At 49.5% G+C, this 286,505-nt stretch overlaps 4 protein-coding genes across 10 annotated transcripts in view; 1 reads left to right on the top strand and 3 right to left on the bottom strand.

Annotated features, from left to right (window-relative positions):
* The window catches only part of PEMT (phosphatidylethanolamine N-methyltransferase), a 64,855-nt gene extending 53,011 nt beyond the window's left edge, over positions 1–11,844 (bottom strand). The window contains exons 1-2 of one of the 2 annotated variants that reach the window (XM_034783895.1): positions 11,737–11,844; positions 3,026–3,141 (exon numbers count right to left, since the gene is read on the bottom strand). In XM_034783895.1, coding sequence (XP_034639786.1) covers positions 3,026–3,141; positions 11,737–11,829 — 209 coding nt within the window. In that variant the 5' untranslated portion in view covers positions 11,830–11,844. Of the gene's footprint in view, positions 1–3,025; positions 3,142–11,352; positions 11,412–11,736 lie in introns of those variants that run through there. The other variant, XM_034783896.1, reaches the window with a different exon arrangement.
* Positions 11,845–53,087: 41,243 nt separating this feature from the next.
* On the top strand, positions 53,088–183,844 carry RAI1 (retinoic acid induced 1). 2 transcript variants are annotated; one of them, XM_034783980.1, is made up of 6 exons: positions 53,088–53,406; positions 100,167–100,264; positions 169,842–175,458; positions 179,701–179,794; positions 182,050–182,099; positions 183,691–183,844. In XM_034783980.1, the coding sequence occupies exons 3-6, from the start codon at positions 169,858–169,860 to the stop codon at positions 183,703–183,705; spliced, it is 5,760 nt and encodes a 1,919-aa protein (XP_034639871.1). In that variant the 5' UTR covers positions 53,088–53,406; positions 100,167–100,264; positions 169,842–169,857; the 3' UTR covers positions 183,706–183,844. The 2 variants fall into 2 exon arrangements, with proteins under 2 accessions (XP_034639871.1, XP_034639872.1); XM_034783981.1 differs by lacking the exons at positions 53,088–53,406; positions 100,167–100,264 and adding an exon at positions 126,677–126,826.
* Positions 183,845–192,460: 8,616 nt separating this feature from the next.
* Positions 192,461–217,656, bottom strand: SREBF1 (sterol regulatory element binding transcription factor 1). 2 transcript variants are annotated; one of them, XM_034783978.1, is made up of 19 exons: positions 216,863–217,656; positions 203,452–203,880; positions 202,587–202,759; positions 202,338–202,478; positions 201,256–201,474; positions 200,730–200,844; positions 200,072–200,268; positions 199,477–199,678; positions 198,513–198,682; positions 197,684–197,945; positions 197,169–197,335; positions 196,637–196,805; positions 196,059–196,167; positions 195,674–195,783; positions 195,216–195,348; positions 194,740–194,902; positions 193,821–194,006; positions 193,495–193,606; positions 192,461–192,844 (listed from the first exon to the last, which is right to left on the bottom strand). In XM_034783978.1, exons 1-19 carry the CDS (start codon positions 216,966–216,968, stop codon positions 192,621–192,623), a joined length of 3,387 nt encoding a protein of 1,128 aa, XP_034639869.1. In that variant the 5' UTR covers positions 216,969–217,656; the 3' UTR covers positions 192,461–192,620. The 2 variants fall into 2 exon arrangements, with proteins under 2 accessions (XP_034639869.1, XP_034639870.1); XM_034783979.1 differs by lacking the exon at positions 216,863–217,656 and adding an exon at positions 208,327–208,454.
* Positions 217,657–229,238: 11,582 nt separating this feature from the next.
* Positions 229,239–286,505, bottom strand: part of TOM1L2 (target of myb1 like 2 membrane trafficking protein) — a 72,851-nt gene continuing 15,584 nt past the window's right edge. The window contains exons 2-16 of one of the 4 annotated variants that reach the window (XM_034782912.1): positions 266,594–266,678; positions 265,730–265,808; positions 263,417–263,566; positions 258,420–258,554; positions 257,134–257,292; positions 254,720–254,836; positions 251,936–252,069; positions 248,272–248,320; positions 247,625–247,748; positions 245,337–245,454; positions 242,459–242,534; positions 239,948–240,013; positions 233,708–233,767; positions 231,830–231,866; positions 229,239–229,559 (exon numbers count right to left, since the gene is read on the bottom strand). In XM_034782912.1, coding sequence (XP_034638803.1) covers positions 229,411–229,559; positions 231,830–231,866; positions 233,708–233,767; positions 239,948–240,013; positions 242,459–242,534; positions 245,337–245,454; positions 247,625–247,748; positions 248,272–248,320; positions 251,936–252,069; positions 254,720–254,836; positions 257,134–257,292; positions 258,420–258,554; positions 263,417–263,566; positions 265,730–265,808; positions 266,594–266,678 — 1,538 coding nt within the window. In that variant the 3' untranslated portion in view covers positions 229,239–229,410. The remainder of the gene's footprint in view (positions 229,560–231,829; positions 231,867–233,707; positions 233,768–239,947; positions 240,014–242,458; positions 242,535–245,336; positions 245,455–247,624; positions 247,749–248,271; positions 248,321–251,935; positions 252,070–254,719; positions 254,837–257,133; positions 257,293–258,419; positions 258,555–263,416; positions 263,567–265,729; positions 265,809–266,593; positions 266,679–286,505) is intronic. The other 3 variants (XM_034782913.1, XM_034782914.1, XM_034782915.1) reach the window with 3 other exon arrangements.

Here is a 286,505-nt window from a genome sequence, read left to right as displayed (position 1 = left end):
CTCAAAAGACCAGGGTCAGAGACCAGAGATCAGAAAGCGAGGCAATGCAAGGTCTAGAGCTGCAGCAAACCAGAATGGCTGCATGGTTGCCCAGACAACTTCCCGGGGCACCCGCCAGGGTTCAATAGTAAGCGTGGGTCACACTGCAATTAAACACCCGCAACTGGCCCACGTCAGCTGACTCGGGCTCAGGCAAAGGGGCTGTTTCACTGCAGTGTAGACATTCCGACCCAGGCTGGATCCCAGGCTCTGGGACCCCATAAGGGGGGAGGGTCGCCACGCCTAATCTCCACGGTGTTCCTTGGATGTGGCTCTACACGGCCTCCTGGTGGCAACATGGGAACCTCAGCTGCCCCAGGCACCTCAGACCTGGGTTCTAGTGCTACAAGGGGGATAATAGCACCACCCTGTTGGGAAGTGCTCGAATACTGTGGCAACAGAGACCACATAAGTACTTAAAATAGCTCAGGGGAGGCTTTCAAAGGCAGTGGGATTTGGGCACTTCACTCCCATATGTTCCTTCAAATGTCTCAACCTTAATGTCCATTTTATCAGGGATCTTTGCCACTGAGAGAGAAGCCACCAACTCATTTAACGCGCTGCAGTTGGATGAAAGGTGTTGCATACCCAGGGTCATCCCTAGGGGTTGGCGGGGCCTGGGACATAGGCGCAGAGTTTCTAATCTGCCGGGGGCATGCTCCCCCCCACTCCACCCCATCCCCACCCTGCTTCTTTCTTCCCCCGCCCACCTCTTCCTGCCCCCACCCCTTCCCAACCCAGTTCCTTCCCCTCCCCCGAGCACGCTGCGCCCCCTTTCCTTTCCCCTCCCCCCAGCACCTTCTGATGCCGCGAAACATCTGATCTGCGGCAGGTGGTAGGCGCTGAGAGGGAGTGGGAGGTGCTGATTGGCAGGGCCCACTGGCAGGCAGGAGTGCTAGGGGGAGGGAGAGGTTCTGGTAGGGGCGCTCCTCCTCGGCCCCCCCCCACCCACCGCTCTCCTCCTCGCTGTCTGCCCACCCACCTCCCCAGCCCCCCTCCCGCTCACCTCCCCATTCGCCTCCTCAGCCCACCCATCTCCCACCTCACCTCCCCACCCGCCTCCTCGCAATTTTTTCAACGTGCGGCCCCCTCCCAAAGCACGGGGCCTGGGGCGGTCACCCCAATTCGCCATACCCCAGGGGTATCTCTGTGCATACCTGCCAAGGACCCAAGCGTCAGTTATTCTTTACACCACTAAAGCACGTAAAGTGCACCATGGGTGTTTTCCAAACACCAAGGAAGCCCCCGCCCCGGACAGTTGGTGCTTTATTTTGGGGTTTTTTTTAAACAGATGGATACATTGAGAAGTTAAGCAACTTGTCAAGGATCAAATAGCGTGTCAGTGGCAATCCACTGCTCCTTCTCAACGCCACTTCATGTAATCACATGTTCGTAACTTGGACTGGATTCCAACCAGTGAGTGAAAGGTAAAAAGCTCCATATTGCTAAATGCCCGGCCCATGGACATGCCTCCCAAATGAACAACATCTAACATGATATGAAATGATTCCTTTCAGCCTAGCAGGGTGGGTTGTTTCCTATTAGGCATCTAAGCTCTCACAAAGTCCTTATATTTCTCCAGTTAAGCATTTCAATCGCAGGCAGAATTTATTGAAATATTTCAGCATTAAGCCTCCATGTGATTAGATTATAAAATCTTTTAATTGGAGGCAGCTGAGAAATAAAGGAAGCTAAAAATGCTTCAACAATCCTACCAGGAAAGGAAGCATCACGCCGGCACATACTCTATGTATCTGGGTCTATTTAGTCAGCTGCAGTAGCATATGTACTAAAGAAGCAACTTCAGATTTAAATACATATAGAGCCACAAAGACCATGGATGTAAACTTTGTGGGCCGAATTTTCCATTGCATTGCCTTTTTATGCTGCTCCACTGGGAAGGGCGTGGATAAAATTGGGCCACCTCTCCCTGCAATGCCCCTTTGGACCCAGCACTGTGCAGGGGAGAAACTCCCCGACACACACGCACACTCTGGGGACACTAGGACCCAGCTGTTGTCATCTCCCCAATTCTGCCATTTCAAATCTAGCCCAGGCTGCTGGTCCCCCAAAGTTGATACAACCTAAGGGTGATACGTGGTGACCCACGGGAAATAAGTTGGTGATCTCAGCCAGCAGCGCCTAGTCGACCTGCATTCAGATCACAGAGCCAGAAGCACCTTTGTTTGGACTCGGAGTCTCCTCAGAAAGACCCCCACAGAGAGAATGAAGGTCTTGCTGGGGCAGTATGGGAAAACCTTGTCCAGGCAATGCCTATGCCACACCTGTTCTGCGCCTGCAGGACTTTACTCTCCAAACACCAGCAGTCCGGCATCTTTGGCCAGTATCCAGTTCATGAAATAGTAATATAGAAAATAAAACTTACAAGGAACTGTATAATGCTCTTTTTAAAAATAATCTGCTAGTTATCAATCACGATCAGGTCAGTGGAAAGACATAAGAAATCTATTGATCTTACATATGTATAGGTTAGGGCCCCCTTATCGTAATATCTGAACGCAATTTTTAATGTATTTACCCTCACATGCCCCCTGGAGGCAGGGCAGGACTGTTGGCTCAGGTGTACAAACAGGGAACTGAGATTCAAAGCCCAGACCCCAGGCTTGTACTCAAACCACTGGGCCATCCCTTTTCTCTGTAGAACAGGGACACAAAGCAAGAACGTCTGAACCTCAGTGACTGATACAGTTAAATGAGGCCACCTTGAAATATTTCTGATTTTCCTATTTACTCCCCACCCTTCCCGCCTTGGAAATAGAAATATTTTTGTTTCCATCTTTGATTTTATTTTTACCTTAGTTGCGGCAAAAAAAGGGGGCTGGGCTTGGCTCCGAAATTTGGCGGGTTTGGCATAATAGGCAAATGGCTTTTCAAAGGGAGGTGGGGCAGGATGTAGCCAGCCCTGTTTCCATAGTCACTAGCCCAATCCCTGCTTTAACCTGAAGTGATAAAATAGGCTCCTTACCAATGGCTCCGTATAAAGTTAAGCAGCAGGATGACAGCGCCCAGGCAGTAACATGCAGTGTATGGAGAGCCACAGACTCTACTGAGAACTCGGGTTTTGTGTTCCCATCTTGCTACCTAAACGAACAAAAAACAAAGGGCGTTTGAGGCAGTGAGACACATGTTGCGGTTATTTATTTTAGTGCTGACAGAGCTACCCCCATAATAGACACCGCCTTTTGATAAGAACTAAAAAGTACCGGAAGCAGAACGATCATTCAAGAATTGATTAGAAAGGAGCAGAAGATATTGAACGGACTTGGCTTAAATAGAACACATTAGAGAACACCCCTTTCTAAATTCTGTAACCCTCTTGGGAGCTACCTTAAACCCCAGTAGTGTATACATTTTTCCATCAGGTTAGAACCTCAACGACTTGTTCACAGGGAAGCCAGGAATAGAAAGTCTAAAATACACTAGCCAGGACTGTTGCTACTGTGTAGAGCGGGGAAAATATTACGGTAGTATTTTCTTTTTCTGCTGTTCCTTGTTCATGCCAATCCTTCCATATTTTCTCAGTTCTTTTGCCCTGGATCAGATAAGCCATGGCCCAGTTTACTACAATTCCTTGCCTGCTCCCATACTTTATTTTGGCTTTTGAAGCCATAAGAAGATACAAACTCCAGGCCTCACAAACTAAAACTCTTGACACTAGAGGAGCGAGGCAGTGCTGAGTGACTGAGTTAGGTCACATGAAATGAGCTTGTACATCTGGGCTTGGGCTGTGCAAAGGAAAACACAAGCAGTCAAGAGGAGGAAATTCAGGTTGTACAGTTTCCCCTCCCAGTTCTGGCACCTGACTCTGTTCTAAAGCCCACTGAAGTCAATGGGAATTTTTCCACTGACTTCAAAGGCTCTGTATTGGGCCCCGACCCTGCTGAGGTATCGCTCCCACAGGTTGATCCTCTGCAGGGTAATTCGAGACGGAGTTCAGTGATCTGATGCCAGATGTACATTTTATCTCAAACTCCTGTGAACCTATAGATTCCTTAAATGACAGTTACACACTGGTTTACCTCTGCACGTCCATTGTGCCTTTGCCTGTTTGTGATTCCCAGTTTTAATCACTGGGGTCTTGTCTATTCTCCTGTGTCATCTTTGTCCATTGCTATCTAGGACCATTACATGATAGAAGAGAAGAGATTTAGAAAACATGATCTATAAAAAAAGGTTGAAAGAATTGGGCATGTTTAGTCCAGAGAAGACTGAGGGGGGGGACATGATAACAGTCTCCAAATAGGTAAAGGGTTATAGAATATCAGGGTTGGAAGGGACCCCAGGAGGTCATCTAGTCTAACCCCCTGCTCAAAGCAGGACCAATTATTAGACAGATTTTTGCCCCAGATCCCTAAATGGCCTCCTCAAGGATTGAACTCAAAACCCTGGGTTTAGCGGGCCAATGTGCAAACCACTGTTTTAAAGAGGATGGTGATCAAGTGTTCTCCATGTCCACCAAGGGTAAGACAAGAAGGAATCGGCTTAGCTTACAGCCAGGAAGATTTAGGTTGGATATTAGGAAAAACTCTCTCACTATAAGGATAGTTAAGCACTAGAACAGGTTACATGGGAGGTTGTGGAATCCCCATCATTGGAAGCTTTTAAGAACAGGTTAGACAAACACTTGTCATGGATAATCTAGCTATTTAGTGTCGGTCTATCTTAAAATGATACAGCAGGACAGCTGCTTTGCTGTAGTGCTTCAGTGTAGACAGTACAGCAATGGGAGGGGTTCTCCCGTCACAATCCACCTCCTGGGTCTGCAGAAGAATTCTTCCATTGACCTGGCACTGCCTACAGCAGGGGTTAGGTTGGCATAGCTACATCTCTCGGGGTGTGAATTTTTCACAATGCTGAAAGACGTAATTATGCCAATATAAGTTGCAGTGTAGACCAGCCTTTAATCTTGACTCTGCACACAGGGATGGAGTTAAGGACCTCTTGACCGTAGATGATCCTTCCAGCCCTACAGGTCCAAGATTCTATTATATGTTTTTTGTTAGTAATGGTTCTGTATTCATTCACGCGCAGCCACACATGCACAGTGTATCCCTGGATGATGAATTAACACCCAGTATAGCACATTCTGTTTTCAATTTCCAATGATTTCTGAGGCAGCACAGATGCAATGAGGCTGTATAGACAAACAGACGGCAGGATCCCCGGCCCAAAGATCTTACGATCTAAAGAGCATTGCCCCTGACTCACCTGGGAATTCATCAATGAATCACCAATGGGAATTTTTTCCAGTGACTTTGACAGAATTTGGATCAGGCCCACACACACAGGATGGATACCCGCCCGATTCACGAACATACAGATAACTGTGTGTTTGCGAAGTGGCTGCAGCTACGTCAGTGGCACATTTAGGACCAAATTCACCTGTAAAAAGGGAATGCCGCGCCATTGATTTCCACCAAGTTTCACCAGGGCTGAACATGGCCCGCCTTGCATGTGTCTTGTAACTCCATCTACGTATATATTCTAGGTGTATTTGATAAATGACCAGTTCTTAGAAGTAGAGAGGAGGGAATTTGGAAGGCAATGCTGGTCCAAAAGCACAAAGTGCGACCTCTTGCGAGTGAGGCAGACTTTGCCAGGTGAAGAGATGCAACACTCAGATAAGCAGGGCACCAGTTTTGCATGCCAAGAGTTGATTCAATTAGTTATGCAACGATTGTCCTGAAATTACAGCTCCCCTAATGACTGAGAAATCAGATTTATAGTCTCTTGCTTGCTGGTATAAATAGTTTGTATTTTAAATTGAATTTAAAGCATAGTGCGTCACGCTGCTGCTAAAAAGGGATCTGCTGTTTGAATCTGTCCAAGGAAGAAACAAGGTCGGATGAGTTACCGCCTTTTGAATTTTTTTTTAAAAAAGGGACCACAACAGATGATTGAGTCATGGGGGGAATGTAGCTATATGTTGGTAATTTATGCAAACTTCCTAATACTGATGCTTTTGGGGATTGGTCCTGCTTTGAGCAGGGGGTTGGACTAGATGACCTCCTGAGGTCCCTTCCAACACTGATATTCTATGATTTCAATGGGAATTAGTCTGGCTGCACTCAATTGGATTGTGACTTGAGGCTTATTTTGGAAGCTTTTAACACATCCACAGAGTACCTTCACTCAGGGAGTAGGTCAAATGCAAATCTGAACACACACTTTTCCTACAGCGCCTAGATTGGCACGGCTGCCCCTGCTGGATCAGAGTGGAGTGCATCAATTAGTCTCTCCTGAAACACAAATCTTTGGAGGTCCACCGAGATGACCGCGGTGGTCCCTTCTGGCCTTTACAAAACAAAAAACCCTCTGTATCTTTGATACATTTTCAATGAATTTCAGCTGAGAACGAACACCCAACCGGTAGATTTCCAACTCTTCAAAGTAGAGATTTTCTCTCGCTGTGTGTTTGCACATCACCTAGCACATTGAGGCCCCACCCAATTGTGTTGGGGGCCTCCAGGTGCTACCCCACTCCAAATAATAAATGATACAAACCACAAAAATTAACGTGAAGTGATTTGGAGTATACTAGATGACTATTACTTCTATAGCCCCTCCTCCTGCTGTCCAGATACCTCAGCAATACGGGGGTACGGAGTGGCTAGAAGGATCTTAAAAGTACATTAATTGCACAAATTCTCTGCTGCCAGGCCCTCTTTTACTTCGCTGCAGTCACAACCGCAAAGAATCTGACCCTACAGCTATAGTATCACAGTGCCCGTGTGAGGGCAGTAGCGAAGTCTTACAGATTGAATAAGGGGTTTTGTGACTTGCCCAAAAGTCACACAACAAAAGCTTGGGTGTAGACAACAAAATCCAGGTCTCCTCAAATTTAGGGTGACCTTGCTGTGTCACTCTGGGGGGGGTGTGAAAAATTCACACCCCTGAGAGACAGATTTAAGCCAACCTAAGCCCCGCTGTAGACAGGTCAATGGAAGAATTTAGCTACCGCCTCTCGGAGCGGTGGATTTATTACAGAGATGGAAGAAACTCTTCCGTCACTGTGATGAGTGTCTAAACCAGGGGCGCCAGAACACGGGAGGTCAGGGGAACAGGGCCCTCCCACTTTTTAACCAGCCATAAGGGCGAGCAACGCAGGGAGAGGGTGGAGAGGAGTCTTGGGGGAAAATGGGCAGCATGAGGGCAGGGCCCTTGGGGAGAGGAACCGTGTGAGAGCAGGGGCTCGGGGAGAGGTGGGGTGTGGAGAGCAGGGCCTTGGGGGCAGCGCAGTGGGGATGAGGCCTCAGAGGGAATGGGTGGCGTTGTGAGGGCAGGGCCTCAGGGGCAGGTGCCTGAACCGTGCTGTGGCCCCACACACACACTTTTAGGGTACTTCCTCTGCTCCTGGTCTAAACTATAGCCGCACAACCGCAGCGCTTCTCGTGGAAACATAGGCCAAGACTTTCACTACCTGGTAAAGCTTCCCCTGCTCTTGATAAGTCCAGTGATGACCAAAAGTTATTTGTGTAACATTTTTCAACACTCAGAATAAAAATAATTCAGTAGAAGTCTCTTGAAAGCCTGCTCTAGGGACCCATGTACTCTGTGTCATTTCTTGTTAAACTTTTTTACATTGACTAGAATAGCTTGCCGACGTTACAAGTAATCCAATGTTTCTCACAAGCCATGATTCATACTCGATTTGAGCCCTTTCCCAGCGATTTGTACAAATGCTCAAAACACAAGTAAAGGAAACAAACACACACCTCAAATGGCTTGCTTCTGAACAAGAAATTGATTTGGATTGCCTGGTCTTTTATAGGTGCAAAAATCTTATAGCATTTATTTCATAGAATCATAGACTATCAGGGTTGGAAGGGATCTCAGGAGGTCATCTAGTCCAACCCCCTGCTCAAAGCAGGACCAATCCCCAACTAACTCATTTAATTTGAGCAGGACTGTAAAAATCAGATTACAAATGTGACATCCACTTCAAAAGCAGCTTCAGCTCTCAAATTTGCTTAAACATTTAATCTACTGGAAATGCTATTTATTGCTTTGTGTGCACCACTGACAATATCCTTTCATTAATATTTAGTATTTGTTCCAGGGAAATGGATTTTATTCCATCATCCAAGCGAGTTGACTTTTAAATGTGTTACATTTTAATTTGCTCAGCCCCGGCTTTGAAATAGAGGCTTGGTTATATTTTGTGTGACTCCATTTTTATATTTGGTTTACCATAGATGTACAGCATGAAACCAGATGCCACTGAGCGTGAGAGATCTTTGGCATCTCTATGCTAATCCAGCTGTCTAGGTCCTTATCTGACCCCCCTTTCCACAGGATCAGAGCCCCTCACGATCATTAGTGAATTTAGCCTTACAATGCACCTATGAGGTAAGGAAGGATTAGCATTGTGTAGAAGCAACTACATCAATGCAAACTAGGTACCTTTAAGTTCACACCAGGAGGGTTTACATGGGGCAACCAGATTGCAACACAAAGTACAGCGCTCTACAGTTCACATCCCCATAGTCCAGACTGCGGTGCCTTGTAGACGAGGCCCAAGTGACTTGTCCAACGCCGCACAGGGAGCACGTGCCAGAGCTGGGAAGTAAACCCAGATCTCCTGAGACCGGAGTTCGGTGCTTTCACTCCAAGGCCACCCTGATGCCCATAAGGGACAGATGGGATGGCCTGTGTGTCTTAACGTGTTCTCCCATGGCGCGTAGGAAGCACCCTCTCCCGCTTGCAGAGGTGTGCTCCAGCACTCAGCACATGTAAGGAAAGGGGTGCCGGGATCTGTGGGTCTCCTGAGCTGGTCTCCAATTCATTCTGCCTCTTTACCTGGGCTTAGGGGAAGAAGAGTGAAGGGGGAGGATTTGTCCCTAGACCTAGCGTATATTGCATCATTCACTGGCAGGAGGAACTCTACCTACGTGGTGTTTAGGAAACAAGACACCAAAAACTCTTTTCACACCAGCAGAGGGGCCTTCCAGCTGACAGGCAGGTAAAACAAGCATAATTAGCATGATGTGAGTGTCATTAACATAATTTGTGATAACAAAAGGTTGCGAAGGGTTATTAAACTTCATGTTTCAGGCCATTCTCTAACTAGTAGACCCCAGGAGGAGACCCAGTGGGACGGTGGAGCAAATCACCCCACAACTGCCAGCTGCAGGGTTCTTACACCTTCCTTCGAAGCATCTGGTGCTGCCATTGTCGGAGACAAGACATTGGGCTAGATGGACTTTGGTTCTGATCCAGTTTGGCAACTCCTAGGCTCCTAAGCTGTAGTCAGTGCGACGGAGTTAAAATTATCAGAAGATCTACTGAGGGCTAGCCGCTCTTAGGTGGGTTAGCCCCAAAGAGAGGCAAAGGAGAGGGTTTGGGGGGTGGGATGCAGAGTGTCCTGCCGAACTCAAGGATCCTAGGGGATCTGCCAAAGATCAGAGCCACGCTGCCTCCAAGCCCCCCAGCGGTAGGGGAGCACAATCCCAGAAGTCATGCTGCCCGCCGGCAGATGTCATTCATGGATGGATTTAGTCTGTGGCAAGTGAACCCACAGGAGTCACGGCAGACTAAGTCCACTCTGACTTCCATATGGTTAGAGGGGAAGGCAGAAACATCTCTTTAAGGGCCCAATCTTCCGGGCCCTGCTACCTACACTGTGCAGGAGTAGAGGGCAGCATAGCATCTGAGTTGATCCTTGTAAATTAATAAAATCCTTGCAACTCTACCATAAGACCCCTAGCAAGGCACGGTTTGCTTGCCTGTACATCACCTGCACATAGCTCGTGAGTATCTGGCATTATCTTGCTCATAAGTCAAACACAAGACTTCAGTGCAAATCTGGGAGAAGGAATCAAGCCACCTGTCTGTGCTTGTGCTTTTTGTGGCCTAGAGAACGCCTATATCTGGCCATTCTGAACCCCCAAATCGCATGTGTGCTATGACAACAAACACTGATTTCTGCTGGATGGTTTCCTTGAATAATTCATTCCCCCCCCCCCCCCGAGTCTAGAGGGCCCAATGAATCAGCACATAGAATCATAGAAGATGAGGTCCCTTCCAACCCTAAGGAGGTCATCTAGTCCAATCCCCGCTCAAAGCAGGACCAACACCAACTAAATCATCTCAGCCAGGGGTTTGTCAAACCGGGCCTTAAAAACCTCTAAGGATGGAGATTCCACCACCTCCCTAGGGAACCCATTCCAGTGCTTCACCACCCTTCTAGTGAAATAGTTTTTCCTAATATCCAACCTAGACCTCCCCATTGCAACTTGAGACCATTGCTCCTTGTTCTGTCATCTGCCATCACTGAGAACAGCTGAGCTCCATCCTCTTTGGAACCTCCCTTCAAGTAGTTGAAGGCTGCTATCAAATCCCCCCTCACTCTTCTCTTCTGCAGACTAAACAAGCCCAGTTCCCTCAGCCTCTCCTCAGAAGTCACGTGCTCCAGCCCCCTGATTTTTGTTGCCCTCCACTGGACTCTCTCCAATTTGTCCACATCCCTTCTGTAGTGGGGGGCCCAAAACTGGAGGCAGTACTCCAGATGTGGCCTCACCAGTGCCGAATAGAGGGGAATAATCACTTCCCTCAATCTGCTGGCAATGCTCCTACTAATGCAGCCCAATATGCCATTAGCCGTCTTGGTAACAAGGACACACTGCTGACTCATATCCAGCTTCTCGTCCACTGTAATCCCCAGGTCCTTTTCTGCAGAACTGCCGCTTAGCCAGTCGGTCCCCAGCCTGTAGCCATGCATGGGATTCTTCCTTCCTAAGTGCCAGGACTCTGCACTTGTCCTTGTTGAACCTCATCAGATTTCTTTTGGCCCAATCCTCCAATTTGTCTAGGTCACTCTAGACCCTATCCCTACCCTCCACATGCTTTTCTCAAATGGCTGCTGGACTAAGAGAGGAAACGGGGCGTATAACCCATAACCACCCAGCAACAAACAGTGGTAAGTAGATGTCCACAGTAGGTCGGATTATATTTAGCCATGACTGTTACTGTGGACTGCATTAATAAATCACCCCACATGGTATCACTTAACTGATCCGACACCAATTCCCTCCCCTTGGACTTGTTCACTGACAAGGCCCGGCGGGCACACTTTCACGTAACTGAAGAAGGATTTGAGAATGAAATGGATACTCAGCCAGGACTGGACATTACTAATCCCTGGATGTTGTCAAAGTGACAGCTGTCTGCCGTGAGGGAATGGAAGCATTAGCAACGCTTTAACGAGACATCATTGGCAGCGGGAGACTCAACCAGCAGGAGCTCTTCTAAGTCTCTATCTACATTCATCACAGTTTGTGCCTACGACATCACCTGCACCCTCACACCAGGGGGTGTTCTCATCCATCGGCAAGAGTTCTGAAGGCATTTACTGCCCTGCCATCAGGACTCATGTTCCATTGTCAGCAAGAACGTGATCAGCAGAAGCTCTGGGCAGTCAAGGCAAGAAAAAAAAAAGAATAGAAAAAAAACGCAAATTAATTTGTACAACCTGGTAATTGTAGCTGCTATCTGTATGAAATCTCTAATGAGTTTATTTAAATATGTTCTCCGTGCAGATCATACAGGAATTATCAAGGTGTTTCTGCAGATGAGATATTGCCATGCAATTTTCGACGGACCAAGTGCTGATTAGGAGACATTAATTAGCTGCTTAAACAGTATTTGACTTGCTGTTACAATTAGCCATCATCTCACCTCAACAGTATTCCATAGTATAGTAGAAGAATAAACATCAAGAGCCCATCTGAGGGTCTGGTTTTCTGAATTAATCTTTTGGATTAAGACCATTCCCCTTTAGGTGCACGTCTGTCTCCCCCGGTGCCACTGAAAGAATGGACGCGAGAGGAAAAGAGCCAGATTGCCTTGAATGAAAGAGGGAGTTCATGTCCCTCTGACTTTCTAAAGGGACATCAGCTTTTCCAGCACATCAGATACAAATGACCGGTCTTCACCTCTTCCCCAGCCCCCGTCGACCCTTGTGCACTGCTGAGCGTCAACTCCCAACCCTGCCTCGTCAACCATGCCAGTCTTTACCATTCAGCAGTCCCATGCTTCCTCTAACGCAGAGGTGGGCAAACTTTTTGGCCCGAGGGCCACATCGGGGTTGTGAAACTGTATGGAGGGCCAGGTAGGGAAAACTGTGCGTCCCCAAACAGACTGGCCCCCGCCTCCTCCCACTTCCCACCCCCTGACTGCCCCTCTCAGAGCCCCCAATCCATCCAATCTCCCCCGTTCCTTGTCCCCTGACCCCGGGACCCCACCCCTTATCCAACCTCCCCCCCCCCGTCCTCTGACTGCCCTGACCCCTATCCACACCCCCGCCCCCTGACAGGTCCGCCGGGACTTCCACGCCGATCCAACCCCCCCCATTCCCCATCCCCGATCACCCCCCAAAAAACCTCCACACCATGCTCCCTGTCCCCTGACCACCCCCCGGAACCCTCAGCCCCTAACCACCCCCCAGGACCCCATCCCCTATCCAACCACCCCCTGCTCCCTGTCCCCTGACTGCCCCCATGATCCCCTGCCCCTTATCCACCCTCCCGCTCCCGGCCCCCTTACCATGCCGCTCAGAGCAGCAGGACTGGCTAATTGGAAAGCCTGGGAGGTGGGCGGGCACAAGCCGCACAAGCCGCGCAGCCCAGCAGGAGCAGCAGGTCAGAGTGCTCCCGCGTGGCTGCAGAGGACGGGAAACAGCAGGAAAGGGGCCGGAGGCTGGCTTCCCCGGCCAGGAGCTCAGGGGCCGGGCAGGATGGTCCTGTGGGCTGGATGTGGCCTGCGGGCCGTCGTTTGCCCACCTCTGCTCTACCGCCTGCATCCTTTCTCCCATGCTACCCCTTATGCACAGGCGGTGCTCCCCATAAACACCTGCAAAGCCACTACAGTATCACCCTCCAAGTCTCTTATTAGAGCTCACCTCTACTGCGATGCCTACATAACACTGAATGACAGCTAGGCAACTGCTGTTCTACCACTGTTGATCACAGTCATCTCACGGTTACCTTGTGGGCCCCACGGGTTCGTTGAATCCACCTGTTGTCTCTTGTCTTAGCCTTAGATTCTAAGGTCCTGGGGTCAGGAATTGTCATTTCATGGCGTGTTTACCGTGCCTAGCTCAATGGGACTCTCCTCCATGACTGGGGCTGCTAATGCAATGCAAATATCTACTAATAATGCCATTGAAAAATTAAGAATTAAAAGTAGTTTCAGAAGATCCAACTGCCCCTCAGTTCTGCCCACCCCAGATAACTTTTGTGCCTTCGCAACCACATTTTCTTTATCAGCAACTATTTCCCCCCTCGGCCGTTACGGTGTGAAAGAGCCACCCCAAAGCACAGGGGAAATGGGCAAACTATGACCCCAGTCTCGTAATGGCACCTGCTGGCGCAGCTCCTGCTGCAAACGGGTAGTGGCACAGCAGTAAACCGGAATTTCCGTTTTACTGGCTGCCAAATATGTCCAGGCCTTGAACTGCGTGGGCAGAGGTCTGCGTAGAGTAGAACCTTACCCTTCTTGCAAGTAAGGGTATCAGAATCTGGCCCCAAGCAAACAGAAGAGTTTGTTGAGGGGAAATGCACACATGGCAAACGAAGTGAGCTCTGAGACTTGTCATCACAATGAGGACACTGCGAAGTCCACGTGTGGGTGGGCCAGGGAAGTGGAAGAGCCAAACCAAATTTAGAAAATTCACTCTCCATAAACAGGGGGCTGGGGGCATGGAAAGAAGGGTTAGGTATTTTGTTTCAATTGGCCATTCCAAATACTCCAGGCATCGATGCCATGCAGAGGGAGCACTCTGACGTGCTGCCATGCCAAGACCATTTCCAGAAACGCCAACTCGCAGAGGCCACGAAGACAAAGTGCTTCTCCATTCCCAGGATCGATCAGAGGGTTTCTGATAAATCCAGGATGATCCATCCTGTCTTCCAGCACCCTTGAGGAAGCCCCCACCAGCTGATCTCAGACTAATAGGTTCTGCTCGTGTCTTCAGCTGCTAAAAGCTATTTAATTGCTTCCCTCCTGCGCAGAGTACAATAGCAGCTCTGTACTGCAAGTCTTTTCTGTAGCGGCCAGGTGGTCAATGACAGACAGCAATGAGCTGGCAATGGCTTTCTAAAAGAGCTTTTTAAAAATAAAAGAATAAATCTAGGCAGCAATTTTAGTCAAGAATCTTCCACTAGCAGCTAGTGGATCACCAGCTTCCAACCCACGCAACTTACCCAAAAAAAGAGCAAATTAAAACATTTCTCACGGTGTTATGTGTCAAGTGAATGGTCTGATTTAGAGAGTGTCAGGACCTCTGGGCTGGAGAGCTCGTCTTTCTACACATGCTGTGTGTATGCCAATACTACTAATAATTAGGTATAAAATGTACCATAGCAAAATTCACGTGGTCACATTTCACAGTGAAAAGTGTAATTCCCAGTAGCTTGATAGGACATACGACCGTCCCTTCTTATTTTCCATTCATGGCATTATCCAGCAACGAATCGGAGTAATCAACTTTTATTATGCAATTAGTATACGGTTTTTGTTTGGTTTTACTTCTAGGGTTTAACAGTCATGCAAAATATAGGCCATTCTGTTCAGGAAGCTGGCTGGCTTTGTGATTACAGCATCAGACTAGATCCTGGAAGATCTGGGCTTTGTTTCTGACTCTGACAAGTCCAAGGTTAAACAAGAAGGCTAACCCAATCAAGCCCTCTGTTTTCCAGATTCCCCTTTATGGATGATGAGACTTAACTCATTAATATTTGTAAACAGTTTCGAGATTCTCAGGTGGAAGCTGCTGGTCCACTTGCCGCTGAAGTCAAGGGAGGTTATTCCATTGGCTTTATTCGTCTTTGGATCAGGCCCTGAGGGATTTTGGTTTTTTTTTTTTTTTTCAGCCAAAAGAAACAGCAGTGGAGAGTTCACACATGTGGTAGCATTTCCTAGCCTCGTAAAATGGCACATGAATGATCAGTTTACTAATTCTTGTCTCCACTAGAATTTAACCAGCAGGTGAAGAAACAGTTTCACATAGAAAATAAGGATCTGCAGAATTCCTGTGAGAGCAGGTGAGAAATCCAAGGAAGGACATGAGAGACACTAGCACCTGAGAAAACTGAAGAAGAGAAATCCCAGTAAACAGCAGACTTATCAAGGGTTTTTTATGCAAAAATCAAGATTGTGTATGTGTCTTGTTGGGAGAGATGCTTGGCCTAGCAGCCGGAGCAGCTCTGGCCCTAAACTTTGCTGGAATTTTGACCAGGTTTTTGGGTCTCATTTTCCCAGTTGAAGTTACTAGCACATCTGTGTTGAAAGGGTTTAGAATGACTTCCTAAGCACCAGCTGCTGTTAATACAATATCCCACGCTGAAAATGGCAATTTAAGTACTAGAAATTAAATGGTTTTCTCTGGTGTCTCTTCTGCAAAGAGCTTGGTGCGTGTTAGATACTAGAGAAGTCATTTGGGGCTGGTGTCAGATCTTCAGCAACAAGGACAGAGTAAGACTACTCTGTTATTTAAAAGGGGTAAAATCAATACTAGAAAAAGCTGGGTTAATTGAACAATGCATAAGTTTAGCCTAAAGAAACTATCTCCAGCGAATGTAATTGGACTGAAACGACATAGGTCACCTCGGTTTAATAGCCTTGAGCTGGGGAAACAAAACAGTTCTTCAGGTAAACAGAGAAGGGTTTCATAAGGACTAGAGTGTAGTTTACCTCGGAGTAGTCTTTTGAGATTACTTCCACACGCGCCTTTTACCTTAAATCCACCCATGATAAATAGCCTGATAATAATTTCATTTCTCTAATAGTGTTTACGTGATTTCTGGTGATGGAAGTCCCATCTCATTAGCCCGTTGCAATAAAAACAAGCCCCGCTCAATGTTCTCTAAAGCAGCGTAAGTTTGTAAATGTTCCATGAGCCGAATCCTCTTCCGCTTTAGCAAAAAACAAATGACGCGGAATATAATCTCACATTCACTAGCAATTTCCATCACAAAAATCTGAACAGTGGCTCTTCAAAGCAGAGAGCCCATTGTTTGCATAACAGGATCCAAGCTGAAGATAGACAGATTCAAATTGTAAATAAGGCTTAATTTAAAAAACCAACAACATTGCAGGTAATTAACCATTGGAACAGCTTCCCAAGGGAGGTGGTGGAGTCTTTAAATCCAGATTGCGTGTCTTTCTACAAGATATGCTCTAGCTAGATGTTATTGGACTCAATGGAAGAATTACAGGGTGAGGGTCTCTGGCCTGTGCCAGGCTGGAGGTCACACTAGATCAGGGGTCGGCAACCTTTCAGAAGTGGCGTGCCAAGTCTTCATTTATTCACTCTGATTTAAGGTTTCGTGTGCCAGTAATACATTTTAACGTTTTTAGAAGGTCTCTTTCTATAAGTCTATAATATATAACTAAACTATTGTTGTATGTAAAGTAAATAAGGTTTTTTAAAATGTTTAAGAAGCTTAATTTAAAATTAAATTAAAATACAGAGCCCCCCGGACCAGTGGCCAGGACCCAGGCAGTGCGAGTGCCAATGAAAATCAGCTCGCGTGCCGCCTTCGGCACACGTGCCATAGGTTGCCTACCCCTGAATGATTGCAATGGTCCCTTCTGGCTTTAGAATTTACACACACAAAATGCTACAAAAATATTAATTGATCCACCACACCCTAGGGGAGGTGGAAAGCTATTCTGAACTCCCACTTTAAGGTGTGGCACAGACAGGCCAAGTTCCTTGGCCAAGATCATATTATGTGGCAGAAACAGAGTACATGATATAATGGAGGAGTTCTGGGCTCCCAGTCCTGTGTTTAAGTCACCAGACCGCATTGCTAAAATACACTGAATACCCACTTCACTCCCTCTACAACCACAAGCAGAGTCTCTTGGAGTAAACACAAAGCCAGCTGCAGAAACTTATCTTCCTCAACCAGTATGAGAGAGCAAAGGAATGGGCCCAGATGGAGCAGGTGGACGGGGTTCAGGGAATGTATCAATATTTGGGGTTTGTACCAGAGGCAACCTGGAAGAATACTAGTCCTAGGGCTAGCTGGAGGTTACTTATTTCAGTTATTCCTAGGACAGAAAGTGACAGATGTTTGTTTAATGGAATTTTGCCCAACTTTTTTTTGGGGGGGGGGGGGAACGACACTGACTTTCAGTTTCAGCAACTTTGATTTGTGCACAACTTCATTTTATTTACAACTCTAATTAAATGGTTACGTCTGCATACTAACTCCCCCAACCCTGTATTTTCCCATTTTTTGATACAAAAGCCATTTTCACCCCCAAATACAGGCCTGTTTTTCCTTGCAAAATTCATAGACCAGGCTCATTCTCAAATCCATAACAAAAGGACAAAGCTGGGGGGGGGGAGGGGATTTTCAGGTGGTTTAGAATACTGTGCTCATCTCTCAATCTGAATTTGCTTTCATACAAGCCAGTTTACGTTCCAAAGAATTGGAATGACTGGAAGGGTTGTGATGGCCATTTTTAAATCAAGATTGGATGGTTTTCTAAAAGACATGCTCTAGTTCAAACAGGAATTAATTTGGGGAATTCCTATGGCCGATGTTAGACAAGAGGTCAGACTAGATGATCGTAGTGGTCCCTTCCAGCCTTAGAAGAATACATTTTTGGGAGAAAAAAAATATCAAAATCCCTGTTACCATTTCAGTGCTGCTGACAAATGTTAAGGGCAGGGCAAAACATCTTTCCCTAAACCTCTGAAAGCACCTGGCTTCGGGCTAGATTACAAAAGTCAGCAGAACTATTTGTTTTAATATAAATTCACCCTTCCCCACGTTGGTGAACCTATCTAGCCCACAGAGTTTACATTGCAGAACAATGTTCAGAATCACTTGCACACGGGTTATCAGAGATCTTACTGCATCATGTTGCCCTCTCACCTCATCCTCTTTACCAATGACATCACCCTCGGCAGCTTATTTGACCACCTCTTTCTTAAGCTTAACTGGGTTTGTTTCCATGCCAACCTCTCTGCACAGAGCATCCTTCCTGAGCCAGTGCACAAAGTCACATCCCTCTCCTGGTTTAGGCCATGATTCATCGAAGGAAGTACCTAAGTCTTATTGAAGTCAATGGGATTTAAAGAGATGCCTACATGCTTTGCTGAAACAGGCCTTATCTCTACTCTGAAGATCCACTTCTACTGCGACATCTACAAAAGTTACTCAACAATAATATTTACAGATCCTAGATAGAATCGAAACCAAGTTTCTTTGCTACAACATGTGATGTATTAGCATTCACCAAGGAACCACGTTAATTTACTTATTACACCTCTCCTCTAGAGACCTTCCCTCCTATCCTGTCCCCCCTGCTCCATTGTGACATTTCTGAAATCAGACCCTGATCCTGACATCTGGGCCACATGGGCAGAATCGAGCATCGGGATGGAATCCCTCTGAAGTCAATGGTGTGGCCCAGATGGAATCAACTGCAGGAATGGGGCCCTAGATTTTGGGGGGCTTGTTCATGTCTTTTTATATTGTGAGGCACCTATCACACTTTTGGATGCTGTCAAATAATAAATGCAAATCTGTAACCAACCTACTCCCGCAGTAGCAATTAATATTGGTCAAATATAATTAGGGGGTTTGGCTATACTAAAAATGGTCAACAGCACTTGGCAAATGCACCCACCTAACAAACGTATCTGACTGGCCAAATCTCCAATGAGGCATCCGCAGAAACAGTAAGTATTTTAACCATCTGCCAATCTTTTAAAAGTTGCATTATCAATAGGTGTCACAGTGTTTTAGTGACTGAGCTCTGGAATCACTTCTAGCCAGTTTTGAAAGGTCAAGTGGTTCCAGGTGTAATAGAAATGAAGCAATCCGAGGAATCTGACATTTATTAAATCCTCTTATCATTGCTCTAGTAAGGCATGAGAACTAACTTGAGTTGCTTCTTGTTCTTCCATAGGACATTGCAACATTCCACGGTGGTTCCTCTGACGCAACATGACATTAGGGGTTGCAAAAGGGTCCAATCTTGCCACCTTTGCTCATGCTGAGTTGTACCTCACTGTGCAAGTAGCTTGGAATCCGGTTAATTTCTGACTTCCCTCTTCATTCACCTGAAAATTTAGGTTGGGGAGATGGACCGGCCAAGATGTCAAGGAGGACAATTGTTAAAGATTCAGAAGAAGATGATAGCCCTTCCAACATGCTCCGCTAATGGGTGGGGGGAGGGACAACCTGGAGGTTTTGGAGAAACGATAACATAAGCTTCTCAAACTGCAAACACATCAACATCCATCCATCCCATTATGGCCAAACAAGGGAAAACCAAACCAAACCATGCCAAATCTTCAGCCGGACATAGAATCATAGAACTGGAAGGGACCTTGAGAGGTCATCTAGTCCTGCCATGAGTGCACGGGACAGGACTAAGTATTATCTAGTTCTCAAACTGGGGGTCAGGACCCCTCAGAGGGTCATGAGATTCTTACATGGGGGGTCATGAGCTGTCAGCCTCCACCCCAAACCCTGCTTTGCCTCCAGCATTTATAATAGTGTTAAATATAAAAAAATGAGGTTTTAAATTAATGGGTGGGGGTCCACATTTACATAGCAAGCCTCTGAAAGGGACCACCAGCACAAAATTTTGAGAATCACTTATCTAGACCATTCCTGAAAGGTGTTTGTCTAACCTGCTCTTAAAAATCTCCACTGATGGAGATTCCACAACCTCCCTAGGCAATTTATTCCAGTGCTTAACCACCCTGATAGTTAGGAAGTTTTTCCTAATGCCCAACCTAAACCTCCCTTGCTGCAATTTAAGACCATTGCTTTTTGTCCTATCCTCAGAGGTTAAGAAAAACAACTTTTCTCCCTCCTCCTTGTAACAACCTTTTAGGTACCTGAAAACTGTTATCATGTCCCCACTCAGTCTTCTCTTCTCCAGCCCAACCATACCCAATTTTTATCAATCTTCCCTCATAGGTCATGTTTTCCAGACCTTGAATCATTTTTGTTGCTCTTCTCTAGACTCTCTCCAATTTGTCTACATCTTTCCTGAAATGTGGTGCCCAGAACTGGACACAAATACTCCAGTTAAGGCCTAATCAGAGCAGAGTAGAGCAGAAGTATTACTTCTCGTGTCTTGCTTACAACACTCCTGCTAATACATCTCAGAATTATGTTAGCTTTTTTTGCAACAGCATTACACAGTTGACTCATATTTAGCTTATGGTCCCCTATGACCCCCATATCCCTTTCCGCAGTACTCCTTCCTAGGCAGTCATTTCCCATTTTGTATGTGTGCAACTGATTGTTCCTTCCTAAGTGGAGTACTTTGCATTTGCCCTTATTGAATTTCATCCTATTTACTTCAGACCATTTCTCCAGTTTGTCCAGATCATTTTGAATGTTAATCCTACCCTCCAAAGCACTTGCAACCCCTCCCAGCTTGGTATCATCTGGAAACTTTATAAGTGTACTCTCTAGGCCATTATCTAAATCATTGATGAAGATATTGAACAGAACTGGACTCAGAACTGATCCCTGCGGAACCCCACTCCTTATGCTCTTCCAGCATGACTGTGAACCACTGATAACTGCTCTCTGGGAACAGTTTTCCAACAGGTTTTGCACCCACCTTATAGTAGTTCCATCTAGGTTGCATTTCCCTAGTTGGTTTATGAGACGGTAATGCGACACAGCATCAAAAGCTTTATTAAAGTCAAGGTATACCACATTTACTGCTTCCCCCCAGCCACAAGGCTTGTTACCCTGTGAAAGAAGGCTATCAGGTCAGTTTGACACGATTTTTTTCTTGACAAATCCATGCTGTTACTTATCACCTTATCTTCTAGATGTTTGCAAACCGATTGCTTAATTATTTGCTCCATTATCTTTCCAGGTACAGAAGTTAAGCTGACTGGTCTGTAATTCCCTGGATTGTCCTTATTTCCCTTTTTATAGATGGACACTATATTTGCCCTATTCCAGTCATCTGGAATCGCTCCCGTCTTCCATGACTTTTCAAAAATAATTGCTAAATGCTCTGATATTTCCTCAGTCAGCCCCTTGAGAATTCTAGGATGCATTTAATCAGGCCCTGGTAACTTGAAGACATCTAATTTGTCTAAGTAATTTTTAACTTGTTCTTTCCCTATTTTAGCCGCTTCTGATCCTACCTCATTTTCACTGGTATTCACTATGTTAGACGTCCAATCACCGCCCACCTTCTTGGTGAAAACTGAAACAAAGAAGTCATTAAGCACCTCTGCCATTTCCACATTTTCTGTTATTGTTTTTCCCCCTTCATTGAGTAATGGTCCTACCTGGTCTTTGATCTTCCTCTTGCTTCTAATGTATTTGTAGAATGTTTTCTTGTTACCCTTTACATCTCTAGCTAGTTTGATCTCATTTTGTGCCTTGGCCTTTCTAATTTTGTCCCTACATACTTGGGTTATTTGTTTATATTCATCCTTTGTAAATTTGACACGTTGGTTTTCAAACCTAAACAGGACTTCGCAATTTGTCTCCCCTAATTGTTCTGCTTAGATTCCAGCTCTGCCCACCTCATTAGCCACACAGTCGAATTCAATACTAAATCGGGATCATTCCTGTTGCTACCTACTGTGCAGGCAGGGGTTGTTTTCATCTCTTGCGAAGTCCATCGTCTCCTCAGCAAGTAAAAATTACAATCCTCAGCCAGTGGCTGATTACATTAGGAACTGTGTTGCTATCCCTAAACAGCCCGGATGGCATGATTAGTATGCCAAGTACACATCTCAACAAGCCTGAGCCTTGCTCACCCATAATATGGTACCTAATGTTCTCCATTAGCATCTCTCTTTTCAATGCAGAGAGTGTCCTGCAGCAGTTTGTAATTAGGCACAACAGTTAATTGGACAGGAAACAATTAAAGGTGTTGTATACATTGAGCAGTTACAACGCTCAGGGTGTCAAACGTTGAAATGTAAAATAAAAACCCAATACACCCCCATAATAGAAACCAAAGCAAAAAAAAAAAAAAAAAAAAACCTGCAATGAAAGGAAATGATTGAAGATTAGCCTGTAATTAATTTTGCAGTCTCTTTCCTGTTTATTTCAATGTCACATTCTCAGAATAACACACCAACGTATATTCAGTGCTATGCAAATCATAGATCTTCATTAAATGTAATGACACCCCTGGGTCGATCATTTGTTGGGACTGAATCTGGGACCTGTGGATCGAAAAGGGTTAATTTCTACGGCTTGTGCTAAAGGATAAAGACCATTAATTTAGAGGCAAGAGCACCACTCATTAATCTCTATACACGGCCTAACCACTAGAGGGGGACAAAGAACTGCACTGTGTGAGCGCACTTCGCACAGGTCTCTAGAAATGAGACTGCAACAAGGGGAATGGTCTTCTCGATGAGTGTGCTGCAGACATGAATTTCAGCCTGGTCCTGTACCCAAGCACAAGCTGAGTAAATCAGGCACAGAGGAAACTAGATGCACTGAAAAGCCCAGAGAATAACTCAGATTTGTGTGTTTTTAAAACTTATACGGTATTATGAAATTTTTGACTCATTTCTTTGGAGGTATCAGGGGGAAAACTTGGGTCTTTAGGAGGAATCAGAATGTGGCCTGGAGAACCAGGAAAGGAATTTAACACTACAGAGAGTAACTGAAGACAGCATGCAGGCAGCTATCAGAGAAACAGACAAATGGGGCATCCAGATTGACATCACTGGTGGAGTGGAGAGGCCTGCAGTGACACAGTGACAGAAAGCACAAGGACTGTGAAGGGCTTTGTGTATCCACACAGCACTAAACTCCTGCCCCAGCATGCACTGTTCTCTCAGGGAGCAGTCTTTTCTTTGGCTGTTCTGAAGTCCTGGTCAGGACGATAAGAGGGACATACCTAGTGACGAATGGGGTACCTTAGCGCCTGTGAGCATATGCAAAGTGTGGCCCCGTTCACAGCAAGTCTCACAGTTCTGCTGAAGTGGGGGGAAAAAAACCCATTTGCCATCTAGTCCCCTTGAGGCGGGAAGCTAAATCAGCATTCATTTCCTTGGGTGCTATTCTCAGGAGCCTCTGCAATCAATAATGTAGCTATGGAAGTGCAGTCCTTTGCTGACTACAGCCTTAATCTGCAGCATACTTCTAGCAGAAAGAACAAGGGGGGAAATGATGTTTAGAATCCTGTGCATACATTTCAATAGGGCAAAATAATCATATTAAAAACAAATTCGAAGGGAAACGAATTCTTTTATGCCATCGTTAGTTTCAGTCTGCGGACTACTTCTCTGCATTGCAAATGAGAGCTCATAACAAGTTCACCCTTATGGACACTTTGTACTTGGCGTAAGCTCTCCCAAAGGGTGCTAAGGGGAAAAGGGGGGGGGGGGGAAAAAACCAACCTCAGAGTACAAAACCAGAGAGAAATCTAATACCCCTTCACAAAGAAGTGAGAGTTAATTTGAAAAGAGTACTGATTGTATTGGCTTCACTCGACTAAGCACAAAATTCGGCTAGAGGGTTTCTGATTCTCTCTATGTACAACCACAGTTCAAAATATCATGTTCCATGTTCCATGGTAACTTATACTTTGGAACATTTCCCATGGATCTTTGAGGACAAGAATGTTTATGATTTTGCTGTCATCTGAAAGGCCAACAATAGATAAGGACAATTTGATCTTTATCTAATACAGGGAGTGCAGCATTCTGTTCTTCTGTCCTTGGGGATGAGATGTTCAAACTCCACAACATAACAAGCAGGAGACTAGCTCAGAAAAGGTCTTTTTTTTTTTTTTTTTTTGGAACTTCTTTTTCAAAGGCATTGCAGAAATAATTGGACTTGCCTTACTTTTTTCATAATGGTTCTTCGTAATGGAATCATTACTGGACTCCAAAGGAGCTAGTGCAATGCGAGTGATATTGGGGGGGAGAGCTGCTTTTTAGACAACTGCAAAAAAGAATCCAAAGAGCTAAGTACCTAAGTAGATTGTAAAAGGAGTGACGGGGATAAAGAAACAGGTATATTTTGAGCACTGGGATCTTTATAGCAGACACCAGCGTTAGCCTGCACGCACTTATATGTGTATGCTCAATGCAAGAAATATAACTCAAAAAATCAAAAACTATTAGAGTCTTTAATAGAAATAATGATCTGCTTGCATAGGAGTTTATTCTCATTTTATAGCATGGGTGTTTCATGCTAAGGGCAGCAGCGGACATAAATCCCTTGTATGAAGTCTAAGAATGTTAAACAGGAGATGGTCTTTTTCCTTCACACATTTTTATCTGAGGAGCATGTCTGGCAAATGGATAGGAGAGCTTTACATGTGGAACAATTTTTGCAAGGATTCACACCATAATTTACTACACTACACAAAACCGATAGAGCACAGTCAATGGACAAACTCAGGATCTGTTAGTCTTTAAGGTGCCACCAGACTCCTTGTTGTTTTTGTAGATACAGACTAACACGGCTACCCCCAGATACTTGTCAGGATGGGCACATTATAAAGAAATGCTGAGTTGACAAACACATATGCAGTTGACTTATTATGCATAGAAAACTATCATGGCTGGAAGCATCAAACTTGGAGGACAAGATTCAAGCAGATTCTGCTTTCGGTTACACTGGTATAAAACTGGCATAACAGAGCCCCCACTGAAGTCCATAGATTTATGTTAATGTAAATGAAAGAAGAATCTGACCTTCTCACTCAATACTCTCATTTCATGGTCTGTGTACCTCCAAACTTATCTCATTGCAGAGTGTGGAATGGTCTAGAATGTCATTAGCTGTATCCATGATTTCAAATGAAAAGCCACTATATTTCTGAAATGGGGCCAGCAAAGCGATGTCATTAAGCAGAACCTGGAGTTTTAGTAGTATTAGTGCATTTCTACAGATGCACTAGAAATAAACTGTATGTCAGAAGTGCACATCAAGGGCTGCCTATGTAGCTAGATCTTGACATACAAGACCATATGTGACATTATTGACATGAACTGTGACTGTATAGATCATTTTTGCAACCAAGGTCCTATAGTTGCAACAAATCTTGTACAAAGGCGGTCAAGTAAGATGTCTATGAAAAGGTTATAATTTGCTGGTTATGATTATGCTGTCTGTATGTGTGTATCATTTTTGTATTTGACGTTATAAATATTGGCTATGTACTTGTATCTCAATGTGTTTGATTCTAAGTAGCATTAGTGAAGCATTTGGTCAGCTTCTTGAGAAAGGAATTTTCAGATTGAGTGCCCAATCAAGAAACACTTAACTGACAGTGGACCTTGGGGGACTCCAATCCACGAATGTCCCCAGGGAGGCTTTTCATATAAGGTAGCATGTGAGCAATGGCTGCTCTACCTGTAAAGAACTGAGTCATGCATGGACATGTGACCTGCCCATGTGACCCCAAACTCCACCTGGCTGCGATTTTCCACAGTAAGAACAAAGGGGTCCTTCCAAATGACAAAGAATATAAAAGGCCCTGGAAGCCCCTCCATTTTGTCTTCAATCCTGCTTCTTACCTCTGGAGGAACTTTGCTACACTGAAGCTCTAAACAAAGGACTGAATGACCCATCCCAGCTGCGGATGTGCGCCAAAAGACTTGATTTGTACCTGCAGTTTATTCCATCACTGCTACAAGCCTGAAGCAAGAACTTTGCCATTGCTGTAGGTAATTGATTCCTTTAACCAAGTTTAGCTCTCATCTAGATTTCTTTTTTATGAATAAACCTTTAGATTCTAAAGAATTGGCAACAGTGTGATTTGTGGGTAAGATCGGACTTGAATATTGACTTGGGTCTGGGGCTTCGTCCTTTGGGATTGGGAGAACCTTTTTTCCTTCTGCTGGGGTATTGGTTTTCATAACCATTCATCCCCCTAAGGAGTGGTGCTGGTGGTAATACAAGGGAATTGGAGTATCCAAGGGTTGCTTGTGGGACTTCTGATTAGCCAGTGGGGTAAAACCGAAGTTCTCTATTTGGCTGGCTTGCCTTGGGCTGTGACTGCCCTGCTCTAAGCAATTTGTCCTGAATTGATATGCTCAGTTGTGTCCCACCGAAGGCCGCGTTGTTACACCATAACAACTCCAAAAGACAAGCTATTTAGGAGGAAATGAACACACTAAGGCCAGGTCTACACTACCCCCCTAATTCGAACTAAGGTACGCAACTTCAGCTACGTGAATAACGTAGCTGAAGTTCGAAGTACCTTAGTTCGAATTAGTTCGAACTTACCTTGGTCCACACGCGGCAGGCAGGCTCCCCCGTCGACTCCGCGGTACTCCTCTCGGCGAGCTGGAGTACCGCAGTCGACGGCGAGCACTTCCGGGTTCGACTTATCGCGTCCAGACTAGACGCGATAAGTCGAACCCAGAAGTTCGATTTCCAGCTGTCGAACTAGCGGGTAAGTGTAGCCAAGGCCTAAGAAGTCAACTTTTTGTGAAACCAAGTGTTCCCAACCAGCTCCAGGCATGAAAACTTTTAGTGGCTCACCCTAATTTGTTCTGGGCTATTGGGTCAGGGAATATGAAAGAGCCACCAAGTACATCATTATTCTGGAGCACATTACTATTTACTAAGTCAGCAATTCATGGTACGAGCCCTTGCTTGCTAATGATTAGGAATTCCTAGATCCTTCAACGAGATCACAGCTTCAAAGCCAGTGTCCAAGCTTCCGGTCTATGCTGCTGCAGCACGTGCAAGTTGCTCGCTTTACTTTCTGAGCAATTCCATCTCTGGAAAACACTTGAGAAAATTTTGGAACAATATTAGTTCCAGTTAGTTTGCCAGCCTTGAGAGTTAAATGACTGGATATACAGTCATTCAAAGAAAAAAAAACTGATAAAAATACATCTGAAAGGTCACTTACTAGGAACAGCTCACAGTTGAGAGTGAAATCTAATTTGGGGAAGGTACAGTAATCCCATTTTGAATACAAGTGGCTGTGTTAGCTGCAAAGCAACCTGAACAAGCATTAACCTACTTCTGCCCCCTTTCAGGGACATCTATTGTAGCGGTGACATTCAGGATGGAAATGGGAGGGAAATGTATTCTTCCTGTGTGGGATATAGTCCCACATATATGTTGCAATTTTCTCCCCACAATAGTCGGACATTAAGATAGAGCAGTGGTTCCCAAACTAGGGTTCGTGAACCCCTGGGGGTTTGTGAAATGTTACAGGGGGTTCTCGGAAAAACATTCCCGGAATGTTACAGGGGGTTCTCGGAAAAACAATGACAGCACGGGGCCAGCAGCCTGGAGCCCCTGGACTTCCAAGAGCGAAGCAGATCAAAGCCAGCATCTGTATCACACTGAGGAGATTGAAACTTCAAGACTCCTTAGAAGAAATGGAAAGGGAGGTGGATATTTTTTGCTGTTTTTAAAATTAAATAGGCAGCTAGTCTTGTTTTTAAAATTATGATGAAGAACAAGTTTAAGCTTTGTTGTAACGTGCATTATTTGCCAGGACTGCTCAAGACCTGAATGCTTGTGTAGGAGGAACTCTTTGAGTTAGCTTCTTAAATACCTTCCTGCTGTTTCATATCGGATACTCCTTGATGAAACATAGGAGCCTGGTCTTATAACAGGCTTATTCAAAGTGACACAAGCTACGAAAGCGAGATCTTGGAAGAGTGTGGCCATTTTCATAATGTAATAAAAATACTATAATGATAAATAATAATTAATAATAAATAGTGTGTAATAAGCATGTCAAAAAGCCAAATTTTATATTTCCAAGATCACAGCTTTTATCATTTATACTCCGGTAAAGAAGAAAATCCCTGGAAATATTCATTTTTAGGAGGGGGTTCGCGAGACTTGACATTTTAGTGAAAGGGGTTTCCAGGTTGTTAAAGTCTGGGAACCACTGAGATAGAGCATCTTTATTATCAAAGATGGGTCTGCACCCAAACCTTCAATCCCAACTCTAGGGCTATTTGAAATCCAAACCCAGATCTGAATTTAACAGATACAGTGGGAACTGCAGATCTGAAATCAACCCCACTTCCTCCCCACTCCCCCATCCTCCCCAGTTCTGAATTTTGTAGATTTATTGTCCGCTGCTGAAGACCACATGGTCATGTGTCTTCTAGATGTGGCATTGCCCCGACAGGCATCAAGACTCCATAAGGTCCTGTTCTCCAAGGACAAGGAATCTTCAGCCCACCAGAATAACTGGGAAGAAACTCAGTTTCCTGCCGTCATAAATAGTTTCCCCAGCATAGATAAGAATGGGGCATAGGAAGCCAAGAGTAAGTAGCAAATGCAGGCAGAACTCTTGAACACAGGGGGGTGATCAATGCACAAAACAGGTCAAACCTTAGGTGCATTTATACCCAAATGAAGGTGAAGCATTTACCCATCTCTTCTGCTTCTCTAGCTTGCTTTGATGTTCCTCCACATATCTCCTAATTTAACCTATGAAGGCAAAGAACTTGCCTTCCAACCAGCAGTCACATCCTTTTTGGAATGGGCACCTGGGGAAGTCTTCTGGATAGAGCGCTTCTTCCTGCTGTGAGCAGAGCTACTCTCCCAATCATAGTGCCCTTAGCGTCAAATGTTAAACCCTAGAGGACCAGCTAGCCACCCTACGCCTTCAGCCACTCCAGGCAAGTTCTGCATGTGCAATGCTCCAGTGCAAATCAATGGGAGCTGTGTATTCATAGATTGATTATAAAGGCAGAAGGGATCATTGTGATCAACTTATCTGCCCTTCTGTATAATACAGGCCCTAGGACTTCCCTGAATTAAAACCTGTTACAACAGGATGGAGAGAATTCACCAAACAGCCCTTGGTAAGTTGGTCCAATGGTGAATGTCTCTCACTGCTAAAAAGCTGCACCTGATTTCCTGTCTGAATTTGTCTAACTTCAACTCCCAGACATTGGATCTGGTTATACCTGGCTCTGCTAGACTGAAGAGCTAATTAACAAATTTCCGTTCCCCATGTAGGTGCTAAGAGACCATGACCTTCCCCTTCTCTTTGATAACCTAAATCGATGGAGTTCCTTGAGTCTTTCACTACAAGGCATCTTTTCTAACTCTTTAACGTATGTGCATCAAAGGTAGACTTCACCTCGCGGTTGCTGGGGAAGTGAGCAAAGCAAAGACCACAGATTAGTTCAAGGGATGCATACATTTGCTTCTGAAAAAGGGCAGGGAAAGACCAGGAAGGTGGCCCTAAAGGATCATCTGAAGAGCAACACTTGGGCTAGAGGAACTTTCCTGTTCCTAAAAACACTTCTGTACTTTTATGACACAGAGACAGCACAGTTACATGGTGGATCTGATCTTAGGCTTCATGACTAGAGGGGAAGAGACCCCAGCCACCCACATATGGGAGCAGAGCCCCATTCTGGGGGAAAGGATACCACACTTGGAAAGTGAGAAAGCTTACATCATACATCTGCTGACTGGGTCTTTAGTATTTTTATTGAACAGTCTGAATTCCTGGTACTCACATGCCACAAGGCTGGTGAGTGAAATTCACAGCCCCGTGCGCAAAGCAAGAGTAACAGGTTGTGGGAGGTGGTGCTACACTGGTTTTGCGGGGAATGGAAAGAGTATCTGGTCCAACATCTCTCAAGGGATTTCTGACCCTGTTTGCCAGATCCTTCCCCTCCTTCAGCTCATAGGCCAGAGGTGGGCAAACTATGGCCCACGGGACCCTCCTGCCTGGCCCCTGAGCTCCTGGCCTGGGAGGCTAGCCCCCGGCCTCTACCCTGCTGTTCCCCCCTTCCCCTCAGCCTCAGCTCACTGCGCCACCAGCGCAATGCTCTGGGTGGCGGGGCTGCGAGCTCTTACCAGGCAGCGCAGCTGCAGAGCCAAGGCCGGACCTGGTGCTCTGTGCTGCACGGTGGTATGGCTGGGTCCAGCCGGGCGGCATGGCTGCCTGTCCTGGTGCTCTGTGCTGCACGGTGGTGTGGCTGGGTCCAGCCGGGCGGCATGGCTGCCTGTCCTGGTGCTCTGGGTGGTGCAGCTGTAGCACCACCAGCCACTAGTGCTCCAGGCAGCGCGGTAAGGGGGCAGGGATGGTGAGATAGTGGGCAGGGAAGTTCAGGGTGGTGGTCAGGGGGGGGGTGAAGATAGGGGTTGGGGCGGTCAGAGGGCAGGGAATGGGGGGGCAGTCAGGAAGGAAAGGGGAGGTTGGATGGGGCAGCAAGTCTGGGGGCAGTCATGGGACAGGGAGCGAGGGGGAGGTTGGATGGGGCAGGAGTCCCGGGGGGGCTGTCAGGGGGTGAGAAGGGGGGGGTCGCATAGGGGGCGGGGGGCCAAGCCACGCCTGGCTGTTTGGGGGGCACAGACTCCCCTAACTCTGGCCCTCCATACAATTTCAGAAACCCGATGTGGCCTCAGGCTAAAAAGTTTGCCCGCCCTGTCATAGACTAACCCATGCCCACAAAATACCGGTCAACTCATACAACACAACCGACTTTACAAACAAAACAAACTTGTTCTGGAAAGGAATGAGGGTCGTATCGTTAATCTAACAAAACCTGGAGCTGTCAATTTAAAAGTGTTTTCCCAGCACCGCTCTCTCTCTCTCTCTCTGGTACTTACATGGCCCCCGATCACTGTAGTATCCGACTGCACGGCACTCTCAGAAAGTGACTTGTAACTAGTCATGAGAATGGCAGATGTCCAGAAGCCATGTAGTCACATACTACAGCGATGGAGGCCATATAAGTACAAGAGGGAAGGAAAACAGGGACCGGAGGGAAGACGCATGCACATCTTAACTGGGACAAGGTTCCTAATGGATACCAGGACCCTGTGCCCAACAAATGCAGTTGTCATCCAAGCACTAAACAGCTACCTCATTTCACACACAATACAACATGAATACACTAAACTTTTGTCGAGTGTCATCTTAAGCTACTTATTTCATCAGAGAAACAATGGTAAAGAAAAAGGAGACAGAGAAAGGTACAGACCAGTATATTTTATTATCTCTTTTCCACTGAGCTCAAGAACTTGGTAACAAATATACTTCAGGGTTCATCAATGGGGAAAAGTTTCAGTACACAGGACTTTTTTCAAAAGGGGGGGGGGGAAATCTTGTTGCTTCAGCGCCCCCTGCTGACCAACTTCAGAAATGACACGAGCTGCCTCCAAAACAAGGCCAGTCCATTCGTCCTGCTACAAAAGACCTAATTCCGGAAAGGGTAAAATCAGGGAGATGCCTCAGGAATGGCAGGAATCTCACCAGCTAAAGGGAAGCCTGAGAAAACAACTATCGGGCAACTGTCTAGTTCTTGTGTCGTCAAAGTAATTCATGCCTTAGCAACAGAAGTTTAAGTAGTACAGTAAATGCATCATCATCAGACTCCGCACTTACATAGCGTCTGGCACTTGACGCTCTCAATGCACTTTATCATTCAGTGTCATTACCTACATTTTACACATGAAGCACAGAGGGGCTAAGTGGTTGCCGAAGGTCACGTAGCAAGTCGATTGCACAGACTAGGAACAGAAATCAAGATTCCTGGGGTGAAATGCTGGCCCCATTTTGCCACTGACTTTAGCTTGCATTGATTTCAAAGGGGTCTGTCCCCTATGCTAACAAACTAGACCACCCTGCCTCCCAACTTATTAAGAAGAGCACAATGGGCCAAATTCTGCCTCTTGGTGTAGGCAGGTTCAATTCCATTGACTTCAGTGGACCTGCCGCCTCTCACACCCAGTCTGCATTAAAATAGCAAAAGACAGGAGTAAAAAAGGCTGACAGGTGGCCAGTATCTCAAACCAATGAGCCTAAGAAGAATTCAGGAGTCTCAGAATTAAGGCACAGAAAAGCTATAGTCTGTGATCATGTCTCCAGCCAGAGTTCTACCTGTGAGGCTACAATGGTGTAATCTTGGTGGCTACTTTTGCTGTTTTAGCCCCCCCTCCCCCCCACCTCCTCGCTCAAAGCAGTAATGGAGCTGGCAGCCAGATCTGAAGCGCTGCAGAATTGTCAGACTCCAGCGGGAGCTGAGGCCGCACAGCGTCTCTGCAAATCAGCACAGGTGGTGTGTATATTAATTTGTAAATCAAAAGCAACTAAGCAAGAATAGCCTGAGTTTGGATCCGCGCATTTCTCTTCCAACAAAGAAGCCGCCCGCTTCCCAACCAAGCGGGATCGGAGATTCTAGTCCTTCTGCTAAGCAAATGACGGAGCTGGCAGCACGTAAGGCTCACAGCCAAACACAAAGTGCCTATGAATCAGAAGGTGAAATCTGAAAAGCCAGCAGCATGTGGCGACTGGACGGGAAAGGTTTCAGAGTAGCAGCCGTGTTAGTCTGTATCCGCAAAAAGAACAGGAGTACTTGTGGCATCTTAGAGACTAACACATTTATTTGAGCATAAGCTTTCGTGGGCTACAGCCCACTTCATCGGATGCATGTAGTGGGCTGTAGCACTACATGGATCCGATGAAGTCTCAAACCATTAGACACCCCCAGAGACCCCAAGGTACAGTGCGCATCTCTTCCCAGGGCGCCAAGGGAAGTGGACCCCTCAAGCTTGCTTTGTAAAATGTTCCCCCCACAGGCTTCTCCATCTAAAATATGTAAATGAACAAAACCAGACTTTCAGCTGGTGCCGCAGGATTCTAGACCATAAAACGATGCAGTTTCCGTTGCAAAATGAAAGGCGTTTCTCCTTCCTTTCATCGTTTCCTTTCTTCTGGGCATGCTTCTAATTATCTTAGCATTTTCTTTAAAAAAAAAATAGAATCCTGTAGAAAACTTGCAGCACCTTTTGTTAACGGCGTCGAATGGCCCAGATTCTTACGATGGTGGGATACACAGGAGGATGCGGTGGTTACGGTGCTAATCTGGAACCAGGGCCGGCTCCAGCTTTTTTGCCGTCCCTGCTTCCTTTGCGGGTGCCTGCCCTGTCTGGGACCTACAAAACCGGGATTCAGTTCACTGCTCTGCCAAACAGCAGACGCATTAATTAGGGCACGCCTACCTTACAACTGGGCGCGTGCTTCCCGGGGCAGGGAGACAGATAGGCACCAGCATACTCAAAAGGGCAGCAGTGGCAGATGGGGCTAGCTGCCCGAGTGCAATCACACGGACTCCCTGGTTATGTACATGGGCAGTGGCTCATGCTAGCCACCCAGGCCACACCGCTATTTTTAGCAGGCAGGTCTATCTACCTGGGCTAGGAAACACACTCCCAGCTACTCTCATTGACATGCCCACGGTCACTAGAGACACAAGGTTGGTGAGGTAAATGAATTCCGTGTGGCTTGAAAGCTTGTCTCTCTCACCAACAGAAGTTGGTCCAATAAAAGATATTACCTCGCCCACCTCGTCTCTCTAATATCCGGATACCAACACAACTACAGCAACATTTGCCCAAGGTCACACAGGTAGTCTGTAGCCTGGCCTGCACCTAAAACATAGGGTGACCTAGCTACGTTGCTCAGAGGTGTGAAAGAGCGTAGTTAAGCCAAGCTAAGGCCCAGTATTCATGCTAGCTCGTGAGGGGATGGCGACAGAAAACCCCCTTCGGTCACTGTTGCGAGTGTCCGCACTACAGCAGCCTAGTTGCAGCCGTAGCACTCGTAGTGTAGCCATAACCTGCGGCAGTACAGAAAACTGAACCCTGGTCTCCAGTGGTTTGAGCACTGGCCTGCTAAACCAGGGTTGTGAGTTCAATCCTTAAGGGGGGCCATTTAGGGATCTGGGGGGGGGAAAAAAAAATCTGTCTGGGGATTGGTCCTGCTTTGAGCAGGGGGTTGGACTAGATGACCTCCTGACGTCCCTTCCAACCCTGATAGTCTAAGAGTCTAAATCCCAGCTAGCACCTTGACCACTGAGCCATCCCTCCTCTCATACACAAACTGTAAAAATCTGAGCCATTCGAAGTATTTAACAACGGATGCTGCATGTTTTCTAGAGGATTTAAAACAAAAAAACAGCCCAAGATACTTAATGTACAGAGGAAAGGAAATAATAGGAAAGAGAAACACTCTTCCCCTCTGTCAATTGTATTTGGACAACCGGTACTGCTTTGTCTCAAGATGACAAGTCTCCCAACTGTGTCACTGAATACAGTAGGATGAGTTGTGACCCAGATTTTAGTGCTTGTTGTACGTATCAGAGCCGGTGCATAGATGCTGAAACTCTAAATTTAGCTGCTAAAACAGGTGTGCTGGCACAGACAAAGAACGTTACAGTCCTGACAATCGAGATCCTGGGGTGTTTTGTTATGAGTTAGCCAAGATGATAGAGGTCACATACTTGCAACAAGCATTACGCAGCATTGTCTCAACCTTCACTCCCGCCCAGGTGGAAAGTACCACAAATCCACTATGGTTTGACTAGCCACACAGATAAAAATCACTAGTAACTTTTACTTGGTCCTGCCATGAGTTGTAGGAGATGAAGACAATTATCACGGCCTGCTTTGAAAGGCTGATGATGATGATTTTGTCATTCTTTGTGTTGGGAGAGAATTGCATAATGTATGAGACCTTGAGCTGGGACACATTGTAAAAACAGATGTCAGCATGGATTTGAGACTCCATCATCGAATTTCCCTCAATAAAGAAATGCCTCACCACTCTATTGGCCCACAAATGTACCTTTCAGACCCTTATTAGATTTGACAACCTCTACATGCCCAAGCACATAATAATCACAGTTGTACAGCAGCTTTCATAAGAAGATCTCAAAGCACTTTCCTAAGGTGGGTGAACATTATTATCCCTAATTTTACAAAACAGAGGAAGCGGGGATTTTCGAAGTAGCCCAAGGTATTTGAGTTCCAGTGAATTTCAATGGGATCTGCGCATCTAACTTCCTTTGGCCCCTTTGAAAATCCAAGTCTGTGACTTTTGAGAGACTTGCCCAAGGTGGGACTAGAACCCCTGGCTACAATTTTCCAAGTTGACTATTGGTTCTGGGTGCCCAACTCAAGACACATTAAAGGGGCCTGATTTTCACAAAACACTGAGCAACCACCCCTCTGACAGTAGGGCCCTTCTAAGGTGTCTCAAGTCAGGCACCCAAAATGACTAGTCGCTTTACAAAACGTAGGTCGTATCACCTAATTCCCAGTCCCATGTAGTAACCACTACATACCATCACTGGCCCCCCAATAAAAATGCACAAGGAAGTCAGTTATATGAAGCAGAAGCTCCAGCGTGTCCCATATTTCCTTCCCATTCTTCTCTTGGATTCTGACTCAGAATCACAGCACATAACAGCTCATTTCATAATGGTCAACAGCAGGCGGTACACCGGAGGTGACGGATGGGGGGAAAAAAAAAACTATATATCACTGCAAGAACATGTCCAAGTTTAGTCCACAAGCAACATAACTGTGCCAACAGGTGGCCATAGTCGGCTTTTAATTGGGATGGCTTTTTAAGTTTTCATCCATCTGGCTATCAGAACAGGGAGAAGCAGCTGTGGATGCAGAAAGGATAGACAATATGAGCCAAATGCATCCTTGGTGCATCTCCTTTGACTTCCAGTGGAGATACACCAGGAGCAGATTTGTCCCTATACATTTTATGGGATTCTATGTTAGAGGCGTGTTCTCTGTGTGTGTGTCTGTCTGTCTCTCTCTCTCTTACACACACACACAAAATGGGTATTTACACAGACTTATGCTTACAGGGACAAATGCATATCAAACACACCTGGTGTTAGAACACAAAGAAGGTGGCCAGCTGCCGTCTGATTGCTGTCATGAAAGCACACGCAGCCCAAATACAGAAGGACTAAGTATCAAGACCAAGGATGAAATCCGGTGCCCACTAAAGTCAGTGGGAGTTTTGCTATTGATTGCAGTGGGGCCAGGATGGCATCCCAAGCCTTTATTCTAACACACTGCAAAGCAAAGATGGAAAACCCAGGGCAACCACTGCAAGAAATTGTACAGGAAGAAATTCAGTGAGACAGGCAAAATGAGTCACTCAAAATAAATTGGTGCACCCAATCGCTAAGTCACCTTCTAACCACAGCGTCGGTATTTTAAACACACAAGCGGCCCTTTGGCCAGCATCCCGCTATGTACGGAGCGCAGACTGCGTACTTGGCACTGTACAGAGAAACAGGCCTTGCACCAAGGATCTTGCAATCTAGCACAGACACAGACAAAACAATTCAGACACATAGTACATTGGGTGCTGGTACAGAAATCAAAGAGATCATTATTGACAGGCTTTGCAGGAGTGGCCTTCGGGGAGGAATGAGGAAGAAAGGCAGGTGGTTTGGTGCGTGAAGGGGAGGCTGGCGGCATGGAAGAAGGCAAAGAAAAGTCTGGCAGGGGAGGATACAAAGAAAGGGGGCTGGGAAGGGCAAAGGCAGAGTCAGTATCCAGCTGTTGTCAAACACTTAGATTGGAAGCTCTTTGGGGCAGGGACCCTCTTCTTATTCTGTATTTGTATAGTGCCAAGCACAATGCGGGCCTGGCGCATTACTAGGGCACCTGGGTACTACAGCAAGACAAACAAATGGGAATCAGATTCCATTTCTAAGCCTATTTGTTTTACTAATGTAAGAAGACACAAAGGTGAATCCAGAAGTGGTGCCATTAGTTGCAACTCCATTGAAGCCAATAGCACTGCGTCCCCTTACAGCAGGCCTGAACTGAGTCCAAAGTGCTCCTAAACTTGCCAGGCAAGTCTTTTGAGCACTATCGTCCCAGGCTGGGATTTTCAAAGCAGCCTAAGGGAGTTAGTGGCCCAAGTCCCGCTGGAAGTCAGTAGGAGTTGGGTACCTTAGGCCNCGGCCTCTGTTCGTTACATTTAGATCTGGCCAGCACGTAGCACTGACCGTGCATGTTCAAAGCTCTGTCCAAACAGGGACTCCCAGTAGCGGGGAGATAAATATTGTTACAACATCATAAACGAGATGTCTGTGCATATGTAGTTTATTAGCTAATAGATCAGGTGCCGATAGACAGCGCTCGAGAACAAGGCAAAGAGCCTGGATTCTGTAAGACCAATAGAACTTGTTGTGCACTTGTAAGCTACACCCACTCTATTGGGTGCTCTGCCCGCCTTCTAGTGGTGGCTGGGCCATATATACAGGTCAGTGAGCCTGCTGCAGCTTTGGCTGACGGAGTTGGGTGTTTTAGCTCAGACAGTGCAGGCTCAGGCATTAAGGTCCAAGGTTCAATTCCCACGGCCATCAACCCATCCAGGGATGTTGTGTTTCAGGTGGCAGGAGGAGGCATCCTCTCAGCAGCTCTTAACCCGTACAATTAGCCCCATTTGACAACTGGAAAAAAACTAGTCCCCCAGTCGCCTAAAACACTCACAGGGACCCTCCAGGGGTCTGTCAGCACCGAGCCTCCCATTGGCAGGACAGGTAGGAGCTGCCCTTAGCTAATCCAGCAAGAAATCTTTGCAAATCTTGCATGTAGCTGTTAACGAAAGGCCTCTCTGGTTGAGCCTTATTTCTCCATTACCGTCTTGGCATCAAGATGCTAGAGTGATCGGCACCTTATAAATGGATAGATTTCTTTACTGATTCTTTGACCTCTTGTCTCGGAGAGGGCTCCAGACACCTCCCTGGGGGCAGAGGAGGGGGCGCCCCCCTGCAAACATTGAAAAAAAAAACATCCTGACGGGATGCGGAGACAGCACTCCTGGGTCCTAATAACATCTCTGCTAAAGAGACTCTACAAGACCGTGGGCAGGTGACAGCCTCTACCTGTGCCTCAGTTTCCCATTTGTATCTCCTTCCCTGGGAGCTGGAGGGTTCTAACTAATCATTGTTTAAGTGCTCTTGGACCCTTAGATGAAAGGGACACAGAAGGACAAAGCGTTACTTTCTGTCCTCATTGGATGCTTGTCCCTTGTTTGATCATGGGACTGGGCTAGGCTGTGCATACAGAGTTCTGAGGCTGGGCTAGGTGAATCGGAAGGCTTTGCCGCCTGGGACTCTGTGTTGTCCTGGGATACACAGCAGGCTCCCGTCTGAGTGCGGGGGACTCTGAGTAATGCACTTTACCAACACACCTTGTTCTGGATGGACAGCTGCAACTGACACTCATGCAGCCAGTTCAGGGCCAATTATACAGGTGATTAAAAGCCCCTTTCCAAAGGATTGCTTTGTTTGCTAGGCGGCTGGCAATTGTTCCTGCAGTCTGCATTGCAAATGGTCGGTTCTGACTGTTCTCGCTCTCAAATGCAGTCCAGAGAGGGGAGGATACAGGGCTCTATACTGCAAGCAGCAAAAAGCAGATGGCCCAAGCCATATCCTTAGGCAGGAGAGTAGTCCAACCAAAAATGCCAGCTCTGTTTGTCAGCCCTCCCTGCTTCCTGCCATACAAGCTGGATTCACCAAGCAGAAATACTGGGCAACAGAAATGGCACCCACCTCTGCTTTGTTTGCATGACATTCAAGAACAACTGTAACAGTGGCCAGAGAAACTGCACCTGGAAGCCGTACGCTGAAAGAATGCCCTGGGGAAAAAAAGACTTATTCTAGATTCTGCCAGCAGGTGGCAGCATGACCCATTGGACTATACCGCAGTCTGCACTGTCCGGATGAATGGTGCAGGTGACAATATTTCCTGAGGACCTGGGCTCCTTTCCATTAGACTACTGGGGAAATGACAAGCTGTCACACGCCTTGGCCTTCAGCTGCCCGAGCTTAGGTTACAGATGCTTTCAGAGTCGCTTCAGTTTTTACAAGAGAACAGATTTTTTTATTTGATGGCGGCTTTGCTACTTCACTTGGCCCAGAAGGCATTGCAATGCAGCCAGTCAATACCGTGCAGTCCAGTGAACAATGGCAATGCAACCTGCCAACGCAAAGCATTGCAATGAGTTTTGATGTGCTCAGTAATAATGCTCAAGTTTGGACATTCAAACCTGACCTCATGAGAGCTGGCTCGCTGGCTGGGAGCCGGGGGTCGCCCCGGCTCTCTGTGAATGGTGCAGTGAGAGCTGTAACTTGCCCCGGAACATCTCCCAAATACAGACTGTAGCAATCTCAGTCCAACATCCCATTGGAAGGACCTCACCTCTGCCAGTGCAGCACTTCCCCCATAGTGCACTGCAGCGACCACTGCGCTGATACCATACTAAAATCACGGCAAGAGCGACAGCCCGCTTGGGAAGAGGACACCAAGGCTTTCAATTCCTCCTTCATCTCCTCCAGTCGCAGGCATTTACCCAAAGGTAAGTTAGATGTGAATGTAAAGCAGGAGAGGCCGTGAGTAGATTTCATCAGGAAGGGGGAGCAGGGATCATCACCTTTTCCCAGGCTCAGTGCAACTGGGGGCTGCCCAAGCTCTCTCAATGCACCTTGGCCCTACCAGCATTGTGACTCTCCTGACCAAAGGCCAGTCATTGCTCTGGGGTCTCAGCAGGTGCAGTAGGGAGGTGACCACCAGCTTGGGCCTTACGTTGGGGTCTGATCCAGATCTTGCACTGTGGGGCAGGTGCAGTGGAGTCGGGAAGGAAGAGTGGTTGCGGCAATCATGTGATCTGCATGTCTCACGCATCTTTATTTTTCTTTTTAACCTATCAGAGCAGCAGCCCAGAGCTGAGCTAGAAAGCAGGGATGGCGGCTACAGGGCCCAATTCTCTCTGGCCCTACAGCCTCTTTATGCTGCTCTGGTGCACAAAGGGGCCATACAGGCAACAGACCAGCCCACTGGGCAATACACCAGCATAAGGCCTTTCCCAGCTGGCATAGCTGCTATAAGCCCCTTGCATGCCCTGGTACAGGGCATGTGGCCAGAAAGCTGCAGTGCTCTGGCTATTCTCAGCCCCAGAGCTGCTCTGATTTGCAGCAGGGGTCACCTAGACTCCCGGAGGGGAGAGGCCATAAAGCAACTTCTCCCCGCCTTCCACCCTTGTTCCAGTGCTGCAGTTGGCTCAGCTGGGGTGGAGTAGGAGACCCCCGGTGTCCACGCAGGAAAGGCTGCTTCCCTTCTAGCATTCACACCCATGCACCTGCTGGTGGGAAAGGGTTAAACGAAATTCCTCTCTCCCCTCACAGCTAATCCCACCACTTGATCTTAGCTGGATGCTGAGCTGATGGCTGCACCCCCACTCCACCTGGGGTTCACTGGCACAGTCTGCCTCCTCCACTCACCCAGAGCCTGCCGCAGAGCCACTGCTGTTCCCCTGGGCTCTTCATCTTCCCCCTCTCCTCAGGCACAGGGGGCTCTGGGCTCACTTACCAATTAGTGCGGCCTGCTCATTAAGGCTTGTTATCCTCCACGGTGAACTTGGATGGAGATGCGCTTGCCTGGCTCTGGATCAAACTCTTTCTTTCTTACTACATATGATTTGGTCACCTCCAGAATCCAGCTCCGCCTCCGTGGAGTGGACTGAGCCCTCAGCCCAGGTCCAAAGCAAACTTGGGGGTGTTCAGAATGTGGACCCAAATCCGAATTCTGCCATTTCTACTAGAAATTCATGTGCTAGAGGCCAAGGTGGTATAATGGACGCAGGCTCTAGTCTTTCATCCAGGGAGAGATCCTCTCTTAGGTCACAGGTGGTAAGGGCTTAGATACCATGGTGATGGGCACTTTAGGCAGATCTATCAATGTCAGCCTAATCTCAAGCAGCTATTTACCCACACCACAAAAAGGCCCAGGTTTGGAGTAACAGAGGAGCCATGGATCAGGCTTGACTGGCATTAGCAGAGCTGTGAGGAGAATGCAGGACTGGAATAGCAGGAGGACTGTGGGTTGAGGTTTAGGGGCGTTGGCAGAGCTCTGTGGGAAGGTGGGGGCCGCAGGTTGGAATTGAGGGGTATAGGCAGAGCTGCAGGGGGGGGGCTGTGGCTTGGGAGAGCTATGTGCAGGGGGCTTGCAGTGTCTGTCTGCACCTGGCCTGGCTCCAGATATAACCCCTCACTTTCCTGGGTCCAAATATCCACATTTTAAAATAAAATGAGAGTAATAATGCCATTAACCCCCATGCCCCAACCGGGAGCACAGGGGCCATGCCAGTGGCCTCTTGGCTTTCATGCTTGGACACGTTTAAATGGCTCTCTGGAGCTTTTGCTGATGGCTGGGAAAAGATGTAGTTAATCAACTGAACTTTTCTAACAGAGAAAAACTTCCTAGCACTTTGGCCTCCAAAAGGACTCAGCACAAATCAAACATCCGCAGGTGACTTACCAGGAAGCCCAGAGCAGAGATGGAGTCGCCATGACAACAGACAGCTTCTCTCATCTCAGGTGATTAACACAGCAGCCCAGAAGGAAGGATTGGAAAAATAAAGGAAAGCACGAATGAGCCTGATTGAGAATGAGGCAATAAGGACACACATAAATCAACTCAAAGGACTGGTAATTCAGCACAGATGGGGATATAGCCGTATATAAATAAACCAGCTGGAGCAACACCTGAACCATCTCTCTGAACGCTTCCACTTTCCTAAGGTTTTGGCGTGAGAGGGGGCTATGGTTTCATCTAAATACAGGAACCAGATCCAAGCCCACTCCTCCCACAGAGCTTTGTCCATCTCTAACATAAACAACAAACATTCTGTCGGGAAATTCTGCCTAGAGCTAACAAAACGCTTCTGAACTATGTTGGCAGTACAATGGTCTTTTGCACTCCCAAATTCAATGAAAATCTTTATCAGCCTGGGGGTAACACTGCCCCTCCTTGCCATTGAAACACACCCAGGTTCTAACATTCCCTCTGCCCCCCCCCCCCAACCACACTAAGGATCTAACTCCGCCCCTCCGCCCCTGAACTACACCAGGATGCTAACACCACCCTGGCACTGAAAGTAACCAAAGTTCCAGGTTCAAACGATGCACTGACAGCCTAATAAGGAAACGCAATTTATCTGAAATTGGGGAGTCCAAAAAAAAAAAAAAAAAAATCATCTGATAGCATTGAACATTGACAGATCACATGAACGCTACCAGCTCTCAGTTGGTGGGTGGTCACGTGGCAGGAAACCCTTTCACGAGTGCTGTACTGCATTTCCAACCTCAAGGGGTCAAAATCTTGAGAGTGTCTTTAAAATGATGAGAGTAAAAAAAATAATAATAATGGGTTCTTTTCATTTGACTTCTGAGAGCGAGTAGGGCTGACATTCTCAAAGGCACCGGAGAGATTTGAACAGCCAGTTCCCATTCAACTGCGTGAATGGGAAATAGGTGTCCTTTGGGGGCTTTGAAAAGCTCATCCAAGATTTGGTGGCGTTATACACTCACTTTGCACTGTTGTAAATGACAACAGAAAGCCCCGAGTCTTTTTTATTTATCAGCAACTGAGTGGTAGATTGTATAAAGGCTTAGGGCTCCATTCAGTTTGGGCCAGTGAGTTTAGAGCCCCAGGGATAGTAAGTCCACTAGCTGGGAAGTTACATTAGCGTAAGACGGCCCTCAACCCACTCCTGGCAGCCTGCAGGTCAACACTTCTATGTTGGGGACAGAGGATGCAAACAGGGCACCTGGGACACACTTCACAGCTCCTTTGGATCTCCTGGGGGAGCAGTGTTTCTACCACCACGAGGGAACAATTGTCAGCCCTTTGCTGTGTATACAGAGTGAAGTGGTGATGCTATTCCTCTGCACTGTGCCTTTACCCTTCTGAGGGGTGGGGTCTCAGCTGTGCGGTGGCCATTTTCTCAGTCTTTAATAGAAGGGTCAGGGGAATATGAATCTTTAACAAAAATGTCATCTCTTCTATCTTTTTGCTGGGTGTTTGAGTTAAACGGGCGATCCGAAAACCAAACCGGAGCCAGGGTTAAAGAGGCTGAATAAAACCAATTTCCCCTCTTAGCGAATGTGGTTTCACTTCATTGGGATCTGTGATGTCATCAACATGCTAGTTCTCCAGTCATCCATAGAGTCTCCGGGGGTCAATCAGACCTGAATTTCTAATGCAAAAAACCAAGTAGTTCGATTAAAAAAACTTCCAGGCCTCCTTTGTGTACATCAAAAAGGGACACAACTCCCTTATTTGTCCTTTAGTAGTCACCTTTATAAATAGATTAGATCATACTGGGAGGTGCACGCAGCTGCCCAGATCCACCAACCTACCACTATATTGTCTCCAGAATCCTGGAAAGCTTTGTTTCCTCACTCTCTCTTTTTTCTCTCTTACCCTCTCCCCTGGTCCTTATGTAGCTGACTCCAGAAAGCTTTTGCCCGGAACAGATGTGTTCTCATTCATAACCAGCTCCCCCACCCCGATTCAGGTGCTTGATATGGAATCCTGTGTCTGAGACCTCGGAAGCAACCGTCATGGAACCCTTTATGATGTCATCAACACGGAATGGTGGTGTTAATGAGTGGGTCAGGTCAGATGGAAGGACAGGGATCATCATCCCAGAGAGGTTTCTATTTACACAGGAATATTTGGGACACCAACAAGGTTAGGAAAAGGAGGGGCAGAAAAATTTTCAAGGATGCTGGTAGAATATTCTGTCATTGACCCTTTAAGACTCTCCAGCCTTACATTGCAGAGTGCCAGGTGTCTGCTCCACCCTGGAATGGCTTGTGGACTAGATTGACTTTCACTAGAGCTGGAGCAACTGGGGTGACAATACTGCAGTAATTTTACAGAAACACACCATTACAGACACTTGTTTTTATCTCTGCCCATCACCAGAGTATCTAGGCACCTCCTGTCTCAATCCAGTCCTCCTTCCCCCCGCCCCGCACATCTTCCCTGAAACAATAAATGTGGTTGTAAATAAATAAATGTACATAAAAAAGTCCTAGCAGAATTCAGAGGGCTTGAATTGCAGGACTAGTGGTTCGTGGCCAGGCTCCGCCCACCTGCTAGGCCCCACTTACTTGGGCCACCAACGTGTAACTCCAATCACAGTGGCTTGTGCAGCTGTTCAAAATATGATCACACGTGCTCTGCTGGGAATGAAAGATGAAAACAAACGTGCTTTAAGCGCAGGTTGGAAACCACTAGCACGGTCAAATTATTTTTATTTTTTTTTCCTTTGGGGAGGGGGGTTGTGTTATTTCACTTTATCATGGGGGGAGGGAGTCAGGTCCTGCCCTTGAGGGGTGGGAGATCTCAGGGGGTGGGGGAGGTAGGTCCTGCCCCCAGGATGGGAGCCCCATGGATGCGGAGTGTTGCAGAGCAATGACGACGGAGGGATGGCAGGGCCAAAGTTGAGTGAATGGTGCTGTGACTCTGTGCGCCAGGCTGCAAAGCCACTCACTCAAATTTGACCTCCCCACCCCCACCCCCATGACCGAAGGGTGGCCAGGCCTACCCGGAGCAGTTCTGTGATCCGTAGTGCCAGGTCACAACGCCCAGAAGGGGTTGCTGGGTCCAGCCCCGTGGGACAGAAGCCGCCGCTGCAGTTTTTTGTTTTATTTTGTGTTACTTCACATTTGCAAAAGACGCAGGGCTCTAGGAACAACCCTTCTGCCCATTGTCTGCCTGTGCTGGCTAGACCTTTTCCTGAGTACGGGACTGCGTGGGAACTTTTTCTTGAAACAAGGGTTAATGCGACTCTAGCTAGAATCCTCCCTTCCCTTCCCCCACCTCCACTTCTCCAACTCTCACTGCTCTGATTGGCAGTTTGGTTCAGCCCCTTGGGCGTTGGCTGGCTACCGCTCTGGTTTTGGCACAGTTTTCTAATCTGATCCCTGTTGTATTTGCACCAAAGAAACACCTGGCACAGAAAAACATGAATTAGCCACTCAGGGAGCAATTGTACACCTGGCCTTTTATTTGTTGGTCTAGTCGTTGATCAAAAAAGCCTCTGGTGTTGCTAAGAGAGGCCTAGACTGGCCGACAACTAACAGCAAATACCACTGCTTGAAGATAACACTTAAAAGTCCCAGCTGAGACGGGGTAAGCGAGTCCTTGCCCCAAAGAGTTTATGATCTAAATAGACAAGACAAACAAATGTGTGAGAAAGGAAGGGTTATTCTCCCCATGTGGGGGACAGAGAAATTAAGTGAGTTTCCCAACGTTGCACAGGGAGGCTGGGGCAGGGCTGGGAATCTAACCTAGATCTCCTGGGTCCCAGGCCACTGTCTCACCCACAAGACCATCCGTACGACACTCACATTGCTGTTGTGATGGAGGCCAAGAACCAGGAAGCGAAGCTGACAATAAGCAAAAGTAACACTGACCAGGGCTTTTGCACTGTCCACACTGAGCCAAGTATGGAAAAGGAAATCGGATAATTTAAATAAATCCTTTTGTTTTTAATAATCCAGATAACACAGAAGTGGAATTCAGCTGACCTTCCTAACTCTTTATTCATCTACTTTCCAACTCCAACCAGTGGTTCTGAGTCACCAGATCTGGCTTGCTCGAGACAATCAGTGTATTTGGTGAATGGCACATGTCACTATTTATCAAAATATCATGTTCCTATCGTTACAGAAATCCAGTCATTGTCACTGGGCTTCGTTTTTAACATTCAAAAGTAAATGACTAAGGTAAGTGTCCTGTATCAGTTTCAAAACAAATTAAATTACCCACTAACCTCTTTATTTATTTATCTCAGTGATGGAGCCACCCCAATAACAGACAAGTATTCTACGAGCCAGAGACAAACACCCGTTATAAGATCAAGCCAAACTTCTTTAGTTTCTGCGAGCCAGGATTTTAGCACAAGGCAATGCATACAGCTTGTGCCTGTATCATTAACACAATCCCTAGCAAGTGCCTTCTGTCGCATCTGACCAGCTCTCAAGGGCTGCAAATCATGTCTGGGAGCGCAGTCCTCCAATGCCCCCCATTGCCAGTGCGGTTTTCATTGCAGAACTGAATGTACCTTGGTTCCACGCAGACCCAAATTCACTTGCCTGTTTTATTGCTGCCAATTGCCAACAGCAGAGAATGTAACATGGGTTAACTCCTTCTCTGCCCTACTGATGTCTGCAGCCTTAAACGTACCTCAGGTTTCTTACATTGCTACCTGGGCAGCACGTGCTCAGCTGGGGTGCTCAAGGGGTTAAAGAAATGACCCAGCCCCCCACACATACACAAGCTCCCTTGGGTTCCCATAGGCAGTGCTGCCACCCAATGAAGGGTGATGATCAGGAATGTGCAAGGCTCAGACACCTACAAAGTCTGGCTGATTGCTCTCTGCTCCCAGGTTCAGCTACTCTCTCCTGGTCTGCGCCTCCATCTGTCCCCCTGCCCTCGCCCAGAGCTCTCACTCCAGCTACATGAATATGGATAGCAGAGCTGAGAGGCTGCCCATCCTCTGGTGCTGACCCAGGCACCTTCACATCTCAGTGGGAGTCAAGCCGGTGCAGGGCTTTGAGCTGCAGACCACACTCCCTTCCTGGTGAATGCTCTGCGGTCTCATGCTGTGAAAAGAATGAGCAGATAATAGGATTTTCCATTTCTTCAAAGGGCACGCAGGCCAGCCCCCAGTGCTGAGCAGAGCGCTGAAAAACAGCCACCAGGCAGCTAGCAGGCTTCCCAGGCATTGCCACGGGAAGGAGAGTCAAATATTAGTATTTATAAGACAGCTACAGAACAGCCCAGTCCAAGTGACAGTGATGGGCATATTGGATGGATATCAACGGGGTGATCACAGCCAAGAGGAATGGAAAGAGACCAGGATAGCAGGCCTAGAGACCAACATCTTGGATCTATCTCCAGACCTGCCCCGCTGATGTGTCTCAAACCTAACCTGAACTGATCCGCTCCAAAGCCGAGAGGCTATGTCAGTCTCAAGGACCCATTCCATCCCTGGCTTCTCGGCTGAGATGGTCGGCAAGGAGGGGGACAGTTAGTATTAGCTGTGGGGATGGGTTTTGTGATAGAGATAAAGCTGGATTGAACCCCACCAAACTCCGATATGGAGGCGATACAGGCCTGAGTCATGCACACTTTGCCCGCAAAGGGGAAATTTACCTAACAAAAATTGCCCACTAGTGCTAGCACCAATTCAGCTGACCTGCTGTTAGCCCCCGTAGTAAAAGGAGGTCTGAGTGGAGTAACTTTGGAAATATCCTCTGTGTGGACACAGCCATGTTCTCTCTCTCTCTCCTCCCACTCTGCAGTGACATGCCTGATAACAGCAGAGGGGGAAGCGTCACCTGCAGCCTCTTTATTTAGGACAGTCCTAAAACAGATAGTTTAGCCACTTTTTCACGTTGAAAAGCTGCTAAACACGAGAATTATGTAGGGCTTTTTACTGTGTGTTAATTACGGCTCGTGCACAGACACCCATAAAACATCTGCACCCACGCTCCCCCCCACCCCAGATTTCCTCTCAACCTCACCCCAAGACAGACAAACACCCACCCAGGGACACAGAAACACACAGAGCAAAGCGGGAGAACTGGAAATCTTCTCGCTACAAAGGAGCAATTGATTCCCTCCGACCCCAAACTGCAAAGCAGGGGAGATTGTGGGAGCATCTGGAGACTCATTTGAAGAGCTCCCGTTTTCCTGTGTCTGCTCCCATTTCGCCTCGGATGGCTTATCAACAGTGACTTTCCCGACAGCGATCGATAGAAAACATTTTATCTCCTTCCCAGGCGGCAGAATCCTTGGAGTGGCTCTGATTTCTGTTACTATGGTGACATCTTCTGGGCTTATTAAAGCTCTTTCCTTTCTTGGTGTGGTGGTGGGTTTGGGTTTTTTTTTTTTGTTTTTTTTTTTTTTTTTAAGCAAAATAACAAGAAAGTCAAACAAATCTGGTGCCTGCAGCCTCTCTCCATGCATGGAGCTTCCTGCACTGACCTGCCTTTGCGGGGGAGGGGCTCGGAGCAGCTTTCATCTGAAAACATATTTGGAGCCTCTGAAATCTATTGAGACTCAAATGCGCACTGGCTTGGCTGGGGCCCTCACCCCTCTAATCTTGTCAGATTCCTGTCTCCCTCCCCTCTGAGCTCAACCTCCCAAGCCTGGGAAAATCCCCTTGGCTACACAGCAGGGACGGCCTAAAACACAAGAGCGGGCTTGGGTCCCTGCGTAGCCTTGACTTATGTTATTGCTCTGTCCTGCTCCTTGAAGGAGGAGGGAGCTCATGGTTCAAACCCACCCCCTCTGGCAGCTTGTGACCCTACTAGGGCGTGGAGACTTGCAAATTGCAAAGCTGACCCTGGGACACCGATCAAAGGAGGAGGGACTCCAGGGCTTTGACTTAGTGTCTCCACCACACAATACATGTGACACACACACATACACCCCTCCCCCCCGTTGTGCGTTAGACCCCAGCTCTCTGCGTGAGATGGTTGCTAGATGGTTGTTTTCCTATAGGATCTACCAGATCTGTTGCTGCTCTCATTTCTATGCCATTCTCTCTCCTCATTCCCCCAGCCCCCACGTCGGTGATGATGCCCCTTTGCGAGTGACACTTCCACCCCTCACACTCTGAACAAAACCAGCCAAGGGGCCTCCATCTGGAAGTGACTCTCTTCCCACAAACGGCTACAGCAATCGCTGGAGAGAGAGGTTAGCTAGCGTTCTGCTATTGCCGGGGCCCAGCCCAGCCATGCGCCTTGCTGGGAAAGCCTCTCTTCAAAACGACAGCAATGGCCCAAAACGCTGCCCTGAGCTCCTCGGCGAAGTCTTGGCAAAGCGCCTGAGGGGATGTCTTCACCGCAGAGTTAGCCCAGTGGATCAGCACCAGGGTTGGCCTAGCTGTCGGGTGAACAAGCCCAGGCCACGGCACAGCCTGACCCAAGTTACTGTGTCCGCACTGGGGCTGTGCTCCTCCCCCATGTGTGTCGCTAGGACTTGGGGGTGCGTGTCCGATGGCTCTCTGCGCTGCAGCACGCTGAGCTGAGCGAGGATTTTTTCCCCAGGAAATTGTCGGAGCTCTTATCTGTCCTGCGAGAAATACGCAGGGAATTGTGGGAAGGCACCGGAGGACTAGCAGCACGTTAGCCGGCGTCCACACTGCAAAGTGGGCCAGTTACTAGCAGAAATGAAAGCAGCACCCAAGCTGGGCCAGGCACCTGGGTTGAAAGCATCACTGAAGTCGGGTGAGAAGGTTTGGTGTGTGGAAAGGAGGCGAGTTAGGGGCAACGCCTGAGTAAGTGTCTAGGCTAACTCTGCGGTGAAGACAGACCCTAACACTGTACCCCTCTATCTGCCTAACAAGGTCACATTAGGCCACAACATTTGAGCCAGAGGTAGACTTTGATACTGGTTGGTGAAAGAGGCCGTTTCCAAGGGCACGAGTAGGAAAATGTCTTAGAAATGGCTAGTGCTGGAAGATTAGACAAGGCTCTCTGCCTCTGAAGCAGTCAGGGAAAAGAAAGAATACAGAATATATTTGATGATGGCCCCTATTAAAAACAAGGTCTTTCAGTGACCAAAGCAAAGCTACTGGGGTAGTGAGTTGCTTGTGGACAGGACATTTTCACTGATGGAGTCATTTCATTCCAATTTCAAAGCTGCTAGGGGATTTTAGAGGTAGGCTGGCAGCCCTCATTAGCTTGGACCGCTCTGCTCACTTCTTTAATTTAACTATCTGACCCTTCCATTCCATTTAGTTAACATTTATAAATGATATCTTCAGCTTTGGTGACACAAAAGAAAAAATGAAAGATGTTTAAAAATAAAAAAACAGGGAAATTCCAAAACCAAAAAAACTTTGTTTAAAGAACCAGTTAAGGTCACTAAGCGACAGAAATGTATTTACTCTCACATCATTTGTAAAAGCAGAAGCTCTTAAAAGCAAGGAAAGGAATAGCTAAGGACACCATGAATCCAACATAGCTTAAATGATAAATAGAAACACGTTGTTCTGGCTTAGAATTGCATATACATACATATATACATACAACAACCTTATCTCTGACCCAAAATAAAAATTATTCCTTCATCAGCAATCTCAAAATACGAAATTTTGTATGTATATATTAACAACACATATTGATCAACTTCAAATACAAGCCCATACAGAACATAGCCACAATTTTACCGGGGAGTTATATTGTACATATTCAACGTTTTTCTAAAGAAACAGCAAAACCAACCACTGTCAATTTATAAATATTCAGCCCATCAATTTTTCCTCCCACTAGAAAAACCCAGCGAGGCCCCCAAAATTGCCTAAACACTCGGGCCAAAGGGGGCAAGAATACGTTATCTTATATCTCCTATTCAACAGAATCCCTGGAAGGAAAATAGTTAAGATATAGAAATTAAGATAGGAAAGATTCATAATGGGGAGAAAAAGAAAACAATGGGTCAGAGTTCAGTTTGTTGTGCTGTGATGAAATACGCATTGCTTTGTACTTGATCAGAATAATGAAGTTTATTATAATGTTATAATAAATGTATTATTCTTATTTATGTTGCTTTGTGGTATGGCCCAGGGTTCCCCAGTCTGGAGCAGGGACACATTGTGCTAGGCACAGCACTGTAAAAACACAGAACTAAGAGAAGATAGGCACTATTATTATGTGGGCAATTTAAGATTCACAAAGTCCTTAGATTTGAATTTCCTTGCTCTTATAGATGATGTGATAGGGAAATATATTGTTAGCAATTGGCAACCTTGATTATTTCTTTAAATGATTTTTTTGTTTCTGGAATACATATAGGGCAGAGCTTGGAAACCCTTATTCACAGGAATAATACTTTTTCACACAAGTAAGCCCATTGACTTCTACGGAACTACTTGAGTACAAAATGGTTTGCAAGATCACGTGCCTGGTGCTTTTTTAAAAAAAGAATTCTTGGATCTTTGGGACTAACAGGTGTGATGTAAATGTAAGGTATATATGCAAGGAGCCATTTGAGGAAATTGAGAGGTGGGAAATTTTACATTGATCAAAGGAAATACTTTTTCATGCAACCCACAAGTAGCCAGTGGAACTCATTGCCACGTGGTATCACTGAGGCCAAGAGCTAAGTAGGATTCAAAAAAGGATTGGACCTGTGTATGGATAACAAGATTATCCAGAGTTATGACAGTAAACACCGGAAATATAAACAAGAGTTTTGGAAAAGATATAAGCCCTGAGGCATAAGCCAAGCTCTAACTATTGGGGGCTGGCAGAAAAATTTCCCTGGGGGCGGAATATCCTATAACTGGTTCTGGGCTACTGTCATAGACAGGATACTATACTAGATGGATCCCTGTATGGCAATTGCTAGGTTCCTATTAAAAGCCTGGGATTAGACCAGTCTAAATAGCGATTGGAGTCAAACGACAGGCTGACCTCAATTAGCATCCCAAGAGTTTAAGAAACAATGGCTTGTGTTGTCTGTTTGGAGACCCCTTCTGCCTGGGATTGCTATTCTGCAGCGTAGAATAGGGCAGAAGCCCTGTTAACACTTTCGCTGTTGTTTGGTTTTCGCAGTGGGACGCAGCAGCGCTGCAGGTATTTCCTGCTATTGGCCTCCCTCTGCATGTCTGGCTGGTTTCTAAAGGGACGTGCTGAACCCAAAATGCACACAGCTGCTAAGATCTGTTAAAACTCAAACCAAAGAAAACCTCTCCTTGTCAGGCTAGTGCCAGAGAGCACAGGTGAGTCGGCCGGACATCCATGCCAAATGCCTCGGCCTGCAGGACCCCTACACCACTTGCTCACTATTACTTGCCTTGGCAGGCCTGGGGGATTAGATGAAGGCCGTCTCTGTGATTAAAGGGAAATCATCAACTTAAAAATCATACATCTGTTTGCAAATGGTTTCCCCCCATTATTGCTACTAGCCAAGGCTACAATGGTTGTCGCTAAGAAAACAGAGGAAAAACAGCCTCTGTGTTTCACTTTGTTTCCTCTACACATTTCACAGCACTCTGAGCATAGCACTTTGCCCTCTTTTTGCCTGGGGCTTTTGCAAAAAACGTGGGAGAGGAAAATATTTGTTTAAATGGGAAAATGCGATTGTAAAAGCACAACAAGTAGCAGCGTGGCTGGGGAGAAGGGATAGCACCCAAAGGCCTATTCATTCCTTCGGAGTCTCAATTACGATTATTATCAAACCTTGATGTTACTGTAGCACCAAAAGGCCAGTTAAGACTGAGGCTCAGGGTGTTGTGCTCTACAAACAGACACGCACCATGCCTGCAGCAGAGAGCGGTCTGTGGAGGCCTACTGGAATTACCATTAGGGTTAATGCAAACATGGGGTGTTAACAGAGAAGTCCTAACAGAGAATAGATGTTGGGCCTAACAGCAACGTGGCTTAATGTAAAGAAATAAGGTCCTTTCAGTGAACACTGCTACACCCACTCTGGCATGCCAACAGTTAACTAGCTGCAGACACGAAACAAAGATCTTATGAGGCTAACAAAGTACCCCATGGTAAGGAAAATACAAAAAAAGCATTAGACAAGTGCAGCTGGCTACAGCCAATTTTCTTCACTTAATATGCTTCCTCTGCCCTGCCTCCCCACTGCACCCCATTTCCTTCAAGCTGACTCCTGTGCAAAGATACACAACTGTCAAGTTGCCAGGTCAACCTAAACAAATACCATTTTGTCTTGCCACTTCGTTATGAGTTTATAATCCTGGGACTCAAACTAAAGTGTAGATGGGAGTCCTACCACTCCGACGGAAGCCTGTTCTTTATCGGCCTGGATTTCCTAGGCCCCTGGCCTGCTAACGGAGATTCTCCTTCACTTCCCTATTCTTTTGGATGGAGGATTGGAGCCGGAGTCTATGAAATCCCCTCCAAGTGGCCAGGGTGTGCAGCATGGTGACCCCACCTGGCTGTGGGTTCATCACCTCTCAGGGCACTTCCATCTGAGGAGAGGTTCATCGGCTCATACATGAGCTGTCAGCTCCAAATAACATCCCTCCTTCCCCTAGGTTGGGCTCTGAAAGCCCTATTAAATTCGAACAGCAAAACTGCCACTGAGAGGCAGCTTCCCAAACAGCTGGAATAAGCCACCTCCGCTCAACCAGGCGCCTCAGTGCCCTGTCTCCAGCTAGAAGTTAGGAAAGCCAAAGTCAACCCCCTCTGGAGCCGATCGCTCGTTGCTACAAGCGCCCCGCGGGAGGCTGCGTGCGGGGTACCCCCAGCGGGCTGGCCTGGCCGCGGCTGGGAGGTTCGACCCCCCAGGCCCATCCCACGGCGGGGCAGCTTTGCAACCCCAACGGGCAGGGCCACGTGGGCGAGCCGGCCGGCAGATGGGGCTGTCGGCCCGGGCTGAACACCTGGATTTCCCCGGAGGGAAACATGAGCGTGCACTTCCGACAGCATCCAGCCATGCCTCTAACTTTCTTCTCCCCCCCTCCTCGCCCGCTCGCCCTTCCTGTGCGAAGTGGGATCGGGCTGCCATCGACACCCGCGCCGGAGCGCGCTCGGCTGCAGGCGGAGCGGGGCCAAGCCCGGGGCGCGCAGTCCTTGACCGGCCCGCGGGACGCGCCGGGGGAGCGCAGCGCAGCGCAGCGCAGCGAGGCGGGGAGGAAATCCGGCCGCGGGGGGCGCTCCCATGGATGGGCACCGGAGGAGCTTCCGCGCCCCGCGTCCCCGGCCCGGCTGCCCCGCTTGGCGCCTGCGGTGAGCGGCGGCGGAGCGAGGTAAGAGCGGCGGAGCCTCGCCCGGCTGCGGGGGGAGCGGAGCGGAGCGGGGCTGCGACAGCCGCAGCTCCCCGGGGGGGCGAGGCCCGAGCGTGCCCTGGGGCTCCGGGCCGGGCTGGCGGACCAGGCGCCGGGGAGCAGCCAGCGGGCTCGGGCCGGGGACAGCGACTCTGGCTCCGGCGGCGCCCCTGTGTGCCTCCGCTGCCCGGCTCCGGAGACCGATCCGGGGCCCCGCGGGGAGGCGAGAGCCCCTGGCTGCGATTGACTCCACGTCGCCGCGGGCCGGCCGGCCGGCCGCAGCCCAGCCCCGGGGCGCGCGGGGTTTGTGCTCCGGGCCCCCCCGTGATTCCCAAACTGCGGGGGCGTGTCCCGTCCCCCAACCCGGGCCCTGCTGCCAACTTCCCGGGGAGCCCTCGAGCTGCGCTTCTCTCCCTTCCACCCACCCCCACGAGCCTAGCCCGGCGTCTGCCCGTGCCTGGCTCCCGGGCAGAGGAACAAGACAAGCCCTGCAGCTGATCAGCTCTTTCCCAAGCCAGGGCCAGCGCAGGGAGACCCTGACCCAAACCCAAACCCTCTAGCACCGGGACAGAACTTTGCATTGCACAATAAAGTTTGCGGACCCCCGGCCTGGGAGCCCTGGCACCCCCGCCCCCGTCTACCTCTTCGGCTGGAGCAGATTTTGCAGCCGCAGACCTGATTTTGTGCAGCGCTGGCTACAGCATAGAAATCCCCAGACAGAAAAGGCAGTGGGAGCTCTGAGGTCTCTCCCTAGCGAGTAAACAGCCCCCTGCACCAGGCGGCCCGAGTGTCAGCCTGAAGGAGACACTGTATATTATTTCCCTTCCGCGAGGAATTGACTTTTCAAGGGCTTTCCATCTGTTTGCAATACATCTTGGCTGACGTCGCGGACCTGTCGGAGCCTTTAATTGACGTCAGAGCCGGAGAACTGCTGGGGGGGGGGGTGTTTGCTCCCTGCTGCCTGGACAGGACCACCAAGGGGCCCCTGAGACACGATCAATCCCTTCTTTGCAAAAGCCTGCAGCGGCCAGTGGTCCCTACCGGCCCCCTTGGTGGCTGCTGACAAGCAACCTGCCCCTCCAGCTGGCCCCTTGTGACTGCCCAGAATGGAGCCCTGTACTCAGGTGTAGGATCACATTGGGGCCCCCAAAGGTGCAGGGCCTCTCACAAGGCAGATCCAATTGTTCCTGCCTACAGCCAGCTGTAAAGACCCTTCAGCGCCCAGCCGCCGCCTCATGCTGCATGTCTTCGGCGCTGCCTGTAAAAGTGCCTCCCTGACGGCACATTGTGAGGAGCAGGATCCTACCCACCCCAGGGATAATAATAATAGTAATAATACAGCCCCCCCCCCCCCCAACATCTGAACAGAACCAATGTAGTGCTAAAACCTGAGACATCGTCCTTGCTGTTGTGATGGGAGGGATGGTCTGTGAGTTGTATTCAGCTCTTGGGTCACGTAATGATCCGTGCCCAGGGCACCGTAACAGGAAGGATTTTCATTCTCATTTATTGTTCCTAAAAACACTTTGCAAATGGGGATAAAAATGTTGTTTTCCCCCATTTTAAAGACTGGAAAGCAGAGAGACAGGAGCGGTCATGCCCAGGGTCTCACCATGGGTCAGTTGCAGAGACGGGTCTAAAACCCAGAAGTTTCGATGTCCCAGTCCTATCCGCTGGACTTCCCTCGTTTATACCAATCAAAGTTCCCCTGAGACATTGGCTCATTGGGCTGATGTGATTGAAGCATGTCCCTTGTCCCAGTCAAGGGACAGGAGGAAGCGATGTGGCCTGCATCATGTCCCACTGCTTTTGACTGCCCTAACCTGGTGGTTTGGGTACCCATTTTGCAGCGGGGTGAACTGGAGGTGACCTTTCAGTGTGAGCTAGAGCGAGACTCAAATGCAAACCTTCAGGATTGTAGTCGTGCCTTAATCGCTCAGCCATTGCACCCAATGGCTGATGAAAATGCAGCCTGAGCTATGCTGGGGGATGGGTTAGAAAAGGATACTAAGCAGCTGGTAAAAATGGAGAAAAGGACCTGTTTTATGGTAGGTGTCTCTCCTACCCCACTGAATCTCCCACTGACATAAGGATGACCCAGGTCCCCAACTACATTAAGACAAGGCTTTAAAAATAGCAGCCATGTGATATAATGACAATGACTTAATGTTTCTCTACTGCCTTTTGTCCAGGAGGCCTGCAAAGTGCTTTGCAGGTTGCACTGGGGTCACTTCAGCAACCAAATGCAGCTTCCTCTGGGGTGGGACATGAGTTGTTCAGAACAGATAAGAACAGGAAATGAGGACGAATACTACACCCGCTCAAAGCTACATGGGGAAATTTAGAGAAGTAGAATAGGTCTAAATTGGGAATTTAGTTACAAAAGAACTACGGATGCCATCCTTGTCTCATGAAGGGACCACCCATGCCGAGGGCCTGTGTCCAATGTCTCACCCATAAGTTCCTCTTCAGAATCCACAGCTTTCAGAAAAGAGTTTCTGGGTTCATCTAGGCAGGGCAACTGCTGCTAAACATGTATTTTAAGGGGCCCATCTGTCACACACCTTGCACTCAGGTAAATGGTTTGCCTCTCCCAAAAGTCCCCACCACCCATTGTCTCTGAGCCACTCTACTACTACTCTGTAGATTGAGTAACTGGGTCCATTTTGATTTCCCCCACAAACTGGTGCCAGAGCCCAAGTGTGGGGAGCCACGGGCTGGAAGAAGGCAGCCTAGAGGCTTATCCTTGTAGATGGGACCTCACATGCTACTTCATTGAGAGCCCTGCAAAGGCAGTCTTTGCTCCTGCATTAAACCTCCTTCTGAGCTGCAAATGTTAGGTTCTTATCTGGGGATATTCAGATCTGGGTTTTGGTTCCACTCCATTATAGGGCTCACCCATGAAGTTTGGATCCATACCCAAACTTCTCCAAAATACAGGCCTACTTAGATCTAGGCTTTACATTCCGGACCATCCCTAGTTAAATTACTTCTTTGTAACCACCTAGTGCTTGGCTGTTAAAGACAAGGGAGGGTGAGCTGTGAATCCTGCTCATGCGCTTGTCAGTGGAAACACCCGAACCTTTGGGATATTAGAGGGTTCGTTTAACTGGTAGAACCAGGCTGAAGCTTCACATACGTGAACTCCTGAAAGCACCGTGAAACTGAGCCCTAGGCATGAGACATGCCAGTAACCGACCTCTGGACCCTGAGAGTTTCAGTTAACCAGGGTTTTATTCTCACGGGTTTCCTCGCTCTTATCGTTTTCCCCCATTCCAGCACAAGCCACCTTTAAAACTTTTGTCAGTTGCAGCCACACCTGCAGGAGCAGACCCATCTGTGGGTTTCCTCTCGCTGCGGGTGCTGCATGCCTGGCCGCGGAGGCTTTGCATTCACAGAACGAAGTGGAAAAGCGACCCGACAGAACAGCTGACAGGCTGGGTTGGAAAAGGAGGTGCGGGGGCAGGTTAGGTGGGGAAAAAAAACGAAAAAAAGATTCCTCTCAAACTTTCACATTTATAATCTACCGTAAACAATCAGATCCTCACCAGCTGGGCTTGATTTGCCTCTCACTTTACCCTGGTCTATACAGAGAGAAGCCCCTTTTCAAACCAGCGCAGCATATCTGTGCTAACGGTTTGCATTGATGCAAGTACGCTGATATAGCTACATTTCTGCAAAACACCACCCTGAAGTCAGGGCCTTGCCTGGTTTTGTACAGATGTTGCTTCATTAACTCCATTGGCGTTTACTCCTGGTTTACGCCAGCGTAAGTGACAGGAGAATCAGGACCAGTGTTTGCAGGTAGGCCCTGCTGCAGGGTTAGGCCCATAGATGCAGGTTGCTGTATCAAACATACAGTTACAGCTGGGAAATTCAGACTTTGTTTCAGCTGAAGTCTTCTCCTTATTCATATCAGCTGCTGACACCCGATTCCCCACTGCCCTGCACCTTGGGTTGTCATTTACCCTGAGTGTGAAAACACTGCCATGTCGGAATGGTGCAGTCCTACACCCACTTTCCGTCTATGTCAGTGACAACACCAGGAATCATCCATTTGCTGGCAGCAGCAGAGGAGAGACAGTTTGCACCTCCCTTATTCATTGTGACCCTTAATGCAGGCAAGGACAACTCTGAGGGACGCCCTTAAATTGCAACCCTGCTGCAGTGGCCCCAATAGGGTTTTGCAGGGGGATGGAATAGCTGGGGGCGGGTCCTGTCCCCTCTCCTTCAGCCCACGCATGCCCTATCCCCAGCAACACGCCGCAACACTCCTTGTTCCTGAAGCCAGCTCTGTTCCCTTTGTGTTAGCACTGCACAGCAATGGTCAATAGAGCCCGAGGCCTGAGGTAGAAGGGAATCAGGCCTAGCACATCCAGGTGGAACTTTTCACAGCAAAGACAGCCAAGGTGTGGACAAGGAGCCGAATGCAGCCCAAGCGGCCATCACCTGTAATGTGGGAGTGCGGCTCCCAGCAGGCCCTCGGCCATCTTGATCTTAGCGGTTTTGAAGCAAGATGGAGCATGGCCTGCTAGGACTTGTCTCCCAAGCCACGCCACCCTAATAAATAGGACGGGCAGCTCCAGGCTGCTCCATTCTAGGCCAGTTAGAGGTTGACAGGGCAGCCCTTGATGTCACCAAGTTTGGGTGCCCTAGTTTGAGAGCCAGGATATGATGGGTTTTGCTCACAGATTGGCTTTCTGAGTCATTTTTTGTCTTTAAATGACAACTCTTTGCCTTTAAATTTACATGTATAGGTGGGGAACATGACAGCCCAATGCGAGAGGGAGTGTGAGACTTCTTATAAAAAGAACGAGTCGGGTTTTATTATCCCTTTGAGACAAGCAGAGAAAATCTATACTGAAGGCATGAAATAGCAATAAAAATGGACTTTTTGCCAAAGCAAAATTAATTGAGTGAATCTCACTCCTCAAGCCTGAGCTCTGAGAGGCTTATGAGCTGGATATGAACCATGCTGGCCCCTTCCAGGCTGTGATCCCCAGAGGATGGGAGGCAAAGCCCCTCCCTCTGCTCCTGAGCACTGGATAATAATTAAACAAGATGGGACCAGTATACAGGAGCAAAGGGACTCTCGCTCTGGGCCTTCGCATCAGTGACTGATCCCCACAAGTTCCAGTGCGACCCGATATCTTAGATGGAAGGCCTCTAAGGCAGGGACTCTCTTTATCTGTGTCTGTTCGGAGTCCAGCACCACGAGCCCTGATCCCGATTGGGTCTTTTGGGTGCTCCCAGAACATAAATAATTCACTTATCCTAATAATACAGAGTTTGGTGGGTCTCAGCCCCAGCTTCTCATCTCTCCAAATTCCCAGAAACTCGGTGTAATCGGCCTAAGTATCACCAGTATTAATTTTTGGGGAAGCAGTCAAGATGGGTTATTGCAGAAGACTCTCCCTCCAGCTGAACTTGGACGTCAACACTGTTTTGGTGGCGTGTCCTAGGCGCTGGCCTTTTGCTAGTCCTGATCTTCCTGGGATGAAGTCTTGTTCCTACCAACTAGTTTATTTCCACGTCTTCATTTACTGTAACTGACCCTCCTAGGAGCTTCCCGCACAAAATCTTCACCATGGGGGACAACCTCACCAAGGCCTCACCCTTCGATGTACGTCTGCAGTGGGTCCAGCTCTGCTCTGCTGGTATTTTTCAGTGGGAGAATGGAGGGAGGAGCCGTGGCGAGAGACCAGCGAGGTGACAGAAGGACTCTTCTCGGCAGCAGGTGCAAAGAGGACGAAATGGCATAAACCTCCTGAGTGCACCAGAGACGCGGAGATTAAATAGCAGGAGAGCTGGGAGGCAGAAGCAGCTTCCAGGCAGGAGAAGGAGGGAGAAAGGGAAAAAAGGGACAATTTGAACATGAATCTCCTCCCCCTCAATGTCTACCCTCCAATTCTGAGGGCCCAGATTCAGAACCATCAAAATATAGCCCTTTTCAATCCCTTATCTCGTGGCAGCAGAAACAATTGGCCTGTGAAGAAGGGGGAAACAATCTGTTTGACTGACAAACAAAAACACATTTCTGCACAAAAGGAGGAGGAGGAGGCAGCTGTCTAGCTGCCGCTTCTGCTTTTTCATTCCCCTCCCTCCCCTGTCCCCGCGCTGGCTGGCGGTGTCGAAGCTGAGCGGTTGCTCCTGCCAGCGAGACACCCGATGTTCTAACTGGCTGAGTTCAATGTCAGGCGTTCGGCAGCAAATGTCATTGTCAGCCCTGCTGTTTCCAGCCACGGCGGAGCTGACGCAAGCCGCTCGTGTCACAACGGAGAAGGGTTCTGTGGGATGCGGAGGGAAATCTGGCAGTCCTGGTGACCGTCTTCCCTCCCCAGCTGACTGGCTCTGGTGCAAGGCTGGGGCAGCGGAGAGGCATTACGCAATGGCGGAGAGGAAGCGGGCCTGTCTGATAGCAAAGCAAGGACTCAGTCTAGAGAGAGAGACCGACAAAAGATGGGGCTTTGTGAGGAGCTGAGCTGGATTCCCAGAGAGGAAGAGGGGAAATTCAGCCAGATTGCCAAACATCTGCTGAGATCTCAAAGCATGGGGAGCCTAGTCTGATGGTTACAGCATCAGGACACCAGGGTTCTGCTCCCTGGTTTTTCTGCTGACTCACGCTGTGACTTTGAACTACTCAGTTAACAGTGCCAGGCCTCCGCTTCCCCATCAGCAAACCAAGGATGATGATAGCTACCCACCATTGTAAGGCTTTGAGAGTCTTGGATTAAAGGCACTATTTGACGCATAACGTTGTATTATGCAAACACCATAGCCACCAAGCTGTTGCTGAGGTTAATCCATTTGGGCATTCCTACTGTGGGAGACATCAGGAGAGCCCATTGAGTTTGGGATGCTCTCCGTTTCCCCCGCATGATTTCCCATCTTTGGAAGCTTTTCCATTGAAGGAAAAGATGCTGATTTTTTTCCCCCTTCCCCATGCGGCATCTTCTGTGAGCCTTGAGCAGGTGCAGTATCACTTTCCTGACTGATACGGCCCTTCCAGGGGACACTGTTTGGCTCTGCCGAAAGAGGTGAAAAGGGAATCTGAAAATACGAAGCGTCATCCCCAGTGCCTACTTGCATATGGAGAAGTGTAAGAACAGAGTCTGAGATGGCCTACTGTGACCAGATAATGTATCCAAATATGAAACGGCAATAAACACAGAAAAGAGAATGCAAAAAGAGCCATTGAAGCCACAGTGAGATTCCTAATTGCCCTTAGTCCAAGGTTGGTGTCAGTGGGAACGAAATAGGAAAGATTACCTCTTATTAGTGGGCTACTCAATTTTTTAAAAATTTGGTCTGTTGCACTACACATCAAGTAGCAAAGCAACACCACATTATAAAAATGTAGTTTGCTCACCATGGGATTCCAGTTGAGTGGCCCTCAATTCATGAATGGTGAATTTCAACCGTTCTTTCTGATGCATCAGTCCAAGCACGTTATGCCAAGCCCTTTTTGTGCACACTCATCAAAAGCTGGTACAAATAGAAGATACTTGGACCCGTTCCAATGAAAGCGCATCTCACAATGCTTTATTGGGATCACCAGTTCAGAGACTTACGAGTTGAAGGACAAACACCATAATGCCTGCATCTGCTGTAGCAAGCTTCTAGAGCCAACGAGCGTGTACCCTGAAGTAGCTGCAAAAGAGTTATACACCAGGAAATTAGAGGAGGAGAATTATAAGGACAAAACGCTGAGGAGATTGGCTGGCAAGCAGCCAAGCCAACGACTATACTGTCCACATCAGTGTCATACATCATAACCCACCCTCAGGGTCAGTGCTGCTGGAGGAACAAAAGACAGTTGAAGCAAACCAAAAAAAGCTGGTCTCTCTCTTTAGGACGTTCAGAATGGTGCTGCAGGTGACCATGCACCAAAGTAACACTTGCCCCTCTAGTTTACTGACAATGACAAAACCAGCTAAGGTAGGCCCCAGGTGGCAGACCTGCCTCCACAGCCAGACAGATCACAGCCAAAGGAATTGTTTGGCTATCAAGAAGTGTCTGTGTGATCAGAAAACCCCTGAGATTCAGAGATGGTGCAATAGTTCTTGATGGCCTTCACCCTGGCCGTCTCTATTTGTGTGCCTTGGTAACTGCCAGCATTGGTTTGTGGTGGGTGGTTTTGGTTGACTTTATTTTGTTGCATTTGATTTTTCACAAGAAAGGGAAGGTGCGATGGTAGCTAACCCCTGTCATGTGACCTGGGGTAAGACATTTGTGTCACTTGGGCCAGGAAATAAAACCAGTCTCCTATCAGCCCAGCACTCCCGTGTTCTCACACTTGATTACAGCAGTAATACCTGTCCATAGTCCGTATCCTCAGACAGTGTTACCCATGATCCCCCCTGTACCAACAGGCTTTGCCCAGTGGAGGGAAAGTGAACCACTAGCAAAGAGCTTTGCAAAAATAGGGCACCAGTTGCAGAATTCCCATCTTTGACACAGCCGTGGGGTTCCGACACAGAGAATGGGGCTCTAAGCATTCAGTGCTCCATCTTGAGCCAGGGGACTTTCACTTGGATCCAGCTGGAGCATTGCATGCTGGAACATGTAGTCAGCAAGGGCCAGACCTCCACGTTAAATGTAAGAACAGGCCTGGGCCTCGTCAGGCTACACTTTGGTCACTTCTTGCCAGCTTGGCTGCTCTTGGTTCACTCTGCCTGCCAGGGAAACAGGCCACCAGCGCTATTATCGATGGCGTTAACCAAGCCACATGCAAAATGGGCACCACAGGACCTGTCAGCCTTTGTAAGGCTCAGTGGAGTTCATTGCCACCTGCTGGGGAGGTCCGCGGAGACCTTTAAAAGACATTTAATCCTTTTCAGGATGGACAAGCCCTGTCAGCTTAGGCCGCTGTTCTCCAATCCCCCGCTCCGAGTGCGGATGTACTAGCCCTTTGGTCTAAAGCCGGGACCCCTCATTGGTATTTTTTCCAGCAGAGCAGCGCAGAAGAAGGGGTGAAAAAGAAAGAGAAACACAAAGGAACGAAAGGCACATTATAGTGGTTCTAGCAGTGATGAAAGAAACCGAGAGAAGGAGAGAGGGGAGGCGGCAGTGCAAATTAACGGATCCACTTGGCTGGTGACTGACAGATGCTGTTTCTCCAATCAGCCTAGCGACGCGCTGGTGCCAATCAGCTGTTCCATCCGACTAGCTTTGGCATGGCTGTCGTGACAGCGCCCCCAGCTCCTGAGTGCAGCCCCCTTCCTCCAAACATGCCCCCTGCTCCTTTTGCCCTTCTCTCTACACACCTTCAGCCTTCCCCGACCTAGCAGCCGTTCTGTATTCACACCGTGACCTCTGCAGCCGTGTACCCTAACAGCTCGCCCCGACTCACTCTCATGCCCAGGGCCCCCTTCGTGCCCTATGTCTCTCCTCTCAGCTGGCCCCCAAATGCAGGCTCCAGTCACACCTTCCTTCCTCAGCTGCCTCCCTGAAACGCCTGCCTTCTCACAGCTCCATCTGCCTTGACACCGCCCCCTACCAGCCTGCTCCCTAGTTCAGACCTACCTCCCCATTAGCGCAAGACCAGCCCCCTTGGGGATTCAGTGGCCGAACCGGGCGAAGGCTGTACAAAACCCACCGTGTAATAAAATCAAACTAAGCCCCTAGCATTTGACTCCTAGTGAAAAGGACAGGTCAGGCTAAGCTGCCTGCCTCTGGCTGTTCAGTCCTTCCTGACTAGACCCATTAAAACAGGTTGGAAGGCTGCTCTAACCACTTCCGTGAGGAGGCCGGGGATTTGACTCAGTCTGGTACAGCGGGAAGTACAGAGTTGTGCTGGGATCTGACAAAATCTCATCTGACTACCATGCCCCCCCCCCCCCCATCACCAGAGTATCTGAGTGCCTCAGTCTTTAACGTATATATCCTCACGTGCCCTGTGAGGTAGGTCAGTGCTATTATCCCCATTGGGCAGATGGGGAACTGAAGGACTAAGGCCCAGCTCCTCAGGGATATGTAGAGGCCTTACTCCTGTTGAAATCAATTGGAGTTAGGTGCCAAAATACCTTTGAGGCTCTAGGCCTAAGTGACTTGCCCAAGGTCACATAGGGAGTCTGTAGCAGAGTAGGGAATTGAACCCTGGTTTCCCAAGTCCCAGACTGCAGTCTTACCCACTTGGCCATCTGTCACAGGTCAGGGCAGTACTCTCTCTCCATGGTCCAGCAATGACACCCACTTTAGGTTCCCGGCTCCTAAGCTGTCACCTCGCTTGTGTAGAGACCTGCGTCTCTCTCCCTCCTGATGGGTTTTTCCAGGCTGCACAGATCCCTGCCTACACTGAGGTCCCCAGCGAGCCAGACAGTCAACACAGGCCTGCTTCGCTTTCTCCCCAGAGACTATAAGCAGCGTAATTGCCCACACTTAGACGTTACCACGCAGTGCTCTCTAAGCAAGCACATGTATTCTTCAGGTGAAAGCATTACAGAGAAAACATATTAAAACCAATACAAGAACCTGCACGCATGCTAATAAGCTTACCAGAGATCATCCCAACGCTGCCGTGGGCTCTGGCAGGTGATCAGTCCTTCAAACCCCACGCAGAGGTTTTTCTGTGGTTACAAGTTCATAACACCTTTTGCTCAGAACAAACCCCCCTATGAATCTGAGAGTCACTGCTTTATACAGGTTGGGCCTTTGATCTTGGGACCCTGGGAACAGATGATGGGTTAACTCCTCTGGACATAGCTTCAAAAGGTTGGGTCTGGAGCACAGTTGCCAATTTTCACAGGGTAAATAAGCACCCCGACTTCACAGTAAGCTAAAAATCAAGCTAATCTCAGTTCAAAACAAGCCAGTCCCTAAGAACCCCAACACACTGTGACTAGATCCCCCCGGTCTGCAGTCTGGGACTGTGGTGGGCCCGCTGTGCACCCCTGACTCTCCCTACCCCTTGCCCCTTCTTGCTGGGAGCCAATCAATAAAAAGAAGCAACAAGCTACAAGCCAAAAACTAGCCAACAAGCAACTCACAAGCCAATTAATCCAAAACCAAGCCCAATTTCTGCTTTTTTTCCACAGGTTTGGCATGTCTGGTCTGGAGGTGAACATTTGTATTCCCCTCCTCCCATGTATTTCCTAGGAACCCCACTCAGCAGAGAGTTCGTTCTTGTCTGGCACCACTGTTTAAAAGACTCAGAACACTTCCCAGGGTTTATATTAGTCATGTCTCTCCCCCCGCCCCCCAGAGACGTTCTAGATAATCCCACAATAGTACATAAATATTTGCATTTTTAATACAGTGCACTCCTAAAATGCTTAAACATAATTTGATAAGGTTTTAACTTAATTCAATAAGGTTTGTCCAGGATACTGCAGGAAATGGCTAAATCTGTCACACCGGCCTTCCGCTTTTTACCTTTCTCTCCTCTTACTCGTCCAACTCTGTATTCTGAGGCTGCCCTGGGTTCCAACTGTCCAGCCTCCAGCACGGGCAGAAAGGTGTAGCCCGCTCTCTCAAGCAAAACCCAGGACTCTGTCAGATCACCCCAATCTCAAATGCCAGCATTGGCTTCCTGTTCATTCCAAGACCCAGTCCCGAAATGCCTTCCTTGTTTTTAAACCCTCTCAGCCCAGCCTGTCTCAGCATCCTTCTGCTTCTCTACATTTGGTCCCTACACGCAACCAAACTACTTTTGGTGCAAGAGCATCTGTCACCTGGTGCAGCCTTCCTGTATCTCGTTGCTTCATTAACTTGCCACTGGTTTGCAAATAATTTCCCCCTTGCCTGCAATACGTAATTTATTTTGCTGTTACTGTTAATTCTGGAAAGTGTTTTGGATTAGAGTTTGCATGAAAAATACTATACATCTTGAAGCTGTAGTGTAGCGTATTCATCTGTGTTTTTGTACAGTACCAAGAATGTTGTGGGACCGATCTATCTATCTTAGCATCTGGGCACTGGTATCATATAATAATTAATGCTACGTGAATAATTCGTAACAATTATTCAATGAATTTCACTTCTTTTCTGTTCACAAGTCATTTGTGCTTTCCTCCAGTTGCATTCATTATTCAAAATGACTTTCTGAGTTCCCCCAATTGTATTCGTTATTCAAAATTATAATCCAGATAATTTCTGCAAATAATTCTTGAGGTTTGCTTTTTTGTGAGGTGTTCATTGTGAATATGCAATTTCAGAAATTAGCGGTGTTTTAACTGGTCTCTTAAGTCACATGATATGTTTCTTTTTCCTGATTGGATGAGTGTAATTCTTAGAGTCAGGTTTCTGGTGCAAGTGCTTGCAAATAAGAATTTTAAATCCACTTTCTCCAAATATCCTGCAATCCCTGTTCAAAAAATAACTGTTTTGGCCAATATTCCTGCTGATAAACGAATCGGCAACAATATTCAGAGAATGTAAACACAAAAGTGGTACAAGTGCAACTGAATTTCATTTATGTAAAAATTCGAGTGAAGGTTTATGGAGACTTTTTTGCAGAATTCCCCTAGTTCCAGTAATAATAATCATCAAAATAATCTTAATACATAAATGTTGTAAAAAGACATTGATAATAACAATACTTTGCTGATAAACCCTTTCATCTCATGATCTTGTGCTTTACAAACACCGTTTAGTTGAGCCAAAGCCCTCTCTGAGTCTGGTCCGTGTTTTTATCCCATTTTATACTGTAGATTCTGATCCTTGGCATTCATTGCAGAATAGGATGCAAGTACAGCAGAGAGAGATCAAGGACCGAATACTTCCCTGATTTCACACCCTGTGCAACCAAGACTCCAGACGTCTCTCTCAGAGTTGGAGTCAGGGCAGTTTATGACCCAAGTGACTTGCCTGTGGTCACGCAGAAGATCTGTGATACAGCTGGAAATGGAACCCAAGGCCTCTTGATTCTTGGTGCTTTGACCACAAGAGCAGCCTTTCTCCCATTTAGAAATCAAAACTAAATGGTGCACAGAGTTCAGACATTTTCTCTAACCGGCAGGCTGGCTCCTGCTACCTCTTGTAGAATCTCTTCAGTTCTAGGGTGGTTGTTTTTTTTTCTCTTTCGGTATCAGTGTGAGTCAGTAAGGCCCCACCCTTCCCCCCACTTAATAACATACACTGGCATGGCATATTTATGCCTCCAAAGTGGAGCATTGTGTTAGCATTCTTGTTGGTACAGCACACACGCTCCGTGGCCTCGTGCTTCCAACAGCAGCTGCTGCTGCTGATTTCCCTTAAAAATAAAACCCCTGTAAAGGTACGGTGGGGATAGCTGAAATGCAGAGCTGTGGCATGCAGTTCATCATATCCTCTTAACAGGTTTATTCGCTCATTAAATATTTAAGACTCGTTTCACTTTATCAATAGCACGGAGGCGTGTGGGCCCCATGCGAAGATTTATGCACACAATAGGACTGGCTCATTTGGGGTTGTTGGAAGGCATCTGAGGGCCGGCTAGAATTTCACCAGTGGGGAGATTTTTGCTTGTTATACCTAGGTTTATAGATTCTGATTGCAGTTTGAAGGCAACTAGGGCATTTAGCCCCACAGCTCCTATTGGGAGTTGGGGGGAAAAGTCCCCCCAGTTGGGTTTGAAAATCTCAGCCTATTTTTAAAAAGCAGGAGCAGAGAAGATCAGGAGACATGATTGCAGCTGTAAATAGCCCCTCTTGTATTAGGTACTAGCAGCGCTCTGTGTCGCAGAATAATAATAATGAAAAACACAATCTGGGAAAGCAATAGATGTGCTGGGAGAGAGTTTTGGGAAGCAGCGTTTTGATCCCAGCTTCTTGCTGCTGTTTGTAGAAGGGTCTTTGCGGTGGCGATGTGAATTCCGACTGTTGTGTTGGAGTTGTCTTGCAGGTGCAGCATTTGTTGTTCTCTGGTTATCACTGGAGCTGTTCTCTTAACAGCATTAGGTGGGGTTGATTTGGCTCTTCCCTCCGTTGTGCAGAGGTGGCCAGAGCACAGACTCTGAAGTTATACAATGTGACCTGTGACCATTCTCTTATATATAACACATTGCCGGAGCCTGTACGGCCGACAGGTCTCAGCACGCGATGCTCCTGTACCATCCCAGCGGCCTCTGCTGAGATCCAGAAGGTGCGTCTCATGCTGGGACCTGTCGTCTCTCTGAGCTGCACCTTGGTATCTCCGTTTTATGGCCGGTCTTTGGGCTCCCAGCGACCTTGCTTGGGAGAGGCTTGGATGCACCCGGGGCAATGTGGGGTGGGGTGGGGGATGGAGACCCAACACAGTCCCATTAAAAAAACCTAACTCAAGCAGCGAGGCCTGGTGGTATTCCACAGTTGGATGGTCAATGCTGGATACACTGCTGGTGGGCACATGCTAAATACCGGTCTGGATTGCAAGTTACGTTAGACGGAGGAAGTATGGGCACGAGAGAGATTTTCCCAATCCCTCCTGCTTTCCAACATCCTTTAAAAAAGGATGTGGCAGCGTTAAAACTGTGAGGCTTTTTTTTTTTTGTAGTTCTGATAGCTTCCCCCTCCCCCCACCCCACCTTATAATAGCGAATGCATCTGTCACTACTTTCCTAATGAGCGTCCCAGCTGCCCCTTTGGGACTCCTACCTATCCATGTGGGCTTGGGCATGTGGAGCTCACAGAGGGGAGGTAGCGGCAGACGGACTCCCTCGCTCGCCCCCTCCTCTCCGAGGGCAGGTCGTCCAGAGCGAGGGGGGGGAGGAGGAGGCAGCTCTGTGTCAGCGCTGGGAGAGCTGGCTTGCACCCCCTGCAATCACAGCCAATAATGACAAAAAGACGCGGCTGCCGCTGCCAGAGAGTGAGAGCTGAGCGCCAAGCATTACAGCAATGTCACAGCCCTGGGACGGCTGCTACTGGCGAGAAATTTCCTCACAACAGGCAGAGCTATAGGAAGGAGGCATTGGTTTAATAACAAAGACTGTCTCCGCTTTTTGGGGTTGCGGGGGGGAGAGGAGGGATGTGGATTTTCAAGGCTCTTTCCTCCACGTGCCATTGAAGTTGCCTTCAATAAAACCCGAAGCGTCTCCTATCCCGTTCTCAAGAGTACAGCGGGCCGGGCGCTGCCGTGCTCAGATGCGAGCCAGCCTCACTCCAGACAATGGCGGGGAGGGTGATTTTCCAATTGCAATAACAAAAAGGCAAGTGGGGAGGGACAGGGAGCAATGCTATGCTGGGTTTACCAAGGATCATCCTCCGCATCAGTCCTTCTCCCAGCCCACTGCTGGTTAAAAGCCCAGCTCGCTGGTTGATCAGTCCCAAAAAAGCTACCCTAACCCAAGTCAGGGCCTGATCTGATCCATTGGAGTCAATGGGAGCCTTGCCATTGATTTTGGTGGGCTGTGGTTCTTGAGGAGGGGCGATGGTCTTGTGGTTCAGGTGCCGACCTGGCTCTGCCACTCACTCCCAGTGTGATCTCCGGTCACTTAAGAGCAGATCCTATAAAATGCAAAGTGCCCTCAGTTCTCATTGGGTTCAGTGGGAGTTGAGGTGACCCAGAACTTCGCAGGATCCGGCCTGTAACCAGTCCATGCCTGAGCGTCTCCCGTCTGTAACGTGGGGATGATGAAATACTAACCTACTGCACGAGGGTGTTGCGAGACTGATTTAGTTAACGTTTGCAAAATGCTTGGAGACCCCGAGATAGGAGGTGCTAGAGAAGGGAAAGTGCTGTTATCAATGTGCATCGCTTGGCCAGATGACTAAGGGAAATATGATAACTGTCTAGAGTTGGAGGATATAAATGCCAAGGAGGGAGAGACTGGTACAAGGGGACATGACGAGCAGCAATGGAATGAGGAATAGGAAAGGAAAAGTACAGGGTGAGTCTTAGGAAATATTGTCCACTGGTGAGATCTGGTTAAGCTGTGTGCTACTGTTCCCAGGGAGGAGGTGAATGTGTGGACACGTGTGTCATTTAAAACTGGACTGGACAAAGAGCCAGAGAATATGCTGTAGGGAACAAGCCTGCGCTGTTCTCTAGATGGGATAGGTGATTTCACAGGTTTCAGCTTCAATATCTATGATTCAGTGCTGTGCAAAGGTTTTATAATATAGGAGCCGCAGCTGGACATTTCAGACCTGGATTTCAAGTCCTACCTAAATGTGGGGTCTTGGTTTGGTCCATGATAGCGATTCAGTAGGAGGGAAATCATGATATTTGGATCTCTAATAATTTACCTCCCTGTCTGTGTATTGGACTCATCCCTTGATGGATCAAGGCACCGAATGTGATATTTGAATTGTGTGTCTAGATTTTGCATGGCCCTGTGCCAGAGTTCAGTTTTGGTTTCCAGTTATGACCACCGTAGAGAGGTCAGTCCCTTCTAGACTGAGTTTGGGATTCTAGTTCAAGCCCCTCTGCAGTTGTACTGGGAATCTCTGTGTCTGTGGCCAGTGGGGAACTGCCGAGGCTGAGGAGTTATTACTTACTGGCATTGTGCTGGTGCCCAGAGCCAGCAGCAACAACTTTATAATCTGCCGCGGGGGGCTCAGCCCTCCCGCCCCCACTCCACCTCTTCCCCCAAGCCCCTATCCTGCCCTGCCTCTTCCCACTCTGTTCCTCCCCTGAGCACGTCCCTCCCTCGCTCCTCCCTCCCCCCAGCACTTCCTGCATGCCGCGGAACAGCTGATCTGCAGCAGGCAGGAAGCGCTGGGAGGGAGGGGGAGGTGCTGATCGGCGGGGCCGCTGGTGGGTGGGAGGTGCTGGTTTGGGAGGGGAGAGCTGGCTGCTGGTGGGTGCTGAGCACCCACCATTTTTTCCCCGTGGATGCTCCAGCCCTGAGTCGGTGCCTATGTCCAGAGCAGCTCCATTGGTGCCAGGTGTTGTAAAAATGCAAAGGAAGACATGGTCACTACCTTAAGAAGATTCCAATCTACTTAGTCAGATTGTTGTTGTTTATTATTGTATCACAGGAGTGCCCAGAGAGCAGAGCCGAGCCCTGTTTATTTAGTTTATAATGGAGATATCCTATCTCCTAGCACTGGAAGGGACCTTGAAAGGTCATCGAGTCCAGCCCCCTGCCTTCACTAACAGGACCAAGTACTGATTTTGCCCCAGATCCCTAAGTGGCCCCCTCAAGGATTGAACTCTCAACCCTGGGTTTAGCAGGCCAATGCTCAAACCGCTGACTAGACCCTGGACAAACACATAATAAAGAGAACTTGCAGTTTAAGTAAAGTAAGTAAATCTAAGTCCCCACTCACCAACTGTACCTTACTCTGAGGTGTATGTTACTCTCACACTGTGATACGGTCACTGCTGTAAATTTCAGAGCACGCTGCCTGTGTTGCAGAGCCAGCAGCCATTGTGCCCTCCGAACTGCCGCAGCTTGTTACCGAGGGCGCGCGCACCCTGTGCTCTCTCCAATGAAAACTTTGCTTTGGTTCTTTCTTTCCTCTCATTTTCCTTAGCATCAAATAAAAGTCATTCAGACTGAAAATATAGAGCTGCTCTTTGTGTCTGAAAAACATAACTCCAAAGACAACCGGACCTGCCAGGGATTGTACTCCCTGATGGCAACAGTGCCTCTTTGTTAGAGCCGTTGTCCCTGACCCGTCTCCAGTGTCTGGGGCACTGTCTCTTTAAAGCTTTAGTGTGTAGTGTCAAAGCCAACAGAGAGTTCAGCTTATTAATGGATTCACTCGGTTAATATCCCAACAGTTCCCCCACACACATCATAATTTAGAAAGGGGGAGGGGAGGAGAAAACCCAGTCGCATTTCTGGGGAGGGAGTCGTGGTATGGCTCATTGCTTTAGAGAAATGGACCCCGAATGGCTGATCAGTGCCACAAGGAAATACTGGGCCAGCCCTTTGCCTTTCTGTCTATGTGTGTCTCTCTCTCGCTTTCTCCTGCGGGGTTCCCTGCATCAAAGCTTCTTCCCGTTCTTATGCTAATGAGGTGCATTAATGCTTAATGACTGTGAACAGGCTTGTTTAATTGCACCTATCTGAGCAGGAGGCACGTTGCTGTATAGAGGGAACAACCATGTAAGCAGCTGCATGCCCTCCTGGACAGTCTTAATTACATGTAAAACTGATGTGATCTAAACCACCAGGCTGGTGATTAGTTTAGTGAGGCAGGTGGTACTTTGCAATTCAGTGCCTCAGAAACTGGGAGAAAGTAAGATCAGATTCTTTCATAGGCTGTGGAAGGATAAGGCAAGCCCCGATCATCCTTGAATTTCCTGTTGGGTGGGGAAAAGCACAGCATAGTAGATTAATTTAATTAATTTATTGCAGTTCGTTTGCAAAGACATTATCCGCCAGCGTCTGTGCAGAATACTGAGCAGTCCCATTAATGCAATGCTATTTCGCCTGTAAATCCTCTTCTCTACCCCCCCCAGTTACAGGAGGAATGAGCTGTAGTGGTCTCAGCTTTCTGCAGTGTTATCTCGCGCTGTTTGAATACGGCTGATTGTCTGAACTACAAAGGGGCCCGGCGCTAATGCAAAGCCATCCCTGTTGGCAGAAGACCTAGATTAATGACTCCGCATGCCTTGCCTTGGCTGTAAACTGGATTTCCCTAAAGCAGCTCGGGGAGCTGCTGTCTCTGCTCCAGTATCTGGGCTTCTCGCGGGTCTGCAATTGTTCAGCTGGCGAAAGCAGCAGAATCTGGGAGCACCTCCAAGTGCAAGGCTGTTAAGTAGGGGTGCACAGGTATGAAGGTACCAGTCACTGCAACCCATCTGCTGCTAATTAACCATACTCGTTTTGTGCAATTATTTGTTTTGCTTTTATTCACCAGAGAAAAAGCCCTTTTGGGAACCTAGCACTTTTTGTGCAGAGAACACATAGGGCCCAAACCCAGCGGTATTGCAAGGTCCATCCAAAAACGATGATGCTCCTAGCACAGTCTCTTCTTCCAGTCCCCCACTACTCATGCACTCTTCCTCCCCACCCCCAAAAGGAGCCTTGCTCTCTATCCTACTCCCTGAACACTTCCTCCCAGTCAATTCTGCTTCCTGTTGGCCTCCCTGATCTCTCCCCCGGTGTCCCAAAACAGACTGTTCCCGACTCCTGACAGTCACTTCCTCCCAGTCCCCTAACCTATGGGCTCCTTTCACTTCCTCCCCAAGTCCTGTTCACGGAGCAGACTCTCCTTTCCACTTCTACCCCCTAGTCATTGCTTGATCTTCCTCTCCTAGCCCTCTCCCCATCCTCCAGCTTTAAGTATTTATTTACAAAAAGGCTTGCCCGAGGCTCTTATCCTTTTTACACAAGTTAAAATCACAATCATGGCTGTAGGTCAGGGCAGGGTTTGATTCTTGGTTTCTTCCGGACTTGCTGCCCCACTCGGACAGCTGAGCCCAGATCCCAGAGATCTAAAGATCTTGCCTTAATCCCTACATTTGTGGGATTTGGCTTCTTTTACACATTTGTTGCTGTTGCATCAGGGTTTGGCCCAGAATTAGAGGTCTGTGTGTATAGTTGCCAGTTGTTTTTTTTCCTGCAGCAGGTAGGAGAATGCCCCCAATAACTGACCAAACACTTGCTCCCAAACAACTGATACCGCTCTTGGCCAACTCCCTTGCCGGAATTAACTTTGAGTGGTTTGTTGCATTTCACCTCCTCTAGTTCACTTGTGTGATTGTCCGCTATAATACAAATGCACAGTGACCAGACTATAAAAATAGGCGAGTAAGTGACAGGGAAAGCCACATGGGAGGCCTGGATTCTCGAGGGAAACTGCAGTGCTCTCCTCAGCTTCTGGAGATGAGAGAGCCGGGAAGAAGTGGGTTTTGTCTCCGGAGAGGCAAGGGGAAAGAGGGTTCTAGTGACTCCTTCGGTACTGCCTACCAGCTGATTCATTTCCTGCGTGCAGAGGGAGTGTTGCATTGTGGGAGATGAAACCTCAGTCGAAGGAGAAAAGCCATGGCAGGGCTGGCCAGCTTCACTAGTTTTGCAGCCCCAAAGGGCTGTCGTAGATCCAAGAATTGGGTCCATACACTCAAGCTGAGTGTTTGTTTCTTAAATCCTTAATATTAAATGGCCCACCCTAAAGGTTCTGGGTGCAGTCCCTCAACATTCCTGATGAAGACTTTGGATCAGCTAAAGAGGAGACTTTTCCCCAGAAAATCCATCCCATTTCGTACGCCAAGCCGGGCCCTGCCATGAAGAGAGACTATATGAGCAGTCTCTGTGTGGATGCCCCGGCGGTGCAGATGCGATCAGTAAAGATCATAGTTACGTATCTCACTACTGAGGGTCAGGGCCTTGGTTTAAGTGACTGCCAGTAAGAACGGATGTGATTGGTCCCAACTGTGCCTTTGCCTCTAGAGCCAATAGATATTGATGTCCGGTGGGTAACCCTGTCCCTTGTCATGTGACTAGCACCAGGCAATAAAGACCATTCTTTTCCCAGCCCTGTCACACCTTTAGTGCAGTAACTAGGTTAATAGTCCCACCGTTACTGCTGCTGTCGGTTGTTGCTGGGTGTGGTTTAGGCTGGGTTCCTAGGGCAGCAGTGCATTGGTGATTATAGTGAAGGATGTTACCTTTGCAACAGAAAAAAAAGCTCTATTTTGATTTTAGGTTCTGAGAAAAGCAGGAGCATTTATAGAAAGATGCTTTAAGTGAGGGATCCACAATTTTACACCAGCTCTACAAATGCTCAACTTTTAGAGAGAGTAGGCACCAGCTCCCAGCTTTGGGGGGCCATTACTGGACGGGAGAGGCCCTCAGTCTGTCCAGATTGTGATTCAGCTGAGTATCACACTGGCAAAACAAACCTCCACGTGCTGAACCCTAGCCCAACTGAAATGTTTTCTTTGAGTTCCCCCGTTTGCCAAGCACACTTCCTCTCTTTTGATTCTTGCCACCTACTTACAGCCTGACTTGCAACAACAGAAAAAAAAAAAAAAAATTGCAGCATTCAGTAGAAGGCTTTCCTGTCTAATGACGTTAAATTTATTAACCAAAACTCCGGCTGCACCAGGGTGGGATCTAATAATATTCAGGCTATGGAGACGTCAAGTAGAAAGAAGCTTAAAGCCCTTTTTATTTCACAGTAAAACTGTCAGTAAATAACTGGATTGTCTTGAGACTGAGAAAATGGGGATTTATCTTTCTGAACATGAAAAGTGTGCTTATTTTTTTTATCAGCTTCAAAAAGCCCCAGCAACCTTGATTTTCCTTCCATACCGTTCTCCGCAGCTCCGCCAAGCCCCAAAACCACACCAATCAAGAAGCAGACTCTAAAGATCATTTTTAATTAAATTATTAAATTAATTCCTTTCCTTCCTTTTCTGTTTCTCCCTTGCCCCCCTCCTCCATTCTCTTTCTCCCTGTTTCCCCAGCTAATGACTTCTGTGTCACTTGAGCACTAGCTGTCAGTAACACCACACTTCCATGCTGGTATTTAAATTGGGCACCGAGACACATAATTCCCTGCAGATGTTTCCCCATTTGATGGTATTCTCGGAGGTAAATCTCCAATCGCTCCCTGTTTTCTTTAATAACGCTAATAGGCACAGATTAATTAAACGGTTATATTACTTCCTCCTTTCTACCAGCACCAGTTAGAAATCTTATTACCTGCTCCTCTCTGCTTGCCTTGTCCCTAAGGTGGTTAAATTCCAACCAGTTTCCCAGATTTCTCTGAGGCTGTTGCACAAGGTGAAACTACAGACACTGTCTCCAAAGGGCCAGATTCTGCTTTCGGTTCTACCCTAGCAACCCTCTTGAACTTTCATAGACTCACCCGGGTGTAACCGAGGGCAGAATTTAGCTCAGTCTGTCGGAAGAGGTTCTTTCTTGAAAGCAACAGCAGGTCTATTGTTGAGTCTAGATACCCTCTCTAAAGGACTGCAGCTGTAGGGAAGAGGAACTGTATACATCTATCAACTCCTTGAGGGCCCCAGGATGTATTAGTTAAGATTGCGGGATAGCATGTCTGGGCTTTAGTGAAGGGTTCTTTTGAATGACACTCTGGACAGACAGTTGCACATCTGTAGCTCTATGGTTAGGTTTTCCAGACAGTGGGAATGTGACAGTGTGTGGGAAAATTCGGGATAAAGGAGGCACACTAAAGAATGCCTGGGTAGATTTTGGTCAGATAGCTCAATGGGGACAAGACCAGACCACAATGCAGAGGCTTGTTTTCACACAAGGATTTGCGACGTCGTTTGAAATCCACTCAGGAGCTTCCTGCACTAATTACATTTATAGTCATCATTATCCTAATATCCCCCATTCATCTAGTACTGTTTATTCACAAGGATCCCAAAACATTTCACATACTAGGGGCAAAATCCTGAAGTCCCGGCCTGGTCTGTGCTCTGTGGGAGTTGTGACTGAGTGAGAACAGCAGAATACAGCCCTCTGTTGTTATAGGAATCGCCTCAGGACTGCAGCCACTTCTGTTATAAAAGACTTCAGCCTGTTCACAGTAAACTGCACACTTTGGGGGTGGGGGTGGGGTGCATTTTGACCAGTGAGACTTGGGCAGCCCCTACACTTACAGAAAGTGTCATTTGGGATCATCAATGTCCGTGTGGAACCGGCAGGTTGGCTGTTTCAGGTCTCACCTGAAGAATTCAATGTGGAGAGACTCCATGGCTCTCATGAAGAACCCCCAGTTGCTCTAACTTATGTCAACCCGTCCTGAGTGGCTGTAGGCTGCACACCGCCCAGAATCCGCTTAGCGCCATGCGCTATGGACCTGTCCCCTCCCAACCGCACCTCCAGCATGGCCCCTCCACCAGGGCTTACAAGGAGTGCAGCGTAGCGCTGCATATGACTTTTCCTCTGGCTAGTTTCCTATATGGTCCCTATTCGCTGCCAGAGTGGCATATGGAGACCAGAGTCGTGTGTCTTCAGTGACAGTCTGCAATGAAAAGAATGCAAACAGCACAGTCCTTGGAAATGCAAAGGTGCAGTACACAGAAAACAAAGCATAACGGCTGCAGGACTAAATACGCCTCACCAGTGTCTGATCCTGTGCGGGGCTGAGTACTCGCAGCTCTCACCAACATCAGTGGGAGCTAGCACGCGGCACCTTTTAGGATCAGGCCCAAATCTGGGGGGAAATTAGTGCTTAATGTTCATATGTGTAAGGCTAAAACCTGATAGGGAAGTTCTCCTGTGTTAATTTACCCAAGTTATTTACTATACTGATTACTGAAGATACTCTGATTAGTATATGAAATATTTCTATACCTTCAGCCTGATTAAGCGATAGCTGCAAAATAAATATTTGTCTCATTATAGTTGTGTGATCATGCAATCAAAGACCCGATCATAGTGGAAAGGGGAATGAGATAAGGCTGGTGTGGGAACGGAGGGAATAGTGACAGACGGGCGGGGGGGGACCTGAAGGGAGATAAAAGAATGGACATAACTGGAGGGAAGGCTTAGTGGTCAAAGGCTTATGATTGAATACCTCAGAGGGCACGATTCTTTTCTCATTACAGTGGTGCTCATTGGGAATAGCTCCACTGAAGGCCCCTAGATTCCCTGGAATCACAGGTTGGAATCCCAGGAGGATCGACTGGGCCCTTCCAACTTTTTGAAACAGATCAAGTGAGTTCCAGGAAGTTTATTGCGTGTGCAGGTCTTTCAGGTGATGCCTTAAAAACCAAGTCCTTGTCCGTGCTGTGTGAGCGTAAAAGAAGCCGTGGCACTAGGGGATTGTGCCAGATGTGTGCCCCTCATCTCTCTGACCCAGCTCCGTGGGTCTGGCCCGAGAGGGCAGGACAAAGGTGGTTTAAAATTCAGTCTTTAGAGTATGCTCAACCAGCCTTAGGGGCTGCTCTAATTCACACTGGCTGGTAAGGACCCCCAGGGGCCATTACACAGCTGGTGATCACTGGTGCACAAGGCATTTTGTATGCATCCCCTTTCATCCCAAGGCACGAAATAAGCTGTCTGAAAGAGATTTAAGAGCGATATCTGTGTGAATCACCCTGGTACACTGTTCTTTACCTATGATCTGTTAGGAGAGCAGGGGAATTTTGTTGTGGTTGTAGAAGCAGCTATGGGCAGAGGTTGCCTTATGAATTCATGAGGCCCGATGAAGATGGGCCACCCAAAAGTACAGGAACGTGTCCCAGATACGGCGTATAGTTATGCCTAGCAACGTCGTGTGCCATCAATGCGCCTTGAATGAATGTAAGCACTGTTATACTGCAAAAGAGCTGAAGTCATTCTTCTAAGGGCAGGGTGTGGTGGGGAGGAGGTATGTTGCTAAAGGGAGGCTGCTCTTTGCATGGTAGTATATATTTAGGTAATGCTAACGAATGGCTATATAGCGGCTAGGTGCGTATGCGTCAGCACTGTTCTCTGTTGGATGCCTGCTCGCTATATGACTAGCACTGCCGTCTAATGGCCCACAGAAGCTTTAAGACCTGCCACGACATCTAACATAGATTCTTTTTTAGCGCAAGCAGTAGCTGGCTGCTTTGGGAGCTGACGGTTTTGAAGATCTAGCCTGGATCCGGCACGTTCGCAGATTAGCTGGTGTCTGTAGTGGCCAATGTTTTACCCGCAATTTCACTGGACTGGTATAGAAAGCACGATAGGATCCATGTTATTCCTGTGTTGTTTTGTGTCCCGCCATCGATCATCACATTAAAAATGACTCAGGGTTGAGTCTGATGCCCCTGTCTGAGCGTCAGTAATAAAAGCACTTGGGAATTTAACCACCCGGTCTTCCGTGTGATGCTCCCGCTGCATCAAAGACCAGCTGCTCTGCATGAAACTTCCAGAGAGAGGGAGACTGAATGGCAGCCTTTACATCTTTGTTGCCATGAAGCATAACCTGGGTTCAGTTCCGAGTTTCGCTCTCTTGCCCCCTGAGGCAGCAGATGCTAGAAGAGTTGTGGAGGCAACATGCTTAGCCGGAGGGGTTGGGGAGAGAGTGCGCTTGTCATTCCTCTGGCGTGTGGTGTGGATGGGTCCTAAAGGGATTCCCATTCCGTCCTCCATCTGGAGGAAGCGAAGTGGAAAGCATAGCCGTGTGGGACTATTCCTAATACCCACGACAGGGTTCTCAAGTGTTTTCATAGAGTGGACCACATTTTACTAAATAAAATAAATAAATAAAAATAAATTAATGGAGATATCCCATTTCCTAGAACTGGAAGGGACCTTGAAAGGTCATCGAGTCCAGCCCCCTGCCTTCACTAGCAGGACCAAGTACTGATTTTGCCCCAGATCCCTAAGTGGCCCCCTCAAGGACTGAACTCACAAACCTGGGTTTAGCAGGCCAATGCTCAAACCATTGGAGACTTTTTTTGGACACCTCGCCTTCTTTTCACACTGACATGTTCACCTCCTCCCTCATTTACAATCCTCTGAATAACCTCCCCTCCCAATGATTGTGCAACACCCCAGGGGCAATAACAGCAATAGCTTACATGGAAAAATAATATATGTCAGGAAAGTATTTAGTCATCTTTAACTGTTCAGCTGGTGTCTCTGGTCCCTTAAGGTGGTTCCTGTTTTCTCTCCTTCTTGTATTATGTAGAGGCGACTTCTAGGCCAGGTCCAGGCTAGGAAATTAGATCAGTATAACTATGTTGCTCGGGGGGGTGAAAAATTCATGCCCTGAGCAACACAGTTAAATCAGCTTAACCCCCCGGTGTAGACAGCGCTAAGTTGATGGGAGAATTCTCCCGTCGACATAGCTACTGCCTCTCGGGGAGGTGGATTACCTACACCGACGGGAGAGCCCCTCTTGTCGGTGTAGGTTGTGTCGTCACTAACGCGCTGCAGTATTTGAAGTATAGACCTGCCCCGAGTGAAGGTTGCAAGCCCGGCCGCTCTTCTTTGTTTCCAGTGGCTTCTATAGATACCAAGGCTCTTTACAAGGAAGAGCCTGCAGGCCCAAAGAACCAACTGGAAAGTTAAGCCGTGAAATCAGCTCTCCACAGGCTCACGGCTAACTGTTCTGTGGGCCACTTTCTGAGAACTGCCGACTTGGCCTAACCGTCCATCCCTCCCGCACATATTACAATGGTATCTGAGCCAGTGCCGACTCCAGGGTTTTGGCTGCCCCAAGCAGCCCAAATAAAATAAAAAATAAAAAGCCGCGATCGCGATCTGTGGCAGCAGTTCGTCGGGAGGTCCTTCGCTCTGAGCGGGAGTGAGGGACCGTCCGCCGAATTGCCGCCGAATATCTGGACGTGCTGCCCCTCTCCGGAGCGGCCGCCCCAAGCACCTGCTTGCCAGGCTGGTGCCTGGAGCCGGCCCTGATCTGAGCACTTATCTAAGGCTTTACAAACATTAATAGCAGTAAAGACATGGGCATAACTCACTATGACTGTTTTTAGAAACTAAAGGAATCACGTGGTATGATATGGTGGCTGAGCGGGGCTCAGATGAGTGGCAGGGCTCAAATCCCTCCAAATGCCGCCCCTGCCCTCTCCCCATAGTGATTTTCCTTGGGTTAATAGTAAGCAAGAAAATCCGTTATGGCAGTTTAACTGCCACTCTACAAACCTTCCCTGCTCCCCCCTTCCCTCTCCTTTGTGCAAGAGGGTTTATTTGCATAATACAATTGTTGTCAGAGGCTGATTTGCATAAAAGACATGGAGGAAAGACCACCAAGGGGCTGGCTGGGCCAATAAGAGGCCTTTGAGGGGAGTCTTAAGAGAGCACCAAAGCGGAAGTTGGTAGGGCCTCATCTGGGTACAGTACTGGTTACTCGATCTTCATAAGGATATGGCAGAGAAGGACATGGAAAATCTCTCCTATGAAGAGAGATTGAAAAGACTGGGATTGTTTATTGTTGTTAACCCTTATTGAAATTGCAAAGTCTAGCACTCAAAAGTAAGGAAATGCTAGTATTAAAGGTGCTCGTGCAACCTTCATTCAGCCCCTTTGTGCGTATGCTTTATGATACAGTCTTTAATTACGTGATCATGTACTATTTTTTTCCACAGGACCCCTGCCTCATTCAGTGCACAGAATGGACAGTACTCACTTAATAAGCAGCTGATCAATACTTGGTTTTCTCCTTATTGTTCAATATCTGTCCCCAGGCCTTATATACTGCGTGCTAGTCAGACCCAGCTCTGAAGACAGAATTATTCATTTTCTCATGGGCTTTTCTCTGGTGCTCATCACTGTAGTATCTGACTGCGTTGCAGATGTTAGTGGATTTATCTTCACAATATCCCTGTGACGTGGGGATGGTATTATCCCCATTTTACAGCTGGGGAATTGAGGCACAGAGAGATTAAGGTAAACAATTTCCACTAATTTTGGGTGCCTAATTTGAGACACTTAAGCCCTGATTTTTCTGAGTCCTTAGCTCTGTATGTTCAAAGCCCAGCTCCAGTTGTGAGCGCTCAGCACCTCTGCAAATCAGACCCCAGGGTGTCAAGTTGGGCACCCAGAAAATGAAGCGCGCACAATCAGTGACCACCTCTGAAAAGTTTGGTTTAAGGGACTTGCCCAGAATCAGAAAGAAATTCTGTGGCAGAGGCAGGGATAGAATCCAGTTCTCCAAGGCAGCTTTCAACCGCCTTAACAGTGAGATCCTCCTTTCTCTTCCTGCAGTCCCCTGCCTCAGTCACTACAGACCTTTTCACTTCTGCAGCAAATAAATCAGGATTCAACAGACAACAACCTCCTTCATTACACAACCCTGACTCATCCCCAGGGCAGATCCATCCTGGGCATTGAATGAAGAAGTCCTGTGGAAAAAATAATATGCGATCATGTAATTAAAGACCGTGCATGCTTACAAGGGTGCCAAATTAAGGTTGCAAAGGCACCCTTAATTTTGGCATTTCCTAACTTTTGAGTTTTTGACTTTGCAACCCTAATAATCTTCATTTAGTGTGTGTGTGTGTGTGTGTGTGTGTGTGTAATTTCCTAGGTTTTAAAAAAAGCAAACTGGGGGAAAAAAACTGAAATTCAATCATGTGGCATCATATTGACACCCACATGGGTCATCAGCAGGGTTTAGATCCACCACACAGACCTCTGCAACTTGTGCTAACAGAGTAACTTATAGCAGTAGTAGGTTGTCATCTACGTGAACCTGCACTAGAAGGGGATAAGACACACCCTTTGCCAGTGAGTTTAACAGATATTTACTGACAGCAGAGGAATGGTGAGGCTCAGGAGGGGAGCGTGCTAACGGGCACAGAATTCTCTGCCTGTTTACCCCCAAGCTTGACCTCTTCTGCTCCACCCCCTCCAACCTGTCCTTGTCCCAGTCCTGTCACTTCCCCACACTTGGCTCTTGTCCGAGTTCCATTCTCCTAGCCTACCCATCCCGGTCTCCACTCTTCAAGCTTTTTCATCCCAGTCCCAGTCTTCTTGCGCAGCCAGTTCTCAGGCTCACTCCGAGTCCTAATCGCTCTCTGCCATGCCCAGTCTCTCCCCCTCCCCACACCCAGTTCCAGCTCCCCCCTCCTGCCACATCTCGTCCCCAGTCAGCCCCAGTCCCCTCTTCGTGGCTCTTTTCAGATATGTCTCTGGCCTCCCAGTCCTAGTCTTTCTCCCCAGGCTCCTCATCCCCTCTTAATCTCCCCAGTCCTCCCTCTCCAGTTCCTTGTCCCAGTTCCCCGCTCCCTGGCTACTTTCCCCAATCTCTCTGCCCAGCCAGTCCCAGTTCTCTCCCTGCACCTACTTGTCAGATCTGCCTCCCCTCCCTTCTGCCTGCCACGGGTTCCTACTCCCAGTCACCTTGTCCAGCAAATTCCGGTCTCGCTCCATCCTCCAAGCTCCTCGTCCAATCTGAGTGTTTCCCCCATAGCCAACAGGTCCCCTTGCTCATTTCCCTCGCCAGTCCCAGTCCCAGTCTCCCCACACCACAGTTCTCCGTCCCAGTCTCCTTTCTTGGCCTCCTCTCCCCTCCAACTCCCAGTCCCAGTCTCCATGTGCAACCCATCCCACTTTCATTCCTGCTCCATCCCTCCAGTCCAAGTCTCACCAGAATCCTTGTCAGTCTACTCCCTTTCCTCCACTTGCTCTGGCGTCTGGCCACTCTGAATTTGAATCCTCTTCTACTCTGCCCAGCTGCCAGCAGGTAGTGGGAGGGGGGTCACTGAGAGCACAGGACAGGCAGGCTCCCTGCTCTCAGTTCGGTTGCCCAGCCCCACCCCAGCTGGGATCAGCCATTACAGGCAAAAACCGCCTTTGCTCCTGTAGCCCTGGACTGGAACATGCTTAGTCGTGGAGATGGCAGATGTGGGGTTAGACCAGATGACCCTAGTGGTCCCTTCTAACTCTATGATTCTATGTGTAACCCACATGCATTATACTGCAGCATTTGATTTCTTTGACCCAGAGAAAGGGAGCGAAGCAGGGGGCAGAGGACGTGGATTTTTGTTGGAATACTCTGTGTCTCTGCGCATATGCAGAGGGCAGGGGAAAGCCAATCAACTAGAGAGGCCCAGCAATTCCCAGAGCTAGGATGCGGGTGTCAGTAGACGTACTCGGTACCTGTTTCGAATGCTGTATAAAAAGTTTTCATTTAGGACGTGCAGTCTTCCTGGCCCCACATGTATTCACCATCTGAGAGCAGAGCCTATTAGAGCTTGGGGAAAAGGTTATAAATGTCGGAGTTAATTAAAGACAGCCCTGTGGACGCCGCTGCTGATGGAGGCAGGACTGAGAGATGTCTGTTGCAGGGGGGGACAATACCCGTATCATTTTGGTTCCAGATGAGTGCTATTCCAGATCTACTTACTAGGGAAAGCCTCCATTTAGACAGTGTGGGCGAGCGCAGTGTGTTTTCTGGACCTAAATGGAGAGCTGGGAGGGGAGTGTTTTTCACGCCTCGAGGCTACAGAGCCTAAAGAATTTGCATTTAACTGCTTTAAACTAGGATTTTGTCCAAGTTAAAGAGAGAACAGAGTAGAGCTCAGTGAGGTGAAGGTATGTAAAGTCTTACCTGACTTTAGCTGGGCTTATGGGGAAAAGATAGTGGCCTGTTGAGTGAAAGTCTTCTAGAAATCCAGGGATGGATACTTTATATGCTGATCCCACTTGGGCCCAGCAGCGAAGGAGACCAGTCAGCTACTAACCCAAGGACTGCATGGATCCCCACACTTCTGCTTGCTGCCGAGGCTCTGAAATGTTTGGAAAAGAACTCAGATGCTGCCGTTATTCTCAAGCCCTGAAGAATCCAGGTGACACAATACCTGTTACAGCCCCACTATAGAGACCAAGCATTCATCTCTGAGAGAAGATGACAGGGGAGAGTGTATACTAAAGTACGGAAGCGTAAATGTTCCATCGAAACCTTGCATTTAAATATATGTAACAGCAGCAAAGTAGGGAAGCCTGGAGAAGAACCAGTAGATTTACTGCCTAATAGCTTATGTTTTAAAAGTATTCCGAAATAGTCCAAATACCATTAACCGTGGTTTTGTGTGTAGTAAGTGATTGTTTACTAACAAATTGTATGTCATACTAAGACATTCAACTGGCTGGAGCAGCTGCATTCAGGGTTTTGCATAAATAGCCCTGAGGTTTAGCTGTGGGCAATGCTTTCTGAAAAGTCCTGAAAAGAGAGAGCTCTGGTCTGCGGTTCAGCAAAGGATTAGAATGAGGTGCAAGAAAAAAGGGTGAATGCAATGGAGTTAAATATATTCCTTCAGCACCCCCGTCCCTGTGGGGATGGCAGAGTCTCAGTCTCGTCAGCAGTAGGATCTGTGAGGGGATGGACCATGCTCAGTGAGGACTGAATCTTGAGCCATTTTAGCTGCTACAGTTGAATTATTCTCTACCTAGCGTGTGCAAACTGTGTTGTTTTTTTCTCCTCAAAGGCTTATAACTTGGCCACACTTGGGTGGATTTTCCCAGGGACAACGAAAGGCACATCCTTGACACAAAGGCCAACCCCCTGCCAAATTTCAAGTCCCTGCTCCAAAGCATGGGGGTGCTAGAGCTGTTCAAAGAAAAGGCCACCAGAATTTTTTTATGAGCGCAAAACCTATTTTTCCCTGCCCTTGTTCTTGGAAATGGCTGAACTGTTTTAACTGAAATTTTCCAAAAAATATCACCCCGAGGCAGACACCTGACATGGAAAATTTCAACCCAGATGGTTAAAGTTTGGCAAGGTTATGCACAACTGAAAACCAGGTCTTAAAATGGGAAGTGTTGGGCAACTTTAATAATAGACAGCACTACCAGTCTTGCCTGTAATAATGAAGGTCTAGAGAAGGTGGATCAAGAGTTACTGTTCTCCCAGTCTCATAACACAAGAACTAGGGACATTCAATGAAATAAACAGGTGGCAACATTCAAAACCGACAAAAGGAAATACTTTTTTGTGCAACGTGCCAGTAAACGGTGGAACCCTCAGGAAACTCCTGAGGCCAAGAACCTAGCAGGGGTCAAAGAAGGGTCAGATATTTACATGGATAACCAGAATATCCAGAGTTATAATAGTTAGTGCTAACAAAAACTTTGGAAGGGATATAAAATCTCATGCTTCAGGGTTCAAGACAATCTCGAACTGTATGAGATTAAGATGTGACATTCAAGGAGGCAGATTATGCTACATCTGCCTAGCACATGGGGTTTGTGAACCTTCCTCTGAATATCAGGTGCTGGAAATATTGGAGACAGGATATGGGGCTAGAAGGACCTCGGGTGTGATCCCGTGTGGCAATTCAGATGTTCCTAGGATGCGGCCAAGTTCGAAGGGACCCAATGGGAGGAGCGCCCTTTGAGCACGGTTGTGTGGAAATGGGTGCCATGCTGCCCCTAGGATAAGGGCACAACCCCAGCTTTGTAGGGGAGAGGGGAACAGCTGTGGAAAGCAGTCTCAGAGACAGGCCATGGAAGAGGCAGCACAAAGCTGTAGAAAAACAGTAGGAAGTGGCTTTGGAGGGAGCCACAGATGGAGCTGAGGCCTAGCTGGAGAAAAGAGGAGATGACGGACATCTGGGCCTCTTCTCTCTTGATTTCTGAGCCAGGGGCCAGTCCCAGGAGACTGGGACAGAGCAGAGCTGCCGCTCACCTGAGAAAGGAGAGAGGTGAGCAGGGCTTTGCACTGGGGGGAAGTCACCTGGGACAGTATGTAAGCCATATCTAGGCTTCAGAGCCCAACCTGCAACTTTAGAGTTGGTCATCCTGGGCTGGGTATTCGCTCCAAAATGCTGTGTAGACGAACCCTACAGGACTGAGGGCTCAGGCTTCAAGGCCGCCATTGGGTTCTTACTGGACAAAAAGAAAGGTTTGTGGTTTAGGTCACAGGGTCTCCTTGGCCGCCCAGAGTAAGAGCCTTAGATCTGGTTTTCGTGTTTTAAACCCCTCACCCTTATATGTACCTTCTGGGACATCTGCTCCTCACGTAGGGGCTCAAGCCCCTGATTTGGGGAATGGCTCACAGCTGTCCTTAACTGAGTACCTAGCTCTTGTGTAGCGCTGTTCATCAGCGGATCTCAAAAGTCTTTACAAAGGGAGGCAAACACCATCGCAAGGGTTTAATGTTTCCGGGCGGAAGACAAGCCGTCCGTCCCTTCCTCAAACTTTGTTTTGCCACATCTATACTAAGAAATAGAAATTAATGGAGATATCCCATCTCCTAGAACTGGAAGGGACCTTGAAAGGTCATCGAGTCCAGCCCCCTGCCTTCACTAGCAGGACCAAGTACTGATTTTTGCCCCAGATGCCTAAGTGGCCCCCTCAAGGATTGAACTCACAACCCTGGGTTTAGCAGGCCAATGCTCAAACCACTGAGCTATCCCTCCCCCCATACTATTCCTTTCATGATTGCAGCCCATAGATACGTAATATACTGAATCAGCCCAGCACTAATATTTATCCCAGAGGCACAAATCTCTGAAAATAATGCGTAATCATTCCTAAGGTCCTGACACCAGCCTTCACCACCGCATCACAAAGCTTCTGCCGCAATTGTGGTATGCGTGTGTGTCAAATCATGCCTCCCAGATAAAAGCTGCTCCACAGGCCCCTTTTGTACCAGAATATGGAGCCTTGAAAATGTGAAAGAAACAACAAAATGTAGGACATCACACAAAGCTGACCCACTGGGGACTCAGAAAAACCACAAGGAAGAGGGCTCGACATGCAAAAATTGTTTTGTTAACAAAGCGTCGTTGATCCATTTTTGAATCAGTTTGGCTGGAGTGGTAAAACTCCCCATGTGGAGACAGCTGGAAAGGGAAGAAGGGAATGAGGCAGGCTGACAACCCAGCAGATAGCTTTATAGGATGCTACGTGCGAGATGCAACCGGCAGCGCATTCCTTCATTGGACAGGGTGGGGCTCCGGACGCTGGTTACCTACGACTTGTGGAGGAAGGGAGGGTGGAAGACTAGACATCCCTTCTGAAAGTCACCAACAGGGCCAGCTGCTTTCCTTGCATGACGTGACACTCCAGGTCTGTTAGTGGCATTGCAGCCTCGCTGGAGACTGCGTGAGTTCTGTTCCCAGATTTGCCACTCGCTCTTGGTGTGGTCTTGAACCAAGACGCTTACCCTGTCTGTGCCTGTGTCCCATCATTCCCATTGCAGGGTGTGTTCACAGGGACTAGGGGTGACACACTGTTTGGGGTTGGGGGACGTACAATTGGAAACAATATTCATGGTCTCCCCCGGACCCTCCAGGAGGATCCACTGAGATTCCCATTTCTCTACAACGAAAGGTCTTGCATCACCTGACCTTTCTTCCATCTCCTCTCTTGGGTGAGTCTAGCCCACTCCTGCCCCCGCTGGCCAGGTGGTGAGGAACGACTGCTCTACCAATCCAGCGAAGGGGTGAGATTGGGGTCCAGCCCTAGATTACCATAAAATGGCAGCATTTACTCACTGTGCCAATGTTCGTTTGGCCAGTTTTTACAAGGCCTAAATAAGGAGAATCCACCAGGGAAACGTGAGGTTTGAAATGGGATCATTCTCATGAAGTTGGGATCGTCCTGTTTTCATCACTGCTTAGAACCTGCTCCTGCTCCCGTGGAAATGAGTCGACGTTTTGCAGCCGACTTCCATGAGAGCAGGATTTGGCTCTGAATGAGGATTTTGAGTGAAATCCAGTGTATGTTTGGGGTAGGGGGCCTCGGGCAGTAACATTGGTTTTTGGTTTAAAGGTGCAGGGTACGGCTAAGGCATAAGGGGTGGAGAGAGGTAATATCCTGGGAATCTCAGGTGTCCCAGAATGCCGTGCCTGGGAGAAAGCCTTAGACCTACACTTTGCAGTTGGCCTAGCTCCTCGTTGATGTTGGAAATGAGTGAGGGAAATTCTATGCTTGAATGCCTGGGGCCTCTTAGCTACAGCACAAGCTAAACACGAGATGGTTTATGCTAGCAGACTGTGCTGCCACTGTAGCTGTCTGCTCTCACTGCAGATGTCTCCCCAACAGCTCCTGCTCTCTCTGCTGCCTTCCCTGCCTGACCTGAAAACTCCCTGATGGGGCTTGCTCCTGCTGCTGCTGCCTTCTGTCTTTTGAGGGACCCAGTCCTGTCCACTGTGTCTGAATTCCTGATTACTTGCTAATTGCTTGACACACTCTGCTCGCAATGCAAGAGACAGGCCCCGTGTCATCCTCTGCGGTTTGCTAGGAGAGCGTAGGAACCTCGTCTTGCCCTGACTCGAAAGGGATGAAAAAGGAGGGTGTTTGATAGGATGAATGCAAAGACTTCAGCTCCGTTTTCTGTCTCCGCATCTGCTGCTGTTGGAGAGCCCTTTGCACGTTGTTTTTAGCAGGACTATTTTTTTTTTAGAGATGCCGTCGTGGAAGAACACCGTGGCCTTGGTCGTGCATGGCCCTTGTAAGTGGAGGATGCCTATGGGGACTGGACTAAGCGCTAGGCATAAATCACAAGCCCTCTGCCAGCCCACGCCTCTGCTCAGCGACGGGTGAAGATGGGGCAGGGTGTGGGCAGACAGTGGGTGTGTCAGACGGGGCTTGTGATCAGGCTTAATCTTCTGGATGTTTATGAAGCACTGGGGTGCAAGGGCCTCCAGGCACAGTGCCCGGCAGCAGCAGCGCTCTGGCATCTAGACCTGCCTAACTTCCAGCTCCTGTGGGTTCCTTTCCCTGTTCCCCCTGCTGCGACTCTGGCTTTTGGCTGGGGGCCAGGGTGGGTGCAGCCAGTGGCTGAAACTCCCTTTCCTCCTTCCCCTGCCCGCCAGCCAAGGAGACCCCTGCTCTGAGGTCTCACCAGAGAAGCAGAGGCAGGGCGAGGGAGCACTAGCAGCCTGCAGGGTAAGCAGAGAGGGAAGGAAGGAAGGAAGGAAGGCTGCCAGCCTAGCAGGTGTGTGAGGGATTGGGGTGGGTGGAGGAGGACAAGGAGCACGGCTGGGCGGAAGGGGAGAACTAGGGTTAGGACTGAAGGAGTGCAAGGAGAGAGAGGTGTATTGACCAGACGGAGCAGGAATAATGGCAGCGGGAAGATGGAGAATTGACGGCGTATTAGTAGGAAGCTGATTCATTTGTGTGTGGGTCACTGATGGCTTTGGGGTGCCCATTTGGGGATTTTACACGTGCATATGTACATTTATTCTGGGTTTTGGCTGAGCCAGGGCAGGCAGGCCTGCTGGCAGCTTATTAGCTCCAGCCACTGCTGCTGCTCCCATTCCCTCCTATACCAGGGCCTGCTGCTGAGTGGTCAGTCAGGGTCTCCTCCCTTTGCACCCTCCCCTGCAGGCTCCTCCTTTTCAGTGCTGGGAGCCGGGGTGGGGGTGGGGGTTGAAACTGGAGAGCGGAGGCAGCAAATTCCTTGATGCTGCAGGGTAAATGGGACTTAAATGGGTGAGTGCCTGGGGAGGTGCGTGACCAGATGTGTGATCGTCGGCATGTGCACGGCTGGATATGTTAATGAGCGTGGGCACCGTGGCACATGCATGCATGAATTCCCACACCGATGCATGATCATGGGAACGCAAGAATATGCCTGCAGAATGGAGGCTGTCTTGGAGGCCTGTCCAAACATTATTATGCCCTTGGGCTTAGGTGTGCACTTCCCTTTATAGCCCCCTGCCTGTAATCAGGCAGGAGTAGCTAGGTTGTTGCAGAGCAACGATTTCACCAAAGCAGGATCCGGTGCCCCGTGTTCACTGCCCTGCTCAGAGGCGCATTACTGCGTCCCCTGTGGTGTGCAGGATCGAGCCTGACTAGAGGGCTGCACTTGTGCAATAGAGAAGTTGCACAGCTGAGTATGTAATATCTTGTATTTACCTGGTGCCGTTCAACCCGCAAGGTGCTACAGCATTTTACAGCCTGCGTATATGGGTCACTGCATCCATCACTGAAATGCAGCCAACTCTGGGGTGAAGTGCAGCTCCAAGGGGAGGAAGGGCAGAATGACACTGCATGCAATTGACAGTGCAGGGTGAATGTAAGTGGGTAGAATGTACGTCCCTGAGTTGGAACGTAGCCACGACTTGAGGTTAACACGCCTCGTATGAAAATTGTCATCGGATCTTCGATAACAAGGTCCTCAGGCCTTCCAGAAGGCAGCAGCTCGTGCATCTGGTTGGCTGTATGCTGAGAGGGCAGAGAGCCACCCACTGTATGGAAACACCAGGCCCACTTCCTGCACCACCCTCCCATCCAAGGACTGAGGCCATTTAACGTGTGAGATCTGGCAGGAGCACAGTGCCAGGGGAACTGGGCTCCAGGCAAATCATAAAGTAGGTGTGGTGGAATTAAGAAGCTGATATGAGTTGTATCATGTTGCCACAGCCACTGCGATCACATTGCGTTGACCGTGACATGTTTTTGAAGTTTACATGCCAAGCCAGGGTAGGGCTTCTTCTGCACCAGAAGAAAGAGACAGGGATGGAAGGAGTATGGGCTAGTGGCTAGAGCCAGGAAACAGAGACAGCTAGGCCTAGATTTGCAACTGACATGTGCTGTGTGATCTTGGGCCAATCTTTGAACCTCAGTTTTTCCTTTATGAAAATGGGGATAGAATTATTGAGCTACCCCTCTGGGGGGTTGTGGGATGTGATAAACCTTTCTAAGGATGAGCCCTGGAATAAAAGGTGTTACATGAGCACAAAGTGGATGAATCTGCAGTAACTTCACATCCAAGTATTGTGGCCGAACACCAGTGTGAACGCACCTGGAAAAGGCCTGGGTGGCTGGGAGAAAGGGGTTCAGAAGCGATTACTCGGGTTCAGACGTTGATCAGGTAGACGGCTGTGCCTAGAGGGGTTGCGTGGTTTTCCTTGCTTCCAGGCTGTTACCAGTTGTGCTCTGTGAATCCGCAATTCTGCAGACAAACTGATGTACCCATAATGGCCAGACTGTGCCAGAGTGAGGTAAATGGGGGGGATCACGTGGGGCACCTTGACCATGAGGGGCAGTTTGAGAGCTGGGGGGGTGGGTAGTTGGTATGATGCTGCGAATTTGAAAGCTGTTCCTCGCAGCTTTTCCTCATTAACAAGGTACGCCCCTCATGGCTGGCTCCAAGGTAAACAAGCTTTATGTGAAATACCTCCCCTTCCCTCATTGAGCGTTGTGAGAATATGACAGTCTGGCACCAAGAGAAGAAATAAATGCTCTGTGATCAGCTCAGGCTCCCGCACTGAAATGTGAGGAGATCCGGTTACAGTGAGGGGTTTAGAACAAAAGCGATTTCCTTCTAGAATCAATTCCTCTCCATTTTGTAGGGAGAAGTGAAGGAAAACAACAATTGCCTCTCTCTCCCCGTGATGAAAGCTGCTGGGTTTTGTGGAAGCAGCAGCCCCAAAGCCTGCACAGCGCCAGCTGCATCGCCTCCGAAGGACTCAAGCATCTTACAAAACCATTTATATTCTGAGGCTGGCTGAGAACGGAGGGTGATCGTCCCAGGAGGGATCCAGAAATAGGAGCTGTAGGACAGGTGTTTGTTCCGGTTTGAAATCAACAACAACAAAATGAGGTAGCTGAGGGCTAGTTTCAACCCTTTACTCTGTTAAGGCCTGATCCTGTGAAGTGCGGAGTGATCTTTACACCCAACTGGAGGTGGGCGTTCAGTGCCTCAGAAGCTCAGTCCCTATACAAACGAGATTTAGTGATGGGGCCTTCTACCATGCATTAAGAGCAAGCCAGCTAGAAAATCCTAACCCCTTAAAAGCACTTTCCGTAAAAGGACAGCTGTACCAACATCACATGCACTGATTTCCCTTTAACCCAGGGCCGGCTCCAGGCACCAGCACGACCAAGCATGTGCTTGGGGCGGCACCTTATAAGGGGCGGCCAATGTTGGGGTGGTGGGGGGCGCTCGTGGTATTTTTGTTTTTGTTCATGGGGCGGCACTCGAGGGTTTTTTGTTGTTGTTTCGGTGGCGCGGCGCTGGGGGGGCGGGGGGTTGGGCGGCACGGCCTGGCCTGGCCTGGCCTGGCCCGGCGCTCGGGGGGTTTGGGCAGCCCAGCCCGGTGTGGCGCTGGTGAGGAGCGGAGGTTTGGCCGGCACGGTGCTCCGGGGGTTTGGGCGGCGCAGCGCGGTGCTCGGGGTGGGGCGGGGGTTTGGGTAGCCCAGCGCGGCGCTCGGGGGTTTGGGCAGCCTGGCCTGGTGTGGCGCTGGTGAGGGGGGGTTTGGGCGGCCCAGCCATGTGCTCTGAGGGTTTGGGCGGCCTGGCACAGTGCTCGGGGGGATTTGGGCGACCCGGCGCTCGGGGCGGGGGAGTTGGGCGGCCCGGCGTGGCAATCAGGGGGCGGGGGTTTCGGCGGCCTGGCGCAGCGCTGGGGGGTTGGCGGCGCAGCACTCGGGGGTGGGGGCTTCTTTTTTGCTTGGGGCGGCAAAAAAGTTAGAGTCGGCCCTGCTTTAACCATAAGCCACACTTGAATTTGGGGCACACGTGGAGCTGACCTGGCTTGTGAAATGAATGTGCTACCGTGCGGTGGTTGTCTTTTTTTAGTTTTGTTTTTATAAACTCAGATTCTTCTGAGCCACACAAACGGGAGGGAGCTACAGTATGTACAAAATACAGACACGTATCCCACTGCAGTGTAACAAGGATCGAACTTAGTGGACATATTAACCTTGGCTACAATTAGCCTTCGCGGGATCACTACCTGGATGGAAAATCCAAGTTGGTGACAGAGGTGCAGCAAATTTTCCTACGTCACCTGGGGAATGTACATGATTTCCATTTTCCATCTAGAAATCCAACATACAGAGGTTTTATATTTAGCTAGAAATGGAAAATGTTGGTCCTTTCATTGCTAAGCTTTATGATGACCCTCTGTTCCCAAATGAAGATAGTGAACCCATACATTCAGTGGGATACCAGAGCAACTTCAGCATTAAAACTCATGAGAAATGAGTTTGACAGAGTTGTCTTCTGGGTTTTCTGCCCTTCTGTCTACCAAATCTTGCTTTGAAAAGCAAGCCCCCACCCTCTGTGACTAAAATCTGTAGAAGTCCTCAGAGCTTTTCCCAGCAGTATGTGGGAGTTTAACACGCACTGAGAAATGCTGAAATCCATTATCCATATATGCACTGGATATGTGAAGTTGATATGGGGCTTATCAACTTTGGTGGAAAGAAGCTGGTAGGTGTACATACTGTCATTTCAGAACCTGCTTTGCTAAAGGCTGGATTCACAAAGGGAGGACAGGGGTCATGGTTTTGGGTTTTTTTTTTTTTTTTTTTCCAAACATTAACCAAAAAAACTTGGCGTTCGGGTTTATTATTTATTTTCAAATTTTAATGAATAGTTTCAGTGCTAGATGCCAAGCTTCTAGGAACCTGGCACCCATGTAAATAACAGCACAATCAGAACTTGTTTTCCTATCTAGGCCTTCATCTCATCTGACCATGATTTCTGGAGGTCCCTCTTCCATAACTCTCTAGATCTCAGAACTCCAGACTCCATTGTGTGCACAATACTGTTTCTTGCCATCTCGCGTGCAGCAAAAGCCATGACTGTATCACACCTATCCTCAAATGCCTCTACTGGGACTCTGTTCAGTTTACAATCAGGTTCAAAATTGCTCCCCCCGAAAATGTAGCAGGCCCAAGGACCAGAATGGGCAATATTCAGTGCTGCAGCAGTGACCGGTTTAAGGCCCAACACCTCACAATCCTGCAGAGTTAGAAAAGAGGGCCACACACGATTGGAAAGGTCTGAAGCCGTTTTCTTGGTGACCACCACAGCTCCAAATCAGGGCCTTACTCAGACACTGCAATGCAACTCTTCATGTACGTCACGCCATTGATTCGGGGAGTAATTCTTGCTGTGTGGTAAAGATCGCAATCGGCAAAAGGCTTCGGGAGGGGTAAGATGAGCTGGGAACATCAGCGTCTCTTGGCATCCTTGTAGGGGCCGAGTTAGTTGCACGGCAGGTTTTCTGTGTGTGGTTTGTTCTCTCCTGTAACGCTCTGGTAAGGGATATGGGGAGTGGAGGCCCTTAGCTTTGCATCATGGTTTTCCAGTGTGCGAGTGTTGGGTATTAAACTCTCATGTTCAGGAGCTCAGTGCACAGGCACCTGCAGCCCCTAAAAGCTGTGCTGACAAAGTGCTGTGTGTTTTAATATGGACCCGTGAGAGGGACAGCGAACCTTCCCTGTAAAGCACTCTCTTACCCAGTGCTTTGTAGGGAGAGTTAGGGTAGAGGATGGGCTTGTGGTTAGAGCCCAGGAATGGGAGGGAGGAGCCTTGGGCTGAGAGGCTGTGCTGTTCCCCGGGGGAGAGAGATTCTGGAGAGGCTGCCAGCACAACTTAGACCACTCCAGGGGCCTGTCTAAGTTATAGGAGACTGCCCAGAATCTCCACAGCACTGTGGGCTGTGGCCCTGCCCTCAACGTACCCTTAGGCCGAGGCTTATGAGGGGGGTCTTCAGAGGGCCTTATGGTTGTATGGCACCGTGCCTGACCCAGGAGAATGCTCCTGTGGCAGGAGACAGGTCTTTTAGGGCCCCTTTATGCCTCTTAGACCCTTTTATGAGGCGTAAAGAGGTTAGAACAGGCTCACCCCGATTTCAAATCACGGCTCTGCCACTGACTTGCTGTATTATCTTAGGTATAATCTCCCTGTACTTCATCTTCCCCTGTCTTTTAAATGGGGTGAATAATCCTTATTCCCCCCGCCCAGGAGTGTTGTAAGTCTTATTTCGCTAGTGTTTGTGAAACGCTTTGAGATCCTCAGGTAGCAGCATAGGTGTGATTATTATCATAACGCTTTGCCGAGCCGAAAGCCGCAGTGCCGGGAACGTGGCACATAGAAACGGACGAGGGGAAAAGAAAAGAAGTGAACTGCCAAAGCGGGGAAGTACATGGTTTCGTAAAATATGAGGAGACAGTGAAATTTATGAAAAACAATTAATAGCTGCGAGGACCAAGGCTCTAAACCAAAACCTTGGGGAGAGAGGGAATGAAACGGCTTAAGATTGTTATTTTATTGCTTACCTTTTTTTAAAAAAAAAAAATCTGCTAAATGCAAATAAGCATTCACACAGACGAGGGAGAGGGAGGAGATGGGAGGCATGCAGGGAAAAGTGAGTGGGATCTAGGTTTTGCATCGTTCGCTGAATTACTGGCAGGTCTTTTGTAACATCTGTTAAAAATAAAACAAACATTCATTTCCATTTCTTGCTGCCTGAGATGGCTTCTGCAAAAATTTCAACCTGTCCAGGAGTTTATCTGGAAAGTTCCCCTCCCTCCCCTCATGCCTCTTCTTCTCCAGGGGAGATTTCCTTCCTGGACTTCCCAGGGGCTCCATTAGCCCCACATTAAAGCCTTTTACTCTACTCTAGACTCTCCATTGAAGTAAAAGGAATTCTAATAAACCACTGGGAGAACTCTGCTATTCATTCTTTCCATGGAAACAAGGTACTGACTCAGAACAGAACTCCACTCAAGGAAGCCTGGGTCAAGGCAGAAGGAGACCAAGGAGGAATGGAGAGATGGTTTCCATTATAACAGACTCTTTGAGACAAATAGTCACTCCTCCCCCACCAACGCAGCCCTTCGGGGAGAAGGGGACCTGTTTGTGCTAAGTGGACAGGCTGTGGTCACAGGAGATTGGATCATTAGCTGAGAATGTGACAAAGATTGTAATGCTCATAAAGACAGCTGATTACCATATGTAAGGGCGTCTGCTCTCACAAGGTGTATAGATGGGGCCTGATGCTCCGCTCACTTATGGTGTAAATCCGGAGTAACCCCATTCAAGTCAGTGGTGTACAACTGGCGTAAGTGAGAGGAGCGTCAGGCTCATCGCCTTTTACATCCCATCCTATGCAAACTCAAGTGAATGACAAAATTCCTGCTGACGTGTGTAGGTGCAGGCTCCATCCCTTAGGACCGGGGAGGAGCCTGTGATCACACTTGGACGTCAGCAGCAGTGGCATAAGGAACTGCAGAAAGGAAGTCCTGGAAACTTAGTTTAGATCCTTCTGATGAGGACTGTTGAAATCCAAAGCCTCTACAGTGGCTTCCTCTGACGTGCTTCTGGTTCCATGTAGCCCCAGCTAGGCTGAAGCTGGAGTGCAGGATCTGAGTTGATTAGACGTAGGGGAACGCCTTTGAGGAAGGGACAGGTTGCGCAGAAAGTCTCCACTGGAATCAGCTGAGAGCTTGACGGCTGACAAATGAAGAAAATTAAAGTTATTTAAATGAGAAGCAGGTGCCGAGGCGCACTCATGCTGGACAAGGAAATCTGCTACGGATGGCAGAGAATAAGGCAGTGACTATGGTTGGAGGAGGGGGCCCAGGAGGAGCCGTCCAATAAGGTAACGGTTTGGCAAAAAGAGTTATGGAAAATGGGCAGATGCTCTGTCACCATTTGTCATCCTTCTTTGTAACAGTGTGAGAAGCTTAAAAGCAAAAGGGGAAGTTGTACCAACCTGCACTGGAAGAAAGCTTGGACATTAACTGGCATTTCTGAAATCTGTGATGAGAATAACCATTGGGCTGATGTAATTCCTAGCTCTCCAGGAAAGATAGGTTTGGACACAGAGGTGTGTATATTAGAGCTACACAAATGAGTCCATGTAGTGGGGCGGGGGGAAGGGATGTGTGGTCCTGAGGCTGAATCCCTGTAGATATAATTTGCAGGTCACGAAAATAGTGAGTTGTGCCATCAATTTCTGGATCAGAACATGGGTGGTGAATACCGAGTGCTGTGAGGAGTCACAGAGGGAACAAACTCTAGTCAAAACAGTAAAAATGGGTGGCTTTAGCTACCTGAATATAAACTGAATGACACACGAGGACATGATTTGGAGAAACAATTTCTCAAGATCATGAGCTATTGGTTCATGGAACAGCTTGTTCTGGAAGAGGAGAGGTGACTCATGACCTAATTCTGACTCATGCACAGGAGTTGGGCCAAGAAGTAAGGTGTGACTGGCCACAGATAACAGTGACCACAGATAATTAAGGTCCAACATCCTTGCAGATGCAATCACACCAAGAGTTAACGCTCTGAGGATTTTTTTCAAAATGAGGAAGCTAGTAGAAAACAGCCTGAAGGACAAAGTTAGGAAGTGAAAATCCATAGGCTCAGCTTGGAGACTGCATAAGATACTTCATTGGCGTCAGAGAAGGGCTGAATATTCCCTACAAATAAGGAAGCAAAGGACAAGAAGTAAACCGTACAGCAAGATGGCAAGGTCCAAGGGTTGATTCGAGCCAAGTATCCCTGAGAAAATGGAAATCCAGACTGAGTAATGATGACAGAACAGAACGTAAACTTTGTGAGGTTAGGTGTAAACTGGAGTTGAAGAGGAAATGTGCAGAACAAAGAGCCTATGACTTAAAGAGAAATGACAAGAAATGAATTCAATATCTGGGAACTAGAAAGCCCCATGGGAGACTCAGTGGAGCTCCCACTCCATAGATCACAACCAGGGCAGTTACTGTTTGCAGGTGGCAAAAGTGAGACGCTGACAGAACTCAGGTGGCATTGTTCTAACAGCTTGAGAAATGATGGTGCAATGGGGATGTGTTACTTGAAGGGAATCCCTTGTCTCTTCTTAGCCTAGTGAACTCTGCCCTCTAGAGCTGGGTGTGGAACAAGGGGCCGTGATCAGTGTGAAGCAGAGAGGCGGTTCTTTCTGTACCATGCGCTAGAGTGTCTTATCATTCTCTGTATTCATAATACCTTGGCAATGGCGGTCATTTGCTTGGTGCTGGTCGCTGACCGTGGTAAGCAAGAGAACCGTAACCCACTGTTGCAAGATCTTGAAAATGAAGAAAGGGCTTTGTTTGATATCTCTGTGTGCTGCTTGAGCAGTACTCCAGGAACAAAGGTGGACCCCAACCTCCCATTCCTCGCAACTGGACGGTATAATTCACTTGGGGGCGCTGAAGGAGCTAAAGAATAGTCGTTACTCAAGCAAAACTTCCATTGGATCGGGCTGAGACAGCTGGAACGTATCATTAAAATAGCTACCGTACCAGTACACCAACGGGTAAGCAATGTTGAACCATAGTCAGCATTACCAAACCAAAAATCATGAGGCAGACACCTCTGAAATCATGAGATTTTAAAAATAATAGATTTTGGATTGTTTTAATTTGCCTTCTGACTTTTGGGCCTTTAAGGTTCATGTAGTCAAGCCTTTCTCTGGAAGTGTGAGGGCTAGAAACTTAACTACAAAAGCTGAGATTCTCATGCAATCACATGATTCCAGGAGCTGGGGATTTAAGATAGCATGATAGAGTTGACAATACTGCATATTTTATGGGACTCAAAGGTGACATAAAAACTATAGACCAAGGAGCTGTATATCGGTACTAGAAAAAATATTTTTGTGATGAATTAACTAGTGTGTGTCTCCCTTCTACTTTATGGAATCAAAAACGTTCAGCTATGGGTCATAGCCCCTCTGCTGCTGAGTGCTAAAGGAGATTTTCTTTCAGGTTAAGTGGTAGGAAGGGATCTGTGTTTTTGGATTAAGAGGATCTGAGTGCTAGCCCCACTACTGCCTTGAAGTTCTGACTGGCTGGGGCGTACAGCAATGTGACACTTGTGAAGTCCTAAGTGACCAGGGATTTGTTATAGTTATATGTTATATGTTAGAGAATAAACCAGCCCAACTGGGTCTGGAGCTAGGAGAATGCTTGGAGGAGTGGGGAGGAGGAGAAGACAGCTGGGAGAAGAACAGGTCCAAGGAGTGGGAAATTAGGTGCAGGAGGAGATATTTTGAATGACTGTGGACTTCATGGATGACTAATAGTCAAACCTTTGCCTTCTTATGAGGATTGGTCTTTATTTATTGTTTGACCTCTGAATATATACAAAAAATAATAGTGAAAAGAAGGCTCCTATGTACTCTACCCCATCATTCATCAACAGGGGGTTCCATGTGAAATTAAAAGCCAACAGACTGGAAATGGATCCCAGCGAATACTCTTTTTCATAATGTACAATTAAACCATGAAACTTGCTGCCATGGGAGATCATTGAGGCGAATAACTTAGTAAGGTTAAAAAAATAAGAGTAGCACTTGCAGAAGGGGATAATCAATCCTCATACTTCAGGGCATCGTCTGATCACCAGCTGGGGTCAGGCAGAAGTTCCCACTCTCCCCATGGGCGAGTATGACCCAAAGAACTGTAGCAAGAGGGTTTTACAACTTCCTCTGGGGCAGCCAGCATGGGACACTTGGAAGCAGGACACCTGGAAGCAGGACACCTGGCTTTGGGGACCAATGGTCTGCAGTGTCACGGTGATTCCTCTGGTTTTGAAACTTTTCATAGGGCTGTTGAGCTTCCTCTAGGCGAGGGGTAGGGCTCTTTGATTTCCTTTAACCTGGCAGTGCCTAACGTCCTTGTTTTTCTCATGATTTTTCATTTAGTAGAGGTGCATGGGGAAGGATTGCTTTTTGTTAATGCTCCCCTTCCCTCGTTCCAAACACAAAACCTAAAACCACCATGCAAGGAGATTAGCTGCCGTCAGATCTAATTTGCCAGCCACCGTCCACCTAAATCCCAACAGATGCGCAAAGCTTGGAGTCCGAGCTTCTGTATTTTTCCTGTCAGTCACTGCCTTGGCTGCAGCTGGCTACGCAGAACAGAGAAAGCTGCAGGTGTGATTTGTTCTCATTTCTCCGCCCCCCTCTCTGCCTCGCTCTTTCTTTTCCCAGCTACCTTACCCGTCCACCTATCTGATCATCGCATTCAAAAATGAAACACAGCCTCAGACCCCGAGACTGTTCTGTATCTCTCTGATGCAGGCTTAGTTCAGAGCTGGGATGTTTTAGTGGGTGGGTGTTTTTTGTTTTTGTTTTTTGTTGTTAATGTGACCACTTGAGACTGAGGAAGGAAAAACGAAAAACTATAAAGGAACCAGCAAGCTTCTTCCTCCTTTTCTGTCTTCCCTCTCTAGAGGATTAAGCCAAAAAAAAAAAAAAATGTCTGCAGCTTTCTGTTGACCCTGCATGATGGCATTTTTGTGCTCTGTGTGCTGCCTCTGCTGCTGATTGCTATTCCTGGCACAAACACGCGCACACACTCACCACACACAACCCTAGCATAGATCACACAGGCGAGGCAAGCCTGCTACCCACTCAATAATAATAATTAATAATAAAAAGACACACGTTGTCACTAGCCCCTCTGCATCTCTGGCCATCCTGTCCAATGACCTGACATCTCTATCGAGAGATCGGACAAACCACGCTCTCTGCCTTTCCTTTCCTTCCCCTCCACCCCCAACCCTCACCTCTCCCCTAGCTCCACCAAAGCACCCTCCTGTCTGGTGTAGCAGCCTGCAGCCAAACCCCCCAACCACTCCTACCACTGGCATTAAATTTTCAGGCTGGATGCTATAGGGCCGTTTCTAATTACCTTATATCCCCTAGTGGTCCATGAATAATGGCTACTGAAGGAGCTTAGAAGGGTTGCTGAGAAGGAAAGCAAAAAAAAAAAAAAAAAACCAAGTGTGCTATTTCTCACATTTTTTTTTCCTAAGGATCTAATCTGGCTACTGTGTTCTGGAAGAGGAGGAGGAGAGAGAAAGACAGCACGAGAGAGTGAAAGAGAGAGAGAGGAGCACAAGAAACATTGCAGGTATTGTTACCAGCTACATCTTTGTGCCTTTTTTTACTGGAGGGTCTGCAGAATGTTCTTTGGGAATTTCTAGCGCTTTTTCCTGATTTATTTTTCTCTCGTGCAACTTGCTGCCCTTTCCAATTGAGACTACACCGTACGTTTCTGGCATTGCCGAGTTTGTCTGTGTCCTGCTTGCAGTGTTTGGGGTTTGGGTGGTTTTTTTTCTATAATTAAAAAGGGGGTTGAATTTGTTGCAAATTTCTAGTGACTTTATTGGTAATGGGCGTCTGAACAAAGATACAGCTGAGACTCCAAATATTTGTGTGTGTGTGTGTGTGTGTGTGTGTGTGTGTTTGTGTGTGTGTACGACAGAGATTTCTTCATGTCACTTTTCTCACCCCCCACTTTTTGGAAGTTGAAATAATAATAAAAGCTGGGGGTCATAGATGAATATGGGAACGAGGTCTGTCAAGGAGGTTTTTTTTAGTGGTAGAGTTATTCATGTGCATGTTTTTCTACTTTAAAAAGTTCCAGCTCTGATGAGCCCCAGCATCCCACAATCATTGCTGTTGTCTTTGTGTGCGAACCCTGATTTGATTTGTTGTCTTTCGTTGATTTGGTGTGTATCAGGCGCGCCTGCCAGAAAAAATTGTTCTAGCCGAGATATGAGTAATCCCAGGATTTGCACATCTGGCTGGGTGTTCGGAAACCCCCTCCGTGAGACTTTCACATGCTCTCCTGCTCCTCCTTTCCCATGGCAAATTTATACAAAAACCGTCCATTGTCATTAAAAAACAACCCAAACAACCAACTCACAGCCCCCTTATAGAGATTTCACTTTTCAGAATGTATATGTGAGAGAGACGGAGCGAGTGAGCTTTTGTTTTAAATAAAGAAATGGCAATGATTGAAAACATATGAATAGGATGCAATGCAGAATGTGTGTGTATGGCGCGGGGCGGGGGGGGAGGGAGCAGGGGGTTGGAAAAGTGCTTATACTACAGAAGCAGCGCTTGAATGACCGTGTAGTACATGACAGCCAAGGGGGGCTGTCCATTCTCTATCATTACTGAGCAGCTCACAGGGGCTTGCGTGTGTGTGGAATGGAATTTGATTTTTTGAATGCAAAGAATGATTTTTGCAACTGTCGAACTAGCAGAGGAAAACTGGAACTGAAGTGGTACATGAAATCAGATCCATTCAAACTTTACTGGCTGATATTGTTACAAAGCCAGCTCGTAGTAATTGGAGGAAAAAAAAAAAAAAAAAAAAGCTAGAAGAGAGAAATACGTGAAAATTGGGAACCAAAAGTACAGCATGAGCCCATGGACTTTGCAACCTTATCAGCCAGAGAAAGGTGGTGATTGAGATGCTAATACTGAGACCGTATCCAAGTGTGGCCACCGTTCTGGATTTTATTTTTGTGCAGCAATAAAAATCTGTTAAGTGCCTTGGGAGGGGTGAACTCCTTGGAGCACGTCTTTCAAAATAAAATAAAACATTCCTACAAGGCTCTGTCTGCTCCCCCCACCCACCCCCCTGCTTGTTTTGTTTGTTTGTTTCCAAGGGGAGAAGAGTCTGGGGGTTGGGCAGGGCGGGGAGAAAGCATGGGGGCGGAGAGTCGATTTAAATTGGACTTAATGGATTCCCAGGGCAGCTCTTTTAGATGAAAGTCAAAATAAGAGCCAAAGTGAATCTCAGCAGACCTGTCTCTTGCATTAAAGATGCAGCGTTCCTCCTCTTTCCCCTCCCTTCTTTTTTTTTTCTTTAAAAGGAAAAAAAAAAGTGTTAGCCGTACAGAAGAGAGTGGAGTTTCTAGGCCTATAATGAGAGCTCTAATTGAAGAACTTACAGCCTCTTGGGATAGTCTTTACTGATCACTGCTTTTGTTATTCCTGCCTCAGTCTGGGTTTTTTTTTTTTTTTTTGGTGTGTGTGTGACAGACACGGGCAATTTTTAAACCCCCCACTTTGGCTCCTGGCAGGCAAGGTGCCCCCGTACACAGCCAGGGCATCTCCTCAGTGTAAGTGGCCCAGTACGCAGGCTATCTTCAGTTTGGATAGGCTTGGCGTTTTCTGACGGACGCACCACGGTCAGCTACGAGACTGGGATTCAATAACTCTGGGATTCAAAGGGTTAAAAATAGGCTATCTCCGTGTCTGAGTATCCTTCAGGCTCCGTGGGACACTGAGGGCCAGGTTCTGATCTCACTTAGAGTGTCGTCATTGAGGTCAGGGTAACTATGATGAGACTCGAGCCACGGGCCCCTGCTATATGCACGCACCCTTTCTGAGGCCGAGCAGTGGAGGTGACTGTAGGAGCTGGGACCCAAGCGGTAGCAAAGCTTCTATTGGGTACATAGGCTCAGATCCTCGGCCTCACCACGTCTGCTTTTCCCCAGTGGAGCAGTGCAAAGCAGACTTAAAGTTCTCCTAAGCGGCCAGCTGAGGATTCCCCTTGTGTTCAGGAATTCACCAGTGGCATAGAGCTGGCACGGCCAACTGCCAGCATAGGAGGCGTGTCAGGGGTGCGACTGGGGAATGGGAGTGAGGCTGGAGTTGTGCCACCATCCCGGGGGCTATTACGGCTGCAAGCAAACTGTAGCAGCCCTGAGACTGCTCTAAAGTTGTGTCAACAGCCAAACTGGCCCTGGGCTGGCCCCGGGATTGGAAGGGGGAGCAAAAAGTTGGGGTACAGCCCCCTTTGCCCCCTTCTCAGGTTCTGCGCTGAGCAGAGATCAGTCACAGCTGGGGCAAGGGGGATCGAGCCCATAATGTAGGACTCGGTTCACTGTTTCCTTTCTCGCTGTGATCTCTTCCTCCCATCTAATAATATCTGCCCCTTTTGGGGGGAGTTGTCTCTAGGGGATTGGAGGACCTCTTGAAGAACCATAGACACCACTCCTGCCCCTGCTGTGAGCACATGCCGGATCTCTTTTGCTGCGTGGTCATATATTTGTTTGGATTAATTTAAGGGGTCTTCTGGGAGTATCCTTGTCACCGCCAATGTGATTCTGTCCTTCCCCCCATGCTCCTGGTGTCCCTCACCCAGGCACTGCTTGACAGCCAACTTGGCCAATGAGGAGTGTACAATGGGATCCCCTAAGATGCCTAGTAATGCTGCTCCTTAATCAACTAGAGATTGCTTCTGAGTCTCCATAGCATTTGCATCCCCTTTGCCACTCTGGGTAAAAACGGGACCAAATCTGGGAGCTGAACTGGCATCTCCTGAAGAGCAATGCAGACTGCAATTACTAGGCTGGTCGGGTTGTGTGTGGCAGAGGGGCTTGCCTGATAAGGCTCCTAGGTGTGCCAGTTCTTAAGCCCCACTGACTCACTCCGCTTTTGTTCCTCTCCCACCACTAGAAACCTTTTGCAGCTCCAATCAAGATGTAGATTTAAAAATCAGGAGAGCAATCGGCTCTTGCTCCGTGGTATTTGCAGTTTGCAAGGCTGCAGACTTACATAATACAGGGAGAAGGGGAAAGGTTGGTGCTTAAACGCTTCCTTAGAAATACCATCGATAGGTAGGTTTAGAATGAAGGGAAAGCAGTTAACCTAGACTTCAGCTCACTTAAAGAATTGCATATTGACATTCACAGTGATGCATCAGAAACTACAGAGTCTATATCATTGGTCCCTGTCCTTCCATTACAGGGTGTCACAATCGTGGAGTTGGGTTTAATTTCAGGCACTGCTGTACAAAATAATTCTACTTAGTGCCTGTCATGTGACAATCTCAAAGCATTTTGCAAAGACTAATGCTGTGTCTACACTGCAGCTTATGTCAGCTTATGTTGCTCAGGGGTGTGAATAAACCACCTCCTTGAGACAGACAAGTTACACCGACATAAACACCAGTGTGGACAGCGCTTCTCCCACCAACATAGCTACGCCTCTCGCAGAGGGGCTTTTATTATGCCGATGGGAGAGCTGTCTCCCGTAAGCATAGAGCATCTTCACCAGATGTACTGCAGCACTGTATGTGTAGACATGCCCTGAGCCTCTCAGCCTCCCTATTAGAGTTCTACTCCTTTGACTCGGAAGCAGGAACTCCACTTTTGTGTCATCACTATAGAGCTCCAGTATAGGAAAACCTCTAGTTGGGCACCTGTCTGACATTGCCTGCGGGGATTGCGTAGGCATGTGAGCTACAAGAACCTGTCCTTCAACAGCTCTTCAGCTTTTGATTGTCTTTTGATTAAGGACAAATTTGAGTCAATGGCTAAACTCCCGTTGACTTTAATGAGTCCAGTGTTTGGCCCCAGTGTCTCTTGTGGTTAAGCACGGAGAGGAGGCGTCTGAACTCAGACCTTCTGTTCCTGGCCAGGCCACTGACCCTCTGGGTGATCTTCAGCGACTTGCTGGGTCGCTCTGTGTCTCAGTTTCCCCATCTATCAAATGGGCATTGTAGCACCTAATTAGGCCCGAGGTAGGCAATACACGTTTGTCAAACCCTTCGAGAACTCTTGAGGAAAATCCCACAGAAGGGCAGACTGTTCGGATAAGAAGACTCCTTTCCCCTTCTGCTACTTTCCACTCTCTCCTCTTCCCTAGCATCTTGAGAGCGTCAGAAAAGCACAAGCAGGCTGAGGCCGAGAGGAGAAAGCTTCTTGTGGCTTAAGTGCCTCTCCCTGATTGAAACGGGGGTGGGGGGTGTTGGAGATAGCCAAGCTCCTGTCACTGGACCAGGACACGTACTGCTCCCCCCATGAAAGTGATCGCTAAAAGCCAGCGTTCCATCAGTCCCAGCCTCTTGCAGCAGCAGCACTCTCTGAAGGCTCGCACTCTGCTGCACAGAAGAAAACAAGTGAGAAGAGTGGGAAGGAAAGAGAGAGCCTTTGCAGCAGGCAGTCAATAATTGTAGTCAGGCAGTGTCTGTGAAGTTCCCACATCACACTTTCACTGAGAGAGAGAGAGAGACGTTGTCCTAGGCTCCGGACCCGTGGAATAGGCGGAGGATGCAGCAATTGCAAAGGATGTGATGCTGGCCTCTAGCTATGTGTGCTCCTTGCCTACAATATGCTTGAGTTTCCTGCTGCGTTACTTATGACTTGATGTAGGTGAACCTTTCAACTCCCTGTCCTTGAGGAACAGCCAGGCTGCAAGGAAGGTGTCAACAGCCTTTGCATCACAGCTGGGGAAAAAAATGTTTCTCCTTTCTGCCCTCTACCCCCCTCCCCCTGCCCCTGTGGAAAAGGTGATCTTGAATGTTTAAAAAACAGAACAAAACACCTCAAGTCTCCCTTATGTGTCCCAGTTGTAGCAAAAGTCAAGGCAAAATATCAAGGAGTTTTTCCTTTTATGCAGCGTTTGAGATTGAAGATACACTAGTGGAAAGGGGAAGACCAGAGCAGCAAGGCAAATGGAAATCTTAAAGGAGATTCTTTTCTTTTTGTCCCCAAGGAGATCAGCCCACAAAATGATCCACCTGCTAATTAAAATTATTATGTCTTGATTGAGACATTCTTGCTTATATCCCAGTTGCCTACAAGAAGTTCGGGAGTGGACAGGGAAATTCCTATCATATATCTAGATGGATGGATATAGAAAATAGATTATCTATCTATTTAATCTAATCACAAGCATAAAAGAAATAAAAAAATGGAGGGTGCCATATTTAAAATATCTATATCTATCTATAGATCTATCTTTTAGTAGCATTTGGTTATATATAAAAAGATTATACATCGTTATCTTTAAAGAACGAGCCAAATCCTTCTGTTGAAGTCAGTGGAGATACATTGGTGATTCATTTGGCCCATTGTGTAGTGTTTGGTATGTAGGGACTATGCTGTAGCACTGCCTTATTTGAAACCAGAGTTATTCAGATCCATTTGTGGTGGCTGCATTATACCCAAGTGGGTGGGGAAAGCAAAAATCACGAATGGTTATGTCACTGGGGCTAAAGCAATGTAAATATGCATAACTATGTCAAGCCATGCATGGTTTACACCACACCGGCCAATGAGAATGTTTGTAACCGGGTAGATTTATATGGGGTGGTGAACAGGGGTGTGAGTGTGTGTGAGTGAAAGTGAAATTTGTTCCATTAAGGGACCTAACTTTGCAGTCCTGATGCAGAAAGAACTCCCATTGAGTTCAAAGGGGTGTAAGGTCATGCCTTATAAATGTGGTCCAAATTCAGTCCTGGTGCAAAGAGGCTAAACTCTGGTTAGCCCCAGGTTTTACTCTCACATAAAACCTGAGCTGAAACAGGGCTGGTGTCATTTTAATTTGGAATATCGTCTTCAGCAAAACCCCTGGAGTTTTGGGGGTTATTTTTTGCTTTCTTACAGTCAGACTTTGCTTCCTTCCCTTTAACTGCATCTCCATTGTTAGTCACTGCTTGATGTCTCACCAGGGGATACCTTTTTTGCTGCATTTATGGTAATGGCTAAACCTTGCGGTTGTGCTCACTACCTGTGTTTGTGTAGTCCCAGCTGTTGGATAGTAGGAGAAGTTTAAATATTGTGCACCTAGTTTTCATGTATTTTAAACAACAGCCCCTTTCCAGCACTCTGGTAGTGTAAAAGGGCCTTAAAGTGAGTGTAAAAATTACACCGGCAGGGCACTGCCCTTAGGCCTGATCTACACAGGGAAATTGGCCAGAATCCCTATGGTGGAATAAGCTATTCCAGAATAGCTCCTTGTGGGGCCGCGTGTGGACTCTATCCAGAATAGAAGGTCTGAAAGAGCCAGTCCAGTCCATGTCCCCATGTAGACAAGGCGATCTTGCAAATGAAAATTTAACACTACATTCAGTAGACAAGAACAATTGTTTTAAAAATGGTTCTGCCTATTGACTGCTAAAATTAATGCATCGCTAATGTTCTAACACCTGGCTTATTGCTGAGATGGGGGGAGGGTCATGATTTAATCCTGTAATGCTGTATCCCTCCCCATGACTGTTGAGATATAGGCCACAGAACACTGTATTCACCAAATAGCGTGACCTTCACCATGGCTCTTACTATATAAACTACAGAACTGCATAGTCCTATAAAACCATGTCCTTCACCATGACTATTGCTAGATGATCTCTAGAACAGTATAGTCTATAATGCTATGGCCCGTCACCAGGACTGTTGCTGTATGCGCTTGAGAAAAGTATAGTCCTATAATACCATGACCTTCAGCGTGACTATTGCTATATGAGACACACAACAGTAGAGTCCTCTAATACCTTGTAATTCACTGTGACTATTGTGATGTGATCCACAGAACAGTCCTGCCCTGTATTATGTTGTGTCAGATTTTAAGACTGTTTGGCGTTAGCATCCTCTCTATCTGTTGTCTGGCTTCTGAGCAAGGACTAATGCCACTGGGGAAAAAATGTGAAACCAAGCAAGGAGCTGAAGAGAAAATGGACAAGAGATAAGAGAGGATACGGGCAAAGGGAGAAGACCAAGAGAAGACGAAAGAAAGTAGGGAGAAATAGCAATCACTGACAGGGAAGGAAAAGAGAAATGAAGGCCTTGCAGAACTGATGCCCATGAAGAGACCCCAGTTTGGTCCAGCTCAGATCTGATGACGCTGGATTTTGGAGGTGGGGGTGTAAATTTGAATTAAGTGAGGAGATCTTTAAGGCTTCAGTGGGAGTGTAGAGATTGATCTACTTGAAATCAATCTGGGCACCTACTCTGTAGTGAAAAAAGAAAATTTTCCCCTGCAGATGTTAATAACATGGTCCGATGGAGTTGTCTCCCTTCTGAAGCCAGAGAAAGGGTATAATCACTGCTATTCGATATGGGTAGTTGTAGACGCCTCATCTGTGCATTGGTGCCATTTGTTATTGTTGTTCTATTGCAGCAGTGCTGTGAGGTCCCAGTGAGGATGGGGGCCACATTGTGCCAGGTACTGTACAAACACATACAAAGTGCCCGGACCCAGAGAGGTTACAATCTTAGAAGCAAAGCAGAGGACCAAGGAATCATAGATTAATCACAATAGAGGCCACAGTGAGGCATTTAAGCGGTTTTATGGCTGTTTCATATGAAAATTAAGCGAGCCCTGTAATAATACTGTAGAAATGTCTTCCCTCCCTTTATCTTTGCTCCTTGGGCATGCAGGATATAGTACACCAAAGTGATACCCTGTAGGAGGTTGTGAACATGCCTGTTTCCTTCGGCTGAATGCTGCTGTAACATTTAGACAGCACCTTTCGCACCAAAGGACCACTTTCAAAACTTTTCATGTGCAAGAGACAGTTACCCCCCTGCTTAAATGCATCTGCTTCTTGAGTGGAAACAGACACTGTTTAAAAGCTCATAACAACACTGCTAAACAAAACAGGAAGTGAAGAGCTGTATACCCCATTGAAACTAGGGGTGGGATTTAGGTCAAGTCAGTAGTGGCTTGGGCTCTGAACGTACATTCTGCGCTCAATCCTGAAAGATACTGACTGCTGCGTCACTCCCTCAACTCCAGCTGATTTCAGTAAGGATTGAGAGCCTTTAGCACCTTGCAGCAGTGATTGGTGGGGGGTGGATAGGGATGAGTTCCCATTTAAGTGCATGGCAAACCCCGCTGACTTCAATGGAGCCGGATCAAACCCTGAATGAGTATCCAGCACCCAGCAGGTGCCAGCTCCATCTGCAGCATTTGAGAGCTGAATTCTAGGAGATTCACAGATTAACTGGGCTCTCTTGTGTTTGCATATATTGCCTGCATTATAAGTGAAATCCCTACCCGAACGCCTCAGGCAGAGAAATGGATGGAGTATGTATTCGATAGAAAGAAGGGGGGGGGGAATTCCTCTGGCTGGTTTTCTAGCAGTGCAATAAATGTAAAAAAAAACCCATGCATGTAAAGAAGTAGGGGCCATACTCTGTGCAGTCGTTTCAGGAGCCGATCTACTGTGAAGATGTAAAGGGTTCTGTGATGCCTCCATATTAGCTGGTTAACCCTACCCCTTAAATATAAATATCAGGTGGACAGTGAAGCCATAAGGAGGCTCTGTTGTATAAATTTGCTTTTTTTTTTTTTTGAATGTTCTGAAGTGGATGTATTGCACTGTACATTTTTTTTCCACTTTAACAAACTGCTTTAGTTAATGTGTGGGCAGAATGTAGATGTTCTTGTAACCTTTTGGTAAAGAGACAAAGAGATATAAAAGGGTCCCAGGAGGGAACAGGGTTTTGCAGTCACTGTAATGTGGGCTGTGAGGACATAGCATACCAATGGTCTTACTCTGAAAGAGATGCTCTCCCATTAGATCTCCCTTTATAAAACCCAAAGCAGAAAGTCATAGTGCCAGGCCCTCTGGGAGGTCTTTAAGGTGCAGCTGTAGACACCCAGAGCAAGCAGTTGAAGCCCAGCTGGTGACGGGATTCTGTTGATGTTGGTTTGTTTTTGTTTCGCTGGGTTTTCTTCGCAGGGGACGTGATGCAAAGCCATCAGGAGAGATTTCAATTTGCAGGAGGAGCCAGGGATGAATGAGTCCAAGATAAGAGACATTTGTGGGTCTTGGAAGGGAAAGTTCACAACTGTTTGCAGGAGGGACTGCGAGATTGATTAGGAGGCACATTTTAGGAGCAAGCGTTTTCAGGCAATCTGCAGCGCAGCAGTTGGCATTTGAGATAAGGTTTGCAGGAGTGTTTGGAACAGCACCTAATAGATCAGGGAGAGGCGCGTATGTGCTCATTTTCATGAAGGAGCAGGCTAGTTTCTCCTCTCAGTTACACCCATGTAAATCAGAAACGATTCCGTTGATTTCAGTGGCGTCACTTCCAGTTTACTCTGGGTGTTAATGAGAGCAGCATATGGTCCCATGGCTTTCAGAACCTTTTCCTTTTTCCCCCTCCTCAGCAGCCTATGCCACATATCTTCAAACAGCTGTACGAAGAGCAGAGATCATTAGCTGGAAGGATCAGATGGGCTCATTTCTTAAAAGGATTGTCTGATTTCTCTATTGATCAGGTTGATTTAGAAGGGGTAAGTGGGTCAGGGGGTCATAAATTATCATTTGAAGGGTGGGGGGTAGAGACTGTGCTGCACTTAGCCGCAGTGGTAAGGAAAGGAACGTATCTATTTGTAGGGACTTGAATGGTTGTACGCTGTGGCTGCCATGCAATTTAGGTCTCCTACACGTTTTAACTGGTGTTAAGGAACCGTATTTAAACTCCGTTAAACAGTGTTTTGGTTAAACTAGTTTCTGCAGTTTGGCTGGCCAAACAGACAGGGGAAAACGTAATTAGATTTGCATTTAGATGGGGTTTTAAAAGCCACTGTATTATAATTTTGAATGCATACGCTGTACACATAATGCACACGGAATCGTTTGCAAAATAACTCCAGCGTGTGTGAGCCATGAAGTCACATGCTGGGGTCTAACATTGCAGGAATTCCTGAGAGACTTGTGGTCTCTCCTTGGTCTCTCTTCCCAGGGAAGGAAGGATGATGATGTGGTTTAGAGCAGCCAGGAGCACTATGTACTATCCCTGACTTTCCCGCAGAAACGTTTTGGGTGGTCTTGGGCAAACGACTTAACCGTTCTGTGCTTCAGTTTTCCTGGCTGTAAAATGGGGATAATCTTCATCATAGGTCTTAACAGTGTTGCCAACTCTCATGATTTTATTGTGGTCTCATGATATCTCACAATGTTTTTATTAAATCCCCAGCTCCTGGAGTCAGGTGATTACATTAGATCTCAGCTTTCATTTAAAAAAAATTTTCTAGCCCTTAAGGTTGCAGGAAAAAGGTGGAAAACCCCAAGAGCTCAAAAACTAGAAGACAAATAAAAAGAACACAACATTTATTATATTGTAATAAAATCTCATGATTTTTTGAGCCAATTTTGTCTTTTGGCTTTGGGCCTGACTCATGATTTTTGAAGGCTGGGGACTGGCGACACTGAGATGATAGTGCGGCAACATGAATATCTGCAAATCGTGTTGAGATCCTCAGATGTAGAAGTGCAAAGTGTAATGATTATTCACTCAGGTAACAGCTACTGTAGTACAGGATGTCACAGACAGATTTCAATGACGTTACCAGGCACTAACGTATCTATATCTAGCTGTCTGTCATGTGTCTAGAGCAGCCATCATCACAGTATGTGGGCGAAGCCAGTTCGTGTTCATTGCTTTTTCAGTGCTGGGTCCTGTGCCACTGAAGTTTTGACGTCAGTGTGATGAGAATCAGGTGTTGCTGGAACGACAGTTGCGTGCGACTCTCTGGGTGATTAAAAATAAAGATCATCAGACGGGGCTTTGTTTTAGTCCTCTTCTGTATGCACGTTGTACAGCTTAGGTTACCTAGGATGGATGTGTAGTTTTTTCTTTGGCTGCGGTAGGTCTTTTGGGGTAGCAACCTGTAGTAGTTCAGAAGAGAAGGAAAAAAAAGTGTGATGGGGCAAATTACAGCTGTTTCCAGTATTCCGCCACCATGGCAATTGTCTTCCATAGAGGAGAGTTTTTGTTATAAATTCATAGATTCCAAAGCCAGAAGAGACCATCCAGTCTGACCGGCTGCGTACCACAGGCCATAAAACTTCCCCAAAATAATTCTTAGAGCAGATTCCATTTTGATTTAAGAGTTGCCAGTGATGGAGAAGCTACCATGACCCTTGGTAAGTTGTTCCAATAGTTATTTACTCTCACCGTGAAAACTTGACAACTTCTTTCCAGTCTGAATTGGTCTAGCTTCATCTTCCAGCTCCCTTTCTCTGCTAGATGGAAGAGCCCATTAGCAAATATTTGTTCTTCAGGTAGATACTTGGAATCATGGAATCATAGGGTTAGAAGGGACCACAAAAGTCATCTATTCCAGCCCCCTGCCAGGATGCAGGATTTGTTGTGTCTAAACCATCAAAGACAGGTGGCTCTCCAGCCTCCTTTTGAAAACCTCCAGTGAAGGAGCTTCCACGACCTCCCTAGGCGGTCTGTTCCACTGTCCTACTGTTCTAACTGTTAGGACGTTTTACCTGAGATTTCATCTAAATCTGCTCTGCTGTAGTTTGAACCCATTGCCTCTTGCCCTGCCTTCTGTAGCAAGAGAGAACAACTTTTCTCAATCTTTGCTATGGCAGCCTTTCAAGTATTTGAAGACTGCATCTCCTCTTTTCACCGTTCCTTCAGCCTTTGCTTGTATGGCTTGCATTCCCTCCCCTTGATCATCTTTGTCGCTCACCTCTGGATCCTTTCCAGTTTCTCTACGTCCTTTCTATGCATTGGTGACCAAAATTGGACACAGTTCTCCAGCTGAGGACTAACCAGCGCCAAGTAGAGCCGTACTGTCACCTCCCGTGACTTGCATGCTATGTCTCTGTTAATGCAACCCAAAATTGTATTTGCCTTTTTTTTTTTTTTTTTTTTGCAACAGCATCACATTGCTGACTCATGTTGAGGTTGTGATCCACTACAACGCCCAGATCTTTCTCAGCAGTCAGCTGCTGCCAAGCCAGTTATCCCCCATTCTGTATTTGTGCGTTTGGTTTTTCTTCCCTAAGTGTAGTTCCATATATTTGTCTTAGTTGAATTTCATTATGTTGTTTATAGCCCAGTTCTTCAATGTATCAAGATCCCCTTGAATTTTAGCTCTATCCTCCAAAGTGTTGGCAAACCTTCCCCCGCCCCCCAGCTTTGTGTCATCTGCAAATTTGATCAGGATGTTCTCTGTTCCTACATCCAGGTCATTAATAAAGATGTTAAATGACACCGGACCCAGAACAGATCCCTGTGGAACCCCACTTGAGACCTCCCTCCAGTCTGACATCATTCCACTAATAGTTACTCTTTGTTCTTCTTCGAGTGCTTGTGCATGTCCATTCCAATATAGGTGTGTGCGCATCCCGAGCACAGTTGCAGGATTTTTTCCCCCTAGTGGTATCCGTTGGGTCGCCTCCAGCGCCCTCTGGGGCCGCGCGCTCATAGAGCCAGTATAAAGGGCCGTGCCAACGCTGCTCCCCTTTAGTTCCTTCTTACCGCCCATGACGGTTGCTGGAATCCCGCATTGCTCAGGCAATCTTTCTCCTAGTGGTTTTTTCTCAAAGGACTGGAGAGAGTGTGCCAGCAAGTTAGCGATCCCATTTCTCCCTGGGACCTGAACCTTGTCCTGGCAAAGCTTATGGGTCCCTGGTCGAACCACTGGCAACGTGTTCACTGTTACACCTTTCCTGGAAAGTGGCCTTCCTAGTAGCCATCACTTCGGCCTGCCCCAATATATGGTGTTCTTCAAGGACAAAGTCCAGTTATGACCTCACCTGTCATACCTCCCAAGGGTGGTGTCACAATTCCACTGCGGCCAAGCAGTCTCCCTGCCGGTATTCTACCCTAAACCGCATGTGAATAGAGAGGAGCAGCGCCTCTATTCGTTGGATGTGAGGCAGGCCCTGGCTTTCTACTGATAAAGAACCAGACCTTCCTGCAGACCCACTGAGCTCTTCCTAGCGATAGTGGAAAGAATGAAAGGTCTCCCTAGCTCTGCACAAAGAATCTCATCATGGCTTACTTCTTATATCCGGGCGTGTTACAAACTCGCTCCCAGCTAATCTAACAGCTGACTCCACAAGGTCTCAAGCCTCCTCCGCCGCCGCCGCTTCCCTAGCACAAGTCCCGATTCAAGACATCTGCAGAGCAGCAACCTGGTCTTCGGTTTGCCATTACACAGCAGGATAGAGACAAGGCCAGTTTCAGCTGCGCAGCCTTGCTGTCAGCCTGTCCTTGAACTCTGAACCCACCTCCTGGGTCACTGCTTGTGAGTCACCTCCATTGGATTGGACATGTGCAAGTCCTCAAAGACGAAAAACGGTTACTAGCCTTTCCGTAACTGTTGTTGTTCGAGATGTGTTGCACATGACATGTCCATTCCAAAACCCATCCTCCATCCCCTCTTTTCATAGGCCGTTGGCAAGAAGAAACTGAAAGGGAGCGGGGTTGGCAGGGCCCTTTATACTGGCGCTATGAGCGCGCACTATCAGAGGGTGCTGGAGCTGACACGATGGATGCCACTAGAGGGGAAAATCCTGGTGACTGTGCTTGGGGCACGCACATCTACACTGGAATGGACATGTGCGACACATCCCGAAGAACAGTTACAGAAAGGTGAGTAACCGTTTTTTTGCGGTTGTTTAACCAAAGACTATGATCAGGTCACCCTTAAACCTTCTCTTTGGTAAACTATAGATTGAGCTCCTTAGGTCTATCACTATAAGGCAGGTTTTCTAATCCTCTAATCATTCTTGTGGTGCTTCTCTGAACCCTCTCCAATTTTTCAACTTCCTTCTTGAATGGTGGACATCAGAACTGGACACAGTATTCCAGCAGTGGTTGCCCCAGTGCTAAATACAGAGGTAAAATCACCAGTTCCTACTTGAGAGTATCAGTTTATGCATCCAAGGATCACACATAGCCTCTGTTTGTCAGAGGATGGAGATGGATGGCAGGAGAGAGATCACTGGGAGCCCATGTTCAGCCCCTCAGTTCCTAGAGGACCATTTCACTTCGGTAGAGGATTGTTCTCTCCTACCGCAATGCTTGTTGTGTGGGAGACTGAAGCTGTGCGCAGCCTGGTTCTAAGGTAGAACAAGTACATTTGTATGTTACAAGGTCTGAACTGTGGGGAAATGTTAAAAAAAAAAATTCTGCGATATGAGCCATCCTGACTGATGGGGTTTGCACCCATTAGAAAACATCTTCGGAGCTTCCCGGAGGCCTGTCTTGTCCTGTTCTTAGTGTCCCTCATTTCTTGCTCCTGCAAAATATTCTGCAGTATAACACGTTCCAAGGAACACACGTTGGTAATGTGTAAACATTGGTGAGTGAATACAAAGTTCTTCAGATAATCACATTGGCCTGAGTCTTCCCCTCACACACGTCTCCCACCTTGGCCAGTGCACCTCCGTCCTGACTTGTGACAGCCCTTGTTAATCTTACCCCGCACCCCCCACAAAGCACTGCCATTCTGCCTCAATCCTAATCTGCAGCATCCCTGAGCCGCCAATCCTGAAAGCCACGCTGGGCTCTGCCAGTGCATCTCAATCTTGACCTTCAGCAACCCCCTACAATTCCCGTTTCCATGAGCGGAAGCTGCCAGTCATAGGAAATTGTGTGACGATTCCCTGATGTGAATAAATAGGGACTAGGATAAGAACAGCCAACTCGTTATCGCTTGTGACCTGGCCCAGGTGTAGAACTCCGGGTGTTCTGATGGAAAAGGCCAGGGTGCCGACCCATTGCCCGGGCTCCCGGCCTCCTGGGGACTGTGTCTTTGAGTCATTCTGCCACGGGGCTGTAGAAATCTCAATGGGCAGTGCCATTCAGATGAGAGGAGAGCCTCTGACACACAACAAAGGGTCCACAACAGTGGGAGTCTGTAGCTGGGGAGATTGTGACAAGGGGAAAAGGGGCAACTTATGGTGCAGGCGGCAGGAACGGGGAAGAAGGCGCGTTTAAGTGGTGGGAATGGGGGGGAAGACGGGGACTCTGGCTCAGGCTGTTCCTTTTTTCCCCCAAGTGCCTCCCACAGCCAGATAGCTTTGCCCCCCCCTCGTTTCATTTATTTTGTAAGTGGTCACCGCTGGCGCGCAGCCTGTAGACTGGAAATCTCCCCCGTCAATGTCACGCGTGCCAGCCCGTTCTTACGTGCCAGGATGCAACAGGAAGTGATGACTTGGTTTACTGGCCTTGGCTACCATTTTAGAGGAAAATATGGAGCGGTGGGTAATTATTTCTCTTTCTTAATTGAAATTTCAGCCTCAGTGACTTGCTAGAACGTGCGAGGGAAGAGGCACAGGCAAGCATGACATAAACGGAGGGCTGCGTAATGGTCCGAGAGGGAGAGGGAATTTATTGAATCCACAGGTGGGCAAACGATCTCATAACTCATGGGAGGGTACAGCCATTGCTGGGTTAGCCAGCCATTCCCTAATGAGGCTGCGGAAAAGGATTTCCTCCCCCAGCGGCACTGATGGTTTCCCGACATATCAGTCTTCTTCTTAGTATTATTAGTATTATTATTATTAATAACGTGCTGTCTTTTAATGTTTCAAAACAAAGGGTTGGGGGGGTTGATTTTTTTTTTGGTGGGGTTTTTTTTTGCTTTGAATAGAGGGCCAATTAAATAAAATTATCATCTGAAGACTGCCACGACACCCCTTGATGACAGCCAGCAATCAGGTGTAGCACAGCATGGCTGATAAGGGCCAATCAAGACATACAAATGAGGTGTTGACATTCAAACAGCAGGTACTGTACCATATAGCATGAGCCTTGTTTGCTATCTGTCGAGATGGTGCAGAGCCGGGCATGGGGGAGACGGGGCTGTGAAAGGCAGCAGAAGGGAGTACGGACAGCAGGCGGGCTCTCGGTTTCTACTGGGGAGCGTTTATGATTAACGACAGTAGTACTAGGAAAGCCGGGCCGAATTAGGCAATCCTTAATCAAGTCAGTTGCTCACTGATGCCAGCGTGAGCTTGGGCCGATGGAAGGCTGCAGAACTTGGCCTTTGCACTTCTAGAGCCCAGTCCTTCCATGTAAGCGGAGCACGCTGGGCTCCTTTCAAAAGGCACTGAGGGCCAGACCCACAAAGGGACTTAGGAACCCAGCTCCCATCAGCCTAAATACCTTTGAGGATCTGGGCCTGAGTGCCTTGCAGGATCAGGCCCAGCTAGCACCACGCATCGGAGGATCTCAAAGAGCTAAACAAAGGTAAATTAGTAGTGTCTTCATGTTACAGATAGGTAAACTGAGGCATGGGGAGGTTAAGTTATTTGCATAATGTTATACCGTGCGCTGGCGCCGGAGTCATTGATAGACACCTGGCTCTCCAGACTCCAAGTCCTCTGCTTTAGCCAGTAGATTGGTTCTCAGCCTGGAGGTCTTGCCTTCCTGTGTGACTAGCTGGGACGGGAATCCTGGCACTTTGTCACATGGAAAAAGCAGAGAACCGCTGCTGTAGGTTACGCTGCCTCCATCTGCACACTCGGAGCAGACTCATGCTTGGTTAAACACAGCTCCATCATGGTTTCCTTGACCACCGTGGACAGGGAGTTTTGGCCTGAGAACAGTGTTAGAACCATGGCAGATCGTTTGGCATGTGGGTTGGCTAGACAGGTTCTCCAATAAAAAACAAGTTCCTGTCTGCAGTGGTCAGGGAAACCATGGTAGAGCCCTGCTCGCAGCCGTTGTGTTTAAGCAGGACTGTAGTGAGCAGAGTATCCATCCCAGAGTGGACAAGACCTTAAACTGCGTCTGGGAGGCAGGATCTCTCCACCTTTAGATGTTTGGCTGGAGTCCTTTGAACTGAGTTGGGTGGCTTAGCACCTAGTGTGGTCTCGCACTCCAGTTCCTAGCACATTTTTTGTCTGCGCCACGAAGCGGCTCCCTAAACATTGGCTCCATTATTCATGGAGGCCAAGACCCAACCCGTTTGCTAAGGGAGGAAGGCTGCTGCAGATCACCGTGACAGATTCTGGCAGGGTGAAACTTTACACAGTACCTCGCTGAGCTCACACCTTGCCAGGGCGAGTCCCTTCACCTCCGCCAGCACCACAGTTCACCAACATTTTTGAATAAAAAAAAAAAAAAAAAAAGGTGGGGGCGGGACGAGGGGTGCTAGTGACGGGAGGGACGCCGAGAGAATGTTGCAATAATGAACCGATTGAACCAGTTCAGAGACGGTTTGGAGAGGAGAAATAAGCTACATTTTGAACGACCTCATCAGCATTTCCTGTCTCACGGTGGAGAAATTGCATGTGGTGAAAGGCTCTAAAAATAGGATCAACAAACTTTTAACCACATTTGCAGATGTGAAGGTAAAGTCAGACCAACCCCGTAGGCACTGAAGCTGAAAAATAATCCCAGAGCCCTTCAGAAGTTTCCCCTCTCTCCCTCCCCAGCACCACCAGCTTTAACCCTCTGCAGGATGTAGGGGAAAGCATCCTGGTGTGTCTAAATGGGGACCAGGTCAGGACATAGCCCAGAGTAGAACTCGGGGTTTGCCAGCGGTGAGAGGTCACCACGCTAACCCTCTGCTCGTGCACCCAGCCTCCCGGGGACCATGGCTCGGAGCGTTTCGGCCGTGATCACAATGTGAGTTGAAGGCTCTGGCAAGACACAGCTAATGTGGAAAAAGGAGCGCGTGGCCCCGAGCTGGAGTGGTTGTGATGGAGACTGAGTGGAGGGCAGCAACCCCTGGATTAGCAGCTGGAATGAGTCTCTCCATTGCTGCACCGATCTCTCCTCGCTGTCCCCATTAAGTGTGCTCAGGAAGACATTAAGATCAGAAGCACGTACGGTGAGACTCTGTCTAACAGCACTGCTGACTGACCCTGATTTGTAGCAGGGCTGAACGCTGAGGCTGTAACGTTACAGCTCTTCCTGTAGTAATAGTGAGCGAGAAGGAGTCACATGCACACCCCTGCTTGAGAAAGAGAAGGGGAAAGGGAGGGGGACCGGACAGGTCAGCTCTGGGAAGCAGGGGAAATGAATACCGGGTGTAAATGAAAATCCAATATCTCATTTGTGGTACATTTGCTTAGCAAGCCACAGTGGTGCAACCGCATAAAAATAAAAAGTTCCGGGAGCCCAGGAGTGAGTGTGCATTAATTCTCCAGCCATACCGAGGGGGACCTCACAAAGTGGGGGGGGCGGGGTTTGTCCCCCTCCCGCCCCAGTGGCTGTGCCAGTAGTAGCCCAGGACAATGACCTGGGTATCTGCAGGGCTTGGGGATAAAACCTCTCTAGCTGGGAAGTGATCCTCTGTCTCTCTAGTGCAAGCTGTCGTCCCTGCTCCCCCCCCCCCACTTCCTTCCTTCCTTCCTCCCTCCCTCCCCAGCTTTCCTTGCTGCAGGATCAAATCAGCTCCCTACGTTAGGTTAGTTTCCTTCTGTCTCTTATTCCAGTCCCTGTTTTGGATTCCATGCCAGGCTAGCCCTTTCTTGCCTCCTCTGAATGCTGCTTCACTTGTGGGGGCCAGTGGCTGTGGGGGTGCTGATAGCAGAGCCCTGGGGCCAGGGGCTTGTTTATTGCAGTGATGGGGAGAAGGAGTGTCAGGGAGATCCTCCATCAGAAGTGAAATTGTCATTGGCTCTGCTTGACCTACAGACTGTCTTTGGGATGCATGCCACAGCAGCTAGTGCTGTTTCTCAGGCGCTGATGGCAGGCAGCCAGCCAGCCGGCTTACCACACAGACCGACCCACTCACCTTCAGTCCAGACAAAGGGACAGCAGGCTCACCCTCCACCCTACCGTTACGGTGAGCCAGGGTCATCACTCATTACTACAGCCCACCCGTGTGGGCAGATACAGCGCCCTCTTTTCTCTGGTCACACGGACTCCTTCCCCCCGACCCATTCCCCCAAATTATCTGCTTCTCTGCAATTCGTGTCGTTGTCTAATGGTAAGAACGAGGGCTTAGGCCTCCGGACTCCTGGGTTCAAATCTCCGATTCCGCCATTGGCTCACAGTCCTGATCTTGGGGATGTCACATCACCTCGCCCTGCCTCACTTTCCCCATCTGTAACACGAGGGATTTTATGAGCCTTAATTTGTTACCACTGGGTGGCAAATGCGGAGGAAAGCCAAGCACTAGTATTTTTAGAATCAAAGCAAATATTAAGATCCTTTCATGGTGTTTTTGTTCATGATGATTGCGTTTAGTACCAATTCAGTTTAAACCTTCCCTTTGCCGTGGTCGTGTTTGTCCTGCATTGGTTATGTTACAGTCCCTGCGTTGCTTTGGGGAAATGTACAGAGCAAAGTTGAGGCAAAACTAGCCCATTCCTGTGAAAGGGATGGGGGGAAATCCAGCGTTGTTGTTGTTTATGGAAGGGTGGTGAGAAATGTATTGCCCTTGAAAGGTGAGAGACTAGAGTACTGCATATGAACCATCTTCTGTTTATAATATCCACTTATCAGACACATGGACAGCACTTGCATGCCATTCCCATTAGCCTGTACAAAGGCAGGGCAGTGTTATTAATGGGAGTTACGCAGACACCCAAACAAAGAGAGCCAGGAAGAAGAAATCTTTAAACTTCCAAACCTGGAAGGGTGAATCTGACCATTGGAAAAAGGAGAGACCAGGAGAGAAAAACATTAAAGAAAAGAAAATTAGATTCCTCGGGTTACCTTAGTTACCCAGTTTCTAATGACTCCAGCTTCCAGGCACTCATCACCTTTTGTATATAAAGATTCTCCAGAGAGCTCTGGATCGCCCCATTAACAAGAGAGAGACCCTTGGTCGTGATTTCTGCCAAGGAATGGGAGGGGATCAAGGAGTTCTCTGTGGGAGAGGACTGCCTAGGAGGTTTTTAATAGTTGCTTTTTGTGAGATGGCTAGGGGGTAATCTATATCTTTCTCACAGTAATTGCCTCTCTTTACCTATCTTTCTCTCTGTAATTGCCTGCCTCCTTGTTGCTTGGGTTTGGAGTAGCTGTTGTCAGCCTTCACGTGAAACCTTGGATTATCAAGATGAAGAGGGGAAATTGTCCTTCGGAATTTTATTTAGTTTAAAAAATCCAAGCTGTGTAGTTATCCCAGAGCAGAAATTCAGGGGGCTGAGGTGGACCAACATTTATCCTAAAACTGCTAGACAAAAGAACTTCCGCTCTGCCTTGCTAGCTTCCTTATTCTCTAGTCCCGGTCGGTTTCCTTTTTAACAGAGTGTTGACGTGTTAGCTGGCCAAACAAGGAGTCAATATTTTGGCAAAAAGCATCACCTTTTTTGTTAGAATAATAATAAGGAGGGGGGTGAGGAAGGCAGACAAGCAAATCCGTTTTATCAGACACCGCATATTTTATGAAAGCACATTTCAGCTCTTCAGCTTTGGAAAGCTTTTCATACCCTTTAATTTTCTAATAAAAAGGAATTACGTTTGCTGAAAAGCCAGTAACAAGATTCACTGTCATTGTCTTTTGTACAGACCATAATTCCTGCCTTGGGTGCCTGCCTGGAGGGGAAGAATCCAGTTTGTGTGGTCCTAGGTGAAATCTCTCCAGGAAACCTTCCGCGAAGCAGGTGGGGTGGCTGACCAGGGGGAGCTCACCTAAGGGATAAAAGGAAGTTGACTAGTCAGTTTGAAACCTTGCAAGACCATCCCCTCAGAAGACAGTAATAGACCCCTGGGTAGAATAAGGTTGCTGTGGGCAGAAGCTAGGTTTAGGCAGCAGAAAAAGCTAAACTTCCTTCAGTAAATGCTTTGAGCTAAATTCTGCTCTCAGTTACACCAGACTAACCACAAGGAAACCCACTGGAGTCAATAGTGTTTCTGTGGATTTACACCTCCATCACAGAGATGGCCCTTGGTCTTGGCGCCCTAGGAAGTTACAAGGTATCTTTATCCTCTTCTCACTAGCAAGTATGCTGTCTTGGGGTTTTCCCTTGTGCAGTCTCAAGCGAGATGGAACGGATACCAGAGAATGTTAAGGGGTAACTTGATTACCGTCTGTAAGTACCTGCATGGGAACAAATATTTGATAATGGACTCTTCAATCTGGCAGAGAAAGGTATAGCATGAGCCAATGGCTGGGAGTTGAAAATTGGACAAATTCAGACTGGAAATAAAGTGTAAATTATTAACACTGAGAGTAATTAACCGTTGGAACAATTTACCAAGGGTCGTGGTGGATTCTCCATCGCTGACAATGTTTAAATCCAGATGGGATGTTTTTGTAAAAGCTAAGGAATTGCACTAGGAATTATTTTGGGGGCGCTCTCTGGCCTGGGTTACGCAGGAGGTTCAGACTAGACAATCACAGTGCTCCCTTCTGGCCTTGGAATCTCCGAGTCTCTTCTGTGGCCATGCCCACCGTTGTACCCAGCAACCCAGAATCCAAGACCCCCATCTTCTCTGTTATCCTTGTTACCAAAACAGCTCACTTGAAAAGCAGCGGCTGGTTCTCAGTGACATTCCTGCTCTTTAAACGAGGGTCTATTTATTATTATTATTTGTTTATTTATGTATTTATTTGTATTGCAGTAGTGTCTAGATGCCCCGGTCCTGAACCAGGGCCTGACAATGCGAGGCACTGTACGGACACAGAACAAAAACACAGCCCTTGCCCCAAAGAGCTTTGCCATTCTCTTTAGCCCTTTTCACCCCACATCTTAGAGCGTTTTGCTGATCTCTGTGGATTAGGTCCCTTAGTCCCCTGATCAGTAAGTATTCTGTGGGCTGGGGAAACTGAGGCACGAAGCGGTCAAAGTGTCTTTCCCCACATCCAGTTGGTAGCGGAGTCTCGAATAGAACCCAGGCGTCCTGATCCCCAGCTCTGGCCGTTGGGATCACTTTCCTGCCCAGTTTTACACATAGGTTGTTTTTGGAACAAGATGATCATTCATTTTCTTTGTTGCCAAACAGCAAATAAATGGCTGCATGAGGATTATACTTCTCTAGCCCTGTCATCCTTCATGTTTATATAGTAACTACTAGAACACGTTGGCTCATTATAGATTTTTAAGGGACTTTGTTCCTTTTATTCCTATCTGGTTTCTCTTGACACAGGCTAATGTTGATAGCGTCTTTGCATGTGTGATATTACATTTCCATGTTCATACAGGCAAATCTGTATCACACACAATATATATAAAATACTGTAAGGAGCAGGGTCAGCGCTGTGACCTTTATTATCTGGATGGAGACTTCTGGGCACCTCCAGTATTTTCCAGATTCACAGAAACATCTGTTCGTTCATCCTCTCCGAGGTGACAACCCTCCCAGTGCGCTGATTGTTTCAGATAAAGAGGAAGCCAGTCCAAGCAGTCTGCTCTGATAGCATTCACAGCGTGGCCTGAACCGTGCAGCCGAGCTACAGGACCCGCTCAGGACTCTTCAGGAAGGCGATGGATGACGCACCCATCAGACGATTTTTGAGAAAGATGAAGGGAACAAAGACGGGAAGGGTTTTAAAAATACTATCTGCCTGGTGACTGGATTGGGAGATTCATCTCTGAGAGCAGTGCTGGACTCAGGTTTGGTGGAGCAAGGAATTCTGACCTTTCCCCTCAGGGATGAACGTTTTCGACCCCCAGGCCAGGCGCTACAAATGCCCACTTGGGCAACGAAAACTAGCAACCTTCGCTGTGTTCATGTGCTTGGCTAAAAAAAACCAGCTCCTGGCATACAGGCACTCGATCAGAGGGCACTTCGCACTGTGTTTAGGCCTAAGGATGTTGGTCAGTGGCATCCCAGTTAAGAGTTTCTTCTGTCCGAGCGAAGTGGGCAAGTAGGTGAATCAGCCAGTTTATAACTGCCTGAAGTAAGATGTCTGAGGGGCAGTGAGTGTCGTGTCACCAGGTCTGTCTAGAGTAGGAAAGGAGGTTGTTTTTGAAGACATGTTAGCAAACCCGTGTGTAGACAGGGCAGGTCGTGTAAGTACGCATTAGAAGTCATGGGTGACCTAGGCGCCCCTCCTGGTCGCCCAGCAGCAGCTAACACATGTTCAAACACAACTTGTCCTGTCTACTCTGGCATTTAAAATATGTTCGTTTTAAGGTGTGAGCTAACATTTTAAAAAAAAGATCTCCTGTGTTTTCCTAGTCTGCATATGGCCACTCTGTGTTCATCCTCTTAACTTTTATCATGGGTCCGTGGAAACTTGGGATTTCTCACTGGGGCCTGATTCTTATTTACATTAAGGTGTTATTAGTAGAAATGCGGAGGAGGCCCGTTGTTTCTAGGAGACATTCATCCAGCTCACAAAACCATCCCAAAGTTTGGCCCAGTACCTAGTCTGCTCCAGGCTTCCCAAAATCTAGAAGTGTGTGTGTGTGTGTGTGTGTGTGTTGGGGTGGGTGCTAAGATCCATTAACAGAGCTGTGTAGGAGAAACCTGATTGCCATCTGCTTGGGCTCACTTTCAAGAGGTCTGCAGCTCCCTGAGGTTTTAAAAGAAGAGCAAGATTCTATTAGAAGAACAGGGAGCACACAGCTGAAGCACCGGGCCCATCCTCCGCGCTCTTTCCTTTCCAAGGGAGACTAGATGATATTGTCCCGTCTGGGATCAGAAACGGCAGCAGGAGTTTAGACCTGTGAATGCTCTTCCCATTAGGTTTTGCTGAGACCCATTGGAGCCAATGGGAGTCCATCCATTCACTTGAGTGGGCGCTGGATGAGGCCATAAGGGGCGCCCTATCTTGAGGCCTGTAGAAGAGTAAGGCCTGGGGATAAATGAAGATTGCCGTGGATTTCCCCCTGCACAGAGCAAGGCACCGTGTCTGTAGCCTGCGGGCAATGGGAAACTTTAAACTAGAGCCACCAGATCGTGAACATTCATTCAAATTCTGAAAAAAACTAGTCTCACCATGTTTGTTTCCCCCACTATCAGCTCAATCCTGCAAGGTGCCGAGCGCTCGGGCCCGGATCCAGCAAAACGCTTAAGCTCACGTTTAACTCCAAGGGAGTGGTCCCCCTGAGTTCAGTGCCACTGCTTGTGCTTCAATTCCAGCACACACATGTCAGTACTGCCAGCCTCAAGCATGCAGAAATTCTGAGCCAGGCTTCCAAAATCATGAGTTTGCCTTAAAAATCAGAAGCTTTAAAAAAAAAAAAGACTTTGGGGTCCTTTTATTTGCCTTCTGGTTTTTGAGCCTTTGGGGTTCATATTTTCCAGCTTTAACTCCACAACCATGAGAGCTAGAAACTTACCTTTTATTTGTTTTTTGTATGTTCGATTGTTTTAAACGAAAGCCGAGATTCTGCCTTGTCCACTGCGCTCCTGGAGCTGGAGCTATGAGAGAACCATCAAGTATCACAAGACTTGTGATAAAATCACCAGAGCTGGCAGCAGTGATAATTGCTTTGCTGGTTTGGGGCCAAATCACTCAGCACCGCACAGGATCAGGGACCTGTTTGTGAGCACTGATGCAGACGGATTAGTTTGGGAATGGTTGTGCTTCCTGGGTGAAATTCACCCCAGCACAGAGGCCCTGCCTATTGTGAGGGCTTCCGAAGGACTTCAGTCGTGCCTGGTCTCTCTGCAGGCCCTCTGCACAGGAATGAGTTTCATCTCGTATGAATGCCCCATTCACATGAGTGAAGAAGAGTAGTCATTCCTCACTGTTCGCCATTTGTTATTCTCCTGTTCTAAAAGTGTTGGTTGCCCTATCGGGGAGCAGAAACCATGCAGCGTGATCAAAGTGACCAATCGCATGCCATGAATAACAACTAGCAAACAGCTTGCAAACCATCCCATAGGCGGAAAATTGTTCATCCAAACCATTTGGCAAATACAAACAATGAATGCATTTGTGGCAATCAGGATCCCGCCACAAACAGGAAAACAGGGCTAAATTGTCAGAGAATTTAGTCCCAGTACCTTAAACCCTCAAGCTCTTTTTTTAGCATAAGCTTGTTTTTCTGAAAATGAGTATTTTTCTGGTCCCTCCCCGCCTTGGGGATGGAGGGAAGAGATCTAATGGTCAGCTCCTGCTTTCCTCCAAAGTTTTTCATCTGAACCTCAAGCTTGCTCGGTTTCCTGGGTAGGGAAATAAGAACCCAACAGAAATACATATCTTTTCTATTTTCCCCCCTTTCTCATTTTCATTCTTACTTCCCAGATGGTTTCCAGGGGTTTAGCATTTTCAAAGCTTTCCGTAAATGCGTATGACAATAGGAAGTGTTGCCTCTTAGCCTGCGGCCAGCACAGTTTTAAATGAGGTCCCAGGTAGTCATGGTTACCTCTCCTCTTCAGTAAGAGATGACTTTTATTTCCTGCCTTTTGTGTTTGCACATCTCAGATATACGTTCTCCCAAACCATAATTGGTATTCGCAGATATATGGCTGCAGACAGATCAACAAATAAAGGGGAATTGGAGAGATGTCAGGGTGCCAGGTTTCTCCAAGCATTGGGGAGTCTCCTAGATTGAAATCGTTTTCCTTCTCTCAAATGGGGAAACAGCTCTCTCCCTCCAACCGTAGGGCTAATCCTGATCTCACTCACACCAGAGTAAATCAGGAGTAACTCCCCTAGCGTCAACAGAGTGATTCTGCTGTCAAACCAGTGCAAGTAAGATTGGAACCAGGTTCCTTGTCTTCCCCTCTCTTTTTCTCACTCCTTCTTGCTATAATAATTAGCAGCCTGACAGGAAAGATCCTGGATCAGCTATTAAAACTGAGCTTTCCCCTTGGAATATACATTGACATGCACACCCCGAGACAGCAGGCACTCAGCTAGCAGCGTGATTAGAGCGGTGCCAGAACCTACACAGAACAGAATAGAAAGCAAGGATCTCCGCACAGGCACCCGTGAATACATGGGAGGTGATGGAATGAGCAAATAGCTGTTGGTGGGTTTTTTTTTTTTTCCGAGAGAGAAGTTGTGTTGTTCTTGCTGTTGCTTTGCGCTCCTGTTTCTATTCTGAGGCTAGTGCCTTTTATTGGTTATTAGAGGAAACTGATAGCCCAGGCGTTTGAGAGTCACAGAACTCGCCTGTTCGCGCGCTCTCAGACGCAGACTGCACTGCACTCTCAAAGGCTGTGGACCTGGATTCTGCTTTCAGCCCGCTAGGTGAGCAAGGATGGTGCTAGGAATCCTACGCAGCGAGGTTCCGCTTCCCACACTGGGGGAGCGCGGGGGGGGCCTCAGCCCTGTCTAATTGCCTCCCCCAGCGGCAGTCCTAGATGGCCACGTCAGCTGTGTAAGTACAGAGCCACAATTTAACTCGGCTTAAACGCTAGAGATCAACCTTCTTTGCGAGGCTTCTTGAGAAGCGAGAGAGTGGCTTGTGACTTCGGGGTGGTGGAGGGGAGGCGGGGAGAGAACGGGGGGCGGGAGATGATGTTTCTAATGAGGATCAGCGACGGGAGGAGGTGCTGTAACTTTGGAGCAGATAATGGTATTCATGTGAGTGTTCGCTATGATTTATATGCAGCCTTTGCATCTCCCCGATTTGCACAGTGCATGCTGTGTGTGATTGGAGATACGGTAGCTCAAACAGAAAATACTGGACAGTACGATGAGCAGCCTGCAGCAATCAACCAATCCCAGGTACCCTTTGAGTTGAATTTGAGGGTCTGGGTTCATTTGCTTTCCCCACAGCCGGTGCATATACATATCTCTAAATACGTTTCTCACCGGGACCAGGGAAATTACACCAGGTGGCTTTGTCCCTTTGGTAAAAAGGGCTGCAAAATTTGTACTTACAGTGTGCACACTCTGGTGGGCGAGTGTGTGTGTGTGTGTGCGTGCGTGCGCATGACTGCTCAGGCAATGATTGATGAAAGATCATAGCCTCATTCTGCAGGATCATTGCATAGAATATGGGCAAAGCTTCTGCCCCCCAGGGGACGACTCTGCATGTGTGTGCGGGTGTTTTAGAGCAGAGCGGATTGTACAATAGCAGATTCTTGTGCACCTCTTTTTACAAAAACAAAAGCAGAAAGGCTGGAGGATTCCTCCAGCTTCCTTGGAAAACTTAATTTGCTACAAAATAATATAGATGCCTTTTAAAGCAAGCCGAGTTTCTCCGCAGTCGCTGGTGCTTTTCTGACAGTATGACAACCGGCTCAGAACAATTATTGCAGTGTAACAGTAGCAGCAGACATATTGGCTTTTCTCAGCCAGCACAAAATAATTTGCAAAACTAAGCAGACGTACTAAAGAAGCTAGCACTTGCCGGCTTCGATATACTAGTTGTAGTGCCTCGGATTTGCAGATCACCATATTTGCCAATTGCCGCAGATCAGTGAATTGCACATTGGTTGCACCTGGTTTTCTATTTACATTCTTTTGCGAGGGCTGGGCACAGTTACATACTCAGTGGAAAGTGCCTAGAATTGCCAGCATATTAACATCAGAACATAAAAATGGCCATGCTGGGTCAGACCAATGGTCCAGCTAGTCCAGTATCCTGTCTCTGACAGTGGCCAATGCCAGATGGGAATGAACAGAACAGGGCAATTGTCAAGTGATACATCCCCAGTCGTCCAGTCCCAGCTTCCGGCCGTCAGACTCTTCCTAGCCTGGTTCCAGCTCTCCAGGTGTGCAGGCACTAGGAGCTGAGGAGGGAAAATTGATTTCTTTTTTTTAAATAAGAAAAATGCATCCTGGTCCTAAAGAATGTACTTACAAGTGTGAAGCACTAAGGAGAAAGAGAGCAAGTCAGATCCCCCATTGGAGTAAATCAGGATAGCCCCATTTCCTCCAATAGAGCGACACCGATCTACACCAGCTGAGGATCTGGCCCCCAGGATCTTGATTTTATTGACCAACCAAGAGAAATTAAAAGTAAACTAGAGGCCAGATCCTGAAGCCCTTAGTCGGGCAAACCTGCCATATGATTGAACCCTGGAGTCCTTGCTCAGAGCTTACTCATTTTTACGCCGAACCTGATTTGCCTCTTACGTCACTTGTGCACCCATGAAATGTCATTGCCTTAATGGAATTACTTCTCATTTACACCAGTATAAGTGGAGAATCAGGCCCTCAGTCCTTACTCAGGCAAAATGCTTCCTGAAGTCCCTGGTTAAAACCAGGGCCGGCTCCAGGCACCAGCAAACCAAGCATGTGCTTGGGGCGGCACGTTTTCAGCATTCCGGCCATCCTTTTTTTTTTCGCTTGGGGCGGCAAATGCCTAGAGCCGGCCCTGGCAGCAGCACGTCCTGCGATTCGCGTCGGGGAGCAGCGCCCACACCTTATGGCCGGGCGGGCTCCGAGTGGGACACTTGGGCTGGGGGCCGCCCCGCGGGGCGCACAGAGCCGCCTGCAGGTGCCACAGGGCAGCTGCCCCCCCAGCGCCACAGCTAGGGCTGGGCAAAGTGGCTCGAGCCACTCAGGGACTGCGGCAGGGCGGCCAGGAGCAGCAGCAGCAGCGGGGCCACAGAGGGGACCGGTGCCCGGGGCTTTGCCGTGTGGGGCCCGCATCCTGCTCTCCAGGGCTCCACTCCCTCTGGGGCTGCCCTGCCCCAGTTCCTCAGCCCTCTGCCGGGTGGCCCCCCCAGCTCTGCCCTCCTGGGTCCCGGCCGGTCCTGGAGGCGGGGCCCCCGGCTGGAGGGACCCTGGGCTGAGGTGCGGCCCGGGAGGCCCCACTGCTTACCCCAACCCTGCCAGCGCCGGACCGGCTGGAGGCGATGGGGGAGCAGGCGGAGTCAGCACTGGTCGGCGGGAGCGCTGGTGTTGTGGATGGGATAGGAGGAGTGCCCCGGGCTGGGGCAGCAGGGGGTGCGGGTGGGGGGGAGAGCCCAGGGGGGAGAGCCCAGCACTGGGACGGCAGGAGGGTGCGGGGGGGGGAGCCCAGGGCTGGGGTTGGGGGCAGCCAAAGCATTTTTTGTTTGGGGCGGCAAAAAACCTAGAGCCAGCCCTGGTTAAAACTCTGCTGAAATCAGGTTACTCCTGATTTAAAGCAGGGTAACTGGGAGCAGTATTTGGCCCAACACGTGCCAAACGTAAAGGACACGCTTCTGACATCCGTACTCACATTGGAGTAGTACCTTACTCACAAGAAGTCCTGTTCCTACTCATTGGGGCACTTATGGGGAAGATGCTGCTTAGCCGGAACAAGGAGGATAGAATCAGGCCCTGAGATTTCATTTACATTTGAAATGCTGCATGCATGCATGAAAGAAAGAAAAAAAAAAAAAGAAAAAAGGCACTTGTCCGACCCAAATCGCCCAGTGGCCCTTTTGAAAGGACCAGTTGGTAAGCGGGCAGCTGAACTGAAAAGTTACACGGCATCTTTGCTGTAAGCGCTGAGATTAGGCCACTTTTGAGTCAGTCCAAGGTTTTTTATGCCTTCCATTGGTGAGAAAGGCCGGACGCAATCTGGTTTGGGTAACGTGAACAATCTGCGATCTGTATGCAAACTACAGCTGCTGCAACAGCTACTGATGGAGACTTCACTATATTAGCAGCATTAATTAAGTTACAAAAATTATGCCTGTTATCAGTTATGAGACGACCTTTCATAAACTCGGTTATTAAGGCAATAAAGCATGACCTGCTGGTCCTAACCAGTTTAATGGCTGGCTAAGAGTGGGGTTTTTCACATAATACTTTTAGCAGGTCATTAGCTGAGCAATAGGACAACATGGAGAACCTAAGTGATGCGCTAGAACCGCAGCTGAGAAAAATTCACAGTGTGTTCATTTGGGCATGTGGGGGAGGGTGGATAATAACCTGCCCTTCTGGAGCCGTTTGTCAGGATAAACCAGGCAGAAGGAGAGAAATGGACTGGAGGGTCTTGGTCACGGGTTTGGAATTTGAACACTTTGGGGGGTTTCTTCATCCTCAGATTATTTGGGTTTGGTTCTGTCTCAAACGCCAGCCCGGGAAAGCAGCAGGCTGGTCGAGCAGCTAAACTGCCCCCTTGTTTTAGCTGCTGTGCGTGACTTGCTTTGGTTTCGGTCCTGTTGTTGTTTTTGTCAGCCACACTGCCAGCCCGCAGGCGCCTCGGAGAAGCAGAGGTGAGAGCAACGCAGGCTGACAGACGTTCCCTTTGGGGGCCGAGCCGTTGCTCCAGACCTGGCCGTTAAAAAACAAAACGAGTAGGAATGAATAAAAACCGTGTGTGTGTGTGTGTGTGTGTGAGTTAAGACTGCTGTTGTGCAGTGTGTTAAAGGAAGCGTAGAAAGTACCCTAGAGGGTCATGGAAGATAAAGTCAAAGGTATGAACTCAGGGGCTTAGGAACCTTGTTGTAGTCTTGTCGCAGGAGTGGGGTTATCAGTGATTTACATGTGAAATTCCTGGATGGGTGGGACATCTGGCAAAGGTCTTGGAGCTGCAGGCTGAGGTAAACAGGGGGTTGGTGCTTAGAGCCTGAGGGCGTTCCTTATTCACTGAGTCTCCCGGGACGGCTCGCTTGAGTCAGGACCATTCCTGCGTGCCCACGTTTGCGGGCGCTGGCCCGTTGCGAATACGCGACAGTGCCAGCCCCAGACAATTACAGGGGAAGCTCCTGCTCCCGTTGACGCCAGCGGCAGCAGGATCAGTCCCCCAGACAAGCTGAGAGGGAAGAAAATAAATTCCCAGGCAGGGGAGTTATTGGCTGTGTAGAGCCAGGGAACAGATAGTTGAGAGGGAGGGTGATGCTGGATTTCCCCTACAAATAAATCACGGAGGGTTATTAATGCAAGCGCAAGCAAAAAACGAGCACGAGCCGGGGCTGTGTATGTGACGGGAGCTTTCCAAATCGGCAGGTAAACAGCAGGAAACCAAAGCAGCGAGTTTGGTGTGTGAGAGAGAGAAAGGAGTGGGCCGAGGAGTGACAGATTCCCTGGCTGCTTGCCGGGAGCATCCTGGATTCTGACACAATCCACCCACAGAGGCAGACGCTGGTTTTAGCGCAGCCTTGCTACCTGATTCCAGGAGCCTCCCGGGTGTCATCCTGCTGCATAGTTTACAGCAGCTGACACGGGAGGGGCGGAGAGGGATGCTGCTGTGGAGAGGGGTGGCACAGAGCAGACGGCAGAGGCTTGCTTCAGAATGAGCAGCTTGAGACGGCTTGATGAATATGCCAGTCCACGCTGCTTCGGGCACTGCCAGAGGGAAAAGGGGAGGAGGGGCTCATAGCTGGTGAGGTGAGGCAGGGGCAGGGGGAATTGGCAACCCGTAAAAAGATGCATGGCTCGCCCTGAGATTACAGAATGGGAAGGGGCCGGGGGTGAGCTGGGACCTGCCTCCAGGGCTTGGAATCGGGAAGAAGAGGTGTGAGGTGGCTGTTTTAGCTGGTGTGCAGGGACCGTGTCTTCCTCTGCGTTTGCACCGTGTGGGATATTATGTGGGATAATGGGCCCGAGTCGTCCCTTGGGGAGCTACAGCACAGTCGGGAGCTGCACTGGGAAAAGATTTGGCCGGGCACGTTCTGTCATCCCTGAGATCTAGCTCACTCCTTATGCAAGTCCTAGCCGGGGAGGGCGAAATGAGATTGCATTAGGGGCCACCCATGTAAACGCTCCTCATTTCCAGCCCAGCTCTCCTGCTCCTGACTTTCCAGGAGCCTCCTGGTTGTCCTCCTGCTGCTTTGGTCTTGAGGCTGCTGCTGGGCCGGTGGAGCCAGCCGACTCTGTCCTCGTCGCCCATGTGGGCTCCGTGTCAGGAGCTAGAACCCAATGCAAATTAGCGGCGAGTCTGCCAACGCACTTCACAGCTTCAGGTGAGATCGCCCTGTCTGGCCCTCCCTCACAGCCATGGGAGGAGGGATCAGAGGGGGTGCCACGTCCCACAAGAATCCCGTGGGGAGACCCGGAGCAGCTCCACGAAGCGGCAGGCTGGCTCCTAGCTGTGCTAACCCGCGCGGCCCAGCGCCGGGGACAGACTCCGGCATTGACGGCCCGGCTCACTTTAGCAATGGGATGGTTCCTTCAGCAGGTGGCACTCTGCCTTCGTGCCCCTCCCACCCAGACAGTGTTCTGCCCCCTCCCCGCCGCCAGTCCAGCCTTAGATCCCAGCACTTACTGCGAGGACTTGTTCTAAACGGGCCCCCCCATAAGCGTGTGACAATGCCCTGTCTTGGATGGCAGCACCCTGCTCCATTGATTTCCAGGGAAGCCTGCCAGGGTAGGGGGGTCACAACCACGCTGACATTCCTGGAAAACGTGCTCCCCTACCACCCCTCCAGGTTTGTTCCCGAGACATGTAAAGAGACATGGCAGTTCTGAGTCTCCCGCTTTTGTCGGGGGAAATCTGTTTGAGGTGTCTCCATGGAGAGCGGGCGCAGGGCTGAGCATCTGTGGTCTAATCCTGGCTCCGCTACTCACTCCCTCTAGGAACTGGAGCATGTTGCTGCCCAGCTCTGCCTCAGTTTCCCCATAAGTAAACAGGGGGATACCTGTCTGGAGAGGGTTGGGAGCGCTAATTAGATAAAGTCTGTAGAGCACTTTGAAAAGGCCCCTTCCCCTGTCTATGGAGGGGTGCTAAGGGATACTCACCTAAGGAGTCTGAACAGGAGAGTAATTCCCCTTCTGTGGCCCGTTCCCCCTGAGATGTTCTGAGCTGCCAGCTCTAACTATAATGTAAGACCGCTGCTTTGCAATAGAGGCCCTTTCTTCCCACGGTCTCGATTCTCACCAGCACCCCTGGGAGGCAGGCAAGCGTTATTCTCATTCTGCAGGATGGTAAACTGAGGCCCAGAGTCTAATGTCTTGCCCCCCTTCACACAGCAAGTCAGTGGACTAGTCCCAGCTCCCTGCTTTAACCACTAGACCATGCTCCTTCCATACGGTGTAACCACATTTACTGAACAATCTGGACTTTTTCCAGCCCTCACTGAGCCAAACCCTGAGGTCCTTCCTCAGTCCCCGGTCAGGCACAGCCCCCGTTGAAGTGGAGAAGATTTTGATTCCCTGAGTAAGGGCCAACAGGATCTGGGCTCTTGTTTCCTCATCAGATAAATACGTTGCCTTCCGTCCAGTACCCTAACTTGCCTATTTATCCCCCAAGCTCAGTGGGGTCAGAGAGCAGGGATATGCCTCCGTTTAGCCAGAGCTTTGCTCCCCTAGCCAGTGCCCCCCGTCACCCCACGGCAACCCCTTTCCCCATCCCTATTAGGCATTTCCAAACACTGACCCTCTCGATAAACAAAGGAGAGGGGGAGGAAGGGTGGCTGGCATGTTAATGCACTCCCCCCCCTTCATCCCTCTGGGAAAGGCCTTTGCAGATATAAGCAAACCTTGATTAAAAGCTGCCTGACAGCCAACGGCAGCAGCAAGCAGCAGGCAAGGAAGCTCTTCAAGTCTAAAGGGAGCCGCTGCTGCCGCGGCTGCCTCCATTCTCAGATGTCCCTGATCCTTTAATCAATCACAGCCGAGGAAGAGAAGAGCAAACACGCATGCTGAGGCAGAGGTATGTACGTGCATTCATTCCAGCCACCCTGCGAGCGCCAGGGCTAATGCATGGATTTGGATGGATAGGGAGAGGTTCCCATGGAAGGAGCAAGCATTTTATTTCTCGGGGGGGAGGGGGCAGGGAGGCGGTGTATCAATCTCCTTCTCCCCGTTCGGGAGAAGCCTCCCCTACCCGCTGTTTCCCAGTTAAAACCCCAGCGCTGATGCTTGCTCTACACCCACGGTAAGGCAGACGCTATAACTGATGGGTTTTTTTATTTATTTTTTTTAACACATGAGGATAAGATGTTACATGTCTCTAGCACCTCCCTTCAGTGAGTCTCTGTGTGCTTTAGAGACATGAAACCCACCCAGGAGGGACATATTATCTTTTCCATTTTACCGGTGGGGAAACTGAGGCACGGAGCGAGGGAGTGATGGGAACTAGCGTGCCGGAGTTCCTGACTCCCACCCCTGTGCTCACATCACACCTCCCAAATAGAAACAGCTGGACGTTGGTTTTGGGGAAGCGTGTTCTCTGGGATTCCCTACACTTTCTCCTTTATTCTCTAACTGCTCAGGCACCCCTGTATTTTGGGCTAACTTATCTTTATGGCCGAAGAGAGCAGGATGGTTTAATAGGGGAAAGGAAGCTGCCTTCCTCTAGGGGCGACCAGAATTAAATCTGGACTGGAACCTCATCTTTAGCACTTACATGGGCTCTACATTTTCAGTGTGCGCAGAGCTCTTAAATATCCACCGATCCTGTTAGGGAGCCAAGTATCGTTACCTTCCTGTTACAGCTGGGTAAACTGAGGCAGGCTGAGTAAGCGACTTGCCCAAGACCACAGACAGGGTGCGCAGCAGAGGCGGAATGAAAACTGAGCAGTTCCTGACTGGTAGTTTTTCTTTTGCTTAGACCATTACTCCACTGCCTCTACACTGCTGGGTTGGTTCAGCAATTGCAAATCTTTTAACGCTAGGGACAACCGCTTGTTGGGGCTGGGCTAAGAAGCCACTCGGGCTCCTCTCTTGATTCAGGATGTCACCTGGAATCTCTTGGTAGCACCGTCGCCTACAACAATCCAGAACAGAGCTGTTTATCTGTTAAAACAAGCAGCGTGGGCAAGACTCCCATTGCCATCAGCAGGGCAAGATTTCACCCTCAAGTTATTCACTTTGTCCCGACTCCACATTCCTAACCTTATAATTGCACGTAGAGAGAAAAGTACCTCGTGCTTCTGGAACTAATTGCTCATGGACGTACCTCCTGGATCTGCCAGCCTTTTCCATCTTAAGGTTACATGGAGATGGGGAAGGAGGGAAGGAAAATGTGTGTAATTTCAATGAAATAGGTCAAAATCCTTCAGCCGTAACTCAGCCCGTGCCCAGGCAAAACCCCTATTGAAGTTGGTGGGAGTTTTCCTGGAGTAAGGACAGCAGGAGTAGGCCTATAGCCTTTATGTAGTTTATTTTTGTTGTTGCTTATTTTTTGTACCTTTCTATTAATATATTTTGACAGTGCCCTGGGACTCGGTGCACCTACATTTGTATTATAGGGTGTCTAGGGCAGAGACACTGAGCTCTGTAACTTAGCATCACCAAATCTCCTGAATCAGAAAGGCTAATGAGGCACCCTCTGCAGACAGTGGTACCCTCAGGGACTAGAGAGAGCTATAGATAGATACCTAAATACATACAGTTTACCGGAGCGCCATATGCTTAGGATCCGATGTGGGGTCAAGTTTTCAAGCCCGAGAGAGGGGTTGTGTGTTTGGTAACAGGCTGAACGCTCTCAACCTCTGCAGCAGTTTTACCTGCGTCTGGCATGATCTGATCCGTCACCAGCCCACTGCACTGTTCCCTTTGTAATAGCCACCTGACAGCTGTACGTAAACAGTGCCTGCAAGAAAGGGCTGGAGGCTAGAAAAGAGGAAAGCTCGCTCTGTTTCTGGCTTGCAGAGCAGAGTGGAAGGCACCCAGGGGCAACGCTCAGTCCTTTCCGTTTGTTCCTAAAGCTCAGGCACCGGCATTGCTGTGTAATAGCTGTGAGCTGGAAAAGACATGCTGAGTATTGACATGCAAAGGAGCAGAGCAAGCGGTTCCCTTTGCTTCTGCATTCCTAGCCAGCAATCACACGTGTGACATGAATGCACATACAGTCCCATGGGTTACCGTCGGTAAGAGCAAATCCTCTCCTCCTGCACCTTGACTGGCTAGATGCAAAGGGCCCAGTGCGGTTGGGATTATGGATTTTCCACCCACACACTTCATGGAGTGGCAGCGGAACTGCTCCCCGGCCCCTTCTTTAGGCCTAAGGCAACAGTAGCGTCTACAGAGAGCGGTGGCTTACAGCAGTGATCCATTGACCCCTTGGGGGTTATGCCCCTAAAGACCTCCACACCTGTGTTTCTATGTGGAAAGCTTTAGGCACGGAAGTCCTCATGGAGAGAAGGACTCACAAAATAGCTCAGACTGGCTGGCCACCCTGATTTCAGCCATCCAAGAGGAACTGGCTGGCTAGCCCAATGCTCTTCTTGGGGCTGGTTTGCTCCTCTTGGGCTAGAGACATCAGCTATAGTTAGTTTGTCTCCCCAGCATGAGACCACGGAAGATACACTTGACTCCTCTTCCCGCTGGGGAGAGAGTCAGTCAATTAGTCCCATCATGGGAAGTGCAGGACATTCAAAGGAACCAGCTGCCATGTGAGTTGGCCTTTTTGAGGGTGACCGCATGGTGGGTTTGTTGTGATGATATAATGTTTGTAGCCTGATGTCGTGTTTGGAGCGTTGGTGGAGCTGTCCCTCTCGAGTTTGCTTATGAGGTTTCAGTTGCACTTGGTAGAATTGCATACCCTTACTGACAACGCGTTCTAGTTCGAATTCTCCTGGGGACTTGGAAATACTTTTCCTGCAAAGACAGCAATCTGCCCACACCATAGTGTATTCTCCAAAAGGTTCCCAAATACAGCATCGAATGTGGGGTCTGTTGTTCAGCTGGAAAACAAAACGAGAAGGGAAGAGAGACTGGGAAGCTGAGTCTTTGGGGGACATGGGAGAGTGGAAGCTTTGGAGAGGAGGCTACGGGAGTGAACTGCATTCAGCAGAGGTTAATATGCAACAACAGATACAAAGCTAATGGGGGGGATCCCATGCTGGAAAGCCGGGTTCTGAGACAATGTAGGGGAGATACTTGAGGTGGCTATAAAGAGAAGCCAGAAAATGTGCTATTAGTATGCAGTTGGGAAATGGAGGGAACAGAATAACGTAATATGTAAGCTCTGAATGTCAAGAAATTCTAAAAAACAAAACAAAACAAAAAAACAGTCGCAGGATGACCAAAAAGGAAATGGAGTGGAGGCGAGATCTTTAATTGAATTCAAGAGATGGGTGGGAACCAGACAAATAATAAAGTTGGTTTTGGTTCATCATTTGTGGTAGGAGTTTGCTTCCAGTTCCTAACCATACTGAAGCCCATTAGTAATGGATCTTTATAGAATATTCTCCTCATTAAGGCAAGATACCTTATCTGTCAAAGAAGTTTTATAAGGAAACTATACCTCGTAGAGGCTGTGTATATGCAAATCATGCTGTATGCAGTATACCATCCTTAATTGAGACATCAATGGGTACATATTCAGCTTGGTGCTCACAGGAATTCCAAATATTGCAATTAGGTAAGAGTAACAGAGGGCTGGGGACATGCATATCATGTCATAGCTGAAAATGTGGGGCCGCTCTCTGAAAGGGCAAAAAGCAAAAGCAGCGCCTGTTTTGCTCCCAGACAGTCCTGGAAGCTGACACGGGGACAAGCACTTGTCTCCAAATTCATAAACTGTAAATAAACTACAGGCCAAATTTTCAGCCAGCTTCTGATTTTGCACAAGCAACTGATTGCATCCAGAAAACTGGGTGAACACCTGTTTTGTGCATGCAGATTCTACATTTTCACCCACCTGTTTAGTGACCAAGTGCTCCACTTCCCTTTATGAATGTTCCAAACAAATCCATGAGTACTTCTGGAGGGGCAGCTGATTGTGCAGGTAAAATTGGATACCATGACGGAAAATTAGGCCCAAAACTGGCTTATGTGAACCTGCTGCACATTCGCCATCTTGCTGGTGGTGACCTCTGCAAATGTGGCACACGGTGGCAAAGACTGCAAGTCAGTTTTCACTTGGCTTTAATGTTGCTGTCAGTGATGACCGGTAATGTGGCGTTGCCAGTAAGTTGAATGCAAACGTGTAAAGCCAACTTTGTGCCCTTGGATGCTCAAGGAGGCTCCCGTTAACTGCAGATGGATATGTGTTCGAATGAGTCACCAGGCATTTCCAGCTGACTCACAGCTGGTTGCAGTGCACCATCTAGGTGGAAATGTACCTGTCAGGGCCTCATTTTCCAGGTGATGATCTCCTGCAGATGATGCTGTTGACCATCCTCGAGGTTGACTTCAATGGGAGTAATACACCTGGTTCAGTCGGGGGTGGAACTTGGCCCTTTCAGTTGAAAACCCATCTCCTGTAGATAATGTAAGATCACAAGCTCTGGAGAAGCATCCAAAGAACTCACCAGGGTGTCTGTAAGAGCTTCATGCAACAGTGCATCCCACATCAGTATTCAGCCATGGCAGAACATGTATGGGCATGAGGTCCTCCTGCACTGCTGAGGCCTCATGGAAAACTGCAAACAATTCTCGTTTGTAGAACAATCCCACTTTGCCTTTGCATATAGTAACACCTGAAATCCAAGGCTCTCAATGTGCTTCATGAACGTTAATGATGCAAGTCTCAACATGGAGGGGAAATATTATACGTCTTGTACAGCGGGAGAGATCGAGGCTCAGGAGAGTTAAGCGACTTGCCAATGGTCACTCGGGAAGTCTGTAATAGAACCATGAATATAACGTAGCTGTCTTGATTCCCAGACTGGTGCTTTAGCCGCATCATTATTTCCCTTCGTTTTGTATGTCACAGTTGGCAAATTCTGGTGCCACTGAACTCCGGGGAGCTTTGCCACTGCCTTCAGTTGGACCAGCCCTTGTATTACCTTCGCTCATTATTACTGGTAGGGCTGGTTGGAAAACAGAAAATGTTTTTCATAATTTGTTCCCCAGGTTTTATCAAAAGTTTTCTAAATTTCCTGCCTCGCTCTAATTACCAAGGAGATCTGTGCCAAAGCAGCAAGAGTGTGTCATTAGAGTTCCTCCGCTCCTGCTAATTATTCCCTTCCTGAAGCCATCCTGATCCTTCAAGGACTTAATATTTGTGGTCATATAAATGGTTTCGCAGCAGCCAATTGCCATGTACCAGGATTTATAGCTCCAGGTGAGCAAGAAGCTCCGCAGACTATTAAAAACAAAGAGCCAAATGTATCCCTGGTGTAACTTCGCTTCAGTCAATCGACTAAGCGACACCAGGAATTAATTTGCCCCCAAGATTCAGCCCGAATATTAATCGGTGTGTTTGTTTTGTTGTTTTTTTAAAAAGGGAAGAAAATTGAGAATATGTTTGATGCCAAATGCTGAGGTCTTTACTCAGGTTTTATTGAGTCCCTTCTCAGGCCAAACTGCCATTGAAGTCAATGGCAATTAGCCTGAATGAGGACCAAGAAAAAACAGATAAAGACTGGGATTTAGCCCCAAAGGAGTTTTATCTTGAGTCAGAACTAAGGAGGGATTTCAGGATTTCTCTCACTGATTTAAATGAGATGTTTGCCTGAGAAGGGAGAGAGTAAAAAACAAGTAAAGATTTCAGCCTTTGACCTGTAATATGGAGTTTGTATTGTCTCCTGGTCAGGGCTAGTTTTGCATCTCAGGCTAGGTCTATACTACCCGCCTGAATCGGCGGGTAGAAATCGACCTCTCGGGGATCGAATTATCGCGTCCCGTTGGGACGCGACAATCGATCCCCGAATCGGCGCTCTTACTCCACCAGCGGAGGTGGTAGTAAGCGCCGCCGACAGAAAGCCACAGAAGTCGATTTTGCCGCCGTCCTCACAACGGGGTAAGTCGGCTGCGATACGTCAAATTCAGCTACGCTATTCACGTAGCTGAATTTGCGTATCTTAAATCGACTCCCCCCTGTAGTGTAGATGTACCCTCAGTTACAGAGATGTAAATCTGGAGTAACTTCGCTGGACTCAGTGGAGCTACACCCAGTTTGCACTGGGGTAGCTGAGATCAGAACCTGCCCCCCAGCACAGCACTCTCCCGCCATGAGGCCTCAGTGGATCTTGTAAGACACACAACAGCATCTCAAAAGGAAAATAAGACCTTATCTTCTTTTCTTTGGCACAGTGTTTCTAATCAACAGAGCACAACAGCACCACAGGCACACAGACCCGTTCTATTTCAGGAGACTACTTGAAATACACCTGCAAGAGGGGAGAGAACCTAAAAGCACCCCGTAAATAAATGACAGAAGCAGCCCTCCCATCGAAAAACACCCACAAGGGTGCCTGCAGAATTAGAGAGGCAAAGATAAAAGATGTCATGGGGAAAGAAAATGTTGCCTTGTGAGCGATTCAAACGCTTACAGGCTTGATTCTCCTCGCTCACCAGTTTTACGCTGGTTTAGTAACTCCACTGATTCACGCTGGGGTAAATGAAATCAGAATCAAGCCCTGAAGACCTCGCTGCAGTTACACCAGGGATGAATTTGACCCTTTGTGCCAAATTCTGCCCTAGGGTACCTGAATGGGGCTTTTTCTATGGGAGTATCCAAAGGCAGGATTTGGCCCACTAATCAGTGTCTGTTCTCCCATTACTGAGCACAGGTGATACCCGTTAGCATTAATGTGAGCGAGATGTGTGTAGCGATGGAGAAATGAACCCCTACAATTGTTGTCTTAAGATTCAGTGTATTTACCGCATGCTGCGGTTCCACTTCTGCCTTTTTTCCCTTTCTTCCCCCCCTTTTCTGAAACATTAAAAATCAAACGGCTTAAAATGTAAAGCATCAAAAATTCTAAAACCTTCATCTATTATTAACTGTGACAGTAAATTCTACCTCAGAATGTTTTACATAGCAACTGTTACCAAGACACTCTGCATCTTAAGCTGATGTTCCAACAACTTTAAATCACAACAGCGTATTCCAGCAGTGAATGACGATGACTAGACAGGCCCAGCAAGAAACATGCTGGTGTTCCTGGTACATGTTCACTTGATTGGAAAACAATCAGAGAAACGAATCAGAGAGTTAGCAAATACAGCCCATACAAGCGCTCTCTGTAGTAAATTATATATGTGTATTTATATACATGGGGAGTACATCGTCAGGATCCTGGAGACATGACATTTTATCGCCACCCGCTACTGTGGGTATCGTTGTGAGTGTATAATACAATGGTAATATTTCGTATTTATGTATTTCCTTTCATCTGAGAGCTTCAAGGGGCGGTAATGTAAGACGCTTTACAACATACCCATGAGGGTGGGATGTATTGTTATACTCGTTTTACAGCGGGATAAGATTAGGCACAGAGAGGTTATGTGACATGCTCAAGTCCACACAGCAAGTCAGTGGCGGAGTCTGGGTTAGAAGCTTGTCTTCAAATTCCTTGCTTTGACTGCTAGATCATTGTTATTTTGTCTGATAGTGGCAGCTAGAGGCCCCATTTGTGATGAAAGTCCCGTTTTCCCTGGGACTGTACTTACATGGGCTGTAGTAAGAGACAGTACGTGTCACAAAAAGTTCGTAATCTATATACACAAGACTGACAAAAGGTAGGGATAATTATCTCCATTTTACAGATGGGAAACAGAGGTACATAGAGATTAAGGCTTATATCAGCATGGCTGTGTCTGTTAGAGGGGTAGGGAACCCACCCTCCGACCGCCATAGCTACACTGACAAAACCCCTCGGTTAGACACAGTTATGCTGACAGAAGAGTGCTAGCAGAAATACTCCTGTTTGTGTATGCTGTGTCTGCACTAGGGGACCGTGCCAGCCTAACCTCTGTACTGTAGACGTAGTCTTAGTGATTTGCCCAAGGTCACCCAGGAAGTCTGTGATAAAGCTAAGAAATGAGCCCAGATCTCCTGAGTCCCAGTCCAGTGCCTTAAACTCCAATACCACCACCCTTTCCTTTCCTGACCCCTTTTACATGACTAAAGTTTGGGCAGGAAGGATGGTCTAATGGTACTGGGAGTCCAAAGACTGGGGACCAATTCCTGGCTCAGCCACTGGTTCCCTATATGATCCAGGGCAAATTGCTTAATCTCCCCGTGCCTCAGTTTCCCATCTGTACAATAGGGGTAGCACTTCCCTATCTCACCGGGGCACTGGGAGGATAAAATCCATTAATGACTGTGCGGCACTCAGTTGCTATGGCGATGAGGCCAGGATAAGTAGATAGCTGTGAGCTGTCTGCATACTTAAAAGTCCACCTGTTTTGTGGTTGCATATTTGATCTATGCAACTATCTGTGAAAGCCTCTCTTCGGCTGCCTGCACTCCGACCTAGGGGGGTGAGTCCCCGGCTCGTGCACACATGCTCGCGGTAGCTGAATGGGAGAGAGTGGGAGGATAAATAGCTGTGTAGCCGTGCTGAGTACATACCTGCTGTTGTCAGCTCAGCTCAGCCGGGCCTCTGCTGACACTACCTGTGCGACCACTTACACGAGCAGGGGACTTACACCCTAGCTCGTAGTGTAGACGTAGGCTTAGCCTGTGTGTCGCTTTACGCACGTGAGTTGCCCTGTTGGATCCAGAGCTTAACTCGGGACTTTCGGGATTGGGCCCAACAACAATTAGAGCTGGAACAAATAAGGGGTGAAAGTGTGTGACCAAATGGACAGAGCCGAGCTGACCAGCCTATGCTGAGCTCTGCGGGACTCCAGCAAACATAGTCCTCTGTTGTTGATGTGCTAGGACTACTGCTTGTTCCGTTAATCATCAGAATCTCACTGTTACCTGGGGCTCGTCTGCATCGTCAATATCCCCTCGTCAGTTTGTTGTAGTCACCTGTCATCTCTCATCTTACGTTGAAAGATCCTGGGGCGCAGGGTCTGTCCTTTTGTTATACATTTGTGCAGCGCCTAGCGCAGAGGGGCCGTGATCCCTGATCGGCGCCTCTAGGTGCTACATATAATACCAATCACTTAGCCTTAAGTCTGCTCGCTGTTGTAGCTGCTGCTGGTGCCAGCCTCAGCCCTGACTTTGGGCTGATCCTGCCCACTTTGAAGTCAGTGGGAAGATCACGTCTTGATAGCAAAAAGAAGGGCAGAGAACTGGACTGGGGAAGACAGATGTTCCGAGAGACAGAGAGCATCTCTCCAGCTCTAAGAGTTTTATAACATACGTACCGTACTTTGAGTAGCCTGGCTTACGGCACGTAGGGCCAATTGCGTAAACGGCTCAGATTATGTTCTTCGGCGTCTCTTTGCATTGGCCGTCTGTGTGTGTGAATATTGCTCTCTGTAAGGCTGATGCACGTGCTCTCTCGTTTTTACCCCCAAATATCTGTCTCTCCACTGCTCAGAAAAGATTTAATGGCCAAGCCAGCGCTGTAATGAGGTCTCCTAATCCCCAAACTTCATTACTTTTACTAAATAGACTCCAGCACGTTGCCAGTTCACTACGGAGTATCATAAATAATGAAAACTAGACTATAGTAGTGAAAATAAATGAATAAATGATATTTTGTGATGGAAAATCTTTGCTTTTTATTGCTTATTTTTCTTATTGCTTATTTGGATTTTGCTTTTTAGATTGTATTTCTCCACTTACTTGCCAACTCGCAAATCCTAATAATTTGCAGTAAGTCTCCTAGCCATGAGTACCAATTAGTGCATATATGTATATCTGCTGGTATATTGTGGTTTGGGTCCTTGCTTCTTTCTTCTGCACTGCCGTGGCAACTGAAGTCAGCAGGCGTGTTCTCAGTAGAGGTTCCCCACATTTAAATGGCTGGGCTTTTTCAGTATCGGGCCCTTGACTCTGACATTCGCTTCCCCCGTCGCTTCACCAGAATTCGTCAACCTTCAGAGCATGGAGTATAGCGCCTCTCTTTGGTCAGGTTTTGCCCAAAGGGGCTGGCTTTATCTTCTGGTTCTTCTGTGAGTTAGTGTCCCGGTGAGTGCTCCACCACAGGATGCTCGTGCACCCGTGCACTCACGATTGGAGACTTTAATTAGCAGTGTCCATGGGTCTGCGTCTGTGCACTATACAACCTTGTGCTCCAGTGCGAGGTCATATAGAGAGGGGCAAATCGCTCCCGTTCAGATGGGGAGTCTCTATTGGTTAATTTCCATTGTATTTGGAAGCACTTGGATTTGTCTGTGCACCGAGAACTACAGCCATGAGCACATTGGGTTAAATCTGTATTAGAGATGAGACCAGATTCACATTTTGGTCCTGCAGCCCTCTTCCTTCTTTGGGAGGAACCTAGCGATCACCTCGCATTCCGATCTGGATCCAGGACTAGCTTGTGAAGCCTCCAGAGGTTTGGATCTATTTTGTCTGTCTGTCTATTGTCCTGCACATGTATAATTATTATTAATACTGACTTTCCTACGGCTGAGTGGCAGAGCTCGTGTGCACTTAGAGCGCTCTGTAATAGGCAGGAAATCAAAGCACATAGAAACAGGCCTCTCGGAGTGACTCACTGTTAGGATTCCTTTACTCCTGGGAATCAGCCACTTCCGTGTCACAGCGGCTTGTCTCTTGAGCAAGTCTGCCTGGCACCAGACGTCCCCCGTCACCTCCCTCCCTCCCCCTCCTGCAGCGACTACACTTTGACCACAGCGTATCTAATACCTGTCAAGGTCAAAAGGTCAGCCGGCTCTGCTCGAATTCCATAATTGTTCTCTCCCGTTCGCAGCCAACGAAAAAGGACAGAGGCCCCGAAGAGCCCCAGGTCTAGCTTTCCCAGCCTGCCCATGGCATCCAGAGAACCACTCAGCTGTTCAGTCCCCCAAGTTGCATCCGAGTAGCCTTGATTTATTCATTCATAAGGAAAGCAGCATCGCTGATTGTGCGTATGTATAGCAGCGGGCTAAGCCATTCCTCTTTCTCTCCGCCTCCTCCTCCTTTCATCTCTGGGGACAGGCAGCAATTTTCCTCCTCTGAAGAAGCTTGTGAGGGGATGAGTGAATCTAGGAAGCAAATCTAATTGGCAGCCTAGTAATTCCCCAGGGGGACATGTACTTTGGTCATATCTAAGTACATTCCAGCCAGTGTTTAAGACGCACTGAATCCAAACTTGGACAGTAAAATACCAGCGGCTCTAAGCTCCTTATCTATCTCAGGCAGATTAACTCCTTAATCATCCCTTTTGGAAGTTCCCTGCCCCACATTCCCCCTCACGCTCCCCCCCTTTTTTTCCCCCGCTGGAACAAAAGGAACAGCCAAGATTTTACAGGGAGGTAGAGGTTAGGGGCCTTGGTTGGGATGATTGACAGAGTCAATAAAAGGGCAAGAGAAGGCGGCCTTTTGAAAACCTGCTCTCCTAGTTAACCTGCAGGAGTATTTGTCTTCAGGATTCAGAGAGGGAATGTATAATACCGAAATAATTCACCACACATCAGACCTTGATTTCCTTCCCTGGGATTCCTGCTTGGCGTCCTGTGAAATAGGTTAAGCCTGTGGTAACATTTCCCCTGAGCTCCCCCACTGAATCCCCCTCTCCCCCCCGCTGCGCCCACACCTGGTCTTTTCATTACACTGCCTCCAGGGAAAGGGGGAGCAGAACAGTTTGGGGGTGCGGCGTGCCCAAGGGGCATCGTGCACAGTGAGGATTGCGTCTGGCTGCAGAGGGGCTGGGAAAGCACCGGCTAGGACTGGAGAGTCGGAGAGTAAGTGACTCCGCCACTGAGCCTGTCAGTGAGAGAGAGATTGGGGGGGTGGGGGATATTTCCCTGCGGAGCAGCCGCCTACTCCTTCCAATGGCCTACCAGGCACTGCTGCGAGCCGTCCTCCATCCCCTCCCTCTCTGGGCAAGGGGAGCAAATTGCTTCCTAGAACCACCTCCTTCCATTGCCACCATGGCCGGCTGTGCGGCAGCTCTGACCCTCTTCTCTATCTTCTCTTCTCCTTTGCCGCCTTCCTCTGATCACCCACCTTCACCCCTCCCCGGTCTCTTCCTCCTTCAGCTTTCCTGTCTTCCCTGCCCCAGCTTCCCCTCCCCATGGCCAACAGCTCGGAGTCAGGGAGCCAGACGTTGGCCTGGCTGCACACAGGAAGGGCTGCGTGTAGCGTGGCGGGGGGGGAGGGGGCTCTATTAAAGAAATGCCTCTTTTGTTACACGCGCGATAACTGCTCTAAAGGGGGTTTATGTTAATTTTTTTTTTCTAACAGGGAAAAAGAAAAATGAGGCTTTGATAAGCTGTTGAGACTCAGCTGGTGTTGGCCAGTGTCATTCATGGGAGCGTCAGAGCATTACGCTTCATTACAGAGCTGTCTGCTCCTCTCAGGGAGATGACTTAGAGGGCTCTCCTGGCAGCAGTACAGCTGAATCCATCTCTGGCGTACAGACCTGTCTGCCAGCAGACGCCAAAGCTCAGCCTCCAACGGGTGAGAGGAGGAGAAAGAAGGCGGCGGCGGGGGGGGGGAGGTTTTCCTTAGTCGGTGAAGGATAGTCTCCGCAGTTTCCAAATGCTGGGAGAAGGAAATGCAGCGAACGCCGTGTGATTTGCAGAACACCGCGCGTCCCAGGGGTTGTTCAGAGGGGCATTTCCCTCTTTTTGTTTCTAGAGATGGCCTCTATTCTGCAGGAGACTGTTTTGAAGGACTGTGTAGTCAGGGGAAAGCATCAGGGTCCACAACACACTTCACTAAGGATGTATTACTCTGATCAGCAGACCCGGCTGAGACAGGCTGCCAGACCTCCCGCTGTGGTGGGGGGCTCAGGTCAAGGGTGAGCCAGATGGAGGTGTAGGGGAATCCAAACATTTGATGCCTCAGGAGGGACTATATAGGGAACATAAAACAAATGGCTTTGCTGGGGGCTCCAGATTGGCTTGATTTGGCCTCAAATTCCTTTTGTGGATGCAGTGCAAGGCAGCTCCCTTACACAACATTTTAAGAGACCCTCTGAAAATGCACTCACTAAAGGGGACCTTTTCGATGGTCCAAATGGGAGACGGGGGCCTGATTGTGAAAGGTACAAAAAGCATTCGCTGCTGAAATGTGCAGGAGCGCTCCTCTAGGCCCACAAAAACCAGCATGTGACAATCCGGACGTGTGTCTGCCTGATCTTGACGCACAGAGGCCCTGTTATGTGCCTGCACGTACAGGGGCTGGGGGCGGCATTTTCAGAAGGCTGTTGAAAATTGGGCCCAATGTGTTTAAAAATAACTAAACTAAGCAGGAAAATGAGGCGGGGAATAACTCTCTCTTTGATTTTACGTATCCTAGCAATGTGACTAGAGGGCTGTGAGGACCGATGGGGGAGCAGCCATGCTGTTGTGATTATGAACTCATTAGACTTTTAAGAGAGGGAGGGCTGGGAGATACAAAGTCCTGGGATTTTGGTTCTGGCCCATTTTAATGCAAAGAAAAGACAGGGGGGTCAGGGAAGGGAATGAAGGCCTGGGACCAAATCCTGCTCTTAGTTCCACTGATGTAAATCAGGAGTAACTCCATTGATTTCCGTATGTTACTCTGAATTTACAGTGACGTAACCAAGAGCAGGATTTGAGCCCTTGAATTTCAACAGAGCCATTTTGAAAGAACGCTCAGGTGAAATTGATTGAAATAAAGCGAAAAGGACACAGAGGGGAAATGGAGAGTGTTCAAAGGTAAATCCGTTTATGCCCAAAGGGTTATGGTATAACATCAAGCAATAAATACACTCTGGGGTGGTCTGGTCTCACATTGATACGTGGCAGAGGGTGGAGGAGGTTATGTGGGTAATACTTAATAATACTATTGGGAATTGTGGACATAAATCCTGCTGCACATCAGTGGGGAGGGAGAAGAAAGCACAGAAGTGTGTGTGTGTGTGTGTGTGTGTGTGTTGAAAAATTCCAATGTGGATTGAGTCAGGGAAAGCAAAAAGCAATCAAGTGTCAGACGGGGGGGATCGTGTGTGATGTGAGACATGGGGTAACAGAGGACGTTACTGACAGAAATTAAGAGAGTGAAATAACGATAAGAAAAGCAAATGTGCAGATTGAAGGGAGAATTGCACAAAAGGTTGAGATAAATAATGAGACCTTTTCCAAGTACACAAGAAACAAGAGGTCAGGGGAGGAGACAGCAGGGGCCCCTATGAGTTGGAAAGGGTAATTTATTGGCAAAAAGAGGTAATCGTTGCTTTAAAAAAAAAATTAAATGAATTCTTCGCCTCCATGTTCACAAAGGAGAGAAAAAGGATGGATCCTGGAACGGGAGAGAGAAATTTCCCTGGGGAAGGAGAAGAAATATTGAAGAAAATCAGGCCGGGGCTTGTATAGGTGAGCAAAAAATGAGGATGCCCGAAGAATGACAAAATACCATGCAGTCCCAGACTTCCCTCTGATTAAAACCTCTTTGGAAATGGGAGAAGTTAACGTAAAGAGACTGTAACTAAGGACTGGGAAACTATAGAGCTGGGCCCAGGGACTGATTTCAAATACATCAGTATAACGCAGCCACAGTGAGTGGAATCAGGTGCATAGTCTTCATGAGGAAAGTGGTACGGGCATGAGTGAGGGCAGATCTGGGGAATGCTCCTCACGGAGTCCAAAGGCTACGTTCTGGCTTCAGCTACAGCGGCGTCTGGAGTGTGCCCGTTGGAACTCAGTGATGTGATGTTGGATTTCCACTGCTGAAAACAAGAGCAGAATTTGACGCTTAGAGGTTAGATGGGGAAAGGCCTCTCAGGCGGTGCTCTGTGTTCAGCCTAGTTCTGAATGTCTCAAAGGGTGGGAGCAGTTTCCATAATGTCCCTGGGAAAATGTCATTCCTGAATCCCATTGATCCAAGATCCAGTTATGGATAAGGAGAAAGCTGTGGGTACAATTGACTGGCGATAGAGCCAAACTGCTCCATGTGGGCCCAGGGGTTGGGTCCTGGCACCTCTCTATAATTTACTATTATTAGTGGTGAGTTGTATTGTGACAGCACCTGAGAGCCCGGTCATGGGCACTACACAAACACAGAACAGACAGACCATGGCCTATTTTTCATGCAGGTACTCTGATACCGTGCAAGATTCTTCCAAGAGTGCAGGGAGACTAACATCAGACGTGGGAAGTTGCTTGAGTGGAAATAGAACTGGCACGGCTCTGAAAGACAGTGGGTGCTTTGCAAGCAGAAGCTCCTAAGAAGGGAGGTGAGCGCACTAGAAATGTTCCATGAGGATCAGGACCTGGCATAGTCAGGCCTCTGAAATAGGTTGGCAGTGAGGAGGGTGGAGATGGGTGTGGAAGAGGGCTCTATCCAGCCTGGCCATATGCGGCAAATACACAGCACAAGAGAGGAATCATAGTAATACTTTGCCCTTCCGTAGCAACTTTCTTCCAAGGATCTCAAAGCACTTTACAATTTTCGTTCATTAAGAGTAGCCCTCTGGCATAGGTATTATTAACTCCCATTTTACAGACAGGGAAATGGAGGCACAGTGAGGTTGATTTGCATAAGGTCACGCGGTGTCAGTGTCACAGCTGGGACTAGAACCCAGGAGTTCTGAATGTCAATTCCCTGCTCTAACCACTCAACCACACTGCCCTTGAGTAAAACGTCTGAGCCCGTTGTGTAGTGCTTAGCAGCAGCAAAACTAGACAGCTAGCATACTACGGTGATGCATAGAGAGACCCATCCAATATTATTTGGAGGAAATCATTCTAGCTCTGACTAAGGGATTTATGAGGCCCTATTTGGAGCGCTGGGTGCTCTTCTGATCGTTGGGTTATCAACGGAATAAAGATTAAAAAAATACAGGACTCCCACTTCTGCCTTGCTCGCTGACTCTTCATTCTCCATTGATTCACCTGTAACTCAGCATTCCATTTCCACCTCCCATCATCTCCTCTGCCATCAGCCCCCTTCCAGGTCAGTAGCTGCCTGCCTCTCGCCTTTCTCTCCTTGTCCAGTGTATAGTGGATGTAATCCACCACTGCACGCTTCCAGGATCTTCCTGAGTTTAAAGCAATCACTAGTGCTTTCCCCACCAATCTCTCCCCTGAAAGAATCCCACCCCTGAGCCTTCCTCCAGTAGAACCCTCCTTTCCTAGCTCAACTCCTACTTCCGACTGGTTCGTGTTTCACTTTTGGGGGAGAGGCTGCCATCTTTCCCTGGCTTGCAATGGCTAAGTAGGGGACTGGAAGGAAAAGCAGCAGTGGATACACACCGGTGGTGATCGAGGATGGGAATGGAGATGGCATAGGGTGATGTCCTGGCCCTATCAAAGTCAGTGGGAGCTTTAGCATTGACTTCATGGGGCCAGGATTCCCGCTCAGCGATTTGCAAGAATGGAAGCAGAGATGGGCGTGAAGGCAGCAGAGGTAGGGACAGGACTGGGGACTGGAGCCATGTCTGTCGAATCTGCTCCAAACATTAGAGAAACAGAGGTTTGATCCACACTGGAATTTTACACTGGTATAGTGACATCTCTCAGGGTGAGAAAAATCCACACCCCTATGAGACACAGCTATACCGATCTAATGCCCCGTGTAGACCTCGCTACTGCCTCTCGGGGAGATGAATTACCTACGCCAACGGGACAGCCCCTCCTGTCAGTGTAGGTAGTGTCTACATTGAAACACCACAGCTGTGCCACTGTAACATTTTAAGTGTAGAGAAGCCCAGAAAGAAAAGGAATCGGCATTAGAGTATCCCAAGATTTCAGCCTCGGGGGCAGGGTGGGGATGGGAGGCTACTGTCCCCATCAGCCTAACGCTAATAGGGGTAAATCTCATTCTAAGACTTCCCTTATTGACCTTTTTTTTGGTCCTTATTGCAATAATGTTGGGGCCATCATTGGTGATTAAGCCTTAAACTATAACTGCAGTTTAACAGCCTTCTCTCTCCAGTCACTGGTTAGGGTGCTCTCTCCCTCTCTCAATTGTTCTGTGATGCTCTGTATGGGGGATGCATCATACAAATAAACGATTTAATAGAAGGGCCAGAGACATGGCCCAGTGCTGCCAGCATGCTAAGAGATTCTGGTCTTGCAGTGGCATAAATGAGGATGTAACCACGCTGAGGTCCATCGGGGAATAGCAGCATGCGGGCAGAATCAGGCCCCTGGTCTCTCTTTCTTGGAAAAGGAGTGGCTCAGCGGTGACCTTGTGGAGGTGTAAACATTTCTGCAGGGGTTAGAGAGGAGAGATAACGTGCGTGTCTGTTTGGGCTAGTCGTGAGCAGAACAACAACTGGGCACAGACTTGACCTTAGCAAGGTTCAGGGAGGGCAGGAATGCACAGAGCCTCCTCTGTCTTTTTAAAGGAATCGTCCTTTGAATTCTGGACAAATATTTGTCTAACGCAGACAAGGGAAGAGTAGGTTTATTTAGGCTCCTTGCCTCATTCCGTCCGAAAATACCTCCACAGATGTCAGCCAAGTTTCGTGCAAAGTGTGGGAGAATCTCCCTTCTGGCTCCGTTTCCTCATTGGACCCATGTGGAGACTTGATCCTCTGCCTAGAGTAAGTCCCCTTTGCGCTCCTCTGGTGGTGTAAAACAGCAGCTGGAGATTCCTCTGTTGTTGGAGAATCTCCTGGGAACATGAATCCAGCTCTGTCTCGCCACTTCTCCAAGAAGGGGGCCTATCAGGGTGGGAAGGCAGGCCAAGCACTCTGCCTTTTGCTGATCCCGGGCATGCAGAATCGCTCCATGGGGATTAGGCTAATGGGCCTAACTTAAAGCAGCCCTGTGGCTTCTCTGTTTTGTAGGCGGGAGTCGCTTTGGCAAACCTTGGGATTGGAGATGGCGGAGAGGTGACAATTGGACCCTCGGTGCCAGTCTTGCTCCCAGTGACACCAGTGGGAGGTCTCTCTTCCCTGGAAAAGCGCCAACAAGCCCGTGTTGTTTACGCCATATCAGTTTATCTTCTGGTGCCCCGTGTAGTGTCGTCCCCGTAGCCCCTAATTCTAGATTTTTACAAGGTGTTTCTGTTACTGAGACGTTGGTGGAGATGGGCGACTGGAGCAGTTCCTTTAGCGTCTAAGCGTGAACTCTTAGACTTTCTACAGCACTGGGATTGCGCAGTGCTTTACAGACATTGACGGCTTAGGACTGGCCACGCCCTGGAGCAACAGGAAAGCGATCCAGCACAGAGGTAACAGTCCACCCACACGGGTGTTGTTACTCAGCAGCTGTTCTCCAATTCCCAGCAACACTCCACATCCATTTAGGAGAGGAAGTGTCCAGTTAACAGCCGGTAGAATTGAAACAGGCATTTCGCAACAACTGGAGGTGGAGTTTAGTCAGATACTGAGACGCCCACTCTTATGAAAAATGCCCGAGGCTCTTCAGTCACCGCAAGTGGCCAGAACCTCATCTGAGACCACCTCCAGCTGCCCAGCCTGGGCATTGGTTCAGTGGAAAGAACACCACGTGCTGAATCAGCATTGCCGCTTCCTGCCACAGGCCTCAGTGCAAATCATAACCTGGCGCAACCCTGTTAGTGGATACGATCTGGTGGGATCACAGAACGCTTTTAATCCTGTCCCTGGGCGTTAGGAAAACAGTGCTTCGAATCAGCAAAGCCCGAGTGCTGGCACCCCAAGGGTTAACCCTCTCCTCGCTGCCTAAGTCCGGGATCTCAAACTCAAATGACCCCGAGGGCCACATGAGGACTAGTACATTGGCCCGAGGGCCGCATCACTGACACCCCTCTCTCCCCCTGCTGCCTCTGCCCCCACTCCACCCCTTCCATGAGGCCCCACCCCTTTCCCACCCCCATTCCAACCCCTTCCCCAAAGTCCCTGCCCCCATTCTAACCCCTTCCCCAAATCCCCGCCTCTTCTCCTCCTCCTCCCCTGACCGTGCGGCTCCCCGCTCCTCCCCCCTCCCTCCTGGAAAGTGCTAAGCTCCTCCTCCCTCCCTCCTGGGAAGCACCTGGGGGTAGGCAGAGGAGCAGGGACACGGTGCACTGGGTGGGAGGGGGGGCGGCGGGTGAGGAGAGCTTGGCGGCCACAGGAAATAACTCAGAGGGGACGGGGAGCTTGGCGGGCCACAGCAAATAACTCCACAGGACGCGTGTTTGAGACCCCTGGCCTAAGTCTTTACTGGGATTTCAGTTGTCTCTGGTCTTTATTTAACACATCATCCAGACAGAGCATGGAGTTTCCAGCAGCGTGGAGCCCAGGGTATTGGTAGACAGAGCATAAGAGCTTCCTCAGACAGGACTTGAAAGCTCTAGCCAGCAAACCGCAAGAAACACTCAAATGCAAATGAAGGCAGAACTGAAGGCCCTGGTAGGTGCTTAGGCCCGGAAAAGGAGGAAGCTGCTTACAAAGCAGTGTGATCCATAAACAGAGCAAAGGATTGATTTGATCTTTACTCCTAAAAGGTTAATTTCCTCCGTCAAACAGACAGAACCAGTATTTCAAGCGTGGTCCCCTTGGAGCCCAGAGTCAGCACGGAGCGAGAGCGTATCCCACGGACGCCTCAGAGCTGACTTCAGAGGCGATGTAAACAATGGTGCAACTTACAGTGGGAGTAAGTGGGTCAGAAAGTAGATGGAAGTGGTGAAGCAGGGTAAAACCAAATGCATTTGACATTCAGTGGGTGTGCAAAGCGAGGGTAATATATGCAGTACAGAGCCAGATTCTGCTCTTGGTTACACCGATGTAAATCTAGAGCCTAAACAGGTAATGGAGTTACTGAGGCCCAGGTTTTTATAGGTGTCTTGGCATTGCTCCGCTCAGAGTTGCAAGGCCTAACGGCTGAGATGGCTAAATCCCATTTCCAGAAGCACGGGGGGCACTTAGTCACTGGGACGTTGGCTCCTGAGACAGCCACAAGGGGCAAAGGGAGGTTATAAACCAAAGAGCTCCTCACCTTCTCCTACACGCTCCTCCTGCTTTTCTTGCTCTCCTCCCCACCCTCATCTGCCCCCTCGGCAGGTCAGCTGTCCTTGTTTTGCACACCCACTCGAAGCCAAATCAGTCGAGGTTCTGACTGACACTGATTGACACCTAACCATGCAGTTTCCATCACTGCAGAATTTGGCCCATGCACTCTGGTGGTTCCTTTCCTCTAACCTGGCCTCGTGATAATGAAACAGCCTTTTTGATTCTGTAATTTCAGCGAGACAGCTTATCCAATCACAGTGCTGGTAAAAGGGCATTTCACACCCTACTTAACTGTGTCTGATGGAGGAGGCCTCACCAACCAGTTGCATGAGAGCAGAGCACTAAATATCCTAGAGCAATTCGCCATTATCAGCTCAGGCAGAGAAGACTCTGTGATCCATACACAGTATGCGCTAGAACAGTGGTTCTCAAACTTTTGTACTGGTGACCCTTTGACAGAGCAAGAGTCTGAGTACGACCCCCCCCCCATAAATTAAAAACACTTTTTAATATATGTAACACCATTATAAACGCCGGAGGCAAAGTGGGGTTTGGGGTGGAGGCTGTCAGCTCACGACCCCCCCATGTAATAACCTCGTGACCCCCTGAGTGGTCTGGACCCCCAGTTTGAGAACCCCTGCGCTAGAGTGAGAAGCAGGATAAAAAAGCTTTAATAATAATAACAGCACTTGTAACGCTTGTTACAAGTTGCAGTGAATTTGGTTTCACAACATCCCTCCTAGGTAGGCATTACTATCCCCATTTCAGTGATGGGAAAAGTGTGGCAGAGAGGATGTGACTTGCCTAAGGAGGTCACACACACACTCACACTCTCTGCTTCACAAGACTATTCCTCTCTCCTATTAGGCCTGGACCAATATTTCTGCTGGCGAGCTGTGATCAGACAACTCTTACGTGTTGCCTACATACAGGACATTTACTGTGATTGCATAAGCAAATGAGTTAATTCCATGATTAAATATGGTGTGGATTTTGAATGCACTTAAAATTTTATAAGCTCTTGCCCAGTAATGGCTTGAAAATGGTGGATGAGAGAGAGGTATAGGTTAACTAGAAATGTGTAAATGAACTGTCTGTAATTTAAAACAGAATGATACTATAAAGAAGAATGGGAAATGATTTGGTTCTTTTAACACAAGGTTGTTGGGTTGTTTTCTTTTACATTTAAACTACTTTGGAATCTCATAGTTCTTCTGAAGGAAGGAAAGTCACAGTCTATAAGACAGAAAATATGTTTTAAAAAAAAAAAGATAAATGCTTTCCATCCAGATGGCCCATCGCTTTGCTCTGAGCAGCAGCGGAGGGTTATCCAAAGCTTATCATGGTTGTGGGTGACTTTCAGGCAATTTATAGTTAAAGTTGTGTCAGCATTGTCACTAGGACTCCCTGTTTTCAGAGCTAGAGCGGTGAGAGGACCCCCCGTTTCAGCTCCCAGGAGTTTCGGTTGAGTGTGTGCTGCACATCCATGCCACCTGCTAGGAGCCCAAGAATGCCGTGTGAAATTCACACAAAAGGCAACATGTCTAGTGGGGTCTTTTACGAAACTGGTGGAGGTTTTCTCCTTCAGGGGGATGAACAAAAGTGCTGTAGGGACTTCTTAAGGATCAGCACTGCTGGGCTTTGAAGGGACCCCGCCTGATCCTCCTGTGAAGCCTGGTTGATGCGGTGTGGGGCCATGAGGGGTGGTGATGAAAGAAGAGGCCGGGTGCTCTTTCGAGGTGATGGAGGGCTCCGCCAGGGCCTCAGGATATTTAACCAGAAGTGTAATTTACAGCTTATGTAGACGTACCTGTGCTAGATTTAACCTCGCTAGCTCGCTAAAAGTAGCAGTCAGGATGCAGTGTTGTAGGCTACAAGCGCAGGCTGCATACGCGAGTACGTACGCAGAGGGGGCCAGGACTGGCCAAGCAGACGTGTGCCGGTAGGGACATATGCAGTGTTGTTGTAGCCATGTTGGTCCCAGTATATTAGAGACCAGGTGGGTGAGGTCATATCTTTTATTGGACCAGCTTCTGTTGGTAAGAGAGACAAGCTTTGGCGCTTACGCAGAGACACGTACCATTCTGTCCACCTATGGAACTGTTCTTTGATTGGCACCACGGTATGCTCTTCCGTACATATGACAAGCAGTTGAACTTACGCACTGCCAATGCTTTTGTCTGGTGCATTGTGGGGACACCCCCCCGTGAATGAACTTCAATACACCATCTGTCTTCCTCCACTTGGGGCAGGTTGAGAACAGACAACTCATAACACTGGGTCTTTAAGTCTTCCCATGCCACAATTTCATGTCAGCCTTGTTAGTGTGAACACTTACACACTAGAGATTGACAGGACTTGTGAAGTCCATCAGTTAAGAGAAGGCCATCGGGTCAGCACTGAGTATATGAGGCACTATCTTGCATTAGGCACTGTATTGCGCCTCCAGTGGTTACTGGTCTGGAATCAGTTCCCTGAACCTGCTGCAATACCTAGGCACAGTGAGAGACGTGAAGGCCAGAGGGTCAGTATATCATTTCAGCCGTCCTTGCTTTTGTCTGCCTGCGTCACAAGCTTCAGGCAGAGTGCTGAAAAGATTTAGGTGCAGAGGCTGAAGTGCCAAGTCCCTTGTTAACCTTAGTCCCGTTTTCTGCATAACGATGGGCTTGTTTGCCGTTCCCCTGCAAGCCTCTCAAGGTTGATGCCAATCCAGGGGAGGGGGGATTGGTGGGAGAAGTAATAAACGAGTTTTTCCTCCCTACATGTTAAGTCTGGGCTATGCATTCTGCGACAGTGCATCCTTCCCTGCTGTACCAATCACTTGCCTGGGAATGCTCAACTCAGGTTGAGCATCGGGTTTGCAGGGAGGTTCCTGGCTTTTTTTGAACCGAGCTTGCCAGCTGGCATTTCACTGAGCACTAGGGAGTTAGGAGACTTGCTCAGGGGTTTAGAACATAGGATCTTCCCAATATCCTCATGGCTGGAGTTCAGCGTAACCTGCCTCCCCTCACTCGTTTTTGTAATTCCACTGGCGATTTCGGCCTTGGGAAGAGGTGAAAAGGATGGACCTTTGCCCTTTTGACCTGTGACATAATTAAGGGCTGCCCGTTTTGGTGATGGTGGTTGTTTTTTAAAGTTGCTTGGGAAAGGTAGAGAATTGAAAGGAAAAATTAAGGAAGAAAGAATCAAAAACAGAAGGGGGGAGGGGAGGTTACAGGGATTAATACACCCAGGCCATTTCTCCTCCACATCTGGTGTGAGACTGAATGCACCAGAGCGGCTTTAGAAAAAAAACAAACCCCACAGCCAGCATCTGAGCCGTTCTCCAAAAGAAGGAGAGTGAGAACGCTCTGATTCAAACGGACGTGAGGCAAGTCAGTGGAGCATTAGCGGTGCATGCAAGAGGAGAATCGGATCCTGGGTGGTAGGAAGAAATGTTGAGTCATTATCCGTATTCCCAGCCAGTGTTTTCTTTTGAATTCCTAGATTGGGAGGAGTGGAGTCTCCAGGCTGAGGACCAAAGGGCGGGAGTAAGGGGGAGCGAGGCTGAGGTTTCCAAATGGGTACGGGGATGAGTGCGAGCATAAACGCAGAGAGCAACAAGCCTCTAAGACTAGCTCGACACAGGAAGTGGGCAGAAGCTGCAGCGGACAGAGCAATGTATTACATCAAAGGAAGGAAGATATCCCAGTGGGGAAGGGAGGAGGCATTGTCTGGCCGGGAAGTTACTGAGCATTTAGAACAGTCACCGGGCTCCCCCTTGAATTCAGAGCACTGCTTCCAGCATTAAAAAGCCTGACAGCAGCAAAGCCCCCCCGGGAGAGCACCAGCCCCACTGCTAACTAGGAGGTTGAGCGCCCCAAGAGCCCTGCATGCTGCCACCGAGTGCCACCTGATCATTAGCATCCTTCAGCAATCTCCATCCGCCGCACCTCTCTCCTCGCAGGCGGCTGGAGGAAAGAGATCCATTATTTACAATTGTTAATGGGTAGCAGGGTAAGGGCATGCACGCAAGGGGGAGGAGGGGCTCAGCGGGGACCCAGGCATTAGCGCTTTTGGGGAGGGGAGGCTCGACCTAGCGCCTTTAGGGGGTGGGAAAGGGGGGCTTCAAAGGTGGAGCCTGGAGGAGGAGGAGGAGCAGCAGTGGAGCTGGAGGGAGGGGACAAAACAGCATTTCTGCCTGCCTGCAGTGATGCACAATGGAGCCCCATGTGCGGAGCTCCCAGGCGCAGGACTTCGGCATGGTCGGAGACCGGCTATTGAGCTCGATGGACCGCTGGGCTGAGCCAGTGTGGCCGTTCTCGTAGGGCACCTTGCTGGCAGCACCGCTGTGCCCTGCAGGGGGCGAGCCCCGCGCGATCCCCTCGCACCGAATTTCCCGGAGCACGTGGGGGCTTGACGTTGCCGCTGGCTCGCAGCCGGGGCCATCGGTGTAGCGTGGGGCAGGCTCCAGCCCCTCACACCGCGCCCTTTGCTGAGCTAGGAGGAACCCGCCTAGGGCATTCCCCGCTGTCTGGGGTGGGGAGGGGGGAGCGAGAGGGGCTGCAAGTGACCGCAGCGAGTGAGCCATCCCCTTCCCCCACGCGCACATTCTCGGCACAGCCCCAGCCTCATTTATCATCATCTGTGGTCAAGTGAAGTGTGCAAGGAACAGCTGCTTCACTCGGCTGATTTCCGAGGGAGTGTACAGCGGGGAATCGGGGAAGATGAATGATGGAGGCTGGGGAGGAGAGCTGCTTTCTCTTGCCTCCTCCCCATTGTGGGGGGGGGTCCCCTTAGCCCAGCCGCCCCCCTTCCCGCCTTCCCCTGCGTCCCTGTGCGTGCCCACATGTCTGGAAAGGCAGAGCCAAGGGGCTGGTTGCTGCGGCTTGTTGATGGTGGCTTAAGAATCCTTCCCCCCTGCTCTAATTAATACTGAAGGGGGGCGAGGGGAGGCAGAAGTCCGGGGCTGCCCTGCTCCTCTCCCACCCTGTGTCCCTGCAGCGGGAGGCAATGGGGAGATTGCCGGGTGACCTTGCACCCGGCTGCCCCGGGCAGGGAGAGGGGCTATGGGCACCTGCTCATCGCCGGGATCAGCCCACTGGGCGCCGTGCCCAAGCAAGCCGAGAGGGCGGGCGGGCTGCGAAGAGCAGAAATGAGCCCCAGGAAGTTTTACCTGGCCCCGGGGGAGTCCTGCGGATTTCCTGCCACTCCCCCGGCAGCTCAGGGCGTGCTGCTGCCTGTCTAGCACGCCGAGGGAACAGCTGTCGCGAGCAGCCGCCTGGCTGCCACCTCCCCCACGCTTGGATCCCAGCCATGGGTGCCCGAACCCCATGGGTGCCAGGAGGCACCCCCCCATACACACACACAAGCCACCCCCCTGGGGAGGGAAGCACCCGTCCGCCCAGGTCCCCCACCAAGGGGGTGCACACAGCTTTTGGGGAGGGGGGGAGCACGCCGCATCTCTCGCTCGGAGGCTGCTAACAGACATCATCCCTGAGTCGGAGCCTAATTGCCGGGAGCGGGGCCCGGCTTCATTTCAGTGCCCACGAGCAGAGAGTGGCTGCACAATTAGCTCTGTCCTCTGCCAGCTGGAGAGGGGCCCCCGCCTTAGCACGGCACAGCATAGCCCGGCGGGGGCTGGGCAATTTCTGATCTCTTCCCCCCTCTCCCCCCCACCTTAATAATCAAATTACACGCAGCAGTTTGCGGTGTGGCAGCCTGCCAGAGCGTGGTTCGGGAAGTGCCGCTGGCATCTCCTGGGCTGCCAGGCGCTTTCTGCCAGGGGGCAGGGCTGCACAGCGCCAGCCTTCGCCGCCTTTCCATGGCTCCCCGTGCAAAGGACGATCGGGCTGCAATGTGAAACTTGCCCCCCTCCACTGCTGCTCTCTTCCCAGTGGGGCTGGGGGGGGAGGGGCAGGTCACCGCATGGGGCTGCCATTTCCCCTGCTACCCTGGCGGAGGGTGGGCAGACCCAGGATCTAGGCTAGATGGTCGGCTCGGTGTCTTGGCAGCTGGCATCCCGGGGTTGCCGCTTAGCAAGGGGGCTGCATTTTGTAACGCTCCATCTGGAGCACTCTGGGGGGCTGGGGTGCGGAGCTTGGGAGCAGTCAGGGAGCCGGGATGACAGTGCTTTCCCCAGATTATTACCATGCAACAGCACTGGTTATTTTTAGTTTGCAAGACCTTGCTGATGTCACATCACCCGAAGAGCGAGCAACCAGAGACTGAGAGAACAGGCTGGAGCAGCTGAGTGGGAGCAGCGAGGGCCTGATCCTGCGGGGAGCTGAGCACTCCCACGTCCTGTTGAAGTCCGTGGAAGCTGCAGGCGCTCAGCCTCTCTCAGGACCAGGCCCTTAGAGAATTGGAAGCAGGAGGCAGGCTTGGAGCGGTGCGGGGAGCTGGCAGAGGATTGGAGCAGCCCAGGACTGCAGTGGCTGGAGGGGTGAGTGACAAGGTCCAAAGGAGCTGGCGGCATTGTCAGTGAAAACGTGTGCTGTTCCCGGTAGCCGCCCCTCCTCCGAGCAGAGTGAGTGACGTCGGAGGGTGAAGTCCCCGAGCCGCCATTCTTTCATTCAGCGTGCTGACGTCCGTGCGGAGAGTCCCCCTGACTTCAGAGGGCTTTGGATCAGGGCCTTCATTTGCAGAGTTCTGGGCCTTTATCTTCCCCCCGAGCGGGCATCAGAAAACCATCACAAACGGCGGCAGAAGGCTCCGTGCATCTGAGCGGCTGGCGTTCACTGCCGCGAGCGTCTGCACAGCTGTGTTGTGACACCTCAACGCCACCGCAGGGCTCCATCTCACTTGGCCGGCCCGACAGCGTAAACCCTTTGTCTGGGGCACATGACGGGGCTGGTGTGCACAGAGTGTGCAGTGTTTCTCATGAGATGGGCGTTGAGTAAGCAGTTCCCAGGTCGCCTGCTGGGAACGGCTGAGGCTCTCTGACCTTTTCCATCTGTGGAGCACTTGGCCCCCACTTCCAGCCCAAGTTCTGGGCCCACCTCTCTTTCCTAGCACAGCAGAGGGGTCAGCTGTGGACCACTCGCAAGGATGCTGCTGATGACAAGTGGCGGGTCACTGTGAAAGGAAGTGAAGGATTGTAGCATATTTGGCCAGTGACTGCACGTTCCCAGCCCTGCATCAAGTGGGTGTTTTAATTCTAATTCATGTTCTTATCCCCCTCCAAAATGGAGAGGTGAAAACTGAAGTGAAGTTACAGGGGGCAACAGGCTGTAAAAATAGGTCCTTTAGTTAGAAAATAGGACTATAGGATCTAGGGCGTGTCCCTGACCCATGTTGTGCCTCCATTTCCCCCTCTGTAAAATGAGGACAAGCCTCGCCGTGGGAGGGGCTGTGAGACATAAGTCACGGAGTGGTGTGAAGTGCTTTGAGCTCCTCAGAGAGAGAGAGGGGTTCTTTGTACTCTTGTGGGGAATGTCTAGCCCGCTGGCCGAGCATTCCTGTGTCGTATTTGACAAACAGGTAAGCGTGCCTCTGATGTCCGGAGGGGCGTTGGGGTGGAATCTCCTACTCAGCAGGGAAATGGGTGGGAACCCTCCAGAAAGTGCCCCTCCAAAATCCCAAGTTGTCATTCACCGGCATTTGTTTGTCGCCTGCGTGAAAAGGTGGTAGCAGGCAGTACCTGGAGCTTTCCTTCTGCCTAAGGGGCTCCTCCGCGGAGCCCCTGCTTTTCTCCTTCCCCTTCCTGTTCACCATTCTAGCCAAAGAGTGTTCCTCGTTGCCCTTTGGAGCCGGCCAGTGCTGCTGGGTTTAATATGCTGGGTCCCGCCTCTACTTCTCACGCTCATCAGAACTGTTGTCGTATTGCTTTTCTGACAAACCCCCGGCTGGTGATCCCCCCCCATGCCCTCAGAAAATATCCCCTTCCGCAGGAGCGGGCTGCGGCCCGGAACCACGCCTGGGTGTGCACAGCTGGTGGGTGGTGGAGAGTGGGGGTGGTTGTTTGGATGGGCTGTCTGGGTATGTCTACACTGCAAAGAAAAACCCATGGCATCCAGTCTCAGAGCCAAGATCACTTGACTTGGGCTCACTGGGGCAGAGGCTGCCGGGCTAAAAATAGCCGCGTCCCCACTCGTCTCCGAGACCCTCCCCCTTGCGCCCAGACTCCACCTGAGCGAGGAGGTCTACACAGCTGTTCTTAGCCCCATGAGCCCGAGTCAGTTGACCCAGGCTCTGAGATTTGGTGCCACTGTGGGGTTTTTTTGATTTATTTTTGCAGTGTAGACATACGCTCAGAGTCACAACCCCGGCAAGCTGGGCCCGCTGGTTCAACAGTCTGACCGAGGCTGTGGAGGTTAAGCTGAGAGGCTGTTCCCACCTCGCCTCAGTGCTATTGTTTCAGTTTGTCAGACTGCAGACTCAATGAGACAGCTGCCTATTGATTTCCTTTGTGATTGTGATCACGGGGCTGGGCTAGAAACTTCTTAATTGAAAGCTGGGATCCTGGAGAATAGGGCATTGAGCAGTCTCGCAGGGGGGAGCACCTGGGAGCGTGAATGTGGACAGCCCCGAGGTCTCAGCCCGGAGAGAACGTTAAACCTTGCTGCTGTAGACAGCTTGACTTGAGGCCAGCCTGCATCAGGCAGGAGCATCTGTTACGTTCCACGCTAGCCAGGCCACAAGGAGAGACAGAGCATCCGGAGGGAAAGAGGTGAGGGAATGGAGCTGTGTCAAAGCTGCACCTGCTGAGAAGAGACAGACCTCTCCTGGCTAAGTCCAGCCTTACAGCACACGCCTGCTAGCAAGGGGGCGTGGGAGACCTCTTGGAAGGGAAGGAGGGGTTGGCTCTGTTGCGGGTAGCAGGGATGCTGGGAACTGCATTTCAGAACCAATCCTGCAGGGTGCTGTGCCGCTCTTGTGCGGGGCTGAGCACCCTCCAGTCCCGCTGATGTCAGCACTTCGTAAGATCAGACCCTTCATCTGCCTCCTTCTGTGGGGTGGGAGTGAGGAAAGTGATTCCCGTTTAGTGTTTGTTAGAGGGACTGCTGGCTGGGGAGTGCGTGCTGTGCATGTTCCCCCCTCTTCTCCCAAACAGCTCTGCCCGTGTGCCGCAAGCCTGACCAGCAGATGCAGCCAGATACTCCCGCCCCGGCCTGCCCACCATGCACTTCAAACCTGACCTGAGGCGTGGCCAGCTGTGCCAGTCCTGAGCCCATGCAAAGCTGTGACAACCCATCCTAAAAGCACCTGCAGCTCTGCTCCTGTCCGCTTGCTGGGCCAGCTCTCCTGACCAGGGATCATTAGCAGGGCTGGATTTGCGTGCACAGTTTGCGGGGGGTAAAAGAGAGAGAAGGAGTACAGTAAACTCCCTTCACGCGTGATCTGATCCAAACTTGTGTCCAGGTCTCTCTTTCCAGCGGCAGCAGAGAAGGGCGAGATACACACTGCCAGGAGTTTGTTCTCCTGAATGACAATGGGGACTCCGTAGGGCTCCTCCATCCTGTGTGTCAGTCGTGTAGTCTCTCCGGGTAGCTCTTTGTAACAGGATGGCCAGCCTGCGGAAGGGCAAGGCCTTGATTTGAGCTAACATGAAGAATAAAATCACATCTTAACTGGGGCACTGAGGGTCACTCTTGGTCAGCTTACACAGGGCACTGGTGCTTCAGGTGGATATAAGGAGTTCCCGTCATCGCTGCTTATCATGCCAGTCTTGCCTGCTCCTTAATATTCATGAGCAGGAATATTCAGCTGCCCTTGGACGCAACCCTCTAAAGAGAGAGACTGGGACCAATCCAACAAGCGCAGACGCCATCTGACCGGGGCAGAACAGGGAGATGTACAGGAGCTCTGAGGCACAAGTAATCATCTTCAACGTCTGTAAGACTCATGGTATTAAAACAGTTTCTGTAGGGTCCACTGCTGTAGTAAACGGATTGTATTTATGGATCTCCTTATTTCAGCGGGATTGTTGCTAGAGCAATCTCTCCCCTCTCCCTTACCCCTTCCAAGATGAAGCAGAGATATTTTCACAGGTTCTGTTCTCCAGCCATGTCCTCCATTATCTGCCCATCGCAACATCCTTCCCAGCTTATGCTGTGATCATTGCCCTCAAAAGCTCCCCTGCCACACCATCCCTCCTTGCAGCTGAAAAAAGATTGCCTCATCAAAGGGGCTTGCTGGTGAGTGTTGCAGGAAGCTACCTACATCCCCTCCAGGGCCTAATATGTGCCTCAGTTTCCCCACCTGTAAAATGGGAGATAACAACATTCCCCTGTCTCAGAGGGGTTGTGAAGGGCAAAGCATTTGTATGTTATTGATGCACTTTTGGTCTGGTCGATCATTCCAGGAAGGCAACATTTATGTTATTTTTAACAACACACAGATTTCTGCAAAGGTTTTTCCAGCATTTTCATCTCCGCTGACTTCTTTTCAGAGGAGTCGGGTCAAAATCACAGGCAAATAATGTCCCCCTCCCTAGTGATGGCTGTTCTCCCATGGCTGTGAAATATAATTTCGGGGGGATCTCCCTCGGTGAGACGCCCACGGTCAGAGTTGTGAGCCGGTGTGGGGGAGGGGCTCTAGGCAGCTGAACAGCATCTCCTGCACTGCACAGTGTGATGGTCGGAACCACTGGTCAGATAAGAGGTTGTCCCCATGGCAACTGCATACTGCCAAGGTCTCGCTGCTCTGGAGCCGTGGGGGCTGAGGTGCCGGGGGATGGAATGTCTGACGCGCCGGAGCCAGCACAGAGTGTGGGAATGGATCTGATCCGGAGTGTCCCAGGTCAGGGCCCCCAGCACGTGGGAGCAAAGGAAACGGGCCAAACTCTGTGCTGCATAAATCCAGAGCGCTGAACTCATTCCAACAGAGCCCCTCTGGATTGACCCCGGCCTCACTGGGAGCAGAATTGGGCTGGGGGGGGGGGGAATTCTGGATTTGGCCCAGGTAACAGAGAGCAGAATGCAGCCTTGTATGTAACAAGCGGAGCAGAGAATCCAGGGGGAATATACAGGGTTGTGTGGGTGTTTTCCTTGTGCTGATGGGCTCCCCCTGAGACGTACTCAGGAGGAAATCCGCCCACGGCTTTGGCCCACGGCTTCTGTCAATTTTATTTGCCTCGCTTCCCCTGGGGCTAAATCTTGCTTCTGCTGAAGTCGGGGGCGAAACTCCCATTGACCTGCCCCAGCTCATCGGCCTTGTTTTTAAACCCCTCCATGGTTTTGCTGTAGCCAGTATCGCGGACCCCACCCCCTTTCTAGCCCCGTCCCTGCTCCAACCCTCATACAGCGCAGCCTCCTCCCTGTCCCCTTGCACAGTCTCGGCAACAGCCGCTTTTTATCATCTCGGCCTCATTGACTCTCTCCCTTTTCAGGTCTCCTCTAAAAGCAGCTTTCTCCCTTGCCCATAACTCTGAATCCGCCTCTCCCCCCTGCTGTCGCTTATCTCTGCATTTGGATTCTTTCAGTCCAGGGGAGAGTGAGGGAAGGCGCTTTATGGCATGAAGCCGTACGGTATTTGTGTCACCCTGACACAACCCTCTCCCTGGCTGTTGTGCAGCAGGGCACGTTGACCTGGAATGCTGCATGCTGCTCCACCGGCTTGAAGGGCCTGGCTAACAAGCGAAACAACCCTGTTTCGCTGACTTCGGCTGTGTGGCTGACCTGCGCGATCATGTGGTTTGCGCAGCCTGAGTGCATGGGCCCAGGTGGGTTTATAACCAGGTTTTGAAAGCCAGGTTTTAGCTTAGGATCTGTAGCAAAAGTCGGCTCTATCTACACTAAAAGAAGAACAGGAGTACTTGTGGCACCTTAGAGACTAACAAATTTATTAGAGCATAAGCTTTCGTGGACTACAGCCCACTTCTTCGGATGCATATAGAATGGAACATATATTGAGGAGATATATATACACTGAAATCTATCTACACTGCTGAACCAAAGTGGGTTTCAACCCAGTTGTGCTACCAACGTGTTGCATAATGCAAACAGGGCCTAATACTACTGTGTGAGTATCAAAGGAGTTAGGGCCCCCCATGGAAATCCAAGGAGTTACATCAGAGATAGATGGGGCCATTAATGCTCAGGGTTGGCCAATGTGTGGGGCTGGGGGAGGGGAGCCTACAGTCTGGGAGGCACAGATAGTCAGGGCCATCAATTGTTGGAGGAGCTATTGTCAGGAGGCGGCTGCTGTCATCAGTTGTCACATTCCCCATTGCTAATCAGTTCCCACTGCTAGGCTGCTCCAGGCCTTCTCCTTCCTCACTGGCTCCAGGGGCTTCACAGACTATTGCTTTTGGAGGTTGGCGGGTAAGGGACAAATCCGGAGAGGTGCATTTCCAGCCGGGGATCAGTCAGTGGAAATGTCACCATGACCCAAACCCGCTTTGATTCTAATTGGATCCTTCCCTCGCCATCTCCCCCAGTTCATTCCCCTCTTTCTGTGCTAATGTCACGTCCCTCCTCCCCCCACAGCCAAACGGTGTCATTATCTCAGCCTGGCGTTGCCTGGGCTCTTTGGAAAAGTAATGATAATTAATAATCAAAGAGAAAGAAAGGAGTCTTCCATTAAAGCAACAGCTCAATGTTTTTTCAAGCTGCTTTCATTTTTCAAACCCACTTCCTTGTGTAGCTTTTGGGCCCTTTCCACCCTTTTGTTTCCCCCCCCCCCCGTGCCCCCAGGGCCTCTCTTTCATTTGTGTTCTTTTGTTCCCCGATTCCTTCCCCCCTAGCCCCTTTGGTGGGACGGGGGAAAGTGAAGCCACGATTTCTGCGTCGGGTGACTTGAGCACAAGGTTCACCATATTTGAATCGAACTGTGTTTTCTCCAAGATACATGCTTTAACCGCATCCAGCTGCTTGTGCGTATTGGGAAATCCAGCTGTAATACAGAAGAGCTGAATTAAGCGGAGCCAGCATTCCATTCTAGGGGAGGGGGAGTGGAATAACGGGGTGCTGGGGGTGGGGGGAGAGGGGAAATTAGCAATGCCACCTTTCTGAGTCGCTTCTAATAGCGTTTTTTGGTCATGTATTTCAGAGGCTTTGGTTTTCGAAATAAATAAATAAAAGGTGCTGAAATGTTAATGATATCCACAGGACACTCAGCAGGAAATGAGAGCAATCTGGGACTAATAAAAGCAGAAATGTAATTTGTGCAGATAGACGAGGCTCAACAGACAAAGGTGCAGGCGGCTTCATTTAGAGCCACGCAGAGTTTTGCACATTCTGGCCTCGTAAATATGCCGCCCTGGTACAACGGAACGAGGGGGGCGCAACCTTCCCTGGATGGGGCCGCACGGAACGTGGGGATTTTATGGTCGTGCTGGAGAAGGTGCAAAGGGGCGGGGGTAACCTTGTTTCATGGGCTACATGCTGCAGGGGCCGTTGCGATGGGGATTTGTGTCCGCGCTTGTTACGAGACTGGAATGAAATTGTGTGTCTGGGTGCATGCACATGTTTGATCGGGCGTGCACGCATGTCTGACTACATGTGGGGGGGTGCATGTGTTTTGCATGTGTCGGGGGGGGGAGTGCGTGTGGGTCTATGTGGGGGTGGTTTGTTTTTAACAGCCAGCCTGAAGTCTTTAGCGAAAGGAGCAGGTGACGGCTCAGATCTGCACGGAGAGAGAGACGCCCGTGTCAAAAAACAGAGAGAGAAAAAAATCCCGCCTCTGTGCACAGCTTTGGTTTGACTCTCTCAGCAGGTGTCTGGTGTAATGTGTTAGATGCACCAACCAGAGCCGGAATCGAAGTGGGGAACTAGGGCGAGAGGCCGTTCCCCGTGTTAAAGTCATTTCCTTAATAAACACAGAGAGAGGACAGAAGGGAGAGAGAGACACTGCTCCTCAGAGAATGGGAGCGGTATGAAGAGGAACCGGGCTGGCCTTATGGTGTGCCCCACCCCAGCTCCTAAGATGGGGCACTGGCCCTTTCTGTCACCACTCCTGGTGGGGAAAGCAGGCTGGCTGGCCAGGATATGGGCCCCCTAAGCATTCACGGTACTTGTGTTTAGGGCCAGTCAATCAACAAGAATGGGGATGCTGCCTCACTGTTAGAACAGTCGAGTGGGTCCCCTCCAGGTGCCTCCTCCCTTTTGTGCTTCCCAGGGGAGTCAGATCAACCCTTCTAACTCACGTGGAGGACTCCCCATTTGCACACGGTTAAGGCATTCCTCTTTCTTTCCGTCTCCTCCTCCTTTCATCTCTGGGGACAGGCCTGCAGACCGAGCTCTTACCCGTTGTAGGGGACGTCTTCACTGCACAGTTAGCCCAGGTAACTGGCCCCGGGGTTAGTCTAGCCTGGGTGGTGTGAGCCTCCACACGGCCCTGCACCCTCACTGTCTCTACCACTCACCCATGTGTGTGTCCGGGGCGTATCCCACATTCTTTGTGCTGAGACACTCCAGGATTCTTTCCCAATCCATTCCGTCAGTTGTGGGAGAACTGGAGGGGAATTGTGGGAAGGCATTGGAGGACTGTCAGCTCTTGCATGCATCCTCGCTGCAAAGTGGGTGTTTCAGCCCGAGCTAAACCGGAGCCTGCGCTCTCACCTGTAACCCCAGCCGCGTCAGGCAGCCCGGGTTTAAAGCACCTCGAAACCCAGGTCACATGGTGTGTGGATGGTAGGGGGTTGGGGCTAAAACCCCAGGTAAGAGCCTGGGTTAACTGTGATGTGACCACATCCCCTTAGAGGGACCTCTCTGGTCACATCCCACTGCGTTTATTAGCTCCCCCTGGAAGGAGTCAGAAGGAAACCCGCATGACCAGAATCCTTCTCTAATGTGGATAGATCATGTGATTTCCAGTGTGGGAATATACCCGTGCCTGGCCCAGGAAGCTCTGAGGGTGGTTTGGGGTGAGAGAGGCAGCCGTATCCCTCACCAAGGGGATTTCAGGCACCACTGGTGCTATTCGGTAAACTCTGGTGCTGCGCAGGGTGCAGATGAGCCAACAGTAAATCCTCACCCTGAGCCCCTCCAGGGAAAGCAAGTTAGAGAGACGCTGGTGGGGCCTGCTCCTTGCTACGCCCCCGATATGCCTATTAGCCCTGAGCACCTCACAGGATTGGTCCCTTAATGTCCATGCTGATGCACCTTTCCCCTGTCGTTAGCACGCATTGTCTCACTCACCGCACGTGATCCATTTATCTACCTAGAAGATGGAAGACGCAAGGCAGGCACTGCCCTTTCCTAACAGAATTGGGGATAGGAACCAGGGACGTTTTATGATGGCTGTGCCTCACTGCTCTTCTGATAGACGTCTGCTTCAAGGGGCAGACAGATTCCAGATGGTATCACACCAATTGAGGAGATTATTGATGGGGGATTTGGGGGGGGGGGGGCGCAGAGAAGCAGAACCAGGAAGTTGAAATGACTTTCCATACCAGAGCCCATGTTTCTGTCCTCAGTGCTGATAGGTCAAATAATAACACAACAATAATGATTAATAATTTAAAAAAACCCGAGGCATTGTAACTGGATTACAGGATCCTGAAATCCCAAGGGAGGGTGTGGGGAAAGGAGGGAGGATGGTTTTGCTAAGTGATTGCCAGCACTCGAGGGGCAGAGGGATGAGAAAACAGGTGCGTGAAACACCGAGCAACCTAACACCATTCAAGCCGCATCCAGACGCCGCCTGCATTGGTTGCCGTCCTTGGCAGATCTGAGTCCACAGGGATGCTGGGGCTGGCAGGATGGGCTCAGTGTTCCTGAACCAGAGGGTGTCAATAGAGTGCAGCTGGTAAGGGAGAAAGAAGGGGGGAAAGGAATTGTCATTGGGATTTTTGTTTTGTTTTTATTTTGTTTTGTTTTCCTTTAAGGGGTGGGGGGTGGGTCTGACTGTAGTGCACAGTCAGGAGGCCTGCATTGCAAAACAACAGCCACAATACAGGCACAAATCTCTAATATCTCGTACCGGCTTTTAAACAAACAAACAACAATATAACACGCCCTCCCCCTTCCCAAACCCAAGGTAAAAGAAAATGGTTCATTTGAATCCTCTCTCTCTCTCTTTTCACAGATAACAAGCCCGAGCCATGCAGTCCTTTCGAGAAAGGTGTGGTTTCCATGGCAACCAGCAGAACTACCAGCAGACTTCACAAGATACATCACGCCTGGAGAATTACAGGCATCAAAGTCAGGCAGGGCCGAACTGCGAGCGTCAGAGGCTGGTGGCGAAAGAATACTACAGTCAGCAGCAGCTGCCTTACCCAGGGTACGAGAACAGCGCCGTGGAGAAATATCACAGGGGAAATAAGCAATTGCCCGGCCAGCAGCTGCAAGGCCGGCCGGCCTTTTCGAATTATGCAGTCCAAGAGAACAGCCCATACCCGGCCCGCTATTCTGGGGAGGAGAGCCTGCAGACCTGGGGAGCTCAGCAGCAATCCTTAGCCGGAGGAGTGGCAAAATATGAGGAAAACTTGATGAAAAAGAGCCCGGCTCCCGCCGGCAGCAGGCAGTACCACGAGCAAACGGCTCAGCTTCCATTCCGAACGCATTCCTTGCACCTGCAGCAGCAGCCGCCGCCGCCGCAGCCACCTGCCTTGACGTATCCCAAGCTGCAAAGGCAGAAAATCCAAAATGACGTCTCCTCACCCATGTCCTTTTCCCAGACCGGCCACTTTACCCAGCACTCCCAGTCCCAGTTCCCAGCATCTTCGACGTACTCCTCCGTCCCAGGAGGGAGCCAGGCAGCTCACTCCTATAAAAGCTGCACCGCGCCCTCCAGCCAACAGCACGAGCGGCCTCTTGGAGGTGCTGCTAACCTAGCGTCTGGGCAGCGAGTACAGAACCTGCATGGCTATCAGGCAAACCGAATTAGCTACGACCAACAGCAGCAACCGCAACAGCAACAGCAGCAGCAGCCCTTGCAAGGACGGCATCATGCCCAGGAAACGCTTCACTATCAAAACCTAGCAAAGTACCAACATTATAACCAGCCAGGCCAGACCTATTGCCAGACTGATGCTCCAGTGAGGACCCCAGAGCAATATTACCAGACATTTAGTCCTAGCTCAAGTCATTCTCCAGCTCGTTCTGTTGGTAGATCTCCATCCTATAGCTCCACTCCATCTCCTCTGATGCCAAACCTGGAGAATTTCCAATACAGCCAGCAATCTCTCAGCACAGGGTCTTTCCCTGCCGGCATCACTGACCACAGCCATTTCATGCCTTTATTGAATCCTTCTCCAACAGATGGGACGAGTCCAGATGCTCAGTCTGGGAACTGCAAAAACTTGCAGAAGGAGAAGATCCCTGAAAATCTTCTGTCCGATCTCAGTTTGCAAAGTCTAACTGCGCTCACCTCACAAGTCGAGAATATTTCCAACACTGTCCAGCAGCTTCTCCTTTCAAAATCAGCTGTGCCCCAGAAAAAAGGCATCAAAAACCCTCCTAGGACACCAGAACAGCTAAAAGGCCAACACTGCAGTCCAGAGAGTAGCACATACTCTGCCGAGCAGGTAGGGACCCCCCTTTCGGACCCTCTTAGCACCCCTCAGTCAGTACATGCTGAAGCTCAGGATGCCGATTATCTGAGCGGGTCTGAAGATCAACTAGAGAGAAATTTCCTTTATTGCAGTCAAAGCCGCAGTCCAGCGAGGGTCAACAGCAACTCCAAGGCCAAGCCCGAGTCGGTCTCTACCTGCTCGGTGACTTCTCCAGACGACATGTCCACAAAGTCCGATGATTCTTTCCAGAGTATTCATGCGAACCTGCCCTTGGAAACATTCACCAAGTACATGACCAATGAAAGGGAGTGCCCGAGGCTGCTCCTGAGTGCGCTATCTCAGGAGGAACTGGCTTCCGAAATCATTGTGCTACAGGATGCTATCAACGAGAAGGCAGACAAAGCCTGGGCCAACTCCCCCGCTTTAAACAAAGACCCCGCGAAATCCCCTTTCCATATAGAAAATCACAGAACGTGTCTGGACTCAATGGTTAAGAGCACCTGGTCCAACCAAGGCGACTCGGGTACCCACACCGAACCCCTGAAATTAGACAAAGCCTCTGGGGGAAACAACAGTAAGGATTTCAGCGAAGAGGTTTATGAGAATGCCCAGGTGGAGTTTACAACAACTGAAACAAAGAATGCTCTTAAAGTCACCAGTTCCATGGCATATAATTCCAAACCCAATATCCCAGCTGCTACTTCGAGTTCTGGGGCCGCCAGTTACAGCTGCTATTCAAACACCACGGCCAACTCAGTGGGTTCCGACAATGCCATGGAGCATTTTGACTGGCCAGATGAAAGCATCAGTGAATCATGCCTGAGGTGGAAGGAGCTTGGGCCATGCCTACAATCGTCAGATCTTTCCAAGGATTTGTTCCACAGCAAATTGGCCGGGTCTTGCAAAGAGAAAAAAAATGCCTGCTGCATGGATATATGTGACGGCGAACAGCCAGCCAAGAATGAACAAGCTGAGGACTTCAGCCAGCAGCAGATGGGGGAGGAAGAGGAAGACACTTTGACGTATGATGAGGCCACCAAAGCAGATAGTGAGAGGTGGCTGGAGGATACCAGGCACTGCTGTTCAGGTGGGGACTTCAGTGAAATCCCGATGATATCATCTCCAGATCTGAAGGAGTCTGATTTGGAACCAGAAGAATATTCATCTCTGTGTGAGCTGGCTAGTTCAGAGCAGAAATCTGTGATCTACGATACATCCCCACCTAAACCTCCTGAGAATGCTGCAGTGCTCTCCTCCAAGGATGTGCCGGTATCAGCAGAAGAAACTGTAAGCGCAGTGGAGAAAGAAAATTCAGCTCCCTCCTCTCGTTTGTCTGGACAGTCTGTTATCCTCTTAGGTCCGGCAGTCGGCACTGAAACCAAGGTGAAAAGTTGGTTTGAATCTTCCCTGCCTCACATAAAACCTGAGGAGGACACAATGGTAGGTGAAAGTGTCCTCCAGGAGAAGACAGAGACCGAAACGACCTTGTTGGTCAAGGTAAAGAAGCAAATGCTACCGGAAAATTTGCTGGTAAAATCAGAATCAATCTCAAGGGGCAAGACTCTTCGCAGCAAGAGAGTCCATTCCAGGTTGTCAGAAGGAGAGGAATCCAGCAAACCAGTACCAGGCCTGTTCAAAGACATCCAGGCAGCTGGCATGGTGGCCAATCCATGTGTAGGGCCAGATGGTGAGATGGAAACAACAAGCAAAAATACCCATGGCCAGACTCCTAGGTTTCCAGCTGAAGGCTTGCCAGCTCGGATGTGTACCCGCTCTTTCACTGCCTTGAGTGAACCCAGGACGCCAGCCCCACTGGAAGGACTGAATGTGTTGGCCCATCAAGAAAAGTTAGGGAAGAAATCAGTTTGTGGCATGAAGCAGAGAGTTGCTTTCAAAGCCAGGAAACGCACCGGAAGACCGACCCCAAAAGTTGTCCAAAATCCCAGCGATCCCACTTCTCTCCTGGTCCCAAACTTGGTGCAGAACGAGGACTTTATTGGCCAGAAGGCTAAAGGCCTAGAGCCCCAAGATGCAGAGGTGAAGGACCAGAGATCCATGATCCTGCGATCTAGGACCAAGACACAGGAGGTCTATACGAAAAGGAGAAGGGAGAAGAGGACGGCAGAGGTCAGGCTCAAAAACTGTAAAACACCCAAGAAGCTCCTTTCAAACAACCATCTACCCCCCACCTTCAAGATCACACCCCCAGGGGGGCCACACAAAGAAGGGAAGGTGGGCAAAAGAATGAAACTCCCCAAATCCGGGCCCGGAATGGGCAGCAAAATGTCTGAGCGGCCGCTGCATTCGCTGAAGAGAAAATCCACCTTCGTGTCCCCTATCCCTACCAAAAAGAGAAATTTAGTTTTACGGAGCAGCAGCACAAAAGAGGAGAAGCCCGAAGCCTCCCCCAATCTCTTTAAAAGGATGCCGTCAACCAAAAAGGCGAGAGCTAAACTGCCCACAAAGAGCTCCTGCGAAGCGGCCTTGACGCCCCCTCCAGCTAAAGAACCCCCCAACGTCTGTATTAAAATCACCTCTCGGGCAGCATTTCAGGGGGCCATGAAGACAAAAGTGCTGCCCCCGAGGAAAGGCAGGGGCCTCAAGCTGGAGGCCATTGTGCAGAAGATCACCTCGCCGAATTTAAAGAAGTTTGCATGCAAAACGGCCGCTGCCACCGCTACTGCACACAGTAATCCTCTGAGCCCTGCCGGCGCGGAGAAGGAGCGGGCCTTAAAGAATGCAAGTGTAACCCCAGCGGTGGGAGAAGCGGGGCCATTAAACCAGGGCATGGCACAAAAGGCTCCTGCCGCTTCAGTAGCAGAGCAATTATGCAGAAATTCGAACAACAGATCCTTAAAAGGAAAACTAATGAACAGTAAGAAACTGTCCTCTGACTGTTTCAAGGGTGAGGCCTATTCATCTCCCGAGACAGTGCAGTACAACAGCAGCAGCATGGCTGCAAAGAGCGTCAGCCTGCTGCCCAAGAAGAGGAACCGAAAAGGGAAAGCAGCAGCCTTCAGCGTGGCCAAAAACCCATTGGACAGGCGGGCGCATCTCGCCCCTGCTCTGCTCCTGACGGCCAGAGAGCGGGCAGGCGCGGGGGACGCGCTGGGGAACGGGGAAGACGGACAAAGGGACGGGAAGAAGCCAAAGACCGAGGACAAAGACTTTGCCAAGAACGAACCCCCCGAGGGGAGAAGCTCCCAGACCCAAACCCGGGCGCAGAAGCAGCGAGCGAACCACTCCAACTACAACGGCTACTCCAAGAGACAAAGGAAACGGCACACCCGTAGCAAGGCCAAGAACGTGGCCTCCAGGTGTAAAAGCAGGGCGAAGCGGCGGCGGCAGCAGCAGGCCCCTCTGCTTAACCCCACGGAGCCCGAAATCAGGCTCAAGTACATCTCGTGCAAGCGGCTGCGGACGGACAGCCGAGCGCCGCCCTTCTCCCCCTACGTGCGGGTGGAAAAGCACAACGAGTTCACCACCACCTGCACCGTCATCAACTCAGCCGGGGAGGAGGCCAGGCTCCACAAGGAGCAGCAGCCTTCGTCCTCGGCCCAGGCCCTGCTTCCCGGCGGGGCCTCCCTGCAGCCCAAAGCGGCGCTGCCTTTATCTTCCACAATGCACCTGGGCCCAGTGGTGTCCAAGGCCCTCAACGCAGCCTGTCTGGTCTGCTGCCTCTGCCGGAACCCAGCCAATTACAAAGACCTTGGGGACCTCTGTGGGCCGTATTACCCGGAGCACTGCCTGCCGAAAAAGAAATCGAGGCTGAAAGAAAAGATTAAAGTGGAGGGGCCAAGCGAAGAGGCTCCCGTGCCTTCGCCGGCAGAGAGAACGCTCAAAACGACAGATAATAATTGTACAACGAGTACAATCAGTGGAAAGCCGCCAAGGCTGGACAGTGCCGCTGACTCAGCGAAACAGAGCGCGCTCCGGTCGAGTTCCAGGGGAATGTTTAGGAAACTACAAAGCTGTTACTGCTGTGATGAGAGGACAGAGGGAGAGGAGGCGGCAGAGAAGCCCAGACGGCACGAGTGCAACAAAGCCGAGTCCCCGTCTCAGGAGTCGGTGGGAGACACGCAGGAGCACTGGGTTCATGAAGCCTGTGCTATATGGACCGCTGGGGTTTACCTGGTTGCAGGGAAGCTGTATGGGCTACAGGAGGCGATAAAGGTGGCTGCTGAAGTGGTAAGAGCCTCTCCTTAGGCTAAAGGGCCATTTGGAACGTGCACACCCGCTCACCAGCCCTACACACCCGCCTCCCATTATCAAAAGTCCGGGATCGCCCAGATCAGAGAGGGCAGGTCAAACCCACAGTTGTGATTGTGCATGGGGCGGGGGGGAGCCTTACCATAAGACATAAGGATTGTATCCTCCAAACAAGTCGAACCACATTCTTTGCAGTCACTGGCTGGGGAGTCGAGGTGTAGCCCTTTAGGAGGCCATCCTAGGAAAGGCATTCCAGTGCCTGAGAGGCAGGCTCGGATTTCCAAGCCCGGGTGCCTCGCAGTTGCGTCCTGCAAGGTGTCGAGCCCCCTCAGCTGGAGCAAAGGGTGCACTGCACCTGACACGATTAGGCCCTCCGGGTAGCTAGCGCCTCGCCTAGGCAGGGCATCCTCCTGAATGCCCCTGCGCTGGGTGCCCCCCGTTTGAATGCAGGAGCAAACAGGTAACGCCAGCAGTGCTTAGCGCCAGATTCCCAAAGGGCCTCTCTGAACGTGCCCGCAGAGACTGCATCCGCCTTTGCAGTTGAGCAGCTAGACAGACGTGCAGCACAACGTCCACACGCAAATGTGGGGTTTGGCCCGTGCGGACCCTTTCTGATATTGGACTGAAGGCTAGCGGGACGCTATCAGAGGCTCGTAGACTGTTAAGGCCAGACGGGACCATTAGATCATCTGTATCTCGCAGGCCAGAGCATTTTCACCCGGTTACCCCTGCACTGAGCCCCATGATGTGTTCCTGTTCTTCTGGGCATTCGATGCTCGTCCCGAATAGAGCCCGTTCTCTATCCGTCCCAATAGAACACAGCCGACTTTCAAATAGGGCAATTAAAACCCCCCACAGGGCCCTTTTCACCAGCGAAACGCCACGTGCCCCCTGGTGGGAAGCCATTGGAAACCGGAACACCAATTAATGAGCAGCCATGTGTCTTTAGTATTCATTTGGGGCCACATCCTGCCAACTCCAGTGGGAAGTCAGCCTGGGTAAAGACTGCAGGGTTTGGCCCTGTATTGAGCTTTCCTCGGCGTCCCCAGACTTCACACAGTGTTAATAAATAGAAGAGGAAGATGGAAGGAAAAGGGGATTTGAACATTCACCAGCCAAGTCTTATTAGGAAGAGCCAATACCTACCTCGTTTTGAGTCAGACACGTGATCCTTACCTGCTGCTGTCGACTGGCTCCAAATGGCACGTTAGCATGTTCACCTTCACCTCACCAGCCTCCACGGCTCTAGTTACATTCCTGCTGTGGATGGGCGGTGGGCGACGGAACAGTCTCCCATACCACCCTGCCCTTGCCCCTCATGCGGTTCCGGTACTGTTGCACACACAGTAAACAGCAGCACCACAGATGCAGTTAGACAGCCAGGCTTAACGGTGCGTTAATAAAAAGCCTGAGGAGCAACAATGAAAACCTGCCAATTGTCTTAAGAAATGTTGCTCCCAGGAAATTAAAAATAATGCACGGGCATAGATTGGGTTTGTCTGGCGATAGGTATCTTATAACTACGCATCAGGCCCGGGCAGAAGCTGAAAACAATGGGCGAGATTCTCAAAAGCACCCAAGTGATGTATTTGCACAAGTCCCATTGACTTTCGGTGAGACACGTGCTCCTTTGAAAATCCCACTCATGATGCCTATTTTGGCCTTCAATTAAGCTTTCTTCATGCAGGAAGGTGACCCTCCATGTTCCCATAAAATTGTGGAGATCCATCCCCCGTGGGGACTCTGAGATCTGCTGGAAGCAAACTGTCCCACTTTTACCGCAGCTGGCTTGGCATGCGTCTCAGGTGCAATGCTAGCTAGGAACAGGGACGGAAGGGGAAATGGGATGAAGAAACAGAAGCTGCCTGGCCAGATTCCACAGTGACGGGCAGAGTAGAGGGCAAAGGGACCCTTCTTCCCCTTTTCTTTTCTGCGCCAAAAGGATCTAGTGCAAGTAAGACGCACCATGAGGGTAATTAACCACTGGGACAATTTACCTAGGGAATGTGATGGTTTCTCCAAGCCTTTCAATCGAGACTTGATGTTTTTCTTAAAAAAAAACTCTAGATCCGTCAAAATTGGATGCAGGGGATAGTGGGTGATGTTGTCTGGTCTGGGCTATGCAGGAGGTCAGAGTAGAGGATCATAATGGCCCTTGTTCAGCTGAAAGTCTATAAATCCATGGTTTTACCAAAGGGGCAGCCGTGTCCCAAAACACCAACTAGCTTGAGGCTGTCAGTGGATATGCCACATTGGACTGTTCTTACAGTATCCCTCGGCCTGTGCCATTTTCACTGTTGGGTGCATTTACACCTGTGCCTAAGTGTATCTGCTCATTTGTACACACACCGTTCCACAAGCAGAATAGACAAGCTCAAAAGCAGAGTGATGATTAGCTTCTCCGGGCAGAGCTCTCTTCTGCGCCTTCTTCCGTGTCTCTGAAGCACCATGCTCAGCAGTGGGGCCACTGAACTGGTAATAATTCATCATCAGAACCTGCCGGGCAAAGGAGAGCCAATCAGGGCCAGATCCTCAGCTGGTGTCACTCGGCATCGCTCCATTGGCTTCAGCAAAGCTAACCTGATGGATGACGGCCGAGGATCTGGCCCTCAGAGTGTGGCAAGGGATCGCTGGGTGCAGATAATGGGATGTTATAAAGCGTTCTGCTGTGTTTTTACAGCATGTCATTACTGGTATTTAAATAGCTTTATGAAATAATCAGGGTTGGAACATTTTAAACATCCATTCGCCCTCTGTCCCCAGCTGCAAAGCCCCTAAAGGGGTGGGTCTGTAGCGATTGCTCAACCATCCCTTGTCTTGAACCGCCATTCGCCTGCACCTCGCACTTGTACTGTTCTAAGTGATGTACCTTGGAGTTGCTGAGTCTCATGACGGGGGAGAGGCACAGGGCCAATTCTGCTCTCGAGCTCTGCTGTAGAGCAGGCTGGCATGAGCTAGGGCTGGCGTGAGTGAGCGGATGTGGCCCGAGGATATGCTAATGCAGTGAACCCCATGTCATGGCTAGGAACTGGGATCAGTTAGCATGAGGAGGGTGGATCGAACAGTCAATTCCCCGCGGTTCCAGGGTTTTCATCTTCCCCTTCTGGGCTATGCTCCACTTGCATCCTTCCCTCTGGGCTCTGCAGGTTGCACAGTGCAAGGTGCCCTCTCTCTCCTGACCCTTCCACCTGCAGGCCCCTGGCTGGGTGTTCTCCAGCACAGCCGTTTGACGCAGTGCAGCGTACGCAGACTCTGAGTTGTACCAGGCCTTGTAAGGGACAGCTCTGTGTTCCCAGAACAGTGCAGAAAGAGGAGCACACCCCAAAATCCATATACGTTTCGCACACAGCGCAGGGCGAGCTGGAGACTGGAGCACATGAAGAGCCGGGATTCTAGACCCAGCTCTGTCCCTGACTCAGTCACCGGCCTCAGACAGGTCACTCCACCTGTGGGTGCCTCCGTAAAATGGAGAGGATGACGCTTACCTAGCCCACAAGGGAGTTGTGAGGATTAATGAATATTTGGGGACTGCTTTGAGATCCTCTGATGGAAGGCACCAGGAAGGGCAGAGTATTTTGCCTGTTATACATGAAGCAAGTTCATTGGGCAGTCACCGGAAGAGTGTTTTGTCCCACCGCAATAAGAGGAGTTGCCTCCCCTGACACACAGTCAGGTTGCATTAGCCCCACCCCATCCCAACACCCCACTGGGCTAATGCCCTTTTAGAGCATAAAGAGTTGCCACAGCCTCCGAGCATTCAAATTTGGGTCTGGTTACCGGTGTTCTTCGGCCTGCAATTCTGGTTCCAGTCACCGGAAAAGGGGTGGTTAACAAAACCCAGTGGTAGGCCGTGGAGAGGACAGGGTTAAAGGCTATGTCCATTGCACTAGGAAGGGGGCAGGAGTGCTATCCCAGGGACCAGCCATGTGTTCACTGAAGTCAGTGGGAGCAATGTTGCCAGATCCCCAGTAAGGGTTACACCTCACCGTCCTGGGGAAATGAATGAGTGTGGTAACGCTAGTAGGGCTCAACCAGGCTTTGTGGGGCTGAGGAAGGAATGGGGTAAATCTGAACCTGGTGGGGATGTGAAGGTGGCAGCTTTTCCTGGCCTTTCCGTGGCTGCCAGGGGACTAGCTAGTTCTTGTATCTGGGATTTACTTCGCTGGACCTCACTGGATTCTCTCTCTCTTTTCCCCCGATGCCCCGTTGGTGGATTTAAAGAGATGCTCCAGTTGCCAACAAGCAGGAGCAACCGTTGGGTGCTGCCACAAGGGATGTGTCCAAACCTATCATTACGCATGTGCCATTGACACAGGTAAGGCTCGCTTAGGAGCGGAGGGATTTGGGTCATGAGGGCTTGAAGGACCTCAACTTCCTGCTCCCCAGGGTTCGGTTGTTCCTGGCGTGATTCCCGAGTCCCGTGCATGAGGAGAGTTCTATAAGGTGGGGAATAATCGTCCATTGCGGCTGGCTCAGAGACCCCCTTTCTGAGCGTTAACGCTCCATGGGATTTGGGGGTTCATAAACGAGAGGCACCAGCGCATTGCACCCAGCTTTGTCTGTGCTCCCCAATGCACTTCAGACCTGGCTCTCCGCCCCTCATGCCGGGCCTGAGTTCCCTCAGCAGGTCTGCCAGTGCACCACCAGTTCTGACCCGCGCGCCTCCTATTCCAGGCCTAGTCCCCCCTTCACAGGAACCACAGCTGGTCTAATTACTTTGTATTATGTCCTATTTGTGATCATTCACAGGGTGGCCCTATGTGGTTAGAACAGGGGGGCTGGGAGTCAGGTCTCCTGCATTCTACGCCTGCCTCTGCCGTAGGTTTGTTGCATGTCCTTGGGCAAGTTACTCGATCTCACTGGGTTTTAGTTTCCCCCTTTGTGAAAGGGTAAAATGGTACTTCCCATTCGTTCATGGTGCCAGAGTTACTGGTGATCTGTATCGGGAAGGCTCCAGAGAAGGGAAAAGCCTTTTTAACAGGCCAGGACCAAGTGTGTTATTCTATGCACGCCCCTGCAATCGATTTTGTTACCAAAATTTTTTTGGTCAGTTTGCCGTGCACGTGCGCCAGAGAGATGGGACGGTATTTATGTGGCAGTCAAAAACCACTGACCGGGTCTTAAAGGTAATTTCAGCGTGGCACCGTTGGGCACTTTGCCACGGCCAGTCTTGGAGCCTCACTCTGTCCCCCACAGATTTCAGGGAGGATTTCGTCCCGGCCAAGGGACTTGTGCAGGGAAGGGCATTGCAGTATTGTGGAGTTCGTTGCCATGTTGCAAATTTGTCGTAGGCAGCCAGATGCCCGTTGGGGGAGCTGTAAAGAGCTCACCCAATCCCTCTCCTGGAGGCTGCTAGGAGAAGGGGGTTCGATGCAGAAAGGCAGGGTGAGAAAGGCAAGAAAGAATGAAGGGTGAGAGTGAAAGGACGAGAGCAGTGTGGGGTGCTGGGCTGAGGGGGGCACTTCTGATCCCATCCCTGCCATCCGCTCCCTGGGGGACTGGGTTGAGTCCCCGCCACACGCAGCGCCTCACGGGGGGGAGGACCCCACTGCACGGAGATGTGGGCAGTAAGCAGTTAAGGTAAAGGGGCCAGAGTCAGCCCTGTAGATCTCCGCAGGAGTCACACGGTTGGGCCTGGTGTTGGGAAAGCGCTTTTGAATCAAAGCAGCCACAAGCGTTCTTCCCCATCCCCTGTGTCTCTGTGTCCCGTCCTCCTGGCGGCCTCACCGAGGGGGAGCTGTCGAGCCGGAGGAGGCCGTGAGCAGCCCCGGCCTCTTTCACAGCTTGGACTGCCGTACTGTCACCCTCGCAGACATCCACTGGTACTGGGAGCTTTCCCGTGGAGAGGAGAGGCCTGGAATTGCTGCCAGCCCTATTCCCAGCTAGCGCCAGCTCCCCCAGCAGTCACCAGGCACATGTGCCAGGTTGGGATGGGGCGGGACCGGCTCCACCGAGCAAGATCTCCCCAGACTCGACCCTCTGGACGGCCTGTGTCAAATCCCACCAGGGGAAGAAGTTTGTCCAGTCTCAGCTTAGCCCTTTGGCAGAACCATGGCCGCAGCAAACCCCATCACTCATTTAGCGCAACGAAGTGCAGTTGGCAGGAGAGACCCGAGTTTGGGGCCGAGGGGCAATGGTGGGACTGGGGCTTTAAGAGCAGGTCCAGGCTGAGGAGCTGAGGCAGAGCTCTGTGGGTGCTGCAGGTCGAGGGTGAGGAGTCCTGGGGGAGCCGTGGGGGGCCTGGCACAACCCCTGCCGGGCTCTAGTCGTGGCTGACCTAAGCCGGGCTTCCCATCAGCCAGGAGCGGCCCCTCTGGCTGCTGGAGCAGGAGCCATTATGGACACTAGAGTGTGTCCCATTCAGTCCACTGCAGGACAATGCCTGTGGCAAAGGGGAAATCAGCAGGGGTAGGGAGAAGGCTTCACAGCTCCACCACCGCCCCCAGCTCAGAGCACTCAGTCCGCGGGCTAATGGCGGGTAGAGGTGGGTGGTTGTGAGAGCTGGGGGGGGACGACACACAGCTGCCTCACCCGCACCCTCTAAAGTAGGGCTCTTCTTTCCATTCGCAGGTTGCTTATTAACTGAAGAGAACTTCTCTCTGAAATGTCCCAAACATAAGGTGAGTCCAGAGCCCCCCACCCAGGAATCTGTCCTCTCCTCCTGGCTTCCCTGGCCACAGCCCTGGCAATTCTGTGTGTTCCCCTGCAGAGCCCCCAGCAGGCTGAGGGGAGTGGGGGCTGGCTGGGGTAACCCCACTGCCATCCTCCCAGCCCAGGGCCTCAGCTCATGGCCAGCTCTATGGAGCAGGAATCAAACCCAACGGCCTGCCCTTCCCGCCTGGCCTTCAAGCGACCTCTGCACTCTGGCCGTGTCGCCCTCCATTCCTGCTCCCAAATCTCAGCTCCCTCTGAAGCCTCTTTAGACACCTTGCTCTGTTGGCTTCAGCCTCTGGCAACTCGTCCCAGACGTCTGTTGCCCTCCTGGGGAAACGCACCCCCTGATTTCCCTTCCAGCTCCCAGAGAGATGGAGTCAAGCTGCCTCTAGATTCCTGCTCCGCGGGCGGCCTGAGCCGTTTGCGCCTGTCGGTGTTGTTCTGCCTGGCATAAGCAGGCAGGGAACAAAGTGAGGTTGAAGCGGGAGCGTTGGAGGGGAAGAGGTGGGCGGGGGGGGGCGGGGAAGGAGTGTCACTGCTGCTGCCACCACCTCCCCACAAAGCAACAGGAGAAGGGCTGGGACTAAAAGGCTTTGTCTTCCCTCAGGAACTCATTTCCAAACACTGACCAGGGGGGCCGATAATTTAATCAGCGCTAAAAGCACTTCCTGCCTCTCTCCTTCCCCAGCTACAGCACGTGCACCTTATTACAGGCAATCAGACGGGAGGTCGGGGCTGCACAACCCGGATCCAGACTGGGAACGTGCCCACAGCTTGGGGGTTGAGTGTTTGGATGGGGGGCGGGTTGGGCCAGGCCCAGCTGTCGTTTGTAATCCGGTCGGGACAAGACCGGGCAGGTCATCACCAGCTGGTCTGATGAGTGGGAAGAAATGTGCAGATGTGTCTGGTAGCTGCTCCAGGCTGATGCCCAGGGAGGGAAGCCAGGGGCTGTGGGTCCGGGGGGAATGCACAACACCCCGCAGACGAATAGGCTCCCACTAGCGGATTTGTTAAGCTGAAGTTGCAGAGTGTATAGGTGAGGCTGGAGGGACAGGCCGTGCAGGGCAGTTCCTCTGGGACACGACCAGTGGCGAAGAGGACACCAGCGTGGGAAGGACAGGACAGCAGCGGGGGGAGGTGCACGCATCCCTTTCTCTGGAAGACTCTGGGGAGGGCAGGATACCCGCAAGCCAGCAGATGGCTAGCATGGCACTGAATCCAAAGGGACAAGCCAGAGGAGGGCAGGTTGCTGAGAGATGAGTCCTCCTGCCCCCCGGTGGTGGCCGTTCTCTCTGTCGAGCCGACAGGCTGCAGATACAGGCCTGCAGCCTGGCTGGAGCCAGGCCAGCGCAGGTGAGCAGTGCCAGCCACAGGGTGAACCCGGGGAGTCTCATGCCACCCTGTTCCCCGTGTGCTGGCAAAGCCAGGCCTGGAATTCAGCCAGCTCAGCGGGAAGGCGACACCATTCTCGCTCCTCCTCGGAGGGGGTGGACCCCCCAGAGCAGCAAGTTAACCCTTTCGCTGCCGATCCATTAACCTGTTCGGCTTCTTTTGCAGAGGCAGCCGTTATAATCCATCTGCCGGGAAGTCGCCCCTCCGCCAGGCCCAGGTCACCCCAGAGGCTCCTTGGTGCTTGTCTCAGCGGTGGCTGCCAACGACAAGATCCCACAGGGAAAGGCAAGGACGAAAGTGCAGAATGTACCCATCTGCGTCCATTCCCCCGGGCAGTAGTGTTTACCTGGGACGGGGGAGCACCCAGAATACAGGCCAGGTGGGAAGCCAGTTCCAGGTTCTACTTCTTCCCTTCTGCTCCCCCCAACACTCTACCAGAGCCATTCCGGATGGGCACAGAGATCCAGCTCCAGGGTCTTCTTGGAACTCTATCCAGAGCCATTCCAGGTGGGCACATAAAAGCAGTTCCACGTTTTTCTCCTCCCCCCTCTGAACTCTACCCCGGAGCCAGTGGGCAAAGAAATCCAGTTCCAGGTTTTTCCTCCTCTCCCCTTTAGGACCTGTAACTGACACTGATAGTAACACACCTGGGACAAGGCCCCAGGTAAATCCCGGCCTGGAGCATTTTCAGCACCTCCCTTTGAAGTGGATTCTGGGTACACCTGCTGCGGTGGGACTCCGTTGACCAGAGAACGAAGGCAGCGCGTGGACGGTGGCTTCTCTGACCCGGTCCCAGATGATGCAAATAACAAAACCCATGGCAAACACAGACTATGTTTCAGAACTACATTAGCTGCACAGGGGTGGGGAGGGTGGGGGGGGGGAGGGGGGGGGGGTACAGTGTAAAAGGGTTACTGACGATGTTGTCTTACTCTGGAACAGCCGGACTATGAGAGCTTTCCAGTCCTCCATATCTCACTCTGATCTGATCTGAGATGTTGCCTTCAGCAAACCTCATGGTGTCTGTCTGTATATATGTGCTCGACATGAGAAAAAAAAATGGCCTGATGTTTGAAACAACACTTTGCTCTTTTGGTTTGGTTTTTCGTTTTCAGCCCCGGTCCCCTGCCGCGAGCCCCGGGGGGGGGCGCACGTGGGCAGGCGGGGGCCGACTGGCAGAGGCTGCTGCGGGAGACGCTGCGGGGGTGGAAGTTGGTGTGTGCATGGGGAGGCGGAAACGTGGTTTCGGCCCTCGGAGGTTCCCCTGGTGCAGCCACACTGAAGGCTGGGCTGAGCTTCTGGACGGGAAAAGGGAGTTTGGCTCATTAGAATGATCTCAACCCCGCCTCCCTGCATTGTCTCTGGGCCTTCAGCGCCTCCCTCTTGCCCCCTCTCCCACTCCCTCTGGACCGCACTTGTGTACTGGTGTGTGCTGCTCTATGCACCCGCAGCAGCTCAGGCAGGGAGTGACAAGCAATACTTATCCATTAGACCAGTCTGGACCCTGCCCTGGCTGCTGGCTTCAGCAACCCGGCACGCCATTCTTCCCTCTGTACCCAATGCTGCCTGCTGCTGCTGTGTGCCATGCAAAGTCCCAATCCCTCCCTCCTCCCCCGCCATGTGTGCTGGTGAGCTTTACGGCTGTCCTTTCCCCGCTGCTTGGGCTAAATAAGAGTGCATTGTTGTCATAACCAGGAACCACAGAGTGACCAAGGGGCCTGGCTGGCAGCTGGGTTCTAAGGAGCAGATGTGGATTTTGGCATTAGTCCTAGTCACCCTGCTGGGCAGAGATTTGTCAGATCTCACCCTCTCCGCAGGGCTGGCCTGGCTCGGTACGCGGCTGAGAGGCCACCTGCACCCTGCCCTGGGGGTCACACCTGGGCCAAGCTCCCATCTCTCCAGTGTGCTGGAAACTGGACTTCTGGGCCACTCAGACCCCCCCAGCATTTTTCACCTCCGCAAGGGCAGTAGCTCATCTGCTCTGTGCTGCCCCTTGTGCCCCGACGCTGGTGGGAGTTCGGGTGGGCGAAGGGCGCTCCCTCGCCGTACCCTGTGACGAGCTGGCAGCCACCATGCGGAGCAGACAGTTCAGTCGCTGAGCAGCTGTAGCCTGAGCCGGCCCAAACAGCCGCTAGCATCACCTCCCGCTTAAAAGCGTGCTCTAAAAACAGGCCCATGTGACGGGAGAGGGGATGGGGTCTGCAGTGGCCTCTCTCATTGCTGGGTGACCCCCCTGGGGCTGGCTAACTGGGCTCCAGCTGGAGGCGGCTGGGGCTGGAAGCAGTTCTAGCTTTGTTCCCATCCTTTTTTCAAAACCAGTGAGTCCTGAACTCACAGATGCCTAAACCAGGCGACCTTCCAGCGCCCCTCGTTAGAATCGCCCTCGGAGAGCAGCCAGCAACCATTTAGAGCTGTAGGAATTTACCAGCTCCTTCCCCTACGCACGCACACTCCCCCCCATTAAACCGGCATACAGGCGCCCCATGGCTTTGGTTCCCCAGCATTGCTGGTTGCAGAGACACTTGTGACCTGGCCCCTTTGCCACTTAGCTGATTCACTCCATGATGTCACAGCCCATTCTTTGTTCTTGTGGGAATGCTGCCTCCATCACAGGGGCTGGAGGGATAGTAAATGGATTGGGCTGAACGGGACGGAAACAGCCCGCTAGCGCAAACCTAGACCCGCCCGGCCCTTGAGTGTGTTGGCCCATTGGCACCCATGAGACGACCTACTGGAGATTTCCAAAATCAGATCCATGATAGTCAGCAACATAGAGACACGAGCTAGAGCCGCACGCACAGGTTAAAGGGGTCGGAGGCAGTTTGGGTTGGTATTTGTCCAAGTGTGTTGGATGGGATCGTTACTGAAGATTGGCCATGCTGCCAGACGCCAGAAAGAATGAGCCCATCTGAAAATGAATTGCTGTAGAACCTCAGAGTTACGAACGCCAGAGTTCTGAACTGACCAGGCAACCGCACCCCTCATTTGGAACCGGAATTACACAATCAGGCAGCAGCTGAGACCAAAAACAAAACCAAACAAAAGCGAATCCAGTGCAGGATTGTGTTAAACGTCAACTACTACAAAACTAAAAGGAAAGCAGCATTTTTCTTCTGCATAGTAAAGGTTCAAAGCTCTCTTCAGTCACTGTTCAGTTGTAAACATTTGAAAGAACCACCTTAACGTTTTGTTCCGAGTTACGAACGTTTCAGAGTTCTGAACAACCTCGGTTCCCACTGCATTTGTAACGCTGAGGTTCTACTTACATAGATAGAGAAATGATAGGTGTTTAACATCACACTCGGGTTGGAATCACACATGGTTGGATGTGAGCAACAGCCCCCCACCCCCAGCCTATCCCCAACAGTCTAAGCAGTTGTTGCATTGCGCCAGACAAGAATCTGGACCCCTCCCCAAGCAAAGCCAATTCACCCATTGTAACCTGTCTGTTGGTAGTAGTGTGCGCATTTCATGCTGCCACGCTTGGCTAGCCATCTCACCACCACTCACCTCGCCCTCAATGTTTGCTGGCCAAGAACTGTCTGTTGTTTCAGAAGCTTGCCACGGACCATGGGAAAAAAACTATCTGCGTCCCTGGCACCATTGCCTGACATCCTGGCTATTTTTAGTGGCATCTTGTACATATGACTGTAAAATGGTAAATCGTGTGTATTATATATTGCCTCATTATATAGTGTATATATATGTATACATATACATATATATAATATATATGAAGACTGTACATGTTAAGACTAGTGTACTTATTAGTATATTGCTTCACACTGAAGATTGTGTGTAACAAGCTGTTTCTAAAAGATGTTTATTTTCCTTAAGAGTAAAAAACAGGTCATTGCATTCAGAACGTCAATAAAGATTCAACAATTGTTTTGGAAGTATGTGGCCGTCCAGTTGTAGCCCGTTTTTCTCCCGCCGACCCTCCTCCCCTGGCAACAGCTGAGGAAAAGAATGCAGGTTGCAACAGTGATTTCCCACTGGGCCTTTTGTCACCAGCAGTGGTTCTCACTGACTCCCCGTTCCCATCTGTTCCTAGGAGGGTTCCCTCTGTGCACACATCCCCAGGATAACATGAGCAAATGGAGTTCTGGCCTGCCCTTACTACTTCCTTTCCTCCCCTTGGCCCGCCTTCAGGGACCATGCCAGAATGGCTCAGCCCCCATTGGCCAGCGAGGCTGGTAGCCTGCCTTCATGCTGCAGCACAGCAGGGGATGGGTCTTGCTCACCCCAGCGGTTGGCTGGTGCGCTGGTTGCTGTTCTGTTTTCTGCAAGGCTGCCTGTCTCTTTCGGCCCAGCAAGCCAAAGCTCCCTGTCCGCCTCCCACGCTTGACTGCTGCGTCCTCCTGGGGCCTCGCCAGTATCCACAAAACTCAGCCTTGCTCCTGGCCTGACCATGTCATCTCCCCCACTCCACTGACTCCCCTGGTTTCAGCCCAGCACGGTCCAGCTTCTGGGCTCGGAGCCCCTTCCCGCATCTGCCCCGGCCCAGGGTCCCCTCAGGTCTCCTCCCGCCAACGCTGCCGGCCGTGTCTGGCCAGGTATCATTAGCTCATGCAAACACCGCCCTGCCCTCTGCCATAGCAGCACCCCTCCCCTGCTCCCCGGCCGCCAGAGGGAGCCCCAAAGCCACCCTGCAGGCCGCCTCCAGACCCCCTCTGCCACCTGCCGCGCATGGCCTAATGGCTGGGGGGAGCTGGCCTTTAGTACCATCTCCAGCCTGGTTCCCACCTGTGGAGCCTCACTGCCCAGAGTCTCTGCCGGCTTTGCTTGTGGCTGCATCACTGCCCGACGGCAGTGGCCACATACCAGGCACTGGCACAGCCCGGGCTCCCGCGGCTGGGCTGGAAGGGGAGTATCCCGCTGCTTGTGGGCACTGCTGCTGTGCCTAGCTGGGGCACAACACGGTGTTGGAAACGGCTCCCCTGAGGTCCCAGCGCAGCCAGCTCTGGCTTGGTCGCCCTAACTGGACTGGGGGGGGTGATGAGAGCCCCTGGCGGCAGCGAGGGCTGCGACAGACCCACGCGAGGCTAACGTCCCATGCTGAGGGCTGCAGGGATCTAGGCCAGTGATGCCACGGTGGTAGCACCAAGCTGGGTGCAGAGCTGCAGGTTCAGCAGTCAGACCCCCCCCTCAGTATCAATGAGCCATACGTAGGCTGGGATGCTTGGTGCAGCGGCGGGAGCTGGTCCTTGGGCTACTGTCCTGCTGCTTCCACAGGCCCCGGCCCCGGTGCTGACAGCGCAAGCGCCCTGCCAAGCCAGCAGAGCAGCGTGGGGGAATGGGGCAGGCGGGCCAGTGCAGGGAGCCAAGTGGATTGGGGGCAGGCGGGGAGCACGAAGGGCTGGAGAGCTAGTGCGGCGAGTGATGCCCCCTAGTGGGGAGTGATGTGCCACACCGGCGCACTAGGCACTGACAGAACTGGGGGGAGGCCCCGTGGGACCAAACGCTGCACAGACATAGGCCCTGTTGGGCCACTCCACCGCGGGGCCAGCCAGAGTCCTGCCCCCTCCCCCCATCAACCCAGCTGAAGCCTGAGGATGTGACTAGTGACCCCGCATTGGTGCCTCTGCCCTTCTGCTGGGAGCCGGGCATGTGGGGCAGGCACCTGCCTACAGTGACCTGAGGGTCACGTAAACTCTGCCCTGATAAGTTTCGGGATGGGACGGGGAGGCTGTCCCACACCACAGGCAGGCCCATGCCCATAGCCCCACTTTCCTGTCTGGATAGAGGCAGGGAGCTCATCCCCCGTGCCCCGTCCCTGGGGCCTGCAGGCTGAGAAGCAGCCCCCCCCCCCCCCCCCCGTAGTGCTGGGCTGGAGCGCAGGGTGTGTGTGTGTGTGTGGGGGGGTTGCATATGCACACATGGGGCTGCGCCAACGCCAACGCATGGGCTCAACTGCCAGCTCTGCCCTGTGCCGGTGCCACGGCGTGCCTGCGGTGCTCCTGCCATTACACAACCCCATGGGAAGTCTCCGGTGAGGCCTACTGCCCTAAAGCCCTTTTAGCCGTGCACAGCCCCCTGCCTGCTGCGGGAGTGTCCCCTAACCTGGCCTTGGCCACAGCCACCCCTAAACAGCTCAGGCAAAGGGACTGCCACCACTTCCTGGGGCCTGAACCCAGCGTCTAATAAACTCCTGCTCCCCCGCGCCCCTTGCTCAGGGCCGCCTTGGGACCGCCTCACCCGTCCTGCGCTTTATGGGCCCCGGCAGCGCGCCCCATGTCCAGCATCGCTCAGGCCAGCCGTGCCTAGGCCGCGGGCAGAAACCCAGCCATTGCAGTGGGGCACACAGCTCGTCTCTGCCCGTGCCCACCCTGGGCGTGCCCTGGCGGAGCAGCCATGGCTGGGCGAGCCTCTGCTCCAAGGGGCGGGTCCAGGCTTCCTGGTGGAGGCCCCGTGTGACGCTTGGCCGTGGGGTGTGTGGTGACGGTTTAGCTCAGATGGATGAGGCTCAGACTCAGGGGGGGGGGTGATGTGCCCCTCCCCCCCTCGCCCCCCGGAAGAGACCCTGTCCCTGATAGCAGCTGCGGGGGGAGTGGAGGAGGGGCCAGCTTGCTCCCCTGTCCCCCTCCCCTCCTTGCTGAGGGGATGGGGGCCAGCGCAAAACTGGGCCTGGCTCCTCTCAGCCCTCCTGCCCTGGGACACAGACCACGTTCCTCTCCCCTCACCGTCCATGCCTGGGGTCGGCTCCTCCCAGCCCCATACGCCCCCCTTGGCCCAGCCCAAGCTGCTCCGCTGCGTGCTGATGGCCTGGGGCCCAGGGGTCCCACCAGTACCCAGCAAGGGGGCCAACCCTGAGCCACCCTACAGGACTCTGATCCTTGGGGTGGCTGAGCTGGGCCCAGCCCCTCGCCACCCTGTGCTGATGCCCTGGTCTCCCTTCTCCCCCTCACAGCCCAGCCCCAGGAGGAGTCCGTGCCTCTGCCCTCCCCATGTGCATCACAGGTGGTGCCCCTGTGACAAGCACCTCCCTCTTGCCCTTAGCAAGGGAAACTGAGGCCCAGTGAGGAGTGATACCCCGTAGGTCATGCAGCCAGGCAATAGCCCTCAGGAATAGAACCCAGGAGTCCTGGCTTGCCCAAGACCCTTTCCCAGCTGGAGGAGGGTGGGATAGGACCATGGTGACTCTACTTAGAACCAGCGGGGGGCTCTAGAGACCCCACCCCTAAAGCCGAGTAGCTCCTCTAGGTCCTCCCAGGCTGTGCTCGGGGGACGCTGTGCGGAGCGAGCTACAAACCCCATCGAAGGGAGCAGGGTCAGCCTCTGTTCAGCTGAAATGTGGGGGCTGAGACGGGGTCCCCCAATTTCTGCAGCAAGAGGGGCCATATTGGCAACCAGCCCTTGGGAATTGACCCTCGCGCTGCAGCCCACCAGGCACCCGGGGGGATCTGGCCCTAGATTTCCATGGCAACATGAAAAAGCCAAAAGCTCTGATGCTAGGGGAGCAGCTCTGAGTGCTTGGCCCTGAGCCAGCAGGAGCAGACCACGGGCACAGGGACTTGCTGCTGGGTCCATGCTAGTGCCTCTGCCCCGCCAGGAGAGGCCCAGGGCAGACGATCCTCACACCCAGGCTGCGTCACCGAAGGCGGGGGGCGGGCAAGGCCTGACCCTTGTTTCTTGTGGGCTCAGGGGATGGGCTGGAGGAAACACACCCCGGCTGGATCCTGCTGGGGAGAGGCGGCGATACCACTGCCACCCCGAAATGGGCCCGGCCCTGGCGAGGCTGCACTCTGTGACCGTCCCGGGGTGGGGGGTCGGGTCCAGCGCCCCCCCCAAAATCCAGCACAGGCACAACTATAAATAAGCAGCTTTAATCGTCTGTACAAAACTCTCCAACTATGAAAATAACCTTTAAAAAGGAAACGCAGGCGAAGGGGCCAAGGCAGGGCGGGGGGCAATGCTGTGAGTCCTGGGGCATGGCCACCCCCGTGGGTACCACTGCCAGGGTCCTCCACCTCAGCCCTGCCCTCTTCCCTTTCCCTGAAGCCCCCGCAGTTGATGCCCAGCACCACACTGTGCACGACCAGGCACCGCCAGCTGCTGCGGGAGGGAGTCCGAGGCCTTCCACCATGGGGCAGAGGCAGGGGCAGCAGCTTCGAACGCTTTGCCTGGAGGCGAGGGAGCAGGGCTGGAGCAAGGGACCAATACTGTAATACTGAGAAGGTGCCACTAGAGGTCCCCAGTGCTCACCCCCAGCATAGCAGGGAGGGAGACGTGGGGCGGGGCAGGGAGCAGGGTGGGGGGCCATGCTGGAGGGTGAGGGCAGGAGAGCAGCTGGGATTCCAGGCCCTAGCACAGGGGAGGGGCTGGAAGCTCTTTGGGCCCAGCCCTCGGCACCCACGGACCGAACCAACGAAGGGCCTGGCTGTGTCTCCGAGGGCCAGCACTCAGTCGCCTGCGGCACCCCACACATGCTGGGGGCGTACTTCTAGCCAGGGGCAGGCTGGACCCCTTCCACCCCAGCCAGCAACCCCGCCCCCCACCAGCCCCAGCCTCTACACTTAGCCCACCCTTCCCTCCGCCATGACAGCATCTCTGCTCCCAGGGCAGCCCCCCGCCAACAGTGTCACCACTTGGCAGCCAGCACCCCCCTGAGGTAGGGAAGTGTATTACACCCGTGGGGAAACTGAGGCACGCGTGGGTGATTTGCCCAGGGTGAGAGAAGAGAGTCGGGAATAGAACCCAGGAGTGCCATGCAAAGTCCCAATCCCTCCCTCCTCCCCCGCCATGTGTGCTGGTGAGCTTTACGGCTGCCCTTTCCCCGCTGCTTGGGCTAGATAAGAGTGCATCGTTGTCATAACCAGGAACCACAGAGTGACCAAGGGGCCTGGCTGGCAGCTGGGTTCTAAGGAGCAGATGTGGATTTTGGCATTAGTCCTAGTCACCCTGCTGGGCAGAGATTTGTCAGATCTCACCCAGCCCCTCCCAGCAGTAATGACTAACATTCCCGCCAATTAAGCAAGGAAACACATTGGCCACGACACAGCACAGCAGCCCTGCTGGAGCAGTTACTACTGGATCAGTCCCATTAGAGCAGTGGCCTCCCCACCCCCATGGTCCATGGCTTGCCGGCCACGGCACTATCCGGTGGTGACCGTGGTGCCGCTGCCCAGTTTGATGATCATCTGCTGGCAGTCATGGAGCATCCGTTTGTCACCCAGCTTCTCCAGGGTGCGGGCGGCCTCGGCCAGCATGCCCACGCGCTGGCCTGGAGCGGAGAGGAAGCTGGGTGGGAGGTAGCAGCAAGCCAGCAGCAGGGCCTCGGCGTGCTCCCGCGGCGTGGGGTGGCTCTCGGGCTCGCTGGCTGCAAGAGCAAACACAGGGCCCAGGTGGTTCAGCACTGGCCGCCAGCACGGACAGAGGGGCCCCAGGGGAGGGACAGGGCTGGGCAGGGGAAGGCCCAGGCCACGATCACGTGCCCGTTGCACAGAGGGGGATGCGCAAAGATGGATGGGGGGATTGGTCCTGTCCCTCGCCCCCAGAGTGCCAACAACTGCTCCAGCGTTAGCGCTGCCAGCCACACACTGGGGGTCTTGCTGATCCCTACACCCCAGACTGGCCCCCCGCAGTCCTGTACCAAGTAGGCTGCAGAGGTAGGTTGAACTGAGCCCATCTGCTGCCACAGGCAGGGCGTGTTGGTGTCATGCCACTCGGGCACGCAGTCCTCAGCCCAGCCCACCCATGCCCTAACCTGATGGGACTTTTCCATGTCATGAGCGGCTGGGTCTCAGCCCCTCTCGTAAGGGGCGGCCGTACAGCCCCACAGCTGGCACCGGTTGGCAGTCCCAGGACAGACAGGGCGATGGAGGCTGTATCCTCCTCCTAGCCCAAGGGCAGGGCCGGGCACATGCCCCAGTCCCTGCTAGCCCAGCGGAGCCCCCCCAATCTCTGGCAATCTGGCTCCCTTCCCCCCTGCTGCTCCCACACCACCTGGGCCACAGGCTCCCCCTTCACCTTCTTTGCTGCTCTGAGCCCCTCTCCTGCGCAGGCTGCGGTCCAGCAGCTGGTGGGTCCTGGTGGGGCTGGCTCTGGCCATCAACCTGGCAGTGGCTTCGTGCAAGAACACCTGGGGAGCAGCCCACATGGACAGTCAGCCTTCGGGCAGCCCAGCGCCAGCCCAGTCCCCAGGGAGAGTCTGCACCCAGGGACTTGGACCCCATCCCCATCCCCAGGCACAGTGCCAGCCATGGGGCCTCCAATCATGGTGGGAAACATGTGCTCAGCAGACAAAGCAATCAAAGAGCTGAATCCCCCCCAAGCCACGCCCCCCCGCGGCTCACCCGGCGCATGGCTGGCCGGAAGGTCTGGGCCAGGCGCCGCAGGCTGCTCAGGTCCTGCTGGAAGCCCCGCAGCTCCAGGGCCGAGGCCTGGTAGACGCAGCTCAGCTGCTGGCTGACATGCATCTGCTGCTGCCACAGGTTGGTGCGGGTCACGAGGAGCAGATCGCACAGGAGGAGCTGAACTGCCTGGGGGGAGAGAGGGGCACCAGTGAGGGGGAGGGGACACACTGTGTGACACAGACACCACCCAGGGCTGCGCCCACAGAGACGCCGCAGAGAGCAGGCGCGGGCCAGGGAGATTGGGCCTGACCCTCCCACGGCAGCACCATGGAACTGGTTGGCCCATCTGGGTCCCACCTTTCCAAGTTCCTTGGTGGCTACGGTGATGCCCCATTGACAGGCCATGGCCGGAGCGAAGGAATTACGGCTTGGGGGCGCCTCCCCGGGGTCTGCCAGGGCCGGTGCTTGGTGCTGGACAGCAGCTCTCTGCAGTGCCCAGAGGGGGCACTGCTGCCCTGGCCCCTTGCTGCAGGCTGGCGCTCGGTGCTGGAAGAAGCCCCGTCTGGGCTGCACTGCAGGGGCATTGCACACCTGTTCTCACACATGCAATGCAACTACAATGCACCACAGCTGCGGCCACTGTGCTGCGCCCCCCTGGATGGTCCTTTCCTGCGTCTGGTGCGCAGGCCCCGTGGACAGCGGGATGCGTGGCCTGAGAGAGCCAGATGGTTCCGCTGCATACGGCACCATACCCTGCTTCTTGGAACCCTGCATGCTTCGCCCCAGAGGTGGCTGCCTTTCAGTGGATGCGGTGCATGCTAGGGGAGAGTCCGGTTACACAGCTGAGAACAGTCAGTGATCAGACACAGCTGCTCACCCACCCCCCGCCGAGGCCACAGGGAACAGCCCAGGGACTCACCTTGTCAAGGGTGCCAGTGGCGGGCAAGCTGAGACCCAGGCTGTCCCGCAGGTAGCCGCTGGCTTTCTCGCACTGGCCCAGGCTGGCCTGGCTGCCGTCCTGCTTCCCCAGCAGGGCCCGCACGGCCTTGAAGGAGTGCAGCGCGGCCCTGGGCAGGGGCTTCCTGCACGAGCGGAGGGGGAGAGGGTCATCATGGTGCCCCCGGCGGGGGTCTCCCAGCACTGAGGGGTGGGCTGGGATAATCAACCCCTGTTCAATGCTGCCCAGTCTCTCGGCCTCACCCCCAAAGCTGGCTCCCTGAGATGGAATGGGCACCCCCTTTTGGAGATCATGTGACTGCACAGCTGATCACATGACACTGTGTCACTCCCCCATCCCGAGATCCCTGGTGCATTTCCCTTGCAGAGCTCAGCTGTTCCCGTCCCAGCGATGCACCTCCCGCCGCGCTCCCCCTTCCGATCCCTGCAGACACTCACTCCGACACCTGCAGGGCCCTCGGCATGGTCTCCACCAGTGGGTATAGCCGTTCAGCTGCCTCATTGTCCCCCTGCAGCCAGTGAATCGCCACGGCGACGATGGACGCCCACCACTTGGCAACGGGGTCGCTGCCTGCGAGCGGGGGACACGGGACCGATGGCATCAGCCAACCTATCACGGTGAGGAACAGACACTCGCCTGCCCTGGCCGACCCCCCGCAGATGCCTTGCCCTGCACAGCACAGCACCCCCCACACCCACTTGCCCCACCTTTCACGCTCCCCGGGATCACTGCGCCCACCTCGGCCTGGACACCCTGGGTGCCGCGTGCTCCAGGCAGTTGCCCATGCAGAGTCCCAACCACAGCTTTAGCCCTGCCTCTCAGCACCAGACCACGTGCCAGGCTCCAGGCCCCCCCTCCCCTGGCCCCCGTCCGCACTGCTTAGCGATGGCCTCACCTGTGCCAGCCACCATGCCGGAGCTGATGGAGAGGGTGCAGCTGGGGGTGCCAGCGGTGTCCGAGCAGCCGTTGAGCAGCTGTAAGTACTCCAGGGCATCGGAGAACTCCCTGAGGCCAAGGGGGAGAGGAGCCGTTAAGGACGGGTGCCAGGAGAATGAACCGTCCTGGGTCCCCGCCCCCTCCCCAGGAATTAGAGGAGCTGCGGGTGGCACAAAGCCATTGGCGGGAGGGGCCACCAGGCATGTCCCTCAGGTGGATGCTCAGGCCACAGCCCTGCAGGACAGGGACTGAGTGGTCGCCGGCAGGGTGCTGCAGGCTGGGAGGAAGCCAGGAGCTGGCAGGCTGGGTGCATCCCTGCCCTGGGCCCCACGGCTGGTACTTACCCTTCTCCATGGGCCGCTGGCGGGCTGGGCTCCGGCATGGCTACACAGCACAGGGCCTTCTCCAGCAGGTGCTCACGGAACAGCTGGGTCACCTGAGCCAGGGGGTCCACTGGGCCCCATGGGAAGCGCCAAGAGAGGCCTGTTAGTTGGATGGCAGGGGAGGGATTAGGCCCTATCACCTCCCCATGCCTGGAGCATCCTGGCTTGGGGGAGGAACCAGCTGAGGGGCACTGAAGCCCAAATGCTGCATCTCCAGACCCTGGAGCTCTTGCCAGGCACAGAGCTGGCACAGGGGGTCTAGGAACCACAATGTTAATAAAGGCAAGGGCAGGCTGGAGCCTGGCAGGGCGCCCAGCATCCCTAATGCCAAGCTCACTTTAGGTCGTGTGAAAGAGGCCCATTTTTCTGGAGACAAAGGCCACAGTGTCTAAGCCTCAGGGGTGAGGGGCAACGGCAGAGCTGAGTATGGGGAGTGCGGGCACAGCCCCTGTCTGCCTCCCATGGGGCAGTGCCCACCCCCAGTTTGGTGCCATGCAGAGACAGAGCCGGGCAGTGAGACGCGGGGGGGGGGCGGGTACCTGGGTTGCTGGTGGAGCTGTAGATACTGTCCCTCGGGGTGCCCTTCAGAGACCAGTCTCCATCGACGAAGAAGCGGTGGCCCACAGGGTGGCAGAGCCACTGCATGGCCGGGGGCACGGTGCCGCTGTGCGACAGGGACACCTGCCGGGCACTGCACAGGAAGGGGCGCTGCCAGGACAGAGACACGGGTCAGCCCCTCCGGCTGCATGGCCCCAGGGGCAGCCAGGCAGGATGGTGCCGTCTGGGCAGAGAGCCACGGCCAGAGCTGGCAGCCAGCTCCAGGGGCAGGTCTGAGGCAGCAGGAAGGGGCGATATCAAGCTACATGGGCCCAGTGCAGATACCGGGCTGGATAGGTTCCTGGCAGTGGGTACCAGTGGTGCTGGGGTGCCGGGCTACACGGCTTCCCGTAGCGTCCCCTCTAGGAGAAGCCCAGTGGGTGGGACCGGGGTTGGTGTCTGCAATCTGGGAGGGCGGGGCATGGAGGAGCCCCGCCTCCCCTGAGCCAAGCCCCACCCCTGAGCCATACTCACCGCCAGGAAGTGGACGCGCCGGTGAAGGCTGGTCTTCACACGAAGCGCTGCGGCCACATAGATTTCGGCAAGCATCGCCACGGAGATGGTGTCGCCGGCGCACTCGGCCAGGTTGACGGCACTCAGCGCCATGTTGATGCCGGAGAGATGGCCCCCGACGTGCTTCCCTGTGGGCGAGGGAATGTGGGACATCAGCCTGGCACTGAGGGGGGGCGCTCCTGCCTTGCCAGACTCCCCACAGGGCTCAGGTCACTCCCGGCACAAGCGGGAGGAAGGGGGGTAGCAGCTGGAGCCTCTCCTCCCTGCATGGCATGGGCTGGAATAGCTGGGGGGTGGGGGGAGCTGTGGGTCGGGGCTGAGGGGGACAGGCACAGCTGAGTGAGAGTCTGGCACGGAACCTGCTCAGGGATGGGGCTACCACATATCCAGCCCCAATCCCCCCATTGGGGACCCAATCCCTCTGGCCCAACCCCCCAGTAATCACAGCCCCATCAAGGCCCTCAGGTGCCCCCTACCTGTCATGTGCAGCTGGTGCAACTTGTGGTAGACCAGGGCGGCATCGCGGGCGCTCTTGCGCACGTCAGCCTTCAGCTCGCTGTCTCGCCGGAAGCCGCCCGCCCGCCCGGCCAGCCAGCGCCCCACCCAGAGGCGCTGCAGCAGGTGGCGGATGAGGTTCCACATGAGGCTGCAAGTCAGGTCGAAGTTGGAGGTGGGTAGCGGGCGGCCCAGGGCCTTCAGGGCCGTCCACAGGTGCTGGGAGGCCTGAGCAAAGTCCCCCTGGCAACGTGGAGAGGATGCAGGGTGTTAACGCACTGCCGGCGGGGTGGGGAATTCCCCTATTGAGTATCAGGCCTCTGCCGGGGCAGAACTTTTCCTGGGAAGTTGGGAGCAGGGCATGGCAAGCGGGCAGGGCCAGGGAAGGGCCGGGTCAGGCGTGCAGGGAGGGGCGGAGCTTTTCCTGGCAGGAATTGGGGGCAGGGCTTTTCGAGGCAGGCAGGGAGAGGTGGGGCTTTTCCTGGCAGGAATTGAGGGTGGGGCTGTGCCAGGCGGTTAGGGAGGGGCGGAGCTTTTCCTGGCAGGAATTGGGGGCAGGGCTTTTCGAGGCAGGCAGGGAGTGGTGGGGCTTTTCCTGGCAGGAATTGGGGGCGGGGCTGTGCCAGGCGGGCAGGGAGGGGCAGGGCTTTGGCTGTTAGGGGCTGCTGAGCGCCCAGTGAGTAGGAAGGAGAAATCAGACCAGGGCCAACCTGGAGTGGATGCACAAGGCTCCGGGCTGGGACCTGCCCTGGGGCAGTGGGAGCCCAGAGCCCCCTTCCCAGGGTATAGCCAGCCGGCGCTGCTCCTTACCCGGGCCAGGTCCAGGTCCGCCTGCTTGCGGTGCCTCCAGAAGAGGACGGACGGCTCCGAGTGGGGGCGGGTGACAGGCTCACCGTAGATGAAGAGCCGGACAAAGGCTCCTAGCACGACCAGCACGTTGAGCAGCCAGAAGATCAAGGTGGGCCAGCCTGAGGCCTCGTCTGGGCACAGGGCGCAGAGAGGGATGGGGGGGCCGGCGTTAGCAGCACGTCACAGCTAGTTCCGGCCCCACCAACGGCCCAGAGTGCCCCCCATGCTACGGACTGCATCACCCAGCAGGGGTGTCACAGCCCACTGGGCCATGTGGGGCCACACCCCAAACGCAGGGCCCCCCGCCAGCACTGGCTGCTCCTCCCAGCACCCTGGACACGTGACTGCACCCAGGCCCCTCCACCCTCCCGCTTGGCCCCAATCGCCCCAGTCCCCTCTACTCCCAGGCCTGGCCCCGATGCCCCAGCCATCCAGCCCCCTCTACTCCCAGGCCTGGCCCCAATCGCCCCAGCCACCCAGCCCCCTCTACCTCCAGCCCTGGCCCCGATGGCCCCAGCCACCCAGCCCCCTCTACCTCCAGCCCTGGCCCCGATGGCCCCAGCCACCCAGCCCCCTCTACCTCCAGGCCTGTCCCCGATGGCCCCAGCCACACAGCCCCCTCTACCTCCAGGCCTGTCCCCGATCGCCCCAGCTACCCAGCCCCCTCTACCTCCAGGCCTGGCCCCAATTGCCCCAGCCACCCAGCCCCCTCTACCTCCAGGCCTGTCCCCAATCGCCCCAGCCACCCAGCCCCCTCTACCTCCAGACCTGGCCCCAATCGTCCCAGCCATCCAGCCCCCTCTACCTCCAGGCCTGGCCCCCATCGCTCCAGCCACCTGGCCTGGGGGTTCTGGCCCTGATTGCCACTCTCTAGCACTAAATCCCCCGGCCAAGCGTCTGGCTCCGTGATGCTCCCAGCACTTACCTATGGAATCCGGCTGGCCCATTATGCTCCTGCCAGGGCCAGGGGAGGCCCCGCTCTCTGGGGCGCCCTCGGGGCTGGTGCCCCGCAGCAGGGAGGCCAGGGGGTTGAAGGAGAGGCAGAGGAAGACGAAGGCGCAGAGAGCCATGCGCGAGCGATCCAGCATACACAGGCTGCCGGTGGACAGCTGCTGCTCCTTTTTCCCCTGAAAGCCAAGCACAGAGGTGGGCGTGAGGCCTTGCTACAGGCGCTGGGTCTGCTCCGGCTGAGCTCGAGGGGCGGTACCCACAGAGCACGCCAGGGCGTGAAGGTGAACGGCACCAGCTATGCCTGGGGGGCTGGGAGCCAGTCTGCGCTGCACAGATCCGTCACCCCCTCCCCCAGGGCAAACCAAGCTCGGCCTGCCCCAAATGCCCTGGCAACCGACAGGGGCCTGCACGTCTGCCGGCTGGGTAACAGGCCAGGCCCAGGGACCGTCTCTAAGCAGCATGGCTAGGGCTCGCCCTGGGTCAGGTGTTTGACCTGCCAGCCCCTGGCTCCAGGCGGGGGTCCCGCCAGAGCCGTCTCCTGCCCAGCCCAGCGCCCCCTGTCACGGGACCTTGGTCTCCTCGAACAGCGGGCTGTCGGGCTCCGAGTCGCTGCTGCTGCCGCCGCTCAGCGAGAGGGGGCTGCTGTGGGAGGGGGAGCCCACATCCGAGGGCGGGGGCGTCAGCATGTCCATCATCTCTGGCTTGATCTCCTCCATGGGCACGTCCGTCTTCCCGCCGCACGTGGCCACCAGGTCCTTCAGGGACTCTGAAAGCAGAGGGGGCGTGAGGAGAGGCTGCCGCTTACAGCTCCCCCCCAGGCAGCTGAACCAGCCCCATGGCTTCGGAGAGCTTGTGCCACCCTGCAATGGGCTGGGGCTGCTGGAGCATTCATCGCCTTGGGCTGGGCAGTGCCCCACAGCACCGCCCCACTGCCTGGCCCGCCCCACAGCACCCCCCACTGCCCCCCCCCCCCACCCCGCCCCCCCCCCACCCCCCCCCCCCCCCCCGCCCAGCCCTCATGCAGTCCCCCCTCCCTCCAGCTGCTGCCCCCCAAACCCAACCCACAGCCCCCATGACCTGCTACTGTAGTCCTGGGCCTCTGCTGGGGCCAGGCTGAGACCCTCCAAACTCACTTCACTGGTGGCATAACCTGGGTTCAACTCCCAACTCCCTCAACTCCCAAACCCTCCCCCGGCCCTCCAGCCAGGAGAGCCACCCCGCACTCACTGTTCTTCTGGGCGGCCATCTTGAGGGCCACGTTCTCCTGCTTCAGCTTCTGGTTGCTCTGACGCAGGAAGCGGATGTAGTCGATCGCCTTCCTCAGAATGGCCGACTTGTTCATCTGCCCGAGAGAGGGACACGGGCGCTCAGGCACAGCTGCCCCCCCATCACCGGACACAGCCAACCCCGGGGAGAGTGGCCCCCGGCAATGCTGCCCTCCCCCACACCCCCGTGCTAACCGCTGTCGGGTGCTGTCCTTGCGGAGGAGCAACTGGGCGGCAGAGTTCAACCCATCGGCCATGCCTGTGTCATGGTGGCACCAGGATACGACATGGCCGCCAGACCCAGGCAGCGCGGAGCCCCTTCAGCCCCCGCCCCACTGTACCCCCAGACAGCTCTGCTGATGCCCCTCATTCCCGGCCTGCAGCACCTCCCAGCCCCCAGCAGCTGGAGGGAGGGGGAACCACAGCGCTTGCGTCTTGGGACAGACACCCCCACCCTGCTGTGACAGGTCCCACCGCTGCCCGAGTACCTTGGCCTCCGAGCCCACCACCAGGTCCTTCAGCTCCATGATCCTGTCGTTGATGGAGGAGCGGTAGCGCTTCTCGATGGCGTTGTGTGCTGTGCGCTTCTCGCCTTTGTTCTGCACCAAGGCCGACTTCCCGCTGGCCGCCAGCCGGTTAATGGGCAGCTTGTCGGCATCCATCATCAGCGGCACCGTGGCCAGGATGGTGCCTCCGCTCACCAGGGTCTGCGAGAGAGCAGGGCGTTGGGGCCGGCCGGAGCCAGGAGTATGCCCACCCTGCCAGGGTGGGGGGAGAAAAGAGCCCATCCACCTACCCCAGGCAGCTCCCCCGACAGCTCTGCCAGGACCCCTCGCTCCTGACACAGCAGCCCCCTGCCCTGCTGTTCCAGCCCTGGGCTCCACACCCCCACACCAGCTCTGCTGCTGCCCCCAATCCCAACCCACAGCCCCCTCCTGACATTCCCACCCGTGAACCGCTCTGGGGCTGACATTCGACCGGGCCCAGCTCCATTTTAGTTTTGAGAGGTGGAGTTTGCTGAGACACACTGAGCTCATCCCCTTTGGGCCAGAACCCGAGCTCTGCTCTCTAGCTGCAACTGGCCGATGCCTTGACCCCGCTCCCAGATATTATCTATGGCTTTAACTGGCTGAGCCCCTGCTGGTCTCCAGGGAAGGTCCCCACCTCTGGCGGGGGGGATGTGCCATGAGCCATGCCCCGCGACAGAGCTGCTGAGGGGCTGGCAATCCCAGGCCCTGCCTGCTGCACCAAGGGAAGATATGGAGGGTAAAATATATATATATGGAGATATACCTATCTCACAGAACTGAAAGGTCAGTGAGTCCAGCCCCCTGCTAAGTGGCCCCCTCAAGAATTGAACTCACAATCCCTGGGTTTAACAGGCCAATGCTCAAACCACTGAGCTATCCCTCCCCCCAGCCAGGGAGTCAGGAGCCCTGGGTCTGTTCCCAGCTCCCCGCTGACTGGCTCTGACCCCAGGCCTGAGGCCAAGCGGCAGATCCAGCCTGGGGGTGGAGACGTGGGCTTGTGGGGGAGACTCACACACAGGGACCCCCGAGGGTTCACCTACCGGGACCTGCAGCGGCGCAGACTGGATGGCCGCCGTGGTGGCCAGCGTCGTGTGGCTGGAGGTCTTTGCCCCAGAGACATCCGTCTTCACAGCTGTCAGGAACAGGGACTCGGCCTTGATGAAGTGGGGCTGCAGCAGGACCTGTAGGGTGGGCAGAGGGTTAGCGCGGGAGCTCCACACACCCAGCTCGGGGCGGGCAAGAGTGTCTGGATCTCCCGCTGCCTGTCCACGCTCCTGGCCCCAGCTTACCGGGACTTGCTGGATCTGGGAGGAGACAGCTTGGGAGGTGCCGGTGCTGGCTGCGGCCAGCAGCTGCTGGGGCGAGATGTTCTGGACATGAGCCTGAATGGTGACGGGCTGGATCTGCGGAGAGGACTGAGGGAGGCTGGCCGGGGACTGGGCAGCCCCTGCGGGATGCAATGCTGAGGGCAGGAAGGAGAGCGAGTTAGATGCAGCGTGGAGCCTGCTCCTCACACTCCAGGGGCCCTGCCCGCCCTCGATCCTGCGTCAGCCAGGCAGACCAAGGGCCCAGCTCCTCTCCTCTCCTCACTCGGGATGCTCCAGAGACTGTCAATCACCCATCACACCCCACTCTGCCAGGGGACCAGCCAGAGTTGATCACACCCTTGAAAACAGCCCACGCCTCCCACCCATTTTGCCCTTTCCCCAGTGAACAGACCCCCACACAGGGATATCTCCCTCAGGGCCTCATTACTGGTGCTCAGCTTGCACTCTTCCCGCTGGCTGCCCTGGCAGCAGCAGAGGTGACAATATTATAGGTCCTATATAAACACTGTCTCCCACTTCTTTTTTTCCAAAACAAAATCCCCCCACTGCTCAGTGAGATTTGGTTTTTAAATTCATGTTTAATTTAAAGGATATTCCCACCACGGTAGAAAAAAACTGAGGCCAAAAGATTAGGTCTAAATTACTTGACAGCGTCCCTTTAAATGAACCCCTTACAGTATTAGCTATGGGGGACATCGCATCATCTACAGGAGCTGATCCCACTCCAGTGCTGCCCCATAGACTACAGCCCTTTCAGGGCCAGTTCGGAGTCCCACGGGAGACCCAGCCCCATCTCAAGGGACCCTCCCCCCATCCCGAGCCTCACCGGTGAAGCCGTGCTGACTCTGGTAGCCCAGCAAGTGCTGTGGGGTGAACTGGCCTTGGGAAGCCGGGACGAAGCTCTGGGCTGTCGTCAACCCCTGCTGTGGCTGGGGCAGAGGCCGGGGCTGGCTGGCAGACAGTGCCATGGGCTCCTCCTTGATATCCGACGCCGGCGGAGACGCCGTCAGGCCTGGCCCGGCCCTCAGCTGGGGCTGCGGTGAGAAGCTCTGCAGCGGTGGAGGCACCTGGTACATGCTGACGGGAGCCGAAGGGGGCGCCTGGCTGGGCCCCAGGTAGCCGTCGAGAGAGCTGGGTGTGGACGGCAGCCCCACAGGCGTGCTGGCCTCTGGCATCGGGGTGGCAGGTGCGCCGAACGGAGTGTCAAACAAGCCCGGGAACTCATTGTCCTGGGTGTTGATCAGTTGGAGCATGTCTGGAAAACACCCCAAGCCAGCCCAGCAGTGAGAGGGATCCCACGTACCACAGAGATCTACGTCCCCCCGAATACAGGGCTTGCTGTCTGGCAGGGAGGGGATCCACACACCCTGCGGGGTGAGGGCTGCCCACATTGCAACCAGACCCAGCTCGGTTATTAGATTGCCCGCAGGGTAGATGCTGGTGCTGGATAAAACAGCCCTGGGAACCCGGCGTCCCTGTATCCCCAGCCAGGCCAGCTCCCCCATGCTGCCCCACCAGCTGACCTAACTCCAAGGCCTACTGCACCTGGGCCTTGCCACTGAATCTGGTGTTTGCGCCAGCCCTGGGTTTTGTCATGTGGGCACCTTTAGGAACTGGGCTGAACCCCCCAAACTCATCTCAGCAGGGGGAGGAGGAGGAGGAGGGGGCTGGACTGAAGCAACAACTGGGGCCAAAGGCTGAGTCTTACTGCGCACGCTCAGCATTCCCGTTTGCACCTTCCTCTGGCTATCGCATGTACCAGCAGGGGCACGCCCACCCTCCCGCCCAGGGTGGCCCACACTCGCCCCTAGATCATGTCGTGCTGCCAGCAGGGCAAGTAGGTTGCTCCGTGATGGGCAGAGCAGGGCATGCTGGGACACACAGCCCCCATGGGTCACCTCTTTGCTTTAAAGCTCCCTCCGTCCCAGCCTGCCCCACGGGGTCCCAGCCGCCAGCGCTCAGGGACGGCATGCGGGGGAGAAGGCTCCTCAAGCGCCTCCTAATGGGTGGCTGCAGGGCCAGCTGCCAAAGTCCCCATCATCAACTGCCCCCAGCTGCAGCATCTGTGCCACGCACAGGACCGCGCGGGGGGGAGGGGGGGGGGAGATTCTGAGGGGGTAGAACGGCTGCCCAGACCAGCAGGCTGGACCGAAAGCCTTCAGCTCCCCTGGGCCCAGCCCAGCCCACCCGAGCCCTTTACAAACAACCCACGCACAGCGCGCCGGCCCAGGGGAGTCGGGTACCGTCCTTGGCATGTCAGCTGTGGGTGTGATAACCGCATCTGCCAGCAGGGGGAGCCTGAAGACCAGCCACCAAGGGGACACTCTTAGGGATACAGGCAAGAAGTGGGAGACATAGGGAGGTGCAATGGGGAGGATCCAAAATCTCACCCCTCCTCTTACAGCTGCTCCATGCCCGGCTGGACCCCAAAGAGCCCGATCCTGCAGCCCTTCCTCACGTGGGCTGCTGCCCTGACTTCACAGGGGACTACTCACATGAGCAAGGGGGCTGGGCCCGAATTCTATCCCCTCACAGCCTGCAGGGGAACTGACAGGGCACCCTTAGGCTGAATGGCTGTTGACAAGCCCCCCAAGGGAGAGGCAGCCCCCCCCCTGCGTGGGCTGGAGCAGAGGCTGCAGGGCCCAGTCCTGCGCTGGCTGTAGATGGGGAAGGGTTATTATTGTTTTCCGTATTAGGGTAGCACAGAGGGTCAATAAAGGCCCACTGGCTTAGGGGCTATCCGTACCCGCAACGAGAGACAGAGCCCTGCTGTCCAGCCCCACAGGGTTTACAAACCAACAACGGGAAGGGGAAAAGCAGGATTATCGTCCCGGCCCCGTTGTACGGGGGGGGAAACCGAGGCGCGGAGCAAGTCAGTGCCTAGCCCAAGGAGTCTACGGCAAAGCAGGGAATGGAACCTGGGTCTCTCGTGTCCCAGCCTAGCAGTCATTACCCTCCCTCCCCCTGTGGATCGATGCGTCCTGTTACTTACAGCCCCGTCTGGGCTTTGCTTCAGGCTCCCAGAGGCTTTTTTGACCAACTGTACTAAAAAACCCAACCCCCGCCTCACTCCTTTCCCCCTCCACATGGCTGCTCAGTGCCCCTGGGGTGGACTTCTCTGGTGTCAATTCAGCTGTGATCCAATGTCCCGATGACACCAACACTGGAGCAAAGCACCTGGGGGCCAGGCCCAACCTGGAGACAGAGCGGGGGAGCTGCAGGCGGTTGGGGGGGGGGGCAGAATCTGGGGCTGAGCCATGTCAATCCTGTACCCCCAGAAAGGAAACAAACAGCCCAGGCACGGCGCTGAGCAGATGTCTCCAGTCAGCTGGGCCCATCCCATTATTTATTGCTGTCTCCTGCAGGCTGCCCTCGTTCTCCCTGCGTCTGGGTTTCTGCAGGGGGAGTGCGGGGCAGGGACCAGGATCGGGGCCCACAGCATGAACTCGTGACCTGCAGTGTGAAAGGGCCTGCAACCCTCCTGTCTAACTAAGGAGGGGACAGGGCCCCCAGTCGGGTAAACACAGCCCTCGGTGCTCACACTCATTTGCCGTGGCAGTGTTTCCCACGGGCCAACATCTCAGTTGGGGGGAGGGGGGGATGGCTACTCCATCACCACGCCCAGCCATCAGGTGAGAAAGGCCCAGAATCCACGGGGACGCTATTCTAGCCTCTGGCAGGTGTGCAGGAAACGCACGCTCTGAACATCCAGGGTGAACCTGCGTTCGAGTGCTAGTCTTCCACCAGACGCAGGGAGCTGCCCTTCCCTCCTCACCTAGACAAGGCTGCCACACGGGCCTGGGGCTGCAGGAGGCAGAGTCGAAGCTGTTGCTTGAAACCAGACGCGCATCTGTTCACCTTGGACGACTCCACTCCCACGCAGCAGTAGCACCGCGTTTTACAAGTGCGGCACGGGGAGATGGCCCCCGGTCACACGCGGAGCCAGTGGCCTCTCTCGATCGGAACCCAGCCTTCCGATGGCCCAGGCTTTGCCGCAGTTAGCACCAGCCATTAATAACACTGTGCACTGCCCCGGCGCCTTCTCTGCCGGCTCTTACCAAACTGATCCTTCCAGCTCAGCCACCAGGTAGCTCAGTCTCACTGTCCTCACCATGTGCCTGGGGAAACTGAGGCACGGAGTGGTTGGTGTCTGAGGCGAAGACTCCAAAGCTGACTAGGAGAGTTAGATTCATCGCCCTGCTCATTGGATGGGGAGTCCTGATTTTAACTCCCCTCGTCAGCTTCGAAAATCTCAGCCTACGTTTTCAGCACTGAGTTTGGGAGCTCGCCCTGGGCCACGTGGGGCCTGATTTTCAGAGCTGCTCTAACCCTAGTTGAAGTTAATGGGTGCTGTGGTTGCTCAGCACCTGGGGAAACCAGGCCCCGGGGTCCTAAGCTGGGCTCCCAACATTGGAGACACCAGACCCAGGCTGAAAATGTTGCCTGAGGTGACTTGCCTAAGTTCATGCACCATGTCAGCAAAAGCCAGAAGTCCTGGGTCCCAGACCCCTGTTCTGACCCATCCCTACGTTAGCTTCCCCCATCCCGCCGCCTGAGAACACTGCTGACATCTCCCTGCCACACAAAAAGGCCACAGGTGCAGGCCAGATCTGTAACACTATGGCAGAGCCTAGCACCGCTGGGGTAACTCCTGTCCCTGCTGTGATCACACCTGTACGGTGCTGGGCAGAGCCTCAGTGCAGGTAATAAACGGCTGCACTCTGGTCTGTATATCTGCACAGAGTAGCATTATGCAATTATAACACAATACACAGCACGCACCGCTAGGAAGCACACGGTAGGGGTTATGAACTATTTGAGATCACAGTGTGATTAGATACTTATAACGCAATCTCTCTCTCTCTCACACACACACACACACTATGGAACATGCAGTCGGTCTATTTCCGATGTGGCCTTCACCATGGTTTCGTGGCATAATTCAGAGGTCTTGCATGGAGCATTTCCAGGTGGTCACCGAAGAGCTGGCGGGTAACAGCCCCCACTCCACCCTTCCACAAACACGGTTATTCTGCTTTATAGGGACGCTGTAAATGTCCTTTTCCAAACTGAGCAAAAAGGGGGAGCTCGGGAAGCAGGTGTGAGGGCAGTGGGGACATGGATTGGGGGCTGATGGAAGGAAAGTGACAAACTCAGGCAAAATACAAACGCCTGCAGCCCAGGAAAGTCCCTGAGGGAGTGGATCCCGCAGGAGACAGGCTGTCACCTGTTATAGGGGAGTAGTTCCCCACCTCTCCCACCACTCCCTCACCCCACGCTCCCCAGACTCAGCCTCCCTCCCCTCAATGCAGCTTTCAAAGGGAGGGGGCCAGGCACTGCTGTGACTCCAGTCCAGCAGTGCTGGAGTTCCGCCGGGACGGCTGGGCTCAGCGAGCGCTGCAGGCCAACAATGGGTTGAACCCCAGGGAAGGGGGTGCCCAGCTCTCCGGTTGATCCAGGCTCCTGACCTGACAGGGCAGCATTCAGTGGAACCAAGCAGGAGAGATTTCAGCCTCCCCCCGCACTGCAAACAGAGGTGACCTTAGCCCGCTGCGGGGAGTGGGGGGGGGACACTCGCCCACATGCCCCACCTCAGTCTCCCCACAAGACGGGTGCACATCTGTCGGGGGGGAAGCAGACTGCAAATCTGGAAGCCCAAATGCACCGAATAAGCAGTGCTTGTGCAGGGGGGGGGAGATACCTTCGAAAGTGCACTCCATCCCAGCCGTGGCCCAGGGACAGGCCAGGTGCCCGCGGAGCCCACGAGCCCAGATCAGCCCGGCCGGCCAGAGGGAGAAGGATGGCAGAGTCTGGGCAGTGGGGCCGTGTGTGGTTATTTCAAACCCGGGTGCCTCCCGCCCGCCCTGTCCCGCCTCCCCAGCCGTCGGGGAAGGAGCGCGGGTGGAATTGTGAATCACGGCTCTTGCATGAGGAGATCCCTCTCCGCCAATCGGCGCCCGCCTGCCCGGCCTCGCTATCCGGCCCTGCCAACCGCCCCCAGACAGCCTGGGCCTCCCCGCGCAGCCTCCAAGGTGAATGGCGCTGGGTTACTCCAGGCCATTTGCCTTAACCCCGGCGCTGCCAGCCAGGGTTACTCTCGGTCATTCACAGTTAACCCCTTGGGAGCCAAGTGCTTTTGAAGGACGCTGCCCTGCAGTGCCTTGTTTCTCTCCTTCCATCTGACACAGCTGCATCCCCCACCCCTTAGCGAGGGAGGATCCCAACCCTGGCCTCTGGTCTTGCAGCTCGGGGATCAGACAGTGGGGCAGAGCGGACGGCAGGCCCTGCCCGCTCGGGACAAAGGCGTTTGACCCCAGGCCTTTCAAGCCAACGCCAACCATCAGGGCTAGAGCTGGGTGCCGCATCTCCGTGCAGGGCAAGGGGACACGTGGCCCCATCTGTTTCCCAACCAGGCTCCAGGCAGAGCCCCCCTCCCATGCCACACCGGCTAAGCAGGGAGGTTTGTGGAACCTGACCGAGCCCGGGAAACGCAGCAGAGCTGGAGCCCAGCGGTGCGGCCGGGGGACTGGCATAAAATCAGCAGAGACAAGTCACCCAGTAAGAGTCTAAAAACCTGGGGCCAGGCCCCCGACGCTGACCGGACCAAGTCTGTGTTTGGTTACACCGGGGTGGGGGGAAAAGGGGGGAATAGCACAACTAAATCCATTCGAAAACAGGGCAGATGTACCAGTTCCTCCATCCCCACCCTGCCAAGCTGCAGAATCCAGGGCCTGCCTCTCAGCCCTGCTCACCCTGGTGCCAGCGTGCACAGCCCGCTGGGCTGCTGGCACCATTGGCAATGCTACAGCTCTGCGCCCTGAGCGCCAAGGCAGCAGGGCAGATTGCTAGACCCGCCAGAGCCAAGGCCCTCAGCTATCTGTGCCCAAAATAGTCCCATCTGGCCTTGAAAACAAGTTGAGGATCTATTCTGGAGCCAGCCCCTGGCCCCCAGACACCCTAGTGACCTGCTTGAGGAATGGGCACCATGCACATATTTGTACAGCACCTAGCGCCAGGGGTCCCAGGCACTGAAATAACACAGATAATAAATAACAAAAACGCGGCCATGTAACCTCTCTGTCCCCATCCACCCCTCCCACTTCTACCATCAGCACCTTTCATGCCAGGACCGCGCAGCAGGGACACAGTGAGCACCCACCAATTCCAGCCCCCCTCGCACGAATAAACCCACAGGAGTGAAAGCAAACTCGAGCTGCCCCCTCCTCTGGAACTGGCGCTGCCCTGGTGCTTTGAGACTCCAGAGGGGCCCCCCCCCCGAAGTCTAGCGGCATCTAGAGACCTGTGATGGCCTGGGAGTGCAGGAGAACCGCTCAGCAGAGATGGAAGGGGTGTGCCAGCTCGGAGAGTCCCAGGCCAGGGCCCGTGGAGCTCTTCCTGGGAGTCTGCAGCCCGCTGGGCTGGCCTGTCACATGGGACCGGCCTCATTCCCAGCTGCTGAACAGCATTATAAGCAGGTACAGCGGTATCCCACGCTTCCCTGATGTGCTTGTCCAAGTCAGCAATCACCGCTGTAGCCATAGGGATGTCATGGGGTGTGGCCAGGAGATGGTGCCTGGGAACGGAGGGGCCACGAGACAGGCCCTCCGTTAAGGTGCGAGCCGCGCTACGGAAGAATTGGAGGATCCCTGGATGGGAGCCACGTGCCGGGGCCTGAGCAGGATTGTTTAGCAGGCCGGGACTCGGAGCTGATCAGGGGCAACTGGACGCAGCTTCTCCCTTGGAGCTCCAGTGCCACGCCCTGCAAACTCCCAGGTCGGCAAGAAAGCTGCAGCCTCCCGATTTAAGTGGCTTCACGAGGGTTACACTCAGCCCTCTGCTCCAGATGTGAGGAGGCGGCGCTGCCCTAGGGTGACCATACCTCCCGTTTTGGCCGGGGCAGTCCCTTTTTTAAGCCCTGTCCCGACTTTTTTGGCAAAAGAGGGCATTTGTCCCGTTCGTTTGCTCTTGCTGACTGATCAGGTTGGCAAGAGCAAACAGGACAAATGCTCACTTCTGTCAAAAAAGTGGGGTGAGGTGTGGGGGGCGAGCAGAAATGCCAGCCCCGTGCAGGGGGGTAGTGGGGCGGGGGGGGGGGGGGGGGGAGGAAGGGTTCCACTGCATGGGGAGCAGGCCTGGTTCCAGCGACAGCCTCAAGTGGGGGGCACGCAGGGTTCGAGTGACCAGTGACAGTCTGGGTGGGGGGGCTCCTTGGGGGAGCAGCTGGGGCCAGCCCATTGTGGCGGGGGCGGGGGGGTCTGGGTTAGTGGCTGGAGCCAGCCCCATGGGTGGAGGGGTCTTGGGCCAGCCCCACGCAGTGTCCCATTTTCACTTGAGGAAATATGGTCGCCCTAAGCTCTCCACGCGCAGCAAGGGCACTGTTGAGCACATCTGACTGGGCAGGGGAGCCTAGTCTGGGTGTGTGGGGGTGGGGGAATGGCTAACTCCACAGCAGAGAAATTCTTTATTGTCGCATCAGAGCAAGGAAAACACAACCCAGAGGATGCCGATACCGAATAGGTGAAACCAAAGGCCCCATGGAGGAACCAAAGGCCATAGGGAATGACACTGGCCCCCAAAGGGGCAAGTCCATGCGCTGCTAGAGGGTCAGATAAAACCTGCTTGTTCTGCGGGGTTCCCTCGTACTCAGATAGCTCTGGCCCTTCTCTGCTGAGCTCCCTGGCATGAGCCACCCATCTCCGACCGCCTGTGCACTCCCGGAATAGTTGGCTCATGACCCCTCCTCTTGCAACAGGTATCCAGGACCAGGGAGAAATGCAGCCGGACTCCTCCGAAGATACCCACAATGCCTCATTTCTGCCCACCAAATACCACACTGCTCGGTCCAGCATCCCAGTGTGGGAGCTCAGTGCTGGGCTGTGAGGATGAGGGCGTGGATGGCAAAATGGCCTAGTTCAGACACCTTAGCTCTTCCCCACCCTTTTATCCTCATTCTCCCTTGTCTTCCGTCCCCCCCTTGGGAACATATGTCATTCCAGCCAGCCGTGGAATGGGAGCATGTGAAATGGGATAGTCTTACATTGCCAAAGCACGGTGCATCCAACAAGCTATTTATTACCAGGAATGGCATTCTCCCTAGCATCGCCAAAATGCAGCCACCTCTGGAGCACAGCACGGCAGCTACTAATCGCGCACAGCAACACTGGAACAGCCGTTTAGGACAGGGAGTAAGGGACACTGCAGCTAACTAAACACAGAAGAGGGGAGGAATTTAACAGACAGAATGCAACTGACCTAATGGGGATCTGGCCCATAGCATGGGACTAAAAGCAAGCCACTGACATCTGCATCAAAACTGAAGCCCCGCCAGGAATTTAGCCACACTGTGCTCCTGGAGATAACAGCAACAGCTGTGCAGCATTTCCGAAACAGGGCACGCCCTTTGCCCTGGGACAAAGTTCACGTCTGAATTGCAGTTGACCGGAAGTTACCTTCTGACTTCTCTGGGCAGCAGGAGGGCATGTTTGCTTTTCAGAGACTGTTGTCAATCTCTCGTCTAAAACAGCTCTGGGCATCGTGCCCGCCTTGGTGAATGCCGGGATGTCAGCTTGACACAAGGGGAGAGTGAGTCTGCTCCACCAGTCACACCCCCAGGGCAAAGAGCAGATGCAGCCCCCTGCAAGGCTCACAGGTGCCAGGCTGGGGTTCACTGTCTCTGAGTCAGCTCCCAATTTTTCACTGCGTCGGAAGAGGCTGCTGATGCACCCATCCTTCCCCTGGGAGCGAGGTTACCGCCTGATTTCCACGGATGCTGAGTGTCCGTGTCTCCTATGGCCGTCAAGCGGAGCACCGGGGGCTCAGCACCTTTGAAAATCAGGCCCTGAGTGCTTTTCCCTGTGCAGATCTCGGGGGGTGGGGGGTTTGCAAAGGTGAGTGGGAGTGACTAGCCCACGGTCCCACAGAGGCAGCGGCAGTCAAGCTGGGCTCCTGACCCCACAATGCAATGCTGCTCAAGTCCTTGCAAAAGTCAGCCCGCTCCTCTACCGTTCTGTCCCCAAGTCCTGACGCTGGGTTGCTGGCAAGAGCCCTTGCCTGCTCCAGCCTCCCCGGCTCACATCAGGGGCTCTCCACACCCTCAGCAGGGCTCCCCCTAACTCCAGTGGGGCCTATTTGCTGGTACCGTACCCAGCCCACGGCCGCAGCAGCCAACCCCTCAGGATTACTCATTGCTTGGAGGAACCACGCCAGGCCACCTCAGAGCAAGCCAAGCTTGCAGGCGAGCGCAGCTCCTATCACCGCCGGCAGAAACAACCCGTCCCCGTCTCTGAGCGGCTCTGCCAGAGCTGGGGGAGAACCCCCAAGGCGGGCTGGCTGGTGAGGAGACTCACGGAGGCAACTGGCATCGCAGAGCACAACGCTGCAGGATGGTGATGTCAGATGTGCTGCCAGCAACTTCCACGGGGCAGGGAGGGGCAGAAAGAAACAACAGTCTTAAGGGACTGAGGCGGGGGTGTGCACAGCAGGGGGCTCTCCTAAGGAAGATGCCGGAGCGGATCATGGGAGAAGGGATCCTCATGGGAGCTGCCCAGGCAGGATGGGTGGCATCTCGGCAGGGTTCGTTGTATTTACAAATGCCACCCAAGCGACATGTCTCGGCCCTAGTCAGCCTGCTAGCTCCGTGGGCGGGGGCTGCCTTTCACTGCATGTCCATGCAGTGCCCAGAACAACAGGGCCCCTTGAATGCACAAAATCAGTGGGGTCAGGCTTGTCCTGGGCATACATGACTCACACATGAGCTAATACAAAAGTGCCCGTTTCATACATGACAAGGCGTGAACAGGGCCTCGGGGGGGGGGGGGGGGGACCCACTGAGCAGCCCCTGCCTTTCCCCGGCTTGGGGGGGGGAGGGGACGGGGAAATCTTCTGATGTTTGGAATGTTGGAGGTCACCTGCCTGAGCCTACACCACGGAGCGAGAGCTTTGCCATACACTTCAACGGGAGCAGGAGCAGGGCCCCAGGGGTGACCTATTCACAGTGCTCAGGGAAACCACTCAAGCACCCCTTTCAAAAAAGGTCAGCGCAGTGACCTCAGCCAGAGCCCCCATTGACTCAGCGAGTGGGTCAGGATCTGCCCAGGTCAGCAGCTTGCAGGATCAGGGCCATAATGGAAGTACACCTGGTCCACCTTTAGCAGAAGGGCACATGCCCCAAACCTCTGACTATATGGCAGGGAATGGGGGAGCAGGCGGTCCTTTGAGTGGTTAATGAAGGCAGGTTTTACTGTCTAATGGAATGCAATTAGCTGGAGGTGGGTTTGAACCATGAATGCCAGATCCAAAGTGCCTTCTGCTCCGGCTCTCCTCAGCTCTCAGCTCCATGGATGTGCAATACATAGCGCATGTAACATAACTGCCTTTTACTAATCTTCTGCTCAAGGACAGTCAATGTAAAAAGCCAGCCCGATTGCATCATTAAGCTGTGAAATTAACCCCCCAGAAGGCTGATGATGGTAGGAGTTAATATTGCCAGAGCAATCTTAAAACTTTGCCACGTTAGCCACACGCACCCCATGTTCTTTCCCATGTTAAACGTAACCCTTAATGTATTGCTCTTTGTTATTCCTTCAGAGACTATAAACTACCAGCCAGGCAACACGGCAGGAGAAGGCTTAGCTCTGGGCAATCCTCCACTTGAGTGACCGATCGCACAAACTTCAGATTGCATTTAACTGTCACTTTTCCATCGATTTTAAAGCCCAGAAGGATCATTGCGATCATCTAACCTGACCTCCAGCACAACGCAGGCCGGACAATTCCACGCTGAGATTCCTGCATCAAGCCCGTTAAACTTGTGGTTGAATTAAGAGTGAGTCTTTTGGAAAGACATCCGCTCTGGAGCTAAAAGGTGAAGCCCTGGCCGCACTGAAATCGATGGAAAAGTTCCAACAGAGGCAGAATTTCACCCACAGATGCCAAGTGACAGAGAGGCAACCACTTCCCTTGGCCAATGGTCAGTTACCCTCATTGTTAAAAACGGGGCCCTTATCTCCACTTTGGATTAGTCCAGCATCCTCCAGCCATTGATCTCCTCCTGCCTTCGACTGCTTGATTAAAGTGCCCTCTTGGCAGGTTATTTTCCAGTTTGTTTGCTTTTAATTTGCTGAGGCAGAAAAAGAAATCGCCTTCCACCACTTACAAATTCAGCTGACAAGTCCAACAGCCGCATGCATGCCTTTCTCCACAGCTAGCTGCCCTACGCACTCACAAACTCCAGTGGCTTTGCCACGGGTGCCCTTCTGAGCCACAAAATGCACCCTCTGACTAGCTAGACATGCAGCACCCGCTGGAACTGAATCAGGTGCTTCAGATCACTCACAAAACCAGAATGTGCCGCCGCTCCTGGACTGACGAACGTCGGAAGGGATGGGTTGAGCGTGCAGAAGCACACAAATGTCATCTCTGTTAAACCATGCTCACTTAGGGCCTAATCCAAAGTCACCGGAAAGCCTCCCATTGACCCGACTGGGCTTTAGATCCGGCCCTTCCACCCACCCACGATTACTTTGGGGGTTCTCCCCCCCGCCAAATGTGCCCCCTCATCCCCACTGTCCCTGAACGCAAAAAATGGCACGAGATAAAGTCTAATCCAGGCACAGTCCCGGCCTGGAGAGCCGCAGCTCACCAGGCAAACGTTCCGGTGAGTGCCTAGCACGATGGGCTCTTGCATCTAGCAAGATGGGTTTCTTGGGCTCTCCCGAAATAAACAAGACCCATACGGACGCAGGCTCTGACGCAGACCCTTGGGCACCCTGAACCACAGCAGAGGTCTCCTAAGGTTTCACTACAGCCCGGAAAAAAGAACGAGGAGTCCTTGTGGCACTGTAGAGACTAACAAATTTATTTGAGCATAAACTTTCGGGGGCTACAGCCTTTCGGGGGACCCATCAGGGTTCGCAAAGGAGCGCTTTGCGGGGCGAACCGGTGACGCTGCATTTCCAACCCACTGCGCCACGCTTAGGGTGACCAGATGTCCCGATTTTATAGGGACAGTCCCAATTTCTGGGTCTTTTTCTTATATAGGCTCCTATTACCCCCCACCCTGTCCCGATTTTTCACGTTTGCTGTCTGGTCACCCTAGCCACACTCCGCCAGGCGCCTTTATCCTGCCCCAAGCATCCCGGGCAAAGGGGCCAGTGACCAAACGTCCCGCTCGAGGCCCAACCACCCACCTGGGTTCCCCACGGCCAAGGGAAGACGCTGGTTTGGGGGGGCTGCCCATTGCACTGTGCCCCTGTGCTCCAGCGACCCCCGCGGGGCTGGGGGGCTCTCTGGGAAGCCCGCGGGCACTGCGCAGAGCGGGCAGCGGGTGCATCACGCACGCAGAGGGGCTCAGGAGCAGGGCTGCACCCCGGCTAGGGATGCCCGGCCTGGGGGCACGGCCCACGCCCCCCCGCCGCCTGCAGGCCGCCCGCGCGCTGGCGGCTGAACTCTCCTCGGCAAGAGGGAAATGACCGCGAGTAACCCTCCCGCTGACGTCAGGGCCCCCGGGGAGCAAAGGGGCGGGGCTTGGAGCAACAACTCAGCCCAGCAGCGGGCGCGGAGCCGGAGCCGCCCGAGGAGCGTCCCCACCCCCCGGGGCCGGCCTGGGTTTATTATTAGCGGGCCTGGCTTCCGAGCCCCCCGAGCGGGCACCCCACTTGCAGCCGGCAGCCTGGGGGGCGGGAGAGAGGGGGGGGGACACGGGCAGGGGACAGCAGCAGGCTCCTGAAAGCAAAATCGATCGGGGGGGTAATTACATGGGGAGCCCCCAGCGCGATCGGAAATCCCAGACCCCCCCCATCCATGCACCAAGCCCCCCATCCATGCACCAAGCCCCCCATCCATGCACCAAGCCCCCCACCCCACCGAGGGAGAAGAGAGCCCCCGAAAGGCGGTGCCCGCCTGCGGATCGCTGCCCCTCTCGCGTACACACGTGTGCGATCCCGGAGCTTAGAAACACGGGGCTAGAAGGGGCCAAGCTGCGGGGAGAGGGGGGGGCAAAGAAACCCTCCCACCCCCACCATGCTGAAGGGTCAAAAGCACCGAAATAAAGCCCAGCCCTCCCTGCCTAAGCCGGACGCCTGGGTTCACAGGCGCCTGCAGCCCCCACATCCCCACCCCCAGCTCCTCCCTGCCCCCAGACCCTTGGGTCAGGACCCAGCTGTCCATTGCCCCAGGCGCTGCCCTCCCCCCCGGCCATGCCCGCTCCTCGGCCCCAGCTCTGCCCGGCCGCTACCCACCGTCGATGTCGCTCAGCAGGGCAGTGGTGATCTCGCTGGATTCCTGGAGAGTCAAGGAAGGGTCCAGGTTGTCCAGGGAAGTGTCATCAAAACAGAGGCTGGTCATTGTCGGCTCTGCAGGGTAGTGTCCCCCCCCTGGCTGGGGGGGGTCACTTTGGCGGGTGCTGCTGGGCTCTGGGGGCTTCCCCCCCTTTTTTTCCCTGCTAACAAATCCTTCCCCCGGAGAAGGCCATGGAAACAAGCAACTCAGCAGCAAACACGCGCAGCCCAACTTATGGGCAGCGGCCGTAGCCTGCCCGCGGCCCCCACCTCCATGGCTGGGGCTGGGGAGGGGGGGGGGGGAAAGTTGCTCAATTGAACTGTGCTCAAACCTGCTACTGGCGAGGGTAGGGAGGGGCGGAGCCCCCGCTTCTGGCTCCGCCTCCTCGGCCTGATTGACAGCCACAGCCTTTTAGGGCAGGCGCACCCTTCCCCCTCCCCCAGAGCGGGAGCCTGCAGCGCCGGGGACCCGTTGCTCGAGGGGAGCAGGCGGGGGGTGCCCCAGGAGGAAGCGGCCCATTGCAGCGGCGGGATTGGGTTTGGATTTTGGAGGCAAGGGGCAGGGCTATTGGGTTTCTGGCGGGGTTGGGCTTTCGCAGCAGCACTTCTCGACCCTCCTCTTCCCAATGCACCGAGCGGCGTCCGCTGGGGACCCCCGCTTGGCTCGTCCGGGGGAGTCGCAGTGGGAGCGGGGTGCAGGACCCAGCACGCCTGGGATCTCATGTCATGGGGGTGGTGCTGCATTTCTTCCTTTGACCAGGGGTACAATGACTCCCCCCCCCCCCCCCGGTATCTATTCACAGGAAAAAGCCCCGGGGGTTAACTGAATGCAGCCACAGGCTGTCTCGCCTACCCTGCAGCCGCCTTTTACTAGGAAAAAACCGCCCTGGAATTGCTGCCCCTTTCTGTTTGCCATGGAGCAGGGAGAACACACACCGCTAGACGGGGAGGAAGCATTCAGGAGGCCTGGCTCTGGGGGAGAATAAATGATCCCAGTGTGGAGTCTGCAGCCTTCCCTTGTCCTTTTTCGACTCACCCTCTAGGAGGTTTATATCTGGTTTAGAGACAACTGCTGTGAGGAAAGAGACCCAGAAGAAAGTAAAAGCCTTCCCCAGCCATGCCTGCCTTTTAGAGACTATTTATTTTTACCATGTGCAGCCCTCTCCGAAGAGAGAGCGATTGCAGGGTGGCAACCTAACCCTAGGTTTTTGCACAGCTCTGCAGCATGATTTGCTGGTACAACTCCCCCCTCCCAGACAGCTAGCAGTCTTCACAAGGAGGATAAAGAGGAGCTGCAGGACTCCTAATGCCTGGAAGAGGTGGATTAGGGACAGTGCCACCTAGCTGGCCCCAAATCTCAAAGAAATCCCTTGTGTTATCACAAAGGGGAGTCTGAATTAATAGAGGCAACAGCCCAGGAAGACAGCATCATTAGTCTTCCCAAAGCTTGTCTGAGAGACTCTGCAGAAGTCAATGCTCAGATACACCTACGAGCAAGAACCCTTTGGAAGGAGACTTGTTCTGAAGCAAGAGGTGGTGGTGAACAGGGAAAGTGGAACTCTCCTGAACAGGCCTAGGGCTGTGTTTCTGGAGTGTGGTTACCATGGTGTAATCTAAGAAGATTATATCAAGTCGGTGACATTAGTAGAGCCCTGCCAATCTACCGCTGTCCGCTTTATCTCTGCGGATGCCCGCGGACGTTGTTTTTGGATCGAGCCAGCTACAAATTTTATATCTAGAGCCCTGCAAATCCGCAGATACTTGCAGATCATGTTTGCAGATTGGATGGGGATACAAATTTTGTATCCGTGCAGGGCTCTAGGCATTCACACTTGGTGCATGCAGTCTCACCCCATGCCTTGAAGGAAGGTCTAGAGGTGACAGAACTGGAAAGGTTTTTCATAGGCACACGTCACGAGTCTCTGCCTAGTTCAATGCCTGAAATGAAATCAGATATCGTTTACTATTCTGCAGCTTACCTCTTTTCTGCTATTGGATATGTCTCACGTAATCAGGCTGACCCAAGTGTGCATAACAGATGCTTTCACCCAAAACCAGGGCAAAGGACTTTAGAAGTATCTTTCAGACAGGGCCATTGTTCCCAGGTATGACACAAACCATCAGTCATTCAGTGGAAAGTATCGAAGAACATCCCCCTGCCTCTGAAAGACGTGACTAGCTGGCGTCCCTCCATGCACCCTTACTCCGTTGGTAATGAGCAGCCAGGCAGGTGCTCCTAGCCCTCCAACACAGTCTAAAGCTAGCCGTAAACTAATGGTATTAATGCAGAGAAAGAAACCTGCAGGTGCCTGCCTGTCTCCAATCCAGACAGCATCTTTCAGTTTGTTCCATGTTTTAAACACAAGCAACACATGATGGACTCCTGCCATAGAATGTGGATGGAGCTCACGGAAAGTGGAGGCCTACACACAGAATACCCTTTCTTTCTACAGCACCTTTCAGCAGAGGCTTGAAACTGATCCACAGAGAGGTTAGGGGAATTACCAAAGGTCAGTGGCAGAGATGAGAACAGAACCCAGGAGTTCCAACTCACCACTGTGCTCTAAAGTCTAGACCACACTAATCCCTCTGGTTCAGCCTCTTGGGCAAAAGGCACAGTAGCGAGCATTACGTAATAGCTTTTCCCTTCTCTGATGATCAAGGGTATAGAACGGCTTCCATATGGGGAAAGGCTAAGAAGATGAGGGCTGCTCAGCTTAGAAAAGAGACAATGAAGGGCGGGGGATATGATGGAGGTCTGTAAAATCATGAGTGGTGTGGGGGGAAATGTTATGTATCCTTTCCCACAATACAAAAACCAAGAATCACCCAAGGAAATTAATAGGCAGCAGGTTTAATACAAACAAAAGTAAGTACTTTTTCCACACACTTCACAACCTGTGGAACTCATTGCCATGGGATGTCGGGAAGGCCAAAACTAGATGAGTTTATGGCAAAGGTCCATCAATGGGTACTAGCCAAGATGGTCAGCAATCGAACCCCATGCTTGGAGTGCCCCCACGCCTGCCTACCAGAAGCCAGGAGGAGAAGACAGGGATGGATTACTCCAAACGCTCTGTTCTATGCATTCCCCCTGAAGCTCTGGCACCGGCCACTGTTGGATACAGGACACTGGGCCATTGGGCTGACCCAGTATGGCTGTTCTTACGTTCTCTTTCAGAGATTCTCTTACTGTTCCTGAAGTGTATCCCGGGGGGGGTAGTAAGAGCTTCTCAGGCTGATCTCGGACTTACACGGCACAGGGGAAAGATTTGGAAAGATCAGGAGTTATTAGCCTTAAAAGATGGTCATGAACATTTACTGGTCCACACACACGATCTACAGTGGCTCTCCACCCCGAGGAATTACAATGACAAGTATTTATTTCTCCTGTCCCTCAGAAAGCTCCCTGCTCTGCAGAAGCAGAATTTTGCAGGGCTCAGCCCCTGCTAATGCGGATGCGGCCTATGGCAGGATTCTTTAGACCCACACAAACTTCCTGAGGGGCCCGGGTAGAACAATACCAACCAGAGTGGAGAAGAAGGGGTTAAAACAGGACCAGGCTCCATAGGCGGGGCCGCATTTCAGGTGACCAATGGGCTACAATCAGGGGCGGGACTCCGCCCCGCTTAAGCTTGGTTGAGAAGCAGGGAAACCCCGCCCGTAGAACCAGGGGGAAGCAGCCAATGGGCGAGCCCGGCCGGAGTGGAGTGATTCTGCATCACTGCTCCGGCCCGGCTGCGATTACGTCATGTACATGCCCCCGGGGAGGCAGCAGCCGGTGCACGTGGTTCAGAGTCACCCAACCTCTCCCCTGAGTGCGCTGGGCGGGGACACAGCCCAGACCAGGGCCCAGCTGGTCGGGCCCGCGCTTGCTTGGACAGGGTTGGAGAAGCCAGTTGGAGGTGCATGGAGAACTACCCGCCCCCCCCCCCCAGCCAAGCGGGGAGCAGGATGTGAGCGCAAACATCTGGGGACAGATGTCAGTCCCCACGCTTAATGCACAACCAAAAGGCTCTCAGAGACGCCGGCGCTGAGCGTAGGGGGACCAGATGTCCTGATTTTATAGGAAAAAGAAGAACAGGAGTACTTGTGGCACCTTAGAGACTAACAAAGTTATTAGAGCATAAGCTTTCGTGGACTACAGCCCACTTCTTATGCTCTAATAACTTTGTTAGTCTCTAAGGTGCCACAAGTACTCCTGTTCTTCTTTTTGCGGATACAGACTATCACGGCTGCTACTCTGAAACCTGATTTTATAGGGACAGTCCCGATTTTTGGGTCTTTTTCTTATATAGGCTCCTATTACCCCCCCACCCCCGTCCCACTTTTTCACAGTTGCTGTCTGGTCACCCTCGTGAGCGCACTATGAGCCACGATGTAGAATAGAAAGTCGAGGTAGCCATGCAAGCTTTGCCTACACAGCTGTTGATGCACCTCCATTCATCCCCTGCACTTCTGCTTTCCAGCCTGGAGTTCCATACAGGAGATAGTTCACTGGTTTGAGCATGGGCCTGCTAAACCCAGGGTTGTGAGCTCAATCGTTGAGAGGGCCACTTAGGGATCTGGGGCAAAATCAGTACTTGGTCCTGTTAGTGAAGGCAGGGGGCTGGATTCGATGACTTTTGAAGGTCCCTTCCAGTTCTAGGAGATAGGATATCTCCATTCATTAAATTTCAACCCTTCCCATCCCAACCTTCAGCACCCCCAGGGCCAGGGTCCAACAGCTCTGCCACTAAATCTGGCCTGCAGCACACCCAGCTATTCCAATTCTGAGTCCCCCTACAGCTCCTCAGTATGCAGCAGAGCTGTAACAAGGAATTTTTGTGCCCAAGGCAAGGGCCGGGTGCAGGCTCTTGGGTGGCAAGTCCCATTAGTCCCTCTCAGAGGAAAGGACCCGCCACCGAATTGCTACTGATCGCGTTTTTTTTTTTTCTTTCCCCTCTGCCCGGCTTGGGGGGTAGAGCTGTGCCCCTCCGCTTTGCAGGCTCGAGGCAAGTGCCTCACCTTGCCCTTGTTACAGCACCGGTATGTAACGTCCCTATACTTCAGGCCTGAACTCCCTAGAGGACTTTGCTAATGCACCTCAATCCTGATCTACAGTATCCCTTGCTAGAACAGTGTTGGTGCCTTTTCTTTTATAGGAGAATGTACACAATCAAAATATATACAGCAAACAGACTCAGGTACCATGGGTACCCCCAACTCCCTCCCCCCATGCATCCCACTGTGGGCCTCTCCTGAGTAGTAACCGTCAAGCATGCTTGACTTAGCCATGCAGTCAGATGGGGATGGGATGGCACCATATGCACAGGGATTCGAACCCAGGTCTTCAGAACGAAGGCCTGTCACACCCCATACTTCCTATGGGGCTGTATTCTCCACCCAGACATAGCTTCCTGCTGATGTTTGTTTTGCATTCTAAAATGTGCTACCGCAAGTCCAGCATTTGTTGTTCAGGGAATGTACAACTTCGTGACTTTCATGCCATTTCTGCTCTGTCAGGCCACTGGTAGCTATGCACATTTGTCCTGAATAGAACTGGGCACTACAGCTCCTGCCAGAGCGTTTGACACACAAAGAGTCAGGCACATGATCTGACTCACAGTGAACAAACCAGTGCAATGTTTGGAAAGGCGATGGGAGCAGCAGTGGATTGGCCATGGGTGGCACATCATTTCTAAACACTCTTTGGCAGTAGAATGGATGAGTCTGAAACAAGCATTGAAATTTCAAAAACAACAAGGAGTCTGGTGGCACCTTAAAGACTGAGGTTTTTACCCACAAAAGCTTATGTCCAAATAAATCTGTTAGTCTTTAAGGTGCCACCAGACTCCTTGTTGTTTTTGTAGATACAGACTAACACGGCTACCCCCTGATAATTGAAATGTCAGTTCTTTAGTTGGGACAAGCTTACTGTCAAAGGCATCAGTTATTAGCACCACTCACCTACTCTTGATCTAACCAGTCGGGAATGGAGGGGGGGAGAAATCAGCCCTTACCTTCACTACAGCTTTATTTGTGATATCTCAGAGTTATCCTGTTTCACTTTAATTCAGCGGCTTTGAAAGCCAACCTGCAGCTATTATGAGGGGAAATGCTTAATTCTCAGAACAGTTCAAGTTAGCAAACTCCATACTTTAAAAAACACCTGTTTAAATTTTTTTTTTTTTTTAAACTACTCAATACTGCTTTTACTTTCCTGTTGGGAACTAGACAGCACCATTTCTTTCCCTGCCTGTTTGCATTTGGAAAACGTATTTCATGGCATTTCTAGTTCTACACTAGCAAAGTAATTACTCTTCCATTTACTACTGTACTGGGTATGCTGTCAGCCACCACAGAATGGTACAAGTGGACACAGCTCTAGGGAGACAGCATTTTCAGCAGTTTACTGATCCCGTGCAGCCAGTAGGGGAAGTGCCCAGAATAGGTGTCTGGTAGCACTTGCATGGTGAGCTCTGTGGTGCAAGGTAGAAGACTCATTATAAGAAGGGGTCTACCTAGAATCCACAGCACACAAAAGGAACCAGACAGACGGGGGATTAGTAATGCCCTCTTGCTACTAGGTCACCAAATCAGATTCTCAATGAGTGATCATCTGAGGACCATCCAGTGGTCCCTATGAAATGAGTGTGTTGTTTGGTACTAGGTGGACAGGTGTCACCAACACAACCGGCACCAATTTGCAGTCAATTTCAGATGTGTGGATTTCAATCTCCATTCTACTCATGCTCCAGGTCTGGGTCTGGGCAGTGAGGAGAAGCCTGCATTGCTGTCGCCCATATTATACCAGTTCTATGGACGGATCTTTGGTTTCCAGGTTGTCAATCCAACACCATCACACAGGAACTAGATCCACCTCAGCACAAATGCAGAGAACATCTCCCACCAGCGGACAATTTTAGAAGTGGGTCAAGTCTGAGAATTAGTGCATTTAAACCAACTCAAGATACCTGAAAGATGGCTTTGTACAATGAGCATCGTGTGAAAGGAACACTGGAAAGTCTTGGTGGGCTGATGAGCAACTCAAGGCAGCTATGGACAAAAATAAACATTATCACTGGTCTGGTTAGGAAGAGCAGGAGGAAAGGAAAGCAAGACACCAGGTGTATCTAAGACACAGATTCATAGCCATCACTGTACAGTTCACACTAGTAGTGCTTTTATTGGAGTATTGCACATGCAAGAGCCAAACTAGAGAGATGATTTCTGTAAGTTAAGTATGGTAGAGTAATACACTTGGATCATCCTTACGTAAACACACTGGCTTTCTACATAAAGACAGCAACACATTTATTTAGTGTGTGTTTCTTCTGTTTTTACATAGTCAATATTTGTAACAGTTAAGTCCCCTTTCCCTACCCCCTCCCCCAAACAAAAAAATACCCAGTATCTTCAGTAAATAAATATTATCCACTTTTATCTGGAAAGCCTACAGCTTTAATATACAGAGACGCTATTACACAGGTTACATTTGTAGTGTTAATGGTAGCTCATAATAACATTACAGAATGAAGAGCTGACACTTATAAAAACACAGAGCGGGGGGGGGGTGTTTGGCATATGCTTGCCATTGACTAGGTGGAGACAGCAGGAGAGAGCAATGGGTGGGTAAAGCCAGCTCGCAGTCAAATGGAGCTTTGCACTTAGCCCAGATGGATAGTGCAACTGCTGCTGCTTGTATGAGGCAGGGATGGGAGTGGCGAGGTTTTAAAGTCCCACGTCAAAGGGCATGTTGTGATCTGGACAACCCGCTACGTGTGGGAAGTTGTGGCCGGTGAGTACAGGGGCAAACTGGTCCTACAGGGGTCAGTTCGAAAGGGACAGGAGCGGGTTATTAAGTGGACGGTAGCAGCACCTGAGTGCTTATAAACGCATGCAGGAAGGGGTTTTCTGCCAGCATTCTTCTACTGGGCCAGTCAGACAAAGGCAGTGGGAAGATGCCAACAGGATACCTATGGCAATCAAAGAGTTACCTGCAAGAAGAATGCGATTTACCCACCGATCGCTTCATTATTTCCATGAAAAAAAAAAAAAAAAAAAAAAAAAAAAAAAAAAACTGTCCTGAGTTTTGTTTTTTCCCCCCAGGACAGCCTCTGCAAGCCTTGGGGTTGGTACTGAGGAGGTAAACAAATACAGACCAAACTCAATCAGCTGAGCCCAGGGCTGGAGCCAACCAGCGTAACCCTGCCCCACAGCACATCCCAACAACGCAGGAGGCCCTAGAATTTACAAGGCAAAAAATAAATAAATGGTACATGGGAGCACCACCATCTGTACCATCCTCACTGGTGGAAACAGAAGAGTAGCGAATGGGAAGCAGCAGATACAGGTCACACTGGCTGGGGCTTTCAAAGGAGTCGAGGAGGTGCACAACTCCCACTAAAATCCAACAGGAGTTGGGCAATTAACTCCTTCTGTGCCTTTGGAAGCCCCCCTCTAGATCTACTGCTACACCACTGGAGGAAACCAAGTCTCATCACTATGTCTGGCTGGGTAAAAGTCCTCCATTTAAGGTGGAAGCAGCTAGTTTCATTCCTTAAAAACTCCCTCTGCCTGGAAGTGTAAAAACAAACCTGAAATGCTGGCACCCGAGCTGATTTGGTCAATGTAATTTGGGGGACACAGTTAAAGTTGGCAGGAGAAAGGGACATTGGAGGCTACATGATGGTCCAACTCAGACCACTTAGCATACATATTCTCTGCCCTTTAAGAGGGACCATGGTAAGTTTTTGTGAGCTTTTTCTCCCTTGAACCTTGCATACGTGTTAAACATCCTAAAAGTCTGTACAGCACATTGTTATCTATTACACTCGCCAAAGATGCGCCTGCAATCTACACGCAACGTTTAAAACCAAAACCCAAAAGAGGTATATTTAAATAGAAACAATTCATTTTTTACATCTCAGCACACAAGGAGTTAACAGATGATGTTAAAAAACACATTGGAAAGCATCTCTTGACAAAATAAATACTAGAACCTAGAATAAAGTATCATTAGAACTTACAACGGACCCCAACGTTAATTTAGTGTCACTGAGTACGAAGCTGTGATTTCTAAACACTAGGAGAAAGGCTTTCTGCTGAGCCATGCTGCTCTTCTGACATGAATACCAGAGCCGTGTCAGTTCTCTCACTCTTGTAGAGGAAGCATTTACAATAAAGGGGTGGAAGAGTAATTGAGGTAACCATCTTCCAAGGACAAATGGAACAAGCCATTCCTTTCCTCAAAGGGATTCAACTGCTCCCCTTCTTGCGAATCACAATGAACAGAACGGAGAAGATGGGAGATCCTGATGCAGGACATTGGAAAGCTTCAGCAGTAGCTCTGACATTTACAACAGAGGCCGTGGGCTCGACTTTCAGACATTCCACTCAGCCTGATCAGTTTTGTTCCATTTTATTTTTCCCCTATCAGAGACTGCAGTCAGCCAATTAGCAGCTCGACAAGATCTTGCCCCAGGGACCAATCTCTTTCCAAGGAAGCAACTCTAGTTTATGCATGGTAGAGAGGGGAGGGGGGTTAACCCCTTCTTTCCCTGCAGATGACGGACAACTGCAGGCAGATTACCTGTCTTTCTCAGGGGGAAGAGGACTCCACAGGAGATCTCCAATGGCAATATCACGTGAAGCCAATACCACTACATTTCATCTCCAAGCCTCACAGTGATCCCATCCCACTGGCCCTCCCCCTCAGGTAACTCAAGTTCTGTACAAGATCCAGATTTCTAGCGGAGCACAGCACATCCAGCCCTCACAGCTGGAATTTGAAGTTGGGGGTGGGGGTGGGGTAGCAGAGAAGAGGCAAAGGATAGTTTCATTCCCCCTGCTTAGATCAAGCCATCTCTGTGGCCTGGCACCAGTTTTGAATCCACTCGCAGGCAGGCCTACATTCTGCACAGCACAGGGCTGGCTGAGAACAGGCACATCCAGAGCAGGGAAGGACAATCTCAGCCCCTAAACCAAGAGGAATGAACCAAGGGTTGAGTGAAGCAATGGAAGGAGAGGGGCAGAGAGAAAAGGGGGAGAGGCAGAGGGCTGCCTGGGGCAAGGGAGGGAGGTGGCAGCTGGAGAATGAAAGGGCGGGAAACCACGCATGCTTGGATGACTAGAGATCATACCACACACTCCCCCAAAGTCTTTGAGCAAGCTGGTATAGTCCTTCTCGGCAGCCCATTCACCAATCACACGTTGCCTGGCCTTCTATCCAACAAGACTTACAAGTCGCATTCCTTCAGCTGCCATCACTGACAACCCCCGCTCTGTCTCTCCCCTCGCCCGCCCCCCCCCCCCCAACAATTCTCTTGCAACTTCCTGCTTTGCTCCTCTTCCAAGACTCACTGTTGAACAGCCCCATCCCCAGCTGGCCTGTTTCAGAGATCGTAACTGCACCCAAACTGTTCTGTGCCAATAAACAGAGGCTGAGATGGCACTTTCCCCTCCCCTCTATAACTGATGCTCCAAGTCATGCACAGTCCTGTCCCGAGGTATGCCCCTACTGGCAAGCTACATTTGTTTTTCAGAGTAAGAGTGAACATGGACAATTCTGCTTCACCGCTGTGTCTCTAAGACTAACACACTGCAGTGGGCCATTAGGGGACTGACAACATTTCATGCATATATCACGGCCTAGACAAAGCCTGAAGTACCCTACACGTGCAGGCTAATGGAAACTGACCAGAATAAAACCAATTTCAGATCAACATTCAGGGAGCTGGCATGGGGGAGAGAAGCATTAGCTACATCCAAATACTAGACTGTAAGAATGGTTCGAAGTGTGGTCTAAAGCAGGTGAGAGTGGCGCACACATAGCAGTACGCAGGGAAGTCATGACGTGCCGAATCAAAACGAAGCAGTTCGCTGCCTAAAAATTCTCGTGCCCTCAGGAACGATGACTAGTGAGTTGTGAGAAACAGCGTTCTAAGTGCAAGTGTGCTTAACTGATACAGCACCTCTGTTAACTCGGCTCTCAAGTGTATGGACTCTATTGTTCCATCTTGCGCCACTGGCTTGCTACCCAGGAATCTGTGCAGGGTATGTGAGGGGATGGGCGTAGAGGAGAGTAGCATAGGACTATACTGGAAATGCTGGTCTCCACAAGGCAAACACACTGCAGAATCCTTTGGGGCATCTCCAAGGAGGACAGCATTGTTAGTTTATTCCTCTGACGAGCAGAGGGAACAGAATCCAAGCATGCAGGCAGAAAGGGGGAGGGGTGGGGGGACAGGCGCCTCTTAGCACTAGGTGGTTGTAAGGAGGCAGATACGGCAAAGGGCATCCCACGTCTATTTCACATTACATACAATAGGACCGCAGCCAGCCAGTGTTTGAGCCCAAACCTTCTAGCCGGAAAATAAAGAACTGCCTCTCCAATATGCACAGCCAAAGTGCCAGTTAAAATCTTTCCCCCAGTATCCATTTGTCTAGGAAGTCTCCTACAAGAAATCACAACTCTGGCCCCTTTTTCTGATGACCTACCTCTAACAACATTTCTGTTTTTACCCCTCCAGTGCTACAGGGCATACCAGGGACATTCGGCAAACATGCCCCTCCAGTGTGGCCAGTCACACTCATTACGTCTTTCAGTCCCATCCATTTGCATGGATGTTATTCAAACAGTTGAGGAGATGAAGGCAGTGCCTGCTTAGTATCAGAGCTAATTGCTGGAGAAGTATTCTCCAGCTTGGGAGAAACGTAACGGTTTTAAAAAGGCACACATTCTAGACAAAATACTATAGGGGAAAAGCTCCCTCAATGAGTGAAATACTTCATACAATATCTAGTGTTACAATAGCCATTTTCCTATTCACGGCTCTGCTGGACAAAGCTAACAAATTGCTTTCAAATCAGAGCAAGCTTAGATCAACTCAGAAAAAAAAAATCCCGTGAGACTACACACCGGAAGCACCACAGAGTGGAGAAAAGCAACCACCATGCGGTACCAGGAGATTTGGGGGTGGGGGGCGAAACGTAACTTGTGAAGCACATGTTGAAAGGGAAAAGCGGTTGTTCTTTACTCTCTAAGCCTATTAGAAGCTGATAGCTTGACCTTTGTATCTAAAATTAAAATACATCTCCATTCCGTTTCAGTCAATTACATGCGGATTGACACTCAGACCGGCCTATTCGGAAGCACCTACCTGCAGAAGGGGGTGGTCCCTATGTAAGTCAAAGGCAAGGCTGCTCTCTCTACACTTTCATATCAACAAGGTAAAGAAATACTCATGCGTTTTAAAGGGGTTTTCAGCATTAAGAGTTGTTTGGATGGGAATTGGGGGGGAGGGGGGGCAGGTTAAGCTAGTGGTGGAGGACTGTGGTCTGGGAGGAGTGGTCTTTAATACAAAGGGCAGGGGGGGGGGGGGGGTGTTTCAGAGATAAGCAGAAGAAGCAATTGATGAAACCAGGAGGGCAAGGGGGTCATGGTTAGCCAAGAACTGGGAGAGGACAATGTGACTGTACAGAGACATTCTTCCGCAGAGCACGGGGATGGTAGCCAGGAGTGCTCTTTACAGTGCGAAGAGGGCATCCTCTGAGCGCTCCTGCTTCTTCCTGCCTGAAGGATTCGTAGGAGGAGTGGGGGCCTCCAGCGGAGGAGAAGGTAGATTTGGGACCGTCTCGGCAGCTTTGGCTCGTTCTTCTAAAAATTTGTCAAACTCTGCAACGCAAAAAAACATTGAGAAGAATCAGAGTTAAGGTCGAACCTCTGCACGAATCTAGCAGTGCACTGACTGTTCTCTGGGTACGCACAGGGCAAGCAGAGCATAGGCACGATCACTGAACGCTTCCTCATGCTGCCCCTGCCCCAGTGTGTTCCATCCTTGACCCCGCAAGGGATCAGAGCTGTCTCCATGGGCCATCAAAACTTCTCATCCCTTTGGTGAGCTTGCCAACAAAGTGAGCAGCTGGTCCGGTTCCCAGAGCACAGGTATCCATGCCAGAGAATCCACTACCAGAACTAGCACAGAGACCCAAACGCATTTCACACAAGGCCCCCGGTACAGCCATCCGAGGGTAACAACTACTTATGGTCACCGCTGACAAAAGGGAAAGGCTCTGTACCAGTGGGTCTCAATGTTTTTCACTTTGGAACAACCTCCTCCCACCTTGCTACACGGGAGGGGGAATGCTGTCAATATGGGGTTACGAGCCCTAGGTTGCTCTGTCCCCACTGTCAATCCCCTGGGCCAACCTTTTGTAGACACAAGCCACATTCACAAATATGGCTTCCTCACAAGGGTACAGATAGCCGGGGGGGGGGGGAATAGCTCTGTGGTTTGAGCATTGGCCTGCTAAACCCAGGGTTGTGAGTTCAGTCCTTGAGGGGGCCACTTAAGGGTCTGGGGTAAAATCAGTACTTGGTCCTGCTAGTGAAGGCAGGGGGCTGGACTCAATGACCCTTCAGGGTCCCTTCCAGTTCTATGAGATAGATATATCTCCATATATTATATTAAGCATCACAGTAATACAGTTTAGTCAGCAGAGTAGATCAAAACTCAAATGCCAGTCAAGGGTGCGATCCCAAACATAGGGAGAAATACCACCAAGTGCTATTCTTGTGGGTGGGGAAAGGGGGAGGAAATGAACATTTCCCACACTCCAATGGATGGTATCGGAGTCATGCCTGTCAATATTTATAGGTTCCCCCACCATTCTCATGCAGTTTAGAATCCTTTAAGTGAACTTTGCTCTCTCTCACACACTCAATTGCTAAGCAAAGCACATGGGCAAATCACGTGCCAGGATTGGTTTCGGAGCATCGCATACGGGCAGGAACAAAGTCTGGGAACACACAGTACAAGTGGGGCATGTCCAGGGAAAATGAAAAAATTGCAGCGAGGGGGAAAGAGTTGAAAAGTTGGAGGGCATTTTCTTGGGCTTGTTTTTTGCTGAGCACTATATAGTGCGTCACTCATTACAGCTTTATGACATGCCGGGGCATGCTTCATTAACCCTCAACCTATACATTAACTGTGGTGTCTCAATGAAGTTCGGAAATCAGACGCACTGTTTACATCAGGATTAACTAGTTAACACCTTGGAAGCATGGCATCTACCCCCACAGAATATGCCCCGACATGTCTTACTGCTCAGATATGGCTACTGCATTTTTTTTAAAGATTGCTCTCTTGTTTGGATCTATCCTGCTGTCTGCCTGCCTTCTCCTGCTCCTCAAAGCCAGTGCGTCTGCTTTTGCAGAATTATTTTTTCTGTTAATGAGGCTAAAATAGGACCTTTCTGGGCTCTTGATTTAACCCTTTTAAAACAGCTTGTTTTAAGATGATCATTTGGGATGTTTAGCCAGCTCTTGATTAATCTATTTTTCTAAAAGTAACTAATAAAAGCTGCTCAAGGTGCCTGATCACTCCTGCTAGGGGCAAGAAGGATAAATATTCAAGGTTATGCCCATCTGCCAGGGAGGCACCACATGGCAGCTAGATCAGCAGAGGGGAGATTTGAAATAAAAGGGGAAAGTGGTGAGATGAAAAGGAAGAGAAAACTCAGTTCCTTCCACCAGGAGGCAGGGTGGGCGAGAGAAGAGAGTCCTGGAAACTGGGAACAGAAACATCCCATCCTGATATAAACAGAGGACAATCATTTCAAAGTGCTTAGGGAGTTCAGTGTCTCGTATGTTGCTACAGAGGCACTACACCACTACAGTGAAGAAAAAGTGAAGCACAGAAAGCTACCAAGGTAACCAGCACGAACAGGTGGGTTTTTTGTAGTTCCCTCCTGAAATTCTCCACCACTTCCCATTTCAATGAAGATGCTCCAGAAGGATGCACTATGGAACATCAGCTACCATGAGTTTGGTGGATTGGAAGAGGATCTCTGCTGGGTGATTGTATCAGAAGAGAGCAATATGGATATTCTACTCAAAGGCACTGGACTGAGACAGCTCTGAAAGCCAGAGGCTTTCCTCCTTACCTTCACTTGTCACGCCTTCTTCCAGTTCTTCTCCTTTCTGCAGTTGGAACAAAGAAAGAAGTATGAACATATGTACTTAACTTCGCATCACCCTAAGCAAGTTTACAAGTAACCCAAACCATTCATTGCCTCTGCCCCTTTATTTAACCACAGTTACTACTGGAGCAAGATGACCTAGATGAGTCACATGGTGCTCATGTCAGGAGGCAGACGAACGATCCAGTATTTCTCTGAGTTGCAGAGCAAGAGAAATAGTCCAAATGATGGTGCTATTGATTACTGGTGACATCCATTATCAGTGCACTCTCCATTAGACCTGAGTGACAGTCAGTTAATCTCCATCTTCTCCACTTTCAAGAGAGCAGGCCTTTTCTTATCAAGAGAAGCCATTACCCGATACAAAACTGAATAGCTACAGGAGATGCCACCTCACCTGTTTACAATTCCTTTAGGACATCATGGCTGTGGCTTTCGCTAATAGGGCATCTTATTTAAAAGCTTAATCAAATGAGGTAGACACCCCCAATGAAGTGTTTAGGGACAATATTTTTCCTGAATAAAATGGATGGTTCATTTTGGATTTAGAATTCATGATTGAAGGGGGAAAAAAAAAGCTGATTGTAAAGCATGTGACACCATGAACGTAGATAAGAATAAGATGGGAGGGCTGAAATAAAATGATAGGAAGCTAGTGTGTTGCCAGGAGAAGTAGCAATGGTTAACATGCCACAAGTTTAGTACTGTACATTTTTCCCTTCAGACATCTAGCATGTGTTTCACCAGGATTTGAGAATTCATAATCATTAAATAAGGAAACTGTAATAAATCCCAACTAGGGGGCATAATTTTCAAATAATTACCACATAAAAAAAAAAGGACACTGTCAAGTATTTTAACCCCCTCCCCCCCCAAAATCTAGTCTCCTTTGGAAGTGAGGAGTAACTTCTCTGCCTCACTTTCCCCATCTGTAAAACAGGAATACCACTTGCCTTACCAGGGTTTTGGGAAGACTAACACTTTGAAGATTAAGCATCATGTAAGGTGTAAGCATCATTCTATTGTACAGTTTTTTTAATGAGCATGTAGCCAGAGCTTAATGTATGATGCTACTGCTTGCTCTACCGTGTCCATCAGCTGAGCTGTACTGATGTTACTTCCTTGAAGTATTCCGTGACAAGGCCTGGTCACTTACTTTGAACTGGGGAACAGGAGGTTGAGCTAAACATTTGTCAAAATAGGGAAAAGCAAAAATCAGCAGAGAAACTCCCCCCTCCCGCCCCCAGTGAAGTTTCGAGATTGTAAAATGACATTAGCCAAAAGAAGAGGAGTGCAGGGGCAGAGAACAGACATTTAAAAGTTCTTGAAAGTGTGCCACTGCTGTCAAACCAATTTAACTGTAAAGAACTTAGGCCCCGATTCAGCAGTCCAGCTATTCAGCATAGCACTCGAGCATAGATTTAAAATTAAGCATGTGCTTAAATCCCAATGACTTCAATAGGCCTTAAGCATGTGCTTAAATACTGTGTTAAATAAAGGTGGACTTCAGCAGGTGCTTAAATGCTTTCCTTAATTGGGTTCCTTAAATCCAAATTCCTGATAATCATACCACCTCGGCGACACTGAGAATGGAGAAGTGAAAATACAACAGCAGCTCAGAAACGTGTTTTGGATGAGATCACTGCAAATGGCAACTATAAGTCCATGTACTTATTTATTTCCTTCCCTGGGGAAAAAACCCAAATATATGCTTTATACAGTGTCATTCCCTCCCTGTATATGTAACCACAGAGGAGCACCAATAGCTTGCATTAAAAGTTATGCATATGCACAAGTCCTACTTCCTACATGAAAAACGAAATATAAAAAGTCAAGTCTCACCAAGTCGGTACTGAGCCACTCCTCAATGTCATCCATGACAGAGGACTGTGCAACGGGGATCTATGGAGTGCAGCAAGAGACACAGCAAGGCAGGCAAAACCAAAATACATCCACAATCATGGCCACAGAATGATGGAAAATGCCAGAAATAAGATGGAAAAAAACAAAACAAAACAAAAAAACCACAAAATAAGCTGTAGGATGCACTGAAAAAGCAACAAAATACAAATAGCACGCAAATAAAGCAACACTTAAAGGTCAATTATGAACAGTGAGGCTAACAAAACCAAAACAAGAGATTATGGAGAATATGACCAGATGTGAGAACTTTTTGATTACATATTAAAGCCACCAATGCGGACTGATGGCTCTAATCTGGATCACGTAACACTTTCGAGGATAGAATATTGGATATGAATTACATTTTGAAATACCGAACTTCACAATCATGTCCCCCCACCACACTTTTTTTTTTTTTTTTTTTTAAATGGACATTAACCATTGTCTAAGGTTAGTAACAAACATAACAAAGGGGATCAAATACTGCAGTCTTCCCACAGGCAAATTAAGCCACTCTGATCAGTCCTTCCAGAGAGAACGTAACCCAGAATGACCATATTGAGGATAAACTCTTCAGAATCAAAAGTAAATTATACCGAAATGTTTCTTCCACAGGGGATTCTCCCCGAATCTTGCTAAGGTAGTTTGCCTAAAGAGGACTCTTCATTGTTTATGGCTGTCTTCCTACTTATTCAAACACATTATGATAAAAACCACCATCTCCTGCTTTGTAATGGTTACGGACGTGGATCTGATCTGTAATAATGTTATGGATACTTGGATGTAACTGTTGTATTAATGCTGCGTATGATTGGTCAGCGAGGGGAAGTTCTTGTACACTGGTCTCTTACAAGTTCCTATAGGACTGTATGGCTCTAACTTAACAGAGGGGCTGTGGAAAGCGCAAACAGGAAAGTAACGCAATAGACCTAAATAAGGACACTCCAGCACGCACTTGGAAGACAGTGGCATGCTTGCAGGCTCTAAGCTGAAGTGGCACAGCTGTTCTGTCAGGCACGGAGACTAAACACTAAGCAGTTAGAGCCTTCGGAGGAAAAGAAGGGGGGTGAGTTGCCAGGGGCTGTCCAGGAAGAGGTCACTAAGCTGGGGAGACAAGGTGACAGAGCAAAGCTCCATGGAAGAGGCTCAGGGAAGTTAGTCCTACCAGGATCCCTGTGTGGATGATGGTAAAACATCTGGTAAACGAGGTCCAGTCAGAGTGGGAGAATCATGTGATTCCACCCAGAGACAGGTGATGGCTAGAGGGTTGAGACCAGGGTGCACTTGACCGAAGCAGGATGGGGCAGAGATGCGGTTTGCCCAGTAACTGACCGTAATGATATGAAGATCCTGAACACCACAGGAGCACTTGCCGTTTAGATTGGAATAGGCCAGATTTCTGTGCAGGACAAGTCTCCGTTTTTAATTGGCAAGGATAAATTGGATCGTGCGTGTATGATGCTGAAGGCAGCGGTTCCAAGTTGCTGAGCGCTAGCTTAAACAGCCATTAACTGGAAGAGAGATTCTGTAGACAGTTTTTGACTTGCTAGCCTCCACGAACAAGTTGTGTCTTGCAGAGCTGACTAGTTGGTTTAATAGCTTTGGAGATTACTGACTTCAGACACGAGCCCCAGCCGTGCAATTACTCAGCCAGCGGCAATTTAAAAACCATCATAGGAGTTTTAAACTCCTGTCTCTCTCTCTCTCATGTATTTACGTGGCCCCTCTGATGGTTTGTTTTTAAGGAGGGTTATTTTATAAAGCTATTGCAATACATTTTTTTTTCAAAAGTCTACATGCAAAACAGAAAATGGGAATTAACCTATAAAACATTCAAGCAACATTCAGAATAGACTTCAGTTCAAAAACTAAGGACGGATGGTTAAGATTTCTTTGTGATTTCGTAGGGTTTTTCCAAAATTAGCGAGATCACTTGGACAATCGGGAAAGATGAAAAAGGAGGGGTAAGAGAAGAGAGGATGAACCTTCAACTCATAAAATCCAAGGAAACTTGGAATTAAAGTTAGACACCATTATTTGAAGGCAGTTTTTGTTTGTGGTTTCATCAGCAATAAAGACCCCACCAAAGAAATACTGCCAAACCGTTTCCTTAGTGCTGATAACATCCAATATTCTACCCTTAAAAAGGCCTGGGTGTTGTTAATAACACAAATTATGTTTCTACTCAATAGGATCCCACTGGAAAAGAAGCAGGTATGAAATGACACCTCAAGTCTCTAGGTGAACTCATTCATGCTCTTAGAATGTCTGTCCAACAAGGTTCATACTACTTGTCGCTAGACTACAGCCTTGTACTAGCATAGCTAATTCTATTCCTTTCTGGATATTTAATACAACTGACACCAATACTTGCTTAGCTGCTATTCATTTCTTCCCTCACTTGGTGATCAAAAATTCTTCGTATGATAGATTAGGGTAACAGTAGAGCTCTAAGGCACGTGTGATGACACCTATTTCAGAGGAATCCTTCAATCTTGTCTTTTTAAGGCTGCAGTGACCTTCACGCAGCTAAAGTGAATCCTAATTTTAAACAATTTAATTGGCTACTTGATTGTCTGCAACGTGTAACTGTGTGTGTTTACTGCATATACTGTAGTGGAGGTATTAACTCGTGTACAATATGTTCACTAACACGGCCTGTTGTGCCCGAGACGTTGTAAATAAGATGCAACATCTTATGGGTCAGGCAAGCCCAGGCAGTTGAAGCCATCATGGGTACAGGGAATTAGCCTTTTCTGAACATTGTAGGAAGCACTTTACAGAATCCCTGGAAAAGTGAAAATGAAATGACAGACAATGAGCTTGACATTGTCTTCAGAAGGAAGTGACTCAACTGGCCCTGTGTGTATTGAGGACGGGGACAGGGATCCTGCCGCTAAGGAAAATAAAGATCTCCAAAAACTCTGGCTGAGAGAGTTCATCTGGGCACGTTTGACGCTACTTTCACCAAAAGCGTATTTTCCTAGCTTGTCTGTGGCACAAGGAAGAGCAAACCAGGCTCCAGGGAAAAAGGATATACCTCTCAATTGTCCATGTCATACAGGCCACTGTTACATTTGAGTCCCAAATCTTCCTTTATCCCAGGCAGATGTGGTGGCGTTCCAATTTGTTAGTACCCAACAATAAAGGTAGTATAACCAAGTATCTTAATTATTGAGAGGAACCTGCCCCTTCCCCTGCCAGCTTTGTGTCTTTTAGGATCCACTGCGGAGAGCAGTTTGTTTTAGCTTTAGGTGAATTCTGGTTTGTTTTTTTTTATCCCAAACAATTTGGCTACTGACCTGCTGGCAACAGTGGTGGTTTTGAATTGTAAAATAAAGTGGGTGGCTTATGCAATGTAAGCTTTTGACTTATGTAACAGGCACCCAGCTGGCATGCTGCTAGGTAGTGTGTAGATAACTTAAGACAATCCAACATCCTCCTTACACTTTGGCAGCTGTTCAAATCTAGGAGAGAGACACTGGAACTACGTTGCCCTACCTTCAGTCAGAGGCGGCGCTAGATGTAAGCAGACTAAGCAAATGCTTAGGGCCCCAAGCAACTCAAGGTGGGCCCCTATTAATTATTAGTATATGTTGTGTGGGCAGCCCCCCAAAATATTCCTGCCTGGTGCCCCCAATGGGCTAGCACCATGAGCAGGAGAAAATAGTGCAAAGTTCACTAGAACAGTGTGCACAGAATCCTAGAGTGAACTTCTTATGCATGCGGGTATGGTGCTGGGGAATGGCACAAAGGGGGTGGGGGAGAGAGGAAGGAACTAAACCTAAATTAAGGCCATCACAGTTTGGAAAGAAGGCAACCCCAAGTGCCGGTTCATGAAAAGTTTAAATGATGCTCTGGTAGCTTTTTAAAAAGGCAAAAAAACCTCCCCTTTAACATCCCTAACGCTGCCCAGACACAGTTGAGAGGTGTGTCAATATCATCCCTCTTTTCCATATGTCAACAGTACAAAAAGTTTCCAAAGAATTTGAACACACAGTAGTTCAGGACTAGGATGCTAGTTATTCCATTTATACTGTAAATACTACAAAGTGGGATTAATAAATATGGTTAAGAACTACAGCCAGTTGAGAGAAACTGAGTTAATGATTAGTCCTGTTTTATTGTAGGGATATAATACGAACAAGGGTGAGCACCTTGTGAGGGCAGAAACTGGCACCTTGTTCATACTAGGGCAGCCAGATCCCCCCCAAAACCTGTGTGCCTCCATGAATGCTGCAGTATCCTTTTTTCCAGGCCGAATAACCACAAGCCAATAAGCAGATATTGTGTTTGTTTTTTTAATAAGGCAGTGGCCTGAGTGGAGTGAACAGCAGGGGCGCCAATTTCATGCTTCCCTGCACTTGTAAACAGTGGAAGAGCAAACACGGGGAACCAACTCAATCACAGTGTTATTCATAATGGATGAGCCTCGAACAAAATGGAATAGATCATCAGTGGCTGCTACAGCTCCACAGACCAGAACTGCTTCCAAAGGCATCAGTGGAGAAGCAGGTGCCATTCCTTTCACGGCTCTTTCAAGCTTAGATTAGTAATTGTGGGTCTGACAAACACTGGGAACCAGAGTTCCATTTCAAAGTTAGGTGCACGCAACTGGGCACACAGTGTGCCCCTGATACGTGCAGAGAACCCAGGATGCACTCAGGCATTTGCAAATGAATGTGACCAAGTCAGGCACCTTACTGGCTATGTACATGCCCAAATATCCGATTGCCGTGTCTCCACTGGGCACTGGCATGCATGTTTTAGGCAACGTGCAGTTTCACACACCTCATTTAAAAACCTGGGCTTGTGTTATATTTTTCGATTTCGTATCCATCGATTTCATTTAATTGAGGTGTTCTGATGCCCTACACCCTTTACTTTCTGGACCTTAATTTTTCTCCCAACATGTCCCCTGTAGGCTGAGATCTTCAAAGGCCCCTTCAGGGTTTGGGTGCCCCATTGAATTTCAGTAGGAATTGGATACCCAGCCCCTATAAGCTCTTTTGATAGTCCCAGCTCTAAAGCTTAATAGTAAAAAGCCTCAGCCCACTTCCAAAAAAAATTCCCCTTCGTCCCCCCTGAAAAAAAATCTAAGCCAAACTCACACCTATAAACCTGCAATAAGTCTCATATCAGGACTCTGACCACTCCTCCTAAAGTGGTGTGTGTTTATATCTGAAAGCAGGTCACAACAATAGTGCAACCTCAAAAATTAAAAAGTGAGTCAGTCCCTCTTCCCCCACCCGGAATCCAGACTGACTTAAAAATTAGTTATTTTAAAACAATCGTTGGGTTCTCTTTATTTCCCTCTGGTTTCTGAGCCTTTAAGGTGCACTCAGGTCACACTTTCAAACTTTTCATCGTAAGCATCAGAGCACAGAACTATTATTTAAATGAGTGCTGAGATTCTCAGGTGCTCAGCTGTCTTCAGGACCTGATGCTTAAAGTATCACAAGACTCACCCTAAAACTGCCAGAGTTAGAAACTCTGCACCAGGTCCTCCCAATAAAGTCCAATCCTGAAAGCCTTAATGCAGGAAATATTCCTTAATGGGACATTTGCTAGTACCAATGGAACATATCAATCCAGCTAGCATACTCAGGTTCCCTTGTTTTAGAGTAAGCGGAAAAAGAGAAGGACACAGAGAAGTACTCTTCTTCTATGCTACTCAGTCCAGTGAGGTTTGATCCTGCAAACTCCATGGTGAGCACAGCCACCTGAAGTTAAGTGCCACAGGAGTGGGCTGCTATTAAAGGAGTTCAAAAAGGAGCCTAGAAAATGACCCATCTCTGAATTAAATACATGGAGCTTGTGTTTATGCTTGAAAAGTGGATACTGCATATATAAATCGAGACAGTAAAAGGAACTAACAGGATCCCCAGCCCTGTTTCGAAGGTGAATATGGACGGTAGAAACTGCTAAAACTGAGGCCAACAGGAGACTTACGGGGCTGCAGGTCTCTGGGCAATATAAAAATGCATTTTGGGAAACCTACCCCCTGAATATTAATCTTTCCCCATCCCCTAGACAATTATACAGGCGGGGAATAAAATCCTTGTACTGTCTGATTTGGGGTAGCTTAGCAGGTTGGGTGAGAGGTAAACACAGGATGGTTATTCTACAGAAGGAACGGGAGTGGGGAACAGGGTTCATTTTAATTGGTGAAATCCTCACCATTCCTTGTGTAATTAGCCACTTGTCTATGGGCTCCATGTCTGAGCTCCCACCTTTACCTCTCCTCTGTGTTGAGAACAGAAATGCCCATAAAGAAAGAAACCACAGCAACACCCGTGATAAGGTAATAATACAACAGCAGTAAAATAGAAGCATATACTATGCATAGGGTCCTTTCTGGTAATACCCACTTAAAGACATCACCCGCTTCTGTCACACTTCTGTGTGATCTGTACATCAGAATCAGCAGTCCTGGCCTCTTGGCTTCCTTTGAGTAGGTTAGAGAACTAACCATTTCTAAGTGAGGCTGATGTTTCTATTTTTCTTAAAAGTCGGCAGGTTGTGGACTGGACGACTCAGAAATCTGTTGGACCTCACAAAAATATCTAAGTTTAAGACATTCTGGAACTTCCCTTTTTGGAGGTTATAATTCCCAGCAAACATTATTTCTCCTCCAATTTTTCTTGGTCTCCAGACAGACTGTCCACGCTTAGCCTGGCAATGCCAACTATGAAGGACATGATGATAGTGCCCAGGGGAGAGCAAATAACCCAAGCCGGATGAAATGTTTTGGCAGTCTTTCAAAACGCACATCTTTAAGGGCTTCACAGTTTAAGGGGACCAAAACCATAATATCATTTCAGGAGTTGGGCTGGAGAACGTATCACAACGTGGAAACACTCCATCTTCTCCACAGTGTGGATAACAAAGATTATCTCATGGGCACTGCCCTTCCCAGTTGCCATCCTGCAACATCTCGCTGGCAACTACAGCAATTCCCAAAATGGAGAGGTAAAAGTAATATATTTTTAGCTGTCGTCATATGATTTAGCAGCTGAAAACAAGGATAGTCAACTGCCTATGACCAGCCATCTCTCCATGGACCACCATTTGAGAACGACTTTACTACTTTAGTTTGATGAGAAGAATTTTAATGTAAGAAAACCTCATTAAAATGAGAAGCCTAAGAAGAATGTGCTGATATAGGCTTTGGCCCCTTCCTGGATGCCCTATAAGTGAAATATCCTTCAGTTAAGCCTTCTGTCCTAATTAAACCACACATTAGTTTATAGAGAACAAGGAGCTACCAACAACTTTACTCTTATTACACCAACAGGGGTTGATAACTTCTAGACGTTATTAGCATTTTTATCACCTCTAAGTAGCAGTGCCCAACATCTTTGCATCATTTTGTAAAGTGTATTTTGTCTCCTAGCTATTCAAGGTTTATGTTTCCTCCCAGACAAGCAGTGCCCATGTTAACCAATCATAAAATGGGCTATTTTGACTACGTGGTACAGTCTTCGGGACCTTTGAAAAGAGGGTGAAGATCTGAGCTGTAATGACATCCCACAGCCCAAAGTTCAATAGTCCAGGAGACTGACTGCTTCCCAATACTTTGACCAGTCAGATTAGTTCAGACCTAGTCCTTTGAACTGACAACGCTTCAGGCAAAGTAACAGCTATGCTGGTGTGAGTGCCAGGTGACGGAAGTGCCTGAAGCAGGTATAAAATAAGAACGAGATGATTGCTAACGATTAAGGATACTAACCCCTTAGCCACCAGTGGAATAGAGCCCCCATTGCCAAGGGCTTGGGCCTCACATCAGCACTCACCATTGGGAATTCCAAAGTTAGCCAGCAACAAAAAAGGGATTAAAGATTCTGTTCTCAATACTCTAAGCAGCAGCTGGGCACACCTGGCCTGACTCACACACAAACATTCATTCCCATTTCTCACTGGCTCAGAGTGAAAGTTCGCTGGGCTGGCCAGATGCCTCAGAATAGATTGCAACCTGCCAGCACGTGAGAGAATTGAGAGGGGATGGGGAGATGCAACTCAGCTGGTGGAGAAGGCTGTGTGCTGCTTGGCTCTTCCATGCTCCCTAGTGGTCAATACGAAGCCAGGTTAGGCGGAGGCTCTGAACTCCTTCAGCCGTCACTAGACTTATACTGACAACTGTGAGAGTACATAGTGGTGAAAAGGGGTTAAGGGAATATCTGAGAATTTCACTTGCTCCTTACTCAGCTCACATCCCTAGATGGGGCTGGCCAAAGGAGTTAAAGGCAACCCAGTGTGATCTCTCCCTCTAAGTCACTACTATCTAGTTTGTTACAACTGCAGACAGAGTGTGTTCCTTCTGCACAACTGTATTAACCTTCATAGACAAGAATTAATCAGCGTTCATAGAAGGTTACCCACACTCAGTTCTGCAGCGGCTCCTCCCAGAAAGCTAGACATCCAGGCAGACTGCAAGATTACAGAAGCATTCACCCACTATACTGATTACACTAAGTAGCAATTCTCCTTAGGAATGGTTACAAAGCAAGTACGTGCTCTCTTGATATTTCTTTCAAAATGGCCCTCACTGGCATCCACGCACTGGACAATGGTCCCTTGCGAATCATTGGTGGGATACCAAATGAAAAGTTTAACTCAGACACAGATGCAGCATTGCAAGCCATGCTCCCAGCTTTGTGCTGGAGTGCTTGTTTCAGAGCAATGACGTACCCCTCCTGTATTCTGTTTTCGAACATCCAGAGCAGATGCCAGTCCTTTGACAGCCTGTGGATCTTCATACGTCACACTGAAACAAAGGAACAAACAGAACGGATGCAAATCCAGCCATCACTGAATGCCAGGACAAATGCATTGGGCACTAATCTACTAGTCTGCCGCTTGTTTTATTTGAGACTAGCATGGAGCATATCATTTTTTTGAGTGCAGTAGGTGCCTCTCAGTACAGATAAAAATACATTCTCTGACCCGAGGAGATTACAAATGGATTTCAGATATGATGCAACATGTGATGTGTAAGAGACAGAGTAGGGATCGAGAGGGGAGGCTGAACAGGCATCAAATATGATTACCAAGTTACTTACTGAAGGTTAGGGCATAGTACAATGGAGCAAACAGTTTCGGGTTTTTTTTGAGACAGAATGAGATTTAAATCGGCAAGTTTCTTACAGTTATCATGGTAGAAGTGAGCCTTCAGGTGGCTTTGGAGGTCAGCTCAGAAAGGGCATTCCAAACGCAGAGGACAGCACAGAAGAATGCCTGAAGGTGACTGGGCAGAAACAGGCACATGGGGCTTGGAAGCAGTCATCAATGGTAGAGCGGGGGGAAGGGAGGGCGCACAAAATGCTGGGACTGGATAGAGAGCACTTACGTTTCTTGTGAAGCCTTAAAAGGTGGTGACAAGCAGCTTGAACATGATGTGGTGAAGGGGGAACCAGTGGAGGGAAGGGGAGATATGACCTCATCAGATAATGGGTAGGAAAGAAGGTCCTACCAGTTATGGGGAGGTCATGATGGAGGTGGCCACAGTAATCAACAAGCGGTATAAGGAAACAAAGATGCAGGAAAACCCACTAGCTCAGTTCACCAGATCTGCTGCCTGTTTACTGGGTATTTAAAAAGATAAGCAAAATTGCTACTGAAAAGGATCATAATCATAGTTATTAAGCTAAGGGAGCACTACTATCACTTCCCCTTCATGCACAAGGACTAGTAATCGACTCTCTCAAGCCGATACCAACACCTACCTGTAAATTAGCCACTGGGTGGTGCTACATGCCTGACTTAGTGAAACACCTCTCCCTGGCATGCCTGCTTCTACCAGCCTGAGGGCCTGCAATCCACAGTCTCTGCCTTAACAATGAGGAGTCCTTGTGGCACCTCTGCCTTGCTTCAGCAGCAGAATAAGCTACAGCCAAATCTTTAGGGAGTTGCTTCGCTCTATTTTAACAGCATAAGAGCTAATGAAGGTACAATAATCCTCCCTTCTGAAATGATGGATTTCAGCGTGCTCTTTGCTCCATTACTTCCCATACACGGAGATGGAGTTGCAGGCTGAGAAGAGCAGTTTCACGTTTCATTTAGTACAACGGGCATAATGGAAACCCTGTAAGGGATCTGGATTTAGATCCCACTATTATGTATTTACCCCAGGCTTAGCACCTCAGTGTGAATTTAGAAACCCTTAGTGCTAATTTAGCAACTCTAAATTAAAATGCTAAACTGATCAAATATATTTCTATTACAGCTGGAGCAGCATGGACATCCGTACTTATGGCTGCTTAGGCCCTCCTGCTCTTAAGGACCTTTGAGTTGTAACTTCATAGCTGTGATTTTCCAGGCCCGGTCTCTGCCTGACGAGGATTATTTTTTTGGAGAAAACAGGCACAAATAGAATGCAGTGGGTAGTTACTAGCTGAGAAAGGTAATTACGGTGCATGGGATGCTATCTAGCTGCATTTCTAAGGTGCCTGTCACTGAAGGATATTGGTGCTGTTCCTACTGTGATACTTGGACTCGCTTCCAATCTCTGATACTACCTGTATTTCCTTGAATTTGAAACCAGGGAGAGCCCTAGAGAAGGGTTACATGAAACAAAAATACCTGACAGTCTCCTCTTAATGAGCCTCACTTGAGAGAGATCAAAAGCTCTCAGAAGAATGTGGGTTAGTTTTCCATTAAAAATATTCATGCCTATTTAGTGTCTGGAAAGGTGCCTGATCTGCAGCCCTGGAGGCTGAAGTCTTGTTTTCTACAGACTAGGTAAAGCGTGGGAGCTTCTTCATGGTGCCCAGCCAACATACCTTGATCTGGAGTAGCAGGAACCAGCCCTAAGTGTGAGATGGTAATTCAGTTCCCAGGCCCAGGCGATAACGACTGGTCATTACAGACTGGATTTGCAGGATTTGAAGCCATGACCTATAGGTGAAAGACTCTAAGGGGGGCATGTCTACACAGCAATTAGACACCTGCAGCTGGCCCGTGCCAGCTGATTTGGGCTTGCGGGACTATTTAATTGCAGTGCAGACGTTCCAGTTTGGCTGCAGCCTGAGCTCTGGGAACCTCCAACCTTGCAGGGTCCTAGAGCCCGGGCTCCAGGCTGACTGTGGATGTCTACACTGCAAATAAACAGCACCCCAGCCTGAGCCCAACGCAGATGGCATGGGCCAGCAACGGGTTTTTATACTGCAGTATAGACTTACCCTAAGCCACTGCTCGTCTCCCAAAGTTGACTCTCATGCTCTGATACCTTCAGGGTTATTTAGGGGAGGTTAATTCCCACACCCTCACTGTGTAGAAAAATAATTTAAGTGACTTAATTCCTAAGTTTTTAGGTGACTTGGAAATTCAGAGGTGAACTGAGATGGCACCTGAAATTACTGAACCAATCTACAGTGGACCTTGGCCTATAAAAACACTCTCTCCACCTACCCAAATAATCTGATGAAATCCAGCAGGAGAAAATTTAGATTAAGTGAAGTCAGAGGACAAAAATCCACATCATTTGAGCTATAAAATCACTTTGATCTGAAGAGGCCTCACATTTTTGTTCCTTAGGGATAAAGAGCATTAAAATCAAATGCCAATTTACCTCTTCCGTTGGTCAGCCAAGGAACTGCCTCTTGTCTGCGCAAACATGTCAAAGTCGTCTCGAGGGTTACAGTGTTGAAGAGAGCTGAGTGTTCCACTGACGCTGTCTGTGCCCAAATCTACAACAACAACAAAGTACAGAGTATAAGGGACCAATAGAATAGTGAATTGTGATCAAGTACCAGTCAGGAATACCGAGGATACACAAGAAATCATCAGCAATACAGGTTAGTTACAGTGAAAAGTAGATGAGTCAATGTTGCACTGAGACTGATGAAGTGTGTAGGAGACATCCTCTGGGCCCTGTCCACAAGAGGGTTGAAACTATACTAGCCACAGTCCTGTTTATACATGGTAACTACGAGCAGAGTTTTTACTCTGAGTAGCATCGAGAGAGATTTCCCATCTCTCAAGAACCATGATATAGACTATACCGCCTAAGTAGTACAAAGCTGCCTTCTCTCCTCCCATCCCCCAGTTTCGTTATGTTTTTGAGAACCCAGGCAGGGAGAGAATGAGGAAAAACAAATGCGGGAAAGTGAGGAGACGAAGAAAGTTAATGGAATGAGAAAAAGTCATTTGCATTTTTCTGTATTATGAATTTGCACTGAGATTCAATTGGTTTCACATGGTTCTGTCGGTGATAAGGGAGCAATCACAGCCACATAGCTAATTTGAAACAATTTTCATAGATTCATAGATGATAAAGCCAGAATGGACTCCTGTGACATCTAGTCTGACCTCCTGTGTAACACAGGGCAAAGGACTTCCCAGAATTAATTCCCTGTTTGAACCAGAGCCTCTCTCTTAGAAAAGCATCCAATCTCGATTTAAAAATTGGCCAGTGATGGTGAAATCTGCCACAACTCTTGTTAAGTTGTTCCAACGGTTAATTAGCCTGTTAAAAATGTGTGCATTATTTTCAGTGAGCATTTACCTACATCCTTCTTGAATTGTGGACAGCAGAACTGGACACAGTATTCCAGGAGCAGTTGCACCAGTGCCAAACAAAATAGTACTATAACCCTCCTTACTCCTACTCGATATTTCGCGGTTTATAAATCCAAGGATCACATTAGCCCTTTTGGCTGCAGCATTACACATGTTCATCTGATTATCCACCGTGACCCCAAGTCTTTTCCAGAGTCACTGCTTCCCAGAAGAGAGTACCCCATCCTGTAAGCATGGTCTGCATTCTTTGCAGGGCCGGCACAACCCATTAGGCGACCTAGGCGGTCGCCTAGGGCACTACAATTTGGGGGGCGGCGACTGCGGTGGTATTTCGGGGGCAGGACCTTCTGCCGCCTCTGTGCAGGGCGGCAATTCGGGGCGGGACCTTCTGCCGTCTAGGGCGGCAGAAAAGCTGGCAGCGCTTTGTTCCTAGATGTATGACTTTACATTTGGCTATATTAAAATGCATATTGTTTGCTTGCGCCAAGTGATCCAAATCGCTCTGTATCAGTGACCTGTTCTCTTCTTTTACCACTCCCCCAACATTTGTGTCACCTGCAAACTTTATCAGTGATGATTTGGGGTTTGTTTGTTTTTTAATCTTTTCACCATGTTTTACAAATTTTATATTTTAATTGGTTTGAAACCCCAATGTCCCTTGCATTAATACAGAACACCAAGTTCCAAATGTTGGCATTTCTCTTTGTTGAAAAATGCTCACGCTGAAATATTTACTGTTGAGTAAGGTTCAGTACTGTTCATTTAAGGCTCAGAAGAGGACAGCTATTTTGCACAAGGATTCCAGTCTTCTCAGCTGTAGTTCTTAGTCTAATGCTTCTCTCCGTTGTTAAATTGGCTGGGAATCCAATGCAGAGGTCAAATGGAATGACCAGATCAAGAGCCCTGTCATCTAGTTTAAAACACAAGATTTTGTGCTTGGATAGAACCATTCATCCGAGAATTTCTATTAATGTTTGTAAAAGTGCTTCTAAGCCTCAAACCCCTTTGGAGCAAGTAAATGAGTAATATCCAGACTTTACAGATAGGAAAATGGAAGCACAGAGGTTAAGTGAATAGCCCAAGGTTACAGAGTGAATCTGTGACAGACTAAAGCCCATATCCATCTCCTTTTCCTCTGTTCTAACCGCTGGACAATGCTTTTTACCCACAGCTCTTCTTAATGTCACCAGACTGTTACTAGTAACTACTACCTCAAATAAAATACAGGCACTTGTTAATCCAATGACCCAAATGTAGGCCCACCACAGAGTGGCTTGGGACTAGTCGTACGCAGCTACTGTTCCATGCTGATCTGCCCTTTAAAAACTAGGTACTTACCAAGCCCTGCAAGTTGCGAGGAAAGTGAAGTTGGAGGTGCTGTGCTCCCCACCATTGGGCTCACAACAGCTGGGGAACCAGGGCCCAGATCTATTAAATTATCCTCCGTCACTTCACTCAGCACCTGTTGGGACAGTCAAGATGGTAGGTTATACTTCCTGCCAAGCAATTATAACAGACAAAATAAAATGAGAATGATGGATGTTTCCTAAAAAAAGCCCTCTGTGGAAAGCTGTTGCAAATGGGAGTATTTTAATTAGGCTTTTAGACTACGAATGCAACACAAGTAGACAGAAAAGATATTTATCATGTTGGGTCACTGTCAGTATAGGCTCAACATCTGGCTTGATTTTATGGTATTATCCCATCCAACAGCCTTGAAAAACCTCTCACACATCTCCTCTATTACCTCAGAATTAGTTAAGTTGCCTTCTGTTTCTGCACCCCCCTTTAGCTTCGGAGCCGTGTAATAGCAAGAGCTGAGCCCCAAAAGGCCTCTATCTTTCACCTCATTTTGTACATTCAATACCAGTCATGGAAATGTTCTTCACCATAACTAGCGTTACACAACGCCGACACTCAGCGTGTGTTTGGCAGAAGTTTCCTCTGAGTGGACCACAACTGTAGAAGGTGAACTGGATACTTACTCCATTACTGGCGCTTTGTGCCGAACGGCCTGATCTGTACCGTTCAAACCTGTTATAAAACAGAAGAGAGACTATCAAACCCACACATGCACTCTGAGCAAGTCAAGTTCAAGACAAAGCCAGGACACGTCAGCGAGGGTGAAGATAGCTTTCCTTGGCTTCTGGTGGGATCTCCCAGCTGCTATGAATGAAGAAAGGAAACTATTACAGAGGTTGTGTTCTTGGGCTCCAGCAGGGATGGTGTTGACTAATTTGCTCTTTCAGCACATAGAGGCCAGTACATCCAGGGTAAGCAGCGTGAAGGAAGCTGCACAGCTTCCCTTCGTCAACCGCCACTTGAAAGGATTTTCTGAAGAAACAGGGTAGGAGAACTTGGAGCCAGAAGGGTAATACCCCTGACCGGAGAGTTGAGTACTAACAAGTCTTGCTCCCATCTAAGAGCTCCCCATCACCCGAAAAACTTCTGTACACGCCCCTCCCCAAGCACTTCCTGCTTTGCAGAGCAGCACCCTAGCACAGCTCTGCCCAAGGAGCGCGTTACAGTACATTCAGTGCTGCTGCAAACCCCCATCTCTCTCAACATTTCCTGGGTCCGTCCCCTTGTCTAAACACTCCCCAGCACTCAGCAGCTGCTCAGGGCCAATGCCCAGGCAGACACTCCCCAGCACAAAATAAACCACTTCAGCTAAAATAGATTGATTAGAGGAAAAAGCCTGGCTGGGCAGGGTCATTTGTTTCCACTAGCTGTATGTCTGTGGCCCAGACTAAGCCTTAACAGTCACTAAAAATGGATCTTCCCTACTCTCCAGGGTTGCCCTCATGCAGATCTAAGAATGGCCATATTGGGTCAGATCCATGGTCCATCTAGCCCAGTATCCTGACTTCCGACAGTGGCCAATGCCACGTGCTTCAGAGGGAATGAACAGAACAGAGAATCATCAAGTGATCCATCCCCTGTCCTCCACTCTCAGCTTCTGGCAAACAGAGGCTAGGGACACTCAGAGCATGGGACTGCATCTCTAACCACCCTGGCTAATACCACTAAGGGACCTATTCTCCATGAATTTATCTAGTTCTTTTTTGAACCCTGTTATAGTTTTGGTCTTCACAACATCCCCTGGCAAGGAGTTCCATAGGTTGCCTGTGCATTGTGTGAAGAAATATTTCCTTTTGTGTTTGTTTTAAACCTGCTGCATATTAATTTCATTTGGTGACCCCTAGTTCTTGTGTTATGAGAAGGAGTAAATAACACTTCCTTATTTACTTTCTCCACACCAGTCATGATTTTATAGACCTGATTTCATATTTTTCCAAGCTGAAAAATCTCAGTCTTTTTAATCTCTCCTCATATGGAAGCTGTTCCCCACCCCTCGTTTTTGTTGCCCTGCTCTGTATCTTTTCCAACTCTAAATATATCTTTTTTGAGATGCGGCAACAAAATCTGCACGCAGCATTCAAGGTGTGGGCGTACAATGGATTTATATAGAGGCATTATGATATTTTCTGTCTTATTATCTATCCCTTTCCTAATGGTTCCTAACATTCAGTTAGCTTGTTTGACTGCTGCTGCACATTGAGTGGATGTTTTCGGAGAACTATCACACTGACTACAAGATCTCTTTCTTGAGTGGTAACCGCTAATTTAGACCCGATCATTTAATATGTCTAGTTCGGATTATGTTTTCCAATGTGCATTGCTTTGCATTTATCAACATTGAATTTCACCTGCCATTTTGTTGCCCAGTCCCACAGTTTTGTGAGATCCCTTTGTAACCCTTCGCAGTCTGCCTGGGACTTAACTATCTTGAGTAGGTTTGTATCATCTGCAAATTGTGCCACCTTGCGATTTACCCTTTTTTCCAGATCATTTATGAATATGTTAAATAGGACTAGTCCCAGTACAGACCCCTGGGGGACACCATTATTTAACTCTCTCCATTCTGAAAATGGACCATTTATTCCTACCCTTTGTTCCTAGCTTTTAACCAGTTATTGATCCATGAGAGGGCCTTCCAGCTTATCCCATGAGTGCTTGCTTTGCTTCAGAGCCTTGTCAAAGGCTTTCTGAAAGTTTAAGTACACTGTATCCACTGGATCACTTTGTCCATATTTGTTGACCCTCTCAAAGAATTCTAATAGATTGGCAAGGCATGATTTCCCTTTACAAAAGCAGTCTATCATCCTCTTTCCTTACTATGAAACCCAACAAAACATTTTAAAGTCAGCCTGTTTCTGAATAAAGATCAATTAGAAACTTCAACCCTCTCCACCCGGAATGAAATTCCGGACCTGTGCATGTTAATTCAATACCATGGGTCTTCTGTCAGCAGGACAATGTCCGAGTGAACTGCAAAGATTTCTTAAACTAACAGTGGAAGCTACATTTTTAATTAAGTGCAAACAAAGGGAAGTTTAGGCCCAGATTTCTGTAAGTGTCTGTGGAGACTGTACATGCTCAGCTTCTCTGAAATATCGAGTCCCACTCTGCTTGCTCCCAAAAATGAAAGCATCCCCACAGTAGCACACATTTCTCACTAGAAAGATTTACAAGCCACTTACTCCTCTTAACCAACAAGCCCCAAATTCAAGAAGTCAGTTCCTGCTTGCATCCACTGATTGCATTTTATGTCCTCAGCGGCGCCAGAAACCAACATCTGGAATTTTGAACACTGAGTAACGGAGGAGGAGAATAAACTGGTTTTCACATGCTTGAAATATTCAAACCTACGCAGTGATTCTGCAATTTATTTGCTCTTTTCAAATATTTTTTTCAACTGTGCAGCTGACCTTTAGGTGTAAAATGCAATAAGAAGCTTACCCCCATTAAGTGAGATCCGAGATGGAGAAAAATGTTTGAAGTTTCACCATTTTATGGGTGATCGGTCTCATTCTGAGCCTTAATCAGAGACATTTACACATGGCTACTTGTAAAATCCTGCTCACAAGTGCTGAATTGTCCCAGTTCAGAGCATGAGGAACAATTCTAGTTTGGAAATTGTGAAGAGTCTGGTGCAAAAGACTAGGTGAAATGGATTGGGGGATATGGATTTTTTGCATCAATGTGCAGTTTTTCTGTGACAGCACAAAATCACACAGCTAGAGTCTAAATTATTTTTAAAAAGCTTTTTATAAACGAGGCTTGTGTTATCAGTAGGGGAGACAAGCATCCTTTTTTTAATAGGTTTGCCTCCTGCACCAATCTGTCAGGGAAAGATTAAACTTTCCCCCAAGAGTGCTACAGTTAGTAGGGTATGTAATGTAACAGCAATCAGTCTCCTAATTTTAAACCACATTTCTGGTTTTGAATTTAAAAGGTAGGAGCCCAGCCCTTATTTGCAACTTTTACAACCCAGTGCTTTGAGAAGACACAGCTACATTCAAATCAGTTCTCTTTTTTGCGATTCTAAAAGAAACCAAAATTCAGTGGCTATGAAAAAAATCTCAGCAGCTTTTAAAACCAGTATCTGGAAGCCTTCTGCGGGACACGGAGGAATTTAAGGCCAATCACAACCGAGAACATATGAATTCTTCATACAAGTTTCTTGGTCCAGTTCCTCCCATTTGCTTTGTGTTTCATCTTATTGGTTGCTTAACAATTTGTCCTCCATTTGTGAGAAAACCCAACATGTGGGAGTAAATAGGACTACTGGAAAAGGTGTCCCACCTCTCATATCTGAGGAAGACGTTATTTAAATCATCATTCACATGCAGCAATTCCTCCGTGACTTCTTCATTGGACACTCGGGAGATAAGTTCCACAATCCTCTGTTGCATAGCTCTACAGGTTCGGTTCAATTCCTAAGGAAATAAATTGCACACACCTGTATTACGATAACCAGTGAAGAACAAGTATATTTGCTTGGGCTCTGTTTGCAGCCACATGCATCAGTGGCTCAGTGTTCTCAATCAGCTGAGAAGTACCAACACAATGTGGATTATGGAAGATTAAATGCCACCCAAGAGAACACACACTTCAGAAGGACCATGGCCTAAAACACTTGAAGGCCTATTTATGACTCTGTGTCCAGTTCTTCTTTAATCATAAATACATGGCAAAGCTTTTTTAAAAATTAAATACCTATGGATTATTTTCATAAATGTTTTTGAGAGTAAGCATACTACAGCCAGGGCCTCCCAGAATGGAGACACCGGGTTTTCTGCCTAGCAGCACAAAGCACCAAAGGTATTGTCCTGTGGGGCTTGGGAAAGCGATCACTGGTATTTGCCACTGGTTTGGCTAGACACAATGAAAAAGGAACACCCCAGCAGCTGGGAAAGAGGAGGCACACAGCATGAAATATTATGTATTATGGAAACAAACACAAAAACTACACACATTGCTCAACTACATGCAGACACATTCTGGATAGTAGTATTACGCAACACCAAATAGTAGAGTCTCGTCATGGTCAGTGTGTCCACTGATGAGATGTAACCCAGAGCACTGAGTGATTAAGGAGAGAACCTTAAAGGCTAGGCTGCATAGATGTGTGCATTGCAGAAGTCTTTCACCCCAAGAGATATGGGTTCTAGTTTGCCTAGTTAGGTGATCTCCTGCTTTCTCTGCCATCACCAATTAATGGGTATACTCTTTTTGCCTCTGCCAGTCACAGAGGGCACAGGGTTGCAATTGTATGGACCAGAGGTTAAAACTAACATGTCAGGAGAGCTGCCTGACGCTACTGGCGAGACCCCAGTATTTCTCCAATGAGCATAAGCTTTTCAACCAAATCATGTCCCACTTCTTCTCCCACCCCTCCCCAGAGAGGAAATTCCGCACTAAACAAGGATGACTTGTTGGTACATAACCTTTGGGATGAAAGCAAAACGTGTTTGTTTTCCTTGCTTGCTCTGACATTCTAAGCTCTGGATAAATTTCACTTCATGCAATCCAGCTGCCTTAACAGCTTGAGGAACATGTTCTCCAATGTCAGTTTTGATCCCATCACTTTGGAAGCAGATTGTGACATTTCAGAGGTTTGCTTGCTGCCACAGTGGATAGGGCTGACAGTCTCTATCTATTCTGCTCAGACTTGGCTCTTCGGCAGACTGTTTACATTTAATTGTGGAGGAAAATGTCAGGAACTATTTAAGAAGCACGACTATATAAAACCTCAAAGCAAGAAGTCCTTCACATACAAGTATCCAGCTCACACCTTTCCTTCTTTAAAAGTCAAAAATAGTCTCTCTCCTCGGTGACCCAGATTTAGGCTGCATCAGCTGGAGAGAACCAGTCTGCATAAAGAATCACTACTGTCACACTTCGCTGTGTGATCATTTCTCTAACCTCAGAGCTAGACGGAGATTACACTGGGTCAGGATTTTCGTGGTGGTTTATAAATGTAAACAAATGGTTCTGTGCGGTTTTGGTCTGCCACGGTGTCCTGGAAGCTGCTTTTGTTTTGATCAATCCAATCGGCTTAGTAGCTGAAAGGCTCGTTATCTATTGTAAAGTGTCTCATCAGCTGCCATGATGGCTCCGAGACAACACACACTGCTGCTGCATCAGAGAGAGCAGTTTTTGGACCAACTTCAAACTCTGGTGCATCACAGAAAGCAATTCCCTGCCTTGCTCCCACTGTGCCACTCGGGCGGGGGCCCATCCTCCCACTGGTCCAATGATGAGACGATGCCTTCTCTTCCAAAGTAGACAACTACAGGAACAGGGACGGAGGTGGTAGGTCAGCTCATCAGTTTCTCAGGGCAGAGACCTTGTTTACTTCATGTTTGTACAGCGCGACCTGCCTGCCCCCAAATTGAGTGCACTGCCCCAGTAGCGCCCTTAACCATTGCTGGCTTGGGGAACAAGACATGCAGCCTGGGAGATGAACTTAGTCCCACACTAAGGCTGGCTCATCTGGAACACGGTTGATTCAGATCCAGAAGGGCCATTATGATTATCTAGTCTGACATGCACAGCACAAGCCAGAGAACAAACCCATATCAAGCCCATAACTTCTGGTTGAGCTAGAGAACCTTTTAGAAAGAGACATCCAGTCTGGATTTAAAGATTTCAAGTGACGAGGAATCGACAGTATCCCTTGGTAAAATTTAATCCATCCTGGAACAGAGAATAGGTTTGTGTTCTGTCAGGATTTGGGTCTCTTTGCCGTTACAAAGATGATCCTGAGTATTTGCTGAAGTAAGATAGCTTAGGCCTTCCTCCAATTTCCATCCTTTCATCGGGTTCCATATCACAGCATTAGCGAAAGCTTAAGGAGCACGCAAAGTTCACAGAACAGGACTGAAGTTGCCTTGAGTGTTTCATCACATACCTCAATTGCACAACAGCATCCAAAAAGCGAGACTATTGCCCAGTTAAGGAGTCCAGACACAAGCACACCTCCAATACAGAACCAGGCAAACCAAGGAACTGAAGTGGAGTGTAGGAAAAGGAAACCCCATTATGCCCGGCTGCAGGAACAGATTTGCTGGAAAACACACTTACCTGTAGTAACTCAAGGTCTGATGAATCCTCCTGTCCAGGAACCATTTCTGTTAACATTTCAGACATCACGTGTGTGTTCCCACGAACAATATCCAGTTCACTACGCAGCCGGGCGATCTGTTTTTGGGGAGGAGGGAAAGCAAGGGCCATATTACCTTTCAGTGTTAAGCAGAACATTTTTAAGAACTCGCTCTGCAGCTCCCCTGCTTCTGTGATTTGACTTGGGAGCAGTACATCTGGTGCTTGTCATTGGAGATCACAGAGAGGCTACTACATGTCATCATAAAGAAGATTACTTATCTAGAGTAATTACATTTTAGATCGATGATGAAGAAAGAAGCTATGAAGGACGTGGCAGAATTCACAGGCTTGGCAGAATTCGATTTTTGTTTTCTCCAATTTCAACAATTAATATTCAGTTTTATTTTTAAGACTTTTTTTTAATTTTTAACCATTTTTCTTTTTACAGTTGCTGGAAATTAAGGGGTGGCAGGGTTGGGATTAGGGCAGCACTAATAGCCGGGTTGCAGATGGTTCCCTGTGCTGCCAGAAGGCTGGTGACATTGAATCACAAGGCACAAGGTGTGGGGAAGGCTGTGGTCCTGGTGGGGCAGAACAGACACCCCCAGCCAGAGTCACAAGGACCACAAAGAGTCCCTGGCTGTAGGGGAGAAATTCCTGTTGCTGAATGGCTCCTACCTGGGGATGGAGCCATTCAGCAGCAAGGTGGCCTCCGCGGTGGCCCAGGACAACAACTCTTCGCAGTCTTGGCCAGGAGGTCTCTGCTTCTCTGGGCCAGGACAGCAGACTTCCCTGCACCTTGCACCTGCAGAGTCTGGGTTCATCGGCCCTGTGGCAGTGCAGGGAGCCCCAGCGGCTCTGCTCCCTCACTCCCATGACAGCAGGACTGCAGAGGACTCTCTGTGCTGCTGCAGGGCTGGGAACCCTCTCCCTGCAGGCACACCAACTGTTACCGATTGATTTTTTTTCCTGTCGATTTCAGTGTCAGCTGAAATCGACGTTTACTGACCTTTGTGGATTGAAATCAAATCCTGCCAAGTTTAGTTATTCATCACCATGACAAAGCCAGCTGTGCTAACACTCAGATGGAAACATGGAAGCAAACAAGAAGAGCAGCTAAATTAAACCGAATTATGCTACAAAACATAACACTCTTCTCTCAAAATGCAGACTGATGAGGGGAAAAGGAGGCATTTTGATCAGGGCTTTTCCACTTTGGAGTTGCATTCATTTCATCTCACAGGAAGGATGGGCCAATGGTTAGGGGGCTAGCTTGGGACTTGAGAGCCCCAAATTCAGTTCCCAGCTCTGGCACAGACTCTCTTTGTGACCCTGGCCAAGTTATTTAGTCTCTCTGTGCCTCAGTTCCCCATCCATGAGGTGGGAATAGTAAGACTTACCTACCACACAGGGGCTGGGAGGATGGATACATTAAAAGACTGAGATGCTCAGATACTACAGCAATAGGGCTCACATGTGTGTATCTTAGGGCTGGTCCACACTAACCCCCCAGTTCAAACTAAGATACGCAACTTCAGCTACGTGAATAATGTAGCTGAAGTCGAAGTATCTTAGTTAGAACTACAAGGTACTTACCGCGGGTCCACACACAGCAGGTAGGCTCCCCTGTCGACTCCGCGTACTCCTCTCGCAGAGCAGGAGTACCGGCGTTGACGGCGAGCACTTCCGGGATCAATTGATCGCGTCTAGACAAGACGCGATCAATTGATCCCAGAAGATCGATTGCTTGCCACCGAACCTGGAGGTAAGTATAGACGTACCCTGAGATAGATACAGATGTAAGAAAATTGCAGCCCACCATTTTGTTGTGGAAGCCACAACTTTTAATACCTTTTAAAACCTTTTACAGCTGCCGCAAATTTGAGCGATGCTACAATCCCCTGCACCAGGTCGCAAAGCCACTCATCACTTTAGGCCAGCTCTCCCTTCCCGACATGGCAGAAGGATGGCTGGGTGTAATCTGAGCAAATGGCGTCGCACCAGTGGACAGGGTCACACCACCACTCAAATTTGGCCCACTCCACCCACTGCCACGCTTGCCTTCGAGAACCAAGCAGGACACACAATATCTCTTCTCTGCTGCTGCCCTGCTTTGGAAGGCAGGCTACATGCCTTGAACTGCAACTTTAACCGATCACGGACATAACTTTTAAACCACAACAAAAATCACAACTTTCTTACAGCCTTAAAAGCAGATTGATTTCGCAATCCACAACAGGAGAAACGGTCACTAGACAAAACCAGGTCTCGGTTGCAACTGAAACTTACCTTCAGAAAAATTAAAATAGGTGACTATGACGACAGGCTGATTTGCTGAGCTAAGAGCCTTACTCACCTATTCACTTGAAATAACCAGAATTACAGCCCAGTACCTGTTCAGAATTGGCAGTGATGGGACCAGTCACATTCAGAGGTGGGGCCTGAGGAGCTGAATATGCAGTTGGAGATGGGGATGAGTAGGAACTTGTGCTCGTCTTTTGCTGGGACTGGGACCCATGCATATTTGCTGCTGGATCTACTTCAGGAACACTCTGTTACGCCAGAAAAAGAAAGGGTTCAAATGCTGAATGCTGACAGTGCTTGGTTTGCATCAACCCTAAGGCAATATGCCCAAATACAGGCCATAGCTCCACCTTCAGGAAAAGGTCCATTTTTGTTCTGGAATACAAGCTGACCTATCAGAGCACAAATGTGGAATAGCAATGACAAGCTACGTTAATCTCTTCTGTCCCAATCCATAACTTTTAGTTCCAGTTTTCCTCCACAAGAAAGGCAAGAAGGAAAATAAAAACAAGGGTCAGAGAGTGAAAGAAATGTAGCCTAGAAACGAAGTCACATTTTACAAAATCATTTGCTACACGCACATTGCAGGTACTTTATTCTGCTGTCGCAACCGTAAGTGCATTTCCTGTTTCTCTGTGTATTTAAATGTGCAGCTATATTATTGCATTGCCACATAGTTTCACAGTGAACAGTCTGAATATTTGCAATCGGTAAGTTTACTTTCCAACAGTAATAGCGGAGTCGATTGTAAGCCCTGACTTTCAAAGGTACTGAGTACCTGCGGCTCACACAAAGTCAATGGGAGCTGTGGTTGATTAGCACCTTTGAAAGTGGGGGACGTCTACTGGTTTCTCGTGATGTCCCCCATGAATTGCGTAAAGCAAAATAAAAAGTACACAAAATGCAGAACACTGGCTTGCAACCTTTGAAAGTCAGGCCTTCTTTGTTCATCTGCACAAGATGCATTGAAGGCAGTGCCACCATATCATCAACAGAAACAATTGTCCTCTCTGGGGGAGAGATAATTAACTCAACAATAGATCCTGCCAGGGCTGGTCCTGAGCAGATTAGTTACGTTTGTGTGGCAGTTTGGTGACACATCACAATATTCAGTACAGAATAAGTGTATAAAACTCCTTCAAACTCATTCTGTTCTTAGCTGATGTTTGTCACAAGGGGACGCCAGTAGTTTATCAGCCTGTCAACCAAGTTCCCTTATTTGTTTCCATTCCCTTTTACTATTACAAAGGCCATCCAGGTTTGAGAAAGTTTGGGGCAAGTTTAATAAAGTCAATAGCTGAGGAAAAGAGCAGAAGTTAAAAGAGTAGTATCCAATTATTCATATGACCCTGGAAAATGCTTCACTGCAGCTTACCCTCTGTGGCGTGTGTATTGGAGACAAAGCATCAAGATCTGCCATAGGAAATTCTATCCCTTTCCTTTTGAGTTCTTCATAAATATGCACTACTCCAGTTAGATCGGGGCTACTTCGAAATGCATCTGCCCAAGCCTGGAAAACAACATACAGGATTATTCATAAGACTTCCATGTGATCTGTAAGTTCCCTTCTACCTCTTCTGTCACACGAGACTCATCCAAACCAGAAACGCATTCATGCATTTCAGTCTCAAAGGAGACATTCAATATTCCAGCTTATCTGAAAGATTCTGGGTTTCTACCCAGATGGTCAAGCATCAAACAGAACATAAATGGGGATTCACAGTGGATAGCAGTCCCACATAACAATTACATAGGCAGAAGCGGTTAATGCACTCGTTTAGTTATATTTGGTGGTACATTGATATTTGTCCTCATACTTAACTCTAGCCCTGCAATAAACTTTGAGACAGAAGCAATTTAAGTAAAATTCCTAAGAAATGTAATAAAAGGCAAAGGATAATCTAAGTGCACACACGAAAATCTCTTGGGTCATATTCCAAAAGACCATACTTTCATTAAAAGTTTGATCCACATGGCTTTTCATATGAAAGAAGCCACACGGAAAGAAAAGAACTACTGTTAAATTAGAGAGCTATTCAGAGAAATGTGGGTAAGATTGGAAAAAGTTCTTCACGAACGCTCACCATGTAGTCATTTTCTGAAAATAGACTTTGACTATTTTCACCCCAAAAAAGTTTTCAGCCATCATTTCAATCAAGGATAAAATAGATTAAAAATAAGATTAAGTATTTGACTTACACTCTTACTCTGCTCACTTCTAGGAAATTGTATTTAGTACCCTATATACCTCCATCATTTCTCGGAGGCTAACAGTTCTGCTTCCCAGTACTGTTACAGTAAATTAGTTGCATTGATTGTTCAGATGCAATGGGAGTTCCACCAATCTCATTTCAGCAGGAGAAACTATCTCCAATTGGCAAGAGCCATTCCGGTTTGAAAGGTCAGTTTCAAGGAAGCTTCCTTAGTTACAACAGAAGCATCCTTGTTGCAGAAGTAACCAATCTTGGACTGTCCTGATGTTTGTAATTTACATGAGAGGCAGTTTAAACCCATTTCTATAGAATTGCATTTTCCACTCTGCTTTTCTATTGGCCCTTAACTAATAGAGTGAAACTGTAGTGGCCCCAGGTGAGCTCTGTTGAGCCATTGCACAGAATGACTCAGGCGCCGAGTCCCACCCCATGTGCACTGCATTGCTGCACAGAGCTCTTACTGTGGTTTGGTTCCCCAGGAAGAGGGACAATTGCACCCCTGCTTCACTGGTTTCCTGTAGCTATTTCTGCATCCAATTCAAAATCAGTGAGCTCACATCACCCTAGCTCTGGGGCTTCCTACTCTTCTACCTGCTAATCTGGCCTCTCCTCTGCAACTCTCCACCCCTGCAGAAAGGAGACACACTTATTTGTGCTGCTTCGCCTGTATGGATCTCCCTCTGCATTGAATCATCTCCAATCTTTAAATCTTGCCTTTTGATTTGAGCTTCTTTTTTTGAGGGGGTCCAGGTTTCACCTGGACAGTGGCACAGCCGGGCAGAAGGAACTTCGGTTCACCCCACATCCAAATAGCTGAACCACTGAACTCCTATTTCCAAAAGTTGCAGTGTGGCATAGTGCAGGCCCTAACCCTGCTAGATTTGATCTTGTGAGCACCTGATCCAGGCGAGAGCCGTATTCTATAAAAACATTTCCAAAATACAGTTTTAATTGACACACTATGAATAAATTTAAAATGTTGTGAAATCTGTTGGTTGACTAGAGAGGCCACACTACATGCCCTACTTGTGTTATGGTCAACTTAGTCAGTGCAACATTATTTGTATTACTGTAGCACCTAGAGCACCCAGGTGAGCTATTTTCAGTACTGACAGGGATAGTTAATGTAGTACTAGTAGTACTGTTAATGCCACTGTACAAGGCACTGAGAAGAACTCATCTGGAATACTGTGCACAGTTCTAGTCACGCATGTTCAAGAAAGATGGATTCAAACTAACATCTTCAGAGAGGGGCTGGGAGGATGATTGGGGGAATGGAAAGCCAATGTTATTAGTGGAGACTAAAACAGCTTGGCTTGTTTAGCCTCGCAAAACGAAGGCTGACAAGTACATCAGGGAGTAAACACAAGGGAGGGAGAAGAGCTATTTAAGCTAAAGAACCATGTTGGCACAAGAACAAATGAATATAAAATTTGCCATGAATAAAGTTAGGCTAGAAATCAGAAGAAGGTTTCCAACCATCAGAGGAGGGAGGTTCTGGAACAGCTTCCCAACAGCAGTAGGGGGCACAAACTACCTAACTAGTTTTAAGATGGAGACACCATCCAATTTGCAGCAATCCACACTCAGGGAAGACACAGGAGTATAACAGCTAGGGTTGTTTCAGGAGATGTTTGCACAGCACATTCCCATACTTCTAGCTTATGCTATTAGTCCTCACTTGTATAGGCATTAAAATTCCCTATTATTAAATCATAAGTTGTGACAGACACAGACCAGTGGGGAACAGCAGTCTGGTAGAGGGCAAATATACTGGTCACTTGATGAGTAGTTTTCTGTTCCCTGAGTGACCAGAGCAGGGGCTGCACTAGAGTAATCAGGAACCTGCTAGAACCAGTTAAGGCAAGCAGGCTAATTAGGACACCTGGAGCCAATTAAGAAGAAGCTGCTAGAATCAATTAAGGCAGGCTAATCAGGGCACCTAGGTTTTAAAAGGAGCTCGCTTCAGTTTGTGGTGCGAGTGTGAGGAGCTGGGAGCAAGAGGGTGTGCTGCTGGAGGATTGAGGAGCACAAGCATTATCAGACACCAGGAGGAAGGTCCCATGGTGAGAATAAGGAAGGTGTTTGGAGGAGGCCATGGGGAAGTAGCCCAGGGAGTTGTAGCTGTCATGCAGCTGTTACAGGAGGCACTATAGACAGCTGCGGTCCACAGGGCCCTGGGCTGGAACCCGGAGAAGAGGGCAGGCCCGGGTTCCCCCCCAAACCTCCCAATTGACCTGGACTGTGGGTTCTTCCAGAGGGGAAGGTCTCTGGGCTGTTCCCCAACCCACATGGTGAATCTCTGAGGCAAGAAAATCCACCAATAAGCGCAGGACCCACCAAGATAGAGGAGGAACTTTGTCACAGTCTACAGAAGAGGGAAGTGTGGGCCATTAAAACGCTATAATAGAGTGGAGCTGGGAAGAGACAGCAACCCCTTGGATCAGAGAACAAGAAGAATAGAGTTTTAAAGCTGAGGAAAGCTGGATGAGAGGCAGGATATTCCATGTTTGTGTGTCCCCATCAGGGAGCTGAAAAGTACTTCTGTAGTCCCTTTCTCTGAATTATCTGATAATCTAGAAAACAAAGTCACTCACCACCTCTGACAAAACAAAGACATTGTGAGAGGAGCCAACCACAGGCAACTCTTCACAATTTCCATTCTGTATACGCCAAAAGACATTTCGGATTCTAAACCAATGAAGGTTTTTAACCCCACCACACTAGATCTATTCAGATATAAATATATGTAACTATAGAGAGCAATGACTCTGGCTTCATGGTAACATTGCAACCACTGTTCCACTCTGGTTCTATTAATGGATGGAAACGACGTGAATCTGGGTACCAAGTTAGCCAGCATCCTAGAAAACCACCGTAGAAGCCTTAGTAAGGAAATAAACACACTTTGGTGTTAAGAAGTTTCTATTAATAGCACATAATACAGATTATTGTACTGTGACCTCACCCATCGGCTTTCCCACCGAAGGGAGGGGACGTGTGAAGGTTCACTCGGACTAAGAGGAGTCTTTTTTAAACAGTTCTATTCAAGTTGCATTATTTATGGAAGAAGCAGTGGGTTGGAAGGGAGGGCGAAGGGGCTTCTGAAGCACCTATGCAGTCCACTCCTAAGTCTTCCACCAAATTTATTTCCTGTTTTAAAGAAATACAACGTATTTAGTAAGTCTTAGTGGCTTCGTTTATGTTCCTGTATATGCTTTAAATATGTACCACCCGAGAAACAACTAGAGATTCAGTAGCCCGTTTCCCCGCTCAAATTAAAGATATGTTTTGAAAACTGCATTATGTGCCTGTCAACCTATTCCCAGCAAGAACCACCACAGCACCTTTATATAGTTTTTAATATACGAAGTTTTTAACTGCCTGGTATTTGCAATAGCCTAGTAGAAGCTTGCAAATAAAGCTTCCTATGACTGTCAAGTTTCCTCCAGCAACGGTGTTTCTTCATGCAATTCTAATGGGACGTGAAATTAGCACGGCTTTGTTGGGCGTTTTGTGCAGCATACAAATAAGTGGCAGATGTGCACTTCTGACCTTTACCACTTTGGGCAAGGAGCTGACAGTTCAGGAAACAGTATGAGAGTAAACTGCTGCTGCAGAGCAAGCAGAGGAAATGAGATCTTTCGATGAATGTTCCTTATAGAAGTACAAAGGGCTTATTAAAGATGGAAAAGTAGTTCCATTTTCAGACAGGGAAATGGAGCAGAGAGAGATTGAAGATTGATCTTGTACTATTTAAAAAAAATCATCAACAGAAGTTCTCCCATTTATTTCATTGAGAGCAGAATGTGCTGCTAAAATGACTTGTCTAACCTCACGCAGTGAGTCAATTAGGGTTGGAAACAGAATATAGGTCACCAACTTCTAGGTCGCCTGTCTAACCAGTAGATGTGCTGCCCTTAAAAACACCTCACTACCAAAGTGGTGTCTTTAAAGAATCCTGTGTATTCAGAATTGAGAAGGCATTTTTCCCTAGGTAAGTTCTGCCCCTAAATGTCATATATTAGGGTCTCCCATTTCATTGTGGGTTTGCCATTGCACGTTTAGCACTAACACCATGCTCAGCACGGTACAGTGCTCAGCAAGACAGCTCCCATCTCAGAGATGGCATACAGAACTGAAGAGCTGACTTGCATACCTGAATCAGGGCGAGTACTTTATCCTGTACAATGGTGGGAGGATTGTTCTTGGGCGAGATGATTTTCACCAGAACACCATCTATGAAGTCTCGGTTTGCCACGAGGACATGGAAGCGATGGCCACAGTTTTTCACACAGGTCTCCAATACCTACACAAGAAACACAAATAACCTCTGATGGAACAAAGGAAGAGTCCTCCTGGTACAAAGAGTCTGCATTGGGGGGAGGAGGCACGAGGGGGGTGAGGAGAGAGGAAGAGGAGGCTTAGTACCCTGTTTTTGCTTCTTTCCCCTACACCCCCCCCACAGTACCCCTCCTGAGCTTCCTCCTCTACACACAACCCTAGGAATTCGTTGATATGTTCAGTCACCTTTACCAGGAACCATGCAAACCAGTCGATTGGTTAATAGCCAAAGTGTAGCAATTTTCCTTTAGATGTACCCTGAAGCTGAATTAGATCAAATATGTAGCCCTTTCTCATTATAATTTTCACTAGTAATTTTGGACCTTTGCTTTGGACATTAGTCAGTGAGGGGGTGATCCAGCTGATGAGACAATATCACTAGAAATTATGCCTTGGGCACCAAAAGATGCTGACAAAATGTGATTCATATTAAAGTTTTTTCCTTTCTTGATAGCTTTTGTCTTGTGATAAAATAAATCACTAATATTAACACCCGAGACTTTTGTGATCCAACTTTTCTCATTGTCAAGATGAAGAAATAAAAGTTTCTGCCATTTTCATTCACATTTGCTCACTAATGCCATTTGTACACCAAATTTCAGCACATAGGTTGTTACAGCAAGGACATGTCAAATGGATACCCTGTCACAGGGTCGGGTTTAGAGATACCCATTGACAATGCTTCTGAAATGTGATTGAACCAGGACACCCCAATTTACAATCCATGTTATAGAGTTTTACAGGGGGATTATGCCAAATTATCTTAAATCCTTCAAAACACTCTGCTTTTGAATTATTTGACAGGTTATACCCCAAGACACATTTTCCCCATAACTTAGCTGGAGTCACTCTCACTTAGACATTCAATTACCACGGAACACCAGCTATTGACTCTTTTCTGTGCCGAACATGATGCACGTGGAGATGAATACAACACACAGCATTTACATATAACCATAGCGAATAACTGCCAGGACCCCATAGCCAAGGAGCTTCTGCTCCTACTGATGTCCTCGCACCTGACGACATGGGCACTGAGGCCTGCAAGTCCAGATTTCAGCCTCTTTTCAAGACAACGTATAATTCCATATCCACATTATGATGGACAAAGCAGTCTCATTTTGCTCCCTGGGGCACTAGCACCTTATTTTAGTTCTCTCCAACAAAACCCTTAACTGGCAGCTATCAGAATGACAACCCAGGGCAGGAAGTGGCCAGGAGGAGACAGAGCTAACAATGGATTAGTGCAAGAGCACTTCATCTTCAGAGACCGAGTCAAAGCCAGTTAGGTAAAGAATGAAAAAGAATTTAGAACTGTCATCTTCATACAAGTGACAACCACCACACAGGTCAGCACAACTGGCAACCATCTATGCTAAGGAGGGAGCAGCATAGGATGTAGCAAGGGAGGACTGAAGTGTGCTGGCAGAGTGCAGGGGAAAACACATGCAGATCACCTACCCACATTATGCCTTGATCTAGTCAATGGTATTTGTCCCTTACATTCAGGAAGTGCAAGTTTCACCCACCAAAACACATTCTCATCTGCCACGTTACCCAGTAGGCCCTTTTCAACCAATAGCCTTGCTGACATGATCAGCAGGAAAGGTCACTGTCAAATGACCTCACGCTCCAGTAGGGCTGTGCAAATGCGCAGTGTAGTAATTTATGCTGATTTAGTTTAGGCTTCCTGTTTCTGATGTACTTACAAAAAAAATTACACTATTAGTTTTTGTGCCCTTAGCTAGTTGCTCTCCAAATTCTGCCTTATACTTTTAGAGTTGACTTGCCAGAGTAGATGCTGCTTTCTATTTTCCCTCACTAGGATCTGACTTCCAATTTTTAAAGGATGCCTTTTTGCCTCTGTTATTTAGTGACAGTGGCTTTTTTTTTTTTTTTTGGTCCCTTTCTGCCTTTTTTTTTTTTAGTTTGGAGAATACATTTAGTTTGAGGCTCTATTATGTTGTTTTTAAATAGTCTCCATACAGTTTTCAGGCATTTCACCCTCGTGACTGTTCCTTTTAATTTCCATTTAACTAGCATCCTTGTTTTTGTGTAGTTCCCCTTTCTGAAGGTAAACGCTACTGTGGTAGGTTTCTTTGGCACTTTCCCAGCTCACCACACTCACCGTTAGAGCCAGCATCACCTCTCTGTAATTTCTGTTTCCATTCAGCCTTTTCTTCAGTGCTCGGATAGCATCCTTTGGACTGAAGGAGAAAAACATATCATTTTCACTCCTCATAAGGTGGGAACATCGGCATTCCCTAACCCTTTCTGACAGGGCAGGAACACTTGCGTTAACTTTAGATAACTCAGCTATAATCATTGAAAGCTCAGCATGCGAATGCAGATACAAGGGCGATGTATGAATGAGACAGCAAGACTGACAGGCACTCAGGAAGAGGCCACAGGCGTAACACCATTGAGAACAGGCCCGCTGTGTAGCGCAAGCAACACAGCCTGAGTGCTGAAGGGACAGATGATACTGGAGAGGTCCCTCTCTTCAAATGCTAGGATCTGGTAGCATTGCAGCATTTGGCAGCTTGGAAGTTACAAGCAAGTCTCCTAAAAATACAGGATCAATGATCCCTATTGTAGCACATTTAGTATGCGCTTTTTGGAAATACCCAGGAATTAGATATTGCACCATGAAAATCTAGTGCTGTCATTTTGGTGCTGGGCCAACATAGAGCTCTGCTAATGAATCTCAATCCTGACATGCCACATCCCATGTTATTCTAACCCTCCAACTCTCCTGAGCAGAGGTCTACACTAGCAAGTGCCATAAGACATGCTGGTTGTCTGAAGTGGAGCAGTGTCAGTTTGGGATGAGGAGACCAAACAACTCATTTGCTACCTAAAAATGGGATTTAATCTGAGGACACCTGTGCATTAGCCCGCTGCACCACCTAGCATGCTGAAGAACAAAGCTCAGTGCCAGCGTGACAGCAAAACGTGTGAACGGCCCAAAGTTATCTGTAATAGCACATACCCTTCTTCTGTCTCGTTGATAATGTCGCAGATCTCCATGTTAAGTGTCCAATCCTCACTCTGCAAGGAGCCATCAGTCGCCTTTTCTGTGAAGTCAACACAAAAATCTCTGTCACTTCTCCTTGATTAAGTTACTATAGTTCATCTTATCTTCACTCTATTACTGTGTTCACAAGTTAGCACTCCCCATATAAGGAAGGGACAAATTTTCCAAGCTCTTGCACTGTTGACTCTGGACAACATCATATCGTTTTTCCTAATTTAGAGACCAGTCTAAAAGCTTCCAGAGTAAAAGTCAATCCTGTGGGCTGGATTACTCAATATCCACAGACTGGCTGTCAGTTAATTCCTGCCCTATCTTCTTAGCTACCACCCTACTTTAGCTCTGATATTTTGATGGGAGAAGGGGCTAATCATTCAAAGTTCTAACTGACTATATTTTAACACCTCTATGTCAACCCTCCCTATTTTTGTGGAGTCAGAATTCATATTTCTCTTTTCATGGGGAAGACCTGGCTCCTTTTTGTACACTAAGGGTTTTTCCTTGCTTGGTTTTTTACCTTCGAAGTGTCAAAAATGTAAAATTCCTGCCTTCCCTATTTTGCAGAAAGGGTCTCTTGGAGGACCCGGAGATGTAGTTTGGAAGTGCACTCAGACCTTAACAGAAGAGGTTGTAGTGTTGAATCTTTAACAAGAGGAGTTTTCTCCCACCTGTTTGTTGGATGTTTGATTTAAATATGCTTACAAACAAAAAGGGCTCTCAGCTGTCTGGATAAACATCACTTTCCCTCCTCAATTAATCATGTTTTATTTCAGATCCCTTGTCATCTGAAATTACAGACCTACTACCAAGCTTCCAAGAAAACAGGGTAAACAAGACCTGAATTTTTGACATAAAAAAACAAAAAAACAAAACAAAAAACCCAACCAATCAACAAGAAGTACAACACACAAGCAAAACTTTCCTAAATAAATCTTTCAGGCATAGTTTATACATTATAAAGCAGCAAGAACAGCAGAAGTGCAGTTTCCTTTGTTCCCCTTGTAATCACCTTGAATTCTTTATATCAAATTCCCCAAATCAAACCCATTTGTCTCAAAGGATAAAATTGCCTGAACAGGGTGGATTCGCTTTTAGAAGACTGAACCTGTTCTATAACTCTGCCTTCTGCTTCCCGGGCCAGAAAGCTGCATCTATGGTAACACTGTTCCCAAAAAAATTCCTATCATTGAGACCAAGGTTACAGCTCCACTGGCAGTAGTCACTGTGGCAATGTTAGCACAGACCAAGTGCCAGCTCAGAGCAAGGGCCACATAACATGGTGCTTAAAATGCCAGCAACCAGTATTCCCACCACGGCAGTTCCACCAACGGTAGCAACTTGAGAAAAAAGACTGGCATAGACATGGCCAAAGTTAGAAGCGCCGAACAGAGGTTCGCTCAATCCCAGAGTGGGAGGAACACAGGAAAAGTGAGATCATCCCATTTCTCAACAGTGACACTTTCAGCCTCATAAGGAGTGTTGAAAGGCACTCAAACTATCTCTGTCTGGGTCCCATAAGTCCAAAGAGGAATAGAAAAAAAAACCCAGCCATAGCGCCATCTTTGTACGGGATACAGATTCGAAAAAGTCAGTCAACCTTATCTCACGATACAGTTCAAGTAGCACAAAATCTATTCACATATGAAGTACTCCCATTCCCCAGCAATTCAACGAGGGAGTTCAGAGACTATGACCTACTGTGTTTTGACCAATAGTAGCATTCTTAAGATTTCAAGGTGGTTTCTAGTCACTGAAGTTTAATACTGTTCTTCAAACAAACCAAATGCATACTCGTGAGACTTCTTTCCAGCAGCTTAACCCCTTTGCTGCACTTCACAAAGCATCACAGCAGCGAATCTGGGTCGCACCACCGAAATGGACAAAGGATTACAGACGACAAAAATAACTTATATTCTGTTTTTCTCTAAGGAAAGATAAACAAACAAATAAGCTTCTAATTGTTTCTAGAATCAGTACCCCTCACAAAGGCTTTTTTAAATATTTACAACTCTGTGTCAGTGTGCGTGTGAGAGAGAAAGAGACAGACAGACAGACCAGAAGCCCTGAACCACATATTATGCCAAGGAAATAACCAAACTGTAAAATAAAAGTATAGTCAGTGTCAGTAACAAAACATTTAAAGGGGCACAACATTATCTATATTCTCCAGCTTGGCCACACAAAACCAACAAGACAAAAAACAAAAAAAACAACACATGAATCAAATTATTGGTGGCCCTAACTGAATGGCCAACCTCTCTGCTACCTCCAAAAACATCACCCAACAAGTGGAGACAGCGCTGCACTAAATGGAGAAAGTTTCGAAAGATTTCATGAGTCTCAATCACAGAGCCGTGTCACATGGACATTTTGCCCAAATAAACCATGGCCAAATATTTATCACAAGATCAATGAAGGAATTGGCTGCTGGCATTGCCATGTGCAGGGTTAGCATTTTCCCACATGATTTCTAAAGAGAAGTCAAGCCTTTGACTGAGTCAGACAGTATGAAAGCCGACATCAGGACAGGGACTGAGCAAGAGCAACGGGGAACACAATTTTCTTTAGCTCATTTTTGGATTTTCTTTACAAAGCATGTCAAGTGCCCATGCTTACAAATACCCCATATTTAAGGCATACTATTCTCTCTGGTGGCACTGTGCTAGTATGTTCCTGCTGTTTCCCCTCAGAGCATGGAGAAGAGGCTGTGACTTTCTGAGTGTTGAGATTCTGATTTTAAATACAAATCACTTCAAAAGCAGCACACACTACATGGACAAGAGGAACTAACAGTTGTGAAAGCACTTCCCTTGATTACATTAAAGCCGCGTGTACACCAAAACTGAAACAGTATTAGCAACAACCATGTTCACAAGTAGCTCCAACAATGCAGGGATAGATTCCAGCTCCCCAAGAAACACATCAGAACAGTACTATTAGTATAAACTAGGGGTCACGTAGCATGCTTCTCTGAGTAAGAAAATCCCCATCCTGTACCTGGGAAACTGCAGAACCTTAAGAACCACTAGAAATGTTTTTAAATGCTGGAAAAACTGATATTGGGTGTCAATCACGCATCTCCCTGCGACTCACTCTCAAACTGGACAGGAAATAGTTGGCTGATAATACTGACAGGGTCAAACTGTTTCCAACACCTAGTGCAGGTGCTGGAATCCTGGAAGAATGGCACATTTTCCTCATGTAGGTGCACCTATAGTCAATATATTATAAAAGCATCAGTTCCCCCACTGCCCACAACTGGTCTGTAGCACATGTCGATTGGCATTAGCTTGCAAAGGATTTGGAGACAATCAGCACAACTCTGGGATGGTGCAGGGCATCTTAATTGATACCCACCCCAGACAAGATAAAGTAAAAAGGCAGAAGAAAAGTGAAAAATTTCTGGGAGACTTTTATTGGGCAATATACAAACAACACCTCATACAAACTTAAGTCTCTAGTTCCCAGGGCCAGGGATGGGAAAGAATAATACTTTGCACTTCGATAGCACCTTACATCTAAGGCGCTCATGGCTGTTGAACATTAAATCTCAGAGAAGTCCAGTCATAGGACATAGCCAGAAATTCTGGAGTTCTAATTCCAGGCTGCCACTGACATCTTGGGGAAATGGAGGCAAAGGGGTTAAGCAGTTTGCCCATCTGTAAAATGACAACTAATACCATCCTACCTCAGTGGGTTGTTAGGTGATAAATCTCTGTAAAAGTGCTACGTGCTGCCCATTTTACGGCACTCAGACAAGGTGCTCCTCAACTAAGAATGTCTCCTGTGCATCAATCTTCATGAACGTCATCTACTAGCCAAGGCTATGCCCACTCTCTAAAGTATGACCTGGATGAGGTCACCATAAGGAAATGAAGCTAGACATAGAATCATAGAAATGTAGGACTGGAAGGGACCTCAACAGGTCATCCATTCCAGTCCCCTGCATTGAGGCAGGTCTGAATATTATTTAGACCATCCCTCACAGGTGATTGTCTAACCAGTTAAACCTCCAATGACGTAGATTGCACAGCCTCCCTAGGTAATTTGTTCCAGTGCCTAACTACCCTGACAGTTAAGAAGTTTTTCCTAACCCAGTGGTTCTCAACCTATGGATCAGGACCCCAAAGTGGGTCGTGACCCTGTTTTAATGGGGTCTCCAGAGCTGGAGTTAGACTGGGACACAGGGCCAAAGCTGAAACCTGAGCCCCAATGTCCAGGGTCGAAACCTGAGCCCCACCACCTGGGGCTCAGGCTTCAGGCTCCCTGCCCAGGCATGAAGCCCTTGGGCTTTGGCCCCCCAGCCTGGGATGGTAGGGCTCTGGCTTTGGCCCCCCACCTGGGATGGCGGGGCTCAGGCAGGGTCATGCTTTGGTCCCCCCTCCTGGGGTCATGTAGTAATTTTTGTTGTCAGAAGGGGGTCGCGGTGCAATGAAGTTTGAGAACTCCTGGTCTAACCTAAATCTCCCTTGCTGCACTTTAGGCCCATTGTTTCTTGTCCCGTCCTCCGTGGTTAAGGAGCACAATTTATCACCCTCCTCTTTATGGCAACCTTTTATGTACTTGAAGACTTATGTCCCCCCTCAGTCTTCTCTTTTGCAGACTAAACAAACCCAATTTTTCAATCTTCCCTCATTGGTCATGTTTTCTAGACCTTTAAATCATTTATGTTGCTCTCCTCCAGACTGTCTCCAATTTGTCCCCATCTTTCCTGAAGTGTGGTGCCCAGAACTGGTAGTGCTGAGTAGAGTGAAAGAATCACTTCTTGTCTCTTGCTTTCAACACTCCTGCTAATACATTCCAGAATGATGTTCTCTCTTTTTGGGGGTGGGGGGGTGGGGGGGGGGGCGCACAACAGTATTACATTGTTGACTCATTTCGTTTGTGATCCACCACAACTCCCAGGTCCTTTTCTGCAGTATTCTTTCCCAGGCAGTCATTTCCCATTTTTTGTATTTGTGCAATTGATTATTCCTTCTTCAGGAATAGTGCCCAGAAACTGCATAGGAACAGGCTATGCAGGAGGAGAGGTAGAAAGTGCTCTTTTGTTTTAATTAAATGCAAGGACAAAACAGCTGCTTGCCCTCAGGAGGAGCATTCATTTCAAGCTCTGCTCAGTAGCATCCTAACAAATGAAAGCTGACATGGAGTGCACAAAAGGTCACCTACTACACAATCCTCTCATACTCAACCCTTAGTACTTTTGGTTTAAAGCTACAGGCCTGATAGCCCTGGAGACAGGACAGATACAGCACAAGCAACAGCAGTGCAAGCTTCCCTCTCCCTGCCCCGACAATGCACCTTAACCCTGACCTCAGAGACCTCCACTGATGAACACGAGGGTAGTTCGATCTCCATACTCAATCTGACCACGCTGGTGCATCTGCTAATAAGGATGCCAGCTGCCACTGTACGTTTTTTGATGAACACTTTCAACAGGATCTGAACTGAGAAGACTGGATTCGGGTAGGAACTGTATTTAACACATGTACCATATGCATGTTTCTAGACTGGAGAACGAAGTGCTGGTCTCAGGAAGCACTATGGAAACTTGCTCTAGTGGAATGGTGACCGCATGCAGTAAACGAGGCAACAGGCTGACGTGGGGGTATGTCTATAGTGAAAAAAAAAAGGGGTGCTCATACTCTGTTAAAATAGCAGTGAAGACTCAGACTCGTATACTTTAAAGTCAGTGGCAACGTGGCCTTTAACTCGTGTTAGCCACTACAGTCCAATCCCAGGTTCCCCTGTAGGCTTTAACTTGAGCTGCTAACCCGAGTTAAAAGCTGACTTGTTGTGTCTTCACTGCTAGCTTCACTCATCTTAGCCAACCCCAGTTAAGAACACCCCTTTCACTTGCTGTGAAGACATTCGCTAGGGTAGAGCTTTCTGAACACTGTGCCCTTTCCTTCCATCAGTAAGTCTGTCTACCAAGTATCGAACAGCAAGAGTCACTGTGCTACACAACACGCTTGAAAGAAGCAAGTGGAAATGCCATTATTGGGCAAAGGCAGCAAGTTATTGTTCATGGACATTTAAGTCCTGCCTTGTGTACAAACTACACGCAAAGAGAAAGGGAGACTGGTGTTTATGTAGGTGTGGTCTCCAGTCTGAATAGTAAACATTCTGCTATGTTCTAACAGCTGGATAAGCCCTTGGTGTGAAAAATCCATGGATTTCTTTGTACATGGATAATCTCACCATCCCAAACTAACAAATGAGCAAAGAGGTTTGTTCTAAAAAGCAACTATTAGATATCACTGCAGCTGATGTGAATTTCTGATCAAAGTGCTGCTATTAAAACTGAATATGAACCACCATTCAGTATTTAGAGATCAATTCTGAGGGCATCTTCAAGTCAGTCATTCAGAAAGGAGGTCAGTTTCTTTGCTAGACAAAAGGCCAACATTTTCCACTCTGTCACCTTGCTTACTCCATTCTCTCTCTGCTCTCCCTATTCTAAAACTGCTGAGCTTGGTTCTCCAAAGAAAATGGATCAGCATAGAAAAACACGATTTGAATTGGACTGCTGTAGCCCTGGTCCTCTCTCCTGCCTACTGTCACCCTACATCATGTTTTAGCTACACTTGGGTTGAAAGCTATTTGGGGCAGGCCGACTGTCTTGTCTCTAGAGCACCATGCACATTTGTGGTTCTGAATGAATAATTTGTACTGAACCCACAGACTTACTAAACACCAAAATAGCAAAAGAATGGGCATGTGCTCAAGACAAACTTTAAAATATTTAGCCCACATTCCAAGGTTGAAAGAAGTCTGTTCAAATTTATTTAGGAACAGTCATTTCCCCAATGAACAGTCTGATTCTCTTTTTGAAGACTACTCACCATATGGCATTAGACTGTGATTACAAATAAACAGTGCACAACTACAAACCATGTTCTGCTACTGCATCTCTTAAGAGGATCTCAAGGTGCTTTACAAACAGTTACGTTTCAACATCCCTGTGATACAGGTACAGTATATAAAGCATATTGTTTAACTACCACTGAAATCCAGCCACTTCTGGAGCAGAACACAGCATCTGTTTAACAGCAGACAGTTAGAACAAGAAGCAAAGCCTACCATATCCATGCCAAAGAGGATTAATATACAAATTAAATTAAATAATTAACTTAATTAAACTTAACATTTATATAGAACTAAGAATGCCTTGTGCCTACATTAGGATGACAACTTCAATAGACAAGGGGAAGAATAAAATAGACATCCTTACGTGTCAGAATAAGGTCTCTTTAATCAGCCTGACCTGGCTTAGCTTATGAGATCCCATAAGGATCTCAGCATGTTTGCAGGTGAATAAAACCCTGACTAACCTTAGAGTACGAACTCATATAGGCTGGGCTCCAACAAGGCAATCTTGGACTGGGATGAAAAGTGGGGCCTCAGCATCCAAGTCTCATTCAAACTGTAAAGGTTTGTGTTTTAAGAAAGCCACTTTTATGTAAAATCCCTCCTGTGTCCATAGACTCCTCTCTTCAACGCAGAGAACAGGAGAGGTAAACAGCAGCCTTCAAAAGGGGTCAATGATCTCCACACCTGATGAGCAGGTAGGCATCCCTGCCAATTAACACATCCTTACTGGGAACTGAGGTAGAAAAAGTAGGGAGAAAGATACAGACCAGGCGGAAGCAAACCAGGCATTTCTGACTGTTAGTCTTTATCAAAACTCTTGTCTCCGAATGAAGCCACATCATGCCCTGAAATACCCATTTGGTACAAAACTTGAAACTGCTGTTTCATGCTCTGCACTGACTCCCCAACCAAGGCAGAACCCAGTTCAAGGTTTCAGGACCGGTTTCACAGAGGGCTCTGAATACTACCCTTCCTTCATGACCATGACCTCCCATGACAGCGATGTTCCATTGGAAGAATAAGTGTTGAGAAATAGGGCTCATGAGTGTGGGAGACAGAACTACCACCGGAGCTGGACGTAGACACAGCAACTCTGTCACATGAAATAAGAATGACCAGAGTCTTCACCCCTTTCAGCAGTGAATGCAAAACTCTCTTCCACACACAGCAAAGGAAAACCCTATCAATCAAGCTCTCTCTCCAACAGGCAGAGGAAAAGAAGTATCGGTGGTAGCTATTTTTAAACATTTGAGAGGCTCTCACGTTCTACAGTGATGGGAGCCATACAGCTTCCTATAGAGGTACCTATAGAGGGGTAATTAAAAACAAGTTTTTCTGGTGCGGCATGATGGCTTAAATGCGCTGCCCCAAGGGGTGAAGTGGAGTCTGTGCCCCAAGCAGAGCAATACGCTTCCAGGCCCAGAAGAGCATCCTTACTCAATCTTCTCACTGCAGCTTCCCATCAGTTTGAAATTATTGCTGGCGATGTCATGCTTCGCTGAGGGTGGGATGCAATGTGCGTATGGACACCTGTCTGTCTTATGCTAGGGACAAGCAGGAGGCCATAGCTTTTTAAAAAAAACAACAACATTTGAAATCTAGTGGATTTTCACATGTGTCAGAAAATAAAAAGCTTCCCTTGTCTCCGTGCTGTATCCTCATTAAAGCTAAGGCGCTGACCCAAGTACTGTAAATAGCTGTCCTTCAGAACTAGGTCAAGTGAAAATGTTTCCTTGCCACATCAAACCATTTTCAAAAATCCAGAGGCATTTATCTGAACTAGGAACTTTAAAAGCAGCATATATTGCACCAATATGCTACATTAGCTCTTTCAGTGATGACCTCTGCAAAATTCCTACCTCACCGTGAGCCTGAAGTACTGCAAGGGTTGTGCACTTTCCCAACAGGGTGTGGAATTGGCTAGTGAGTTCCAGCTCACGTCAGAAGTCAGTGCAGAGGAAACCTTCCATCGGAATTCTGGACAGGTGTGTGTGTGCGTGCGTGTGCACGCGCACACACACACACACACACGTACATAACAGTTTTTCTTCGATGGATTTACTTGAATTTAGATGTTTACTGTGTTATTTCAGAGAGAAAGTAATGCTTGTTCAGTTCATGTATGAGGGCAATGAACTAAAGTACTCTTAAAAGGACAGGTTACACCCTCCTCTAAAAATCAAGACATGAAGTTGTCAAAGAACTTGATTATTACAGTGTGCAAACCCCTGTGATCTATTAAGCAACACTTCCAGTGATCTAGTATTAACACATTCTGAGCGTCCATCTTGTGTTTGTGGAGGGAAGCGACAAAGGAAGCATAAATCAAAACCTTCTGGATAGCATAAACGTAACAATGTTCTCCCTGGCCTTTTCTGTACTAAGCTGTGACTTACTCAACAAAGTACAGTTGTGACTGAGTGGTATGGTTGAGTGCTGAGTTCAGATTAGTCATCCGATCCATTCTGATACATCAAATCAACTTTCACTCCTTCCCCTGACCACAACAAGGCAGCCGTGTTTGTGTACAGATGTCATGAAGTTACAGACATGCATCTTGGCTGGCTAGTGTACACATTCCACCAATTGTAGGCCAAAATATTTTTTGTACAGTTTTCAGTTCTCTATCGGTTTTGGATAACTAAGCAGACCAGATTCTTCACGTTATGCAAGGGTGAACCGCATGGTGTTTTAACTGAACACAGCCGGTATTAAAAAAGGCTTCCTTTAAGGAGAACAAAAGATTGCTTAATTCAAAGACTGACCATATACAAATTATTTATGATTGGAGGAAGGCGGGAGATCTGAATATCTATCACAAGATATTTTTTTAAAATCCTGAAAAGCTTTTCCAGTATGTACTTTAATAGCCAGAAAATACTGTCCTTGCCAATAAAGACAAGTCATTAGAGTCCATATTAAAGCTCCATTGAAAACCTCAATAAGCTTCTTACTCACGTTCATGAACCTTTCCTATTCTGTTAGAAAACACAACTGAACTTCCAATATTTGTTTGCCCAAAATTCCAAGGAGGTGAAGCTAAGGATTTATCTTCCAACCTGGCCTTTTTCCAATTAATAGGTATATACAAATACTCTATGTAATGGATATATTGTCCTTAAAATTTCATAGGATGGCAAAGGGAAAATTGCATAAACAAACTGGTTTAAAATACATTAAAAAAATACGGGTGGACTGACACCATCCATCCAAAGTAAAAGAATTACTACATTTGAGACCAAAGAGATGAAACCATAAGGTATGGAAGAGGGGAGAGTATACCACACATCAGCATTTACATTACATCTAAGAGTTCTGGAGCTTGACAGCCTAGTTACATTATGTGACAAGCTTCAAAGCACAAATAAGAGTGAGGATGGGTGTCAGTGTTTAGTTGTGTCCCCTCCTCGCTCATCGGAGGGTGTTTAATTTCAAACAATTACAGGTAAAGAAGCAGCCTTTATGAAAATTATGGACGATCAGTGTGTCCGTGAACTACATTTGAAATCCATCGGTGCTTGATGGCTAATTCTGTACTACATGAATAAAGCAAGTTCTAATAACCCATTTGGGACTTCACTCCGGTACTTACAAGCTATGTGTCTTTCATATTCATAAAACAAAACTAATTACCTTTCATGGGTGAAATGTTCTAAGAATTTCCAAACCACTGTAGCCTCAAAGGCTAAAATCCCTTCTCATATTTAAAAAACTCCCCTGCCTGCCCACCCATTCGTAACAAGTTTTGTTTGCTGCAAACAACAAACTGCTGGATTTTCTTCACCTTGTAGAACCCCTAATCAGTATTCTATTTTTTGCAGGTCACTACTAAAGTCAATTGCCTGCATTCTCACTTGTTCAAAATAAATTTAAACATTAATTACACTTAGCAAGAAAGAGAAGCAAACTCTGTCATTCCCACACAGAAACTAGTTATAAAACCAGACTTACTTCACAACTATAGCACTACTACAGATTGACAAGCAAAACAATGTATTTAATTATAGGTGGAACCATTAAAATATATGCATGTAATGACAACATGAATGGAACCAAACAAATCACGAACTACTATGATTGCACAACATTCCACCTCATCCGTCTCCAATATTTCTATGCATAAGAAATTCAGTGCCATCTGGAAGATGCTGGTTACCAAACAAGCAGCAGAAAACAAGACAGTCATCTATCTGTAGCTTTTAGAGGTAGCCAAGTTGCAATACGCACCAAGAAGGGCATCCATTTGCTTCTCTAATCCATAGCCTTCCTTCACACCGCTAAAAAGAACACAGTAGACTTTGTTAAAAGGCAACAATCTCTGCCTCACTCAAGCTCCTGTGGCTTCAACAGTACAGCACCGACACTAGTTTTAAAGGTTTCCTTTCTATGGAAGTTGGGTTCAATGAAGCTCTATTAGGTGAAAGAAATAATTTTGCGCTAAAGCCGTTTCCATTGGGGTAGTCTGTTTTCAGCCACCCCTTCCAAGAGGCCAAGCAAATGCAAATGTCGGGCAAATGCTTAGGGGGTTACATTTTCAAAGCACTTGTTTGGAAGTTCTGGGCATAAATCCTACAATGGTTAACAAGATGCACGCATGTAACCCTTCTTGTACTGCCTTCAAAAGGTAGCTCCTCAGTTTTTATTGACCTGAGGGTTAACGATTTCAATTCTGCTTCCAAGCCCTTGGGTTTCATGGCGCAGTGCCATGAAGCCAAAATAGAGCTTAGGTGCTACATTTTATATCTGGAAAATTTCTTTGCAATTTTCATTAGTACTGGGCAGGAAACAGTTTTCCAGTCCTGCAGGAATTCAAATTTAAAAAAGTGTTTCCCATCCCAAATCAGGACAAAAAAGCCAAAATCCTGAAGATTTTATGAACCAAAAAAAAAAAAAAAAATCCATAAAAAGTTTCAGATTGAGTCAATGAAATAAAAAATCTGTTAGAAAAGGATGTCTTGTAGGTGGGTGAAGTCATCACTTTCTGTTGGGATAGAGCTATATGGTGTCACGGACCTCACAGGCCATTCCACATTCTGCTCCTCAAATAAGGTCTTGCATTGCACCACCTGACTCTGCCACCATCCCCAGAAGAGGTCCATACAAAAACTCCCAACTCATCCAGCTGTATCAAAAAAAATTTTATGCTTCCAGGGAACTTTGTTGGAAACCAGATCTTCACCACTCACTCATTGTGTTAAGCCACTGCATTAGACAGAAATTTTAAAGGCTGCTTTACTTATTATAGTAACTACAACACACACACACACACACTAATGAGCTGCGATGTCAAGAAAACAATCACAACCAAATGCTGACCCATTTTGTTTTCTGTTGAACTTTAAATCACTTTCCAAGTCTGACAGCTGCTCAAACTTAATTGCTCATTATGCCTGTAAATAAAAACTGATCTTACTCTGATTAGCCAACCATTTTATGGCTGCCACAATAATTCCTTGGTTAATAAATGATTTGATGTTTAGCAGTATTTCCCAAATCTTAGCAAAATATATTGGTGGTACGCTGTTTCTTTTCTCTAAAATACCCTTTTACTTAGAACAGGGGTTGGCAACCTTTCAGAAGTGGTGTGCCGAGTCTTCATTTATTCACTCTAACTTAAGGTTTCGCGTGCCAGTCATACATTAACGTTTTTAGAAGGTCTCTTTCTATAAGTCTATAATATATAACTAAACTATTGTTGTATGTAAAGTAAATAAGGTTTTTAAAATGTTTAAGAAGCTTTATTTAAAATTAAATTAAAATGCAGAGTCCCCCGGACCAGTGGCCAGGACCCGGGCAGTGTGAGGGCCACTGAAAATCAGCTTGCGTGCTGCCTTTGGCAAGCGTGCCATTGGTTGCCTACCCCTGACTTAGAACTTAATGTCATCGCTACAAAAGACAGTTCAGAGATAAACCAAATTATTTATTATTGCCTATTCCACATCAGGCCCTAGTGGCAAGACATAATGGCACCCATAAATCAAGGTCCCTTGCTTGCACCTTTTCTTCTGCTTGTGTCCCTGTTATCGTGACATCGCTTGCCATGTACTTGATTTCTTGGGAAATACTCCAGAGCACTCTGATTATAACTGCTCAATGATACAAGACAGATTTCTAGATTATAAACAAAACGTGCTAGCAGAGCCTAAAAGTCTAAATAGTGAGATGAAAAGCAAGTAGCCAAATTATGTAGTGGTCAACATATGCTTAATATACAGATAAGCAATTTAGCACACAACAGGGGTGCTCTTTCATAGATACTAAGCAATCAAAACTCCAGATGGCTTAACTGACAAAGGACTCAATGCAAACTCTTTTGCCTAACATTCTTAACGCCATTACATTTTAATCTACAGTAACCACTATCTCATCAATGTGTCTTCTACAGCTCCAAAAATAAACCCTTTAGACCGAAGTTAAGCAGGCAACATTTTAGTCCACAAGGAACCAGTTAAATAGTTTGAGTTATGTGAATACAAGGGGAAAAGACAACCTTTCTTCGGCTTTTCTAGATCAAAAATGATTGAAAGTAGAGACTTGAGACTTCCCCTCTTGGATTGTTTTCACAGAGACTTAAAGGGCCAACTTTGAAATCATCACGATCAGTCTTTTTAAAATTACAAATGCTGAAAACAAGTAATTTCGTACTTCCCCATTAAAAGTAGTATTTGGTTCTCAGAATGCAAGTAGGATGCTTCTGTTAAGAACGGGTGGACTTAAGGATGCATTTGTTAGCTTGGGGAAGCCAAAGTGGCCCAGAATTACTAAGCGCTGCAGGACTGCAACCCTTTGAGGTTTAAAGGAACCTTCAAGCTCTGCTGGCAAAGCTGTTGGAGCTTGCAATTTCTGTAAGTCTAATCATGAGTTGTTGGATTTTTTGGGGGCGGGGAGGAGCAGAATGTCTTTTTCTTTAAAAAAAAACCATTGGGAAAATAAATGAAGAAAGCTGTAATGAATGCAAGGTTAAAGTGGAGAAACAAGCATTCAAAAGTCAGCATTAAGGTCCCTTCTGCCATATTAACTCAGCCATGCCATGAATATGAATTTTTTTTATTCCCATTATTCTTGTCAAATGCAAAGTTCACTACACTTCTCTCAGCAGATGTATCCCATAAAAATACAAAGGATGCAACATGGCTAAGTTAACAGAATTCTTCTGTCAACTTAGTTACTACCTCTCAGGGAGGCGGGTTACCCAAGCAACAGGAGAGATAAGCATCTACACTGAAACACTACAGTGCCACAGTTGGGTCGTCGTAGCATTTTAAGTGTAGACACAGCCTAGAAGTGTAACAAGTTTGTAACAAGTTTATAACAATTATCTGCTCTCATTTTGCATGGCATCTTTTGACCTCAATTTGAACAGACTGGCAGTCACTCTTTCTAGGCCAGAATGTCTGACTGCTAAATGGGAGAATTAGTCTGCCCATGCTTGCCATACAATAACCAGATTTACAAGCTCTTACCCAAAGCATACAACAGGTTTAACTGGAATGTGTACTTGTCCTCTCGGTCTCCTGACACTGCTTGTGACGAGCCAGCCTCCTCTTTGCATCTCGTGGCATAGTTTGGCAACGTTCATACGCTGAGCCCCTGGAGGGTTCCTGGGTTACGCTGATTCCCAAGTTAGAGAAGCAATGGCAAATATGGTCCAGTGTGGATAGTCTGACCTCGGCATTGTCTTGATACAAATACACTTAATTAGTTTACGCATTTATGCAACCCTTGATTTTTTGGGATACTTTATTACACTATTGACTATAGCATTTGATCCCTGCATTGCTCATCAGACTGCTCCAGATTGTACAGGACAGTCGTAATGTAGTGTTTTGTTTTTTAAAAGAGGCTGATAGATTGAAGCAATAGATTGGTTGATTCCATTTTCATTTCACCTCCTGGAACAGCTTTAGGAGTATTTATAAATAAGAGAGTTGAAAGATTTGGAACCGTGGAGAAACAACTCGTTAAACTAAAGTAAACCATCTGCTCCTAAGGGAAAAGGGGTTCAGATATAGCTAGGCATTCAGGTTATCGCTTTCTTGGGCACAAGAACCAGCCTCTTCCAAAAGAATCCTTTTCAAGGAAGAATAACTGAAATGAATAAACAGAATCATCAGGAATAAAGTAGATCTTCTGGCAGCATAGTTTGTGACTAAAACACAGCAGACATGGCTGTTTAGAGAGGATTGGGTTTTTGCGCTCCCACATTAAACCTGTTTTTAAAATGCAGAGAAGTAACACTTCCTAAGATGTTTGCATGGATGCAAGCAGAAAGCGGTGTTTGAATGCTAGTGCTGCAGGACCTGTGCAGGTTCACAGCACCAGTCGTCACAAAAATCCCTTTGATATTACACCAAACACTAGCCACCACAAACAGGCTCACCCTTGAGTACATTTCATAATACTTGGGGCTGCTATAAGAATCTTTCATCCAATGAGTTCAAAGCACTTAAACATTTTAGCCTCATCAACAACACGTTGTAAAGATTCTGAAACCAAGGCACACAGAATTAAGTGACTAGCCCAAGGTCACCTACTAAGACTCTGGCAGAGCCAAGAATAGAAGGCAGAAGTGCTGGCCAGTCCAGCACCACCCAACTAAACACAACACTGTCTCTCCAAATACTAAAAGTTTCTTTCCTCCCAGTAAGAGATCATTTTACAGAAGTATCACCAAGCACCATATCAAATGCCTCATTCACCTTCAATGAAAGTTTTATTAAAGGCTGGTCCCAATTTAAGAATTCAAATTGTTCCAACATTCCTTTCATGAAAGTTGTCTTAATTCAGCATTCCACAAACATATGTAGAGAATGCAAGAAACAGTACCGCAAGCAAATTGTTTCAAATAAAGAGACATCAATGGGAGGTTTAAAAACCAAAACCAAATATTGGGTGTCCATTAGTTTTTTAGCACACTTTTAAAGATATAGGACTTAAAGCAATATCAAACTGTGAGCTGGCCATCGTCAAATTGTAACCTGGTACATATAGGTTTATATTAGAAACAAATGGAATATACATTTAAGCATGTTATGCTGCAGCAGATAAAACTACATTATTCAAAAACACATAGTCTAATACTTTCATGAGCGGCAATCTGCTTTTGTGACTATAAAAAAAAATCAATCCAGCTTTAGGAATCTGGTATTAAATGATATTATAGTAATTATCCAGCTTCTCACATATATGTAGTTTCCCTAAGCTACCAGATTCATGACTCAGTATTTATTTGCTCCTTTTAAAAGCAAGATATTCATTTTGCTAAGAGATTTTCTCTGCAACACAATACATCATCATGAAGTGAAAGCAGATCCAAGTAATCTCATAAAACTAAAAGCACTTTATCGTCAGACTGTTTTGCATGACTAGCATAATTCTGTAGGAACACTGGGAGACTGGGTTTTGACCACAGTCCATGTTATTTTAGGTACCTATACAGAGAATAGCATCTCCATCCCATTCACAGTGGGCTGGCAAGTCATGTATCTTTTTGATGTATTCAAGTATATTGTGTCTAGAAGTCTGACACTAAATAGCTATTCCAATTTTATAGTGGAGGACAATCCACCTTCAAAACAGTGCACAGTACATATGTATCTCTGTATAAAGTCCCAAGACATATGCTGGCTTTATTTTTATTTTTTTTGAGCGGGTGGAGTGGGGGGGTTTACAACAGAAGTCATGAGAATGGAACACTTTGCTAGCAAAGCAGATAAACGTGCTCTTTAAAGCCTTGATTTTGTCCTTGGGAAAAGGCATTTTTCTGAAGAATGAATCTTACCAGGTTTACACTACAACAAAGCAAACATTTACTCTGAAAGGAAGAGACACTGCACATATGGACAATGAAACATGGGTTAATTTTCTCTAGATTTTTAGTTTTTGTTGTCCTTGTCCACCATAATACATTTTTCTAGACCTGCATTTGCTGTTAAAAATAAAAATAGCTCTTGAACAAATGTGTTTAAGTCTGTCATAAAACATGTTAGAGGATATTTCAAGGAAGCATCGAAATATTTCCCATGGGGAAAAAAAAAGGAAAATAAAAGATGTTAAGAGCCAAGAAGCCTGCACCAATATTTCATTTTATGAAAAAAAAGCTCTACAAACAGATTCTCTCTGCACCATATTCATCATCACTTTAACTGCCTTGAAATAGAAACTGAGAGTGCTTTGATAAAAATCGATTGAAAGGTTGTCTGGTTTCACTGTTGCTTCAATAAAGTGCCTCTGTATCCTCTGCAGAAACACTGTTTTTGTAACTTCCTTAAACAATCCTATTTAGTAAATCACAACAGTTAGCACTTTGCCTCCTGCTGAAAAAAGGATTCCCAGGCACGGGTCCAATCCCGCACTCCATCCTCAGGCAAAGGTCTTAGAATCAGTTGGTGTTTGACTAATAAATGCAGCATGACAGCCATAAAGGTACTATAGTGCCAAACATTTGGAGTCCTGGTTATTAGAAAAACAACTTCCAAAATTATTCTGGGCATGGCGCAAGGTTTAGCTCCAGAAACTCCCTTCTCCATTTCTAGTACATTGTTGTCAGACTGCAAGTTTTAGGCAGTTGTAATTGTGCATTCAAGTTTTATCCTGGACCTGGGTTAGCAAGGCCTTTTGGTCACAGCCAATCAGGCCTCCTAGGTCTCTGTTGAAAAGGACTGATTGAAGCAGTTCTCATGATAGACCTCATTGTTCCCAAAGGTGGATACGCACATTCGCTATTTGTTCTACCTGTGAGGAGCCCATTTCACAGATCACTGCTCATTGTCAGCCCTTTGCACTTGAGGAAATTAACAAAAATTCAACACAGCAAGATTTGATTTGGATTTAAACGTTCCCCTGCAGTGTTTACAAAGATCTCACCATTTCAGGAGATGTAGAAAATGGAACTGATTTCCTTGTGCAAGCAGAATGAAAAGCAAAAAATACACAGGAAGCATGAACAAAAAGGTCAGCTGTACTTCAGATTCTTGTAATCCAATCAGTTTTAATAATCTAAGATGAGTTTAGCAACACGTGGAAAGGATATTTGTTTTAATAACCTTTAATCAAGCAGTGACCCTTTAAAGATGATTCTCTTGAGCAAGCAAAACTAAGCATGCAATTTAAAGAGAGGATGCCCAACCTGGACACACGGACTCTTGCTATTGGAAAATGTAGTATCATCTGGGGACATCTTCGACACCCTACAGGAGTTTGGGATGCCAGAGACCTTCCTCCACCTGATCCGGGAGCTGTATGAGGGCTGCAGCACCACCATCCGATCGGTAGAAGGGGAGACCGCAGAGATACCGATCCACAGCGGCGTGAAACAGGGTTGCCCCCTCAGCCCCATCGTCTTTAACCTCGCCATGGAGCCGCTCCTGCGGGCGATCTCCGACGGCGCCAACGGCTTCGACCTGCACGGCGAGAGGGTGAGCGTCTTGGCCTACGCGGATGACCTGGTCCTGATCGCGGACGACCCCGAGAGGCTCCAGGGCATGCTCGACACCATCGGGAGAGCCGCGGACTGGACGGGACTCCGCTTCAACGCCAAGAAGTGTGCGTCCCTCCACGTTGACGGGAGCAAGAGGGACTCGGTACTGATGACGGAGTTCCTCATCCAGGGCGAGTCCGTCGTTCCCCTGGCGGAGGGGCAGGCGTACCAGCACCTCGGCACGCCGACAGGCTTCCGCGTCCGGCAGACCCCCGAGGACACCATCAGGGAGATCCTGCAAGACGCCGCCAAAATCGACACATCCCTGCTAGCACCGTGGCAGAAGATCAACGCCCTCAACACCTTCCTGATCCCCCGCATCGCCTTCGTCCTGAGGGGATCCGCCGTGGCAAAGGTGCCCCTCAACAAGGCGGACAACGCCATCCGGAAGCTGGTCAAAAACTGGATGTCCCTGCCCCGGAGAGCCAGCAATGAACTCGTATACATCAAGCACAGGCACGGTGGTGCCGGCGTCCCCCGCATGGGAGACCTCTGTGACATCGCGGTCCTCACACACGCCTTCCGCCTCCTGACTTGCCCGGACGCCACGGTGAAGAACGTCGCAACGACCGCCCTGCACGCCGCCACCGAGAAACGAATCGGCAGACCTCCCTCCGACCGAGATGTGGCCACCTTCTTGAGCGGCTCCCTGGACGGCGACTTCGCCCGGGACAGGGGAGACTTCGCCTCGCTGTGGACCCGCGCCCGCAATGCCACGCGCCGGCTGGGAAAGCGCCTGGGCTGCCGCTGGGAATGGAACGAGGAACGGCAGGAGCTGGGAGTCCTGATACCGCGGATCGGAACGGAGGACAACATCGTCGTCACCCCCGGAGCCAGAGGCGTGCTGGAGAGATCACTGAAGGCCGCCGTCCACGCGCTCTACGTGGACGCCCTGAAGAAAAAGCCAGACCAGGGTAAAGTCTTCGAAATAACCAGCAAGTGGGACTCCAGCAACCACTTCCTCCCCACAGGCAGCTTCACCCGGTTCGCCGACTGGCGGTTCATTCACCGCGCCCGGCTGAATTGTGTCCCGCTCAACGGTGCCATCCGCCACGGGAACCGGGACAAACGCTGCAGGAAGTGCGGGTACGCTAACGAAACCCTGCCCCACGTCCTGTGCTGCTGCAAGCCCCACGCCAGAGCCTGGCAGCTACGCCACAACGCCGTCCAGGACCGTCTAGTGAAGGCCATCAACCCGCGTCTGGGAGAGATCGCTGTCAACCGCACCGTCCCCGGCACCGACAGCCCGCTGCGCCCGGACATCGTCGTCACGGACGAGGTGGGAAAAAAGATCATCCTGGTCGACGTAGCGATTCCGTTCGAGAACAGGACCCCGGCCTTCCGCGAAGCCCGAGCCCGCAAGCTCGAAAAATACGCCCCCCTGGCTGACACCCTACGGACTAAGGGTTACGAGGTGCACGTCGACGCTCTGCTCGTTGGGGCCCTGGGTGCCTGGGACCCGTGTAACGAACGCGTGCTGAGGACCTGTGGGGTGGGCCGTCATTACGCGCGGCTCAT

The sequence above is a fragment of the Trachemys scripta genome, chromosome 10 (genome assembly GCF_013100865.1).
Source record: "Trachemys scripta elegans isolate TJP31775 chromosome 10, CAS_Tse_1.0, whole genome shotgun sequence".
Lineage (NCBI taxonomy): Eukaryota > Metazoa > Chordata > Testudines > Emydidae > Trachemys > Trachemys scripta.
The sequence above is the reverse complement of the archived record's forward strand: the minus strand, read 5'-3'. Positions and strand labels throughout refer to the sequence as shown.

What these genes read in the sequence shown, in the direction of transcription:
- RAI1 (XM_034783980.1), top strand. Translation starts at nt 169,858, where the DNA reads ATGCAGTCCTTTCGAGAAAGGTGTGGTTTCCATGGCAACCAGCAGAAC. An exon ending in TAAAGGTGGCTGCTGAAGTG is followed by an intron (nt 175,459 to 179,700) that starts GTAAGAGCCTCT and finishes GTGGATTTAAAG; the next exon opens with AGATGCTCCAGTTGCCAACA. An exon ending in CGCATGTGCCATTGACACAG is followed by an intron (nt 179,795 to 182,049) that starts GTAAGGCTCGCT and finishes TTCCATTCGCAG; the next exon opens with GTTGCTTATTAACTGAAGAG.
- SREBF1 (XM_034783978.1), bottom strand. Translation starts at nt 216,968, where the DNA reads ATGACCAGCCTCTGTTTTGATGACACTTCCCTGGACAACCTGGACCCT. An exon ending in CCTGCTGAGCGACATCGACG is followed by an intron (nt 203,881 to 216,862) that starts GTGGGTAGCGGC and finishes GGTGTTTTCCAG; the next exon opens with ACATGCTCCAACTGATCAAC. An exon ending in CTGCGCCGCTGCAGGTCCCG is followed by an intron (nt 201,475 to 202,337) that starts GTAGGTGAACCC and finishes GCTCTCTCGCAG; the next exon opens with ACCCTGGTGAGCGGAGGCAC.